We start from the raw sequence: 288358 nt of genomic DNA on the forward strand, positions 1-288358 counted from the left end.
ACGATGTTCGTTTTACAAATAGCCCCCCCCCCCCCCCAAAAAAAAAAATCCGATTTTTTTTCTCCAAAATTTTGTTGATGCCTATTATGTTTTGAATGTTTTAAAAGACGCAATCAGTCTACCTCCATCATTGACCATATTTTATTTTGTATTTTACTTTTAGTTTTCAGTAAATTTCAGTAGATTTCAGTAGATTTCAGTGTTTCAGTATTTCAGTAGATTAAACACTGCCCTCGGAGGGCCCCATTATATGCCGGTTGCGCCGGTCTCCTGATTCTTACCAGTAACGCTGGCATCAGTGTGGTACGAATTAGTGGAAGGCACGACTAGGCCAACTCCTCCCTAGGTAACAAAAAATCGCATCATAAAACAGCAAGTATCATCAAAAGCGAGTTAATAAATCTCTGAATAGTTCGGGTTGAAGTTCCAGGTTTAACCGCTATGTGTCCTAATCACCAAACGAAATGGATGCCACGCAATTCTCGGACAGGCTGTAATCTGAAAAGTGTCTATCCTTTCCAAGAGCTATCCATCTCGTTGGAAGGGCTAAAAATTTACTTGTTTTCTGAGCTTACTTTCATTCCAGGGTCAAATATAATCACTTGAACCATAATAATATTCAACATATTCCATCATATTCCGAGGGCCGCACACAGAATTTTTTTCTGGATTACTTTTCGAGCTTTTTCCCCAACTTGTTGACCAGTTTTCCTTGAGAAAACCCCAACTTTCGCCCAATTGTCCATGAGAAAAACTACATATTCTATCTTACTGCATTGACGGGAAGTGGTAAGCTGGACGTCTGTGAAAAGGGTTGATCGATAAATTTTCAAGGAAGCAATTGTTGTTTTTGTTTGTGAAATAGAGGACTCTAGCCGATGAGGCTACTTTCCCCCCGAGAACCTCAGGCAACCAATTTGTTTTATGTACTACTATCGTAATAAAACATTACTATGTTAACCACTTCCTGGTTACCGGATCAGGACCATGACCGCATGCCAGAGGTGACCGGCCAGCTAGATCTCGAAGCCCGACACTCTAGACCATTAGGCCCCCCCCCCCCCCAAAAAAAAAAAACCCACCTCGCCTGGTGTGTGTTTTACTTACTGTTCTGTTGATTATCAAGCCAGTGTGTGTTGTATCTAGCCGCATCGTGCCGATTGGTGGACAGCTGGGACTCCTCACTGACCTCAGACTACAAGCACTAGTGTGGCCATACTTTACAGGCCAACTGGGTCCCGTAGCATATCGAAAATCATCAACAATGACTTCCATGTTCTGAGAAAAAAGTAAGATACTATTTTAATTAACAAAAACCTACAAGTCACATCATTTAGAAATTATGCCGTAATATGCCTCGACTGGCATGCATTTAATTCATAAAACCTGCAAGATACGTCATGTAGAAATGATGTTATAATAAGTCCCCATTCGTATGAATTTAATTTATAAAAACGTTGAAGTTACATCATATAGAAATTATGCAATAATAAATCTTCACTGGTACGAATTTATTTATAAAAACCTAGAGTGAAATTCTATCTGCACTGTACATGCACATGAGCATTAGGAGGGGTAACCGAAATGTCCAACCGGTGAAGCTGAGCAGCCCGATTGATTACATTCGATCCCTTGTGGTGAGCTTGACAACATCCCCACCATTATTTAGGTTATTGTCGCAAATTATGCACGTATCCATGGCGAAATACGGCTCTTTTCACAAAATTAGCAAAAGAAAGTTTCAAATATCTGGGGAAAACCCAGACTGGATTCCAAGCCAATCACCAGATTGGATTACAGTCCAATCAGTCAGTGTCACAAAAAGAAACTAGGTCACAGCCCGCTTATTCTGAGTTCTCTCAAGTCCGGCTCACACCACCATGACTTGCCCAGACTCTACCCAACGCAACGTCTTGTCTCAGATGATCAGTGCAGCGTGGAGAATCCCCCGACAACGATTCAATCGATTTCCGTCGCGTCGTGGCCCGTCGGCCCGACTGAGCATGTTCAGTCGTAGTCAGATGCAGTCGTAACCCATCGTGTTTGTGTGGACACTCACACGACACGATCAATTGTCTTACTGTTGTTTAGCCAATCAGCGGCATCTTGGCAAAATATAATGTCACTTTTATGCTTCCGGTTTACTTTTGGAATCACTCGCTAGAGGGAAGTGGCGTAACTCACGATGTATAATCTGTGAGAGTCGGGCCTGTGTGGACTGGTACCGTCGTAGGCAAGTGAAGTAAAGACGCGACCCGATTTTTTTTTTTACAACTACCCAAGACGCGGAGTCCTGTCGGGTTGTGTGTAGTCGTAGCGGTATGGGCTGGGCTTAAAGCCTAGCTTATGTCGCCCTACGACGCGATAAAACTGACGGAGACTCAAAATCGGCGACTGGTTTACGATCAAGTGGAACTGATCAGTTGTGACTATGAGGGCGACCTGAGCGCTGTTACGACTGGTGTAAGTCAGACGGCAACCAGTCGCCGTCCAGTTTCTCTTGAGTCGCACATGTTCTACTCTTACGACTGGAGACAACTAGTTGTCCCTAGTCGCAAGCGACATAAGAGCACATACGACTGGCTTAAGTTGGCGCTTCGCTGACGTAGCCAATAAGATTCGGTTATTTAGTCACGTGGTACCCAGGGGCGGTAACAGCCATGGGAGACAAGTGGAATGAGGCCAATTTGATGGTTATCACGTGTCAGTCATGTGATCAGTTGTGGCTCCGATTCTTCAACTGACGCCGGGTGAAATGAGCGCGCTTACGACTATGATCAACTGGTTGCTCGTGGTTGCGTCCAGTCGTGGATAAATTCAGCCGTAGCGACATAAGCTGTCAGATGCCGTTAGTCGCCGCCAGTTTCATCGTGTCGTAGGGCGACATAAGCTAGGCTTAAGACATCAGAACTCACGTCAAACCCGCTTATTCAGTATCAAAGCAGTGTTTTGATGTCAAAATTACGGCAGTGTGACGTCATGACGTCATTGTGACGTCAGGGCGTCACACCATGACCTGCTGTCGTTGTGATAATTTTATTTTCCGATTCGTTTATATCACTTTTGTATCTAATGATAATACATTCATTGCCCTAAAACGAGCCGTTTCCAAGATATGGAGGCCAGAAAGTCCAATTGGCGGCCATCTTGGATTTATGCTTATTATGAAAAACGCTACAGGGTTTCAGCGGACAATTTTGAGTTGGGGGTCCTTTAGACATCCCTTTACTAGATTCCAGTGAAAGAAATTCTTTTGCAATTTGTTCTCGGTAGTTTTTTATTTCTCTCCGTCTAGAATATCAGTATCAGAACCAGATGGTTTTAAATCATTCCACGGGTTTGGGGCTAAAAATGAAAAGGGTCTTTCACCATATGTAACCACTCTAGCAGATCTTGGCTTGAGACGATAAATGTCATTTGAACTACGGAGACTACGAGCATTTTATCACTAGTTCTTATATTCAATTCATGATTTGTACGTGACATGTGTTCAATGGTCCATGCTATAGGTCCTATGAGAATGTCGTATTGTATACGGTATTTATCATCAAATACAGAAGGATAAGAAAACAAACGAGGTATGTGGTCTATCAAGGTCCACAGATAGTAATGTAGATAGTAAATAGGTTAATTATTAATGAATACTGCTTCAGTTAACATGCTAGGTTTGTTTACTCAACTTTAACTCAACCCATTTCAAAGAAACCATCTCAAAATCTATATCATCTGATAATGCTTTCAACTGATGACGTCATGTATTTTGACTCTAATGGTCAGATCAACAAACACGCATAGGGTTATATAATTATAGATAGGCAGTGTGAAGTTAGCTCGATTTTCGTTTTTCGATATTGGCAAATAACGAAAAACGAGCTACTCGTTTTCCGATATTGGCGAATAACGAAAAACAACTAGCTCGTTTTTGGATATTCAAACTTGAATCTCAAAAATACAGATTTTAATCATGTATATATACAGAATGTCCCCAAAACATATTTGTTTAAATAAGTATTCTAAAACGAACTAAAAATATCATAAATGAGGATGCCAAGGCAGTGCATTCACATAAAACTGCTCTTTCTCCTTGGTTTTTTTTTATATTGGCGAATCTCAAAAAAAGTAGATTTAATGGATGTACATCGACAGAATGTCTCCAAAACACATTTGATTAAATCAGTTTTGTAAAACGAACTGAATGTATCGTAATAGAGGATGTCTGAGCTGTGTATTCACATAAAAACTGCTCTTTCTCCTTGTTTTTTGATATTGGCGAAGATATTCAGGCTTGAATCTCAAAAAAGTAGATTTAATGCATGTACATCGACAGAATGTCTCCAAAACACATTTGATTAAATCAGTTTTGTAAAACGAACTTATAGATAAACGTGCAGATGAAAATATGTTTGTTTTGGTTTGAATATGTCAGGATGTAATACGTTCAGAGAGAGAGAGAGAGAGAGAGAGAGAGAGAAATGGGGCTTAACTTTTCACTCGACACTAACTAGGTCATTTCGGCATTAACACATGGTTCAATTTTATTTCAAAAATTCGCTTGCGCGTAGGGGGCTTTAGCAGAGGGAGGAAACCGGAGAAAACCCACGAGATTGGACAGGCGACCCTACTCCTTGTCACGTACAAACGGGGAACTGAAACCACGAGAGTTGACTCAGTGACAAACCTTATGATTCAACGCACACGCACTAACCATTCGACCATCCAACCATCCAAATTAAAAACATACATTGTCCAGCGCTCGACATTAACCACGCCAAACCCGTGGTATAAGATAACACAATTATACTAGCTTCTACTGCAATTTGATGTGAAGATCGCGCAGACGAGCCCAATGTTCATGTAATACATTCGTACATGCTTTCCTGTACAACAATTTATAAAAATATTATCCGTAAAATGGCTGTCAACATTTCGGCTTAGTGAATCTCGGGGCATTCAACGCCACGAATCCCAGGTAGATATTGAAAAATTGTTTTCTCTTTATATTATTATTTAAAGATGGGTTCCCAGAAAAGTATTTATCGGGTGGTTATTTCCAATAAAAGTATGGTAATTTTGGTATATATGGAAAGTAGAGATATCCAATCTTACTAGAAATATACCGGATTCCCTGAAAAACACTCATGGAGCGTATACAGGACAAAAATGTAATCGACAGCCCGACGATAAGGAATTTCTGCACGCATGATGTCAAAGGTCACACGCGAACATTGAGCGCTTGATGTACAAGTTGATAAACTTTATGAAGAGTCAGACGTACATTACTTTCTGAAATAAAAATGACGGAAAAAGACGCGGGTTCTGGATACTCCGAGAATTTAATTAGGATTCGATATTTGTAATAAAAAGTAAGCCAAGACAACAGAGGTAAGTCACGTGACGTAAACATGACCTGGTTTGATCGAATTTATATAGCAGGGCATTCCTTGGCAATTACAATGTTTGAGAAGGATTTGAAGCATAATTATGACAAATTAATTAGTTTGAATATGTTTTTAGTCCATATATACCATTAAATCACCCAGTTTCTACGCGGGAATGTACCTTTAAGTGTAGGTAGTCATTAAATTGAATACACCTCTGACTGAACAAGGGTACCGAATGTTCCCATAATAAAAGATTTATAATATTTTTTTTAGTGCACGCTTCCAGATTCAACACTATCGGTGACACGTGACATGACCAATTCTTTCAGCAAAGGATGATTTGTGTCACGTGACAACCACCCTAGAAGTAATTAAACGCCCCAGTAAGTTTATAATTGTTGATCTGTTCTCCATCTCAAGCTCGGGAAAATATGATAGAGTTGAAAATATCACCATTTTCGACAGACGGCCATTCCCGAATTTGTCGATTTGTTTTGCAGTTGATTTGGTCCATAATTTTAATGTGTTACGGTTTAAAACGTGCTACCCGTCTGTCCCAAACGGGCTAAATGTGTTACATGTAATTAGTCAAAATAATATGGACTCAGACTAGCAATAATTTGCCCATTGACTTCAATGTTAAATGGCTATAACATCACAGGCTGTAGCTTTTTGCTCAACATTCCGTTGGTTCCAATCTTTATAGCCCCATAGGGGCCGCATTTGGCAATCTCCTCATCATAATTTTGCTGGGAGTTGACCGTTTAGATTTTTTGCAGCGATGAGTTGATGTTGACTTGGGTCAAAATTTCATGAAATTGAAAATTTGATCCCTTTTCTCCAATTCTAGACCAAAAAGTCAACCAAAAAATGCAGGAAGAGGGTAGAAAAAAAATTAAGGGAAAACTTGTCTATTTATAACTCGCACTACATCATAAAATAAGGGGAAATAATTCAAGTCTTAGTCCATATTGTCCAGTGACTGCCAGTGTTTGTTATGTGGTAAATATGTTCACTGAATTGTTTTAATGTGTCTACCTGGTTTGTTTCGAACTTCATTTCTTCATTGACTAAACAAAGGATAAGTCCTTTGTGGCAGACTATTTCGAGCGTAGTTGTGTTCTCTTACTCCGTACCAGTCGAAACAGAACAATAGGACGTTAAACCCCATTTCATTTCTAACTCCATACAAGGTTTGTATGATTTGTTAGTTAAATATATTTGTTTAGTAAATATTTAGATTTTTTTAATCTGTATAGCTGCAAACAGGTAATGTAAATATATTTACATGTACTGTGGTAATTTTACTCTGTATATTCAAAACTGAAAAAATACATACAGGTCTGCGAACACAATACCGGTAGCTGAACGTCCATTCGACACAAACTAGGCCATCTTGCAGGGACTAACATGGTTCATTATCAATAATTCTCAGTGCGTACGGGTCTTTATCAATGGGAAGAAACTGGAGGCCCCTGAAAAAACCCACACAAGGTTGGACAGGCGACCCTAGTCTTAGTGACGTACATGCATGGGCTTGGAACAAAACCACCTGACAGATCTTAAGATATAAAGCGCATGCATAAGAATACCACCCGTCCCCACACGTGTTGTGACTGAGGTGTTTTATGTATCTGTCTACAACACCCAGTAGAGCTCTCTGTCTAGACCATCCAGTAGAACTCTTGAACTTACTTGATCAGGTTGGACAGGCGACCCTAGTCTTAGTGATGTACATGCATGGGCTTGGAACAAAACCACCTGACAGATCTTAAGATATAAAGCGCATGCATAAGAATACCACCCGTCCTCACACGTGTTGTGACTGAGGTGTTTTATGTATCTGTCTACAACACCCAGTAGAGCTCTCTGTCTAGACCATCCAGTAGAACTCTTGAACTTACTTGATCAAAGTTAGTGAAAACGTCATCCAAATCAATATCTGTGCGTGTTTGTAAATAATTTAATAAACTAGATTGCATTACGTATTGATTCAGGCCCGTAGCTGGCGGGCGTGGGGCTGGGCAAGGGGACAGCTGCTAATCTCACCGCCCCCCCCCCTCCGGGCGCCGAATCGCGCCATCTCCTTTGAACGCAATATGAAGCGAACGATCAACGTGCCCATATCAGTATGGGCGCCCCATAAAGCCGAGTGACATTGGTTGGGCTGCCCCCTCTTGCCCCGCCGCTGGCTACGGCCTATGATCTGAAAGCCGGCCCTCTCTTATAATCAACCATAGATAAATAATAACTAAATACGTCGTACCACTTTGTTTTTTAAGTAAAATGAAATGAAACGGGTTTAATAGCGTTTTTCATTTCTCTTTTCTGCAGAAACCGGGCAAATGAAGACAGACATGCGCATGCAGTGTAGTTTGGGGATATTTTACCAGGACGCTGGCGTATCTGCCAACGCTTCATCAATGATTCTTTCACGTGCACGACAACCATTTCGATTTTTAACTAACCGTGGATTTTTAACGTGCTGCCAATGGTAAATATTCTGTCCTACCCAAACAACTAGGCGTTTTATCTATCCAGAGAGAGAGAGAAATGGGGTTCAACGTCCACTCGACACAAACTAGATCATTTCGGGACTAACATATGGTTTAATTTTATTTCAATAATTCGCATGCACGTAGGGGTCTTTAGCAGTGGGAGGAAACCGGAGGACCCGGAGAAAACCCACGAGGTTGGACAGGCGACCCTACTCCTTGTCACGTACAACCGGGGATTCGAAACCACGCCAGTTGACTCAATGACAGACAGTTCTCCCCGCTCCACTGACATGGGAAAACATCTAGATCGAACTCGGTGATCTACTGGTTAGTGAGTCGGCGCCTTGATCAGTGAGCCAGGTAGAATTTTTATCGATTCGCATCTCCTAGAACAACATTACTTTAAATGCTATCAAATCGATTATTGTGTTATTAGAGCGGAAGAGGTCGGGTGTTCGATCCCTGCATTGGCCGAGAAAGTTCATCCAGATTTTCCGGCGTGGTTCCCCATTGTCAGTGATGCAGGACGGAGGGCCTGACAAGGACAGCTGTCTATCTAGTCGTTCGGACGGGACGGAGAACCGAGGTCCCGTGTACACATTGGCGTGCACGTAAAAGATCCCTTGACAGTTGGAATTCGATATAAGAGTAGGCCGTAGTGCCGCTGTCCGGGCAAAAATTCCCTCATAGCACACTGTATGGCGTATGCCCGTCTTCATTAGCCCAGTTCGGAGCAGAACAGTAGGACGTCAAACCCCATTTCATTTCATTTCAGAGCTGAGGGATAAAGGGAGGTAATCGTGTTTTAACTGTATTATTGAGAACGGGTAGTAGTTATTTTTCGCATTGAGCATCATCCTTAGTGGGTTGGACAATCAATGAAATGGGGTTTAGCGTCCCTCTTTTCTGTACCTACTGGGCGAATGAAGACGGGAATACACCATGTAGTGTGCTATGAGGAACATTTTGCCCAGACAGCCGCGCTGCGTCCTACTCTTATATAAAATTCTTACTACCAAGGGTTCTTTTACGTGCATGCCAATGTGTACACGTGACCACGGATTTTCGTCCCAACAGAAAGACTATACGTACCACTGAAAAGTTAGAACCACGTCGGAAAAACAAATGAACTTTCTCGACCAACACCGGAATCAATTGAACATGGTGCCCCAGCGTTACCTAACCAACGTCTTTATTTTTTTTTATCTTGTAAAATGTTTATTCAGGAAATATAATTCATTACAATTATCAACATTTTAAGGCTTTTATGATACAATAAATAAGGTATATTAAAAGCAATATTTTTGTTTATGTACATAATTTTTAAATATTTAAGAATTAAAACAAGGTGATAAAAAGCAAGGTACAATTTCATTGTAATTAAAACTCAAACTTCCAAAAGGAAAGTAATTAAAAGCTAATTTTAAAAATGTGCAATCGACTATAAGCTTTCGGAGGAAACCTGCTCTCGAAAGGCGAAAGGCTTGAAAGTACCGAGATAATAAGGTGTTCCCAAAAGTACTAGCATAATATGGAGGGAGACCACCATTAAAACTCGCCATCTTGATACCCACAAATTGTAGTTCGTCTATTTATAGCAATTCTCTCTCTGTCTCTTTTCTCTCCTTTTGCATGCCCAGTTTTGTTGATTTTTTGGTCTAGAATGGGTGAAGAGGGATTGAATTAACATTTTCTGCCAGGTTTTGGTAAATATTCATGATTTTGAGGGGTTATCAGGTTGGCTACGGTGATATGTACGGCAACTAGTTACATGTTTTTAGTATGCTTCTTCAAGTTTGTGTGTCTCAAAATTTTGGTGGTCAACCTTATACAAGACATGACCATTTGTTCCTCTGTCTGTAATAAAATGCGTTCAGCCCAACGAAAATTTTGGGAAAAGTTGGAGGTGGGCAAACAGGCCAGAATTAACATTGAAGTCAATGGGGAAATTAATGGTGGTCTGCCTCCTGTATGTATTCGGGATTATCTCCCTTCTCTAACAGTTTATAAAACAAGTCAACAGTTATTGTGCCGTCCAATTCATGACATATACATAGGGATGGTGAAATGAAAGTTTGAGTAAAATTTATCCGATTGTTATTGCATTATTTACTGACTATATTTAAAGTATGTTTAAATCCACTCTTGAATATTGTAACATTATCAACCTCTATATTATTATTATCTATAGATCTCATTCTACGTTTATAGATAGAAAATCTAGCACAATTAAAATTCTAATTACAATGAAATGAAATGAAATGAAATGAAATGAAATGTTGTTTAACGTCTTATTGTTTTGCTCCTAAACTGGGCTAATGAAGACGGGCACACACCATACAGTGTGCTATAAGGGAAATTTTGCCCGGGCAGCGGCGCAACGGCCTACTCTTATATCGAATTCCAACTGCCAAGGGATCTTTTACGTACACGCCAATTTGTACACTGGACCTCGGTTTTTCGTCTCATCCTGTTCATTAGAGTGGGACGTGTTGTTAGATTGAAGTCCCAGTAATAAACAAGTGTTAAAATTGGGACCATATGGTAATCAATCATTAATAAATTCTTTAATTTTTGACTTAAAATTACGTAAATCGAAACATTCAATAAATAAATGCTGCAAATCTTCAGTCCCAACCTTACATCCAGAACACAACTCATCATCAATTTTACCAATTTTTTGTAATTTGGACATTGTACAGTCTATATTGTGGGCTATTTCATAATCCGGGGTAACGGTGGCTAAGTGGGTAAGACGCTGGCTCGCTAGCCTGGAGGTCGGGTGTTCGATCCCTGCATTGGCCGAGAAAGTTCACCCAGATTTTCCGGCGTGGTTCCCCTTTGTCAGTGATGCAGGACGGAGGGCCTGACAAGGACAGCTGTCTAGTCATTCGGATGAGACGAAAAACCGAGGTCCCGTGTACACATTGGCGTGCACGTAAAAGATCCCTTGACAGTTGGAATTCGATATAAGAGTAGGCCGTAGTGCCGCTGAATATATAATTAACCTGTTGTTACCATCCAGGTGATGACCGACAATCTCACTGATATTATCAATATGCATAGCACTCCGAGATAAAACTTTCAATATTCCAACAAAACTAGAGAAAATCGGACAACTGAATCTTCTCATGGAGGCCAATATAAGCTATTGTTAAAATTTAATAACGACAGTCTATTACACATGTCATCGTATGCGTTATTGTGTTCCGAATAAATAAATATATACTCATTTATTGAAAGTGAAATTGAATGTCAGTACGTACGTTATGTGTGAATGTTATATACTAGGTAATATGCGAGGTATACACTATATGACACTCTTCGTACACAGGGCATGATATGCGTTATGGGAGGTTGGATGGCCGAATGGTTAGCACGTGCGTGCTGTATCACAAGGCCTGCCATTGAGTCAACTGGCGTGGTTTCGAATCCCCGGTTGTACGTGACAAGGAGTAGGGTCGCCTGTCCAACCTCGTGGGTTTTCTCCGGGTCCTCCAGTTTCCTCCCACTGCTAAAGACCCCTACACGCAAGCGAATTATTGAAATAAAATTAAACCATATGTTAGTCCCGAAATGACCTAGTTTGTGTCGAGTGAACGTTAAACCCCATTTCTCTCTCTCTCTCTCTCGATATGCGTTATTATGAACCAAACAAATAAATATATAATAATTTACTGAAATTGAATGTCAGTACGTACGTTACTCATAATAATTAAATATACCTAGGTAGGTATATGCGAGGTAATACATATACGATATACCTAGGTAGGTATATGCGAGGTAATATATATATATATATATACGATATACCTAGGTAGGTATATACAAGGTAATATACATAAGACATACAATAGTCGTCTATATTACACTAGTATCTATAATAATACCACATAGATAAATATGAATTGTTGCCAACCATTCACAAACGCTTGTGTTTTGTTGTTAACTATTATATAGATCCGAGCTCGCCGATACTCGTAGATTGATACGGCTCACTGAAAATGGCGTCCGGTTAAAGCATTATATTATATATATATGTTTGTGTGTGAGTGGACTCTATCGTAATAAATTATATATAGTTTAATTAAGGTTTTAATTTACTGGTTTGAAGGATATTCGAGTCGTCCTTTTATTTTCTAGTGTACGTATTTGATCGGATTCTATGTTTCATGGACACGATTCAGAGTTTACCGTTATGTTGATTTTACTGTGGAATATTATACATGAGATATAAACGTGATGCACCACATCAGTAAAGGTAGGCTTGTTATTATAATAATATTATATTATAAACGGAAACATAGTTTTATTATAAAATTGTCGTCTTGGGTATTTCGTAATTCAATGTCCTATTAACAAAGCGGAACTAATAAAATTGATTTTTTTAAATGAAAAAATAAGCGAGATTTACGCGGAATTGTGTTCGTTATGTAGTAAAGATGGTCATATCTTCTCATGGAATCCCCCTGTTATATTACGTAATGAGTGACGTCATTGATTAATGTGTGTCTGTGTAAAAGATATTCTATTAGTAAGTGCATACAAGAAGATCGGACTACACGCAAACAAACCGAAAAGACAAACCCGCGGACAAGACACAAAGTACACGGACATTGTAAGCAATAAACAACAAATATCAAATCAAGTGAATGTATCCTAGGGGCCAGCCGCACGCGTCCACTATCATAACAGACTATATAGTTTCTAACCGATAATTGTACGCCTACAATATAATAAAGAGATATTCAGATTTCATTCAATTGAATTTATATTATAAAAATGATAAAGCAAAAAGAATGGTATATTATATATAACATTTCAAGTCAACGGTATCGATTGTTTTTTTGATTGGTATAGGTTGTTCTAGTGAACGATATGTGTTGTTCTAGTGTACGGTGTTGGTTGTTTTAGTTAACGGTGTTGATTGTTCTAGTGAACGGTGAAGAAAGGAGAAAAGGGCCCCAAAATAAATGGTACTGTGCATTTTAAATTTCGTTGTGACCCCGTTGCCGTCATATACTCAGATCTTAGAGGTCACACCCTTCACTCAAGTGCGTAAGATGGAGAACAAATTACAATAAATATCTATAGAACTTTAAATATAATCGAACCCGTAACTCCCTGGTTAGTGAACCATCGCCTTAATCCCTGAGCCACTAATACTTAAAGATGTATTATGTAAGAGCTAATTCTGCGAACATTACCATTTTTTTGTGGTTTTGTTTTAGTGTCAAATGTTATATAAATTATTATGTAGATATTTATTCACATGATAGGCCCATAATCAACTATCTAGACCATCGGATGGTCGAAATATATAATGGATTAGAACACTCTCGCAATTTAATAATTGATTAACGTTAAAATGGATAGTCAAGACTGTGTTTATTATCGTAGAGATGCTACTTGGCAATCGGGACTAACGTGTTTAAAACTACACTCAGAAGAGAGAGAGAGAGAGAGAGAGAGAGAGAGTTTAACGTCCAGTCGACACAAACTACATCATTTTCGGGAATAACATATGGTTCAATATTTCAATTATTCGCTTGCGCGTAGGGGTCTTTAGATGGGAGGAAACCAGAATAAAGTAATTTGATTGAAAATTTCAATATATTCATTTTGCATTATCTATTTTTTAATGTTTATAGCAAGAACGGACCGCTCTTTATATAAATCTAACATGAGCAAATAATGCATCTTGCATGTTATTCGGTACAATACCCAGTACATATAATTCACAAATTGACCCTATTTAAGTTTACAATATCCCGACTGAAACAAGTCATGGCGTTAATAATTCGATTATCAAGTGGGTGGGGTATGGTGGATTACAAACATAATATTAAAACAGCTCTTTAACAAACATTCATTATTGAAATACTCATATAAACGTAATCCTTAATACACGTCAACGATTGTTCGGAGAAATGTTCAGCAATTTATCAGATTTTTTTCCCTGGTGTCATTAAGACCTATGAAAATAAATAAAGAAATGTCTCATTGTAAAATAAACATAATATAAATACTTTTAAATCAATTTCCAATAAAACCATTGTTAAATGTTGAATAGATATCAATATACAACACAAAGAATAATCCCGGTTTATATGGTTATACTTGTATAAAGACATAAAGGGAGATAATAAAATCGGGTTTAACGTCCTACTTTCCCGAGATGTGTGTGTGTGAGAGAGAGAGGGGGGGAGAAATGGGGTTTAACGTCCACTCGACACAAACTAGGTCATTTCGGGACTAACATATGGTTTAATTTTATTTCAATAATTTGCTTGCGCGTAGGGGTCTTTAGCAGTAGGAGGAAACCGGAGGACCCGTAGAAAACCCACGAGGTTAGACAGTTGACCCTACTCCTTGTCACGTACAACCGAGGATTCGTAACCATGCTAGTTGACTCAATGACAGGCCTTATGATTCAGCGCGCACGTGCTAACCATTCGGCCATCCAACCCCCCTAACGTCAACAAACTAGGCCATTTCGGGATTAGCCTATGAATATACATTTGTAGAGCGCCACATCCATCTAAAGGCATGCTCAAAGCGCAGTGAGACAAAAGCTATATTCACAGTGAACAGAAAGTTTAATTCTCATAGCATTCCCGAAATGAGTGAGTGTTAAGCTGCGATTTGAAAGTGTAGTTAAAGTTTCACTAGGGTACACTGGATTTTATAATAGCCCTTTGATTAATGTTTATATACAATCTTTATTTCGCTTAGGTACCGCGGTGATTCAATGAGTCTGGTTGCCGCGGATTCGAGTCAGATCTCCTCTTGTTAGTGGTGCAAAGAAAGAACGTATTGCCGTTTTGGTGGGATGAAAAGCCGATGCCCCACTGCGCCATTTTGAAGCATAGCGCTAGCTTCTTATCTAGCAGGCCCCGGTTACGAGCCAGATTTCCTTTTGATAGTGGGCAAAGGAAAAAACGTCTGATGGTTCACAGTGACAAACTGTAGATGGCGCGCTACATTACGTTTGTAGTTACCGGTCTTATGATTGCTTGTCTACATCGGGGAGTTGGACGGTCCAATGGTTAGCACGTGCGCGCTGTATCATTAGGCCTGTCATCGAGTCAATTGGCGTGGTTTCGAATCCCCGGTTGTACGTGACAAGGAGTAGGGTCGCCTTTCCAACCTCGTAGGTTTTCTCCGGGTCCTCCGGTTTCCTCCTACGCGCAAGCGAATTATTGAAATAGAATTGGACCATAGGTTAGTCCCGAAATGACCTAGTTTGTGTCGAGTGGACGTTAGCCCTCTCTCTCTCTCTCTCTCTCTCTCTCTCGCTTGTCTACATTTAGTAGTCTGATATATAACCCCTACGGAATGGCCCCACATTCATCGTTTGTGACAATATGTTATACAGTATTATATAGGTTTGATTATAATATTGACCGTGAGTGGGCTTCATTTAAGAAGGAAATTACAATTTATAATGGTATAATTATGTGATTATATTAACGCGGCTTTGTAACGTAAAGTTATACAATTGTGAAGAAGAGATTAGGTTAAGTGCATTCTACACACAGAGAACTATCTAATTTGAGAATAGATCTCTGTCCTTAATGGTCGCCATATTGAAAAATTAGTGTACTGGTAAATTTTTAGGTTCTAATCCGTTTCTTACCCACTAAGACCAAATAAACATGTCCAATTTCATTACCCATTAAAATGGAACCGGAATAAATGCTACTACTTCTCAACATTCTCGAAATGAATTTAGCGTTTTCGAAAAACATATCGTAAAAAAGAGAGTAGGAATGTCGGTCAACTAGCTTCGTGACAGATAGCGTAAGTTTCGTATGGGTTGAGTGGAATGATACTTGCTTCCCACTGACGTAAAATCCGTCAAATAGTTTCTAGCTTTAGTTTAATTCTAACACAATGACCTACAGAGATGTGTTGATTCCCCTAAGAATCGAGAGAAAGAGAGAAAGAGAGAGAGAGATAGCGAGAGAGAGAGATGGGGTTTAACGTCCACTCGACACAAACTTGGTCATTTCGGGACTAACATATGGTTTAATTTTATTTCAATAATTCGCTTGCGTGTAGGGTTCTTTAGCAGTGGGAGGAAACTGGAGGACCCGGAGAAAACCCACGAGGTTGGACAGGGGACCCTACTCCCTATCACGTACAATCGGGGATTCGAAACCACGCCAGTTGACTCAATGACAGACTTTATGATACAGCGCGCACACGCTAACCATTCAGCCCCCCCCCCCTTAAGAATCAAGTATAGGGCACGGTATTCAGAAATGTGAGAAAGGGAGAGAATTTGAAATATCTAGAAATATACGAATTAAATTATTCTATTCAAATTAAGTCGACCAACTTGTACAAAAATGGTAACAGCGATAATTTCAAAATTCAAAAACTCCAGCCTCTAAGACAAAGACAAAGCATTCTTTGACTTACGTTAAGAATTTACTCAACTTTCAATCACTTTTTATGAGAAATATCTTTGATCCAGAAACACAGAAATTTGCACATAGTTTCTTATTGATGTATTTGATACATTAAAACAACAAAAATTTTATAAAGGGCTATATGCTATATTTTAGTTAAACTAAGGCGAACAATTTTTAGTAAATTCTTAACTTAATTCTGAGAATGCTTCGTGAAAACCGGGGCCAGAATTATTTATTGTTATAATATGGGAGATCAGATAAAGAACTTGACGATGTAAAGGGAATATGCTGAAAACTTCAGTCAATTGCCTCACTCTAAGCCGACAAAACATTATTTTAAAATCTTTGTAGCCTCGATTGTCATTGTTAGCGCTATCGCGAAAAGTAACAAAGTCTCGATTATCCGTTGAAAATCGGACACATAAGATGGCATCGAACGTTGATTATGGTTTTTTCTTGTTAAACATACATTATGCAAGAGCTAAATCTGTCTATTGCAGGTCTTTCTTTAGGCCTGAAATGTTATCTAAATTATTAATTAGACATTAATTAACTTATCCAGACCATAATCAACTCAAGATGGCATCTCTAGCCTACGATCTTTAGTGGATTATGAGCCAATTTACTGCATAACTTTCCTTCACGATTTAACGATTAAATGGATAATCGAGACTATGCTGTTTATCGTACTGACTTTATGAATGATGATCGAGGCTAGGCGGAAATTTCAATCGCTTAGTTCTCGGTTCATTATGGATCAATTTGAATGACATTTTCAGCAAATTGCCTTTACATTATCTAGTTTTTAACTATTATAGTGAGAACTGCCAACTCTTTATGGAATCTCCCATAATGTATCTTTAATAAATGTCTAATTAATAGTTTATGTAACATTTCATGCCAAAAGAAAGACCTGCAATAGGCAGATTTACTTCTTGCATAATGTATGTTTAAGCAATATAAAATGAAGAACGTGTCGACCAGGTGATAATTGCCAGACATGTCAACACACACAATATTGTACCATTAATCAATGATTATTCAAATAACGATCTGTTTACCGAATGTCGCTAATATATTTATACAATAAATACGTCTAGAAATGGGAGCCGCTGTGGCTCACTGAGTAAGGAAAATGAAAATGAAATGGGGTTTAACGTCCTACTGTTCTGCTCCGACTGGGCTAATGATGACCGGTTTCGCCATACAGTGTACTATGAGGGACATTTTGTTCGGACAGTGGCACTATGGCCTACTCTTATATCAAATTCCAACTGCCAAGGGATTGTTTACGTGCACGCCAATGTGTACACGGGACTTCGGTTTTTCGTCCCATCCGAACGACTACACGTTGTCCCTTAAGCCAGGCCCTCTGTCCTGCACCACTGACAAGGAGGAACAACCCCAAATAATCCCGATGAACTTTCTCGGCCAAAGCAGGGATCGAACACGCGACCTCCAGGCTAGCGAGCCAAAATTTTACTCACTGAGTCACCGTGGCTCCCATTGAGTGAGGAGCTGACTTACTAACCAGGAGCCCTTGTTTGGCCGAGACGGTTCCCCAGGATTTTCCAGCGTGGTTCCTCCTTGTCAGTGGTGCAGGGCGTGGACCATGGTGTGCATGTAAAAGAATCCTTTACAGCTGGAATGCAGTTGCTGTCCGAAAAACATTGCCCTTATAGCACACGTCATGGGATATTCTTGTATTCAATAGCCTGATTTGTGCAGGAAAAAAGACGTTACTTAAATACCATTTCATTCATACATTATCAGAAGGGGGGGGGGGGGGTTGCATGGCCAAATGGTTAGCTCATGCGCGTTGTATAATAATGTCTGTCATTGAGTCAAATGGCGTGGTTTCGATTCCCCGAATATAAGTGACAAGGAGTAGGGTCGCCTGTCCAACCTCGTGGGTTTTCTCCGGGTTATCCGGTTTCCTCCCATTGCTTAAGACCCCTACGTGTAAGTCAATTATTGAAATAAAATTGAACCAGATGTTATTCCCGAAATGGCCTAGTCTGTGTCGAGTGGACGTTAAACTCTCACTTTGTCCTACCTCGTGGGTTTTCTCTGGGTCCTCCGATTCCCCCCCCCCCACACACACACACTGCTAAAGGCCCCTAGGCGCATCTCTCTGTGTTTTCTCCGGGTCATCCGGTTTCTTCCCATTGCTAAAGACCCCTACGCGCAAGCGAATTATTGATATAATATTATACCATATCTTAGTCCCGAAATGACCTTGTTGGTGTCGAGTGGACTTTAAACTCTCACTTTGTCCTACCTCGTGGGTTTCCTCTGGGTCCTCCGATTTTCCCCCCACTGCTAAAGGCCCCTACGCGCATCTCTCTCTCTCTCTCTCATTATTATTATTACTATTGCCAATATAAGCAACATTATTATATATACATTGATATATATATATATATATATATATATATATATATATATATATATATATATATATATATACAACTAATATACAAGGTGTATGTTGTAATACCAGTGTCTACCATATATACCTATTACATCATTCTCTTATAAAAACAACATATTTATAGTTAATTAACACAGATAATTACAATATTGATTATATACGCATAGGTCTAATATATAATTTATATTTCAGATGCTTCCATTGTATGTTGACATTCTATTTTAACGACAAGAATGTGATCAGTACTTCTCCTTCAGTCTGATCGACATTTAAACAGGACATTAACAGATATTCTGGCAGCGGATTTAATTTAAAGATAAAAATATAACTAACGTTAAAGGGATTAGGAAACATTCCAGTGAAGATATTCGACATAGATGAACCCTAGGATGTATTGAATGCATGGAAAAAGATCGAACTATCGTGCAGTGAATTAGGAAACATTCCAGTGAAGAAATTCGACAAAAATGAACTCTTGAATACGTTGAATGCAAATAGAACGATCGAAGGAACGTTCAATGAATTAGGAAACATTTCAGTGTAGAAATGCGACAGAAATGGGTGTGTTGAATGTAAGGAAAGCGCTCTAACTGTCGTTCAGTGAATTAAGAAACATTTCAAGTAAGACATTTGACAGAACAGCTCGCAGAAAGAATTCTTGGTGGTTTCAATTGCAAAGAAAACGACCTAAGTACCTTTGAGTGGATAAGCAAACATTAAAATCAAGATATTTGACAAAAAAGATCGTAGAATGAAATCTTGGATGTGTTGAATGCGAATATAAGGATATTTAGCGTTTAATGGATTTGAAACATTTTCAGTGAAGCATTTGGACAATAACCCTCGTAGAAGGAACTCTTAGGTGTGTTGAATGGATTAAGAACCATTTTAATGCTTATAGAATCAACGTTTGGTGTGTATAAAACAAAGATAATGCCCCAAGAAACGTTTCAGTGGGTTAGGAGACATTTCAATGAAGAAATGCGACAAAAATGAAATATTGGATGTGGTGAATGCAGAGTTAAGGATCTAAACGTGTTTTGTGTTGATTAGGCAATATTTCATCTGGGAAATTCGAAAAAGAAAGTCGCTGAAGGAACTCTTCGCTCGTTCGATTTGATTAGAATCTAATTGTGTTTCGTGTGGATGATGACGTAATATATCGAGGCAAGTTTATAGAGTCTGTGTCAATGTGTGTTTTCAAATTACTCGTTGAATTAATCAACATCCAAATTTCAAATTACTCGTTGAATTCATGAACATCCAAATTTCAAATTACTCGTTGAATTAATCATCATTCCAATCTCAAATTACTCGTTGAATTAATCAACATTCCAATTTCAAATTACTCGTTGAATTAATTCAACTAGTTCATTGGTTTTGAAACTTAGCACTATCTTTGGATCTTAAAGCTTCCTATAAATGTTTATCCGAAAAGCAGTCAAATCAGTCTGTTTAAGGATTTTGCTTATTACCGTTGTTATCGTTGTTATTATTATTATAATCATTGTTGTTATTGCCGTTGTTATTGCAAAATTTGCGTAGCCCCACTTTCACTTACATGAATTAAAACTGAGAATAATATCTAGAACTAAAAGACAATATCACAACAAAAGAAAGACAAAACAAAAAGAAAAGAAAAAAAAACCACAAGAACGAATATTACAACAAAACAACGAATAAAAAACCCCAAAAAACGAATATCAATCAAAAGACAGAATTACACAACAAAAGACAAAAGACAGAAAAACACAATAGAAGACAGAATATCACAACAAAAGACAAAATATCAAAACAAAAGACAAAAAACAGAATATCACAACAAAAGACAGAATATCACAACAAAAGACAGAATAACAAAACAAAGGACAGAATATCACAACTGAAGACAAAATATCAAAACAAAAGAACGAATTATAATGAAAAAAGATGATTAAATCCATTAGTGTTAATGCTGCAATAGTAGCTGTTTACTATAAGTATTCACATAGAATGTGACCCGTGTCTGTGTATGCTTTATTTAACAGTCGCTTCCACCGAAGTGATATCACCGACAAGAAAGTGACGTAGACATGGCTGACTGATGCTCATCTGGATTCAAGTATACGGTTCACCCTCAACATTTCTTGTCAATACATTACATTCTCGGCAATGATATTTCCTTAATGTTGTGATCTCATACGCGACTAATGGAATTCAAGCATTCTCGGTTGACTGCTCGCCATATATAGAAAACAAAAGACAATAATGTGCAACGATGTGACACAATAGAAGCTATTTTAATATTTGATAAAAGTATTCTTATAATGTTTCTTAGAAACTAACGAACCAAGAGTTTAAAGAAAACATGTAATTGGCCATATTTAAAATTGACTTTGCAACCGATGTGTTACATACCGCGTTCAACACGACACGCGAGTTTTAGAAGACAACTGTGTCGTACGTTAATATAATTTGTTACACTGTCAAAGAAAAGGTAACTGTATTTTTTCTGTATAACAGATTGAAATTTGTTTTCGAAGTGGTGGTAATTTAGGATATTGATTAACGCTAGTTTTAGAAGACAACTGTGTCGTAGTTAATATAATTTGTTACACTGTCAAAGAAAAAAACCTCTTATTTTTTCTGTATAACAGATCGAAATTTGTTTTCTACCTTTTTGCGAAGTGTTGGGAATTGAGGATAATGACTAACAATGGAAACTAGAAACAAATTAAGACAACTTGCCGGAAAAGGGAATCACAAACAACTGAAGAAATTTCTTACAGATACGAACACGAAAGCGGTCAAACAACGGATTAACGAACCTGATGAGTCAACGGGTACGACTCCGATCATAGAATGTGTGAAAGCCGCTGGATCGATCGTTTGCGAACCAGGAGAAGGGTTCGGGTGGTGCGTGAAATCTTTTGCGGCTGTCGGAGCTAATCTAAACTTCCGCGATAAGTCGGAAAGGACGTGTTTACATTGGGCTGTGGAAAATAAGAATGATTCCTTGGTGTCCATCTTGGTAGAATTAGGAGCTGATTGTAAATTACGTGATCAAAATGGTTTGAATCCCTTTCATTGGGCTGTTAGAACAGGAGACATGGAGTGTGCTGGAGTTATTCTTAAACTACAACCACATGTAAGTATTACCTGTGTCTGTTTTACCCGTGAAGGAGGAGCGTGGGGTGGGATGAAATGGGGTTAGCGTCCTGCATCGCCGTACCAACATGACTCATGAACTCGGGCATACGCCATGCAGTGTGCTGTGGTGGAAGGAATTTTTGCTCTGACAGCAGCGCTACCACCTCCTCCTATCAGAGGTTCTTTAAAGTACTGTCGATGTTATGAACGGAAACACGGTTTGTCGTCCCATCCGAACAGCTGGGTGCATTTCCTTGCAAGGCTTCCGTCTCGCACCACTGACAAGGGGACACCAGCCAACGCCTTATGCACCAAACCTTTCGGGGCCCTAACTTCTTCTTCTTCCCATTAACGAGTCGCCCTCTGTTAGAGTGTAATTGAAGAGATTATGGCGCCCTGGTAATTATAAATCTAAACGATACTAAACCGTAAAATATTTTTTTTATATATTTTGAAATGAATCAAAACTTAAATATGGTTCAATTTTATTTCAATAATTCGCTTGTGCGTAGGGTTGGGGTGTCGAGTAGTCTAAGCATGTGCTTATATTGGTTATTGGTTAATACAAAACTATCTCTAACAGTTAATTTATTAGCAAAAGGATCTTAGAGACGAAATTGGCCATGGGTCGTTTCAGCTTGTGTTTCTAACATTTTGGGTTCCACGTTCAAGTTAACTTTAATATAGCTTTGTTGATATTCGGAGATTTTTAGAATGTTCCCGGGGGTGTACCAGTAGTAAAATGTTCGGAAATATATATTTATTGGTGTTTGACGTCCGTTCCACCGAGGGTGATATCACAAACAAGCTGTCTTATTTTATTAGGCTTAGCACACGCGCAGTGGCCTTTCCTGTGGGATGAAACCGGAATACCCGGAGTAAAACCAAGAGGTTGAGAATGCGCCCCTATCATCAAGCCACATAGGCTGAAATCAGAGATCGAAACCACTACCGCATGCCATAGGTGACCGGCCAGCTAGAGCCCGAAGCGCGGCACTCTAGACCACTAGACCATCTCAACACCCCACTTCAACGTCTGCTTGCTCAGTAGTGATATCGGAGATAGGAACTGATTATCAATTAGACACCATGTTTATTGTATGATTGACGGGTTCTTCGGCGTGGTTTCCCCTTGTCAGTGGTGCAGGATGGAGGTCCTGACAAGAACAGCTGTTTAATCCTTCGGATGAGACGAAACAGAGGTCCCGTGTATACATTGGAATGCACGTAAAAGATCCCTTGGCAGTTGTAATTCGATATAAGAGTAGGCCGTAGCGCCGCTGCCCGGGCAAAATTTCCCTCATAGCACACTATGGCGTATGCCCGCCTTCATTAGGAGCAGAGCAGTAGGACGTTAAACCCCATTTCACTTCATGATTGACGGGTTATTTCACGGTAATGATGGCATACTGTGATGACGTAACCTGGTATGTCTAAACCCGTCTATAACCGCTTATCCCATATAGTATGAAGAGTTAGGATTAACACGGGATAGGGGGATTATAGGGATTAACACCACTGCACGCGACATAACATACTTAAAACATGGTTATAACCATTATTAGATATGTAAACAAACTTTGGTATTCTGTGTGTTATGAGAATTGAATTACGTCTTGTCACTCGTGCAAGTTGTTTGGTTTGGTGTGTGTGTGTGTGGGGGGGGGGGGTCGAGTGAACGTTACCCCCTGTCTCTGTCTCTGTCCGTCGTGTCTGTCTGTATTTATGTCTCTCTCTCTCTCTCTCTCTCTCTCTCTATCCTCAAAGCCCAACCAGCTTTCAAACCTCAGTAATTAGGAAATGAATGGAGCTGAGATTAAAAGATTAACAGCACTTCCATATAATTTACTCATCAATCAGTTTAATCACTCACTCTGCTGGACGGGTGTTGAGGATTACAGTAAAGGGAATAGACTATCTGTTAGAAGTCAGGTGTGATATACAGTGAGGATGCATCTTTTTTATCGCTCACCTTGGACATGTGGTGGACATTTTCTAATTTAAACAGTTGTGTTATTGCGGAGAGAAACTCAACATCCATATAAATACGATTTGGTGTTTACCTCCTTATGTCCTACTAGTCTGCTATATCAAATTAGGTGGAAGCGGACGTTAACCCCCAGTAGTAATAGTAGTAGCAGTAGCAGCAGTAGTAGAAGCAGTAATTTTTCGACGTATCTTTGAAGAAGTAGTTGACTTTCTGGTCTGCGATAAAGATCGAGGTGGAAGCGCACGTTAACCTCCAGCTGGTATATGTATTTACTTTTAAAAGCCAATAGTTTAAGTGTTTACTAATGTCATTCCCGAACGGTCAAAGAGCTTGAACGGTAAAACTAAATTAGGATGGGTATGTGCACTACCTAAATAAAACGTGGTATCGGGTGTTCTAGAAAGAGTAAGGGTTTCATTATATATGCAGTATAACGTCTGACGACCCATATTAAGGGCAGACAGTAAGCGTATGACTTACTGAATGAATATCAGAAGGAAAATGAAATGAGGTTTATCGTACTACTGTTCACCTAATGAAGATGGGCACACGCCATACAGTCTGCTATGTGGGAAATCTTTCCCGGGCAGTGGAACTGTAGCCTACTCTTATATCGAATTCCAACTGCCAAGAGATCTTTCACGTGTAGCCAATATATACACGGGACCTCGGTTTTTGGTCCCATCCAAATGACTAGACAGCTGTCCCTGTTAGGCCCTCCGTCCGGCATCAATGACAAAGGCAAACCACGCCGGAAAATCCCGATGAACTTTTTCGGCCAATGCAGAGATCGAACCCGCGATCTCCAGGCTAGCGAGCCAGCGTCTTACCCACTTAGCCACCGTGGCTCCCATATATCAGAAGGAAGAAGTAAACGTGGTTGGTTTTCTTTTATTCGCTCGTTCAAGGGGCGTAATGTCCGCTTCCGCCGAGGATGATATCCCAGACAATGATTTTTTTTTTGTAACTGGACGTATTTTTATATTATTATTTTTAGTACGAATATACCGAGAGTATCCAGGACACTTCCAAAATAAGAAATGGTATGAGGTATGAGTAAGCCTATTCCTATGATGTTTATTTTTTTCAGATCGTGAATGTACCGGATGTTTCTGGGACCCCTCCTATAGTCATGTCACTACAGAAAGGTGAATATGAGATGTGTAGATTGTTATTGTCAGGAGGGGCTAATATAAACACACAAGAAAAACGATCACAGAGATCAGCCTTGTATTATGCCTTGTTTCTCAACCAACTCGATCTCTTTGAAGATATGCTTGAGTAAGTCTTTTATTCAATCTCATTTTGTTCTGAATTAAACTTCATAAACTATTTATTGATTACCATAAACTGTTTTTATGTTCTAGAGTTTATAGATTATTTATTAATGGTTTTGTTCTTGATTTTGGTTTAATTGTTGAAAGCAAGTTATGTTTCCTTTGTGTGTGTGGGTTGTTTTGTATTCTGGAATGTCATTTATCTTTCCTTGACATATTTATATTGATTATCAGTTTATTTATTCATTTCATTACGACCTACTTATATTTCCAATTACGTGGTATCAGGTGTTCTAGAAAGAGTAACCGTTTCATTATAGAGAGAGAGATGGGGTTTAACGTCCACTCGACACAGACCAGGTCATTTCGGGACTAACATATGGTTTAATTATTTTATTTCAATAATGCACTTGCGCGTAGGGGTCTTTAGCAGTGGTAGGAAACCGGAGGACCCGGAGAAAACAAACGAGGTTGGACAGGCGACCCTACTCCTTGTCATGTAAAACCGGGGATTCGAAACCACGCCAGTTGACTCAATGATACAGCGCGCACATGCTAATCATTCGGCCATCCAATGGTTAGCACGTGCGCGTTGTATCATTAGGTCTGTCATTGAGTCAACTGGCGGGGTTTCAATACACCGGTTGTATGTGACAAGGAGTAGGGTCGCCCGTCCAACCTCGTGGGTTTTCTTCGGGTCCCCCGGTTTCCCCCCACTGCTAAAGAAATGAAATGAAATGAAATGGGGTTTAACGTCCTACTGTTCTGCTCCTAAACTGGGCTAATGAAGACGGGCATACGCTATACAGTGTGCTATGAAGGAAATTTTGTCCGGGCAGCGGCGCTACGGCTTACTCTTACATCGAATTTCAACTGCCAAGGGATCTTTTACGTGCACACCAATGTGTACACGGGACCTCGGGTTTTCGTCCCATCCTAACGACTAGACAGCTGTCCTTGTCAGGACCTCCGTCCTGCATCATTGACAAGGGGAACAATGCTAAAGAACCCTACGCGTAAGCAAATTGTTGAAATAAAATTAAACCATATGTTAGTCCCGAAATGACATGTCGAGTGGACGTTAAACCCCATTTCTCTCTTTTTCTCTTGGTTGACTAGATGTATATCAAAAGGAAAATGTCATGGGTTTAACGTCCTCGTCCTACCCTACTGTTCAGCTCTGACTGGGCTAATGAAGACGGACATACGCCATAGAATGTGCTATGAGTTAACTTTTGCCGGGGCAGCGGCACTGTGGCCCACTCGAATTTCAACTGTCAGGGGTTCTTTTACGTGCACGCCAATTTGTACATGGAACTCGGTTTTTCGTTTTCGTCCCCTTTTCTCTCCAGCACCATAAGTGAAAATTAGCCTAGCTCAGCCAACATAGGAATTTAATGCGGAACTGCCAGTGACATAGGGTCCTTGATATTAAAGTTCAATTCGAAATAATATTAACAATCGAAATAATTCCTTAATATCGATTTCGATTTTTCATTCTTGTATAGAACGGGTGGTCTTGGTGGTCGTCGAATGGTCTGTCATTGAGTTAAGTGGCGTAGTTTCTGACTACACAGATATATTCCACGGGTCCCCCGGTTTCATTCCACAGCAAAAGACTTCCATCCACATGCTAAATATTGAAGAAAAATTGAACCATGTGTTAGTCTCGAAATGAGCTTGTTTATATCAAGTGGACGTTTAAAACCATTTAATTCTCTCTATTTAACAGGAAAGCTGATATCAGGATCTCGGACCACCGGAAAACAACAATAATCCATAGATGCTGTGCTGTTCCTAGTCCGGATTATCTAAAAACAATATTTAAAGTACTTCCGGATATTCCGTTATCCGTGGTAAACATGCCGGATGCAGAAGGCGCCTCAGCGGTGATCACGGCGTGTCAGAATGGTAATTTCGAACATTTAAAGATACTGGTGGACCGAGGAGTGAGTACTGCTTTCATATGTCTAGTTCTTAATTAGAACTTCTATAATGCCTTACATTTTAAGGTCATTGAGGAGTCTGATTCTAGCGTCTTTGGATTAAAGTCCTTTCGGTAACAACACAAGTCACGAGAGAGAGAGAGAGAGAGAGAGAGAGAGAGAGAGAGACAGAGAGAGAGAAGGGGGGGGGTACCCCAACGACCAAATATACAATTCATTGAGAATCTCTGTTGTCGGCTGTCATTCTCTGCTGGCTGACCTTTGTACCTATACTTATTTACATAATTATAAATTTATAATCATTGTTGTGCAATGTTTATGTATATTTTATCTTACTGTATCTTCGGTGTATTTATCAATTACCATGCCTGTGACTTATTTGGATGGTCGAATGGTTAGCACGTGCGCGGGGTATCATAAGCTCTGTCATGGAATCAACTGGCGTGGTTTCTATTCCCCGGATGTATGTGCAAGAAGTATTTCTGAAATAAAATTGTACCATATGCTAGTCCCAAAATGACCTAGTTTGTGTCGAGTGGAAGCTAAACCTCATTTCTCTCTCTCTTTGTTCTTTTTTTTACATTTTACTGTGTGTCCCTTGTACCACTGGTCGACCACCCCGGTTTTAAACTATAATTATATTCTGTTTGTTTATTTGTACTAGGCATCTGTGTCTCTCAGAGATAAATGTAAAAGAACAGCTCTTCATCACTGTGCTGATAATCTAGAAGATACTCGATGTGCCGAGTTGGTACTCCGTAAAGATCCCTCATTATTGAATATAGAGGATTATGAAGGGTTGAACCCGCTCCACCTCGCCGTTATAACTGGTAACATACCTCTTATAAGACTGTTGTTAAAACGAGGCGCTGACCTCACGTGCCAGGATCACGCTAAACACACGGTTGCTCATTGGGCAACGGGTAAGTAGAAATTCCAAAGTGCATGTTCTTGTGATTTAAGGCACGTTTCAATTGACGTTAATGGTCTGTCAATCAAACTGTTTTGAAGACAGACGCTCTTGTTTTGATTGCTGAAATTGAAAAGACAATTGCGAAGAATCTAAGGAATTCCCAATCACCGTTCCTGTAATGGCATGCACGTATATAAGAACCCTTGGGACTTGGTATTCGCGTTGGTGACATTTTACATTGTGGGTTGCGGAATGGGGGCCTTGATGACATCTGGCCATTTGAAAGCGCCGAACAAGAACACGTGATCTACCAAGAATTCGTTGTCCAGGCATTACCGCTAAATATAAATTATATTATACTATACCCATGCTAAATATCAATACGGGACGAATTCGGTATTTATTCGAATAAGGAAGCCACGGTGGCTTAGTGGATGAAGATAGCCAGCTGGTCCGGCGTTCGACACCGTTCTTGACCGAGAAAGTTCCAGTTGATTATCCGGTGTTATCTGCCTTCTACGGGTGGTGCATTACGAAATACCTGTCAAGGAACAGTTTCTAGTCGCTCGGACAGGGCGAATAGTCGAGGTTAAGAGTAGATGCTGCAGTGCACGCAAAGGATAGATGCAATTCGATCTGGAGTAAGCGGAAACGCTGCTGTCCAGGCAAATTTCCCTCATAGCACACTAGATGACGTATGCTAGATGGGTAAACCCTGTTGTATTTCATATATCTGAATATATTTCATTATCTGAATGTATTTCATTATCTGAATGTATTTCATTTACCAGAATGTATATCAATTATCTGAATGTATTTCAATTGTCTGATTGTATTTCCCTCTGTTCTTATCTAAATATCTTTTGTTCATATTTGCAGTGAGGGGTCTATCGGAAGTGCTAAGAATCTTAATAAAATATGGTGCTAATATCCACACTCCGGATGCGCATAAAGCATCTCCGTTACATTACGCCGCTCAGGTAGTAGAACCGGATGGAACGCAAGAAACGTGTGAAGACGGAACAGATGTGTTACGGATGCTGCTACAACATGATTCAGCAGTAAATGCTAAAGATGATGATGGGAGAACACCGGTACTATGGGCAGCCAGTGCAGGTAAATTTTATATTATGTATTAATATAATATAGACAAAATATGATTTATTACATCGAAAATTTACAAGAGTGATTTCCCCTGTTACCCAACCAGCTAAAATCATACTAACAACTTGTGCTTAAAGTAGCTAAGTCTCTAACTCAATATCATCCCAAGTCTTTGACATTGAAAACACGGGTTATTTATCAGTTTAATCAATAATGATGTTGTGATCTTACCGGGAAAAGATGAAATTCTGATATTCAATATTTAAGACAAAATAAACATTTTACCATTGGTACACGAATCGTGTACCATAATGCGTTTCAGCGACATTTATAACAAGGAACTCGAAGAACGAGGCTAGACATATTCCACAAGTCATGTCAAACGGTGACAACATATTCTTATCGGGAGAACATTCGCAATAAATACTATCGGTGTAGACTGGAATCACCAGATGCTAGAGATTGCCATTCGATCGAGACTTCTGGCGTATTTCGCCGAATATATTTGATTTGAAATTAGGGTAAAAACGGAAACGATTGAATGTAAATCAGTTCATATAAATTCATATTATAATATTATATGCGTTGCGACTCATTGGTATCAAATTCTAGATCCCAATTATTAGCGATTTAGCTCCTTTAATTGAAGGTTAATCGTAGCATAACTTCGAATTATATCATTTTAATCAGATAGAATCACAATAGTGTCCTTCAATTGCTGTAACGCTAATCGACCATCAACCAATGGTCTAACCACCCAATATATACTTATATGGAAGATAAAATGAAGGTAAGAATTATTTGCCACTGTAACGAAAGTCGGGAAATCGTTTACTTCTAACGTAAAAACATGTTTTATTATCTGTATTTTCCAGGTAATACAGAAGCCTGTATAATATTGATAGAAGCTGGAGCTGATGTTAATATAGTAGATAAACACGGATTAACAGGTTTGTTTATCATAAATAAAGTCTACAATATATCTCAAGACAATGATAATCTGAGTCGTCAAGAGCTGCGGTGGGCGCTATGGCAAATGCCGGTTAGTGCTAAATGATAAGGTCAGCTCAATTATTCGCCATAGGTCAGGAGATGTAAACAGGGCTAACCCTGGACCTACCCCATGTCATCGCCCTGGTAAAAACAGAGAATTGACCGTTTATATAATTCTGTACATTGATCTCAGACTTTTAATTCATATGATAATTTCAGCTGTGCATTGTGCTGCGAGCAGGGGTCACACAGCAATACTACATTGTTTAATTAAAGAACACAAAGTAAAAGTAGACAGCGTAGATAGAAACCATTGTACAGCTTTATTCTATGCTATAACATTAGGAAATATGGAGTGTATGAAACTATTAATAGAACTTGGTGCTAATCTCTCTCATCTTGATACTAGAGGCAGAACGTGAGTATCTATTTCCTTATTTATCCGGATCCGCCGTGACTCAGTGAGTAAGATGCCGGCTCAGTAACCGCTGGTTATGCCGGTTTCTTAGTGACAACGTTGGGTAATATAAAATGGGACCACGTTAAAGCGTTGGGTAATATTAAATGGAACATTAGTCTTAACGATGGATAATATGAAACAGGGAATTAGTCAAAACGTTGGATAATATGAAACAGGGCATTAGTCAAAACGTTGGGTAATACGAAACGGGGCATTAGTCAAAACGTTGGGTAACATTAAACGGGACATTAGTCAAAACGTTGGGTAATATTAAATGGGTAATATTAAATGGGGCATTAGTCAAAACGTTGAGTAACATGAAATAGAATAAAAAAAAGTGGATATACATCGATTGTGAATTGACGCTACAATGATATCGAACAAATATTGAAATGAATAAGTGAACGCTCTTGAAAAATGCTTTGGATTTTTGATTAGTTAATCGAGACTATATGAAATTATTTACATCTATTGTCTTGGTGAGAGTGATAATACCACTTTAATACACCCCGAAGTTATACCGCTATAATACAACCCATATGTACAATGTGTTTAATTGCCTTTAGTTCTTTGTTAAATCTGGCTCGCTAGCCTGGAGGTCGGGTGTCCGACCCCTGCATTGGCCGAGAAAGTTCATTCAGATTTCCCGGCGTGGTTCTCCCTTGTCAGTGATGCAGGATGGAGGGCCTGACAGGGACAGCTATCTAGTCATTCGGATGAGACGAAAACCGATGTCCCGTGTACAAATTGGCGTGCACGTAAAAGATCACTTGACAGTTGGAATTAATAGTAGGCCGTAGTGCCGCTGTCCGGGCAAAAATTCCCCTCATAGCACACTGTATGGCATATGCCCGTCTTCATTAGCCCAGTTCGGCGCAGAACAGTAGGACGTTATACCCCATTTCATTTCATTTCTTTGTTAAATGGTCTAATGTCCCATGTACAGAATGTGTTGACTAATGTATTTTTAAAAGAAAATATAAGTCAGTAGTATATACACGGACTGTAAGCCTTTCTTTAATATATTATTACTTATATTATGATATCAAAGCACACATGTAGAACCCGGAGAAAACCCACGAGGTTAGACAGGCGACCTTACGCCTTGTCACGTACAACCGGGGAATCGAAACTACGCCAGTTGACTCAATTTTGAAAGAAAATATATATCAGCGGATTATATACTCATTGTTCAAATGATATTAATTATATTATCAGGCCCCGAGTTATCAAAGCATTCTCAGACTTAAAGTAGCTAAGTCTCTAACTCAATATCATCCAAATTCTTCGACATTGAAAACACGATTTATTTGTCGGTTTAAATCAACATTGATATTGTGATCTTACCGGGAAAGGATGGCCTTCTGATATCCAATATTTAAGACAAAATAAACATTTTACCATTGGTACACGAATCGTGTACCATAATGCGTTTCAGCACTATTTTTAATAAAGGACTCGAAAAATGAGGCTAGTCATATTCCACAAGTCATGTCAAGCGGTGACGCTATATTCTTATCTGGAGAGCATGCCCAATAAATACTATCGGCGTACACTGGAATAACCAGAAGCTAGAGATTGAAATTCGATTGAGAATACTGGCGTATGTCGCCGAACCTCACTGATTAGAAATTACAGTAAAAAAGAAACCTTGAATGTAAATCAATTTATATACATTCATATTACATTATTGTATGCGTTGCGACTCATTTACTCAGAATTGTTCGCCTTATTTTAACTAAAATATAGCTTTTTATAAAACTTTTGTTGTTTAAATGTATCCAATACACCAATAAGCAAATATGTGCAAAGATTTGTGTTTCTCGATCAAGGATATTTCTCATAAACAGTGATTGAAAGTTCAGAAAATACCTAAACATACATTATGCAAGAGCTAAATCTGCCAATTACAGGTCTTTCTTTAGGACTGAAATGTGATCTCAATTATTAATTAGACATTAATTAACTTATCCAGACCATAGTCAACTATCGATGGCATCGCTAGCCTGCGAAATTTACTGGATTATGATCCCATTTGCTGCTCGACTTCCATTCATAATTTGATGATCAAATGGATGATCGAGACTATGTTTTTTATCGTACAGACTTTAGTAATGATGATCTAGGCTAGGCCGAAATTTCAATCGCTTAATTCTCGGTCCATAGTGGATCAATTTGATTGAAATTTTCAGAAAATTACCTTTACATTATCTAACACACTAACACTATTTATGGAATAACAATCACTGGTTTATTAACATGCAACGTTTGATAAAGATGAGAGTATCATCGTTGAAACGTTGCATGTTAATAAACCAGTAATTGTTATTCCATAAATAGTGCTAGTGTGTTACTGTTCAATTACTAAATGCCACTTAAAGTTTACATTATCTAGTTTTTAACAATTTTAGTGAGAACTGCCAACTCTTTATCTTACCTACCATAATGTATCTTTAAGTCTGAGAATATGTTTTGTGAACTCGGGGCCGGGGTGCACTATCAGGTTTTAATATCAGTGCATAGTGTATACATGAATAATACATGTACAAGTGTCGGTTGCTAGAGTCGATTGATAACAATCATAATATATATATATATATATATATATATATATATATATATATATATATATATATATATATATATATATATATATAGAAATATATTAAATATACAATAGTAGAATGTCTCCCAAATACCTTTATCTATATATCTAATACAAAGTCAGGTAATAGTCCAGGTGAAAACATTATAAAGGGTACAATATGTTTCTATATAAATCTTATAGTCGTGTCTATTCATGCCGTATCTAAGTAGATAGCTTTCATTTTTTATACCAGCATTTTCACCTGCCAGGTTCCTAATATTCCTAATACTCGCTATTGTGTTACTTCCGAACGACTAGACAATGTTCTTTGCCAACCCCTCCGTCCTGTACGACTGACAAGGGGGGGGGGGGGGCGACATCTGGATCGAACCGAGATCTTCTAGCCAAAGAGCGAACGTCTTATTTACTAAGCCATCCCGGCGCCCTCAATGTATATGAATGGTAATCATGGTGCATACAATTCGACATGGGTGGTTGGGTGCCCAATAAGGGTGGTTGAGTGGCCAAATAAGGGTTGGGTGGTCAAATAAGGGTGTTTGGGTGGTGGTTGGGTGGCCGAATAGTCTAACGCTTGCGCTTTAGAGCCTAAGTCTGTCTTTGAGTCAATTTGAATGGTTTCGATTCTCCTCTTTTGCGTGACAAGGAGTTGGGTCGCCTGTCCAACCTCGTGGGATTTCTCCGGGGCCTCCGCCCCCTCCTCCGCACGTAAAGGCCCCTACGCGCAAGCGAATTACTGAAATAGAATTATAGATGTCTTTCTGTCGTTTCCATTTTATGAATTTAAAGTTTATATTCAGTCTTTGTGTGTATGAAATGCGCCAAACCGATTAGTATCTCATTATAAATGATATACTAATTTGTGAATATGGCGGTAATACAGGGCAAGGATCTAATCTCAAGGCAGATAGTTCTCTGTTTCAAGAATGTAGATCACTCCTGTCGTGTGACGATAGCTCTGTCTAAGAAGTATATTTTTTGTTGTTGATATGAAAAGAATTAATTATATACAATATGTATATGTAGGTATTACTTGATATAGATAGATGTGTATACATATATATAGTATATATAATCGTCTTACTTAACGGACCGGTCAATATCATATCAATGTGATTGGATACAAACAATATTTAAATTCATTTCATTTAAACCAGGATACATTATTATAAATAGTAAGTATAGTTCTAGTTTCATTTTGAAGATTTGCTCCTGGCTCGCTAACCAGGTAGACCGAGATTCCAATCCCGGTTTTGACAGAGAACGTTTCCCGGAATTTTACATTGTGGTTTTCCCTTATCGGATCCCCTGTGTTCGCGTGGACATGCACGTAAAAGAACCCCTGACAGTTTGAATTCGAAATAAGAGTAGGCAGCAGTGCCTCAGTACGGGCAGCTTAGCACTTACAGCACAATATATTGCAAATACAGCTTATTTGTCAGTTTAAATCAACATTGATGTTGCGTGATATCCAATATTTAAGACAACATGTAACATTTTAAAATTGGCACACGAATCGCGTGCCAGAATGCTTTCGAGTAACATTTGTAATGAAGCGACTCGATAAACGAAGTTAAACATATCCCACAGGAGAGTACTGCCGGTGTAGACTTGAATAATCAGACGCCAAAGACTGCCATTCTATATGCACTCTTCGCGTAAGTCGCCGAACATTACCGATTATAAATTACAGCAGAAACAGAAACGATTGAATGTAAATCAGTTTATATACATTCATATTACATTATTATATGCGTTGCGACCCATTTGTGTCAATTTCTAGGTCTCAAATAATAGCGATTTAGCTCCTTTAAGAAGCAGTTTATTCATGGTATGTCAAAATTCAACCATTGACTAAATACAATATCCCCAATGCATTAGAGTCAGATAGTATCTCTTTCAACAAGACAATCGATGTATTTAATCTTAAAATAACCCTCAACTTGTTATCCCAAAATAAGAAGAGTCGTAGGTAAAGGAAACGTGGGGGGGGGGGGAATGTTACCCGTTGTATACCCGTAACAGTAGAACTACAAACTACATGTTATTCTCAAAATGACCGAATTATACTATTGGCGAAATATTTAACTTCTTTTTATAGAGGTTAGGCTGATATCGCAGATAAGTGATTCCTGGGAAAATTGCAAGAGTTGCCCCTGCAGTGTGTAAAATAGCTTCATTTAACGTCCGCGTACACCGAAGTGATATCGCACACAAGGGCATCGCCGTAGTATGTTGTATATGAATTATTAACAAATCTTAGCCACTTAAAAAATCTTAGCCACTTCTCCCTTTGCACACGTAGCCATAGAAATAAAAAATACCGAAGTATTTTGTGTTGACGAAATATTCCTTCCTATTAACCAAACACTGGCCTGTGTGAATATAAAACATCTTAAAGGCATCGATTGACATGGACGTCCTAGTTTGTGAACCAGCTCATTACTAACTGACCCAACTCAGTTCTTATCAGGGGCGTGTCTTTAATTTGAGCAGCAGGGGGTCCAAATTGTTCGGTCGTGGAGAACTACCCGCAAATTTGGGAAAACCAGAAGCTTTGAGACAATATTCATGCTCATAATTAGGTGGACCATTGATAATTCTTATCAAACATATTAACAAAAAACAAACAGAAAATTAATAAACAAATTGCTAATGATTTTGTTTCAGGCCAGCTCATTGTGCAGCTGGTAAAGGTTCGACAGAAGCTCTAGATTTGTTGCATGCACGTAATGTTGATCTATGGAAACGGAGTATAAAGGGTGATCTCCCCTTACATGAAGCAGCTCTAGCAGGTCATGTTGGTAAGATAGGGTTTTCTTTATTCTACCTGGTGGGTTTTTGTCAGGGTCATCCGGTTTCCTCCCATTCCTTATAAGCGAATTATTGAAGCACAATTGCATCATGTTAGCCTTGAAATGATCTAATTTGTTTCTAGTGGACGTTAAACCTCATTTCGATCTCCCTTTTACCGGATCGTGGTAGTCATGGAAACTGGGTCTTCTACAAGAGCGCTCTTGGCAACAAAGTTCGGGATGTATTAACAATGAGGTCCTAACTAGGGCGACCTCCAATATATTAACCTCAAAACCACAAGGATATAAGTTATACACCATTCTTAATAGTCACCTGTCCAACCTTGTGGGTTTTCTCCGGATCCTCCGCCCCCCCCCCCCCCACACGGCTAAAGACCCCTACGCGCAAGCGAATTATAGAAATAAAACTGAACCATGTGTTGGTCCCTAAACAACCGAGTGGACGTTACCCCCCCCCCCCACCTCTCTCCTGAAAAATCTGCTTTGATTGGTAGAAATTCCGACAGCATCTTCATATTCATCATCATCATCATTGAATATATATACCAAATCACAACAAACGATTGTTGACCAATCAATTGAGATGATCTAGAAAGCTTAATAAATACTCATCTTAAGTAAAATTAATTAAAGAGATACAATGGACTTTAAATTCAGGGGGGGGGGGGGGTGGATGGCTGAATGGTTAGCGTGCGCGCGCTGTATCATAAAGTCTGTCATTGAGTCGACTGGCGTGGTTTCGAATCCCCGGTTGTACGTGGCAAAGAGGAGGGTCGCCTGTGCAACCTCGTGGGTTTTCTCCGGGTCCTCCGGTTTCCTCCCACTGCTTAAGACCCCTACGCGCAAGCGAATTATGTAAATAAAATTAAACCATATGTTAGTCCCGAAATGACCTAGTTTGTGTCGAGTGGACGTTAAACCCCGTTTCTCTCTCTCTCTCTCTCTCTTTAAATTCAGAAGCCGGGGCTGCTGGGTACCTTCGGTGGTAACTTTATATAATTACGTTTAGTTGTTATCTTCTATTTCAGACGTTGTAGCCTTTTTATTAAAGAACCGCCCAGCTGATAAATCTGTGGATATATTGGATAAGGCTGGTAGATCGTGTCTACATTTAGCTGCTCTAACTAATAACGTCTGGTTATGCAAGTATTTATATGACGCTGGTGCTACTATAAATCTCCTCATGAAGTCCAAGGTAAACAACTTTAAAAAAAAACCCAACATTTTCCAAGATACACTGTAGTTATCATGTTGGCAAAATAGGCCATGATTTAAACAAGATGTTTATACGAGTAAAGATAGGTTTTAGACATGATCAGAGGTTGTAACCATAGGCGTACGAGCTGGGGGGGGGGGGGGGCTGGGGGGCACCAAATGCTGGGAAAATTTGGGCACACAATTGTACTTTGTAAAAGTTGTATAAAAAAATATTGCGTTCTTGAATGTGTCCAATTTAACAGCGAATTTATTATTATTATGTAACATACTAAGAACCTAACTACATTTTTTGGGCACCATCCACCACCGCCCCCCACCCCAGTCAAAAATTTCCCCGTACGCCTATGGTTGTAACTCGAGTCCCGAAACTCAGACTCGAGTCAGCGTGGTTTCCCCTTGTCGATATCGATGCCATCGGATTCCATCGTGGTTTAGTGGATTTGAATCCGTTTTGTTTTGATGAAATAACGGTAAAACTAGATAATCATAGAAACAAAGGTTATGACGATCGAAGCTAGCCCAAAATTAAATCGCTAATATCTGGGTTCAGAGTGAAGCAATTTGACTAAAATTTTCAGCATATTCTCTTTTTCAGTATCCATTTCTTAACTATAATGGCGAGAGCCGTCAGCTATTTATCTAATTTTACCTAATGTCCCTTTAAATGATTTGAACTGAATTGGTATGGAAATAGTCAAACTAAGTATGACAAATGAATATTGTTTGAGTAATTTGGAGAGCCGTGGACGACATCACACCGTTTTATTCAATTCATTGCCTAAACTTAACAACACTAAACACAATTCAGGAGAAAAATGATATGTCACAGGGTTTCGGTGTCTTCTATCACAGTTTTTATGATAGTCAAGTCTCAAGTGGCAATCATGGCTTGTGGACATGGGCCTGTATTGTTATTACCGATCTCGAGAACCATGAATAACTGTTGAATACAGTATGGAGAGTAGGTAATGAACAGTTTAAAAGGTAATCATCAGCTATGATATCTCTACAAAATCACGCTATTTATTGTAAGAAAGACATACAAATGGCGGCGCCCATAGATTCAAATGATAATTAACACCGTTGCTAAGCTAATAATATCCTTCATATTAGAAATGATATTGTATGTATACGAAGCTCGATTTAATCTGTCCATGTGTCGGATTTTTTGATTATTATTTTTTTTTTGTCCGTAGGTATGTAATTTATTATATCGTTAGTTATGGTACAATTCAATATTAGGGTTATTGTGTTGAGTATAAATTATATCAATATATTCATATAAATAAATACTTTTTTGAATGAATCGGAAATTATTGAATATTGCAAAGACAGTATTGTCATTCATTCTGGTCGTTATTTACATTTTTCGGTTAATATCTAATTCTTTATGGTTTTAGGTGGTTGGGTGGTCGAATGGTTAACGCGTGTGCGTTGGATCAGACAATCTGTCATTAAGTCAAGTGGTGTGGTTTCGATTCCCCGCTTGTACGTGACAAGGAGTAGGGTCGCCTGTCCAACCTTGTGGGTTTTCTCCGGGTCCTCCAGTTTTCGCCCCAATTGCTAAAGACCCCATCTCGTAATTATTGACATAAAAGTTAACCATATGTTAGTATCCCGAAATGACCTAGTTTGTGTCGAGTGGACGTGTTAAACTCTCTCTCTCTCTCTCTCTCTCTCTCTCTCTCTCTCTCTCTCTCGTTCGCTCTTCTGAGAGAGAGAGAGAGAGAGAGAATCTTGTTCATAATATAAGACTATAAGACACCGAAAACGTCTAAGACCGATTAGTAAGCCAATCATTAAGCGCCATATATAACAATGCTTTAAATTTCAGAATTTCTTATTCATCGAGTGCTTTGTATTCTTTTCAGGGAAAGTATTATACGCCTTATGACGCCGCTCTTGCTAAAAATAACAAGGAAGCGGCGGAATACATCAGAACAAAAGGCGGGAAAACTGGCATTTCTATTACACATCACTCTGCTCGTGTCATACAGAGAAACTTCCGCCATAAATATGGCCGCCCAAAGAGTTCCAGGCCCCGTTCTAGGTCGCCTGGTTTAGACGGACGGAGAAAGTCTAGTGTTGGATCTCCGTACCAAGGTGAACGTCGATCGTCGCATCGACCCGGAAGTGGAGAGAATGTGTCACCCATGCGTAAAAATACTTTAAGACCGGAAGACAATAAAATGGGTTCAAGTGCTAGCAAAGATGACAACTCTAGAAAAATTAGCAACGACAGTATTGATTCTGTGACCGAACCAAAACCAAAGAAGACGTCACGTCAGAATAAGTTAATCGAGGAGGTACAAGCTAGTGTTCGTCGATATGAAGCAGAACGGAAATATATACGTCAACTGCACCAGATGCGACGTGCGCAGTTGTACATGAGTCCGATGTATGACGTAGGTTTATATAAACATATGCAGGGCGATACGGAGAGATCGGCGACGGCAGCTGGTAATAAGGAAGGCGAGGAGAGTTCGTTAAAATCTTTATCTCAGTGGGATGAATATGTTGAAGGTAAGCTCATTCTTAACGCCATTGATCGCCATTTGCCTTTTTCGGAGACAATGTCTATGAAATGAAATGGGTTTAACGTTCTACTGTTATGCTCCGACTGGGCTAATGAAGACGGGTATACGCCACACAATGTGCTATAAGAGAAAGTTTGCCCGGGCAGCGGCACTATGGTCTACGCTTATATCGAATTCCAACAGCCAAGGGGTCTTTTACGTGCATGCGAATGTATACACGGGACCTCGGTTTTTCATACCATCCGAATGACTAGACATCCTGCAACACTGACAAGTGGAAACCACGTTGGAAAATCCCGATGAACTTTCTCGGCCAATGAAGGGATCGAACACGTGACCTCCAGGCTAGCGAGCCAGCGTCTTACTCACTTAGCCACGGTGGCTCCCCAAAAGACAATGTCTAAGTTAAAACGGAAAATTCAATCTACGGTCCAACCGACAGGGTGTTTTTTTTGTTAAATATTGCCCAAAGTGTAATTGTCACAAACAAAACACATTTGTCGTTGCTTGTCCATAACGTTTTCATTTTTTTTTTATGAAATCATTAAAGCCGTTTTTGTCACAATTTCAATAACTTTTCCATTTTTTATGAAATCAATTAAAGATGCATTATGTAGGCTAAGATTTAAAAAAAGAGCAGACAGTTCTCGCTATAATATTTAAACAATAGTTAATGAAACATTTGTATATTGGAAATTTCATTTAACTTACTTTATTCTGGGGGAATGACATAATATCTTTCCTTGTTGGAATGTTTTAGCAATACTTTGGGCGATATTGATCAAAATACTCTCTTATCGGTCCTTGTCGGATCCTCGGTATCCCCAATGGTTTCATACCGTGCTGTGGATATTCTGCTTTGTTTAAATGGGTGTTCCGCTTTGTTTAAGTGAGTGTTCTGCTTTGTTTGAATGGATGTTCTACTTTGCTTTGCTTAAATTGGTGTTCTGCTTTGTTTTCAGATCAATGTAAGTTTGTTTCACATATACACGAAGACAAGAAACCATCATATCGCAGAGTTCAAAGCGCTGCTCAGGTAAGGTTTATCAGATTATTTTGTGTTTGCTAGGGCGACGAATTTTCATCCTATTCCAAATGTGTACACGGTTGTACACCAACCACACCTTGACACAAACTAGGTCATTCCGGTTTAATTTTATTTCAATAATTCGCTTGCGCGTAAGGGTCTTTAGCAGTGGGAGGAAACCGGAGGACCCGGAGAAAACCCACGAGGTTGGACATGCGACCCTACTCCTTGTCACGTACAACCGGTTAATCGAAACCACACCACTTGCCTCAATGACAGACCTTATGATACAAAGCGCATGCGTTAACATCCGGCCACCTCCCCCCTCCCCCCAAATACAGAAGAGGTATTGGTTACAAGACGGCTGACACAATGTAATTTGTGTACCAGGAACTGTTACCCGGCGCTGCTCGTCCTGTTCTTCTAGGGAACGAAGCGCTTCCAAAGAAGCCCAATTCATGCGACATGAAACTCGACATGCTTGTTCCTTCGTCAGTTGATATACATCACATTTCCAAGATGGCTGCAATGACTTCTCAGTTATTGGCCAATTTGTTAAAGAACCTCAAGCCACGCCACTGTATTTACATCTTAAATTTTAAACAATAAAGATTTTATTTTCCAGCGACAACACAAAAAATTGCAATCAGAAATCAACACTGCCAAGAAACAAACAGATGAACGGTGTGAAAAGAGGCGAAAACAGGCTCAAAAACAAGAAGTAAGCCATTTTATATTATAATCTTTTTCTGGTCCGATTCTAAAATACCGAACAATAATCGTGTCTGCTTTCGATGTGTTTCGGGAATTTTAGAAAAATAGAATCTCATCAAATAGCAACAGCTAGAAAGAAATCAGTTCTATAAGTCCGCGATAAGAGCAGAAATGAAATGAAATGAGGTTTAACTTCCTACTGTTCTGCTCCGAACTGGGCTAATGAAGACGGGCATACGCCATACAGTATGCTATGAGGGACATTTTGCCCGGACAGCGGCACTACGGCCTACTCTTATATCGAATTCAAACTGTCAAGGGATCCTTTACGTGCACGCCAATGTGTACACGGGACCTCGGTTTTTCGTCCCATCCGAACGACTAGACAGCGCTAGATCGACACGTTTCGTGGCCGTCATATGCTTCAAGTCGCTCAAGTTGACTCAGAGTGAAATAATTTGACTGAAATTTTCAAAATATTCTCTTTTCATTATCTAATTTTCAAGTTTTATAGCGCGAATTGTCAGCTCTTTATTTAATCTTTCCTAATGCCACTTTATCATAGGTAGGCTACTTAGTTTACCTATTTCAGGACACGATCCAAAGAGCTGCAATTTAGCATCCTATTCCACGATGGCTGCTAATTAGAGGTGGAGGTCCATTGTTGTAGGACGGAGGGCCTGGCAAGGGACAACGTATAGTCGTTCGGATGGGACAAAAACCGAGGTCCCGTGTACACATTGGCGTGCACGTAAAAGAACCCTTGACAGTTGGATTTCGAAATAAGAGTAGGCCGTAGTGCCGCTGTCCGGGCAAAAGTTCCCCCATAGTACACTGTATGGCGTATGCGCGTCTTCATTTCATTTTCTAATTAGACCTCGATCTAAACGCGGTCAGATCTAAAAACAAAATAGTATAAACCATATTTCAATCACGAGTTATTTGCCCCTGAGTTAGAAATTGGAATCAGACCGGTTATTTATTAATCTCGCTTACGAACATGGACATATACTTACTCATAGCGTAATGTTATTTTTGAAATATTTTCCACGTAACAGGAAAGGGGAACATGCATAGTCTATATCACCCCTCTCCTATATACCCCTGCGACCATTTCAATTATAATTATACCAAATACCAACATTTAGTTCTAGATTTAATTCAAACTGTTTTTATCAATTAATATCTATAGGAAAAGTTGGAAGCTGAAAAGAAGAAAAAGGAAAGAGAAATTGAATTAGCTGTTAAAAGAACGGAGGATATGTATAACAATATTGATAACCAAGCATCGAATATCCTGGAGACAGCTCAAAACTATAATAAAGCTGAACGAGAACGAATCAAAGAAGAGCAGCAAAAACTAAAACCCAAATCAAGTAAATCACCCAGAACAGAACCTAAACAGTAAGTAGCCTTTATTTTTATTTACTGTCTAGGGGTTTCCCCTCTCGTCTCAATGAAGGGACCCACTTACAACGTTAGACAGTCCTTTAGTCTCGGTTACCCAGAACCTCCTAGTCTTCAACGTACGGTATAATTTTTTTTCTGGATGATAGAGACTAACGGGACATTTCACCATATGCGCTTATAAAAATAAAACTTTCTATCCAAAATAGCATTAAGTCTATTACGTTTATATTTACAGCGAGGTAATCAAATTCAGTGGGCAAATAACTCGCCTGAAACCATTCCCCTATCTGTAGGGGAGCCACGGTGGCTAAGTGGTTAAGACGTTTGCTCGCTTGTTCGATCCCTTCATTGGCCGAGAAAGTTCATCGAGATTTTCCGACGTGGTTTCCCCTTGTCAGTGGTGCAGGACGGAGGGCCTGAAGAAAGACAGCTGTCTAGTCGTTCGGATGGTACGAAAAACCGAGGTCCCGTGTACACATTGGAATGCACGTAAAAGATCTCTTGGCAGTTGAAATTCGATATAAAAATCAACAAGTTGATGGTGGCCATTAAAAAGCAGAAGCAGAAGAAGAAGAGTAGGCCATAGTACCGCTGCCCGGACAAAATTTTCCTCATAGCACAGTATCTGGCGTATGCCTGTCTTCATTAACCCCGTCGGAGCAGAACAGTAGAACGCTAACTTCCGTTCATTGTTATGTTTATATCATCAGTCCCATCAATAATCAGCCATGTTTTTTTATGTTAAGTCTAGACTTGTTATGTTTACATCATCAGTCCCATCTATAAATGGCCTTATTTTTTTTATTTTTTTATTTTATTCTAGAGAAAAGATTGTTCAGCTATCCGAGTATGAACAAGCAGAAAAAGAAAGGCGGCATAATTATCGAGAATGGCAGAAGAAAAGATCTGAAGATCTACGCAAAAGACTTTTACATGCATATCGTCCATATTTACCCCATGATCTGTTCTCAGATGATAAACGTAAGATGTCATATTATTACTTTACACGCAAATCGCCTTTATTTACCACGCGATGTTTCTGGGTCGTTATTTACCACGTGGTCTTTTCTCGTACGATCATATTGTTAAAGATATAATAATATCTGTCGAGCAAAATCTATCCTAACCAAATGTTAAAGTCAAAATCCAGTCCTTGGAAGTTGGAGTTCCATATAAGAGTAGGCCGTACGCCGCTGTCCGGGCAAAATTTACTCCATAGCACACTGTATGGCGTATGCCCGTCTTCATTGGCCTGGTCGGAGCAGAATTATACCACATCTCATTTCATTTCATTACAAAATCCCGTGAACGAATTTAAAAAAAAAAAAAAAAAAAAAAACCAGACTAGGACACTTGATGCAATTCTTCAATCTTTTAATGGCAGTTATCTCCCTTTATTTATACTGTTACAACAGAACACGAAATATAAAAAAAGCAGGCATTTATACGTGTTACAAACCTTAAACGAAATATAAAAAAACAACCATACACGCGTTACAAACCGTTCAAAAACAAGCATATCCGTGTTACAACCGTAGACTAACAAGCAATCAACGCATAATTATGTATGACACAAAATACTGTATCTAAATTGATGCTTCACCAGTAACAGTAAGCCCTAAGGTGTTGGGTTTTTTCATCTCAATACAACCCATTTAAATTTGTGTAGTCGCCCAGATGGAACAAAAAACCGAAGTCCCGTGTATACATTGGCATGCACGTAAAAGATACCTTAGCAGTTGGAATTCGATGTAAAAGTAGACCATAATGCCGCTGCCAGGGCAGAATTTCCACACATAGCACACTGTATGGCGTATGTCTGTCTTCATTAGCATGGTATCGGAGCAGAACATTAGAACGTACATTAAACCCATTTCATTTCCTAGACATTGTCTCCGAAAAAGGCAAATTATGGCGTTAAGTATTGATTGACTTTATAGCCATGATAAAGAATGAACTTACCTTCAACATATCCATCCCACTTAGATAAAGATTTTAACGAACTCTCTTCATTTTGAAATTTGCACAACAAGGGTAAAGGTTTAACCATTCTATTATTGATAGGTATAAATTATACACCAGTGATCTATTGACAATCTAACACGAATTGGTTTTTTGTACAAAAATTTGTTTATTTATAATTTCAGGGCCATTTGATATTATTACCAAGTCAACATGTAGTCGCCCGACTACATCCTTCTCGTATAACTCCGTGAGATCCCGCCCGACCTCAACCTTCTCGAAAAAATCACAGAGGGAAACGACGAACGTTATGACGGCATACGGTTCACGTAAAATAGTGATAGAAAACGGTTACAAAGGTAGGGTGGGACAGGATTTACTTTCTTACGAATTCATATACTGGAGCGATGGTAGCGCAGCGAAAAGGGTGCTTGCACACTAACCCGGTGTTGGATGAGACTCCTCCTCGGGATTTTCCAACCTGGTTTCCTCTTGTCTGTGGTGCATGATGAGGGGGGTCTGAGAAGGGAGAGTGTGTGTAGTTGTTCGGATGGGGCAAAAAGGCGAAACCCCACCCTTCCCATGTACTCGTTGGCATACACAGAAGAGAACCATTGAGAGATGATATTCGATGAAGAGTATCCGGCCACTCTCCATGCCAAATTGTCCCCATAGTGTATGCCCATCTCTATTATCCCGGTTGATGCATAGAAGTAAGACGTTAAACTCCATTTCACTTAGGGACATACCGCGACCGGACAAAGTCTTAAGATAGCAGTAAAATTAAAGGTAGTGTGTATCTGATAAACAAACTCAGACTCGATCGTCAGAGAGGGCGAACACGCAAAAAAAGCAACGGAACCTAGATTGTGTCTTATAATAGTCTGATATGTCTTCTTTTTAATTCAAATGTGTGTGTGTGTGGTTGACGGGTAGGGGAGGTTGTACCATAAGGTCTGTCATTGAGTCAACTGGTGTGGTTTCAATTCCCCGGGTTGTATATAACACGGAGTAGGGTTGCCTGTCCAACCTCGTGTATTTTCTCCGGGTCCTCCGGTTTCCTACCACTGCTAAAGACCCCTACAAGCAAGTGAATTATTGAAATAAAATTGAAGTATATGATAGTCTCGTAATGACCTAGTTTGTGTCAAGTGGAGGTTCAACCCCCTCTCTCTCTCTCTCTCTCTCTCTCTCTCTCTCAAATTTAAACAACATCCGTAGTAGTCACAATTAATCAGACCTCCATCCCTCAACATTTGATGCTCGCTTTTTTCTGACCAACGTCCCCAAGCAAAGTCATGGCTACGTCACAAATCTAGTGGGTTTGTTTATTTAGATATTTATGTCTATATTTTAATGTTTTCAGATAATCGATCCACACAAAATGGCAGTGTTAGACCCAGAGATACCTTGGTGTTTCTGCCACCGGAAGAATACGAGGCTAAAGAAAAACAACGAAAACAGCGCGAGCAGGAATACCGAAACCAACAACAAGGACAACAGCATATAGAAACGTGTGCTTAGTTAAAGTTAATAGAGAAAAATGTGCTTAATTACAGTTACTATGGAAACGTGTGCATAGTAACGGTTACTACAAAAACACGTGCTCGCTTACAATATAAATAATCTAACACAAAGATTGTTTCGCCTTTAAATATGCCTGTGACTAGCCAATTGTGGCCTTATATACTTAACTGCCCGGTCACAGTTGATTGTGTAAGCCTTCGATCGATTGCCAAACTGCGACGATCGCCCCCCCCCCTTTTTTTTCGTAAATACAATACCCAGAAACATATGAGTGCTATGTACCAAAAATGGTGGATACATTTTACTGTTACTAACATATTTAACCTCAAGTAATTAAAGCACAATATTATGTTAGAGTTTGATCGTTTTATATCCGTCCAAGTCAATCAGTCGACTACTTATTTTTCGCGATATCACATATGTGACCACAACCAGAAGATAATGTTATTTACAACTAGTAAACTGGTATTTTCTGTATTCACCACGAGTAATAATTACAGCTCGAATTATAATAAGCAGCATATTCTCCATGGCTTTTGTTTGTTTTTTTACGAGCGTACTGCGGAACAGGAACCGACCATGACGTCATCACCACCATCTCGGAATTGTGGTGGCATGTGACAAATCGAAGCGCAGTTGTTCAAGGAACAAGCATGCCAAGTTTTATGTTGATTTTACGTGAATTGGTGGAGCTTCATATTTCGAATAGCGTTGCCACCAAGATGGAGAAAATGGACTGTTTGTTGCCATGCAGTAGGCTAGTCTAGTATGTTTATAGAACACTTGATACCATTTCTCATTTAAACAACTCGGGTTTTTGTTGTATGTGGATATAAGTCAGATATATATAACAAATTATTATAAATAAATAACTGTATAATAGATCATGGGTTGTCGTGTTATGATTAGAATCTGTGGTTGCCATGGAGTTGGGGCCTTGAATTTACAATTATAATGTACAAGGTACTTCAGAAATTATTAATCCAGGGGCGGATCCAGGAATTTTTGCAGGATGGGGGTTGTCTGGTTCCTGCTAAGGAAATTTCACATGATGTAATCGTCGTCTCCAAATTACGTAGGCATACATACACACTGAGCTTTTTAAAGAGTGAAATCCAACACCCTGTTTGACGTCATTTTTTTTCATTATGAATAAATTGGATCACATTGTGATTCACTTGCATTGATGCCACATATGTCTATATAATTATCTTGTGCTTTGAATGCCCATCCCATCCCACAATCTGAGGATAAAGGATAAAGCACACGACCATGACACTTTTCTCATAAAAAGTGTTGATTTACAATTTCTTTCATGTAGCTGAGCAACCCCCCTCCCACTGGGTCCCCCGCTTGTAGAAAATCTAAAAGATTCCTGGCAGTAATAATAATAAATGATCCCACTCTGGTTCGTTGGACAGACGATCCTTCTCCTTGTCACGTACAAACGCTGAATCGAAACCACGCCACGTGTTAACCCTCCCCCACAGGTGGTTCAGACAAAATTGGAGATCTCGGCATCGATTCCGCTGTTTGCGGAGAAGGTACCTCGGGGTTTTCCGTCCCAGTTTTCTCTTGTCAGTGGTGCAGGGCAGAGGACGTAGCAATGCGTATTTCGGATAGGGAGAATAACCGAGGTCCTGTGTATACAACTGGCAGAATAAGAGTAGCACTTGGTGCGACTGCCTGGGCAAAATTTCTTTCAAATTTCATTGCATTAACTCGGTTGATGCAAGAAAGTAAAACATCGAACCCCATTTGGATTTCCTTTGATCGTTACTGGAGATTTAAAGCAAAACAAATTGTGTGAATAATTAACTCCCCACAACACATCGATGATTCGGTCAGGCCGGGTGGGAAGATCAGAAATTTCGAATCAAATGTTACTGTTTGGAGTTTGTTTACAACCAAGCTGTGGCACATGAATAGGTTGGAAAATAACCCTTTGGTGATGTCCTCCCTCCTTGACTAGGGTTAGGGTTGGATGTCACATTTTGGGAATTAACGCCGATGTCTTTACGAATATGACACATTATCTACGACGCATCGGTTTGTTGGGTTGTCGGTGGAAGCCAGTACACGAATTGAAAGTCCCCATATCTACATGTAATTAGGAATAAGACTTTCCTAATAATTCCGGCAAAGGAGTTTCTTTGACAACTATTACAAAAAGTGACCGAAAGGGAATGATAGGTTATAAATACATGTATGCACATTCTATACGCATCACCAAGACCCTAATGTGTTATTAGAGAGGTTCAGATGCGTTACAAGAACGAGGTGAATGTCATCGTCGTTCTCGGAAGACGTGGCGCACTTTCATGGTTCAGAACAATCAGCATTCTTGACAAAACGCGATGGTCAGTTCATCGTGAACAGAGCAAAACCTGGACTGTTTGAAAGTGTCGACAGTGCCTAACAAAGGTTGGTATATTTGAAAGGGATGTCTTTTGGTATAATTATAAAAAAAATGGCCTACAATAGAATTAAGTCATGACGGAATTCCCTAACGACTTCAAAGGGTCCAAGACGTTTTCACGAGCGCGTTCGTCTACCGCCGTGGGGGAAGCCCTCGAGAACTTATTATATAATGACGTGGCATGCAAAAAAGGGAATCCCCTCGTTCCCAATCTCGGGGTGCATCTTAACCTCTCTATTAGCGATAGGCTTGCATTGGTGATCGAATACTTCCTAGATATGCAATCTGATTAAAATACAGATCTATATTTCGTTTCGTTTATTATACTTTCGATGGCCCACACTACATTAAGATCTGACCGGTTGTTGCGATAGGTCACGTCAGAGATCATGCGAACAGCTTTTGACCCTATGACGTCAGACATTTGATTAACCAATCAGCATTGATGTTACTAGTGGATTACCCACAGATCCGTGTAAAACACGCCTCAAGCTCGCCGTAGCAGACCTTTTCATTGGCTAATACCTCACACTATTCAGAGCACGTCAATGATAACAACTCTTCCAGATCATAGTATAGTAAAGACAAGTAAAACGAAATTTTGAACTATAAAAACGAAACGAAATAGGATCTGTGTTTTAATCATATTGTAGATATGTTACCGGGTGTTCTAATCAAAACACTTGTTTATGGGTTTTCTCTTTGTACTCAAGGTTTCCCCACCTCGCCACTGCTAAAGATACCTGCGCACAGTCGCGCCAGACAAATTATTATTGTTATAATGATGCACCACATGTTAGTCCCGAAATGACCTAGTTTTATTGAGGGGACTTTTATCCCCATTTCTTACGGCGCTGCGTGGCTCTCACACCTTGAATAGCAGAAAAGCAGCCTTGTTTACATCACCTGAATTAGCATGTACGTTCTGTTATAAATTGCATTATTATTATCTTAAACTGTTATAGAGAGAGTCAAGTTACGTGGTTTCGATACTCCGCTTGTACGTGGCAAGAAGTAGGGTCGCCTCACTCGCTTTTAAAACCACGTGGGTTTTCTCCGGGTCCTCCAGTTTTCTCCCACAGCGCAAGCAAATTATCTAAATAAAACTGAACCGTATGTTAGTCCCGAAATGACAGTTTGTGCCGAGTGGACGTTAAACCTCTCTCTCTCTCTCTCTCTCTCTCTCTCTCTCTGGTTATAGAGAGAGATAAATGGGGTTTATCGTCCTCTCCTAATGAACGTGAGCAGAGGACACGAAGAAGTTCCACGCAGTTAGACAGGCGACCCTTCTCTCTATATGGGATCGTGGTGTGGGATCGTCGAAACCACGCCACTTGACTTAATGCCAGGCCTTATGATCTGAAGCGCATGTGTTAGACACCATATAGTCCGGGAGCTAGGTGGGTTTTGTTCAACATGGAAGGTGCGGAAGGTTCGGCATGTTAGTGGTGTATGACTGTAAGGAAACCCCAGAAACCCAATTCTTAAGTTGCGCCAGTGGTGGGTGTGGCAGGAGGAGCCACCAATAGTACCCCCCAAAATGGGTTTATTCAACATGGAAGGTACAAGTTCCACTTCAATGGCATTTGATAGAGGAATGTACCCTGAATTAGGAAATATAACTTAAGAATGGGATTTTTGGTGGAAAGGCCACTTAAGAAGAGGTCAAAGGTCACTAATTAGCAATTTTTCGACTTTACTGAAAATGATTTTTCCATTATCTCGTGATCTATTCCAAGTATATTGCACAAAACTACATGGACATTTTTGATAGTGCTAGGAGCAAAAATATGAGACATAAAATAAATGAAGTTTTAGCTAAAAGTATGACATAATCTCAAAAATAACGAAAATATCACTCGAACCCCATCGGTAATTAAAATGTTAATCAACATGAAAGGTGCGAGTGAAAAACCAAGCCTAAATTGTACGGAATGATATCAGAAATCATTATCATCAACTTAAGAATGAAATTTCTGGTGGTCAGTGTACTTAAGAAGAGAATAATGCTGGTCTGCACCGAATGACCCCTAATTAGAAATTTAATTAACATGAAAGGTGCGACATTGGAACAAGGTGTAAATGTAGGGACTGATCATAGGATTCACAACCACTAACTTAAGAATGAATATTTAGGTGGTAAATGAACTTAAGAACAGCAGATGTGACCAATAACCTTAAAAAACCAGTGACAAGCAGTGCAATATGCCCACAATGCTATGTTTCCTCTTCATCTCTGATAGTAACACTGATACATTAATTACCGCCCACTTCCTTCATACCAAGAGTCATTTAAAACATAGATCTATATGTCATGTTAAGGCAACTGTCTTCATCAGAGGCAGCAGTGTCAAAGTCATCATCAGAGGTATCCTGATCAGATTGCTCAATGTTCTCTTCAACCAATGACTCCCGGAGTTCAGGACCATTAAAAGACATGATTTCATTCTGTCCATCTCTCAACTATCTTCTGGCGATGGGTGCTGGGTAATTCCTGATTTATCAGCGCTTTCCGACATCTTTGCGACAAAGATGCCCTTGTCATCTGTAGTGACACTTTTGATTCGCAGGGAGGAATCATATATCATCTGATGAAGGCAGTTGTCTTAACATGACATATAGATCTATGTTTGGCGGTAATTATTGTATCAGTGTTACTATCAGAGATCAAGAGGAAACATAGCATTGTGGGCATATTGCACTGCTTGTCACTGATTTTTTAAGGTTATTGGTCACATCTGCTGTCCTTAAGTTCATTTACCACCTAAATATTCATTCTTAAGTTAGTGGTTGTGAATCCTATGATCAATCCCTACATTTTACACCTTGTTCCAATGTCGCACCTTTCACGTTAATTAATTTCTAATTAGGGGTCATTTGGTGCAGACCAGCATTATTCTCTTCTTAAGTACACTGACCACAATAAATTTCATTCTTAAGTTGATGATAATGATTTCTGATATCATTCCGTACAATTTAGGCTTGGTTTCTCACTCGCACCTTTCATGTTGATTAACATTTTAATTACCGATGGGGTTCGAGTGATATTTTCGTTATTTTTGAGATTATGTCATACTTTTAGCTAAAACTTCATTTTTTTATGTCTCATATTTTGCCCCTAGCACTATCAAAAATGTCCATGTAGTTTTGTGCGATATACTTGGAATAGATCATGAGATAATGGAAAAATCGTTTTCAGTAAAATCGAAAAATTGCTAATTAGTGACCTTTGATCTCTTCTTAAATGGCCATTCCACCAAAAATCCCATTCTTAAGTTATATTTCCTAATTCAGGGCACATTCCTCTATCAAATGCCACTGAAGTGGAACTTGCACCTTCCATGTTGAATAAACCCATTTTGGGGGGTAATATGGGTGGCTCCTCCTACCACACCCACCACTGGCGCAACTTAAGAATTGGGTTTCTGGGGTCTCCTAACCCTGCCATACACCACTAGCATGCCAAATCTTCCGCACCTTCCATGTTGAACAAAACCCACCTAGCTCCCGGACTAATACCCTCACCCTTCCACTTTCAACTGTTATAATTAAAGTACATAAACTTGATCACTGTGCAATTAATGACCTAACAATCTACTAGTTATAAGATTAATAACGGATCAATGAACCTAACAAATTAACATTGATACACAATAGTTAATGACGTAGTAAGCAAGTCCTATACGTGTATAAATTAACCATTGTTATGTGTGAATGGGTTATTATATGAGTATAATCACTGCTCAAAAAGAAATATCTAAATATAGTCACAAAGAGAAGCTGTTTGAATACCGTGTAAATAATAAGCCAGTTATTAGTATGGAATTTACTCTACGGACATGTTGAAACCTCAAATGTATGGAAACATATTTTTGCCAAAAATATATATAATCATCTGTGAATAAAGGAAATAAAATGGGGTTTAACGTCGGGAATTTTTGCACCAACCGGGATAATGAAGACAGGCATATTTTATGAAGAAATTTTGCCAAGAGTAATATGTTATGATCTACTCTTATATTGATTTCCAATTGAGAGAGAGAGAGAGAGAGAGAGAGGGAGAGAGAGAGAGAGATGTGGTTTAACGGCCTCTCGACACAGACTAGGTCATTTCGAGACCAATATATGGTTTAATTTTATTTCAATGATTCGCGTGCGCGTAGGGGTCTTTAACAGTGGGAAGAAACCGGGGGACCCGGAGAAAACCCACGAGGTTGGACAAGCAACCCTACTCCTTGTCACGTACAACCGGGGATTCGAAACCACGCCAATTGACTCAATGGCAGGCCTAATGATGCAGCGCGCACGTGCTAACCATCCCCCCCCCCGATTTCCAATTGAAAGGAAGGGGTAAGAACCGTTTGGAAAATCCAAAGAAAATTTCGATAGTCTGGAGGTCGAGTGTTCGATCCCTGCATTGGAAAAGAAAGTTCATCCAGATTTTCCGGCGTGGTTCCCCCTTGTCAGTGATGCAGGATGGAGGGCCTGACAAGGACAATTGTCTAGTCGTTCGGATGGGACGAAAAACCGAGGTCCCGTGTACACATTGGAGTGCACGTAAAAGATCCCTCGACAGCTGGAATTCGATATAAGAGTAGGCCGTAGTGCCACTGTCTGCAAAATTTCCTTCATACAACACTGCATGGCGTATGCCCATCTTCATTAGCCCAGTTCGGAGCAGAACAGCAGGACGTTAAACCCCATTTCATTTCATTTATTTTCTGGGAGGGGGAGGGTGGCCTAGTGTTTTAAGGCGTGCCGGTCAAATCATATGGTGTGTCATTGAGTCAAGTACCGAGATTTCGAATCCCCGCTTGTCAGCTGTAGTTGTTCGAATGGGACTTATAACATAGGTCCCGTGTACACATTAATTGGCGTGTCTTTAAAATAATCCTTGACAGTTGGAATTCGATAAAGCAGTAGGCAGTAGTGCCGGTGTCCGGGAAAAATTTCCCTTCATTAGCCTAGTCGGTGCAGAAAAGTAGGACGTTAAACCCCATTTCATTTCGACTTGAGGTGGGGGGGGGTCGAATGGTTAGCACGTGTGCGCTGTATCATAAGGTCTGTCATTGAGTAATTTGGCTTGGTTTCGATTCCCTGGTTGTACGTGACAAGGAGTAGGGTTGCCTGTCCAACCTGGTGGGTTTTCTCCGGGTCCTCCGGTTTCCTCCCAGTGCTAAAGACCCCTACGCGCAAGCGAATTATTGAAATAAAATTGAACAATGCGTTAATCGCGAAATGACCTAGTTTGTTTTGAGTGGACGTTAAACCTCTCTCTCTCTCTCTCTCTCTCTATCTTTCTCTCTCTCTAATCTTTGTATCTAGTTGTTTCCATACAAACTCCCTTACAGACAAAGTCACTGTTTATACGCTCAACATAAGCCTGTATTATTTGGACGAACTAATACCACCATTGTTGCCATGTGAAACAAAGATGGCTGCCAAGTGTTCTGTTACAAATGGGCCATTACATGTCAAGTAGGTAATAGTCTGTAACAACCAGACGTTAGTCTGTCCTTTGAATAGGATGGGTGTTTTGGACTAGACATACTGGACTATGAAAGGCGCTTAACTTTGTGTGTAAGATTTTTAGTTTAACTAAACCTAATTCAAGTCGATCACTTGAAGTTTTCAAATGGATTACTTCTAAGAAAGGTAACAATATCATTTATTTTTCTTTTTTTTTTATTCTGTGGAATTACACCACTGAATTGTATAAATAATTAATTTTCTTTTCAACTGTATACTGCATAAATGTACATGTATATTTGGATTCTGGTTACAATAGAAATTGAATGGCGTTCAACCTCACGTCGATGATCGGGCCGTTACTTATATAAATTTGAAACTAACATATTGTCATATTTTATGTTTTATTGGATTTACTTTGTGGGTTAAAATCCACATAACTTTATAATAGTAAATGCAGGGAGACCGCACCACACACAAACAAATACACAAGACAATCCTACGTATAGGACACAATATAAATAACTGATTTATGTAAAAATATATATTACTGCGTACATGTACTGGTATATTTGGGTCGGGAGTAGAATAGCGGGGATGGGGGTAAGTGACAACGTATAGCCGTTCGAATGGGGCGAACACGTAAAGGATCCCCCGACTTATTAGCCGAGTCAGAGCAAAGGACATTAAACCCCATTTCATTTAATTTTATTTCCAACCGCATGTTTGCTCCAATATAACTAGAGTGTTGTGTTGATAAGACGTTATTTATCTGATCCTATCCTTTTTAGTTAGAGACGTATACACTGCCTCGCAGACAACACATGTAGATATCAATTTTTACAACACAGGTAGAAAATAAAAAGAAACCATGTGGTCTGTTGATGAGACATTTAACTCATACTAAACACATACCCCATACCTCCGACGTGGTTTCCCCTTGTCAGTGGTGCAGGATGGAGGGTCTGACAAGGACAGCTGTCTACTCGTTCGGATGGGACAAAAAAAACGAGGTCCCGTGTATACATTGGCGTGCACGTAAAAGATCTCTAGTAGGCCATTTCCCTCATAGCACACTGCATGGGGTATGCCCGTCTTCATTAGCCCAGTCGGAGCAGAACAGTAGAACGTTAAACCCTAATTCATTTCATTTCATACCCCGTCTGCAGATGTAATCCCGTCCAAGCTACCCTGCTGCATCCTCCACCTCGTACACATGACATCGGTGAATATTAATTGTTATAGCAAGTAACACCTTAATGTTATTCTATTGTTATCATTGACTAATTATTTATGATTCTATCAAAGATATCAATATATAGCTTGACCTATCGTTTGACACATATTCAATATTTGTTCTCTTAATAAATCAAGATCATATACCACACGATTTTTAAGTGTTTTATGTTTCCTTATTGCTTTAGAGGGAGAGAGAGAAATGGGGTTTAACGTCCACTCGGCACAAGCTAGGTCTTTCCCGGACTAACATATGCTTCAATTTTATTTCAATAATTCGGAGAAAACCCACGAGGTTGGACAGGTGACCCTACTCCTTGTCACGTACAACCGGAGAATCGAAACCACGCCAATTGACTCAATGAACGACCTTATGATACAGCGCTCAGGCACTAACCATTCGACCCCCCCCCCTCCTTATTGCTTTAAGTAAGGCGTTCTGTAATGACATGGGAGCCGCGGTGGCTCAGTCAGTAGACATGGGCTCGCTGACCTAGAGGTCCCGTGTTCGATCCTGGTGTTGGTTGAGGAAGTTCATCCGGGTTTTTCTAGAGTGGTTCCTCGTGTCAGTGGTATAGGATAGAGGGTGTGGCAAGGGACAGCGTATACTCATTCGGATTGGACGAGGTTCCCCGTGTACACATTAGCGTGCACGTCAACTGAAACCCACTGATGCATAGATACGATTGTCGCAGCCACACGTCAATTCTTCCCTGGAAAAAAAATGAGTCCCTTATATGCCATTTCCTGGATTTTGAAGGATCCATTCTGTCTCGAAATGATCTAGATTGTTTTTTGACAATACGCACATCGTCCGCGGGGCAAAGTATGCTGATTCTGTACTGTTATAGTATGTACTATTATTTGTTACAAGTTTGTAATAATAGATATAATATTTCGTGCCTCGTCGATTAATTAGGTCATTATTTAACTTAATCCAGCATTATAACAATATAAGTGTTATATATTCATCATCATAATATAATCATATTACACACAATAAACGGGGACGTCATAAACATATTGTTATTACCACTATACAATAAACAATGACGTCATAAACATATTAATAATGGCGGATAATTATCTTTGATCACATTAGTAAAAGATTAGATAAGCATGCGTTCGAAACGAGAACAATTACAGGTCACAATTCTATGGAATACAATTACTGTTTATTACTGAGAGACAAGAAATAGAGGGTAAATATATTCTTATGTGTAACATTAATGCTTTCTTAATGCGATGCCTGTCTTCATTAGCCCAGTCGTGGCAGAACAATAGGACGTTAAACCCATTTCATTTCATATAAAACACTATTTATAGATGACAATGATTATCTCTGATTGTATATGGATGTTTGTTTTTGTTTAATATTTTGTATATATATATTCATTGCACTATGATGGTCATTCTTTGCTTGACAAAGACGGGAGAACCCTCGTCGAAACGTCGCTGTAATAAACTCTTTAAGTAACTTGTATTCCATATAATTGTGTCATGTGTTATAATTATAGTGGTTTATTTCACTGCGGCGTTTAAGCAAGATTTTACAAGTCGTTATCAAGCATATACACAAATACACCCATGCCATTTCATTTTACTTCATGCCATGCAGAGAAGCCGGTATAGTACAAAAGACAAACGCTCTACTCACCTAACCTTTAATTACATATAAAAACATATAGGTCTCCTTCAAAATAATTAATCGCATGACTCCGTCAAAAAAATAAACGGCACGTATCCTTCAAGATAATTAGTGGCATGTCTCCTTCAAGGTAGTTAGTGCCACGTCTCCTTCAAGGTAATTAGTGCCACGTCTCCTTCCAGGTAATTAGTGGCATATCTCCTTCAAAGTAATTAGTGACATGTGTCCTTCAAGGTAATTAGTGGCATATCGCCTTCAAGGTAATGAGTGACATGTCTCCTTAAAGGGAATTAGTGACATGTCTCCTTCAAGGTAATTAGTGACATGTGACATGTGTCCTTCAACTTAATTAGTGACGTGTCTCCTTTAGTGTGATTAGTGGCATTAGTGGCATTTCTCCGTCAAGGTAATTTGTAGCACGTCTCGTTCTACATAATTAATGACATTTTTCAAAAAAAAATTCTCAAAAAAAAAAAAAAAATTCTCGAAATTCATCGAACTGGAACATTATAACAACATGATCGGAAATAAACCTAGCATACAATATTGTACGCCAGGTTAATGTTCTGGTTCGATGAATTTCGGTTATCCGATAGGGGTAATAAAGACGGGCATACGCCATACAGTGTGCTATGGGGACAATTTTGCCCGGACAGCGGCACTATGGCCCACTCTTATGTTGAATTCCAAATACCCAGGGATATTTTACTTGCACGCCAATGTGTACTTGGGATCTCGGTTTTTCGTACCATTCGAAAGACTATATGTTGTCCTATGCCAGGCGTCTGTCCTGTGCCACTGACAAGGGGGAACCCCGCCAGAAGATCCAGGGATCGAAAACGCGACCTTCGGGTTAGCGAGCCAACGTCTTAGCCGCCGATCCACCGTGGCTCCTATTCCTTTAAAAAAAATTCAACTTTAACAAAATCACCCCAAAACTTATCAAGAGATCTGTATGATCGACTATCTGATTAAAATACTTTCAATGGCCTACACTACATGAAGATCTGACCGGTTGTAGTGGAAGGTCGCGTCAGAGGTCATACGAACTACTTTTGACAATATGACATCAGCATTTGATTAACCAATCAGCGTTGATGTTTCTAGTGTGTTGCCCGTCTTCATTAGCCCAGTTCGGAGCAGAAAAGTAGGACGTTGAACCCCATTTCATTTCATTTCATTTCTAGTGGGTTACCCACAGTTTCGTGCACCTCACGCCAAAAACTTGCCGTAACAGACCGTTTCATCGGCTAATCCCTCACAGCATCCAGAACGCGGGTTATATAACAATTCTTTCAGATCCTAGTGTAGTAAAGACAGGTAAAACGAAATTTTGAACTTTAAAAAACGAAACAAAATAGGATCTGTATTTTAAGATTGTATAATGGATAACTCTTTTTGTGTTTACAGACAGAAGAAAGTCATCTTCGATAGTTTCACGACGATGCCCGTTGAAGTCATGATAAAATCCAACCAACGACAGGGGCCAAGTTTCAACCCAATGGAACCAAAGTGTAGAAGACTTTCATCGCTCGTTTCTGATATCGGACCATGTCAAGTGAAGACAAATCTGTTGGATAAAACTTTAGCAGCGCGGCTGAGAAAGGATGATTTACAAAAATCGGCACTTGGATTTGGACTAGTTGACTCCGAACAAAGTTTACTGCATTTAGCCAGTTTAAATAAAGAGAGGAATAGGTTTGTAAGTTTACGAGGGGTGTCGAGGCTGGATTCACGAGCCAGAGAGGAACGTGCGAATCTGATCCGTGAACGCTTAAATCGTCAGCGTGATTGGGAACGTTTAACGCATCCAGATCTACATAGCAACGCGCATCTTCCGGATATAGATACAAATAGTGTTCGTTCCGAGTCAGTCGTTTCTAAATTATCTACAAAAAGTGTGCCGGTATCGTTTACGTATGGAGAATCGGACGATCATATCGGTGTGGTGAAACGCGGAGGGATATTTCAACCCATCGAGTTTTACACCCCGTCCCGATATCAACACAGAGTAGCCGAATCACCATTTAAAAAACCAATCATTGACTACGAATCCATTATTCTGCCCCCACCTGGCTGCATAAGCACTGAGGAATCCAAGAGTAAGCGGAAGAAAAGTGGTTTAAAAGTCACGTTTAAACATTCCAATCTCTCTGATGTCGGGTCATGTGACACGGACAAGCGTGGTGATGATACCGTCGGGTATCATAGAACATCTACTAAAATACCTTTACAAAGACGGACTTATAAATCAGAACAAGACAGTATACCATCTGTGGGCGTGGCTTGGGATATTTCGCCAACTGGTGTCACAAAGTCGACCAGTAATACTATCGGACAGATCAGTCGTGATTTACATCCCGTCACTTCCGGTTTGAATAAAGCTGGGACGTCTGTGAAAAAAACAAAATGGCGAGTATCCAGCTGTAAAACATTTAATAGACCATTTATGCCTTTGGCTCGTTATCATTTGAATAAAAAGAAAATTTGCTAATTGGAAGTGCTGTAATTAATAATTAATGTTTAAAGATGCGATATTGTTATCGATTTATAAAAACCAAACACATCCAGTCTTTGCATGGCCTTAAAGAGAACAAGAGGGAAATTTGGTTTAACGTCCACTAGACATAAACTAGGTCATTTCAAGATTAACATATGGTTCAATTTTATTTCAATAATTCGCATGCGCGTAGGGATCGTTAGTGCAGTGGAAGGAAAACGGAGGACCCGGGGGGAAACCCATGAGGTTGGACAGACGACTCTACTCCGTATCATGTACAAGCGGGGAATCGAAACCACCCAACTTGACTCAAGATATACCTTGTGATTTCACGCTCACGCGTTACACCACTAGATCATCTATCCCCATGCATGGAGTTAAAACATTGTATACTCTTCAAAAAAAGTAGGGGATATTGAAATGCAAATACCTATGCAGGTTGTGATATGATAAATAGTCATGGACACTTAACATGCTTTAAGAGTATGTTCACAGATGAAGAACTTATCGCCCCAACAGTACCACTGAGCTGCAATAGCGCCACCATACACGTGGGAGGGGTTCATTGTCAAATTTAACACTTCAGGGAAGGGTTGATAAAAACTGCCGCTTTCTGGTTTATCCTATCCATGTTTGCTTTCCTATCGGTTCTTTCATAAGATTTACTGTTTAGCGTATCTTTGCTTTAGTGTGTTACGTTTAATTTGATCGGGAGACGTGTTCGTCGACGTCAACGTTAACCGACAACACTGCAAGAATTGGCTGTGGCACTGCAAGAGGAGTGGGTCAGATTGACCCAAATCGTGATTGGATGGGTGAATAGGAGCATGCCACGACGAATTGCTGAATGTCTGAGGATTGGTGGAGCAATTACTCATAAGACAAAAATCAAAAACGCACATTTTAACTTTTGACAGTGTATCTCTTTGCGAGTGAAACGGGGCCGTCAGATAAGCCGCCCATATGAACTGTTTATGTTCATGTGTAGGCAATTAGTCTGTTATTAACATACACTGGTTACCTGTAATAAAAACCGCAGTGCATTTCCGCAGTTTTGTATTGTTTCTGAATATCCCCTACCTTTTTTGAAGAGTATATATGTGTTATTAATTCATAAAACAAACTACGTCCAGTCTTTGCGTGTAGTTAAAAAAAAAATACTTTATTATGGTCATGTACATACTGGAGCCACGGTGGTTCAGTGAGCAAGACACTGGCTCGCTAGCCCGGAGGTCGTGTGTTCGACCCTCCCTGCATTGGCCGAGAAAGTTCATCGTGATTTTCCGACGTGGTTTCGCCTTGTCAGTGATGCAAGACGGAGGGCCTGACCAGGGCAGCTGTTTAGTCTTTCGGATGGCACGAAAAACCGAGGTCCCTTGTATACATTGGCAATGAACGTAAAAGATCCCTTGGCAGTTGGAATTCGATATAAGAGTAGGCCATAGTGCCGCTGCCCGGTCAAAATTTCCTGCATTTCCTTTATGGCGTATGCCCGTCTTCATTAGCCCAGTGAGAGCAAGTAGGACGTTAAACCCCATTTCATTTCATTTCATCTACTGTCTTGGTGAATCTCACAAACCTATACGTTTGAAAACTCTTAATTTTTAAATTGGTTGACTACACAACTGACGTCATAAAGAGATAGATGAACATTGGGCATTCTTCACCAATATTACAAGTAATGGAGCTTAAACTGTTAGAGTTTTTAAATACCAATCTGGTTAAAGCATGAATCCTTTTTCGTTTCGTATCTTGTAGCTTTCGTTTGTTTTGTCTTTATTACACTAGGATCTGGTAGAGTTGTTATATAACCCGCGTCCTGGTTGATGTAAGGGATTAGCCAATGAAACGGTCTGTTGCCGCGAATTCTTGGCGTGCGGTGCACGGAACTCTGTGTATCCCACTAGAAACATCAACGCTGATTGGTTAATCAAATTTCTGACGTCAAAGAGTCAAACGCCGCACAAATGACCCCCGGACGCGACCTTCCACTACAAAGTATAATCCTAGCCATAACCCAAACGATATTTGAATTAGTGCGTTTTTTACTCAAATTACATCAATTACAAACTATTCCAAAATTTTAATCAACCTTCTACTGGGTTTATCGACTGCCATTTTCAGTGAGACTTATTGGCAATTGCAGTTAGTGTGATTAAATGATTAATGATATACTTGCATAGACTTCTTTCCCCTTTAAGATAGACTCGTCCAACCAAATAAACAATACCATAATGTCATTGTTATATCTTCACATAAATTTATTCATATTTCACCACCACTTTGCTCAACAGTGTGAAATATTGTATTACATGATAACTTCACGTAGATAGCGCCTTTGTATTCATTTTGACAACTGAATATTTGATACTTAACCCCACCCCCTTCCACCATTGTCCTCTTTAGTTGTGTAAAGATTTGAAAGAGAGAGAGAGAGAGAGCGAGAAATGGGGTTTAACGTCCACTCGACACAAACTAGGTCATTTCGGGACTAACATATGGTTTAATTTTATTTCAATAATTCGCTTGCGCGTAGGGGTCTTTAGCAGTGGGAGGAAACCGGAGGACCCGGAGAAAACCCACGAGGTTGGACAGGCGACCCTACTCCTTGTCACGTACAACCGGGGATTCGAAACCACGCCAGTCGACTCAATGACAGACTTTATGATACAGCGCGCGCACGCTAACCATTCAGCCATCCAACCCCCCAGATTTGAAAGATGTGCCAAGATGTCGCGGGATCGAATTCTGGTCGACTGAAGAAGTTCCTTTTGATTTTCCCGCGTGGATGTCCCCATTTCAGTGGTGTGGGATGGGAGTCTGGCAAGGAAGAGTGTCTAGTCGTACAGATGGGACAAAACGCCGAGATCCCACATAAACATGCATGTGCACTTTAAAGAACCTTTCCCAGTTGAAATTCAAATAAATGTAGACAGAAACTCCACTGTTAGGGCAAAATGTGTGCATGGTGTTTGCCCGTCTTCAGCGCGTCTAGCGTACTGCATTCAATCACTGTATGTCGCGAACATATCAGCATAATTCAGATTAATTTTGATATTTTGTGCTTCATTGGTTGTTGTTTGCATCTAAAGGGTGCAGTAGACTTATTTATTACAATCTTTTTAAAACTGTCTATTTCGTTTCGGTTTTATGGCCCTGGTTTTTTTACACTAGTTACATAGGTCTAACTTATAGGTCTATTCAGAGCAGTTGTCGTATGTATGGATGACGTCAGCTGACGTCATACACGAAACTCCCGTGAGTTTATTAAAGATACATTATGGGAGATTAGATAAACAGCTGGTAATTCCCACTATAATAGTTAAAAACTAGATAACGTAAAAGGAATTTGCTGAAAATTTCAGTCAAATTGATCAACCCTGAACCGAGTATTTAGCGATTGAAATTTGGGCCTAGCCTCGATCATGATTACTAATGTCGGTACGATAAAAAAAAACATAGTCTCGATTATTCGATTTTTATTTAATCAGAAGCAGCAAATCGGATCCTAATCCAGTAAATATCGCAGGCTAGCAATGTCATCGAGAGTTGATTATGGTCTGGATAAGTTAATTAATGTCTAATTAATAATTTAGATAACATTTCAGGCCTAAAAAAAGACCTGCAATTGGCAGATTTAGCTCTTGCATTATATATGTTTAATAGATCAGTTTGTATTGGCAATTTACAGTACACAAGTAGAACACGAAACCAAGATAAGAATTCGTAATATATACAATACGGAATTTAAAGAACAGAAACTGAATTGGAAAATATTTGGCTTTAATAAGCAGGGTATCAGTTCATAATAAAATATTGAAATAAGTAAATCTGTTGTTTCAATTACTTTACACGTACAATCCGAAAGACAGTCTACAAGACGTTCCATGAAACGTTTTGCTCTTAGGGATTGCATGATTAGATAAATACACGATTATTTGAATATTATATTGTATTTGTATTTCTTGTCGAATGTTATAACGCCTCTTTAAAAATGCTCAGTAACCGTTTCGCTGAGCGGAAAATATGTTGAAGAAAAATTTACCTATATAAAGCAGGTGATACTCCGAGGGAAAACCCAATAATTCACTCTCCATTGTTGTTTTTTTGCGTTTGTTTTAAATTGAAAACGGGAATCCCTGATTTGATATTCTGAATACCACCATATTTACATGTAACAAGCAGGTTATATTTCGAAATGAAATGAAATGAAATGGGGTTTAACGTCCTACTGTTTTGCTCTGAACTGGGCTAATGAAGACGGGCATACGCCATACAGTGTGCTATGAGGGAAATTTTGCCCGGACAGCGGCACTACGGCCTACTCTTATATCGAATTCCAACTGTCAAGGGATCTTTTACGTGCACGCCAATGTGTACACGGGACCTCGGTTTTTCGTCTCATCCGAATGACTAGACAGCTGTCCTTGTCAGGCCCTCCGTCCTGCATCACTGACAAGGGGAAACCAAGCCGGAAAATCTGGATGAACTTTCTCGGCCAATGCAGGGATCGAACACCCGACCTCCAGGCTAGCGAGCCAGCGCCTTACCCACTTAGCCACCGTGATCCCCGGTTATATTTCGAGTGAAAACCATTTAATTCCATCTCCATTGTTTGGTTTTAAACGTTGTTCTAAATTAAAAGCGGAAATCCCAGATCTAGCTGACATGAACCACCATATTTATGGAAGACCAAACAGCTCTTTATTCAATGTTCTTAATTCTTTGTTCTTAATTCATAGTCCTTAATTCTTATTTCTTCATTTGTTGTCGTGTTCCGGCATTTGTACACTAAAATTATCATTTGTATCTTAAAATCAATATTTGTTTTTTAATCAGACCTTTGTCATCAAAAATTTGTAAATTGTATTTTAGTTTAATTTTATTTGAGTTATGTTAAAATTTATTTTAGAAAATCAAAAAATTAGCCTACATTTACATTTCATCAGAGGCATACAACGAGAAACAAATTTCCAAATACAAATCTCCAAATACAAATCATGCGAAACATTTGATCTTTTTCCAAAGTATGTAAATATTAATGTGCCAGAAAGTAACATGAAAGGTTGTACAGTAGTAAAAACTCTATTAAGTGATGGGGCGGGGAGGGGGGGGGGGGGGCTTAATTGTCAAAATACGGACCATACTACGAAATTCCACATATCACACTGAATACCACTGAAAAGAACATTCATTAACCTTTTTTTTAAAAAATGTAAATTATATTCTGGCACATTTAAATTTACATACCTTGAAAAGGGTATTAATGACGGATGATGTTAAATACTATAAAATTAATTTGTGCGGAGTAGGGGTGGGGCGTATTTAAAAGTTAAAATACGGGTTATTGTGTAATGCACGACCGGAAAATGTTTTGTTATCACCCTTTCAATATATTAACATTTCCTTGGTGCATTCGTTATAACATGATTTAGAAGACATAAAATACTATTTCGTGTGAGCAAAGAAATGTGTCGCTATCGCTATCAGACAATAAACTAATTGCTGAAAATAGACAGGGAACTTTCTCAGCAAAAACTTGGATTAAGCCCGGGTCCTCCCGGCTATAATGACAGCGCCCTACTCACTGATTCTCTGCGGTTACCCCTCCCACATTTAAGAGATATCGTTAAAAATTGTAAAACTAGCATCAAATTTCAGTGGCTCTGATATGTTTATGGCCTCGAGGTGGTGCCCTCCCTCCCCCCCTCCACCTTTATTAGCTTGTTGTCTCGGCGACAATCCCCCGGAAGCTATGAAATGAAATGGAATGGGGTTTAAAGTCCTACTGTTCTGCTCCGACTTGGCTAATGAAGACGGACATGTACCAGCCAGTGTGTTATGAGGGACATTTTGCCCGGGCAGCGGCACTATGGCCTACGCTTATATCGAATTCCAATTGCTAAGAGATCTTTAACGTGCACGCCAATGTATACACGGATCCTCGATTTTTCGTCCCATCCGAACGACTAGACAGATGTCCTTGTCACCTTGAAGCTATATAATACGGTGTATCTTTCAAGATACATTATGGGAGATTAGATAAAGATCTGGCAGTTCTCACTATAATAGTTAAAAACTAGATAAAGTAAAGGGTATTTGCTGAAAATTTCAGTTAAATTTGCGGCCTAGCCTCGATCATCATTACTAAAGTCGGTACGATACAAAACATAGTTTCGCTTATCCATTTCATGATTTAATTATGAATGAAAGTTTAGCAGCAAATCGGGTCCTAATCCAGTAAATATCGCAGGCTAGCGATGACATCGAGGGTTGATTATGGTCTGGATAAGTTAATTAATGTCTTATTAATAATTCAGATAACATTTCAGGCCTAAAGAAAGACCTGCAATAGGTAGATTTAGCTCTTGCATGTTATGAAAGGAAACAAAAGGTCAATATGACCCCAGATATTTAAAACGACACAGCGAATGAATTATAGGCTGTTAAAGGAGCAAACAAACAAAGTTAAATCAGGTCGAAGGCTCAGATAAGCAGGTGGTATTTCTAGGGAAAACCCAGCAATTCCGTCTCCCCTGTTGGCTTTTAAAACGCTTTGTTCCAAATTGAAACTGGAAATCCCTTGAATTGACATGAAATCTGATGAACACAACACTTAACATGGCTAAATCTATTTGTTAAGGCCAGCTCATTTTTTTGTCAATGGCGTTGGGATATAAATAAGGTTAGGGCACCTGATTGTTGGCGAGATTGTAGGTTAGGATTAGGGTAAGCTTGGGGCTAGGTTCAGGGTAAGGGATAGGGTTGGGATTAGCGCTAGCCCTGTTTACATCTCGTGACCTATGACGAAAAATTGAGCTGGCCTTGTCATTTAGCACTAACCCACTGAACACGCATTTTAGTTATCACGTTGACAATATTGTAGAGGTTGCACAACTCACAAATTGTATATATAGAGAATCTCCTACCAGTCTTTTTTGATATCAAAAAATATCAACACAAGTTGATAAAGTAAGAAAAAACGAGGCTCTGTCGAGTTTTTTTTTTACTTTATCAACGAGTGTTGATATTTTTTTATATCAAAAAAGACGAGTAGGAGATTTTATTTATCACCCAATCCCTTGTTACATGCACAAATAGATAAATATAATTCTTTGCTGTAGATTTCACTTTTACTGAACATTACGGCGTAGTGATACATCATTTTTTGACAGCAATTCAACAATTGCAAAGTCCTTTATATTGACCCAGTGTTTCCATCAAGGTCAATTGAATAACAATAGTTCATTTTTAATAAAAAAAAAAAGTTACTTTTAATAAGAAATGAACTGTTCTTTGAAAATAAAAAAAAAGTAGTTTCTTTTCAACTGACCAATCAAATTCATGTAAAACGATAAGGAGATATCGCAGTAGATTATGAAATATATCACACAAGCGATATCTACTGTAGAATGTATTATTGGGTGATAAAACATATTCTCAGCAATCGGGTTAATATACCACGCAGTGTTCCATGAAGGACATTTAACCCGGGCAGCGGCGTTGCCGCACAATCCTTGTGGGCTTGTGTTAAGCATGATAATTCAATGATTATGAGACTAACATACGGTAATTGTTTCCTGTGAGTTTTGCCCAGATAGTGGCATTTCAGTCTACTCTGCTTCGAATTTCAAGATTCATGGGTTATTTTCCAATTAGATCGGGGGGATCACGTGGCTAAGTGGGTAAGACACTGGCTCGCTAGCCTGGAGGTCGGGTATTCGATCCCTGCAATTGCCGAGAAAGTTCATCCAGATTTTCCGGCGTGGTTTCCCCTTGTCAGTGATGCAGGATGGAGGGCCTGACACATTGGCGTGTACGTAAAAGATCCCTTGGCAGTTGGAATTCGATTTAAGAGTAGGCCGTAGCGCCGCTGCCCGGGCAAAATTCCCCTCATAGCACACTGTATGGCGTATGCCCGTCTTCATTAGCCCAGGTTAGGAGCAGAACACTAGGACCTTAAACCCCATTTCATTTCATTTCATTTCCAATTAGATCGTCCAAGAATTGAGAAAAGTAATAGGACATTTCCAAAATTCTGACCAGTCGACGTTTGGTGCCTAGTATGTAACACCTTAATAAATAGTAATCAAGATATTCAGGTCGTTTGGGTTATTTGTGAAACCTGGTGATGCTGGGCTGCAATTGGTGAGAACAGTTGGAAAGTACGACAGACGTGGGGACGGTTACAAAAGGTTGAAAAATCAAGATATTACAGTAGATTCATATTATTTTATGTTCCTTTTAACCATGTTCCCTCTCCCTCTCTCTCCCTCTCTCTCTCTCATGGGGTTTAACGTCCATTCGACACAAACTAGGTCATTTCGGAGAAAACGCACGAAGTGGGACAGGCGAACCTCCTCCTTGTAACGTACAACCGGGGAATCAAACCACGCCAGTTGATTCAATGACAGACCTTATGATACAGCGCGCACGTGCTAAGCATTCAGCCCCCCCCCCCGTCTGTTTAAAGATGCCTTAACCTGTACAAACTATGTGAGTTAATGATATATTTGAACTAAGTCATATTCAAACTAATTTATCTTTGATTCAAATCACTTTAGAAAGATTTTAATTAAACGAACTACATTCTGAGGCACGAATTTATTTTAAGAAGCCTTGTTTGTCACGTGGCATGACTGATGGAAAGGCCATTTCTGCTTGTAGGTGTCGTTAGTCGCTGTCCATTTACCATAAATACCGAAGCCTAAGTAAAATCTTGGATTGTCCTATACCAACATTACAGCAGCTGTAATCAAAGTCCATTGTATCTTTATCCATTTATTGTTCCTTTCTTACAACTATATTGGATGTCCGGACAAGACAATTATTTCCTTAATTTTCAAAATTTACAAATTTGACCTAAATATTCGAACAGTTGAGGACAATCTGATTCCAAAAATAGAAGTTCCATTCAAAATCATCTCATTTCATTTTTCAATATTTTCCCGCCATTTTTTTTAGTTTTATCCCCCGATATTTTCATTTCATTGTCTGATCCGTCTCGTTTTAAACGGCTTGATCGATTTTTCTGAAACTTCTTGATACAAACCTCAGTTATTTCCTTTTATTTTTCAGATTATTTTTTCCCTGAAATATTTCTCGCTATATTTAAGCTTATAGCTTCGCGATGTTTTGAGCGATTTTAATAATTATTTTCTGCTCTAACTTTTCAACAAGCACGTTTACATTCCCGTCAGAACAGGAATGAGACCACAACTTAAAACTGTGGATACAGACCACACATGCTGTTTCAGACAACTAATTAACTTGCCTTGCACACAATGCAATACGTTTGCTGAAGTAACAAACACCTTTTCCGTCGTTTTTTAATGTTCTCTCAATTGTTAGCCATTAGAACAACATAATAGTATATTATAAGAAGATCGCTCATTGGGTCACTCGAGAAAACAGGCTGCCAGTTAGGGATACTCTTACATGTTTGTCGTGTGTGTGTCCCAGTCCCAGCCTCAATCCCATGGGATTTCCCCCCCCCCCCCCATGGATTCCAATATTGTTTTTATTATGATGGGGTGTCTTTTAGTATGATTGGGTGTTTCTACTGTCCATAATATAAAATATGTCATATTGTTAATCGAAAGAACTACTTTATAAATACTTTCGTGGGAATGTATGTTTAAATCTACCCTATAATGTTGTATTCTCCAGAAACATTTGCTCAATCTCTTTATCTCAGTCTAGCGTATTCTCCGGAAATATAAGGTCGATCGCCTTAATATACGAGTAACAGTCTAGCAATGTATAAAATACTTATCATACCAGTGATCACATGACCTGCCAATCTAAATAGGCCCCATTATAATATATGGTTTATATGCATGGTCTCAATATATATCTCGATACGTATATATAAAGCTAAACAATTACACTTATTTGAATATGGCTTAGTGATATAACTCAGCAGTATAACATAGGCATGGCTTAAGGGGATCTCTATAAAAAGGGATTTTTTTGTGTATATATAAACTTGTGAACGCCAGGACTAATGTATTTTAGATATAATTTTATTTGTTTCTAAGTCAGAGACATAATCTTTTAGAGGCATTTAGTAACTGGATAGAGCAATACACAAAAACACATAATTATGGAAAAACAGCTACTTATTTATTTGGGCGACGTTTCGAAGAGTATTCTCTCAACGTTATCAAGCTAATACAGTAATTGAAGAATTATGAGATCAATTTATACAGAAAAACTATAACAACAATTCATGAAACCATGGGGGGGGGGGATGGCCGAATGGTAGGCACGAGCGCGCTGTATCATAAGGCCTGTCATTGAGTCAACTGTCGTGGTTTCGAATCCCCGGTTGTACGTGACAAGGAGTAAGGTCGCCTGTCCAACCTCGTGGGTTTTCTCCGGGTCCTCCGGTTTCCTCCCACTGCTAAAGACCCCTACGGGCAAGCGAATTATTGAAATAAAATTAAACAATATGTTAGTCCTGAAATGACCTAGTTTGTGTCGAGTGGACGTTAAACCCCATTTCTCTCTCTCTCTCTCTCTCTCTCTCTCTCTCTCATGAAACTATACAGGAAAACAACAAGTCAGATACAGTTGGGAGATTCAATATGGGGCGTGACATATCCCAAATGACATTTTGCAAAGAAATAAATTAATCAGGTAAACTGAAATCCCTTAAATTAAAACAAATGTTTTTCACTAAATATTATCAGAAGCGATGAATTAGTGATGAGCGAGATGTCTAAAATAGAATCAGTCTCATTTTCATTTATCCGATTAGATATATGACAAGAACGTATATGTATGTATATATTGAATCTACCATGCGTGCAAAAATATTGTTCTCTGAGAAAAGGAAATCCCTGGTAATAGATCAATATATATCAGACTACGCGTGCGTACGGAAATGGAATTCCCATTTAAATGGAAATTCCTATAAAATTCCGGTTATTTCAAGGGATTTCCAGGAAAAGGCAACAATTACGTATAATTAAGCTGGTGTTAGTGGCGAGCTCTCTGCGCATAATCGGTTGAACTTTATTTATTGCAAAACGTTGCGCTGTTAGGTCACAATATTTAAGAGCTCGCTGTGTGTAATGCACATATTATTTAGAGTTGTAGGCCTATAACTTAGATATTTTATCGATTCTAGAAGTTCAATATGAGTGAGGGTAAATTGTCTAAGATAGAGAGAGACAAACTGTGTAAATGGATCGGACAATCAGTGGATTTTAAACTTTTATACAAAGCTTCCCGAGATGGAATGTCTCCAGCAATCTTTCAACGGCGGATCGTAAACAAAGGGCCGACTGTAATAGCTTGTTGGAATACCGATGGCTGTGTTTTTGGTGGATATACTTCTGTAAATTGGGTCGTTACCGGTGATCATCAGTATGATCAAAAAGCTTTTATATTTCGTCTGAAATATAATAAGGAACATTCCGCTAGAAAATTTCCTGTAAGCGATGCACAAAATGCTATTCTATTTAAAGCCGGCTGTAGTCCCTGTTTTGGAGCAGGACCCGACCTGGAGATTTTTCGTTTGCCAGCACAACCCGCGGCACCGGCTCCAGCAGCGGCAGCACCGGCGGCAGCACCCACAGTGGCGCCTTCTGAAGTTACCAAAAATGCAAATGGCGTTTTTGAAAACGCTTTGACGCCTGATTTCGGGAAATCCTATCAAAGTGGTGGTGTTACCATGAAAGAAATATCAAACAACAACTTTAATTATGAAGAAGTTGAAGTTTATCAAGTACCAGGTATTTCAGTTTCTTAATGTGCTATGAGTTGCAAGGCACCCCCCCCCCCCCCTCTCTCCCTTCCCCCGCCCGCAGCAGCAAAGTCGCCCGTGAAGTCTATATAGGGTGTCGAATTGACATTTGTTAGGTAAATAAATAGCAAAATCGTTATACTGTATATCATCACTGAGGCGTTGTCGATAATCTATTATGTAACTAAGGACCAGAAAAAATCAAAACAAGCCACATAAATTTTACATATATGTCGGATCATAATGTCTGTCGTTGAGTCCGGAGGGGGTATGGGGGGGGGGGGGTGTCTCGCCTGTACGTGACAATGAGTACAGCCGTCTGTCCAACCTCGTGGGTTTTCTCAGGGTCCTCTCCGTTTCCTCTCTGCTAAAGACCCCTACGCACAGGTGACTTATTGAAATAAAATTGAACCCTATTTTATTCCCGGAATGACTTAGTTAGTGTCCAGTGGACGTTAAACCCCATTTCTCTCTGTCTTTATCGTGGATGTGTTGTTGTTGGCTTGTATGCATAAAAAACGAAACGAAATAGGATCTGTATTTCAATTAGCTTGGTATCGCCCATTCTGTCAGCTATTGAGGACATGACTATAAATTAACTTGGTATCGCCCATTCTGTCAACTATTGAGGACATGACTATACATTCTCCATTGAATGTGTGTATTCAGTCATTAATGGTTTCATAATATATCTTTTAAAAAATGGGTTTTCCCATTTTCCTTGAGTCAAATTAAAACCACCCTACTGTAAAAATGAAAACTTTCATTACGTAGGTAGTGAAGCCGGAACAGTCCATTGTCACGGAGAGTTGGGGAAGGCAAGGGGTGGTTAGGGGTTTTATAAGTTGTTTCTCGAAATATCAAAGCCATGAAATTTGATTCGTTTTATTTTGATATTGCTGGGCAAGTGAGGAAAAAACTGTCTATGATATAGAGAATCTCCTCCGAGTCTTTTTGATATCAAAATATATTCAAAACCGAGGCTTTGCCGATATTTTTTTTTTTTTACTTTATTGACGAATATTGATATTTTTTTATATAAAAAAAGACGAGTAGGAGATTTTATTTATGACCCAATCTCTTCTTACATGCACAAATAGATAAATATAATTATTTGCTGTAGATTTCACTTTTACTGAACATTACGGCGTAATGAGAAATGAGAAACCACGTCGGAGAAGCCCGATAATCATTCTCGGCCAATGCAGGGATCGAACAACCGATCTCCAGGCTAGCGAGCCAGCGTCTTACCCACTTAGCCACAGTGGCTCCCAACGAACAGAGAAACTGCTGTCAGAAATATAACAGAATAATCACAGTACGTCTCAACATACAGCTGATAGTAAAAGCATTTTCTTAGTGACAAATGTAGGCCAATCAAGATTTGTTTTTAAAAAAAAATCGAAAAATCCTGTTCTCACAGCAAAGTCCCACGTTCATATCATTAAAATAAAGATTAAACCACATCAATATGTTACTACCGCCTGGGTGGGCTGAGTGGACGTTAAACACAGTGCTTTCTCTGTTTTAGAATCGATGCTTTTAACAGTTCCCTGGAGAGCAGACAGGAATGAAAACTTGGTAAGATTTCAATTTTGTTCAGTTAATTGGTATAAAAGATAAGTAAATTCATAAGTAAATTCATATTAAAACTCTGGAACAATCTCAACCAAATTCTGAAACAGTCTCGGTTATAGAAACTAACCTCTGAAACAGTTTTAACCATAGGCAATAAACACTAAAACAGTCTCAACCATAGGCACTGAACTCTGAAACAGTCTAAACCATAGGTACTAAACACTAAAACAGTCTCAATCATAGGTACTAAACATCAAAACAATCTCCGTCACTGGTGCTAAATAGTGAAACATTCTTAAGCCTGGGGACTAAATTCTGAAATGAGACTCAACCATAGGGACTACACGTTGAAATAGACTCAAGCCAGGGACAGCCATATAATGACAGGTATGCTTTAGTGTCAATCTGGTAATAAATTTAGTGTTTAGACAAACCCGTGGTTTACAAGACAAGTCGAAGTAAATGGCCGATAGTATATTTTGTAACTGCGATACCGAATGTTTTGTTATGATGTAAATAAAAAAAGGGAATAGTTCGGTGGATTTTGTAAACATGTTTCCCATTATCATAAGATAAAAGTACTAAAATCAAACTGTTTTTATCGAACTTTATTTCTATGTTTAGTTTTAAGAGCACGTGACAATAATAGGTCCACAATTTGTTAATGTAAATCATATCGTGTCTTACGTCTGTCTTCACAGGCAACATTAAAGAAGCTAATAGAAGATTACGTGCCATTGGAGGATGTTGGTGTGAGACAAGCAAGAATTCTTCTCATTGGTTCCGTTGGAGCGGGAAAATCAAGCTATTTTAATACCATTAATTCCATCTTTAGAGGTCATGTGACCGGTCAAGCTAATACCGGAAGTGCTGAAGCCAGTCTTACGACTATGGTGAGCTATTCTCTTTGGTGCTAATATTATTACAAAAGTATGAACTACAATCTGATTAATACACAGATCCTATATCGTGTCGTGTCAAGATGATTACACAGCTGGGCTATTGCATAATGCAGGATAAGCTTTCTGTAGAAATTTCTTTAGATGTTTACATGATAAGGATATGCAATTCTAAGAACTGTCCTTTTACAAAAATCTTATTATAATCATTTCCTTATTTACTAAACATCATGGAAAAAATTCACATATACCCAACATTTGTATTATGGGATGATTATCATACTGTTTGTCCTGTGAGTATCCAACCTCGTGGGTTTTCTCCGGGTCCCCCGGTTTCCTCCCACTGCTAAAAGACCCCTATGCGCAAGCGAATTATTGAAATAAAATTAAACCATATGTTAGTCCCGAAATGACCTAGTTTGTGTCGAGTGGACGTTAAACCCAATTTCTCTCTCTGTCCTGTTAGTAAATGTGTAACCTAGATTGTCTTATTTGTAAATATATATATTATTTGTCATATTGTTATAAATTTATGTACATGTTTATATTGTATACTGCCCTCAATGGAGTTTTTGATACAATAAAATCTTATCTTATAATACATGGTGTATCACTGGCATGTCTACAGGGTGTGTATGGACTACTTTCAATATATGCTGTGATCTGTTGATATCATAATAAAATGCATTTACTGTAATTGAATAATTAGACACGTAATTATTATATAATTATTTGAATTTGAATACCACTTTACTATACTGTTTTAGCCACGGCGCTTCCTAGTCTTCCTGGCATTCAGTTTATCGATATATTGTTTTCATTTCTTTTTAGTTTCGAATCTATCAAATACGGAGTTGCTCAACCCCACTCAAGCTCCGTCTCTGTGACACTCGAGGACTGGAAGACACGGAAGGAATAGATCCGGGTGATTTATCCGCCATGTTGGATGGTCACATGCCAGATCGTTATACAGTAAGGTTACATTATAATCAGTCTAGTCAATTAATTAGCTCCGTGTTTTTTACAGGTGTCGTAAACTATGTAGCATATATACTAGTTCATCACTATAGGACCAATGTCGAATAGACATCGGGTGAGGTCAAAACAAAACGTTAGTGCTAGTGTTAGAGTTTGTGTCAGTATAAGAGTTCACCCGAGTCCCTTAATTTGATGTTCAGGTTAGAAAAAATGTGACACTTTGGAAAATATATTAAATTTGAAATTTGAAACTCGTGGTCATTTTCCTATGAGTACATTATTAGTGAAGAATTATATAATGCAGCTGAGAAGCGGAAGCCATCATTTGAATTTGTTTCGGTTAACACTAGTGTTTTCTGGAGACTCTATCTTGTAATTTTATCCACAGTTGAATGAAAATGATCTCCCTTTTCTGACTCTATTTGAGGTCAGAAGATAGGGATAGAAACAGAAATGGGATTTAATGCCCACTCAACACAACCTTGGTCATTTCAATAATTCGCTTGCGTGTAGGGGTCTTTAGCAACGGGGGGAAACCGGAGGACCCGGATAAAACGCTGGAGGTCGGACAGGCGACCCTAGGCCTACTCCTTGTCAAGTACAACTGGAGAATCGAAACCACGCCAGTTGACTCAATGACAGACCTTATGCGCTAACCATTCGTCCATACACCCCCCCCCCCCAACTCAAAAGTTAGGAAAATAGGTACATAAGTGTTACATTACCTCATATTTACTTCACAACTACATTTGACCTCACCCAATGTCTAAATCATCCAGACTATAATTATAACTGGGTGTCCCTAGATACTATTTCAAGCTAAAATACCATATTTCCGGGCAGTAATCAAAGCATTTTCTAGAAAAAAAACTATTTTGTGTCATTTTTACATGGAATTAGTTCAGTTATTTTTATTTTGTATTTACTTGGCTAAGTTTTACTCAATATTTTTGTATTCAATTCAAACTAAAACACCGAATATTATCTCTTTATTTTCAGTTCCTGCCTTCGTCCCCGATATCTTCAGGCAGCCTGGGATATATTAAGACACCAACAATTAACGAAAAAATTCACTGCATAGCTTTTGTTATTGACAGTGGATCAGTGGATGTAATGAATGAATCTGTTCTCTCTAAATTTAAACAGATACAGAAATTAGCCAATCAAAGAAGTAAGAAACAAATGAGTTTTTTCCTCTTTTTCTCTCCCCAAGAGTTTGCACTAAAGAGTATCTAAAGGAGTGGGGGTATTTATACTTTATTGTTATCTATGTTTCTAAATTTACAATGGCTGACAATGCATTAAACACTTTGCTTCGTCTGTAATAAGTTCATATACCAATACCTTGGATGGAGTTCCTTACGGCTCTGTACTGGGTCCAATTCTGATAATGATATGTATTTATACCAATATACTGTATGTAGCCTAATCTTATTTCGCATTTCAACTGTCTAGGGTTCTTTTACGTGCATGCCAGTCCACATTATGTGAATGTTATAAATCTCTCTCTCTGATACGTGGTGCCATTTTACTTTTCTTCACTAACCGAGCTAATGATTATACCACGCAATGTACTGTGGGGGAATTTTGCCCTGACAGCACTGCTACGGCCTACTCTTATTTTGAATTCCAGTTCAGTTGTTCAACCCCAGGGAGGTTATTATTCACTGTAGTCGAACGCAGTCTAACAATGACTTCTGTCTTTATCAACAGGTATACCCCAGGTGATATTACTCTCCAAGGTCGACCAAATTGGTGTGGAAGTTGAAAACAACCTAACCAATGTACTTTACTCATCTCGAGTCGCTTATGTCGTGGATCAAGTTGCCCAGTTGATTGGTTTACCTAGAGGTCATGTTTTACCTGTTAAAAATTACGAGAAAGAAACAGAATTAAATGAAACAGTTGACAGATTTGCCTTGTTGTCATTACAACAGATGTTAAGATTTGCTGATGATTATATGTATGATTCTTTGGATTAATTCGAGAATCTAATTAAAATGTCATCTTTAATTCGTTTCTGTTTTGTATTATTCTGTTGGTCAACTAATTATGGAATGAAGTGGGTCTTAAAAAAAGGCCGTACACCCATCGGGGTAATGCAAGATGTTATGGAGAAATTTATGCCGAGACAACGGTATTTCTGCATAATGTTCATTAATGTGCATGTGTAGCGGTATCCCCGCTGTATTAGTTCGGTTGTAAAGCCGCGTCCCCAAAAGTATAATAAAGGTAAGTTGTAAAGCCGTACCCTAGCAGTTAATAGTAAGGTTGTGAAGCCCGCAACGACAGTATAGCAGTAAGGTTGTGAAGTCCGACCCCACACTATAATAGTTGGGTACAGTATAAGAATTAGGTTGTGAAGCCCCACCCCATAGTATAGTAGTTGAGTTGTAAAACGTCACCCTAGAGCTGGACGATATCCCTGCAAACAAATGTGGCTATATATTTTCAGAAATTATCACGAAATACATGTAATCAGTATATCGCGATATTTCATAAAATGTCACTAATTTCTGTTCAACCTTTAAATTAAATAACCCTGCATAAAAAAAATTGGACAAAACCCAAGTCTCGGATTCACTACGTCAATAATGAACAGGCGATGGAATGATCTGTCTAGTATAAGTAGACTGAAACTCCTGATGGCATTAACTGAGAATACAGGTACACTATTGTTCGGCTTCCTTGTAATGTATGTTGTTAGGGTGATTGACGACACAGAATAATTTTCTACATTTAAATTACCGACCAAATACTAAAGTCTTATAAATTATCTTGGTTCCAAACCGTGTTCATATATTATTTTAGCTGAACAAAGAACTTAAGGGGAAATAACTCATCGTATTACTGGGAATGCCTTGGAATTAATCATTTGAATTTGTTATTTAATTTGCTGGTTGAAAATGGTGTGTAAATATAACAGCAGATATTTTTCATATTTAATTCCCGTGTGGTGTTCAAATTTTTGTCAGTAATATTCCTATAAAATTAGGTGTTTTCGTAATACGATAGAAGGAAAGTTTGCCGAACCGTAACTACTTAAGCTTCCTTCAGCGTATGGCGTACGTGACTCATAGCACATAGCTTCATCGTAGGAACTGCCTTGTAAGCGATTTTCGTTCGGCAATCGAGATAGCTGGAAAGTGCCACATGAGAATTTCTATATGGAGCCTTAAAAGACGTAAAAGATATCGTAGCCAAAATGACTATCCATTGATTTGGGGTGTTATATACATGTACTCTAATGATATGTGAAATCTAAGACTAGTTTATACATGCTGTGATTAAAATTCTAATCGCTCTTATTGGATTGATGAATAGCCCGACAAAGGAGAAGCAATGACATCTGTTTAAGATTAGATTGATGAATTGTCCGATAAAAGATTAAGCCAGTCAATCATGGCAGATTAAGTAGTTAATCAAGGTGGGTGAAAAGACAGTAAAACACGATAAATACGTGAATCACTTAATTACCTAATCAATACAGCCTATTATTAACGATAATCGGGTTGAGTGGTAGTTATACACTCAGTAAACTATATTAATTTTGGAATTTTGAATATTATTCACCATATCTTGATGTCCGATTGCGCATATTCCCGGTCGGACAATTTTGGAAGTTCAGAAAATAGCGTCGGACATGTCCGGAATATACGGGCAAAATCCCATCACATAGAACAAAAATGCACAGCAAGCCTGATCCTTCAACTTCGTGTATTTCAAAGCCAAGGTCAAAAATAAGTAGGCCGAATTTTATGAGGAATGGGGTGGACTTGATTCACCAATATATCTAAATTAGACACAAATACAAAGAAACGGAGAACCATGTTAGTCCCGAAATGACCTAGTCTGTGTTGAGTGGACATTAAACCCCATTTCTCTCTCATAACACACTGTCCTGCTTGTCTTCTTTACCCAAGTCGATGAAGAAAGGTACATTTAAGATATTTTCCCCCCCGCATGATCTCACATTATATAAATACCTGACAGCCTGAGTGAAGAACAAAAAAACAAAACATTGAAGCCAAATAAGTTTATTTCTCTCCAATTTTAAGCTAAAGGGTTGTTTTTTCTAGTAAAGATGTTGTCAAGGTTAGCGAGATTCAATTCACAAATTCTTTTGTTAGGGTAAAATTTTACTAGCTTGACCCTGATGAGAACCCTAATAATAATAATCCCAAGTTTCTTTATTTTTGTACAAGTACATATAACAAACTATATTTTAATTATTTATTTTAATTATTTAATATAAAAACTTACTTAACGAAACAACTTTTTATTTAAAATGTTTATGTGTTGATACTGGTATCCACTGTTAACAGACCCATGAATTTAAGATTTAAGGCAATTACTCAGTGTTTGTGCCATTTATAAATTATTGATGTGGCAATCATTTTCTTCCTCAAATAATTAAATTTTATATTTAACATGTCATATAATAATAATAAACAATAAGTTCATTTATATCGCGCTAATTGCACTCCTAGCGCTACAAAAAACACAATCACTCAAATGGGGCAGTAGTTTAAACGACTAGGGAGGACCTCTTTAGTTTGAGACCAATTCAGCGATGTCAAGCAGGCCTACTGGACATGTAAATGTAATTCACCAATTGATCGAGACCAATCTCAACATTATTCAAAAGTTAAAATTTAAAACAAAGATAAGACATTAACACAGGAATTCTCATCAGGATCAATTATACTTTTCTAAATGAATACTAGTTGTGTTATTTTTCAATAATTCTAATTAATTTTATGATATAAATTTGAAGACAACTGCAGTTTGAGGAGGAATGGTAGCTAGTTGATCTTTGACATTGATTGGCTCGTCCTCTTTCACCTCTTTACCAGAGTGAAAGACGAGTTGTACAACAGATGGAGCTTCTGTGTCGGGACCTGCAGTCACTGCGATCGCCTTTTTATCGGCTCCCAGGTTAACAGCCACCATGTATCCGGGGAATCCAGTAGCTTTGCGATTCAACAATAAAACGGTGTCGATGACCGAGACTTTGAGATCACCAAATGAGAAAGATTCTTCCTCTCGCAGTTTTACCAGGGCTTTGAATAAGTCCAAATTGTTGTAAGAACCGTCAAAATCATGTGCTTTCTCGGTCTGAAAATTAAAGAAAAAAAATTAAATAAAACATTGGTTTCAATAAGTCAAATAGCATAGTGTTCGCATCCTCTTCACGCCTATATATGTATTTCAAGGTGGGCACAGAAAAATCACATGTAAGGAGAGAAATGGAGTTTAACGTCCACTCAACACAATCTGGGTCATTTCGAGACTAACATGTACGATTCAATTTTATTTCAATAATTCACTTGTGTGTAGGGGTCTTTAGCAATGGGAGGAAAACGGAGGACCCGGAGAAAACCCATGAGGATGGACAGGCAACCCTACTCCTTGTTATGTACAACTGGGGAATCTAAACCACACCAGTTGACTCAATGACAGACCTTATGATACAGTGTACATTCGGCCATACAACCCACGCCCCCCACATTAGTAGGTAGAGATTAGTAGTCGTTCTTCCATAAGTATGTGTTATGAAACAACGCACATGTAACAGAAATGGCTCAGTCCAAGGAAGGCAGCCCTTGATTATAATCAATGATTTCATATACAAAGATTGTTTCATCATTGTCATCCATGATACACGCAAACTTAGTCCAATATGTTACGCTGATATTCAAACTAATTACAAATGATACAGCAATATCCAATCTAATTTATGGCAACATTTAAACTTATTACAAATGATACAGTAAAACATCTAGCAATATAATTTACAGCCCTAATAAATAATCAAATCTAAGATTGATAAGTCAATGTCCAGCTCGTGTCAAATAGCATGGTGCTTCACAACCTGTTTTTTTTAAAGTGTTCTGTTTTTCCAAAAGTAAAATTACCCCCACCATGTTTAGTTCAGTAATTTGATTTCACGCTTCTACCATAAAACAACTTACAAAGGGCAAAATTTAAAATATTTCTAATATTTTATATTCAAATAATTGCACGTAACATTGAGCAGTTCTCAAATGAAATGAAATGGGGTTTAACATCCTACTGTTCTGCTCCGAACTGGGCTAATGAAAACGGTAGGGGTGATGATTTTCCGTTTCAGAAAATAGCAAATTCCGTTTTAAGTATTTTTAATTCCGTTATTTTCCGTTTCAGAGCTGACCATATTCCGTTTTTTCAAGATAAGATGTTATTTTATGAATAAATGAATAAAACATCTTAAAATGCCTTTTATTACAAAACGGATCATTTCAAACCAATGATAACAAATGTTGAATTGTGAATGACTTGTAATGTTCAATGACTAGTTATTCTTTAAACCTGTTTCCCGAATTAAATAACAGAAAATTACATCTTGTGAGCTCGTTTCATCTTTTTAGCAGACGAAGCCATTTTTCTCAGCTGCTAGGTGTAGTCGCGATTTATCCAGACATCTTCGTAGTTACTACCGTTTCTTCGAGAATAAGGGCTGGATTCACAAGGCTACGGTATATTTCTGATGTCACATGGTTAATGCGGATAAACACGAGTCACGAGCCCGGCAGTAAAATAAGAAGTAAATGAAACGATTTTTACTTTTATGAAGTGACAGAAGTTTTTTTAAAGACATATATATACATTACAATGTTTAATTCAAGTTAAACTACAGAGTAATTTTATAATGGGATACATGAAAGACGGGTATTCGTTTCGATTAAAATTATGATTCATAAATGATGAAATGAAAGTAGCGAAATACTAAAATAGACAGTAACAAAACCACGTGATATCATTCAATATTTCCGATTTTTATGAATAAAAAGATGAAATACTTGGATAACTGCAAAATTATTTTGAGTTTGTGTTTAGTATCAGCAAATATCGGCTTTTCCGTCTTTTTCCGTTTGAGATTTCAAATTTCGCGATTTCCGCGTTTTTTCCGCGATCACGGAAAATCATCACCCCTAAAACGGGCATATGCCATACAGTGCGCTATGAGGGAAATATTTCCCGGGCAGCGGCACTGCGGCCTACTCTTACATGTGATTACATTAGTAGAGAGAAACAGAAATGGTGTTTAACGTCCACTCGACACAAACTAGGTCATTTCGGGACTGTTACTAACAGATGGTTCAATTTTATTTCAATAATTCGCTAGCTCGTAGGGGTCCTTAGCAGTAGGAGGAAACAAGAGGACCCGCTAAAAAACCCATGCGGTTTGACAGGTGACCCTACACCTCGTTACGTACAACCGGGGAATCTAACCCATGCCAGTTGACTCAATGACAGACCTTATGATACAGCACACATGTAAAAGAAATGACTCAGTCCAAGGAAGGCAGCCCTTGATTATAATCAATGATTTCATATACAAAGATTGTTTCATCATCATCATTCATGATACAGACCTAACGATACAGAGCAAATGTGCTAACCATTCGGCCATCCACCCCCACCCCTCCACATTAGTAGGTAGAGATTAGTAGTTCTTCCATAAGTATGTGTTATAGTTTATTGCTAAATGCCTCTTAAAAAAGATTTAAGTAGAGATTACTCACAGCAACACTTTTACCAGCATGATCAGCCGAGAGTGGAATATACGGTTTCACAGAACTAAATCCTGCAAATTCTGTATTATCCCATTGCATGGGTGTTCGGAATCGGTCTCGTATCTGTTCAAAAAAAACAAAAATATTTCATATAGTATAACAGAAGGAAAAATATATTTGTAAAAAAACTCAATCCCAAAAAGAGTTTTTAAAATTTACATAATTCACCACAAACAACAGCAGGTAATTTGATTGGCCAAGAATGTCATGCGTTTACAGCACTACATTCAACGAAAAGGTGGGAGCCACGGTGGCTAGGTGGGTTAGATGCTGGCTCGCTACCCTGGAGGTCAGGTGTTCGATCCCTGCATTGGCCGAGAAAGTTCATCGGGATTTTCCGACGTGGTTTCCCCTTTTAAGTGGTGCAGAATGGAGGGCCTGGCAAGGACAGCTGTCTAGTCATTCGGATGAGACGAAAAACCGAGGTCCCGTGTATACATTGGAATGCACGTAAAAGATCCCTTGGCAGTTGGAATTCGATATAAGAGTAGGGGATAGTGCCGCTGCCCGGGCAAAATTTCCCTCATAGCACACTGTATGGCGTATGCCCGTCTTCATTAGCCCAGTATAGGAGCAGAACAGTAGGACATTAAACCCCATTTCATTTCAACGAAAAGGTAAATACCATTCTAATGTAAATCATTATTACATGTATAGGGAGGATGGAGTTTTAACGTCCACTCGACACAAACTATGTCATTTCGGAATTAACATATGGTTCACTTTATTTCAATAATTCGCTTTAGCAGTGGGAGGAAACCGGAGGACCCGGAGAAAACCCACGAGGTTGGACAAGCGACCCTACTCCATGTCACGTACCACCTGGGAATCTAAACCATGCCAGATGACTCAATGCAGACCGTATGATACAGCACACATGTAAAATAAATGACTCAGTCCAAGGAAGACAGCCCTTGGTTATAATCAATGATTTCATATACAAAGATTGTTTCATCATCGTCATTCATGATATACACAAACTTGATTCAATGACAGACCCAACGATACAGCACGCACACGCTTACCATTCAATCCCCCCTATTACATGTATATACTTACAGTGCCACCATTTTCCTTTCTGTAACTATCTACTGGTGGGGAAGCATCATAATCACCATCTTTCATTCCGATCTCGTCTCCATAATAAACATAGCCAGTTCCTGGCAATAACAACTGTACTGTCTGCATCAATTTACTCAACTTCATGCCAAATCTTGTAGCAGCTCGAGCTGTATTCTGATTACCCAGCTACAGGAAAAAACAAAACATTCAGTTGGTAACGTGGGATATTTATACTCATGCAACGGTCCCTTTAACTTAAGTGAACACATGTATAGTCGCTGGATACCAGTCATTTAGTCTCTTTCCTCAAGACCAATTGTGGTCACATGGTGACAGGATCCCCAGTCCCATCCCCTCCTCTCCCCACTACTGTTTATAAGGTCAAAGGACACCCTCCTCCCCCCACACCCTCCTGAATACCAGTACTCTGCTGAACATTCGGTAAAGCCTGTTTTCTATGTTTTTGTCAATGGAAAAGTTACTCTACTGAACATTCTGTAAGGCCTGTTTTACAAGTTTTCATCTCAGGTTTTTGCCGATAGAAAAATGTAATTGGACCGTTTCCATGTAAAGACGGAAACAATTACATGTAAAACGGGCCTAAGAAAATCTTATTATGTAAAAAAATCTACCGAGAAATAAAAATATACTTACAATCCATCCTCTCCATTTATCATTGGATCCAACTTGATTTTTAATTTGTCGTTCCAGACATCCCGCATCACATGTTCTGTCTAACTCTGAGAATAGACGACTAGGTATGACATTGAAACCATCATCAGATCCAAAATATTCCATGGTATCATTTTGACTGAATTTACCTGGGAAGGTAGCTATTAGAACCCTGAACAAATATAACATTAAACGTTAAATAAATCATTTAAACACAATAGCATATTAAAATCAACATACGATATACGCATCGTCGGTGAAGTGTCAAACAGGTGTATCTCGGGGAAATTAGTCAAATACACTTTTTTTGCATTTTTAAAATCTCCCAATTAATATGCTGTGTACATGTATCTCTACGCCACTTAAAACTGTTCTGGGTATCCTATGTCCATATCTATCTTGATTTGTGGAAATTTTTAAATGCAAAAGGTTCTATTTCTTAATGTGTGTGTTTAAACAGGCCACAGGTTACAATAATAATTTTATCCATATTTTATAGGAGAGACAGAGAAACTTGATACAAACTATGTTATTTCGGGACTAACATATTTGGTTCAATTTTATTTTAATAATTCGCTTGCGCGTAGGGGTCTTTAGCAGTGGGAGAAAACTGTAGGACCCGGAGAAAACCCACAAGGTTGGACAGGCGACCCTATTCCTTGTCACGTACAACCCGGGCGGGGAATCATATTTTAAAAGTCCCGCGTACACGTAAAAGGTTCCATGTCAATTGGAATTTGAAATAAGAGTAGACTGTAATTAAGCCTTTCGGACAAATTTCACTCACAGCACACAGTATGGCATATGCCTGTTTTTTTCAATTTTAGGTGGATGTACTGGGTTTCATGAATTAAATGTTTGACAATAAGTCTTTGTTTTGTTTTCTGTTCGGACTAGCCTACTTACTTTTCACGGCCTGGTTTATCTGATAAGGAGTTTAGAATTGCTCGCCATTTACTAATAACTTCCATATTATCTTTATAATTCATAGTTTCAACAGTTGAATCAGCAGCCTGTAAATAGGAAATATTAGTATTACTAGTATTAGGGAACATTTTTTTTTTAAATTGAAAAAATAACTGTGGAACTTTAACTTTGAATAATGCAAATCATTTATCAGGCCTTGCGTTTTGAGGCGCGCGATCGCGCACGCACGCCTAGGCGCACGCAAACCGCCATCGAGGTGTGTCTTGATCGCGCACGCCAGATTTTTGTGAATGAAAAAAAAAAATTCGGCGGGGCTCATATCACTGGCGAACCGAATGTACAGACGATATTGTTAGTGAGAGTTGTCGGTACGAAATTATCTCCCTTTACCGGATGCGGAAAACAGCTTAGTTTCGAGCGCATGGCTGAATCGATTACCGCGTTATTTGTCATGCTTGATTTCCGGACATGTGAAGTCGATACCGGAGAATGTTTTATTTTTTCTGGCTGTCTTTGTTGACATTTATTATGTCAGCGGTCGGTGGGAACAGAGTCAGATTGGCCACCTTCAAATCATGGAATTTTTCCGAGGTTGGTAATTATGATACTTTCGAGGAGGAAAACTGGACAGTGTTTGTCAATAATGTTTGGTGCACAGTTTGCGCTAAACACCGAAGGCAAATCGAAAAAGACTCGAGAATTTGAGGTCAAACCCTCGAAGAGCGCGATAGATACTGTGTAGGTACAAACTATGTCAGCAAATATACTGTTGTTCGCCATTTAAAATCCACGGCACATGCGATAGCAAGTCAATGCGAAAATGGACCAAAGTTGGACTTCGTGCCTCCTAAGAACCAACCAAGGATTGACCATAAACTTATTAATGCTTAATGAATTCACACCTTAATTTACATTATTGTTAAAGCACACGCCCCAAAATTTTTTAGGTGTGTGTTTTAGGTGTGTTATCCACACGCCTGAAGATAAATAAGGTGTGTGTTACGCGCACGCCTGCCCCTGTACAAACGGCAAGGCCTGATTTATATTGTTTAGTGGGAAGATTGGAGAGATGGGGTTTAACATCCACTCGACACAAACTAGGTCATTTCAGGACTAACATGGTTCAATTTTATTTTAATAATTCGCTTGTGCATAGGGGTTTTAGCATTGTGAGGAAACCAGCGGACCCGGAGCAAACCCATGAGGTTGGACAGGCGACCCTTCTCCTTGTCATGTACAACCGGGGAATTGAAACCATGACTCAATGACAGACCTTATGATAGTGCGCACATGCTAACCATTCGGCCATACAACCCCCAACCCCCACATTAGTAGGTAGAGATTAGTAGTTGTCCGTCCATAAGTATGTGTTATGAAACAACGCACATGTAAAAGAAATGACTCAGTCCAAGGAAGGCAGCCCTTGATTATAATCAATGATTTCATATACAAAGATTGTTTCATCATCATCATTCATGATACACGCAAACTTATTCCAATATGTTACGGTGATATTCAAACTTATTTCAAATGATACAAACTTATTTCAAATGATACATCAATATCCAATCTAAATTATGGCAAAATCTAAACTGATTTCAAATAATACAGCAATATCCAATCTAATTTATATTATGGCAACATTTAAACTGATTACAAATGATTCAGTGAAATATCTAGCAATATAACATCGTAACCCGGGTATTATTTAATCTTGTGTAGTTACCACTAATTTCTTTCACATTCATTCAATATCAAATCTTTGTTAAAAAATTCGTAAAAATTGTTTAAAATCACTAAAATTCATCCAATTCAATCCTGATAATAAGTGTCCAATTTACATGGACAATTTAATTTCTCGATCACTGAATAAACAACCCAATTGATTATTGATGTATAATGATTAATTTTTGAACAGTGGTCAGGAAATTACTGTAAATTGGACACTCATTATCAGAATTAATCAGTCAGCTTTATGAATTAGATGACTTTGAATGATTTTTACGAATTTTTAAACAAAGATTTGATATAAAACTAAATGTGAAAGAAATTAGTGCCAGATACACAAGATTAAATGATACCCAGGTTACAGTGTAATTTACAGTCCTCATAGATAATCAAATCTAAGATGGATAAGTCAATGTCCAATTCAGGAAATGGCTTCAAAAAGCTTATACTCACTTTATTATCAATTTCAAAAAACATTTTGTTGGAAATTAATGAAAACCTTTGAGATCAATGAAGTATACTATTTGTGCAAATCTGGTGAGTTCATAAACAAATGTGGACGACATATAAGCTGACTGGGGAGTTCACAACATACAACCACATTTTCATATCAGTGTATAAATATCACATACACTATAAAAGGAATGACTCAGTCCAAGGAAGGCAGCCCTAGGTTATAATCAAAGATTTCATATACAAAGATTGTTTCATCATTGTCATTTGATTGAAATGTTGCGGTACTCTATTTCAAATTCAATCTAAAATCCATTCAAATCCAAACTGAATTCAAACCCAAACTCAAATTCAAATGTTACAATTTTTACACTTAATTTATGGATACACGTACGTCACAGTCAGCTTGCCTTTGTTTAAAAATTTAATTGCACTGAACATCAGTTATGAATGTTTTAGATTTTATTCAGTTGTTTTTAACATTTTGTGCGTATCGAACTACATTGTCAGTAAATAACTAGATGTCACACGCAAAACTTCACCTTAAAGGAGCTAAATCGCTAATATTTTGGACCTACAAATTGGCACAAATGGGTCGCAACACATAATGTAATATGAATTTATATAAACTGTTTTACATTCAATCGTGTCCGTTTTACTGTGAATTGTCATCAGTTATGTTCGGCGAAATACGCCAGAAGTCTCAACCGCAAGTCAGTTTGTGGAATATGTCTAGCCTCATTCTTTGAGCACCTTGTTACAAATGGCGCTGAAATGCATTATGGTACATGATTCGTGTACCAATGGTAAAATGTTTTTTTGTCTTAAATATTGGATATCAGAAGCCCATCTTTTCCAGGTAAGATCACAACACCAATGCTGATTTAAATTGCAAAAAAAATTGTGTTTTCAATGTCGAAGATTTTGGATGATATTGAGTTACGGACTTAGCTACTTTAAGTAAGGTTGTTGCATTACCGTGTTGGACCAGCTAAGTTAAAACAGCTACATAAATTTTTGAACCTTCTACATGTATCTCAATTTACTCGGAGTTAATCTGTCCCTAAAGTTTGACAAACCCAATGTATCAGTCTCCTACTTTCTTTTCCCCTCCCCCCAAAGTTCTACAAATGGACATTATTATTCTACAATTGTGAAATGACTCAGTCCAAGGAAGGCAGCCCTTGATTATAATCAATGATTTCATATACAAAGATTGTTTCATCATCGTCATTCATAATATTACATCAGCTTACAAATTATTTAACCCATGAAAATTTTTAAATTTTCTTTTTAAAATGTAGATTATAAGACAATGAAACATGCACCACCACAACTCAGAAAACTTAAAATTTCAGGAGTTTTCCAGGAGTAATTTACCAGATTCCAGGAGTCCCTGTATAGAATTCTACTGAAAACAAGCCAATTTACGGCGACTAACTCATTAACTTTCGAAGAAACATTCGATGACTATGTTCAGTTTTAGATCTTAAAATATATAGCGAAACCACAAATGTTAATTTTCCACAGTTTCAAGGAGAAATCTTGTTTTACCAGGATTTTCCAGTATTGGAAATCACATTTTCGTTTTGCCAGGATTTTCGAAGAGTGTGCGAACTATGCCAGGGGCTCAATTATGAACTAAACAACTTGTATTCAATTTTGAGGCCCATGATGTGCAAACATGATTTCATAACAAGGGGGATAACTCGGGAGATGATAAGCAAATGTTGACAATAAGTAGGATTGTTCACTTTAATGAGATACAAATCACAACTAACAAAATAAGGTAAGTTGCAAGGGTCGTAACTCTGATTATTAGAAATAGTCGAAAATCAATCGCCTTGTTTTTTATGAACATAAACACTGCATAAATTTTAATTCAGTAGGAAGAAACTTGGGCAATTGGGGGCTATCACTACATATGATTATATAAAAATTACTTAAATGACTCAGTCCAAGGAAGGCAGCCCTTGATTATAATCAAATATTTCATACAAAATGTTTGATTCATCATCGTCATTCATGATCACATAAGCTTATAAATTATTTGACTATTTTTAAATCTTTTAAAAAAATATACTAGTCACAAACCAAAATCTTTAAAAGACTGACCAATATCATGACTTGAAATTAATGACCAATATCATGACTTGAAATTAATGACCAATATCATGACTTGAAATTAATGGGATTCTCCATTTCACTAATTTTGAACAATACATATAAATTTCAAACAGATCCGATGATAACATTTGTCCATAGAGCTTTTTCAAGATTCTACGAAGTGAAACAAAGTCCATAAATCTAGCAGTAGTCAACAGAAATTGTTGAAATTCATAGGTTTCTGTGTTTCACTAATCCACATATTTCAAGAACGCTGTACGATAACTTTTGTTGCTACACATTCACAAGATTTTATGAAGTGAATACAGGCCATAATTCTAGAAGTTATTAAAACCGATGAAATTTCTTGTCTCACATTTTCATGTTGGTGTATAAAAAGGGCCATCCAAAATTCATTATATCTCATTTACCACAATTACTTCAGATATACGAGTGTCATCCATTGTATCCCCAGCCGTGGAATAAATAACTCACCTGTGCGGTTAGATTTTCGTTCTCAGTCAAATATTGAGCATCAAGGATATTAAAACCATATACACCTTTACTGATCCAGAAACGCATGATTTTCTAAAAAAAAAAAAAAAAAAAAAAAAAAAAAAAAAAATTAACAGTTTCACAGTTAAAGAACTAAAATGTATAAGCTTATATTCTATTGAAACAATGGCTTGTAAAATGATTTTGGATTAATGCAAAATGAAATGGGGAAAGACATTACTTATCTCAAAAATCTAGGCTAACTGCAGACAAGCAAATGACTTGCAGTAACCCGGGAGGGAAACATTGACTTGACATTGTGCATTTGCCCGATATTTCATGCTTTCCAGTGAGCACAGAGGCAGACCTCAGTTTTTCATCTACTTCGAACAACTAGATGCCTTTTCCTGGTCAGGCCCCCTGATCTACACCAACCAAAAACAGCAATTAGGGTCGGTGAGAACCCCAAGCATTTTCTCAAAGGTCAACAGGATCGAAACTAGGATGGGTTAGTGAGTCAGCGTCACAATACGAGTCCCTGTGCGGTGTAATCCTGGTATCATTTAAAATCACCCAAAATTATCTAATTTGTCCAATTTAAAGCTGATCATTTAATTTTGATAATGAGTGACTAATTTACAAGTGTTTAATTTCTCGATCACTGTTAAAGAATAAACCCAACTGATTATTGATGTATAATGATTAATTTTTGAAAAGTGGTCGGACTGTTCATACATGTAGATACCATCTATTTTAGGGCTTTATTTTAATACATTTTAAAAATATAACTTAAAAATATGAAATTGTAACTTTAATACCCAGGTTACTTGAAAATATGTCAGCAACATCTTCAAAATAGTGCCCGACATTTTAACTAAAGATATTACGACATGGAAAAAGTTTTATCATCCCTACCTTCCTGGACCCTGTTTCTCGAAATCTAACTAAAGATAAAATCCAAATTTTAGCAGATACTTCAATTTTGATTGGCTAAGCAGTAAAATCAATCTAATATTATCCAATCAAATTACTAAAATTTGGATTTTATCTTAGTTAAAATTTCGTGAAACAGGCCCCTGATCTAGAAAAAAATCTTACCTCCAGTTCATCGAGGACCTTCTCATTTCTTAGATTTAAATCGGGGAATTCCTTCGCTGTTTGATGAAGATAGTATTTATTTCTCACAGTGTCAAACTCCCATGCAGATTTACCATAAGAATCTTTCTGTAAACAAAATTCATAAATTTCTCCAGTTTGGTTATTTTAAGTGACTAACTTAATTTTTCACAGCTTAATACACACTAAAATTTAGATAAAGAACTGAAAGTTCTCTCTAAAATAGTTTAAAGTTACTTTATTCTGAGCGACGTAAGGGTTATTTGGAGAATAGCTAGTCTTGATTGTCATTGCTACCGTTGTTACAATAGTAACCCATGTCTCGATTTTTCATTTTTAAATTAAATCATTAACCACTAATTGTGAATTTATATAACTTTTAAGGCCTAAAGAAAGACCAGCAGTAGACAGATTTAGCTGATGCATTATTAACATTTAGTTAAGAAAACAACAAATATCAACAGATAATTTCCTGGTCTGGATTTCATCTGACTAAGAATAGATCATCAAAATATTTTACCTAACACTTGTGATACTGGCTGATTTATATTCCCAAATTTTGAAAATGTATACAGAACTTGTCAGTCAATACTAATTTTTGAAATTTAAATTTCACGATATTGTTGTTTGCAAGGGATTCAAATCAAATGACAACCAGCAGCTTTAATTCATTCATATTAAATTGTGCAGCAGAGTATTCAGGTGCAGCAGAGTCTTCAGATGCAGCAGGGTCTTCAGAAGACCCAACTTGTTAAGTCTTCACGAAAGCACAACCATAGCTATGGAAATAGAATGATAAACCTACCCATCCATTATCAGTATCAGCCCAAATATAAAAATCTTCAAATCCGGCTTCTCCAGTCTGACTTTTCTGAAACCATGTATGATTTCTGCTTGTATGGTTGGGAATGAAATCCAGGATCAACCGCATTTCTGAAAATAAATTGGAAATTAATCTACTTGTATGTTACATGTATATCAGATTATCAGTAGTAAATCAACAATTTAGGACTTGGTAAATAAAGACTATCCTTGTTCATTGAAAAAAAAAAAAGTTTTGAGGAAAGAAATGGGGTTTAATGTCCGCTCAACACAAACTAGGTCATTTCGAGACTAACATATGGTTCAATTTTATTTCAATAAACTGCTTGCACGTAGGGTTCTTTAGCAGTGGGAGTGAACCGGGTAAGTGGAAAGTTGATGCAATAAAATATGATAAAAGGGGCATTATGTGAGATTAGATAAAGAGCTGGCAGTTATCACTATGCTAGTTAACTAGATAATGTAAAGGGAATTTGCTGAAAATTTCAGTCATATTGATCCACTCTGAACCAAGATATTACTTTTTGAATTTTAGGCCTATGGTAGCCTTGATCATTACTAAAGTTGGTACAATAAAAAAAAAAAAAACCTCTCGATTATCCCTTTTTGGATTTAATCATCCATGAGCGTTGAGCAGATCGGATTCAAATCCATAAAACATATTCTGATTCTCAGATAAAATAAGTTATGTAGGTCCTTTTAAGCGAGACAAAATTAACGGAAAACCAGAATATATTTTATGCATGACCTTATGGACAAGTTGATCACAGGGCTTGCCACGAGACGCGAGTAATTACTCGCGCGCATGCTACGCTCGCGTTAAACCAAATTTACGTGAGTGATTAAGTACTCGCGCAAATATAAAAAATAATTTAATCAGAAATAATTGAATATCGTAATATAAAAAGCCGTAAAAAATTTTTATGCCTTCATATTGATGCACTATTGCGCACGCGGCGTGTCTTTCCAGTTCCAACTGTTGTTACTAAAAATACTTTGAGACGCGTACTGCCAGGCGGTTTTTAAGCGGATGTCATTTGCCGTGTCTGGATAATCAAACATTAAGCAGATGTTATCTTTTCTATTAATAGCAATTCTTTCGATCCCGCATCTTTTCTACAAATTGATGGGATTGAAATTGTTTTGCCTGTTCTTTTACCTTTCTAAGCTTTACCCGAATCCCCTCAGCACGCCAACGATGGCAAAGGGAAACCCAGTTTCCCTTGCAACGTTATTGTCATGGGTGGACGATTTACAGATAATATTACTGCCAAGGAAATAAAAGAGTATGCATTGCCTTTGTGTGTGAAATAGCTTTATTCAAAGTCCGATTCCACCGAAGTGACAAGAGCATTGCCATTAGGCACATGGAATTTAAATGGCTACTCACGCACAGCATTCTGCGTGAGTAAATACATGTACTCGCCTCACTCGCGCAAGTCTATATTTGCGTGAGTAGTCATCTACTCGCCTCCAATTTGCTTGTGGCAAGCCCTGAATCAGAATATTTTTCATGCATGGCGTTAACGATCAGACCATCTAATTATAACTTGATGTATGACCAATTTAAATAAGCATATACTATCTTTGCCATATGTTACACATATCAGTAGCTTAATATAAATCAAAAGTGGTAGATAACCATTGCATAAGTTTGAATTATTTAGTAATTTGAGACACCATTCATGCACTGCACGAGTTAAAAGATAGAAATTTATTGGCTGTTTGGCAGACCAAGAATAATTGCAGAAATAAATATAGTTTCCATCATACCTAAATACGCCTAAAAATATACACATTGGTCATTAAATGGGAATTTTTTAACTTTAGCTAGCAAAATAAAATTAAGAACTTTCCCTGTAATCTATTTCCTGTACATGGTCAATGAACCAGCATGATAAAGTACAACTTAATCAGGTCATCAACAACAAAAGTTTAACCTTTTATTAATACTTCAAGCCAAGAGATCACTTACCAGTTGATCACCAATGGCCAATTGCCAGAATGGATTAGCCTTGACATTGACAATCTGACCTTTAACATGTTTTTATTTATTTGACAAGAATACACAGTAACATTTGTGGACATTTTAAAATTAAATTTGACTGGTCAAAATTATTTGCAGATTTAAAATGAACCAGCTCTTGATGGCATCGCTAGCCTGCGATGTTTATTGGATTAGGTTTCAGATTTGCTGTTCAACTTCCATTCATAATTTAATCAAGAAATGGATAATCAAGACCTATGGTTTTTTTTTATCCTACTGTCTTTAGTAATGATGATCGAGGCTTGGCCGAAAATTCAATCGCTAAAATCTCAAATCACAATGGATCAATTTGAGTGAAATTTTCAGCAAATTCCCTTTACAGTATCTAGTTTTTAACTATTATAGTGAGAACTGTCAGCTCTTTACCTAATTTCCCATAATGTATCTTTAAAAAAAAGTATTGTCTTTTTAATAATACATGTACTGAATGAAAGCCCAATAAGAAACTCTTTAAAAATTTATACCTTTTTTGAACATCATCTTTGTGAGTGATTGGAATTCTTCCATGGTTCCCAACTTGGGGTCAATTTCCATATAATCAATAACACCATTGTTGCCATCAACATTGTCCGACTTAAAGATGGAGTTCAACCACAGCGATTTTACACCCAGTTCATCAAAATATTTCATACGGGACTCGATACCTGAAAATATAGAGAAACATAACTTATTGAGTCGTAAAATACGGGACTTGACACCTGAAAGTACAGAGAAAAATAACAAAATGGTCAAAGAAACTGGTGCCCTACAGAAACCCATAGACGATGACAAAACTTTACTGCCAATATCTAATTTTTTATTTCATAATGGGGCTAGACAGGATAGTGAATGTCTTGCCCTTACAGTTAACTTACTTAGTCCACCTGTAGTTTATCTCCCTTGAACAGTAACCTACATTCCTACGGCATAAAATTATATGCGGCATACAATTATACGGTTAATTCCAGGAATTCACTCATTCACTAAAATAATTCATTATATTTGATGCCAACAATTAATATTTAACTTTAATAAGGTGGCGAGACTGATGGCTATTGTCAATGTCTCGCCATTCCAGTTACTTGGTTATTATCTTCCTTGATGATCTAACAAACATTACTTGATTACAGGGGCCTAACCTCAGTCAATTCTAGTTTATCATTATCCACATAGGGCCCATAGCTAAATGAATTCTGGCGTGAATAAAAACTTATTCATTGAAATCATTGATTGAAATAATTATATATTGTGGCGTTTTGGTTCTTTTTAAGTTTTAATCATAATCAGGTGGTATAACGTGTATGTGGTGGTATTGGGTACAATAATCTTCATGCCGGACTTAGGATTGGCACGCCACACAAAACACGTTTGTTGTGAAGGTCAGTGATCACGGATTTCTTCGAGACATGTTCTGCCAACTAATATTTGACCTAATAGCTGTAAAAAAAAATACCTTTGATGTCGCCAACACCATCTCCATTTGAATCTTGGAACGATTCCGTCAAAACTTGATAACCAACTTCTTTGTTGTACCATTTTAGATCAGGACGATGTGGGCAACGTGGCGCCAACACAATGATGACGATGGCGGCAGCCAACATAGCCACCCAACCTACCCAGAAAAGAATGAACAAAATCCATCGTAATCGCACCCAAAATGGATCAGTTGCATACTTCATCAAATCATCTTTTCCCAGTCCGGTGAATGATGTGTCGCTTGAAGAGGCAATCTCAACACGGACATCACCATCCGCTGTGTCGACACCCTTTCCGCCATTGATGAATTTAGCTTTCGAATCATCGAGGTCAACTTCGGCATTGACGTTGTCTGCGCTCTCGAGATTCTCCTTCAGTTGAAGTTTTTCATCGTTATTAGTATTTTCATCGCTCATCTTTCGTTTTCTTCAATTAAAATTAAAATGTCTCTAAATTTGACCGCGTATGTGCAATTCACACTTAGTTCGGTTCCTAATCGTGCTTCTCTGTTAATGATGCAGATCACCAAATATTCCTACGCCGTCACCACGAAACAAGGGCCAAAGCTATTTTTAGTCTTCCTCTCCCTTTTCCTTTTTCCCCCTTTTGCATGGCGATTTTTGTTGACTTTTTGGTGTAGAATCGAGGAAAGGGGTTTGAAAATACATTTTCTGCCAGATTTTGGTGAATATTCATAATTTTGATGCGGAAGGATACAAATAAAGCGATTTCACCCACGCATATGGACTAACCTAGTTACGTAGTCCTGATTATTAGGTGCTTCTTAGAATATCCTGGTTGTTCACGTGTGCACGTGTTTAGCAAATGACTTACACAGTAACCCCGCCCCACAAATAAAAACCAACACACAATTAACAACAATGGCTTAGTTACTCGCTGTTGCACAGGATTCATGTCTATTTTTCTAACACCATAATGACGCAATCAGAGAGAGAGAGAGAGAGAGCGAGCGAGAGAGTGTCCTAGTAAGAGTCCACATACAATATAGATATTATGTCGATTCCTATAGAAAATGATCCAGCATAAATAATCGTTTTACTGGATTTTTTTTCCAGCTCATTCTAAATGAAGTTTTTTTTTTAATTCACGGATATAGGCCTACTTTATTGATGACACCCCTACATTATTTAAATAAAACGTGTTTTTTTTTTTACTTTTCTTTTTAGAGTTGTTTGTTGCGCCTTTAATACCTAGATGTTTCTCTTTAGGTATTGGAGACTCTAAAAATAAAATATTCCAAGATAATACGGCTAACAATGTTTCCACGAGTTCTGGAAATGTCGTCAGAAAAAACATTTTTAGGACTTATATATTTCGGGAGGGGTTCACTAGTCCGCGGGTTCTAGACCGCCGCTATAAGAAATACTATAAAATATGGGTATCAAAAAACATAATCCGAACACTAACCCTGATAATAGATATTGGTGGACTAATGAACAAACCAAACCACACGGTTAGGTCTACTCGTGGGGTGCACGTGAAAGAACTCTTGGCAGCTAGAATTCATAAACAGAACAGGCAAACTTTCCCTAAAGCGGTGGACACACTAGCCGAATGATTCGGCCGAATCAATCCGCGTCGAAATTCGCCTAGTGTGTCCACTGTCATTCGGCCGAATGATTCGCCCGGATCAAACTGGTTTGATATATTCGGCCGAATTATATTCGCCTGGTGTACGCCCGCTTCGCCGAAGCATTCGGCCGAATGTAGAATTCATTAGCCAATCACCATTCATGTCGAGAAGTCATGTGACGTGAAAGGTGATGCAATCGAATGGTGAATCGGGCGAAGCATTCGGCTAGTGTGTCCACCCATTCGGCCGAATAAAATTCGGCGCCGATTGATTCGGCCTAACGATTCGGCCAATGTGTCAACTGCTTTACGCGATGGACACTTTAGCATGCAGTACGCAATATTGGGCAGATAGATATCAGAACCAATAATATGTAACGTCTAGTCCTACATCATCTTTATTATGTTTTTTTTTTATTTAAAAAACAACTCTCACAACGCCCCTACAAAGTTGTATAACTCAAACGATACAGGTATTTTAGAACTATGGTCGGCAACTTTTTTGTATGGGGAAGGGTGTGGCAATCATTTTTCTTCGGCAGGGGGTGGGGGGGGTGTTCGTGGGGGCTGGCTACGGGTGTACATGTTGGTGCATAGAAATGGTTCCACTACTGATGTCTTCCGTCCGTCTTGCTCCAGGCCACAGTAGTGGATCGTCCTAAGACCTTCCTTTGAGCAAGCTGTGTAGTCATTTGACTACAAAAAAGTTACTGGTCTATACCTCCCTTAATTTCTAATAACACTGTCCAGAAACTGTACTGTAGATAGCTTAACATATAATAATAAACCAATTCCCAGTGAAATAAATATGAAACCTTACCATATAATTATTTGATTTGATTAAACCTAACTGCTATGTGAAATTTCAGCTCATTTTAAAATGACCGCCGAACCAGAATCACGTGATTAAATATCACTCGAAAATACAGAAAAACTGTTCGGTAAGATTTCTGTGTTCTACTCTTCAGTATTTGTAACATAATTACTTATTTCAATGCAAACTGTTATGATATGTATTGAAAATTTTGTAATTGAACCTAATTTTACTTGCTCAAAGCCTCGAATAGTGTATCAATTGTTGCTGTGATTAAGAATTATCACGGCTACAAATATTGCAGCTAGTTGGTGCAGAGGTAGGCCGCGAAACCCCATTTCATGTGTGAGGTGATGTTGATCTCGTGCATGCAAATATTAATGAAGGTTTTTTTGATAACATTCCAACTGAGCTGCTCGGTTCTAATTAAAATCTTTTGATGAAATGCCAACCAGATCGAGCTAATGCCCTGTTTGTTATTATGGGTGCTGTGGGTGGAGACCAACGTGTTGCCAAGCGTTGCGAGTCGTTGACAGTTTTAGTCTAGTTGTAGGTTTAAGTTGCTTCGAAAATCGCGTTCGAAATTATGGAAGGGTATCGCTGCCAATATTTAATGCTCTGCGACAATGTCGTTTCCACTGATTATATGTAAAAAGTACAATGTACAGAGTCCTAATACCGATAATGATAAAGTCAAAATACCTCTAAGGCAAGAGTTAAATGTAAAACGTCAAATGTTAAGTGTTAAATGACAAATGTTTTGTGGGAAAATGCTTTTTTTGACGTGTCTACATTTTACTTTTCTCTCATTACATTTACATTTGCGCTCTGCCACACCCCATTTGTCCTTCACGCTTTCTACATAGCAACTTTCGCACAGCATCAACTTGCATATGCAAATGTATATCACGTGACTTATTAACATATATGGAAACCCGGCACACTATAAACCAGGGGCCTGTTTCACGAATTTTTAACTAAGATAAAATCTAAATTTTAGTAATTTGATTGGATAATATTAGATTGATTTTAGTGCTTAGCCAATCAAAATTGAAGTATCTACTAAAATTTGGATTTTAACTTTAGTTAAGATTTCGAGAAACAGGACCCAGCACAATATAAGGATATTCACCGCACGACAACAGAAATCAAGCTGGCACACCATAATAACCTATCTAGACGACCGTGCGTAATCATGAATGTGCCAGGAAATAATTGATCGATTCAAACAGCCAAAGAAACATACTTTCCAGTAATTTATAACACAATAACTGGAATTTCGTATTAATACCCGTATTTTGATATTTTAAACAACCACACTCTTTCCGGTCTCTATATAAACAGAGTTGAGTACTTTGATCCATTAAAAAAGAGAACAATATATAAGATTGTGCCCACCAAATAAATAATACATTTAAAGAGAGAAATGACTATACATCTTTTAATATAGACATAGAGAATTTTTGATTAAGCCCTGTATCTCTATTTTAGTTTAGTTTAGCCCCCCCCCCCCACTTCCTTCACTTCAACTTTAATCATATTTTGTAAAGTTAAGCAAATATGAATGTGCCAGAAAATTTTTTGCATATCTGAAAAGAGCAATCAGTGATACGACAACATGGTATCTAGAATTTCGTATTTAGACCAGTATTTTACTTGAATACCCCTTTAATACTGTGATATTTATTGGATTTAAATTATGAAAATACGATTGTACCAGAAAACTATTTACATATTTACAAACAGAAATGAATGTGCTTTTCACTAATATGTAACATGATACCTGAAATTTCGTATTTGGACATTGCACAGCCCCCACACCCACCCCCGGTAATCATCATAAAGTGCCATCCAAGGTGAGTAAAGGCTGATTTCCTGTTATAGTGTCGTGAATATCCTTGTTCTGGCTTATAGTGTGCCAGGTTTCCGTATATGTTAATAAGTCACGTGATATCCTACATTTGCATATGCAAGTTGATGCTGCGCGAAACATGCTATGTAGAATGCGTGAAGGACAAATGGGATGAGGCAGAGAGCAAATTTTAATGTAAAATGTAATGAGAGAAATGTAAAATGTAGACACGTCAAAAAAAGCATTTTCCCACAAAACATTTGTCATTTAACACTTAACATTCGACGTTTTACATTTAACACTTGCCTTAGAGGTATTTTGACTTCATCATTACCGATAGTATGACTTTGTACATTGTACTTTTTACATATAATCAATAAAAAAGACATTGTAGCAGAGTATTTAATATTGGCAGCGATACCCTTCCATACGAAATTTCTACTATGCTTGATGAGTGGAAAGCGGTGCCCGATACTATGAGCCTTAAGTTGCGGGTCCCCTTCCCATGGGGGTGGGGGGTCAGACAAAACGTCGAAGTTTCGAGTTTAATTCGACTTAAGCGCACAATAATCAACTTTTGTGCATAAGTCGACAAATTTCAGATTTTACCAAAGCACTGCTTAAGAAGATCCCCGACCCTTCATTCCTCCCTTAAGAACACCCCCTTTAACCCCGTGAGAGATAAGTACGCAAAATTCTAAATAAACTCGAAATTTTGACGTTTTGTCGGACCCCCACCCGCATGGGAAAGGGACCCGCAACTTAAGAATCAAGGTACAGAGTATCGGGCACCGCTGTCCACTCATAGCATGGTAGAAATATTGTGTAAAATACACAATGCTGAAAAATCTACCCGAGAAAGCACTGGCGTTAGTCCTTGATATCTTTAACCTCTCATGGACGAAGGGAAAAACTCCACAAGAATGGAAAACTGCCTCAGTAATCCCTCTACATAAGCCAAATAAAGACAAAAACGAAACAACGTCGTATCGCCCAGTCAGTCTAACATCCACTTTATGTAAAACACTAGAAACAATAATTACAAACAGACTAAAATTCCACTGTGAAAGCAACAACATCTTCACGACACAACAAAGTGGCTATCGCTCCGACAGGTCGACAGCAGACCATATCATTAGATTACAACATGACATATCAAAAGCTTTCACAGCTAAACAATATCTATGCGCGATTTTCGTTGATTTAACAAAGGCCTTTGACCTTGTTTGGGTGGAGGGTCTCTTGCACAAACTCCATAACGCGAAAATCAAAGGAAGAATGTACAAGTGGATAGAAGACTTTCTAAACGATAGGCACATTAGAGTACGTGTAGGTAATTGCTTAAGCGACAAATTCAAAATGGAAAACGGAACGCCGCAAGGATCCGTTATCAGCCCAATATTATTTAACATAATGATAAATGACCTTCCTAGCTACGGGGGGAAGGGCACCGAATCCGCACTATTTGCTGACGACAGCTCGTTCTGGAAAGCCTCAAATAACATAGGCATAATCAAAAAATCGCTTCAATATACCCTAAAACAAATCTCAAAATGGGCAAACGATTGGGGTTTTAAAATCTCAGAAGGGAAAACAGTGGCAATGCTGTTTCACCCGACTGACACTAACAGGAAAATCGACTTAAGTCTTAACGGCTCAAAAATAGAATTTAAATCAGAAGCCAAATTTTTAGGAATGATATTTGATTCAAAACTTTCCTGGAAAGCACATATAGATAGCGTAGTAAGTCGCACATCAAAAACACTCAATTTAATGAAATACATCAGAGGAATGGAATGGGGCGCAAGCAGAAGTACTCTTATGCTAATATACAGAGCACTCATCCGCTCGGTAATCGACTACGGATGCTTAGCTTATGCAAATGCAAGTGATGCACAGCTCAATAAATTAAACATAATACAAGGAAAGGCATTAAGACTAGCCACAAGAGCCGCAATAGGAACCAAAACAGTTGCCCTTTTACAAGAGATGGGAGAACTCCCGCTTGATCTTAGACGAGAGGAACTGTCACTCAAGTATTGGGGCAAACTGCAAATGCTAAAAGAAAAATGTCCGACATATAAGTGCCTCCAACAATTCAAACGAATAGGCTATAGGAAAAATACGCGTCCGATGACATTCGGGCAAATGTCAAACGATGTCTTAAATAAACACGGTTTAAAAGGGACAATAATAAAAACAAAAACTTATCCCGTCACTCCACCCTGGCAATTAAGCAATCCAATCATCAATACGCACCTAATCAACGTTACAAACAAACACGATAATCCCATAGAGGCTAGAGCACTAACACTAGAGCTGATAGACACAAAATGGGCAGACTATATTAAAATCTATACAGATGGGTCGAAAGATAAGACACAGGGACTAACAGGGTACGGCATTTTCATCCCCAAAGCAAAGCTAAACATCAAGAAAAGGATACCAGAACATTGCTCTGTGTACACCGCAGAATTGATGGCCATTAAAACTGCAATAGAATGGCTTGCCACCCAAAAACACCAAAAAGCCGTTATCCTATCAGACTCACTAAGTAGCATTAAATCCATCGAATCAGACTATTCCAAAAGCAGACAGGACATAATCCACCAAATTAGGTATACTATTCAAACAATAAAGAATAACGGAAGAGAGGTAGTCCTGGCATGGATCCCCTCCCACATCAATATCCTCGGCAATGAACAGGCTGACAAGCTAGCCAAGGAAGGGTTGGCATTAACGGATATAGAAAATTTAGAATACAGCAGCCAAGAATTCACAAGCATAGCCAAAGATAAAATTAAAAATGCTTGGAAAACCCGTCTAAAACAAGAGAATACTCATCGCTATCAAATTGATAGCAATCTTGTAGACAAGGTTTACACCAATCATCCATCAATCAAAATATGCAAACTCATCACGAGGCTTAAAACGATAAACGTAATAAAAGACTTCACCTTCAATCCAATTAAATGCCCATGTGGACAAATCGCGACCACGTCTCACCTGCTAATTGACTGCAATCAATTGAACAAAGAACGTCAATCTGTAATTAAGAATCTAGCAGAGAGGGGAAACATCCTCTGTCTCAAAACACTCCTCTCTCCACAACCCGACGATAGACACTGGACATCACAGCTTGTCTGGGATTTTATTGAGAACATAGGGATGACCAAATATATAAAATAATGAATGTAATCAATTAAAGAGTAGGGTGGAGCGCAAAAATGTCCTCTAGAAGGAAGCGTAAACCGCCCCACACAACTAATATAACTCCGATATATATAAAATACTGAATTTAATCAGTTAACAGTAGGGTGGAGCGCAAAAATGTCCTCTAGAAGGAAGCGTAAACCGCCCTACATAACTAATATAACTCCGATATATATAAAATAATGAATTTAAACATTTAACAGTAGGGTGGAGCGCAAAAATGTCCTCTAGAAGGAAGCGTAAACCGCCCTACACAACTAATATAACTCCGATATAATTAATAAATCAACTAATAAAACCAACTAACAGTAGGATGGAGCGCAAAAATGTCCTCTAGAAGGAAGCGTAAACCGCCTTACAGAACTAATATAACTCCGATAAAATTAATAAACCAACTAAAACCAATCAATTAACAGTAGGGTGGAGCGCAAAAATGTCCTCTAGAAGGAAGCGTAAACCTCCCTACATCCATAATACAACCACTAATCTACCAACTAATAAAACCAATCAATTAACAGTAGGGTGGAGCGCAAAAATGTCCTCTAGAAGGAAGCGTAAACCTCCCTACATCTATAATAAAACCATTAATCTACCAACTAATAAAACCAATTAATCAACAGTAGGATGGAGCGCAAAAATGTCCTCTAGAAGGAAGCGTAAACCTCCCTACATTTATAATAAAACCACTAATCTACCATTAACATAATTCATGAGCAATTTATTATTCTCATTATTACCATTAATATCTATTTATTTTTTTTTTTATTATTTATCTGCAATTCAGTTAACACTCTATTTTCTTTTACTCTCACTTATTATTTTTATTATTAGTTTAAAATGATTCCCCGCCCCCCCCCCCCCCACGAAGCCTTACTAGACGAAATAACCATAAAATCAAAGTAAGATCAAATACTCTCTCTTCTCTAGCTTTCTTTTTCAGGTGCTGGATTCTTCCTTCAGAGAACCAACAATAAAAGGAATGAATAACAGAAATAAAGATGTAACAACGCCACCATACCGGACAACATACCCAAATGGAAGGAAGAATGGACCAGGACTCATACTCACCAACAAAGCCCCAAGGTAGAGTTGCACCGCCCTGCCATTCTACCGGACAAAACGACCAGACCAACACAAACGACCCAAAATATATATATATGTACATATTATGTCTTTGTCTGTGAAAATGTCCGTCTTTCTCCATGTCTGTTGCGTCAAATCGCATGCTTGTAAATGTCTACTAACACCTGTTTCGTCCTTTGCACATGTTATCCTACTGTTGTTTATTGTCCTGTGTACATATATATGAAAACCTAACCATCCTAATATTTCTCACTAACCACATTGTAAATTAATGCACCTTGAACACATAACATGTAATTGTCTGCGATATCACCTCGGTGGAAGCGGACGTAAAACACAACTAACAAGTAGTAGTAGTAGTTGTACGCGATTCTCGCAACAACCCGAACCTAGCTCCCTTACTAGAAAGAGTCATATATGCACACCAACGGCAACATGTACACAGGTAGACTTCGAAGGCACAGTTTCCGCGTGAGCCCCGCACGCCCCACGCCTTACACCAACGGCATACCTTGGAACACATGAAAAAATAGCGGCACACCTGACAAAATATACATGAAAAATATTTGAATTTTGCAAAATAAAAACATGGTAAGTCAGACAGCATACAACCGTAAACTAGTCATAGACACATAGTTACCCAAATTAAATAAGAAAAACAAAGCTATGGACTTATTAGTAGACACCAGTGAATACTCGATTGGGTTCACGTGGTTTTTCGCATTTTCTTATAAATGTTCCGTTCAAAATTTTCACGGCACACTTAGGAAGATCTCGCGTCACACCCGTGTGTCGCGTCACACCCGTGTGTCGCGGCACACTGGTTGAGAATCACTGCCCCACACGCAAAGGTCGAGCTTAAAAATGAAAATATTTATGTTGCATGATAGTCGAGTCTATTTGCCAAGAAAACGAAAGTGGAAGTAGGAGATTGGAATCTATTTTTCAGAAGAAAACGTGTTGAGTTGAGTATTCTCTTCCATTGTCTGTTGATTATATAAGTTCCATCTTCATTTTTCTTTCATAATCTAATGACATATTAGGGGGAGGGCACTGGGTCATGCCACGCATCCCTTTTGAGTCGTCAAAAATAGTTTTATTTAACAGACGCGCTCATTTTAATAGTTGAACCGAATTAACACGAAATGAAATGAAATGAAATGAAATGGGGTTTAACGTCCTACTGTTCTGCTCCTATACTGGGCTAATGAAGACGGGCATACGCCATACAGTGTGCTATGAGGGAAATTTTGCCCGGGCAGCGGCACTATCGCCTACTCTTTTATCGAATTCCAACTGCCAAGGGATCTTTTACGTGCATTCCAATGTATACACGGGACCTCGGTTTTTCGTCTCATCCGAAGGACTAGACAGCTGTCCTTGTCAGGCCCTCAGTTCTGCACCACTGACAAGGGGAAACCACGTCGGAAAATCCAGATGAACTTTCTCGGCCAATGCAGGGATCGAACACCCGCCGAATTAACACAGTTGAAAGAATAGCCTATTAGTTTAACTCTTAAGGCACTTTATGGGACCAGTTTATGTTTATATTTTGTGATATGGCACACCTAACGATGCATGCATGATGTCCATATGGTCACGGGGCCGTTTTAACCCCCATGCGATAAGAGGTATCTTAGCCTTTGTCTTCCTGACTGATTTTCCGAATCGGGTCAAATATTACCTTGACGGTTAGAGGAAATATCTCTGACAAAATGAGCCACCATTTTATAGTAGTATAGAATTTTTATTGCTTCGAAACGACCTTTTGGGGCACAATAAATATGTAAAGGTGAAAGATAAGAGTAGCCGTAGGGGTACACATTCACACTTTCAAGATCATACAATACAAATACACATAAAACAGGAACAACATGTGCGTGAATAAAATAGGCACGGGTAATGAAGTATTGTGCAAACATATATAAATCAGTTTAATATCTCTCCTCAAAAAGCGGGGATTGGATGGCCGAATGATTAGCGTGTGCGCGCTGTATCATAAGGTATGTCATTGAGTCAACTGGCGTGGTTTCGTTTCCCCGTTGTAAGTGACAAGGAGTAGGATCGCTTGTCCAACCTCGTGGGGTTTTTACGGGTCCTCCGGTTTCCTACCACTGCTAAAAAAAACCTACAAGCAAGTGAATTATTGAAATAAAATTAAACCATATGTTCGTTTCGAAATGATTTAGTTTGTGTCGAGTTGGCGTTAAACAACCCCATCTCTCTCGCTCTCTCCCCCTCGCTCTCTCTCTCCCCTCTCCCCCTCTCTCTCCCCTCTCCCCCTCTCTCTCCCCCTCTCTCTCCCCTCTCTCCCTCTCTCTCCCCTCTCTCTCTCTCTCTCTCTCTCTCCCTCTCTCTCCCCTCTCCCCCTCTCTCTCCCCTCTCTCCCCTCTCCCCCTCTCTCTCCCCTCTCTCTCTCTCTCTCTCTCTCTCCCCTCTCTCCCTCTCTCTCCCTCTCTGTCCCCCGCTTTGTTCTCGGTTCATAGTGGATCAGTTTGAATGAAATTTTCAGCAATTTGCCTTTACAATATCTAGTTTTTAACTATTATAGTGAGAACTGCCAACTCGTTGTCGAATCTCTCATAATGTATCTTTAAATATTTTAAAGATAGAAGATAAAGAGATGGCTGTAAAAGAAGCACAGTTGAACAATACTTACCTAGCCCAGTTTTGTAAATGGATGGGTCGATCATTTGATTTTAAACTTTTATACAGAGCTTCAACAGATGGAATGGGTCCTACGATATTTCATCAAAAATGTGACAACAAGGGACCGACCGTTATCATTAGTTACAATACAGATGGTTGTGTATTTGGTGGATATACGTCAGTTGATTGGAAATCATGCACCTGTGGTAACACGTCAAGTCGATTTGACCAAAAGGCTTTTTTATTTCGTTTGGAATATATGAATAAATTCTCTCCAAAAAGATTTATTATAAAACGTCCGGAATTGGCCATAAGTCAGGGAGCGAATTATGGTCCAATTTTTGGACAGGTAAATGTTCAAGATATGATGATTTTACCGCATGTAACAGTATTCCCAACTGCCAACGGAAATTTCCCTACTGGCCTGACCCCACAGAATTTTACTTTTGGTAGAGTATACGATAATGGAGGTGTAACAATGCAGGAAGTTACCAATGACAACTATACATTCAAGGACGTGGAAATTTACCAAGTTATGGGTATGTAAATGCACAGAAAACTTATATCACTATACTCCTTCAAAAGTCTATCCTTCGTCACCTGTGTGGGCAACACGATCTTGTGGTGACAATATCGTGTGTTACTGCTGTTGGATACCATCCATTGCCTTGCATTCTTGACTCCACTCACGTTGTGTACTTTTTAGTCCGGAATACCGTTCAAATATCAAATTATATATATGGTTTCAAAACACTTATATGTCTAAATCTACACTTCAAGAGGATCTTTAAGTATCCAGTCTGATAAAGTTCTGTGGACGCCCAGGGATCTCAGTCTCTTCGGCCGAGTCGGCTAACGGTACATCTCTCCACAAGAACACCTCATGGTTATCTACTAACTGGGTTGTGGTCTGGTAAGCTTGGCTCTCTAAATTAGCGAGGCACGTTTCTTTCTTGACTTTCTTGAATGCCAGCCTTATATAGAATCTGAGGTGGACGGGACAACCGATGGGTGACATATTAAACATACATTATGCAAGAGCTAAATCTGCCTATTGCAGCTCTTTCTTTAGGCCTGAAATGTTTTCTAAAGTATTAATTAGACATTAATTAACTTATCCAGACCATAATCAACCCTCGATGGCATCAGATTTCTCCGATATTAAATAGATTAGAATGGTTCAGCGATACTTAAGATTTAATCAAATATGGAGGACCGAGACTTAACTTCGATCAACCAGTACGGTGGTTGAAATTATTGCACACGTCTGCCAAACCTTCAAAGGCTAATATCTTCACTTGCAATAGAGTAATTTGAATGAAATTTTCAAATTATTTATATTACATCATCTACTTTCGAACTATTATAGCAAGAATGGCTAGTTCTTTATCTAAATCTTACATAATGTATCTTTAGGATCACCAGACATTTTGACGCCATTGACCAAATTCATTTGCGGGGTACCTAATTAGTATAAATCACCCCTCCAAACGGAACCCACATTTACGTGAAGGTGCTGTCTCCAACCATTACACTATTAAGTCTATCTGATACACTAAGCAGAATACAGACTGGATAATCCCAATAGGGTTGCAACTAAACAATCACTCTTCTACTCAGCTCTAGCTATGCGTATGTCGGCTGTAGCTATGTGTATGTCTGCTGTAGCTATGTGTATGTCTGCTGTAGCTATGCGTACGTCTGCTGTAGCTATGTGTACGTCTGTTGTAGCTATGTGTTTGTCTGCTATAGCTGTGTGTATGTCTGCTGTAGCTATGTGTATGTCTGTTGTAGCTGTGTGTACATCTGCTGTAGCTATGTGTATGTCTGTTGTAGCTGTGTGTATGTCTGCTGTAGCTATGTGTATGTCTGTTGTAGCTGTGTGTACATCTGCTGTAGCTATGTGTACGTCTGCTGTATCTATGTGTATGTCTGCTATGTGTATGTCTGCTGTAGCTATGTGTATGTCTGCTGTAGCTGTGTGTATGTTTGCTCTAGCTATGTGTACATCTGCTGTAGCTATGTGTACGTCTGCTGTAGCTACGTGTATGTCTGCTGTAGCTATGTGTACGCCTGTTATAGCTATGTGTATGTCTTCTCAATGTATGTGTATGTCTGCTCTAGCCGTGTGTACTCTATACAAATTAGGTCATTTCGAGACTCACGTGGTGCAGTTTTTACTTAAAGATACATTATGTAAGATTTAGATAAAGAGCTAGCCATTCTTGCTATAATAGTTCGAAAATAGATAATGTAAAATGAATAATTTGAAAATTTCACTCCAATTACTCTATTGCGAGCGACGATATTAGCCTTTGAAGGTTTGACAAGACGTGTGCAATAATTCCAACCACCGTACTTGTTGTTCGAAGCTAAGTCTCGCTCCCCCATTTTTAAATTAAATTAAAATATGGCTGAACCGTTCTAATCTGTTGAAATATGGGAGAAATCCGATGCCATCGAGAGTTGATAATGGACTGGGTCAGTTAATTAATGTCTAATTTAGAAAACATTCCAGGCAGATTTAGCTTATGCATAATGCATGTTTAAATTCTTGGCTTGTGCCTAGGTGTCTTTAGCAGATGGAGGCCAGGGGACTTGGAGAGGTTGGACATACCCACTTCCTGTACGTACAAGCTGCCAATTTGTACTCACTGACAGATCCTATGGACCATAAAGTTCACCTGTTAAACCACTCGGCAACCTTACCCAACATAATGTCATAGGACTAGATGTGAGTTTCGTTTTCGGACTGTAGCGAGGACAAAACTTTTGGAGGCAGCGCTTATATAAAGCGGGATTATGCTGATTAATGATGATTTAACGAATTTAAAACAAACATAAATTATTTGAAATGAGAGTCATTTAGATATGAGGATCTTGAACCGGAAAACATCAAAACACATTTTAGTGCCTATCTGTACTTACTTGGTCTATATAAACATTTACCTCTTTCACAAAATATTTTTAACAATTACTGGTAGAAGGGAAGCACGGAATCCTGATGTTATGGTCATTGCATTTGGTACTATAGCGTATTGTTTTTCAATGTAACAATGAGCTTATGAACATTGCTTACGGTACTACTTTTTTATACATTTCACCGATGTGGTTACTTGTATAGTTGAATTTTACTACATATGCTTACATTCGTATTTCCTGTAGCATATAGCAGATCATGACTCATGCTGGAATTACACAATGGGTTCTTTGGGTTGCATTCCTAATTGTTTTCAAATTTGAGTGAAGTCTGTGTCACTACAGACCCGGGACTGTACAGCGCAGTGGACGCTTACGGCTAGCCCCCGGATCCATTCACTTTTTTTTAATTGTCTGTATGTTTGTGTTTTCCTGAGTATGATGTCCTGTCCGTGTATTTGTTTTTGTGTAAATTTTGTGTGGTGCAGCCCCCCTGCACTTACTAATAGGTATTGTTTTTTTTAATGTAACAATGCGGCTATGAACATCGTATTTGGTACCATAGCTTATTGTCTTGTAATGTAACATTGCCTTTTTGTTTTAAAGATCCAGTACGTCTAGACAAACCCTGGCGAGATGATAAAAAAGAAAAGAAGGTATATGAAATATGTTGTGTATCAAAAACCTTTTATCAAACTAACATCAAAACCAAAGGCAAAATACATCCTTGGATTTGTACTTCAAAAATGACCAACAACGATTATTGAAATAGCAAATACAGTCGGGAACAGAGAATTCGAATTTGTTCTTTGGTCGTAGTTATTCAGTTTCCAGTTAACCCAAATTTCCACTTCCAAGCAACTGTGTATATTTGAATCGCAAAACAAATGAAATGAAATGAAATGGGTTTAACGCCCTACTGTTCTGCTCGGACTGGTATAAGACGGGCATACGCCATACAGTGTGCTGTGAGGGAAATGTTGACCTGATAGCGGATCTACGGTCTACCAATGTGCACATGAGACCTCGATTTTTCGTCCCATCTGAACGACTATGAGTTTTCTCTTGAAAGCCCCCCCCCCCCCTTCTGCACCACTGACGTGGTGGAGCCGTGCCGGAAAAACCCGGTCAAAATATGGACCTCCCGAATCGCCAAACAAGACATAAAACATATGATTTAAATTTTGTAGGCTACACTGAAGAAGATGGTGGAGGATTATTGTCCAGTAGAAGACACTGGTGTGAAGCAATCTCGAATCCTATTGGTTGGATCAGTTGGAGCTGGAAAATCAAGCTATTTTAATACCATTAATTCCATATTTAGAGGTCACGTGACTTGTCAGGCTAGTACCGGAAGTTCTGAACACAGTTTGACAACTATAGTAAGCTTATTTATTATTTTCTTTTATTATTTTAACGGCGCATTTCACTTTTGTCATGAAAATAAATGTAATTAAATGTGTACGATACAATATTATTAGAAATACGCATTTGCCTTGATGCTCTCTTTCATTTAATTGGTGGGGGAGAGGGGAGTTCAGAACTACCAACCTTGTTAATAGACGTCCTTTGAAACCGAAACCTTCAAAATAATCTAAGTGAATGAAACCTCATATACATCAAGTACATTGGACGTTGTATAGATGCCCACATTTTATTTGAAAATATAATTGTCTTCACCCCTTTCCGCAATCTGTTTCATAGAGGATTATGAAAGTCTTCTAATATCTCTGTAAAAGATGACTGTCTTCAACACGTGACGTCACAGCACGCGGCGTCAATGATTGGCTCAATGGCGCTTGCACTGTTTACATAAGACGTTACTGGTTCGGTCAAAATGGTGCCTTTTACTCATTTTAATACCCATTTACACTAAATAGGGAATATTTTTTACCTACAAATACTTAAAACGGCTTTATTTATTTTTCTAATACATACAAAAAATGTCTTAGAATTTAATTTGTCGGAGGAAAAAAGTTAATATTTCTGGCTCATTAAGTCGCATCGATGTTATCCTTATCGGTGATTTTAGCGACCTAGCGAATATTCACAGCTGATCAGTGTGCCCTGTCCATCCGTCCTATTTTAATAGTTCACGTTGGAATTTAATGTCATCATCCTGGTCAGCATTCCCTTTCGTAATTCTTCTAAGTGTAGTTTATATCAAATTGATGGGATTGTACATTATTCTGTATTAAATATTCATACTATCAATGATTTAGAGAGAGAGAGAGAGAGAGAGAGAGAGAGAAATGGGGTGTAACGTCCACTCGACACAAACTAGGTCATTTCGGGACTAACATGGTTTTAATTTTATTTCAACATTTCCCTTGTGCGCAGGGGTCTTTAGCAGTGGGAGGAAACCGGAGGACCCGGAGAAAACCCACGAGGTTGGACACGTGACCCTACTACTTGTCACGTACAACCGGGGATTCGAAACCACGCCAGTTGACTCAATGACAGGCCTTATGATACAGCGCGCACGTGCTAACCATTCGACCATCCAACACCCCTCAATGATTTAGACAACTTCACTGGTACATTATGTTTGATTGATGTATTGTAATTAAAGACCGACGATCAATGATTAAAGTTGCATTATGTAAGATTTATATAGGGAGCTGAATATTCTTGCGATCATAGTTCGAAAATACAGATGATGAAAAATGTGTGTACTGAAAATATCAAAGTACTTTATTCTGGACGAAGTTATTGATGTTTGAAGATTTCACAAGATTTAGTCTAAATTGTGGCCAACGTTTGTCGATTGACAGTTCATACCCTCGATTGTCAAATATCATTGCGAAGATGATAAACAAAGTCGCGATTTTGAGTTCTTAAATCTGCCGTCGCCACCATGGTACCTTGAACGTATATGGCGGGCGTTTTCTTATCTATTCAATATCCGTTTCACGTGGTGATCTTGAGAGATGGCTGTGGGCTTGGCGTATGAATAATTGTATAAGTAATAATTCATATAACATTTGCAGCCAGACAAAATGCCTCCAATAGATAGATTTAGCTCTTATTATGGAGACTACCATTATCGGTAGCATTGTTTCTGTTTCGTCTTTTTTGAAATGTTATTTTTTTTATTTATCGTTTTTTGGGGGTTTTTTTGAGTGACGCCTGTATTATTACAGGTCCGGGACTGCACAGCGCAATGGACGCTTACGGCTGGACCTCAGATCCATTCCCTTGATTTAATATTTTTGTTTATTGTTTGCAATGTCTATGTCCGCAGGTTTATCTTGTAGATTTTGTTTTGCGTGTAGTGCGGTCCTTCTGCACTTACTATAATGTATCTTTAAGATTATTTTTGTCGGTAAAAGTTTTATGTATCTTGCTTAATTTATAGTATCGCTGCCATCAACTTCGTAACGACTCATCGTATTTGAAGTTTCGTCTCTGTGACACTCGAGGACTGGAAGACACTCAAGGAATAGATCCGGGTGATTTGACCGCCATGTTGGATGGTCACGTTCCTGATCGTTATACGGTAGGCTAACAGCATTGTCTTGATCACTTTAAAGTAGCTAAGTCTATATATCTTCCAAAGTCTTCTACATTGAAAATAAAAACGAATTATTTGTCAATTTAAATCAACATTGATGGGAAAAGATGGGTTTCTGCTATCAAATATTTAAGACAAAATAATGTTTTTAACATAATGCGTTTGTAACAACGGACTCGAAGAACGAGGCTAGAGATATTCCACCAATCATGTCAAACGGAGACGTCATATTCTTATCTGGAGAGCATGCACAATAAATACTATCTGTGTAGACTGGAATAACCAACCGATAGTGATTGCCATTCGATTGAGACTTCTGACGTATTTCTTCGAACAGAACTGATTTGAAATTAGAGTTAAAACGGAAACGATTGAATGTAAATCAGTTTATATACATTCTGACCCCAGTTCTGTCAACTGTGCAAGCGGTAATGTTGCCAGGTCCTATAGTTTCCTCCTACAGTGAAATGAAATGGAGTTTAGCGTTCTACTGTTCTGGTCCAACTGGGGTAATAGCGATAGGCATACGCTAAACAATGTGCCATGAGGTACACTTTGCTCGGCAGTGGGCGCTACGGCCCATTCTTATATCGATTCCAACTGTACACGCCAATGTTTACACGGGACCTCGAATTTTCGACCCATCCGAACGTCGACTATACCCTGTCCCTTGCCAGGCTAACCCAGCTACTTTGGGGGAACACAGCTAACGCAGTTTGTTTTTACATTTACAGTTTAATCCGTTTTCTCCTATCACACCAGATAGTCCAGGATATATAAAAACACCAACAGTAAAAGATAAAATTCACTGCGTAGCTTTTGTTATTGACAGTACTTCGGTTGAAGTTATGAATGAATCAGTTCTCTCTAAATTTAAACTAATACAAAAACTAGCCAATCAAAGAGGTAAGAATTTAAACTGGTACGTACGTTAGCCTATCAAAGAAGTAAGAATGTAAACTGGTATATAAGTTAGCCAATAAAAGATGTAAGAATTTAAACTGATGTGTAAGCTAGCCAATCAAAGAGGTAAGAATTTAAACTAGCTAGAATTTGATCAATCCAATAGGTAAGAATTTTAAACTGATATGTAAGCTAGCCAATCAAAGAGTGAGAATTTAAACTGGATCCGTCTTTATGACCTTCAATTATGAATTAGTAAATTACTTAATCAAATTGGTTCTATATTTGGCCCAAGTTTAACAACGAAATAGTTGTTCAATCGTATGGAGTTTCTATGGCTGTATGCGTACCACTTTCAACGTGGTGGGGACTGCTTAATTCTATGTTTACATATTATGCCGTCGCCCCTGTCCGTCCGGACGTCCGTTCAGATTTAACGAAACTTAGGTTTATGTCCCAAAAATCTCGGATTAATTCGATTTTGGCATTAATCGGGCCGCAACTTCATGGTTAATTGCCCCCAATTGTATGAAAAATTGCGTATTTAGCTTGTAGGCCCTCTAGAGGTCAAAGAGTTCACCTGATTAATTTATATTCCACATACATGTATCTCGGATGGGATGATTTTTGCATGTATCGGACCGCAACCGCCTATATTATTGCCCCATGATTATGCGCATGGGACCGTCCATGTTGGATATGTGCCCCCTGCCTTTTAAGCAAAATGCGAAATATGTACAAAGGTTTGTCGAAATTCAGACGTTTTCTTGCAGTCAACCTGCCCGAACCCCCTAACAGAGGTTTATATTACTGTGTTGTATAACCGAGCTGTAATCCAGTTCAATCTGTGTTGGGTTTTCCTAATTTTCTGCTTGTCATTTTCACAGGGGGGGGGGGGGGGGTGGATGGCCGAATGGTTAGCACGTGCGTGCTGTATCATACGGTCTGTCATTGAGTCAACTGGCGTGGTTTCGATCCCTGGTTGTACGTGACAAGGAGTAGGGTCGCCTGTCCAGCCTCGTGGGTTTTCTCCGGGTCCTCCGGTTTCCTCCCACTGCTAAAGACCCCTACGCGCAAGCGAATTATTGAAATAAAATTAAACCATATGTTAGTCCCAAAATGACCTAGTTTGTGTCGAGTGGACGTTAAACCCCATCTCTCTCTCTCTCTCTCTCTCTCTCTCTCTCTCTCTCTCTCTCTCTCTTGTCATTTTGACTGAAATAAAACTTTTAAAAAATTCTTTCAGGTATTCCACAAGTTATTGTGTTGACTAAAGTTGATCAAATCGAATTAGATGTAGAAGAAGATCTGACCCAACTACTTTACTCATCTCGAGTCGCTTATGTCGTGGATCAAGTTGCCCAGTTGATTGGTTTACCTAGAGGTCATGTTTTACCTGTTAAAAATTACGAGAAAGAAACAGAATTAAATGAAACAGTTGATAGATTTGCCTTGTTGTCATTACAACAAATGTTAAGATTTGCTGATGATTATATGTATGAATTACTCGATGCTTAAAACTTTTACAAATGTTTACATTTATTCTGTACTATTGATGAGCGCTCCTAACAGCCTTTCTAATTTTGTGCTAATTATGTTTGTAATATTGTCAATGTAATACAGTAGACTCCGTATATAACGGACGCGCATACAACGGACAATCGCTTATGGACACAACAGTTTGGTCCCGATTTTTGAAATAGAAATTTCTTATTATCAAAGTCTTTTATAGCGGACACTGTATAACGGACAATCGTTTATTAAGGACGATTTTCATCGGTCCCTAATCGACAAATCAATGGAAAAGTCCATTTTGTCCATTTTTATAACGGACTCTCGAATAAGCAGAACAAAATGATGATATTATTGATTTTATTATCGGTGACCAGAATACTTTTCCCAGAAAATATCCATACTTATTTTATACCCTTCTTTGTGTTTCTGGCGGATTCAAGCAGACCTGCATTACAGACTTTTTCAAATAAGCTCGTTTAGTTTGAACATCCATGATATGTGAATACATTATGTAAATACATGTATGTTCTGTAGATTCTGCATATGATAAATGTTGTTATTTCATGGGATGGTGTTACATTCTGGTGGCTAATTCAGGGTCGATAGCAGATTTTTTTGTATAACGGACACCGTTTATAACTGACGATATCTTCCGGTCCCGAGGTGTCCGTTATATGCGAAGTCTACTGTATTTACCAATGTACGTGGGCGGCGCTAATAACTTTTTCTGATATATTCCATTCTTTATTGTCTTGGTGATTAAAGGGACAATAACACTCTTGCTGGCTTGAAAGTTCCAGAAAATAAATAATATCTCTATCTAAGTACAAGATGATTAAGTGTCCTACCTGTTGTGTAAATTATCCATTACATCCTCTTTTACTTGTCCAGAGGGTTCGAAAATATTTTTAAATCGAAGTTTCATTTGAAAAGGTTTACGTTAGACGTTTCAAACCATTATGTTGAATTTTTCAAAATTTTTAAATAAGGTGTGTTAAGATGAAATTTGTATCATCAATTAATTGAAATATTCTAAAATAGTACAATTTGTTGACCTGAATAAAGATTGGGACATATTATTCAGTTACAACAAGAGTGGTATTGAGCCTTTAACGTTACTAATATGGTCAAATTAGTATTTGCTATTGGTACGGGGTGCTAACAATATTATTAATTTCAATTACAATATTCAAATTAAAATGATAAAATAAATAAATAATAAAAGAAAAAAGATCGTTATAGTTAAATTAAAATATAAATAAATAGTTAAATAAAATATAAATTAATAATATAGCTCGTTGTAGTTGAATTTCTTTTCTATTTATATTCTAACTTTCTAAGAGGACCACATACCTTGGGGACCCAGGCCCTGGTGCGCCATAGTCAGCCACTGTCTTTAGGTACTTCTAGAGTTATTCACTTTTAAGTATTGTGAACACTCTACCAACAAAGGTTATCACCCGATCTGAATGTATTGTTCTATTTGGTGCAACGAAGAGACCCCTGTCCACTTGTAGAATCTTGTGGACCTTCTACCGACCCGTATGATCATCTGATCTGCTTGATATGTTCTGTGTCCATTAATAAAACATTGTACTACCAGAGTTGGTGTAGCTTTTGAAATTAAATGGATTTGGGGGGAAACTTTCTAATTTTAGGTACCGACGGTTGATGAAAACGACCATATGCCATACAGTCTGCCATTAGGGACATTTTTCCCGAAAAGCGGCCCTGTAGCCTACCCTTATTTATAATTCCCACTGTCAAGGTTTCTTTGATCTTTCGACCCATACGAACGACTAGACACTTTCCTTGCTAGGCCTTCCGCCAAGAAGAAACCACGCTATGGTGTATGCCTATCTTCATTTGCCCAGTCGGCGCCGAACAGTAGGACATTAAATCCCATTTCGTAGCATTTCTATCACAAGGCCTGTCATTGAGTCAACTGTTGTGGTATTGAATCCCCTGTTGTACGTGACAAGGAGTAGGGTCGCCGGTCCAACCTCGTGGGTTTTCTCCGAGTACCCCGGTTTCCTCCCACTGCTAAAGACCCCTACGCGCAAGCGAATTATTGAAATAAAATTAAACCATATGTTAGTCCCGAAATGACCTAGTTTGTGTCGAGTGGACGTTAACCCCCCCCCCTCTCTCTCTCTCTCTCTCTCTCATTTCATTTAATAAAGCTAAACAACCTGGTCCACAAAGCTCACTTGGCTAATACGCACATTAGTCTGGAGATGGTCCATGTCACATAAATAACACGTTAGACCTGAATTGAACTAACTTTATTGTAATAAACTACATGAATTCAAATACATCTAGAATAATTAGGAATATCTATTCAATACATTTTGATCTGAAATGCAGGAGTGTCGCACCATACAGGAAAAGCTCACGTCCGGATATTGCACTAAGAAAGCATTTGAATGCATCCAAAATAATATCAAACTCATAAGGGAACTAACTACCAAAATACAAAACACACACTATGAAAAGAGAGGGAGCCAGGCAACTAAACATACCCCCACACTGTAAGCCTTTTCTGTAATTTTTACAGACTTGTTTCTGTAAAACGCCTACAGCGCAGGTCTGTTATCCTGATAACAGACACGAGTCTGTTAATATTTGAGAAATACAGAATTTCGTCCGTAAATATGACATACGGGTGTTTAAATTAAAGTGACGTCATCGGTCTTCCTGGGCGCCATTACTGCGAAGACCGTTAGTTAGCGGCAAAGAGGAATCCCTCAACATCGAGCACAATAGTTGAACACTATACAGTACAGTCAATACCAAACATTGCAGTTTTAGGTAAGTATACAGTAGGGACACATCTTTGTTTGACATAGATTGATTCTTAGCATTCGTAAAAATGTACGGTAACTGAATTAATATGAAATAGTAGGAATAGACTCTTCTACTTCTAGACAAATGGACATACATGATACTCACATACACTGTCACAGTGTTAGTGTTAGCACAGAGTAAAAATACACTCTGGTGTTAGTGCTAGGCCTAATATTTTTTCGCATTGTTTTTGGAGGCTTCAGTTCTAGTTGAGGCTACTCGGATGACATAATAATAACATTGATATAGAAAAAAAATATATGAACTATGAAGGGCTAACATTTCTGGGCTTCATTAAGTTCATAGTCTCAGGTCTGTAGGCTAGGCCTACCACTGAAAACCATTATTAAGAATTTATTGAATTGTCAATGCATTGTCTGGATAATGATTTTTAATTTTTTATTTTACTAATTTTTTTAGGCACAGCTTATTGCATCCTTGGGTGCCATTCCTGTCATCTATAGAGTGGGCTACCCAGCCTTTCTCTGGGTTAGTAAAATTTTTTCAAAGGTAGGCCCTACCGGTAAAGAAAAATTATAAGATTGAACTTACTGAAGATAATAATTTTGGGAGTTGAGCGCATTGTTAATGAAAACCAACACTTCCTGCCCTCTGCTTGGACCTTGAAATTTGAGGGAGTGGTTGGACGAATGGTCTAACCATGGAGCTTGTATAAGGTCCATGGTCTAACATGGGCCTTAGTTAGGTCAGAATGAAGCCTATGTCTTTGAGTCAAGTGGCGTTGAAAGGAGTAAGATTGCCTGACTAACCGTGTTCATTTTTTCTGGGTCGTTCGTTTTCCTCTCACTGTTTATAAAAGACCTACGGTTAAAGCGAATTATTGAAATAAAATTATATGTTTATTAGTCCAAAAATGACCTAGTTCGTGTTGTGTGTGGATGTTAAATCCCATTTCTCTCTCCCAGCTTGAACCTTGGGGTAGGTCTTATTAGCAACAGGTGAATCCCATTTTAGTCTGCTTTTAGTTTTACCTGTCATAGGTGCAGAGTCGCCACTGGTTAGTCCAAAAATCTGATCAGAAACCCAAGATGCGGTAACGATAGAAAAAAGCATGGGTTTTAACCCGGAAAGCAATGGGTGTTACGTTAGTTACAGCTACTACCAATATGAATCATGATCAGAAAAGTTCAACCTAACTTAAAGGAGCTAAATCTGTATTCTTTGGCCCCGAGAAATGAACACAATGGGTCGCAACGATAATAATCTATTATGAATGTCTATAAACTGATTTACATTCAGTCTTTTCTGTTTTTAGTGTAATTTGTAATCAGTTATGCTCGGCGAAATATGTCCAGTCTACACTGATAGTATGTGTGATATGTTTAGTCTCCTGTTTGTGGACATAAAACTTCATTTTCTCGCACATTTAGCTCCCTTTTCCTTAATTAAAATGTGTTCTTTTGAAATGGATGTCATAAGAAACAACCTGATTGAGAATATTTGTTTTGCAGGTGCGTTTTTGAAATTAACCCAGATAACGCACAGAAATCATGAAAAAGAGGAAGACTCGAGTGTGCCAAAAAGTGATATAACTAATCACTAAACTGTCAAACTTTAAATGGATGAAGTACAGTTACAACAATAGCAACAATATACCGGTACTGTGAGAAGGTATACGACGGTATAGATGCCACATTTTGGTTCAAGGTGCTTTAAATTCTGGACCACGGTTTGGTTAACATGGTACAGATATTTTAAATGTCCATTTTCATCCGATGCAGAATACTCCCCTGTAGTTCATGTGACAAGAAGGAGAAAAGATGGCTTTCGGCAATGAAACATGTGTCCCGCTGAAAGTACATTCCCCTCCGGCGAACCACAAATCACGGATATAGGAACATTTTGAATCAAAAACGTCAGATGGAAAAGCAGTGGCTAGAGAGCTGGAAACACGTCCAAGAAGAAATACTGTGATATGTATCGTTGCAACCTATGATGCAATAATGTTCATGCATGCAAACTTTAGGGATAGGCCTATTGAGTTTATGGTTAGTTTTTATACACCAGCACATAGTGTGTATAAAATAGGTGATAAGGGACCGAGCCACAACCCTTTTATGAGTGATACTTTGTAAATGAGACTTTAAACGCACTGCAAGAAATCTTTTTAATGAATCTTCTTAATTAAACTTGATCTTCTTATTGTACTTTTGATAAGATGTCCGTTTACTTTAATGGAAAAATCTTTTGGTCATTTAATTTGTCCATCAACAATTTGGTACATTTGTAAAATTATCCTCAGTTCATTTTGTCTCTAAATATGCAGCCGTGTTGCATAAACATTAAAATTGTGTAACTCTCATCTACACATTTCATTTTGGGACTGGTTCATTAACTTTGTCAGTAGTTCGAGTTCCATCTAAATTTTTATCTACGAGACTGAATCAATTTATGCCATTCTCGCTAAGGAATGTACATGCTTAGGCAGAGTTATTGTGCAAAATTTAATGATATACATTTTCAAACAGAGATTAAGCTAATCATTGAAACAAGCTGTACATTTAAGGTGGAATAATAGGAATTCTGCATTGATGCTGTTCTTGTTTTAAAGTCATGATACTTTTGGGGTTCAATAATTGTTAGATTTTAAATTGTTCATTTAAACATTTAGAATGCAAATTCATTAATTCCAAAAATTTGAATGATTTCATTATTTCAATAGATCATGTTTTACTGTTATAATTTACTTTCATGTTGATGATGTTTTAAATAATAGATTTGAGGTAAATATTACAACACCTTGGTTAAGATTTTAGAAAAAGATTTGAGGATAATTCTATTGTAACACACTGATTATATATTTGTAGAATAGATTCAGAATGTTGTTGTTCTACTATAAAAAAAATTCATTTGAATATTATAATGTAAATGTTACATGTACAAGTATTTGAATGGATAATTTCATTATTTTTAAATTTATATTTTGTTGCTACCCATTATTTGATACATCCATGGAAATTTTCACATACATTTTTTAATTGCTGGGAATTTTTGTTTGCTTGACTTGTGAGAACTTGATAAATATTTTGGAGAGTTATTTCCCTTGTTAATAGGGCAACAAATTCTCTTTTTTTTTTTAAAGTCGTCACTATTCCATGTACAAATGTTCATTATTATTAATGAAGAATTATGAAAGGAGCTTTGTTTTTGTTGAAATATACCACCAAACTGCTTGACAGCCAAAGAATATGTTAGATCTCTAAACATTCTCCATATTGTAATATCAAATCTGCTCTTGATCCAATGTGTTAAAAATATGAATTTGTGGTTGACAGGTTTTTTTTTAAGTCAGTTGTTAGCTTTACTTACCGACAGTAATCTCCAATTTCCAGTATTTTCAGGTCTTTTATTATATCTTAAACTATCATGTAAAAGCATTTTTGAGGAATTAATTGTATCTTATATTGTTTTGAATAATTAAATTCTGTTTTAAATCTTAAGTAAATGTCTTTTTGATGCTTATCATACCATAAGTTTTTTACAGCTGTAAAACATTTTCCGTAAAATTTACGAACAAATGGCTGGCAGCTAGGTTGCCAATCTTTGGACGTAATTTTTACGACATGTTCGTAAAAATATATTTACGGTGTGTCGTAATTTTTACGTACATTGGTTGGCAACCTAGCTGCCAGCCATTTGTCCGTAAATTTTACGGAAAAATTTTTACAGTGCAAAGCAGCTCAATTGTCCGGTTAGTCAACAAGAGTTGTCGCATATTTTTACTTTTGTCGGTATTAAAATACACTAAAATGTGATTAAGAGCAACAACCCATTACGCAATTGTCAGAAATTCATTAGAATTCGTTTGGCTCATGCTAACGTTTAGTATACAAAACATTTAATATCATGGATTTAGTTGTTTAAGTTATCAAAAATCATTGAAAATCAAGACCATAAACTATGTGTATCATTCTAAAGTCAACCGAAACGATTATATATAGGGGTAAACACGGTGTAGAAATATAAAATCATGACCCGATGACCTTAAACACCGTGTATAAATTTAAAGTCAATCGGATATTAACTTTAGCCTCTAGAGCGTTCCCAGGCAATTGTGGACCGACGGACGGGGGCGACGACAATATACGACCACATTTTAATGTGGGCGTATAAAATGGGGACACTTCTCAAACATTGTAACATACCAGTGCATGTCATGATCGGCAGTGGCATCTCTTAACATCAGGAAATTATATTACAGATTCGTATTGTATGGCAAACATCCGGTCTATTAAAATCAGAACTATATTTCACACCTAAATCACAAAGGTCTGGTTAATCTAAATAATATATGTTTTCATACCACGAACGATTTCTTTTTGTCAGCGGGATGTGTTTCAAGCTTCTCGTTACTATTAAGACAATCGCGTCTACCATTATGTTACTACTGTTAAGAAATTCGAGTCTACCATTATGTTACACTCACTATCGGGTTTTTTAAAAAAGTTTCTATGAAATTCAAAGGAACCATCTTTAAATTGGAATTTAGCTTAATTTGAAAAATTTGTGATTTAAGTGGCGTATTAACCATCCTGATACTTACTATTCTGGATCCTTTAGTATAAAATAATTGGAAAACATTAAGGTCTAATAATGTAAGATTTAGATAAAGAACAGCCCGTTTTTACTATAATAGTCCATAAACAGATAATGAAATATGAATATTTTGAAAATTTTATTTAAATTAAATGTACTTTTTTCTGAGCGATGATGTAACATATATTGTTTATTATGGTAGCAATGGTTTCGGGCAATCGAGATTATCCATTTTATTGCTAAATCGCACGGGCTTGGCATACTAACAAATGTCTTAATATAGTTACCTAACATTTGAAGCCAAAATAAAGACTAGTCTGATTAAAACACAGATCCTATTTCGTTTCGTTTTTTATAGTTCAAAATTTCGTTTTACTTGTTTTCACAACACTAAGATCTGGAAGGGTTGTTACATAACCCGCATTCTCATTCTGTTTAATGTGAGGGATTAGGCAATGAAACAGTCTGTTACCGCGAGTTCTTGGGGTGCGGTGCAAAAAGAGAACAGTAAAGTTAAAACATGGTAAAAATAGTAAAGTTAAAAACATCGACAAAAAATAGTATAGTTAAAAACATCGACAAAAAATAGTAAAGTTAAAAACATCGTAAAAATGGTAACGTTAAAAACATCGAGAAGTTTAGAAAATTGAAACAAGTACGATCGTACTATGGACCAGGAACTGACCATGTTGTTGGATGAAATTCAAAAATCTAATTCACCAAATCAATGCAGAATTGTTCAAAGAACCAACATATCAATTTTCATGTCGATCGGCCTTTAATTGACGGAGCCTTAGGCTTTTTCGAAGCGCGTCACATCAAGAACAAGAACAAGAGGAGTTGCGTCTAGCAACCAGTTCCTGGTCTAACAAAATGAGTAGCGACTAGCAACCAGTTCCTGGTCTAACAAAATGAGTAGCGACTAGCAACCAGTTCCTGGTCTAACAAGTTGAGTAGCGACTAGCGACCAGTTCCTGGTCTTACAAGATGAGTAGCGACTAGCGACCAGTTTCTGGTCTTACAAGTGATGGCGACTAGCAACCAGTTCCAGGTCTAATAAGTGAGTAGATGTAAGCGACCAGTTCGTTGTCTAACAAAATGTGTAGCGGTTAGCGACCAGTCCCTGGTCCAAAAATGGTAAAGTCATAAACATCGAAAAAATAGTGTAGATATACGTATGGTACCTATACTGCTGATACTGAATAAATTAAAAGAACTTATTAGCGCCAAGTTTCTATGGTAAATGATAGTTTGACAAACTAAGTTAAGTTGCCAAAAAAATTAGTAAATGAAAAACATCACTGACGTTTTAAGCATCGAGTAATTCATACATATAATCATCAGCAAATCTTAACACCGGGCAGAGGGGTCCTGTGAGGCCGAGGGGAAGCAGCTATAGCTAGACGTAACTTCACAAAACCAAATGATGTTATTATGTAGCTGTAAATATGTTGTCCTGTATTAAAATATCTTTTTAATAAGTTATGTATTCTATCACACTGTAGAGTGTCCACAAATAAATTGTGGTCGGACGGACAGGGGTAACGACAACATATACGTCCACATGGAATTGTGGGCGTATAAGAAGGTATAAAACATTTATTTTGTTAGCGCCACGTACCCACAGTAAATAATCAATTGAAAAACAAAACCAGTAAAGATATATCAATATAGCATCAGTATATTACAATGCAGAATAAATTGAAATATAAGTTACAATGCAGAATAAATTGAAAATAGCAATAAAGTCATTACCCATTAATATTATCTATAGTATCTAAGAAATTTATAATATCAGTAAAGTTATAGGCATTAGTTATCATTTATATTAGTAAATAATATATTGACAATATAGGTAAACAGAATTAACTGAAAATATCAGTAAAGTTATAGGCGTTGGTTATCAATAGCAAATAATGAATTGAATATATCAGTAAATTCATCGGCGTTGGGATATCCATAGTGAACAAAAAATTGAAAACAACAGTAAAGCTATTGCTATTACCCATGAATAACTGGACAACGTTCGTGGCGGTTGACGTGTATCGAGTAATTCATACATATAATCATTAGCAAATCGTAACATCTTTTGTAATGACAACAAGGCAAATCTATCAACTGTTTCATTTAATTCTGTTTCTTTCTCGTAATTTTTAACAGGTAAAACATGACCTCTAGGTAAACCAATCAACTGGGCAACTTGATCCACGACATAAGCGACTCGAGACGAGTGAAGTAATTGGGTTAGATCTTTATCTACATCTAATTCGATCTGATCAACTTTAGTCAAAAGAATAACTTGGGGAATACCTGAAAATATAACTTCTATTTTAGTATGTACTATAAAATATATATATATATATAACCTCGATTTAGGCTGTAGGACAAATAAGAAAAAATCACAGAAAAACACACACATATATATATATAGCAAACATTTAAATACGCAGCCCCGGGAAAAGTATAGAATTATCTGTAACAAAAAATACATGGTGCAAACATTCTGCCAACGTAGATGCGGTTGGCCTCCGTGGATCTATTTATTAAATATAAATTGGGTCATTTTTGACAAACAGGAAGTGTTTTACGGATGGGACAAAAACTAATCCCAGATTGCCTGTATCTCAACGGATCGTTTTTGGGTTTTCATTTTTGGATTCTTTGGACGAATCCCACATGGGCTCTGACTGACGGCTTTTCGAAATTCGAAAGTTCGCTCAATTAGATTTATCACCAAAGATTTGCTAAAGTTTTCTTCATCATTTTTCGACATTCAAGATGGCGTATCTCCGTCACTATTTGAGGTGTCAAGTTGAAACTTAGTAGGAATAAGGAACACATCGATGCCTTCAATATGGCATATTGAAAAATTTTGTGACCGCTTCCGGAAACTTCCGGAAATTACCGAGGCCTTCAGATTTTTTCCGAACATGAATAGTTCTCTCCATTTTAAAAATAGACCAAAACTGGCATATGGTGGTGTTAGCGCCATATATTATCTTTCATTTTCAGAGACCTTGTTCGATAACATTTTCAACCATTTGGTCGCCATTTTCATTCCAATTTTCAAAAACTTCTTTTTGTTTTGAAACCTACTCCAAAGGCAACAATTCTTAGGGAGCCGGTTTTTAAATTTCAATTTTTTTTACTTCCGGTTTAACTTTGAAATTGTTTCGACTTTTGACCTACTAACGGGTGACCTAGCCGTTCAATGACCCTTGACCTTTGTATATATGATGACCCTGACGTCTACTAACAACTAATATTAAAAAGGTTTGTCTTGAAGTATAACTTCCGATTTTATTAAGAGTTCAAAATAACATTTTATTTCCATTTTAACATGCGGTGTTACTATACTCAATAGTTCATGGTGTAACTTGATTGTTGACGTGACAAGGCGTGACCTGACGTGACCTGACGTACCGAAACACGTCAGTATTCCTCTGGAGTTTTAGTTGTTATTAGTATTTATCTCTGTAAATGGTTTCATTATGGATATCATATACATTGACCCCAAGCTTACTACATGCCATTGTGCTTGATAACGATAAGAGGATACTTTCTCACTAATAGAATCAAACCATTTCATGATAAAATCATATACCCTACCCAGACTGGAACCGAGGGCAATAAGACTATACAAGATAATTCATTATCAATTAAATTTATTTTAGACTGCATGAAATATAAACATATAGGGGACGTGGTAGTAGCCTATGATCAAGAGATAGCTCTTGGCCGCATAGAGCTAAACTATTTACAAATTCTACTTAAAAAGCTTAATTTTCCAAACTTCTAAACTGGCTAAATATCTTATATCTTAGCAAAGTTCTTGTAAATGGTGCCTTTATCGACAACATATCCATTAAGCTCTCGATACGCCAAGGAGATCTTCTCTCAATGTTGTTGTATACAGTAGCAATACACCCACTTGCATCCAGAATAAAACAAAATTAATACATCTCAGGAATTAAAATACCAAACATAAAACTAGAAACTAAATTATTCCAACATACAGACGATATCACAACTATAAAAGATAAAAAGAAACGTAAAGAAAACCAGCGGCTGCCAGGCAGGATACGCCAACATTTTCGAGAGATGGATAGAGAACAAGCTAAAAAGAAAGTGATTGCGCATATATCGAAAGGAACCAAGATCTTTGGGTTATAAACTTACTTTTCAAGTTTCAACAAAATCGGATAAAAATTGTGACCTCTATAGGGTCTACAACCTTGATATACCATATTTTTACGCTAGTTAAAAACGAACGGCGGCCATTTTGTCTGTCAATTTTGGGGCGATTTTCACAAAATTCAAACTCAACTGTCCTTAGGGTGGAACGGTAATACAATAATACGGTTTTTTTAAATCGGATAAAAATTATGACCTCTAATGGGTCCACAAGCTAAAAACATGATTTTTCGTACAATCAGGGGCCATAATTCAGGAAGTTACGGCCCGATATGGGCAAATATTGAAAGGAACCGAGATCTTTGGGTTATAAACTTACATTTCAAATTTCAACAAAATCGGATAAAAATTGTGACCCCTATAGGGTCCACAACCTTGATATACCATATTCTTACGCTATTTGGGAACGAACGGCGGCCATTTTGTCTGTCAATTTTGAGCCGATTTTCACGAAATTCGAACTCAGTCATCCTTAGGGTGTAACGGTGATATAATAGAACGGTTTTTTAAATCGGATAAAAATTATGACTTCTATAGGGTCCACAAGCTAAAAACGTGATTTTTCGTACAATCAGGGGCCATAATTTAGGAAGTTAATGTCCGATATGCGCAAATATCGAAAGGAACTGAGATCTTTGGGTTATAAACTTACATTTCAAGTTTCAACAAAATCGGATAAACATTGTGACCTCTATAGGGTCAACAAGCTAAAAACGTGATTTTTCGTACAAACAGGGGCCATAATCCATGAAGTTTCGATCCGATACATGCCAATATCGAAAGCAGTCGAGATCTTTTGGGGATAAACCTATATTTCAAGTTTCGTCGAAATCGGATAAGAATTGTGACCTGTAGAGAGTCCACAAACAATTGTGGACGGACGGACGGACGTCCGGACGGACAGGGGCGACGGCATAATACGTCCACATGAAAATGTGGGCGTATAATAAAACCAGTGATTGATACCCCATTGTGTTCTGTTTAATGTGCTCCTCAATCGCTACATGCCACTTAAAGATTATATCTTTATTGTTGGTTGACATACCCTCAACGTGCCAATATATGACATGACGTGACACGTCGTGGCATGACTCGATATTATGTGATGTCATGCCATGGTGAAGTAGTTTGATAGTACTTGAATTTTTATTTTTTATGTTTACACTTCAAAGACCAGAGAAACCTTTACCCTAACCCATCACTATTTTTATGACGCTAGCGTTGACACATTTTACCGAAACATGTTAGTACTGTTATTTCCCAGTTAAATTGATTTAGCAAATTTCGGTATCAGCTTTAAAGCTTATCTGATTGGCTGGTTTCATATACCAGTTTACATTCTTACCTCTTTGATAGGCTAACGTTCGTACCAGTTTAAATGCTTACCTCTTTGATTGGCTAGATTCTGTACCAGTTTAAATTTAGAGAGAATTGATTTATTCATAACATCAACCGAACCACTGTCAATAACAAAAGCTACGCAGTGAATTTTACTGTTTACTGTTGGCGTTTTAATATAGGATAATAATATGTCGATAGGTGAAAACTTATCAGACTGTAAATATAAAGACAGACTGAATTAGCCGTGGTGCCCAAATGTTGCCGACAGGAACGATAGATTCTCGAATCAGTGAAGTGCATGTTTGTGTAAATAACTTTGATATTGGACTAGAGATATCAGGGGCCTGTTTCACGAAGTTTTAACTAAGATAAAATCCAAATTTTAGTAATTTGATTGGATAATATTAGATTGATTTTAGTGCTTAACCAAACAAAATTGAAGTATCTACTACAATTTGGATTTTATCTTTAGTTAAGATTTCGAGAAACAGAGACCTCCTTTTCAACCAATCAGCCGTGGCTAATTATATCTGTGAAGAGGAGTATTTATCAAATGCACTCAGTCAACTATAGTACGGTCATTGCATTTCAAATAAATGAAATGAAATGGGGTTTAATGTCCTACTGTCCTGCTCTGAACTGGGCTAATGAAGGCGGACATACGCCATACAGTGTGCTATGAGGGGAATTATGCCCTGACAGCGGCACTACGGCCTACTCTTATATCGAATTTCAACTGTCAAGGGATCTTTTACGTGCACGCCAATGTGTACACGGGACCTCGGTTTTTAGTCCAATCCGAACGACTAGACAGTTGTCCATGTCAGAACCCCCCCCCCCCGCCCTGCATCACTGACCAGGGGGAACCGCATTTCAAATAGTCAACCAATTTATTTGTATACAGGTCACAATTCTATGGAATACAATTACTGCTTATTACTGAGCGACGTTTCGACTAGGCTTCTCTTTGATAATGACTGAGAAGCCTAGTCGAAACGTCGCTCAGTAATAAGCAGTAATTGTATTCCATAGAATTGTGACCTGTATACTCTAGTTCAATTACTAAATGCCATTGAAACAGTTTTTCAATCTAATTGTATTAAATCAATAAATATGTGCAGTTGGCAACTTAGCATTTATATTAGGGTAGACATCGTCAGAAAAACATATAGTACCCTATAATAAGTTGGGTCCGCCTATCCTCCTTCGACTGATTACAGGAATACATCAAGTTAAAATGAATGGAAGGGTATCGCTGCCAATATTAACTGTTCTGCGACAATGTCGTTTCCATTGATTATATGTAAATAGTACAAGTCCTAATACCGATAATATGCCGGGTTTCCGTATATGTTTATAAGTCACGTGATATCCTACATTTGCATATGAAAGTTAATGCTGTGCGAAAGATGCTATGTAAAATGTAATGAGGAAATGTAACATGTAGACACGTCAAAAAAAGCATTTTCCCACAAAACATTTGTCATTTAACACTTAACATTTGAATTTACATTTTACTCTTGGCTTAGAGGTATTTTGACTTTATCATTATCGGTGTTATAGACCGGGAGCCCAATTTTCTCCTATATGGTACCAATGTATGTATATCTGGTATCATCAGAATGTAAGTCTGTCGGGTTTCTGGTAGTGGGTGTGGTATTCCACGCCCTAAATGCCATGATCCCCAACTAGGCTAGATTAGCTCAAAAGTGTACCACATGAAAATCTTATTGCAGTGTCCCGTACATCTTCAGGTATTACAAAAACACTCTGACCGACATTTGTAGTGGTGGGGTACCCCTGACAGAGCTATGTAATTGCCAGACATTTGTAGTGGTGGAGTATCCCTGACAAGAGTTATCTAATATTTAAAACAAAGGTAGGCTAGATTAGCTGAAATCTGTACCACCTAAAACAGCTTTGGAGTTGTTCATTACCACCACAGGAGTCATGAATGACCACTGCCAGACAGTTTGTGCGGTGGGTTACCCCTAACAGACACGCCCCAAAATGCCACGCCCCCAACTAGGCTAGCTTCGCAGGCACTGTCCCCGTGTACTAAAAAATTAGATTTTTAGCCAGGATACGTAGGATACTAATACCTAGAACGTATGGAAGAGGCGATAAACTGCGGTTGCAAGAAATTGATTTTTGGGCAAAAAAACATTTTATGGGGCTAAAAATGCGTTTTTGAAAAATAAAATTGTTCCTACAACCGCAGTTTATCGCCTCTTCCATGTGTGCTAGGTATTAGTATTCTACGCATCCTGACACAATTTTTAATCTTTTGGACCACAGGAACAGTGCCGACTAATCTATCCTAGTTGGGGGTCGTGTTATTTTGGGCGTGTCTGTTAGGGGCAACCCACCGCACAAACTGTCTGGCAGTGGTCATTCATGATTCCTGTGGTGGTACTGAACAACTCCAAAGCTGTTTTAGGTGGTACAGATTTGAGCTAATCTAGCCTAGCTTTGGTCTGGAAATTAGATAACTCTTGTCAGGGATACTCCATCACTACAAATGTCTGGCGATTACATAGCTCTGTCAGGGTACCCCGCCACTAGAAATGTCTGTCAGAGTGTTTTTGTAATACCTGATGATACCAGCCAGATATACATACATTGATACCATATAGGAGAAAATTGGTACACTTTTCAGCTAGGTTAACCCCCTGGGCTCCTGCTCTATTAGGATCAATGGAAAAGACATTGTAGCAGAACATTTAATATTGGCAGCGATGCCCTTCCATAAAAGTGACCATCACAATGTTGTTAACCTACCATATAACCATCAGGAACGTGACCATCCAACAAGCCGGTCAAATAATATTCATCTATCCCTCGACCGTTTTCCATTCCTCGAGTGTCACACAGTAGAAACTTCAAATACGTGGAGTCGTTACGAAATTGATGGCAGCGATACTAAAAATTAAACCACATATATTACTAACAAGAATTAAACAAATAAAATGGGGTTTAACGTCCAACTTTTCTGCACCGACTGTGCTAATGAAGAAGGGCATACGCCATACAGTGTGCTATGAGGAAAATTGTGCCTGGACAAAAATCATGTACGCCAACGTGCAGTGTCTAGGCGTTTTTCCTTGCAGGTCCCCAGCCCCTACACAATGACAAGGGGAAACCAAGCTGGAAAATCCCGATCCAATTTCTCGGCGATCACCAGGGTCGAACCCAGAACTCCCAGGTTTGAAAGCCAGTGCCTAAGCTCAGAAAAGTTCTATATTGTTTAAGAAAATAGCACACAATGGTCATTTTCAACTACGGTACAGACAAAATGAGAGGGAATTTTAAGCCAAATGCCAATTTATTATAATAGTTTATCGTTCAAAGTTAATTTAAAAACAATTTGACGGTGAAAGTGATAAATGCACCGTTAAAACACACAATAAAATATAATAAATTAGCTTACCTTTGTAGTCAAACTGAATTCAGCACTTCCGGTACTAGCTTGACAAGTCACGTGACCTCTAAATATGGAATTAATGGTATTAAAATAGCTCGATTTCCCAGCTCCAACTGATCCGATCAATAGGATTCGCGATTGTGTCACCCCTGCGTCCCCTACCGGACAATAATCCTCCACCATTTTCCTTAGTGTAGCCTACAAAATTTAAATCATTCTATACATTTTCACGTAAGAGGCTATTTGGCCAACATGCAGCCGGCGCTGAACAATTTGCTACGACCGTTTGTGATGGATCTTCTTGTTAAAGAATTTGTTTTTTAATCAAGACCAACTCGAATTCTCTTATCTTCTCTGTTCTGGCTGTATTTGTTGTATTAATAATCGTTGTTTGTCATTTTCAAAATCCAAATCCATGGAAGTCTCTTGCCTTTCTGGTTTGAGTGAGTTTACTTAAAGGTTATAATGTGCTCCCTTGCAAAAATCTAGACTCCGTTTAGTGCAATCCCAGAGTAACAACATGTTTTACATACCGTGTTATATTTGTTATCATCTCGCCAAGGTTTGTCTAGACGTACTGGATCTTTAAAACAATGATTTAAAAAAAAAAGTAATGTAACAATACAACACAATACAATATGGCGTCTACGGCAAGTTTCTGGGGTTTTGTGTATGTCACCACTTAGAATATGGTCTGTGGTGTTCTTCATCACAAGAGTTCCATACCCTCTTATGCCTGTGTGGTATCCACCCCACAAGATGTTTATGGTCTGGGTCCGTAATTCAAAGGATATTATCTTAAATCTAAGATAGTCACTTAACTACTAGATTTCACTTAAATATAGGCACCTTCATGTAAGTTAAGGGTAAGATGTTAAGAATTAAATTTAAGTGTTTAGTCTTTTAGTGGTATTCAAAGGCCAGTTTAAGTGAGAAAAATCCACTTAACTTTAAGGGACTATCTTAAAGTTAAGTGAGGTTGTAATGACTTCTTTTAACCGGAGTACACAGTGTAGCTTCAGGCCCGTAATGGCGATTTTAAAAGTAAGGGGGTTGAGATTAAAACAAGGACAATGTTGCAGAGCGCAGCTGGCCTCAAATTTCATCATCAGCTTTGATTTTGTAGTGCCATAACAGTGTTTAAGATTACTACTACTGGGATGGTCAAGGTTTTTTCCCGGTTATTTATCATGTTCGTATCGCTTAATAATGTTGTATTCTGGTAAGTTCATGGCTGTGTTTTTCTTTATTTAGTTGGAGTCGCTCTATGTGTCTATATAACTAGTCTGTGTCTACGGTTGTATGCCGTCTATGACTTGCCATGTTTTTATCTTGCAAAATTTTTCATATATATTTAGCCAGGTGTGCTGCTATTTTTTTTATGTGTTCCAAAGTGTGCCGTTGGCAAAAATGGTTGAGAACCAAAATTTGATGAGTTAAAGTCATTTGTAAAATTTGACAGTGCGATGACATTCCATTGTAGATTTCAGCAAATGTTTATACTTCCGACAAGCAAGGCATGATTTATTTGTTACAATTCATTTCCAGATACATATTTGAAGTTTTGATTGCCTTTTTTCTTTTCTTAAGCGTGCCACCAATGATTTACAATTAATTTCTTGTGTTAATTATTGCGTTTTAATCGGTAGTATTTATTCAGGTAGGGAATAACGCCACGTGCATCTTTCCTACACGCAATGTACAACCATGGCCAGACCTTTGGGCTTCTAAAGTCTAGGCGCTGACACAATTTCTATGAATTTTTCAAATTATAATGATAAATAACACCGAATGATTTGTCCAGTCTAACTTTAGGCCAAAAATTATAGTCATATTACTATTTTCATGCTTTACAATACAATATTTCGACAAACATTATTTTAGTAATGACATTTCGACAAACATTTACCTAGCAATGACGACTAAGATTTAATAGAGTATAGTGGTGCTCAGAAGTGGACATAACTTGCGTGCGACGTGAGTAATTCGTGATTTTTGGCAGCACCGGTTATTCCATAAGTTAAAAATTCATGCTTTTTGGTTAATGTGGGCATTCCATATTTTAAGTGTGCAATTTAGTTTTACACATATTAAAGTATATGTAAAATAGAGGCTGTGAATACCGATTTAAGTTAAGGCATTTGGTTAAAGTAGCTAAGTCCGTAACTCAATATCATCCAAAATCTTCGACATTGAAAACACGAATATTTTTTCGCAATTTAAATCAGCATTGGTGTTGTGATCTTACCTGGAAAAGATGGGCTTCTGATATCCAATATTTAAGACAAAATAAACATTTTACCATTGGTACACGAATCGTGTACCATAATGCGTTTCAGCGCCATTTGTAACAAGGTACCCAAAGAATGAGGCTAGACATATTTTATAAGTCATGTCAAACGGTGATATCATATTCTTATTTGGAGAGCATGCGCAATAAATAATATCGGTGTTGACTGGAATAACCAGACGCTAGAAACTGAATTGCGGTTGAGACTTCTGGCGTATTTCGCCGAACATAACTGAAGACAATTCACAGTAAAACGGAAACGATTGAATGTAAAACAATTTATATAAATTCATATTACATTATTATATGGGTTGCGACCCATTTGTGCCAATTTCTAGGTCCAAAATATTAGCGATTTAGCTCCTTTAAGTGGGAAAAATAAGTATTTTTACTTAACTTTAAGAAAACGTTTGAATATATACGGACCCTGTTTTTCACCACAAGGGACCCCTTATCTCTCCACGTGGTACCGCATTCCACAAAATTTCTGATAAGTATTTTTGATCTTTTCCTTTACATACCCATAATTTGGTAGATTTCCACGTTCTTGAATATATAGTTGTTACTGGTAACTTGTTGCATGGTAAAATACCCATTATCGTATACTGTACCGAATTTAATATCCTCTCGGGTCAGACCAGTATCGAAATTTCTGTTGATATCTTTATTTACCTCTTTATTGGGTATAATAACCATATCTGGGGTGGCAGCAACTCCAAATACAGGGGAATGTGTTGAACACGTTGTTATGGCCAGCTCTGGATTTTTTACTGGGAAGATTCTTGGAGAGTATGTATTCATGAATTTCAAACTAAAAAGAAAAGCTTTTTCGTCCCGCCTGGTTTGGGCAGTACCACAGGTGCATGCTTTCCATTCCACTGACGTATATCCACCAAATACACAACCATCTGTATTGTACCCAATGACAACGGTCGGCCCCTTGTTGTCGCATTTCTGGTGAAATATCTCCGGAGACATCCCATCCCTTGAAGCGCTATATACAAGTTTAAAATCAACAGATCGACCCATCCATTTACAAAACTGCTCTCTGAAACGTTTTTCTAACTCTTCTGTACCAGCCATCTTTTAATCTTCTTGCTAGCAAAACAGAATTAACATTAATGTACCACTGAGTTATTAATTACCAATTATATACTCTTCAAAAAAAAAAAGTAGGGGATATTGAAATGCAAATACCTATGCAGGTTGTCATATGACAAATAGTCATGAACATGCTTTAAGAGTATGTTCAAAGATGAAGAACTTATCGCCCCAACAGAACCACTGAGCTGCACATGCGAAACGCAATAACGCCATACACGTGGGAGGCAGGGCTGGGGCCATTACATTGCCAATGTAATTAGTTACATTACCATTACCATTACTTTTTAAATGTAATCATTACAATTACTTTCTCATTTTTAGCAATGTAATTAATTACCATTACCCATTACATTGAAAGTAATTAATTACCATTACCCATTACTTTATGACTATATAAATAAAAAAACATTTTTCATAGAAATTAAAAAGACAACCTTATTTTTCTGCCATGAAGTACCTACAAAACCAAACTCAAAATAATCCTTGATTCACTTAAAGATACATTATGTCAGATTTAGATAAAGAACTAGCCATTCTTGCTATAATAGTTCGAAAGTCGATGATGTAAAATGAATAATTTGAAAATTTCATTCAAATTACTCTATTGCAAGCGAAGATATTAGCCTTTGAAGGTTTGACAGACGTGTGCAATAATTTCAACCACCGTACTGGTTGATCGAAGCTAAGTCTCGGTCCTCCATATTTGATTAAATCAAATTATCGCTGAACCATTCTAATCTATTTAATATCGGAGAAGTCTGATGCCATCGAGAGTTGATTAAGGCCTGGATCAGTTAATTAATGTCTAATTAATACCTTAGAAAACATTTCAGGCCTAACGAAAGGCCTGCAATAGGCAGATTGAGCTCTTGCATAATGCATGTTTAATAGATATTTGTTTATGAATTATTATTTCTAGCAATCATAACATCAAGGCAAATTTCATTGTGACGGGCAGTGGTGACAAAAACTGACATTTTCACATGTATGACTTGAAAAATGAATCAAAACTATAGTTAATTAACTGTATTTCCTATTAAGTAACTTTTTAAAAAATTTAATCAGTCCAAATAGTTTTTCTATAATATATTGTATAATAACTGGTAAATTATTCAGCATGACTCTAAAACAAAATATATATTAGTTTTAAGTAATCATAAATGATGAGATACTTGAAGGTCATTGTTTGGTTTGTCACTCGTTACCTTGAGATTAAGATTAAAGTGCAGTAAGACTATTTATTGTCTTTTAATCTAACTGGCTGATTGATTGATTGATTGACTGAGTGATTGGCTGCAAATTAGTACTAATCTTTGATTATAATATACATCTTATCAGAAATCCACTTCTTAGGTTGCATGTCTAAAAAAGTTCCTACATAAAAAAGTAATAAAAGAAAATGTTTAATGCCTTCTTATTTTTTTTATAATTTGTTAAAACTGATTTAATTCTTTCTTTTTTTTTTAGAATTATAATGAATTGGATTTGTGTCAGATACACTTAATTACTTCTTTGGTGCTATAAAATTTGAGGCTTGCCATATTGGAAATATTTATATATGCCATAAAATGTAATTGAAAAGTAATTGAAATGTAATTGACCATTACATGATTTTTGGAATGTAATTAATTACATTGCCATTACTCACTACTTTTGAAATATTCCATTACTCATTACATGGCCATTACTTAAAAAATGTAATGATTACATTCCATTACCATTACCCATTACCCCAGCCCTGGTGGGAGGGGTTCATTGTCAAATTTGACACTTCAAATAAGGGTTGATAAAAACTGCCGCTTGCTGGTTTATGCTATCCATGTTAGCTTTCTTACCTGTACTTGCATACGATTTACTATTTAGCGTATCTTTGCTTCAGTGTGCTACGTTTAATTTGATCGGGAGACGTGTTCTTCGACGTCAACGTCAACCGACAACACTGCAAGAGAGGAGTGGGTCAGATTGCCCCAAATCGTGATTGGACGGTTGATTAGGAGCATGCCACGACGAACTGCTGAATGTCTGAGGATTGGTGGAGCAATTACTCATTATTAAGACAAAAAACAAAAACGTCCATTTTCACTTTTGACAGTGTATCTCTTTGCGAGTGAAATGGGGTCGTCTGATAAGCCACCTATATGAACTGTTTATGTTGATGTGTAGGCAATTGGCCTGTTATTAACATACACTGGCGTACGTAACTAACGTACGAAAATTAAAGGGTAGCTGGCTTTTTTTTTCGCACGTATACAGTGAATGGCCATTTTGCTCAGTAATCCCAGCCAGAATTTGGCTATTATTTAAAAATTGCGTTAAAGTTTTAAATTTTTGTTTAGAACTGAAATAAATTAACTTTTAGTCAATCCCCACGCTAAAAACATTAACAGAATTGATTGTGTGTATCTGAAATAGACACGACCGAAGCACAAAATAGTGCCAATATGCCGACGTCAAATCTAGAGTTGTAGATGATGTTATTTTTGTGAAAAATCATTGAAAGAAGCGATAAGACGTCCTGTACGGATTATACAGTCCTAAAGGCTGCAAGAAGGCTATTCTTTATACAATGTAACATTGTAATGTTGATAATGATCATAATGATGGTGTTTACATTTGTTTGTTGATGTGACCTCATGACCTGTGACGTTTAGATAACGTCATATGGATATCATGGCTATTCACTGTGTCAGAGTCACTTCTCTGCAGGTAGGGTAAGTCTGTCGTTCAGATTGATACACTGGATACCTCTAATAAAAACAGCAGTGCATTTCCGCAGTTTTGTATTGTTTCTGAATATCCCCTACTTTTTTTGAAGAGTATATGAAGAGGCCCCATTAATGAGTTGCCAGACAACGAAATCTATGGGACATAAATATATATTGTAAGTTTCATCAATATCGTATGAAAATTGTGACCTCTAGAGAGGTCCAGAACTAAAAACATAATTTGTCGTACAATCCAGGGCCATAATCCAGGAATTAATGCGCCAGTATCGACAGGAATCGAGATCATTGGGTTATAAACATACGTTTTCAGTTTAATAATAATAACAACAATAATAATTTATTTTTTATGTAGAGTTCTAAACATTCCTTTCAGAAACACTTTACAAGAGTTAAAAGTTAAGTGAATTAAAATATAAGTATACAGACAAATAAGATACCAATAATCTATGAAGTTACGGTCCGATCATATTCATGTCAATATCGACAGTAACCGAGATCTTTGGGCTAGACACCTATATATTTCAAGTTTCGGCAAAATCGGATAAAAATTGTGACCAAACCAAATTGCAAACCGACGCCGAACGGATAGAGGCGACGACAACCTACGTCCACATGAAATGTGGGTGTATGAAAATATAGTGCTTTCGAAAGAAACAAAGAAGCAATTGGGGCAATATCGATGATATCAAGTAAATCGCCCGCGCTTTTGGTACTTTTTGAGAGTGGGGGAGTAGCATATTGAGGTAAACAAAACAAAGTACATATAGCGCTCTCATCCTAAACTGAAACAATGACTACCAGTTAGATACATGCATACGCTTTGTTACATGGTGGTAAGCTTTCGATTAGTCATATCATAGATAACTACATAAATTGCCCAGAACGATGTGCTCGTACAAAATACAACAAACGACCACATTTGGTGCTTAAATTTCAATATTTGGACTAATGTCTTGTCGAAAGTGAAAGTGAAAGTTGCGTTAATCTTCACTTTCGTTCGAGACTCGACCATGCCAAAGTAAAACATTTTTTTTTTTCGATCCGATCTTCCCATGCCTTGGAGCTTCAGATTCAACAAAAATTGCCCTAGAACCTAAACCCTTTCGTCAGACATTGAAGGTCTCTTAAATGTAGATTTAAGCAATATTTGTTATTTCAATAAATCTTGTTTTTTGGAGACCCAATGAAAAGGGAATGGAGGGTGCCCCTGTACCCCATTTCTCCACTCTCATTCAGATTTTAAAAGTATAAAAAATCTATAGCAATAGTCAATATAAAATCCAATGACTGTTAAAATAGATAACTCACCTCCACACGTTCTCTTCTGAAAAAAGATCTACTTTCACTTTCGTATTCTTAGACAATAGACTCGACCATCCAGCAACATAAACATCTTCCTGTTTCATATGAAAGAACAACGTGAAAAGAAATGAAATGGGGTTTAACGCCCTACTGTTTTGCTCCGAACTGGGCTAATGAAAACAATGTTGCGACCTATTTCTGTTTTTACAAGACGAGATAATTTAGAACATTTCTCAAAATAAGCCCACCTTCATATCAGCGAGCTCTAACAATTGTCTTCAAAACAAAGAGGCCACCGTAGGAATCTGTGTGGGGGTGGGGTGTGGGGGCTGTGCTCGAGGACCATTTTGACCTTCGGCATATTCAATTTCATGAATACGCCCCCCCCCCCCCCGGATTGCCTATCTTTAAACTACCGGTGTTTGTAAGTTTGCCAAACAAAAGGTATGTGTTTTGTCAGCATTGCAGGGCTGGGAAAGAGGGGTTCAAGTACTTGGGCATTTCTTGGTGAGGTCGGATCGAATTTTTTTTAGACTTTAGCTGCGTGGTCAATTACCGCAACTTTCACTTTCAGTTGCGACAGGACCCTGCAATCGTTCTGGGCAGTTTATGAAGTTATCTATGTAATTACATCTGTAATTGCTAATTTTCGAAAAATCGTCGTTGAATTGTTTCCCAAAAGTTAAGAAGAACTTGATAATTTTGAAGACTATGGTGTGAATTTAGGGTGGGCCTATTTTGAGAATATTTCTAAAATATGCCCTCTTGGAAAAATAGAAATATGAAGATGTTTATGCTGCATGATTGTCGTGTGTATTTTCTCAGAATTCGAAAGTGAAAGTAAATGATTAAACCTCAATTTTCTGACCCAATAACGAGCCAGTCCACCTCGTTATTCACTGCTTGAATAACAATCTGGTTTATTTACCGATTTAACCAATTTTATACTGCTAGGGGATATTTGCATTTAATTATTCTGTTGTTGTCTAGTTATCGTTTCTAATTAAATCCTGAAATATCCCTATTCATATGGGAATCACTAATAACGAGGTGAAAAACGAATAACAAACAACTCGTTATTGGCTGCTTGAATAACGATTTGGATTTTTTTTCGGCTAGAAGTCGTTTTGCTGTGTTTAATGCTGCTGGGAGATACTTGGCATCCACCATGATTGTAGTGATGGCTAGCTTCATGCTAGAAGTTGAATAACGAATAACGAGGTAACGTATCCCTCATTATTCGTTATTGGTGAAACCATTCAACTTCACACTGCCCCTTAAACACTGTATGGCGTATGCCCGTCTTCATTAGCCCAGACGGAACAGAACAGTAGGACGTTAAACCCCATTTCATTTCATTTTATTTCTTAATTTGCACAGTCAACAATAGCATAACAAGGATTACAGTAAGAAATAAGGCACAATGTTTCTACAGTAATATATCCAGCGATGTTGGATCTTCAATCCACAGACCTTCACAAATACTCTACAGTCTTCGCTAAGTGACGGGTCAGTAGACCAAAGAGGGAAGATAGGGTTGAGTTCTGATGTCGTAATCCTGTCTATGTTTATTATAGAGCGTTCACAGGGTTCAACAAAGTGAAACAAAAGCCTTAACTCTGGAAGTAATTGTTGAAATTCAGTAGGATTCTTTATTTTACTGATCTCAATAATGCACATAAATTTCATCCAGAAATTCAGCAGGCATCTACGGTTTTAGTGATCTAAATAATGCATAAAAATTCCATACATATCGGATGATAACTTTTGTCGAAACAAGGGCCATAACTCTAGCAGTTATTTAATAATGAATTGAAAGTATCAGCAAAGTTATAGGCGTTTGATATCAATAGTGCCGAAAAAACTGAAAATATCAGTAAAAGTATAGGCGTCGGTTAGTAATTGTAAATAATACATTGAAAACATCAGGAAAGTTATTACTATTACCCACAGCCATAGTAAAGAATAACTGGACAATTTTCGTGACGGTTGACGTGTATTGCGTGTATCGCATGTATCGCATGTATCGCGTGTATCGCGTGTATCGCACGTATCGCGTGTATTCAGTACATCGAGTAATTCATACATATAATCATCAGCAAATCTTAACATTTGTTGTAATGACAACAAGGCAAATCTATCAACTGTTTCATTTAATTCTGTTTCTTTCTCGTAATTTTTAACAGGTAAAACATGACCTCTAGGTAAACCAATCAACTGGGCAACTTGATCCACGACATAAGCGACTCGAGGTGAGTAAAGTAGTTGGGTCAGATCTTCTTCTACATCTAATTCGATTTGATCAACTTTAGTCAACACAATAACTTGTGGAATACCTGAAAATATATCATATATATATAACAACTATTTTGAAGGCGAACATAGATCTACTTATACCCCAGCGAGTTTTACAACATCTAGCTTGATAAGATGTACGTAGTTAAGGCTTCAAGTGAAGATGCTTCTACCCATGCTTTGTCAGATAGTCAACAAATAACTAACTAGTGGACATTCCCAGAAGTACTTGATTAAGAAGCCTGGATTGGACGAAGACATCTTGAAAAATTACAGACCTGTCGGCAAGCACAGTTTCTTATGTAAACTGGTAGAAAAGGTGTTCTTATCCAACTTGAATCCCATATAGCAAAACATAAATTAAACAATCCATTACAGTCAGCATGCAAAATGATGCCATAGCACCGACACAGCTTTAATAACGACATTTACTGTGCCATGGAGAAACAAAATTGTATGATATTGATCTTATTGGACCTATCAGCCGCATTTGATACTCTGGACACCACAGATTTACTTACAGGTCTTCGTGGTACTAGCAAATCGTAAATAAACTGTCAAAATAGTAAATGTAAAATCAGACTCACTCCCTATGTGCTGTGGTGTTTCACAGGGTTCTGTCTTGGGTCCGGTTTTATTTATCATTTTCACAAAACCCATCACGAAAATTGCAGACAAATATGAACTTAATATGCATTTATATGCAGACGATACCCAAACCTACATATCTATTAGCCCTGCTAACGAAACTGAAACAGTAACTAATCTAGAAGAATGTGTTTCGGATATTCATAACTGGATGACGTGCCATTTTCTTAAATGAAATCCCGAAAAAACAGAGCTTCCCTCACTTGGAAAAACCCCCCAACAATTTAACTCTCTATGACAAAGACCTTCCAACAACAGATCATCTACCCTTCAGAAGAAGCAAAGAATATAGCCTAATATAGGTGCTATTCTTGATTTGCACCTAAGTTTTAAATCTCACATAACAACAATATGTTCTTCAGGTCACTTTCAGTGTTTTTCTCCTGAATCTAAAGAACTTCTTATCGACTTCTTTGTTACTAATAGACTAGATTATCACAACACACTTTTATACAAATTATCTGATGGTCGAATGGTTAGCACGTGCGCGCTGAATCATGAGATCAGGCATTGGGTCAGCAGGCGTGGTTTCGATTACCCGGTTGTACATGACAAGGAGTAGGGTCGCCTGACCAATCTCGTGGGTTTTCTCCGGGTCCTCCGGTTTCCTCCCACTGGTAAAGACCCCTAGGCGCACGCGAATTATTGAAATAAAAAATTGAACCATGTGTTGGTCCCGAAATGACCTAGTTTGTGTCGAGTGGACGTTAAACCCTATTTCTATGTTACAATTGGACCTCATATAGATCCATGCAACCGCCATACCAATAAACATACATTTCTATGCTAAAACCTGACATCCATACGACTGAACAGATACATTTTATTCTAAAACCTGGTCGCATATAGGGCTATGGCAACCCCATACGACTGAACAGTCTTCGAGGCTAAAACTGGCCCGGATATAGAACCATAGTAACTCCAAACGATTAAACAATAAACATCCACTTTTATGTCAAACCTGAGTCAATTTGATCTAATAAACATTTATCAATCCACTATACAGCCATATGGAAGTTTCTAAAATACAAATCCCTTTTGATACCTTATCGCTGTGGACATTTGACACAACCACCTGTTATTCCAAGGTCGTCATATCATAGCGTATCGATGGAATAACGTGCATAATTTCTTTGAACTTCATAGAAACTTTTCTGCCTCTCTGATTATCTAATTGATTCATCAAATTTCGACATCAATTTAAATTCTTACCTCGTTGATTGGTTTGTTTCTGTACAAGTCTAAAATTCGTATTTCTTTGACTGGCTAGTTTAAATTCGTACATGTTCGGCTGCAGATTAAAATAATTCTTACTTCTTTCATTGGCTATTTTCTATACCAGTTTAAATTTCGTAATATCTTATTGACTAGTTTCGGCTACACTTTAAAATTCTTACCTCTTTCATTTGCTAGTTTCTGCACCAATTTAAATTTAGAAAGAATTGATTCATTCATAACATCAACCGAAGTACTGTCAATAACAAAAGCTACGCAGTGAATTTTATCGTTTACTGTTGGTGTTTTAATATATCCCGGACTATCTGGTGTGATAGGAGAACATGGTTCAAACTGTAAAATTAAAGATAGACAGAGTTACCTGTGGTCTCCCATATACGTGTAGATGACATTTATTTTCTAAACAATACTTATTCACAGAAACTGGATTGGAGAACAGGCAGAAGCCTATTGACCCACTCTCCAATGACATTGGTATTGGACTACAGACTTACTTACTGTGAAGCTAAATCAGTAGTTAATATCGACCCCCCACCCCTCAAATCCCTGTGAAAAAATTGTCGACCATAAAAACAATAGATATACATTGTCCGTCAATTTTACAGCACCCCTTGAGAACACTTCCCGCCCCCTCGTTGCTCTGATATCGACCATTCAGATTGCAGAGGCTGATTATATATTTGCAGATGAGAATTTATCAAATGCACAAAGTCAACTTGATACGGTCATTGAATTTTAAATAAAATATGCAAAGTTAACATTGATATTTTGGAACATTGTCATGAAATTGTACAATCACTGGGATAGATGTAAAAGGTATAAGGAAACTGATATGACCAGACAACACTACGACTTGGATAGCTAACAGGCCCATGATCAGCAGCTAAATGCCTCAAACTGTTGAAAATAGTAATCTTTGAGAGGCATTTAGTAACTGGATAGAGCAATAAACTATAACAAATACTTATGGAAAAAACAGCTACTTTGTTGTCCCTGCATCGCATCAGGAAAGTAAAGTTGCACTTAGTCTTTACAAATTTTCCCTCCAATCTGTTTACTGCATTGATAGAGGATACTGCCACATCTCCAATCTTGTTGTTGTTTTGTGTGGTTTCAGGACTTGTTGTTATAGTTTTTCTGTATAAATTGGCCTCATGATAATTGTATTACTCTATTAGCTTGATAACGTTGAGAGAAAGCTCTTCGAAACGTCGCCCAAATAAATCAGTAGATGTTTTTGCCATAAGTATGTGTTACAGTTGTTTATTGTTGAAATTAAGTTAAAGTGATCGACCTACCGTATAACGATCAGGAACGTGACCATCCAACAAGGCGGTCCAATCACAAGGATCTATTCCTTGGGTTTCTTCCATCCCTCGTGTGTCACAGACACGAATGCTCAAATACGTGGAGTTGTTACGAAGTTGATGGCAGCGATACTACAAATTAAGCAAGATATTTAAAACCATTACTAACAACAACACTCTTAAAGATGCAATATACAAGAGCTGAATCTGTTTATTGCATGCAGCTGAATGGTTAATTAGCACGTGTGCGCTGTATCATAAAGTCTGTCATTGAGTCAACTGGCGTGGTTTCGATTCCCCGGTTAAACGTGACAAGGAGTAGGGTCGCTTGTCCAACCTCGTGAGTTTTCTCCGGGTCCTCCGGTTTCCTCCCACTGCTAAAGACCCCTACGCGCAAGCGAATTTTGGAAATAAAATTGAAACCATATGTTAGTCCCGAAATCACCTAGTTTGTGTCAAGTGGACGTTAAACCCCATCTCATCTCTTCTCTCTCTCCCTCTCTCCCATATATGGAGTCAATAAGAAGTTGAAGGCAGCAATACTAATAACTAAACAATATAAAACTATCACCAACAAGAATTAAATGAATGAATGAAATGAAATGTGCTTTGGGGGTCAATGTGCCTGGACAGCTAGTAAATTCCAACTGTCAAAGGTTATTTTACGTGCATGCCATGGTGCAGTACACAGGATCTAGGTTTGCAACATCTAAACGACTAGACGCTGTTTCTTGCCAGGTCTTTTGTTCTGCACCCGGATTAGCAAAATTAAATGAATTGGGGTTTAACGTTGTATTGTTCTGCACCTATCAGGCATACGCCATGTAATGTGCTATGATATAAATTTTGCATGGAAAGCGGTGGTACGACCTACTATTATTTCGAATTCCAAAGATCAAGAATACTTTTACAATGTGTACATGGGACCTCGGTATTTTTTTTTGTCCTACCCGAAAGTTTATACGTAGTATCTTGCAAGACGTACACACTGAGCCACCCCGGCTTTTCGATAGTGTATGAAACATAGGTTACCAGGCAACGAGACATACGCTCACGGCAGCGAGGTATTTGGGCCAGTCCACTAGACTCGAAAATTTTATCAAGAGTAACAACCCAATAAGTAATTATCAGAAACAATTAAAGGAGATAAATCGTTAATATTTGGGACCTAGAAATTGACACAAACGGGTTGCAGCGGAAATATACCTTTCAAAAAAAGTAGGGGATATTAAAATGCGAATACCTATGTAGGTTGTGATATGATAAATAGTCATGGACACTTGACATGCTTTGAAAATATGTTCACAAATGAAGAACTTATCGCCATACACGTGGAAGGGGCTCATTGTCAAATTCGACACTTCAAGGAAGGGATGATGAAAACTGTCGCTTGCTGGTTTATCCTATCCATGTTTGCTTTCCTATCGGTTCTTGTATAAGATTTACTGTTTAGCGTATCTTTGCTTTAGTGTGTTAATTTGATCGGGAGACGTGTTCGTCGACGTCAACGGAAAAAACTGCAAGAATTGGCCGTGGGACTGCAAGAGGAGTGGGTCAGATTGCCCCAAATCGTGATTGGACGGTTGATTAGGAGCATGCCACGACGAATTGCTGAATGCCTGAGGATTTGTGGAGCAATTACTCATTATTAAGACAAAAATCAAAAACGTTCATTTTCACTTTTGACAGTGTATCTCTTTGCGAGTGAAATGGGGCCGTCAGATAAGCCTCCCATCTGAATTGTTTATGTTCATGTGTAGGCAATTGGCCGGTTATTAAACATACACTGTTTACCTCTAATAAAAACATCAGTGCGTTTCCGCAGTTTTGTATTGTTTCTGAATAACCCCTACAGTAATATGAATGTATATAGACGTATTTACACTCAATTTCAAATCAGATATGTTCAACGAAATACGCGAGAAATCTCAATCGAATGGCAATTTCTAACGTCTGATTATTCCAGTTAACACCGGTGGTTTTTATTGTTTAAAATAATTACATTTATTTTCATGGTAAAATTGATCAATGCACCGTTAAAATGACAACAAAACTTTGCTTACTTTTGTAGTTAAACTGTGCTCAGCACTTCCGGTATTAGCTTGGGAAGTCACATGACCTCTAAATATGGAATTAATGGTATTAAAATAGCTTGATTTCCCAGCGCCAACTGATCCAACCAATAGGATTCGAGATTGTTTCACTCCTGCGTCTTCTACTGGACAGTAATCCTCTACCATCTCCTTCAGTGTAGCCTAGAATTGAATCATATGCTTTGCATTCGTGTTCGGAAATTTAAATAAGAGGAAAAGATATTTTTACCCATTCTATATAATGGACGAGTCCATTCGGCTAACATGCACCTTGCGCTGAACAGTTTATTTTATTACGACCATCTAGGACGGATCTTCTTGTCAAAGAAAGCTTTCTAATTGCGACACATGTAAAGCTTTTGTAGATTTTTTGTTAGCTACTAGCATTATATTAATTAATATTTTCTAACATACACTTAAATCAGATTGAAAGATAATAAGTGACAGATTGTTATATAAAAAGGAATAAATTTGGTAAACATTAACTGGTTCCGTGGGAATGAGAATATCATGTTTGACACGTGATTGGGAATTTACTAATTGCATCATGTGGCTTGAGTAACCAATCATTATACTTGTTTACGTCATATGTATTTGAACAATTAGATAATTGAACGTCCAAAACCCAAAGCTAGAAGACCATCTTATCTTTGGACAATCGTCAGACAGCAGCTTGATTCTGGAAGGGAAAAGATGTAGTAATTTCTATCAGCAGACTCGCCCCAGCGAGTCTGGCTGGATAGGGTTTGAGAGAATGATTTTATTATTGCAATCTATTGTAACGTATGCTTATGTGTATCCAGTAAAAACGATCTGATGCATTGTAATTCCTGGTATGACAAATGTCTAACTACTGAGAAGACAAACGTCGTAACTGAGATAGATAAGAAGACGAGATGTACAACGTGGAGCGGAAGTAAGGAAGGCAAGTAAAAATACTAGACTATCACAAGGCTACTAAGATATGTAGTAAGAAAAGATGCATGGGTCATACGTAGGATGTGGCGACCGGTATTAGTACCTGGGCCGTTCTCCACGTCGGACAAAAGACCCATGGTGCTACACACATTCGAATTCTCTTGTGGATTTGTTGTTTTAATAATGGTTATATATATATCTATATTGGCCATTTTTAGCTACAAATCCAAGGAAGTCTTGTGTCGTTCTTGGTGGTGTGAGTTTGCCAAGAGGTTCTGATGTACCCCCCCCCCCCCCCCGCGAAGTACAATCGTAGAGTGGCAACCAATTTTACATACCTTGTTATCTTTTTCTTCATCTCGCCATGGTTTGTCTAGACGTCCTGGATCTTTAAAACAAAGATGTTACATTACAAACAATAATGATTTAAATACAAAAGCAATGTTTTAATACAAGGCAATGCGGTATTATTATCGCAGGTGTCGGAGCTTTTGTGTTGCATTTTTCACCACAAGAGTTCCACAAGATATTGCGCATCGAAACAAAATCGATGTTTTTCATACATTTCTTCTAAGACCCCCCTGTTTCCCTGTGTGGTATCACATCCTACAAGATTTTCAATTTAGAATAATTTTCACAAGTGTTTGTTGCCTGTGGTGTTTTTCACTACAAATGTTACACAAGATATTGGACTGAGAAAAAAAATCTATTTTTTTTTTCATAAATTTCTTCTCAGACTCCTTTATGTCACCTGAAGAGTTCCAAAAGATATTGGAATTAGAAAAAGAAAAGAATTTTCCAAACATTTCCTCACAGTCCCCTCTATCTCTACGCGAGGTAGCGCTGTTTACTTAGCAATGTTTTGATAATTGTTTTTGGTCTGTGGTTGTAAAAATGTTCTTTTCATTTACATACCCATAACTTGGTAGATTTCCACGTCCTTGAATATATAATTGTCTTTAGTAACTTGTTGCATAGTTACACCTCCACTGTCATATACTGTACCGAATTTAAAACCCTGTTGATTAAAATTAGTAGCGTAATTTCCGTTGGTATCTTTATTTACAACTTGGCTAGGTAGAATCATCATATCTGGAGTACCAGCAGATCCAAATACAGCAGTATAATTTGAACAGATTGTTATGGCCAATTCAGGATCCTTTACTGGGAAGATTCTTGGAGAGTATTTATTCATGTATTTCAAACTAAAAAGAAAAGCTTTTTCGTCCCGCCTGGTTTGGGCAGTACCACAGATGCATGGTTTCCAATCTACTGACGTATATCCACCGAATACACATCCATCTGTATTGTAACCAATGACAACGGTCGGTCCCTTGTTGTCACATTTCTGATGAAATATCGTAGGAGACATTCCATCTGTTGAAGCTCTGTATACCAGTTTAAAATCCACTGATCGACCTATCCATTTACAAAATTGGTCTCGGCAAAGTTTTGACAACTCAGTTTTACCAGTCATGTTTGAATCTTGTAGCTTGAAAACAAACAATTAACATTAATCTACCACTGGGTTATTAAATGAACAATTTTATGAATAGGTGTAACCAGCGGCTGTCAGGCAGGATCCAGCCATTTTGTCTGTCAGTTTTGAACCGATTTTCCCGAAATTCGAACTCAGCCGTCCTTAGGGTGTAACGGTGATATAATACGTTTTTTTTTAAATCGGATAAACATTATGACCTAGTCTATAGGGTCCACAAGCTAAAAACGGGATTTTTCGTACAATCAGGGGCCATAATTCATAAAGTTACGGTGCGATATGCGCCAATATCGAAAGAAACCGAGATCTTTTGGAGATAAAACTATATTTCAAGTTTCGTCAAAATCGGATAAGAATTGTGACCTGTAGAGTGTCCACAAACAAATTGTGGACGGACGGACAGGGGCGACGACAATATACGTCCACATGAAAATGTGGGCGTATAAAAATAGTTTGTCAGACAACAAAACATAAGCCTACCCTGTGTAAGACCTCTAAGCAGACCATTAATGTCGGAATTAAATTAAGTGAGGCCCTAGGCTATTACACTTATGGAGCCTCTTCCCAATCCCCAATACTCACGTCTAGAGGCCGATGAAAGTGTATTTTAAATCAACACACTAACTTGGCTTTATTATGACGAAGGGAGAAGATTCCCACCCTTTTTTTCACACAGCAGCGATTTTTTTTTTAAATCGTGTTTGAAAGTGACATTTTATATGATTTTACCCATTTTTTACCATTTATTATTCCTTCATATGTAGATAGTTTAATTAAACCAGCCTGTCCATAATATCATGCTATAGCTTACATCGCGTTCACAAGGTTTTCAGCATAGTGGGTATAACTTAGGAACAGAAAGTCATGGAAAGCTGAAAATCGATAAGGTTCATCCTCCCATGACAACACTACTTCACAACAAATTTGAAAAGAATCTGCCGTGACGACATAAAAATTTAATATAACTTGCCAGGCAACAAAGCATACACCCACTGCAGCTAAATCGTCCAAGCACTCGACAAGGCTTGTTACATATTTATGCTTTATAGGATAATAGGAAGATATACAGGCCACTATAGATCGAATGTTCACACGGTTCAACAAATTGACAAGGGTCATATCTGTAAACGTTATCCGTGGCTTAGTGGGTAAGGCGCTGGCTCGCTAGTCTGGAGGTCGGGTGTTCGATCCCTGCATTGGCCGAGAAAGTTCATCTCGATTTTCCGGCGTGGTTTCCCCTTGTCAGTGATGCAGAAAGGAGGGCCTGACAAGGACAGCTGCCTAGTCGTTCAGATGGGACGAAAAACCGAGGTCCCGTGTACACATTGGCGTGCACGTAAAAGATTCCTTGGCAGTTGGAATTCGATATAAGAGTAGGCCATAGCGCCGCTGCCCGGGCAAAAATTCCCTCATAGCACACTGTATGGCGTATGCCCGTCTTCAATTAGCCCAGGTTAGGTGCAGAAGAGTAGGACGTTAAACCCCATTTCATTTCATTTCTGTAAACGTTATCAACATAAATTGCTAAAATTGAATAGGCTTCTTCGTTTTACTAATCTCAATAATGCATTTAAATTAAATAAAGATAGGATGATGACTTTTGTCATTAGAGCGTGAAACAAGGGCCATAACTCCAGAAGTACTTAACGGAAATTTACAACGTTCAACAAAGTGAAACAAGGGCCACAACATTGTTCAGTTACAGCATCGCTAGTTTCATTTACAGCACCGCTGGTTACATTTACAATGCAACTTCATTACAGTGTTGATTGTCTGCGATATCACCTCGGTGGAACCGGACGTTAAATAAAGCTATTTCATTTACAGTATCACTACTAGTTTCATTTATAATATGGATAGATCAGTTACAATACCGTTGGTTTCAGTTCAAATGTCGCCAGGTTCATATGGTGGCTCATTTTGTCAGAGATGTTTCCTTTGTGCGTGAAGGTAATATTTGACCCGTTTAAACAAATCCTCAGGAAGCTAGACACCTCTTATCTCGTTTATTTGACGTCATAAATAACATGACTGGTTTAAAGTCACCTTGTGCTGCAACATGTCTAATAAGGACTGACATGCGTCGTGAAGTATGCTATCATATCACAAATTAAAAACATGAACAAAACTCTCCTCCAGACATTGAAACTATCTTCGGTGTCGTGATAGACAATATTTAATTCAAAATGAGCGCGTCTGTTAAAAATAGAATCCCAACCTATTTATAAAAATATTAACCTTTTGACAATCCAAGGGGGATGGAAGATTATGATCAAGCGCCCGCCCCTAATACGTCATTAACTTATAAAAGTTATTCCTATAGTTAATAGACAATGACATTATCTTACTCACCCAAATAAAATTCCTTCTTAAAATTGTGAGCCGATCAGCTACTTTACTTTCAAATTCTGCGAAAATAGACTCGACTATCACGAAATATAAAACAGTGGCGTCATTTTACCTTGCCCTTAAAGGACAATGAAATGAAATGGGGTTTAATGTCCTACTGATCTGCTCCTATACTGGGCTAATAAAGACGGGCATACTCCATACAGTGTGCTATGAGGAAAATTTTGCCCGGGCAGCGGCATTATCGCCTACTTTTATATCGAATTCCAACTTCCAAGGGACCTTTTACGTGCATTCCAATGTATACACGGGACCTCAGTTTTTCGTATCATCCGAAGGACTAGACAGCTGTCCTTGCCAGCTGTTCTGCACCACTGACAAGAGGAAACCACGTCGGAAAATACCGATGAACTTTCTCGGCCAATGTTGGGATCGAACACGTGACCTCCAGGCTATAGCGAGCCAGCGTCTAACCCACCTAGCCACCGTGGCTCCCAAAGGACAATGAAATGAAATAGGGTTTAACGTTGTGCTATAGCATTGTGCTATGGGGGACATCTTGCCCAAACAACGCCGTGTGGTGGGGTTTGGGGGGGGGGGCTTGATGCTCTACATTATAGGTGTAAATCTATCATGTGTGAATACAATATTTCAGATAACTTTTTAAAACTCTGTTGTAATTAGGGCCTACTTTTTTCCACTTTATTTTTTGATCTTATATAAAGTTTAAAACAGTTTGAACAGAATGTTTTTTCACTTTTAATAATTTCAGATGTTTATAGCACTGAAATATTTCCAAATGTTAAACACTGAAATATTTCCAAAAGGTTTTTTTACCTTTGTCATTCCATATCTTAATTAATGTTTCGTACATGTTGTATTAAATAAATTTAGTCCCGAATTGACCTAGTTTGTGTCGAGTGGACGTTAAACACCATTTTTCTCGCTCTCTCTCTAAAAATATAATTATTTTGTACGCCTGGACGATCGATGTACATATTGCAGGAGTTATTTCCCTTGATAGTGACAAATATCTAAATTTAGTAACAATATATGAACAGAACGGTGCGATATAGATTTCTTACAGTACAAAACTCTCGCCGAAAATTCTGATTTTTACATTTTGGCCAAACTCAATATTTAAAACAGAATGTCTGTCTTGACCTGGGGCCTCGGTGTCTCTGGACAACTAGGTTCTGGCGATAAATTAACCCAACATATTCCAGTCTCAGTGAAGTTTTTTGCTAAAGAAACGCCAAATTGTCGACTGATATCCTGCGGTGGTTTGTTTACGTCTATTTTAACTGACGACGGTCGAGTTTTTACATCTGGGTGTTGTAAATATGGTCGCCTTGGTAACGTTCAGGTCGAAGACGAAGTCGTATTTAAAGAAGTGAAACCTCTGGGGAAACAGCATAAGCAGGTAAAACAAAAAAGTTCATAAATGTAAAAAAAAAAGAAAGTATTCCAAATATATACGGCAAATGTGAATATGGATTTATTTTACCGGTAGTTAAACAGCAATTTTTTAACACTATAACTCCTGCGTATGTGATCTGACCAGGATTGATTCGGTTAAATGTTTTGCTAATGCCATTTCCACTGAAAATCCTTTTGGAACCATGATTTCTTTGTCAAATGATTTGATGGCAACACTGTCCCTGCTCTTTTATATATGCATTCCAATTTCCGTTCCATCTGGACAACTAAGCGCTGTTCCTTGCCCGGCGATCTGTCAACCTGCACGACTGACAAGGGTAAACTAGCTATGCTGAAAAGTCCGGATCAATTATGGTTAAGACACTGGCTCGCTAGCCTGGAGGTCAGGTGTTTGATACCAGCATTGGCCGAGAAAGTTCATCGGAATTTTCAGACGTGGTTTCCCCTTGTCAGTGGTGCAGAGTGGAGGGCCTGACAAGGACAGTTGTCTAGTCCTTTGGATGAGACAGAAAATCGAGGTCCCGTGAATACATTGGAATGCACGTTAAAGATCCCTTGGCAGTTGGAATTCGATATAAGTGTAGGCGATAGTGCTGCTGCCTGGGCAAAATATCCCTCATAGCACACTGTATGGCTTATACCCGTCTTCATTAGCCCAGTTTAGGAGCAGAACAGTAGGATGTTAAACCCCATTTCATTTCAAATGAAGGAAGGAAATATGGAAAATCATTGTAGAGTGTTAATATCTTTTCAGATATCAAGTGGAATATGGCATGGAGCTACTGTAACCAGTGATAATAATTTATGTGTTTGGGGTCATGGTAAAGCAAGTGGTATCAACCAAAAAACATCCATACCCCCGACTATTTCACCCTCCATCAGAGTCACAGGAGTTTCTTGTGGTTTCAATTTCACTCTTGCTTGGTCACTGGAAGGTCAAGCCTATTCATTTGGAAGTGGACATTTTGGTGTTTTAGGACATGGATCACTGGATAATGTTTCTTCACCCAGGTTGATAGCGAGTTTAAGCAAATATAATATTGTGTCAATGTCTGCCGGATATAGCCATTCAGGGGCCATAACTCAAGATGGAAAACTTTTTATGTTTGGTAAAGGTGCTGATGGGGCTTTAGGACTTGGTGAGGAAAATCGTGAAAATAAAATGGAAGCTGTTGAAGTAGCCAATGACAGTATTTGTTTTAAAACTGTAAGTTGCAGTGTCGGAGAGCATCATGGCCATACCCTAGCTACATCATCTGAGGGTGGAGTCTATTCATGGGGGGACGGGTATAAAGGCAAACTTGGGCATGGAGATCAGGGTTCACGATTTTTACCCACAAAGATAGATCCAGCTTGGTTTGATGGAGATTGCATTATCCAGGTTGCTTCTGGCGGTATACATAGCTGTGCTTTAAGTTCTGAAGGTCACGTTTTTACCTGGGGTTGTGGTAGTGATGGCCGTTTAGGGCATCCAGAGGGCAAAGGTCACAGATATTTATTTAGATCAGACACTCCTAAAATAGTAGAAGAATTATTAAAATATAAAGTTTTACAGGTTTCCTGTTCATATTATCATACAGCAGCCATTGTGGAAAGAATGCCTACCTTTAAATGAGAGAGAGAGAGAGGGTTTAACCTCCACTCGCCACAAACTAGGTCATTTCGGGATTAACACATGGTACAATTTTATTTCAATAATTCGCTTGTGCGTAGGGGTCTTTAGCAGTGGGAGGAAACCAGAGGACCCGGAGAAAACCCACAAGGTTGGACAGGTGACCCATCTCCTTGTCACGTAAATAAAGTTAATACAGGTGAAGTATCTCAAGTGTATCACAGAAGGCAATAAACCAGGCCTAAAAATAATTATTTTAGGAGGATCTGACAAAATGTCAGGCAATGATGAGCTGGTGTCTATTATTTTTGACTTCGCGCTGGACATATATTAAAATGATCTGAAAAAAAAAACCCCAGGTAGCAGAGGATTTTTGCTCGACAATGTCTGTGACAGGTGTCTTATTCTCGGCACACAATAACATTTTCCGTAATTTAATTTAAGAAAAATAACAACTGACAAAAGGTTTTATAACATTTTGGCTTGACATTCGTGGATAGCAATGAGTTGTCGTTACGGTTGTCAACAGATGATTACTGAGAAATAAAAAGGATGGTGTAAAAGCACTAGAAACTAATGTAAACTTTAAGTGGCAATAACTGAGTTAGAAATAATCAAGTTTAATATATTTTAGACCTATTTGCTTTGTGAATCGATTATTATGATTTTCTACATTTGCCATTTATTCTGGAATACCAGGGTCTTTAAATGGAATTTAAATAACTTTTGATTACTGGTAGACAAATATCAAAAATTTATTTTTATTTTTAAAAATTTAAAATTTATTAAATATTTAAATTAATTGTTTAGACACATAAATTATACTTTGTATATTTCTTCATATCACAGAAATGACTTAAAATAACAAACAAGATAAAAATATATTTTATATCGAAATGGATATCTCAATGTATTGCTTTTTCAAGGCTCGCTCCTTCCTTTTCAGTACATTTATTTTGGTACTAACATGCTATTAAACCTAGTTTCCCTTCAGCACCATTTTATTTCCTGAAGATTTGTATGCATTGTTCATTGAATAACCTCTCCTGCAAAAAAAAAAAAGAAATAAGTTGCCAGGCTAAGAAACATATGATCACAACAACTATATCCTCTGAACACAGGGAGAGAGAGAGAGAAATGGGGTTTAATGTCCACTTGACACAAACCATGTCATTTCTGGACTAACACATGGTTCAATTTTATTTAAATAATTCGCTTGCACGTAGGGGTCTTTAGCAGTGGGGGGAAATCCACGAGGTTAGACAGGCGACCCTACTCCTTGTCACGTACAACTGGGGAATCGAAACCACGCCATTTGACTCAATGACAGACCTTATAATACAACGAGCACATGTTAACCATTCAGCCATCCAGTTCGGAATGCTGGGTCAAGTGAAATACAAGGGCTGAAGTAGAATAAAAGATAAAATGGAATATATGCTATTTGTTAAAATTGTCACAGCTTACTTGTTCTTCTGTTAATAACTTGTTTAAAATATACAGGTTGTATAATCCCTTGTTGATCACCTGGTGATAATATCACACCATTAGCTGATATAAATACAGATTGATTATCTACAAAATACAGGTATTTATCAAATACAGGTAATACAAAATACAGACATATTATTTATAAAATACAGGTACATGTACAAGCCTTGAAATAACTGCTAAGGTTCAGCCTGACATCATGTCAGGCTGAACTGATTTTCGGCCGGACATTTCAGATTTTCAGCCTGACAAATACTTTATAAAGTATATTAAACCAAAAAACTGTTGAAATTTACTATGTTTATATATATTATTATACATACATTTATTAATAAAATAAATTGATGACTCACATACAACCTGGAGTTTTAAGTTTTTATATGTATATGGAATACAACTTTATAGTTCATATAATAATGTCATTAATCTCTTTGGTGGGGCTGGGGACTAAATCCTAAAAACTCTGATTAAGATTCAAATTTAACTAAAGAATAGACATCTTGAGTTGTCGTAAATGGTTCAGAATCTGCCAAGTCATTTTTGATCCACTTTTCTAGTTCTACGGCTCGTTTTTGTAATTTTCCAACTGGTGACGGCGACGCCCCCCGTTTAGAAGTGTCTTTATGAGAGACATAAGATTAAGACACAGTACCAGTCTTTGAATTTTCTGGAACGGTCCCACTAGCCGGGATATCCGTGTCCGAGGGTTGGGAAAAGTAAGAAGTTATTTTATTCGACATGTTTTCACGGCTCTTCTATTTACATTCACATTGGAAGTGTCCAACAAAGTGAGATATTTTCGTATAAAAAATCTGTCCCTAATTACATCCATAGTCAACTTGGACATTTTCTTGTAAACTAATTTTAAAATATTATTACTTTTATTACTAATAATTTATATAATTACATGTCATGTTAGGTGTGATTTAGAGCTAATCATATACGAAAGTAACGCAAAGCTAGCTACGAGACTCGAATAACCAGTGTAAAAGAGCCGATTCTCAATATTATTCATTATTTTTTCTTCACGTGGCCGAGAGAGATACATGTATAAATAGTAATATTTTTACTATGACTCGGGTCGTTGATATAACCAGCGTAAAAGAGTCGATTCTAAAAATTATTGAAGATTTTATCTGCACGCGGCCGAGATATAAATAGTAACATTTTCACTATGACTCGGGTCATTGATATTTTTGGTTTTGGACTTTCGAGTCTAATAATAAATAGCGATCGACTCAAATATTTTTGACATAATGTTTTACAAAAACACGGTCGGACAATTATGTCCGGACGAAAGACAATTTGGCCTGTCAAAAGGGGTCAATTCGCCCGGACATTGTCCGTGTCCGGACGCTTATTTCAGCGCTTGTACATGTATATTATGTAATAGTTATTAGCACACTTTCTGAGGTGTATCGGTGAATATCAGGACAGTTTTGGTCGAGGGCCCCAGCCGAGTTGGCTCCCGACCAAAACTGTCCTGATATTCACCGATACACCGAGAAAAGGTGCTAATAAGTTACTTACATCACATTTCTATCGAGTATTGTGAAGCAAAATGTGAAAAATAGTATTTACTAGCAGGATACCCGGCTTCGCTCGGGGGTCATAAGTTCAAAACCGGAAGTGGTAGACTAACGCCACCTGGCCTATGTTACTCCTCGGTCCGAGCTACCCCTATACCCCAAATTTCAGACTCGGGGCAGATGTAGCCGCCAACCCCGAACAGACAGATTTCGCTCGGGGGTCATAACTCCGGAAGTGGTAGACTAACGCCACCTGGCCTATGTTACTCCCCGGTCCGAGTTACCCCTATACCCCAAATTTCAGACTCAGGGCAGACCTAGTGTAGCCGCCAACCCCAAACAGACTGGCGTCGCTCGGGGGTCATAACTCCGAAACCGGAAGTGGTAGACTAACGCCACCTGGCCTATGTTACTCCCCGATCCGAGTTACCCATATACCCCAAATTTCAGACTCGGGGCAGACCCCGAACAGACAGACAGACAGACAGACAGACAAACGACAGTCTCAAATATATAGATTATCGAGTCGTTTCAACCGAAAAATGACAAATACTTTCTGCTCTTTCATTTATCCCTTTCTGAGCCTCACGTTACATTTCATGATAGAATGATTTCGCAGTGGAGAGACGACCTGAGTAGTATTTACACGTGCATCTTGCTATGATACTCTGAGCGTAAAACAATCACGTGTTTGTTCAGACCACATCGTCAAAACAACTTGTCTATGGCGTAGAGGACTGTGATATTATTAAATGTAGTGTAAAGGAAATGTGAAACGTGGGTCATTCAAGGGTGAAAGTATGCATCGGCAGATGGTTCTTCCGTTGAAATTTATTTGTAATAAAGTTTATGTTTTTCTAGGCGTTTTTTTTTCATCCTGCTTATTTTCAATGCCTGTGAAGTGTCCAGCAAGAGAACTGCACCTTCTATCATCACAATTAATTAAAATAATTATTCAATATTCTAATTTATATATTTTGCATATTAATATAAATCAAACCAAATTATGAAATAGATGCCAATTGATATGTATAATAATTGATTTTTGTAATATTTTGTTATGTTAATTTAATGTCATTGTATATGTTTTTGAACTACCATGTAGTTCCCCCCGGTTTGTTTTGTTACTATGATTTTGACTAGTTGTTTCATGTACATTATCCTTGTGCATTGTATAGAGCCATCGTTATCAATTGCGATCTGGGTGGGACTAAACGTCTGCTACTTATTGCTTGATAGGTATCTAAAACAGTATAAAAGTATCCGTGTATCAGAAATGAACAGTACTCTTTCTGTATATTTCTGATACACGAATACCTTTAAGCTGTATTGAAAATAAACAGGACAGTTTTATCAAAGGTTGCCAGAGGATGTAACTACAAATAATAGGTACATTTTGTACAACATACAGGTAAATTATCTGCAACATACAGGTACAATTTTAATATACTTCTATTAAATATTTCATTATAAACTAAATAAACTGACAAACACTAACAACATAAATTGGGAACTTGTGAATTTGGCTAATACAAATGATTACTGCCTGTCCCCGTTTTTATGCCATGAACGATGGTGTTGCCATCATAGAACAAAACTTGTGGCTAATTTCCAAGTCAATACATGTCTGATTAACTTAGGTGGGAACTTAAGAAACATCAAAGACCTTACTACAGTGTACTATGAGAGATGATAGCACTACAGTACTATGAGGGACAATAGCATTACAATGTGTAATGAGGGATGACAGCACTACAGTGTACTATGAGGGATGATAGCACTACAGTTTACTATGAGGGATGATAGCACTACAGTGTGTTATGAGAGATGATAGCACTACAGTGTGTTATGAGAGATGATAGCACTACAGTGTGTGATGAGGGACGATAGTACTACAATGATGTGGTATAAGGGATGATAGCACTACAGTGTGTTATGAGAGATGATAGCACTACAGTGTGTTATGAGAGATGATAGCACTACAGTGTGTGATGAGGGACGATAGTACTACAATGATGTGGTATAAGGGATGATAGCACTACAGTGTGTTATGAGAGATGATAGCACAACAGTGTGTGATGAGGGACGATAGTACTACAATGATGTGGTATAAGGGATGATAGCACTACAGTGTGTTATGAGAGATGATAGCACTACAGTGCGTGATGAGGGATGACAGCACTACATTGTGCTATGAGGGATGATAGTATTACAGTGTACCATAAGGGACGATAGCGCTACAGTATGCTATGAGGGAAGACACTACTACAGTGCACAATGAGGGATGATAGCTCTATGGTAGAGGAATAACCAGAAAGACCAGACCATTATATTTCTAATATTTGAAATGCTTTACCTTGTAACATTTTGTGTAGATTTAAATATATCAGTACATCACAGGAAGATTTCATACCTATAATACAATTAACAGGTTAACTCATACTTATGAATGCAGCTTGGGATCTCAATAATCACACCAATTGCATTCATTACAAATAATTATACCTGGGCACATGAAAGGAATTAAGATACCGGTATCTCCATAGTTACCATATGTAGCTTATATCTGATAACTCCCATCAACAGCAATAATTACAAGATAAATAGACATATTAAACAGAAATAAAATGATAATTCAAATATATAACCTTTTTCAGTTCGTAAAATATCTTCCTCTCTCTCATTAGAAGTTTTGTGAAAACTCCTCTCCCTGTTCCCCATCATGTTCCCCCCTCGTTCTTGTAAAATAGTTTTGTGAAAACTCCTCTCTCTGTTCCCCGTCATGTTCCCCCCCCCCCCCCCATACCTCCACCTGCTTCCCTGGTATACATAGTCATCATATACTTACCACTTATAACACCACTATCACCAGGTTCACCAGTAGCAAAATGTATATGAGTTCTCCTCATTCGACTTAATCCCTATATAAAATAACAATTATCTTATACAGATCTAACATATTTCTCAGAGCAATTATTTGACAGAAATAGATTGTTTTTGCGTTTAGATAGGTTGAGAAATGGTATAGTTTTATGTCAATAATTATTTTGTGTGTGTGGTGTCTTTATCCGCGGTAAGAAACCAGAGGCAACACTACCCTTTGTCACTTAGGAGATCTGGATAGAAACCACGCAACTTGACTCAATGACAGTCCCTATGATATTAAAACAAATGCATTAGTCCACTCGACCAGCACCCCCCCCCTCCTTTTTGCATTTAAACTCTTCCTATGTATTATATAACAAACCTGTGTTTTAATGGAATTCCAAGCGGTCATATTAGTTCCATGTATCACTATAGGATAGTTAGCAGGACTCGTTACTGGTGTTAGCTCTAAATCATCCACCTACAAAATACAGATATTTATACAATCATTCAAATAAATTTATCTTCTATGGAATGTAATCTTGTGATCAATATAAGATTATATAATGTATTTGTTTTGCACATATATGGTTTCAAAATTCGCCATTTAAAATAAAGGATTCACATTCAAATGATTCATAAATAAATGATTCAAACATAAGATTTTCACAAATAAGAGAAAGAGAAATGGGGTTTAACGTCCACTCGACACAAACTAGTTCATTTCGGGACTAACATTGGGTTCAATTTTATTTCAATTATTTGCTTGCGTGTAGGGGTCTTTAGCAGTGGGTGGAAACCGGACGACCCGAAGAAAACCCATGAGGTTGGACAGCCGACCCTACTTCTTGTCATGTACAACAGGGGGAATCGAAACTTTGCCATTTGATTCAATGACAGACATTCTGATCCAACGCACAGCATTAACCATTCGGCCACCAACTCCCCCTTTCACAAATAAGATTTTCACAGATATCTGGATTTCACTCCACTTGGTGACTTATTGAGTATAGTGCGGGCTCACTAACCAGGAGAGAGAGAGAGAGAGAGAGAGAGAGAAGAGAGCGAGAGAGAGAGAGAGATGGGGTTGAACATCCACTCGGTACAGACTAGGTCATTTCGTAACTAACATATGGTTTTAATTTTATTTCAGTAATTCGCTTGCGCGTAGGTTTCTTTAGCAGTAAGGGGAAACCGGAGTACCCGGAGAAAACCCACGAGGTTGGACCGGCAACCCTACTCCTTGTCACATACAAACGGGGATTTGAAACCACGCCAGTTGACTCAATGGCAGGCCTTATGATACAGCACTTACATGCTAACCATTCGGCCATTCCCCCCCCCCCCCCACTATCCTGGTGTTTGGCCATGAAATTCCTTGGGATTTTCAGGATGGTTTCACTTTGTCAGTGATGCAGGATGGAGTGCTGGGCTAGGATCACTGTCCCGTCATTCATTTGGATTGGACGAACACCAAGGTCCCATGTACAAGTTGGGGGTGTCAGCACTTTAGATCATAAGGTCTGTCACCGAGTCAGTCAAGTGGCAGGGTATAAAATTTAGGGAGGTTCTTCGATGGCTAAATGTTAGAAACTAAACGATCTGATAATCTAGATAAGTTGTGTTTACCTGTAAAGTGTGACCCTGATTGGCACGGACTTGTAGTTTGCCCTCGTCATCTGTCTGAAGAGCAAACCGTTTCTTATCATTGGTTTCCACAACTTGTCTTATATCAGCTTCTGTAAAACTTTTAAACTGTGGTTTATTTAATATCTCCTCTACGTATAAAAATCCACCTAAAAACATTAAATTAATAATTAAACTTATTTTTTTTTATTGTACAGTTTACACTCATGGAAATGAGAGGGGCGGGGGACGTGCAAGATTGAATGGGGTTTAACATAGATAATTCTGATAGAAAGAGAGTCGCAGTGGCTTAGTGAATCAGACACTGCAGCCGGCTAACCACGAAGTCTCAGGTTTGCTCCTGGTGTTGGTCGAGAAAGATACTCTGCATTTTCCAACGGAGGGAAGTGTCAAGCAGTTCGGATGGAACGGAAAACCTTAGGTCTCCTGTACACATTGGCATACATATAAATAGAACCCTGGACAGTTGGAAAGCGAAATAACAGTATGCCTTAGTGCAGGTTTTTGGACTGTCCGTCTTAATGAACCCAGTCTGTGCAGAAAAGTAGGAAGTTAACGCAACTTGTATCGACTCTGTGTACATTTACAATGCAAAGTGGCTGATCGTCATTTATGGCATTGAGGAATCCCTCGTAAAAGTTGAATCTCTAGTATGACTTTCTGTCCAAAAATGGTCCAAAAAAACTGGAAAAATTATACTTTGCATCAGCAAGTAATGAGCATTAAGAAGTAATGAGCTAGCACAAACTAACACTAACAAGTATTGAGAGAGAGAGAGAGAGCTAACATATGGTTCAATTTTATTTCAATAATTTGCTTGCGCGTAGGGGTCTTTAGCAGGGATGCGGGTCAGTTCATCCCACAACCGTTTCACCCCGGGCTGTTTCATCCCAACCTAATTTTTTATTGGACTGTTTCACCCCCTTGTTATTATAATAGCAGTCAATTAACTGAGTTGTACTTATTGTTAAATAAACTGTTAAAGACTTACTTATTGTTAAATAAACAATAATGTATGGAATAAATAAGTTTTACTCGTCGATTTTTGTTGATTGCCGTTATGATTTTAGATTAGTTTACCGATGGTTTTGTAATAAAGTATACGCGTATTGTTTGTTAGTTTATGATGTCTAACATCATTTATTTTCTTTATAAAAAGGTATTTTATAATTACATATTGACAGCTTAATCACTCGCCAAAATACATCATGGATTTTATACGTATTATTAAATAATCAATTAAATTGCGCAGAAGCGCCTTTTAAATAAAATAAATTAGATTGATATTATTTCGAAACCATAATTAATTTTAAAACTGATCGTAGATTTAATTTCCGTACACGAAATGAAACCAAACAACTCCAAATATAAGAATTCCGTATAAGAATTCATTTAGAATACCAAAATGCGAATCGTAACATATTGTGGTCTAAACTGTGTGATAAATTATAAAATAAATCGTAAACCAATGGAACCCGTTGTAAGGTGGACACTGCATGCTTTCTTTTAAAGTTGGGAGAGAGAGAGAGAAATGGGGTTTAACGTCCACTCGACACAAACTAGGTCATTTCGGGACTAACATATGGTTTAATTTTATGTTAATAATTCGCTTGCACGTAGGGGTCTTTAGCAGTGGGAGGAAACCGGAGGACCCTGAGAAAACCCACGAGGTTGGACAGGTGACCCTACTCCTTGTCACATACAACTGGGGATTCGAAACCACGGCAGTCGACTCAATGACAGACATTATGATACCATTGCTAACCATTCAGCAATCCAACCCCCCTTTAAAGTTGGGTTATTTGAGGTGCCAGGTAGTCTGAACATCTAAAGATAACACGTGTCGAAATAGTGACTATGTGTAATTTTATTCTTTGATAGACTGTTCTATCACTGGCAATCCTGTTAAGCATGAAAATGACTATACAGTGTATTATGAGTTGAGTGTTTTGCTATGAGCATCGCTCGATTGTAAGCGATGTAATTTTAGTGAAATTGATGTCGAGAAGTGGTGTGGATTCGGAAAATAAACTAAAGCGTAGGCAAAGGAAGAAGTTGGACACTATTCATTGACATTGTATAAATAAAATATTCGGAAAATAAGCTAAGGCGTATGCAAAAGAAGGAGTTGGACATTATTCATGATAAAATTGCATTGGTTATTGGTATTAATGTATAAATAAAATATTAAAAATTCATGTAATACCGGTTTTTAAATTTGTGGGATGAAAGGACCCGATATAAGTGGGATGAAAGGACCCGTGTAAATATGGGATGAAACAGCCCAGATGAAACAGCCCGGGATGAACCGGTAGTGGGATGAAACGACCTGCTCCCTTTAGCAGTGGGTGGAAACTGGAGAAAACCCACGAGGTTGGACAGGCAACCCTACTCCTTGTCACGTACAACCGGAGAATCGAAACCACGCCAGTTGACTCAATGACAGACCTTAGGATACAGCACGCACTTTCTAACCATTCGGCCATCCACCCTCCCCCAACATGTAATGAGCCGACATTGACAAGTAATGGGTATTGGGCCTGCAATCGGTGTGAATTAAGTCTGTATCTGCAAGGAATGGGTTTGCATTGACATGTAATGAACCAGCATCTACAAGTACATTGTAATCCTTCCCCCACCCCTACCATTTCTTTTAATCTGAATTTTATCATTGAAAGCCTAGTCTATTCTGTCTGTTTCTTTCCTAGGGAAAGTAGGAGATAAATAATGCTCTGCGTGACAAGGAAGGGATGTGGGGGCAGAGTATACAGTCCCCCTCCTCTGGACAAACACCTGGGGAATTAAAATTTTACCTGGCGAGAAATGAAGTCCTGCTTTTTCTGCTCCATGTCTCAATAACCAGGATAATGATTTGGATAACTTGACGTCCCGTCCCTGTAATAAACGGTCACTTATGGTATAATAAAATATGTAACAAGACAACTAATATTATATTAGTCACAGAAATATGTAGGCTGATAGCCTGTGACTACGGTAAGGGGTAAAAATGGTTCCACTATTGATGTCTTCCATCTTGCCTACAGCCACAGTAGTGGATGATTCTAATGACTTCCTTTGTGCCAGTTTTGATTATAAAAAAGTTAATGGCCTACATGGCTATAACTACCTTACTTTTCAATTAAACCGACAGTCTATTGCACATAGCTCAACATATAATAAACTAATTTATTAGAATTAGAACACGCATACATGTAATTAAACGTCATCTCAAAAACATAGAAGAAAAACTGTTCGGCAACTATTTGAGTGGTCCACTCTTCACTTTTTGTAACAGAATTACTTATTTCCATGCAAACTGTGATTTTGCTTGAACAAAGCCTTGAATAATGTAGGATATATCAATCGTACCGTGGGTAGGAGAGAGAGGGAAATGGAGTTTAACGTCCACTCGACACAAACTAGGTCATTTCGGGACTAACACATGGTTCAATTTTATTTCAATAATTCGCTTGCGCGTAGGGGTCTTTAGCAGTGGGCGGAAACCGGAGGACCCAGAGAAAACCCACGACGACGTTATGTTACTTACTGAAAGTGAAATATATATGTAATGAGTCAGAACAACAATTTGGAATTTTTTTTATCAGGAACATCTCCAATGTCTTGGGTAAAAAATACTTAAAGGGACTATCCCGATTTGAACAGAGTCTCAAAAATAAAAGTCTGAGTACGTATGAAATTTAAGGGTCAAAATATAGAGAAATGGTGTATTTACCCCGTCTCAAAACTTCAGCTCAAAATATTGAGTCATTTGGACGTGAACTTCAAAATTGCTTAAATCCGGACACATAACCCTTTTAAGATTTTGGGTCAATTTTTTCGTTGGGTGACCTGATAATTGATTCCGTTTTCTTTAAAGGTTTATACAGTGAATGACCCATGTGCTGTACTTGTGTTTTTATCCAGACACCGAATAATACAGCTTGGGACATCGGTCTCCATTTCCAGATTAAGACTGACGGGTTTAAATTGTTTGAAAATATATCACATATTGAGTTATTAGTTGCTCTACCCTAAGTTAGAGGATGTTAAGGGATTTTAACACAAAATTAAGCAGTTTTATTCTCCAAAATATTATCGGGATTGGCCCTTTAACAAAAATATACTTGGTTATGCACGTATTCTATTCTAATTGAATGGATTCGTGTTCTTAATTTCAATTATATGGATAATACCAAATTAGAACTATGCTATTCATAAGACCACTACGTGCAAGCAAATTATTGAAATAAAATTGTACCATAATATGAAATGTTAGCCTGAAAATTTTGTAGTTAGGCTAGCTGCTGATGTCCCGTGTTCTATCTCGGTGTTGGTCGAGCAAGTTCATCAGGATTTTCAGATGTGGTTTCCCCTAATCAGTGGTGTACTAGAACTGAGGGCCCAGAATTTTGTCGCGTCCGGGGATTTTATGATTTAGCACAAAATGTTACTTTTCCGGCGTGCAAAATGTCCTACGGGCCTGATCCAGTTTCAGTCATTTTCAAAAGCGCTTCGGTCCTGACTGGCATATACGTCCATGGTATAGACGTTCCAGTGGTACGAAAAACCGAGGCAGCCTACCGTATAGGCTACACATTGGCGTGCACATAAAAAGAACCCCTCGTAGTAGGAATTTGATATTATTTATAACTTAAGAGCCATACATGTAGCTCTGCTGTCTGGGCCAAATTAATTCCCAGTAGGTCTTTGGCTTATGTATGTTATTCGCCAAGTCAGAGCAGAACATTTCATTTCATTTACGGTAGGCCTACTAGTTTGGATACTTAGCTACTATTGACGTTATAACACATTTTTCTCTCCACTTGTAATGAAAATGTTTTTGTTTTTTTAAAAATCTACGACGTTCTCTCTCTCTAGTTCTAGACGATACTACTAATAATTTGATATATTAATTTCTTACCACTCTCCGTCCGCTTCCTGCCATTGTAAATATAATCTAAATAGAATCCGTTCTGTGACGTTAACAATATCTCGTTTTATTTTGTCATGGTTTAAAACTTTAAATAATATATTGTCATCATCATTAACAGTTTACATTTCGTTGAGCAATATAAACAAACCCCATATTTGACTTTTTCAGAGAAGAGCTTTGAATATTATGTTTAATGGGAGACAACTATATTTGCATCAGGGATCGGACCACAATTATTTTCCTGACTACATTACTGGATCCTGACATAGTCACGTTGAAATGAAATACAACCAAATTAGGTTTTACGCCCAATTTTTCTGTTCCATCCGTGCTAATGAAGACAGGCACAGGCCTACACCATGCTATGAGGAAAATTATGCCTGACAGCAAGTGGTGGCCAATCACTGCACCACTACCAAATGGATTTAATCAACGCTAGAAAATCCCTATGAGGGAGTTTTTTGCCCAGAGAGTAGCATTTCCACCTAGGCCTACTATTCGTCTAATTCCAACTGCCAAAGGTTCTTTCACTAACACAGCACCGATTTCACAGGACCATAAATGTTGCTTTGTCCCATCTGAATGACTAGTCACTGTTCCTTGCCAAGCAATCTATCCTACATAACTTACATGGGGAAACCACATTGATCAGAAACTTACTTGACTAACACAGGTATGAAACCCCTTACCCCCTAAGCCAATGTGTCTTCCACGGATTTTGAAATAACATACTGCTCAGATATTGACAAATTGCAAGTCCAAAAAAGTTTATCTTGAATCACGAAGGTGATGTTAGGGGTTGAGTTGTTGGAGGATTTGAATGCTAAAGATTCATATTATTCAGTGCATTATCAGCAAACCCTGCTCCCAATGTCTACAGGCCTGCACAATTCTCTTATTAGTTTGCAATAATGCTTAATTAGATCACACCAGTGATTTCTAAATGTTTTGCATTGACAAACCCCTTGGCAGTTGGGACATTTAACAAATCCCTGAGGAGCGCCCCTCTGCATTGCTTCTATTCAGTTAGATATTCCACATTAGGGATAAAGATGGGCCAACCCATTTAATAGCCATCCTATCAAAACCTTTTTTTATCATGGACCTTCTTAAATTTCACCTGTGGACACTTGCCTACGCCATTGAATTATAAGCTATATTATACATGGAAGAACAAAAACATTGAATAAGTGATATTGTTTCCAAATTTTTTATTTTTGAAATATATTATCAAATCAATAATTTGTATTACCCATATAAATATTACAAATAATTCAACAAACCTAAAAAAAAATGGAACAACTATTATAAATGTAACAAAAACATTGAATAAGTGATATTGTTTCCAAATTTTTTTATTTTTGAAATATATTATCAAATTGTATTACCCATATAAATATTACAAATAATTCAACAAACCTAAAAAAAAAAAGGGAACAACTATTATAAATGTTCTTATCTGTGCATACATGTACATTTTATATCAGGGCTTTCTTTTTCAAATATTGCATATTTTGTTTCTTAAGTTAGTTGAATAACATTTCTTTACAGAGAGTAGGAGCCACGGTGTCTTAAGTGAGAAAGGCGCTGGCTCCAGATCACTAGCCTTGAGGTCGTGGGAGATAGGGCGATCCCAGTTTTGGCCTAAGAGTTCATCAGGAATTTCCGGTATAGGACGGAGGGCCTGACAAGGACAGCTGTCTAGTCGTTCGGATTAGACGTGCACGTTAAAGATTCCTTGGCAGTTGGAATTCAGTATAAGAGTAGGTCGTACCACTGCTGTCCAGGCAAATTTTCCCTCATATCACACTATATGCCGAGCCAGAGAACAACAGTAAAACATTAAATTTCATTTCATTTCATTTCATTTATCATTGTTTATTGTTTATTGTGATTAACAAAATAAAATTACATATACACTTTCGATTAAGAACAATAAACTGATTATCTAAAAACATAACCTATTGTCTTTAATCTATTCTGAACATAACAAATAAATACTTAGAATAAAAAATAAAAAAAACAAATTTTACAATACGATCAGTAAAATAATTTTAAAAATCTGATATGAAAATAAACAATTCATCTAAAGCTAAAACTATTTCATCTGAACATCTTAAAGGAGAACATGAGACTTCACAGTTTTATTCACTATCAGGTTCTTAAAGGAGAAATGAAATGAAATGAAATGAAATGGAGTTTAACGTCCTACTGTTCTGCTCGTAACCTGGGCTAATGAAGACGGGCATACGCCATACAGTGTGCTATGAGGGAAATTTTGCCCGGACAGCGGCACTACAGCCTACTCTTATATCGAATTCCAACTGCCAAGGGATCTTTTACGTGCACGCCAATGTGTACATGGGACCTCGGTTTTCCGTCCCATCTGAACGACTAGACAGCTTTCCTTGTCAGCCCCTCCGTCCTGCATCACTGACAAGGGAGAACCACGCCGGAAAATCTGGATGAACTTTCTCGGCCAATGCAGGGATCGAACACCCGACCTCCAGGCTAGCGAGCTAGCGTCTTACCCACTTAGCCACGTGATCCCCTCTTAAAGGAGAACACAGGGGTTTATTCACTATCAGGTTTAAAGGAGAACATGAGACTTCACAGTTTTATTGCACTATCAGGTTCTTAAAGGAGAACACAAGACTTTATTCACTATCAGGTTTAAAGGAGAACATGAGACTTCACAGTTTTATTGCACTATCAGGTTTAAACCATGTGCGACAAGTTTAATTAGTTCCTGCTTGAATCCAACCAGCGAACTTTCAATGTGGAAGACGTATACACGCTATCCAATCAGTTATAATGGTGGCCTACTGGCTGAATGTGGTATACAGAATATTAACCGGGTTCATTCAGTCATTCACAATATATTTACATATATACAAGCTATCCTGAATGGAATACAAGCCTGGAAGGTACCTGCCACACATAAATTTAAAAATAACTTTACAATGACATCATTGCAGCCATCTTGGAATTATGACATCATAAAAACAAAAAAATGATGTGCAATTGTCCAAGGAACAAGTATGTCAAGTTTTATGTTGATTGTACTTGCATTGGAAGTATCTTAGATATGTACGAAGACAGTCACTCAAGAAAAAGAAGAACAAGCAGAAGAGTAGGCCTTGCGGACCAGTTCCTGCTCCAAAAACAATTAGAAAACAAACCTCTCAGCACTCGTCCGTAGAATTATTAAACGATTAGTAAAAACACATGTAATGTTAATTAATATATTCTATCATTACAGAATTAAATCTAAAACAATTCTAAAAATAATAAAAAAAAGTCCCTCGTAAAATAAATAATAATGTAGTCAGCATCATTAGACCGTTTTCCATATAAAGTAGTCATCATTATTAAGCCTTATGCCATGTGGTCATTGTTTGTTCATCCAATAGTTTATCTGTATGATGGTTCATGTGGACCAGTTCCCATTTTTTCATCCATGGACCTTGTATGGTTACATCAAATTCATCTTGACCCTTTTGCTGTAATTATAAAACAATATTACATGTACAACCTAATCTTATTTCGAATTCCAATTGTCAAGGGATCTTTTACATGTATACCGCCCTTGGTTTTTCTACCCATCCATCCGAACAACTATACATTGTACCTTGCAAGGCCCTTCGTCCTACAACACTGACAAGGGGGAAAAATGGCGGAAAATCCTGATGAACTTTATTGGCCAACGCAGGGATCGAACACGGGAGCCAATGTCCTACCCACTGGGGGGTTGGATGGCAGAATGGTTAGCACGTGCACGCTGTATCATAAGGTCTGTCATTGAGTCAACTGGCGTAGTTTTGATTCCCAGGTTGTACGTGACAAGGAGTAGGGTCACCTGTACAACCTCATGGGTTTTATCTGAGTCCTCCAGTTTCCTCCCACTGCTAAAAAAGACCCCTATAAGCGCAAGAGAATTATTGAAATAAAATTGAATCATGTGTTAGTCCCGAAATGACCTAGTTTGTGTCGAGTGGACGTTAAACCACATTTTCTCTCGCTCTCCTTTCCAACTGAGCCATGGTGGCTCTGTATTAGTAAAAGTCATTTATCTATAAATGACATCAACTTTACAGTCCCATTTTATTTATTCTTACCCCATCTTCTTTAATTAGTTCAGCTGCTATGATATGACGATCAACACCATCGAATGCTGACCAATCCATTTTAAAGTCTGGGTTTTTAGCTGTATGCATTGGAATGGTTTCTTTCATATCATAAAATCCTGGTGAGGGCCCTGTCTGCTGCCAGCGGAAATCTAAACTCCATCTTATTTCATTGGACATATTTGGCAAACTATAAAATAGGAAGAGAAAAATGTAGTGAAATGGGGTCATATGTTAAAGTAGCTAAGTCTCAAAACCAATATCATCTAAAGTCTTCGCACATTGAAAACACAAATTATTTGTCAATTTAAATTAATATTGATGTTGTGATCTTACTGAGAAAAGATGGGCTTCTGATATCAGATATTTAAGAAAAAATAAACATTTTAACATTGGTACACGATTCGTGTACCATAATGTGTTTCAGCACCATTTGTAACAAGGGACTCAAAGAACTAGGCAAGACATATTCCACAAGTCATGTCAATGTCCTGGGGCCAAATATTACCAATTTAGCTGCTTGAATCATTGAAAGAATAATCCAAAAGTGAGGGTGATGTCCCCTGCTTTCAGTGGTGTGTATCTGCAGATAACTTTCCTATAAAATCAGCTCAAATTATGGCACTACATGAAAATTTCAATTCATCTTCCTAGCAGTCACTGATGGAAATTGGGCTATGACATGGTCAAAGTCAGGTTTTTTTTCAGTTTCTAGACTACTTCCCTAGCTTATGAAGCAGAATGCTCTTGCTGTCAGTATCTCTCAGCGGCGCCTTCTTCTAGTGGCTCGCAGGGCACGTGCCTTCCCTGCCAAACGGTTGATAATCAATGAATGCCCTAATCCCCAAATATCTAGATGACACACATTAATTGCTTGCATATTTATGTTTATAAAGGGCATCAAGCAGAAATTGCTGACTACCGAACATAGTCAAGGTATGGAAGTAATATGAATCTATGGCTAAATCTATTTGTTAAGGCCAGCTCATTTTTTGTCACGGTCACAGAGATATAAATAAGGTTAGGGCATGTGATTGTTGGCGAGATTGCAAGTTAGAGTTAAGCACTGGGGTTAGGTACAGGGTTAGGATTGGCGCTAGTCCTGTTTACATCTCGTGACCTATGACAAAAAATTGCGCTGGCCTTATCATTTAGCACTAACCATGAATCTATACACAAGGTTTCATCAATCTCCACTCAATGTGTATCTCTGCTTAGCCTTAGACATACACCCAATGAACATTTACACCAACTCTAACATTCTTCCTCAATTAGTAGTAGATTTACTGTGTCCAAATAAGTGTGACAGGCAAACAGGCAGACGGATAAACTCATTTTACACTGTAACCCAGGTATCATTTAATCTTGTGTATCTAGCACTAATTTATTTCACATTCATTTAATATCAAATCTTTTTTCAAATATTCGTAAAATTATTTTAAATTACCAAAAATCATTTAATTTGTATTGTGTCCAGTTTAAAGCTAACCATTTAATTTTGATAATAAGTGTCCAATTTACAAGTGTTTAATTTCTTGACCACTGTTAAAAAATGAACAACCCAATTGAATATTGTTGTATAATGATTAATTTTTGAAAAGTGGTCAGGAAATTAAATACTTGTAAATTGGACACTCTTATAATCAGAATTAATCAGTCAGCTTTAAACTGGACACAAGTACAAATTAGATGATTTTTACAAATATTTAAACAAAGATTTGATATTAAACGTATGTAAAAGAAATTAGTACTAGATACACAAGATTAAATGATAACCGTTAATAGTCCCCAGCTTTCTTCAAAAGGAGGCGGACCCAAAAAATTGACTACTTATAGTTGATGACAACTGATCCCATTTTCTCCTTCTCTTTCCAGCTATAATGAATTTGTCAGAGTTGATGACAATATACATCGATATTGAAACAAACTATCCTTTACAGTTGGGATGATAAACATAGAATTAATCATATGTTAGTCTCAAAATGGCAAGAGATAAAATATCATTTAATTCTTACCTATGATGGGGTATCATGTTATTCAACAACAACATTCCCCCATATGGAATTGGACAACATTTTATATCTTTTTCTAAATCAACACCTAAAAACAACATAAAAGAAATAATGTAAAAGATACTTTATGGAAGATGAGAGAGAGAGAGAGAGAAAGAGAGAGAGAGAGGGTTTAATGTCCACTTGACACAAACTAGGTCATTTCGGGACTAACACATTGTTCAATTTTATTTCAATAATTTGCTTGCGCGTAGGGGACTTTAGCAGTGGAAGGAAACCGGAGGACCCGGAGAAAACCCAAGAGGCTGGACAGACAACCCTACTTGTCACATACAACAGGGGTATCGAAACCATGCCAGCTGACTCAATGACAGCGGCATTGCCATATTATATTTGTCCCGGGATTGCATAGTTTGTTCATTCAGTGCTATGAGTGAAATGGCCAAATCTGATTAAACATACTAACCAATCGGCCATCCAACCTCCCTATTAGAGTTGGCAGTTCTCACTTTAATAGTGAAAACCTAGATAATGTAAAGGGAATATGTTAAAAATGTCAGTCAAAATGCTTCACTCTAAGCTGAGAAAAGCTTATTTTAAAATCATTGTAGCCTTGATTGTCATTGTTTCAAAGTCTCGATTATTCATTTTTGCATTTAATCATCAACGGACATTGAACAGCAAATCAGATTCAAATCTAATGAAAATCAGACAGATATGATGGCATCAAGAGTTAATTATGGTCTTATCATGTTAATAAATGTCTAATTAATAGTTTATATAACATGTCAGGCCTAAAGAAAGACCTGCGATAGGCAGATTTACCTCTTGGATAATGCATGTTTAAAAGTATGTCCAACAGATTCCAGCCTCCATAACTTTACGTTCACAACACTTAGCTAAACCTTGTTTAATATCTATAATTCAGTCCACAATTTTTCTCTGAATTGTTGTTTTTACAAACTAAATCCACAGAGAAGGTCTTCTCCTTCACGTAGACAAAATAAGAAGAGGCTGTGCATGCTTTACAAATCTCATCTTTAACAATCTATCCGTGATGAAGGCCTATCGAGATCGTGCACCAAGTTTGTGCCACCTCTTACTATGTGTAACAGTAAGTATGAATTTAGCGAAACGTCACAATGTACAGTTACACTTTTATATCTAAATATCAATGTAACTGTAAGTTATGACTCTCTTATATTGCAATTTGCAAGACATTAGACATCCTTCAAATAAAACTCACTGGCTTTTATTAAACATACATTATGCAAGAGCTAAATCTGCCTATTGCAGGTCTTTCTTTAAGCCTGAAATGTTATATAAACTATTAATTAAACATTAATTAACAAAACAAGACCATAATCAACTCTAGATGGCACTTAACTAGATTAAAACAGTTCGCCATTTAAAAATTTAATTTAAAAATGGGAAAGCGAGGCTAAGTCCTGATTATACCAGTGTCCTGGTTACCACTGTGCACACATCTTGTCAAAACTACAAACAAAGATAACTTAGCTGAGAATGAAGTAATTTGAATGAAATTTTCAATATTTTCTTTTTTTATCATCTATTTTTGAATTATTATAGCAAGAATGACCAACTCTTTATTAAACTCTTAACTAATGTATCTTTAAATAATTACCAAGTGTTTTTTTCATTTCTTCTTCTTCCAGCATGACATACCAAGTTCCTCCATAGCAACACTGATGTTGGGCAACCTTCCCTAGTTTATGTCCACCTGCTGCAACCTACAACAATATTGTTATATGTAAGAGCTAAAGGGTTTTTTTTTATTCTTGTTTCAAATGTTATATAAATGATTATTTAGACATTTATGTGCATCACATGCCCATAATCAAATCTCTAAGCCATTAGATGGTTGAGATTTTAATTGGATTAATTGGTTAATGCTAAAATGAACAAGCCAACAGTGAGGCTGATGTCCCCCGCCGAAATAGGAAAATAATTAGAGGACACATATAAATTTATCACAAATTATCTTTTACAAAGTATTGAACAATCAAACAGTATATCTTTACTTATAGTCTAAGCATACAATGTTTTTGATGGAATAATTATAGCATATTAAGGGGAAAACATACTCAATTCGAAGGAGAGTTATTGTGTTCCAAAGTCTCAGCAAATCAAATTGCTTATCGCTCTGCTTAATCTGAGCAGAAAATGCTCATTATCGATCTTAGTCAAGGTATTACTGTAATGAAACTATACACCAAGTTTCATCACTCTCACTTAATTAGAACTAAAGTTATAGTGTCCCAAAGCATCAACCAATCAAATTGTTTATCTACTTAATTAGAACTTAAGTTATAGTGTCCCAAAGCATCAACCAATCAAATTGTTTATCTCTGCTTACCCTAAGCGGAACGGACAGACAAACAGACAGACGGACGAACCCATTTTAATAGTTCCCTGCTTTCTTCGAAAGGCGGGGGACAATAAGCATGAACATTTACTCAATTCGAAGATCAACCAATCAAATTGTTTATCTCTGCTTACCATAAGCGGAACGGACAGACAGACAAACAGACAGACGGACGAACCCATTTTAATAGTTCCCTGCTTTCTTCGAAAGGCGGGGGACAATCAAAGTAGGAGAGTTATTGTTTTCCAAAGTCTCGACCAATCAAATTGCGTATCGCTCTGCTTACCCTGAGCAGAAAATGCTCAATTATCAAACTTAGTCAAGGTATTACTGTAATGAAACTATACACCAAGTTTCATCAATCTCACTTAATTAGAACGAAAGTTATCGTGTCCCAAAGCATCAACCAATCAAATTGCTTATCTCTGCTTACCCTAAGCGGAAAATGCTCATCTTCGAACTCCATCAAGGCATTGACCTAATCAACACATACACCAAGTTTGAACATTCTAGCTCAATTAGGAAGAGAGTTATCGTGCCCCAAAGTATCAACCAATCAAATTGCTTATCTCTGCTTACCCTAAGCGGAAAATGCTCATCTTCGAACTCCATCAAGGCATTGACCTAATAAACACATACACCAAGTTTGAACATTCTAGCTCAATTAAAAGTTATCGTGTCCCAAAGCATCAACCAATCAAATTGCTTATCTCTGCTTACCCTAAGCGGAAAATGCTCATCTTCGAACTCCATCAAGGCATTGACCTAATCAACACATACACCAAGTTTGAACATTCTAGCCCAATTAGGAAGAGAGTTATCGTGTCCCAAAGCATCAACCAATCAAATTGCTTATCTCTGCTTACCCTAAGCGGAAAATGCTCATCTTCGAACTCCATCAAGGCATTGACCTAATAAACACATACACCAAGTTTGAACATTCTAGCTCAATTAGGAAGAGAGTTATTGTGTCCCAAAAAGTGTGACGGACAGACAGACGGACGGACAGACAGACAGACGGACGAACCCATTTTAATAGTCCCCTGCTTTCTTCGAAAGGCGGGGGACAAAAATAAAGACAGCAATGACAATCAAGACTATGCTATTCTAGTCAAAACTTCAAACATTCATAACTTTGCTCAGAGTCAAGCAATTTTTATTAAAATTTATAATTAAAGATACATTATGTAAGATTTAGATAAAGAGCTGGCCATTCTTGCTATAATAGTTCAAAAATGGATAATGTAAAATGAATATATTGAAAATTTCATCTTAGCATAGCTTCTCCATTTTTAATTAAACCATTAAATGGCCAAACCGTTCTAATCTAGTTGAAATCTCAAGCATCCAATGGCATCAAGAGTTGATTATATGTTCCTGTCATGGTAATAAATGTCAAATTAATAATTTATATAACATTTAATGTCTAATTAATAATTTATATAACATTTAAAGGCTAAAGAAAGACCTGTAACAGGCAGATTTGGATCTTGGATAATGTATCTTTAAACTATTGTAGCAAGAATGTCCAGCTCTTTATCTAAATCTTACATAATGTATCTTTAAGTCTTTAAGTTCAGAAGACACTAGTGTGTACAGGGTATTCACTATAAGAGCAGTTTATAATCAATATCAAAACTTACCCTCATACAACCATTTTGCTCAGTAGCATTTAACAATGGAATCCAAGCTGTTGGTTGAAGTACTTTATAGGAACGATTATCCAGGTACGCAGAATCTATAAAACAAGAGGGATGTGGGGTTTAACATCCACACACAAAAAACTAGGTCATTTATGGTGAATCACTTATACAAATGTATTGATAACATCTTACATCTTATTGTAATTATGATATATAATCTAATTGTAAATATGATATATAATAGGCCTGTAAGAGATGTGACGTCATCCTTGAGTGTTAGCGTAACATTATTTCAAATAATGGTATGGGGCAATGTGCCAAGCTTACGTTATTTATACTATGTGCGAGTGTCTGTATTTTAAGTTGTTTAATGGTCTCGAGCTTAAGACATTGTGTAATATATTGAAACAACACTCATAACTAACGTCATATTACGCAATGTCTCGCTCTCAACCATTAAACCACACTTAGTATACCTATTTATATTCATACAGAGTAACGTCCCCTCAGTCATATCTAGACCACAACATTTTTGTATCTTTGTCCAAACTATTCACCTGCACACATGTTATTTTTTGTGGGTGGATGGAATGGTGGCATTTCAATAGCTACAAAAAAAATCCTTTGATGGAATCATGACTTGCATGGCTGATATTGATACACAGTGGTGACCTATTGGTCTCCAGGAGGCCATTAATGGGCCAAGTCTTAGCGAATAAAAAACCCCAGTACCTTGATGCCAAGGAACAGTGGTGGCTTCATTCTGGGGAGTTTTTGTCCGAAGATTCCAAACTGGATGTCCTGATATTTCCGGCCCAATCAGTTGTTCAACCACATTTAATAATCTTTCATTGGTCCATAAATTCTTCAAGGGCTGTGAAATAAAATATTGTAAAATTGATATAAAAATGAGACAAAATAAGCGTAAAAAAAACAAATAATGCCAGTGTTCAAATAAGTAACCTGTCATTTTTCTTATTTTGATTTTCATCCATCAGGAGATCTTTAACCCACTGCCTATAGTATAAACAGGACATTTAAATAACTTGACGCTTTTCCATTCAATCCCCTTTGTTCCACACAACTGACAAGGGGAGACAAGACTGGAAACCCCATGGAGGCAGACCACCATTAATTTCCCCATTGACTTCAATGTTAATTCTGGCCTTTTTGCCCACCTCCAACTTTTCCCCAAATTTTCGTTGGGCTGAATGCTTTTCACTACAGACAGAGGAACAAATGGTCATGTCTTTGCACTAAAATTTGTATGAGGTTGACCACCAAAATTTTGAGATACACAAACTTGAAGAAGCATACTAAAAACATGTAACTAGTTGCCGTACATATCGCCGTAGCTAACCTGATAACCCTCTTATCCTTCCGCCTCAAAATCATGAATATTTACCAAAACCTGGCAGAAAATGTTAATTCAAACCCTCTTCGTCCATTCTAGACCAAAAAATCAACACAAATGGGCATGCAAAAGGGGAGAAAAGAGAGAGAGAGAGAGAATTGCTATAAATAGACGAACTACAATTCGTGGGTACCGAGATGATGAAATTTAATGGTGGTCTGCCTCCCCATGATTGGAGAAAAAGCATATCAATTAACCGACAGTATGAAATGAAATGAAATGAAATGGGGTTTAACGTCCTACTGTTTTGCTCCGAACTGGGCTAATGAAGACGGGCATACGCCATACAGTGTGCTATGAGGGAAATTTTGCCCAGACAGCGGCACTACGGACTACTCTTATATCGAATTCCAACTGACAAGGGATCTTTTACATGCACACCAATGTCTACACAGGACCTCAATTTTTTGTCTCATCTGACTGACTAGACAGCTGTTCTTGTCGGGCCCTCTGTCCTGCACCACTGACAACGGGAAACAACATCAGAAAATCCTGATGAACTTTCTTGGCCAATGCAGGGATCAAACACATGACCTCCAGGCTAGCGAGCCAGCGTCTTACCCACTTAACCACCGTGGCTCCCAAAAAGGCTTTGATATAGACACACAATACAACACAAGTAAGTAAATGATATGAAATGGGGCTTAACATCTTATACCACACATGTTGTATGCTTATTTGTTAGTAAATTTATATTTCCTTTCAACACTTTTATCATTAAAGAAACAAAATAAGAAATAAAAAATATGTTCCTCTTGCTTTTTACGATGTATCTAGATCAAATTTAATGTGGTTTATGTCACGTAGGCCAAAATATAATCTTATTGTTAAATATATAGGTCAAGTACATTATGTAAAAGTGAGACAGAAAATTATCATTGATAATATCTGGGACATGACGAATCATATATTACATCTAAGACAAAAAATTGCAACTGATAATGTAGAAATTGGGACATTTCCTTATATATATTAGATGTAAGACAAAAAAAAAATAGCAAGGATAATGTGGAAAGTGGGAGATTTCATTAGATGTATTGGATATAACTAAATACAATAACTTGTGACTTAATGCATTATAAGTTATAACTCATACACCGTAATCAATAGAAAGGCCAACAATCTGCTGTCTACAACAAAACAATATTCTTTAACAGTAGCCTACACAGTAGAGTATAAGTTATATGAAAAGGCCTAGCTACGAGAACGTAGCTAAAAACATTGAGATATATTGACGTGCTTGTTTTTAGCTACGATTGGGTTCCTTTAGTTTCACGTGGCAAATTCAATTTCTTTATTAATGCATGCAACATCTTAAAAATAAAATAATTTTATACTATTATGACTAATTAAACTTACAGAGGCCAATGTAGTGGCACAATTATCGCTTAACTCCAAATATTCGCGTTTAAATTAATGAAGCGTTGTTTTTATCTGACATACACTGCCATCAAAGTCCATTCATAGTTACGGTGCTTTAGACATGCGCAAACCCTACATGCCCCTTTTACTATAAAGCAAAAACATCCTTCTTGCCATTTATTATCAGGTCCAAAATAATTTCTTGTTCGAGTTTTAATTCAACGTTAACGCCGCAATTTGATTTGATTTTCTGAAATGATTCGCGGATAGATTAGACCAGGTGGATGTCAATTTGTTTGTTTACATTTTCTCCACTTGCGATTGCCTTTTTTGATTGGCTGTTATAAAGCCTTATATTTAGCTCCACCTTCATTATTCTCATAGTAACGGCTTAACGCCTCAATTTTAAATACGATGATTTATACCCGTTTCAGGTAGGATTATATGCTTAATTGTAGTTGGATGTGGTAGAAATATTTTAAATAACAATAATCAATCATTGTTTTGATGAAAAATATTGTCAATTTTGCTTACTGAGGCCCGATCTGATTCTCGTTGGGCCAACAAACTGGCTACAAGGCTGGTGAAATAAGGCAAGTTGAAGCCTCCCTTTAAGATCCCTTATATCATTTTATTCTACCTCAATTATTCCATGTTGCAATTTGTGCTAGTAAAAGCCTTAAAATCGTGAATTTTTGTTTTAAAATCACTAACTTCGATCTTTAATTTGTCCATGTTGCATTTGTGCTTAAGTGCCTCCCCAAAATATAATAAGAATAGGTTAGCAACTATAGGAGCACAGTTATTAAAACATTTAAAAGTCACGTCATGATCCAAATGTATAAATAATGAATTACACCAACCATATATATTTATCGTTGATGTTATACATACATATACAATTTCACACATTGTCTTTTTTATATTACCCATCTTCATTAGCCCGGTTCGGAGCAAAACAGCTAGTAGGACATTAAACACCATTTCATTTCATTTCAATTTTTTATATTATTTACACGTACTATTATTGGCATACTTATTCAACAAGGACGTTATTCAAATATCTATTTTATTTTTACACATGTGACGACGTTAAGGAGCATAAAAGGTCTGACTATTCATTTTATTCATGCAAACCAGTGAGGTGTTACAATAGAAATAGATGATGTTAATACAACCGTCGTAATGTTAGGTTCCCACTATCACGACTCACAGCAGGAAAAGGAAAATGCTTTTTTTTGGAGGGGGGGGGGCTACACGATAAGATCCGCTACTTCGCCTCTCACAAACAACTGGCACTGACATCTGTAACCCAAAATTTTTCAGGCATTGCAGGGTCTGTCCCCTAGTGAATTACTAGCATATCAATATGATCATGCTAGATATACATGGACCTGTATAAGTATGAGTTACCTGTATATCAATATAATTACACCATGCAGGTGTGATTTATCAGTATATCGATATGATCACGCTGGATATACCTTTATAGGTATGAGTTACCTGCATATCGATATGATTACCTGTATTTTTTATCTCTTGTAAGGTTTATCTATGTGAGACAATTTTTGATAAAAAATTTGATTATCATCAGTATGTTATCTTTTCAGATGTTTTATTAAATAATCTTTTAGTAACTGGATAGAACAATAAACTATAACACAAACTAAGTCATTTTGGGACTAACATATGATGTGTACACTTATATTTCAATAAATTGTTTGTCTGTGGGTGTGTTTAGCAGTGGAGGAAACAGGAAGACCCGAAGAAAACCCCCAAGGTTGTGATCAAAACCATGCCTCTTGGCTCAATTACAGACCTCACGGAATTCATTATTGTCCTCGACTACCAAGTTGCCACCTGATTATATGTCTAGCATGAATATATTAAAATGGTACTGTATGCATTACCTGCAGAGGCGTAGCCGTGAAATATATATTGGGGGGGTCCGCAACCCTAACCCTAACCCTATTTTAAAACCCCTAAAAAATATAAACAAACACCATGTGGCCATGCTGTCTACACAACTCATTTGCTGATTGGCCCACCGCGTGCAAAGTATTATGGTTACATGGCTGGCTGAGCGGGCGATAAATATTTGGTTTAGGCGATAATGTTTTTGGGTACCTACATGCGATTCACTCTCATAAGTGGCAGAAAAAAATTAACTAGACACAATTTTATGGAACAGTTACTTTTCACTTCACACATGTTTCAAGGATGATTCTCTCTGTGTTTCGCAATGTAAACCATATTGGGATATGTACAGGTTTTATACAGATAGAATCTTAACTAACCCTAATAATTGTTGTAAATAAATAGGAGTTAGGATCTACTATGTAAATTTTTTGGGGGGTCCAAGTATATTCAGACCCCCCCAGAAAAAAAAATGGGGGTCGGACCCCCCCCCCCCCCCATGTGTGACACCCATGATTACCTGTGGCAGTTGGCCTGCTTTATGAAGAAGTATATTGGCACCTGGGAACTCTCTTTCTATATGGGTCAATCGCTCAAATAATCCATATTCATCATATAATTCTGAAAGAAAATCAACCAAATCTTTAAAACACTGTTCAATCATTATACATCAATAATCATTGGGGTTGTAAATATTTTAACAGTGATCGTGAAATTAAATGCTTGTTAATTGGATGGACACTCATTATCAAAATTAAAGGGTCAACTTTAAACTGGACACAGGTAAAAATTCAATGTTTTTTAGTGATGTTAGTTAAATGATTTTTATAAAATTTTTAATAAGGTTTTGATAGCGAATAAATGTGAAAGAAATTAATGCTAAATACACAAGATGCAGGAGGACTGCATTACACGTAAAACAAAAATCTACAAGATAAACCTGCGGACAAGACAGAAAATAGATATTGCACCAAATAAAAAAATATCAAATTAAATGAATAGAACCGGGGGCCAGCCATAAGCGTCCACTGCACTGTACAGTCCCGGGTCGGTGCAGAATTCACATTGTAAAGATTGAAAATTTGTGTATTTACGTTTTATTTTTCCAGCCTTATAAAGTTTATTGGCCAAACCATCAACCATATCTTTAATTGCTGCACGACATGGATCCAGTTCTTTTTCACAATCAAAAAATTTGTCCACAACAACATAGCCCTAGAAAATAAGAATCTAAAATGTACTCATATGTACTCCATGGCCGTGCACCCCCACCCCTATTAAGATGCATTATGTAATAGCTAAATCTTCCTATAGCAGTCTTTTTTCTGGGTTCAAATGTTATATAATTTATTATTTAGACATCTATTCACATGACAAGCCTAAAATCAACTCTCTAGAACATCGGATGGCAGAGATTTAAATGGATTTGAACACCAGCATGATTTAAAGATGCATTATTGTAGGTCTTTTTTTGGTCTTAAATGTTATACTAATTATTATTTAGACATTTATTCACATGACAAGCCTATAATTTAAATACCTGGTTGTCCAGTACTGTTGCTACAATAATAAACGATCTATGCTAAATCTTCAAACATCTTCAAACATCTTCCCCTAGGATAAAGTAATCTGGATGCAATTTTTAATTTATTCTATTTTTGAATTATTATAGCAAGTACGACCAGCTTGTTATCTAATGCATCTTTAAAGGTACGGTACAGAAATAATTTGTCAGAAGATGTTACAATCTTGATGGTATAAAATCAACCCTAACTAAATTGGAAAATGGGATCTTTGATACTTTTTACAATATAAACACACTGATGTCACCATCTTCTTTTGCAGCTAGACACAGGGCCATGTAAGAAATAGTATCAAGTTGTTAGGATGGCGCGAAAAACTTGAGGTCCTAGTATGTAAAAGAGTCCATGACAGTAGGAGTTTGCAATGAAGGGTTGGCAGGAATGAGTGTTACAGGCAAAATTTCACGTACTAACACAAACTAACATAAAAAAAAAATGGTCTCTTTAATCCGGCGGTCCATGGAGTTTACAGACAGCTTTTCACATTTCCTTTAAAATTACGACGAGTAACCTAGTTACCTATGGTGATCGAATGTTTAGCATTGCTGCTCCAATGGAATGACAACACTTAAACAGTTCCATCAAAAGTGGCAAAACATTTACTTGCCTTTAGGAAAAAGTTAAAAACACACCTGTTTCAACAAGCTTATATCCGGAGTGACATTCGATGTGCTTAGAGCACGCCTCAGCATGGAATAGGCACTATATAAATAACTTTATTATTATTATTAATATCAGTTTACTATACCGTAATTAAATTCTATATCCTATATGGAACTTGTATTTTATGACAGTCAGTAATATTATGTTTTGGGTTATAATACTTCACATCAACAAATATGATAGGTAGACCTACAAATATTATATTTTACTTAAAGGAGCTAAATCGCTAATATTTGGGACCTAAAATTTGACACAATTAAATGGGTCGCAACGCATATAATAATGTAATCTGATTGTATATAAACTGATTTACATTCTATCATTTCCGTTTTACTCTAATTTCAAAGCAGTTATGTTCGGCGAAATACGCCCGAAGCCTCAATCAAATGGCAATCTCTAGCGTCTGGTTATTCCAGTCTACATCGATAGTATTTATTGCGCATGCTCTCCAGATAAGAATATGGGGTCACTGTTTGACATGACTTGTGGAATATGTCTAAACTCGTTCTTCCGAGTTGCATGTTACAAATTGTGCTGAAACGTATTATGGTACACGATTCGTGTACCAATCATAAAATGTTTATTTAATATTTTGTCTTAAATATTGGATATCAGAAGCCCATCTTTTCCCGGTAAGATCACAACACCAATGTTGATAAAAATTGAAAAATTATTCGTGTTTTCATTGTCGAAGGTTTTGGATGATATTGAGTTAGAGACTTAGCTACTTTAATATATCAGCCGAGTACTTTAACGCATGTCTATATTACGGTGGTACTCAGACGTGTCAACTAACTGGCTATTATTCGCGTATTTGAGTTGTAAAATTTGTACGACCGATTCTTATTTATTGTGATATGACTGAAAACACATTTTGGAGTAACGTATTAAAGTCTTTTGGGTAGCATTTTATGTATATTTTCACAAAATATTTCAAAAAATTTTTTTCTGTCATTTAAATTATTGACCCGAAACCCAAATGAAATTTTCATTTGTTCATTGTTGTATGCATTAAAAACGCGTGCACAGTGTAAAAAGTACTAAAGTATTAGCCTATGATTAATAAAAATGAAGTTATTGGATGAAAAAAAAAATCTCCTGGATTCTCCTGTTTTTTCATTGCTGGTCTCCTGTTTTTTCATACCTGGGGGTTGACACGTCTGGTGGTACTTTTTACCGCCGACCAAATGCTTTTTACCGCCGACCGTCGTGTAATTACCGCCGACCAAATACTTTTTACTGCCGACCGCATTGTTATAATGATTTTCGACCGTAATATAAATACCGCCGACCAAATACTTGTTACCGCGGACCAAATGCTTAATGATTCCTTGTTACCGCCGACTATTTTACGGTTGTTTTTTTTTTTATAAAAAAGAATACAAGAATGTTATTTTTTATTTGAGGTGTAATTCACGTAGAACTGTCGAAAAACATTCATATATATTTTAAAGAATATGGAAGGACAAACTACAATCTAGATATTGAAGGGCAAATAAAAAAAATATCAAGATTGTTTCAGCTATTGGTTATAAATAAATAACATTTTAGGCCTATCTTCTATTAGTGCGAGTGTTAGGGTTGTCGACCATATTTATATATAATAAAATCTATATTTTTATCAATCTCTGTGTATTTAACCAAATCTATTTATTTGTCACTAATAATTTAATTAATTTTATATAGTCGGCGGTAACAAGGAATCATTAAGCATTTGGTCGGCGGTATACTTAACAAGTATTTGGTCGGCGGTAATTATATATCACGGTCGGCGGCAAAAAGTATTTGGTCGGCGGTAATTTCACGACGGTTGGCGGTAAAAGTATTGGTCGGCGGTAGTCGGCGGTAAAAAGTACCACCCTCTATATTATTTTACTTGTAAAGATATGCATGTCCATGTGTTGGGCACAAATAAACAAACATCGATCTACCTCTTTGAAAAACTGGTCAATCATATGCTGTGGCAACTGTCCTGGTTTCTTCTCTGTAGGCTGTTTTGGAACAACAGTGAATATTTCGGGGTGTGTTTCGTCACATTCCCCTGGGTATCGCTGTGGTTTGTCTGTCGGTGGCATCGTTGATGTTCTAGCTCCGGTAGACCTGCTTGAGACGATCGCTGTTGATGAATGTTTGGTCATGTGACAGTCACATGATATTATATTTTTCAGGCTTGTTCATCCAGCCATTTCCCACTTTGTTTTTTGTTAACCAGACATCATTCTGGCTCAACCCGGTTCAATTCATTTTTGTTCAAAGCACTCGCCGTGTGTCTTTCCCCTGCAATATGGAGAAACAAATCTCTATAATTTTGCGGGTGTTTATTATATAATATTCTCACCACAGATGGCCCCACAATTTGATCTCTACCCTATATTTACGACCATTATCTTTTTCTTTTTTTTTTCGAATCATTTATTTTTTTCATTTTTTATGTTTTCTGTGTATATACGTGTCCATAGATCTAAAATCAATATCTTATTTAGATATTCTCTGTTCAACCCACCCCCCTTTTTAACGCACTTGTTTTCTCTCTTAGTCATACATTTAAAATAGGTGCGTTTTTATAAAAGTAATTTCTAAATTCCCATTTGTTCCGCAAAGCAAGATTGGCATTTGTTACAAGTATAGTTCACCACTCATATTTTGTGAAATGATAATTGTTAATTATTGCTCGAATATTTTAGTTTTCTACCGCTCTCATTGTAGGCCATAAATGATATATAGTTAGTTTAATTGTCAATAATAATTAATTGTTTTCAAACATCAAAATGCTAGGGAGAGAGAGAGAGAGAGAGAGGAGGGCAGGAGAGAAAGAGAGAGATAAAAGGTCATTTCGGAACTAACATATTGTTCAATTTTTTCAATAATTCGCTTGCGCGTAGACGTTTTTAGCTAGGAGGGGATGGATTTTATTTAGCAATTAGGAGGGGGTGGGGGAGGGGGCATGCCCACTATAGCCAGCCCAGGAAAAGAGCCCTATTTTTTATTGTTACCTTAAAATCAAAAATAACTTCATTGAGATATGATTTGTTTAAAATCAAGGACACGGGTACTACGGCGAATACTTGACTTACATTCAGAGTTTGTAGATAATTCTCGGCCAAGGTTAGAGTTCATTCATCATAACCATGCATGGCACGTATGAAAGGGTATCGCTGCCAATATTAAATGCTCTGCTATGTCGTTTCCATTGATTATATGTAAAAAGTACAATGTACAAAGTCCTAATACCGATATTGATAAAGACAAAATACCTCTAAGGCAAGAGTTAAATGTAAAACGTCAATAAATGTTAAGTGTTAAATGACAAATGTTTTGTGGGAAAATGCTTTTTTTTGACGTGTCTACATTTTACATTTCTCTCATTGCATTTTACATTTGCGCTCTGCCACATCCCATTTGTCCTTCACGCATTCTACATAGCAACTTTCGCACAGCATCAACTTGCATATGCAAATGTAGGATATCACGTGACTTATTAACATATATGGAAACCCGGCACAAGCACACTATAAGGATATTCACCACACGACAAAAGAAATCAAGCTGGCGCACCATAAGAAACTATCTAGACGACAGTGCGTAATTTTGAATGTGCCAGGAAATAATTGATAGATTCAAGCAGCCAAAGAAACATACTTTCCAGTAATTTATAACACAATAACTGGAATTTCATATTAATACCCCCACTCTTTCCCGTCTCTCTATAAACAAAGTTGAGTAGCCTACTTTGATCCATTAAAAAAAAACAATATATAAGCATTGTGCCCAACAAATAAATAATATATTTAAAGAGAGGAATGACTATACATGTACCTCTTTTAGTATGGACATAGAGATTTTTTGATTAAGCCCTGTATCTTTATTTTAGTTTAGTTTAGCCCCCCCCCCTCGTTCACTACAACTTTAATCTTATTTTGTAAAGTTAAGCAAATATGAATGTGCCAGAAAATTATTTGCATATTTGAAAAGAGCAATCAGTGATACTTAACATGGTATCTGGAATTTCGTATTTAGACAAGTATTTTTTACTTGAATAACCCTTTAATAGTGTGATATTTATTGGATTTAAATTATGAAAATACGATTGTACCAGAAAACTATTTACATATTTACAAACAGAAAAGAATGTGATTTTCACTAATATGTAACATGATACCTGAAATTTCGTATTTGGACATTGCACAGCTCCCACACCCACCCCTTTAATTATTGTGTGCCAGGCTGATTTCCTGTTATAGTGTCGTGAATATCCTTGTTCTGGCTTATAGTTTGCCAGGTTTCCATATAATATATGTTAATAAGTCACGTGATATCCTACATTTGCATATGCAAGTTGATGCTGTGCGAAACATGCTATATGTAGAATGCGTGAAGGGGAAATGGAAACGACATTGTCGCAGAGCATTTAATATTGGCAGCGATACCCTTCCACGTCAAATTTTAATGTTAAGTGTTAAATGACAAATGTTTTGTGGGAAAATGCTATTTTTGACGTGTCTAATGTAAAATGTAGACCCGTCAAAAAAAGTATTTTCCCACAACAGTTGACGTTTTACATTTAACCCTTACCTTAGAGGTATTTTGACTTTATCATTACCGGTATTAGGACTTTGTACATTGTACTTTTTACATATTATGGAAAAGACATTGTAGCAGCGCATTTAATATTGGCAGCGATACCCTTCCATACAAATGCCAATCTTGCTTTGCGGAACAAATGGGAATTTAGAAATTACTTTTATAAAAACGCACCTATTTTAAACGTATGGCTAAGAGAGAAAAACAAGTGCGTTAAAAACAAAGGGGGGGGGGGCGGGTTGAACAGAGAATATTTAAATAAATATTGATTTTAGATCTATGGACACGTATACACAGAAAACATAAAAAATGAAAAAAATAAAAGATTCGAAACAAAAAAAGATAATGGTCGTAAATATAGGGTAGAGATCAAATTGTGGGGCCATCTGTGGTGAGAATAGTATGTAATAAACACCCTCAAAATTATAGAGATTTGCTTCTCCATACTGCAGGTGAAGAGTCACGGCGAGTGCTTCGAACAACAGTGAATTGAACCGGGTTGGGCCAGAATAATGTCTGGTTAACAAAAAACAAAGTGGGAAATGGCTGGATGAACAAGCCTGAAAAATATAATATCATGTGACTGTCACATGACCAAACATTCATCAACAGCGATTGTCTCAAGCAAGTATACCGGGCGGAGCTAGAACATCAACGATGCCGCCGACAGACAAACCACAGCGATACCCAGGGGAATGTGACGAAACACACCCCGAAATATTCACTATTGTTCCAAAACAGCCTACAGAGAAGAAACCAGGACAGTTGCCACAGCATATGATTGACCAGTTTTTCAAAGAGGTACGGTAGATGATAATGTTTGTTTATCTGTGCATGGATATGCATATCTTTGCAAGTAAAATGATATAAACATGCACTAAAGTACTCGGCTGATATATTAAGTCAAATATATTATATGTAGGTCTACCTATCATATTTGTTGATGTGAAGTATTATAACCCAAAACATAATATTACTGTAACTGACTGTCATAAAATACAAGTTCCATATGATAAACTGATATTACCGGTAATTATAATAATAAGGTTATTTATATAGCACCTATTCCATGCTGAGGTGTGCTCTAAGCACGTTGAATGTCATTCTGGATAAGCTTATTGAAACAGGTGTGTTTTTAACGTTTTCCTAAAGGCAAGTATAATGTTTTGGCACTTTTGATAGAACTGTTAAGTGTTAAGTCATTCCATTGGAGCAGCAATGCTAAACATTCGATCACCATAGGTAACTAGGTTTGATGCAGGCAAGTTTAGGTTCTCCATACTCGTAATTTTAAAGGAAATGTGAACAGCTGTATAAACTCCATGGACCACCCAATTAAAGAGACCATTTTTTTTATGTTAGTTTGTGTTAATACGTGAAATTTTGCCTGTAACCCTCATTACTGCCATAATTCATCAAACTCCTACTGACATGGACTCTTTTACGTACTAGGACCTCAAGTTTTTAGCCCCAACCTAACAACTTGATACTATTCCTTGCATGGCCCTGGGTCCTAGCTGCAAAAGAAGATGGTGACATCAGTCTGTTTATATTGTAAAAAGTATCAAAGATCCCATTTTCCAATTTAGTTAGGGTCGATTTTATAGCACCAAGATTGTAACATCTTCTGACAAATTATTTCTGTACCGTACCTTTAAAGATGCATTACGTAAGATTTAAATAACAAGCTGGTCGTAATTGCTATAATAATTCAAAAATAGAATATATTCAAAATTACATCCAGACTACTTGATCATGGGGGAAGATGTTTGAAGATTTAGCATAGATCGTTTATTATTGTAGCTACAGTACTGGACAACCAGGAAATCAAATCCATATAAATCTCAGCCATCCAAAGGTCTAGAGAGTTGATTTTAGGCTTGTCATGTGAATAGATGTCTAAATGATAAATTATATAACATTTGAACCCAGAAATAATAGGGGTGGGGGGTGCACGGAGTACATATGAGTACATTTTAAATTATTTTCTAGGGTTATGTTGTTGTGGACAAATTTTTTGATTGTGAAAAAGAACTGGATCCATGTCGTGCAGCAATTAAAGATATGGTTGATGGTTTGGCCAATAAACTTTATAAGGCTGGAAAAATAATAAAAAATTAGTGCATACACGCCCATAACCTAATAGAGTTATTTTTAAGCCCTCGTTAGTTTACGAAACTTTAAAGACCACTTAAGATCAAAAATCTAAATTGTATGTATGTATAGCCCATGGTTACTATATCAACTTTACGGCAAGTTCACACCAATCTGATTAAAATTAAGTCTGCTGTTAACGTTTAAGTATCCGACACGCCAAAACGCTTTTCAATTTTTCAATTACGACCTTAATCCGGTTGATTGGCTGGTGACGTCACAGGCACTACACATAGGATATACATTATCTATACAATATCTCACTGTATGTACAATATAGCACTATCAATACACACGGCAACTGGACAAGCGTCTATTGACGGTCCAATTACCACGTGACTGGCCTAATCATAATCACCGAATTATCTTCATTCATTGGTATAGATTAGACATTTGTGATTGGAATATTTTAGAGTGAATTTAAAATGCCGTATCATGCCGTAGATCAATTTAAGCTGCCTTTGTTTAAATAGGCCACGTGTCAAATGAAGATGACTCAAGAAATTAGCTCATTTACCGGTAATTTGGATAACCCCGTAATAAATTGATATCCCAAACTTAAGTACAGAAATACAAATGGTGTCATCTATTTGTCGATATACATGTATTCATTATTAGCTATATATAATAATAATAACCATTTCTATACATAAAGAACAACTACAGTGAATATGGAATTTTCCGATGACTATGCATAACATGTACAATAGATCGCACTCATTTCTCTGCCAATCAACGCTTGGTATCTTATTATCATGTACCGTTCCATGTACTACGGGTGTAGTAAATGAGGTTAAACTTCGCCGCAAAAATTGCATGGGATCATTCGTGGAGTTCCTGGTGCCGTTTGGTGAGTGATTAAACTGTCAATGCTGTTGTTGTTGTTGTTTATTACAAATTTAACGTCCAATACAAAATGCATGATATTATGGACAAATTGATTTAATTAAGTTATTTACTTAAATAAAAAATAAAAGTTAGGTAAAAACACTAAATAATAAAAAGTTCTTGTATATCTAAACGTCACTTTAAAACAGATTTAAAATAATTAAAAGTTCTTGTATATCTAAAAATCACTTTAAAACACGGTTTTAAAAATGGTTTTAAAATCGTTGTCGTGGGAAGAGAGGGCGGGTCATCTTCTCACTTTGTCATAATGAAAGTTAAAATAGGAGATGCAATTGTAAAATACTTTTATTATAAAGAAGATAACCGATGTTAGACATTATAACCTAGTCGTATCAAAAACGTTAATCCATCCATCACTTAAATGTTGTTTAAACGCCAATCAACAAATAATACGAGGCTACTTGATTACAAAAACACTGTTGGGCAATAATTATTGGGTATATAGTAATTTTAAACAACTTATTAGTAAAACTTAATTATTTTATACAATTAATGTGTGTGTGTATGATTCTACCATTAGTTCGTTTGTGAGGTATTATGCACACGTTCCACTTAGAGTGATGTCTTTGATCTGACCAGCGTAAAAAAAGATAATTACCTAATCAACATTCTTAATCCCACTAACACTCACTGTTAACACCAACTTGAAAATAATTTATGACCCATGCCTGTATAACTTTTATAGTCGGATTGATTAATTAATGACAGATATTAACGACACTACACTTTATGTGGAAAAGCAAAGTGCTCGCAGTAAAAACCACATCGCTGGACCCGTATATTACTTACATATTAAAAGTATTTGTCCAATAAGTTCCATATTGTAAAAAATTAATTAAGAGTTCAGGACTTCAAAGTTTAAAAGTTGTAGGCACTCTAAATTGGATCTTAAATTAAAATGAATTACAAAACAAATTATTCCGTAGTCAATTGTTTTATTTAATTAGGGGGATTAAGGAATCCTTCAGGCGTTAAAGAATACACACGCCGGTTCTATATAGGTAATTAAGGAATAAACATTCCGAATATGCATTCGATAATTGGCAAAGCCGTTTTCACGGAAGGTCTATTTTTACGACTTTGAGTGAAGATAACTGAATTAATTTCAACCAGATTGGCGTGAACTTGCCGTAAAGTGGATATAGTAACCATTGGCTACACGTATCTCGAAGTTTCCGGGACCATCTTATGTGCACTTTAAACTTAGAGATCAAAAGGGTTAGGAGCCTTGAGTCAATGCAAATAATCATAATCATGACGGCAAATTCTTAGCCGAATATCTTTGCACACTTTTCGGAATAATCGACTCCGGTGCCAAAGATCGACTCCGGTCCATCTGTGACATCCCATGTGCCACCGCACATCCTCATTTAAGGCTGAAGAGTTCGAATAAGAACGAAACTAGTAGCTGAGAGAAATCTGGGAAGGCTGTTCGCCTATTTACAGATTTTTTACAATTTAGTTAGGGTCGATTTTATAGCACCAAGATTGTAACATCTTCTGACAAATTATTTCTGTACCGTACCTTTAAAGATGCATTACGTATAATTTAAATAACAAGCTGGTCGTACTTGCTATAATAATTCAAAAAAAGAATATATTCAAAATTACATCCAGATTACTTTATCCTGGGGGAAGATGTTTGAAGATTTAGCATAGATCGTTTATTATTGTAGCAACAGTACTGGACAACCAGGAAATCAAATCCATTTAAATCTCAGCCATCCAATGTTCTAGAGAGTTGATTTTAGGCTTGTCATGTGAATAGATGTCTAAATAATAAATTATATAACATTTGTAGCCAGAAGAAAGACTGCTATAGGCAGATTTAGCTCTTATATACTCTTCAAAAAAAGTAGGGGATATTCAGAAACAATACAAAACTGTGGAAATGCACTGCTGTTTTTATTAGAGGTAACCAATGTATGTTAATAACAGGCCAATTGCCTACACATGAACATAAACGGTTCATATGGGCAGCTTATCTGACGGCCCCACTTCACTCGCAAAGAGACACACTGTCAAAAGGGAAAATGGATGTTTTTGATTTTTGTCTTAATAATGAATAATTGCTCCACCAATCCTCAGACATTCAGCAATTCATCGTGGTATGCTCGTAATCAACCGTCCAATCACGATTTGGGGCAATCTGTCCCACTCCTCTTGCAGTGCCACGGTCAATTCTTGCAGTGTTGTCGGTGGACGTTAACGTCGACGAACACGTCTCCCGATCAAATTAAACGTAACACACTAAAGCAAAGATATGCTAAAAAGTAAATCTTATGCAAGAACCGATAGCAAAGCAAACATGGATAGATAAACCAGCACGCGGCAGTTTTCATCAACTCTTCCTTGAAGTGTCACATTTGACAATGTACCCCTCCCATGTGTATGGCACTATTGCGTGTCGCATGTGCAGCTCAGTGGTTCTGTTGGGGTGATACGTTCTTCATCTGTGAACATACTCTCAAAGCATGTCAAGTGTCCATGACTATTTATCATATCACAACCTGCATAGGTATTTGCAATTCAATATCCCCTACTTTTTTTGAAGAGTATATAATACATCTTCAATAGGGGTGGGGGAGTGCACGGAGGCTTACCTGTTTATTCAATAAATATGAGTACATTTTAAATTATTTTCTAGGGTTATGTTGTTGTGGATTGATTTTTTGATTGTGAAAAAGAACTGGATCCATGTTGTGCAGCAATTAAAGATATGGTAGATGGTTTGGCCAATAAACTTTATAAGGCTGGAAAAATAAAACGTAAATACACAAATTTTTAAAGTAGCTAAGTCTCTAACTCAATATCATCTAAAATCTTTGACACTGAAAACACGAATTATTTGTCAATTGAAATCAACATTGATGTTGCGATATTAACGGGAAAAGATGGGCTTCTGATATCCAATATCTAAGACAAAATAATCATTTTAACATTGGTACACGAATCGTGTTCCATAATGTGTTTCAGCTCCATCTGTAACAAGGGACTCGAAGAACGAGATTAGACATATTCCACAAGTCATTCAAATGATGACGCCATATTCTTATCTGAAAAGCATGTGCAATAAATACTGTGCAATAAATACTATCAGTGTAGATTGGAATAACTAGATGCTAGAGATTGCCATTTGATTGAGACTTCTGGTGTATTTCGCCGAATATAAGAGATTTGAAAACGAAAACGATTGAATGTAAATCAGTTGATATACATTCATATTACATTATTATATGTGTTGCAACCCATTTGTGTCAATTTCTAAGCCCTAAATTTTAGTGATTTAGCTCCTTTAATCTTTTACAATTTGATATAAACAGTTAGTGTGGATTCTGTTATAGTCTCTTTTGGTCATTTTAGGAGTTTTGAATCTATTGCAAACTAAAATAATCTCTAGAAAGAATATAACACTGTAAACCGGGTATTATTTAATCTTGTGTATTTAGCAGTAATTTCTTTCACATTCATTCAATATCAAAGCCTTGTTTAAAAATTTGTAAAAAATCGTTTAAAATCACCAAAAAGCATCTAATTTGTACATGTGTCCAATTTAATACTGACCATTCAGTTTTAACGATTTAGCTCCTTTAATCTTTTACAATTTGGTATAAACAGTTAGTGTGGATTCTGTTAGACTCTTCTTGTCATTTTAGGAGTTTTGAAACTCTTGCAAACTAAAATATTGTGAAAATTAATCTAACACCGTAATCTGGGTATCATTTAATCTTGTGTATTTAGCACTAATTTCTTTCACATTCGTTTAATATCAAATCTTTGTTAAAGAATTCGTAAAAATCATTTAAAATCTCTAAAAAACACTAAAAAACATTGAATTTGAACTTGTGTCCAGTTTAAAGCTGACCATTCAGTTTTGATAATGAGTGTCCATCCAATTTACTAGCTTTTAATTTCACAATTTTTAATTTGTTAAAAAGTAAACAACCCCAATAATTATTGATGTATAATGATTGTTGATGTATAACAGTGTTTTAAAGATTTGGTTGGTTTTCTTTCAGAATTATATAATGAATATGGATTATTTGAGTGATTGACCCATTTAGAAAGAGAGTTCCCAGGTGCCAATATACTTCTTCATAAAGCAGGCCAACTGCCACAGGTAATCATGGGCGTCACACAGGTAATGCATACAGTACCATTTTAATATATTCATGCTAGACATATAATCAGGTGGCAACTTGGTAGTCGAGGACAATAATGAATTCCATGAGGTCTGTAATTGAGTCAAGTTGCATGGTTTTGATCACAACCTTGGGGGTTTTCTTTGGGTCTTCCTGTTTCCTCCACTGCTAAACACCCCCACAGACAAACAATTTATTGAAATATAAGTGAACACATCATATGTAAGTCCCGAAATGACTTGGTTTGTGTTATAGTTTATTGTTCTATCCAGTTACTAAAAGATTATTTAATAAAACAGCTGGAAAGATAACATACTGATGATAATCAAATTTTTTATCAAAAATTGTTTCACATAGATAAACTATACAAGAAGAGATAAAAAATACAGGCAAAATTTCCTTTATAGCACACTGTATGGCGTATGCCTGTCTTCATTAGCCCAGTTGGAGCAGAACAGTAGGACGTTAAACCCCATTTCATTTCATTTTAAAGCTTTTTTACTATTGTTGATGAAGCCTCTATTAAGACCATTATTCTGGACTTAAACTAAAAGATGTATTCTGGGATTTTCCAGTCTTGTCTTCCCTTGTCAGTTGTGGGGAACAAAGGGGATGGGAAGTAAAAGCATCCAGTCATTTGGATGGGATGTCAAACCCGAGATCCAATTTTTACCATTGGCAGTACGTTAAAGATCTCCTGGTGGATGAAAATCAAAATAAGAAAAGTGACTCAGACAGGCTACTTTGATCACTGGCATTATTTGTTTTTTTTACGCTTATTTTGTCTCAGTTTTATATCAATTTTACGCTATTTAATTTCACAGCCCTTGAAGAATTTATGGACCAATGAAAGATTATTAAATGTGGTTGAACAACTGATTGGACCGGAAATATCAGGACATCCAGTTTCGAATCTTCGGACGAAAACTCCCCAGAATGAAGCCACCACTGTTCCTTGGCATCAAGGTACTTGTGGGTTTTTTTTCGCTAAAACTTGGCCAATGCTGTATCATTCCCATTAATGCCCCGCTGGAGACCAATAGGTCACCACTGTGTATCACTATCAGCTGTGCAAGTCATGAGTTTGATCTCAGGGGTTATTTTTAAGCTTTTTTTGTAGCTACTTGAAGTGCCACCATTCCATCCACCCACAAAAAATAACACGTGTGCAGGTGAATAGTTTGAACAAAGATACAAAAATGTTGGGGTCTTGATATGACTGAGGGGACGTTACTCTGTTTGAATATAAATATGTGTACTAAGTGTGGTTTAATGGTCGAGAGTGAGATATTAAGTAATATATTGAAACAACATGAGTGACGTAATCACGAGTTGTTGTTTCAATACATTACACTCGAGACCATTAAACAACTTGAAATACAGACACTCACACATGCTTTGCAATGAAATATGTCACACGGGTCCAAAATTTTAACTAGTATAAATAACGTACGCTTTGGCACATTGCCACATACCATTATTTGAAATAATGGCACGCTAACATCCAAGGATGACGTCACATCTCTTACAGGCCTATTATATATCATATTTACAATTAGATTATATATCATAATTACAATAAGATGTAAGATGTTATCAATACATTTGTATTAGTGATTTACCATAAATGACCTAGTTTTTTGTGTGTGGATGTTAAACCCCACATCCCTCTTGTTTTATAGATTCTGCGTACCTGGATAATCATTCCTATAAAGTACTTCAACCAACAGCTTGGATTCCATTGTTAAATGCTACTGAGCAAAATGGTTGTATGAGGGTAAGTTTTGATATTGATTATAAACTGCTCTCATAGTGAATACCCTGTACACACTAGTGACTTCAAGTTGCATTATGTAAGAAATAGATAAAGAGCTGGACATTCTTGCTACAATAGTTTAAATATAAATAATAAATATCATGTTGAAATTTTAATAAAATTGCTTCACTGAGCAAAGTTATGAATGTTTGAAGTTTTGACTAGAACAGCATAGTCTTGATTGTCATTGCTACGGTAATAAGTCTTTATTTTTCATTTTAGCTTTAACCAATTAATCCAATTAAAATCTCAACCATCTAATGGCCTAGAGATTAAATTATGGGCTTGTGATGTAAATAAATGTCTAAATAATCATTTATATAAAATTTGATAATAATAATAATTTATTGATTATAGTCAATCACATATACATCTCGATGGACTTTACAGAGTAAAATACAAATAAAATGCAAAAATATACAAGATAAGAAATATATAAATAACATTATAAAAGTAGGAAAGGTAGTAAAAGTACTACAATATAAGAGATTTAAATAAAATGATTTACAACATTGAATAAAATACTTAAAAGTTAAAAATTTACTGAGTAATATTCTTTAAAAAGTAAGGTCTTAAGGGCTCTTTTAAAAGAAGTTAAAGTGTCTATTGTGCGAATTTTGGGTGACAGGTCATTTCAAAGAGTGGGTGCAGCAATAGAGAAAGCATGGGATCCATAGAAGTCACACGTACCCGGTATACTCTGGTAGGTTTAGTCTAACCCCTCCCCCTTCAAATGTAGCCTGACGAGTGGACCTCTGTGGAACCCATGTTGTTAGTAGTTCTGAAATATAAAGAGGTGCTTGGTTGTGGAGACATTTAAAAGTAAAGATGAGAATTTTGAATTTTATGCGTTGACAGACAGGAAGCCAATGAAGTTCGTGTAAGATAAGAGTGACATGTTCATGCAATCTACTGCGAGTGACTAAACGGGCGGCAGAGTTTTGAAGAAGTTGAAGACGATCCAGAGTGCTGTGCTTGGGCTTAAGATTATAGAGAAGGCTGTTACAGAAGTCGAGATGATAGGTGATTAAAGCGTGAACTAGTGACTCTGTGCATTTTCGATTTAAAAAATTTCTTATACGCCCAATAATAGCACACTGTATGGCGTATGCCCGTCTTCATTAGCCCAGTATAGGAGCAGAACAGTAGGACGTTAAACCCCATTTCATTTCATTTTATACGCCCAATAAGGAATAACGAGTATGATATAGATTTACAAACTATAGAAGTATGATTTTGTAAAGATAAAACAGAGTTGAAATTAAAACCCAAATTACGAACAGTTGTGCAGGAATTAACACATGAATCACCAACTATAAGTGTATCTATAATATTAAAGTTTTCTTTTCTTGAAAATTTAGAATAAAAGTGTAGAACCTCTGTTTTTTTATCATTTAGAGCTAATTTGGTCTCCATCATCCACATCCTAATTTCAGTAATACATTGCTCTATTCTACATATGCTATTTGCCACTTGTTTGCACCTGAGGTATAACTGGGTGTCATCTGCATAGAGCATGAGATCTAGGCCATGGTGTATAATGATTTCCTCTAGTGGGGAGCAATATAGGGTAAATAAAATTGGACCTAAAACACTTCCTTGGGGTACACCATATTTAAGTTCTATTGAATTTGAAAATTTACCATTTATACATACTTTTTGGCATTCAAATAATCTACGGTGTTTAGTTGTATTTACCTTGGTATTGAGACTGTTGATGGCGAAAGCTGTTACACCACCTCCTTTACGACTATTCCGTGAACAACTATGAAAGTTATATCCAGAGAGAGGAAAGAAATTCACTGGATATACATTTGTCTTTGACATCCGACAGCCATGTTTCTGACACTATAAAAATATCCCTGCTATCTTCCAAAATTTCTGCACAAACCGTGGCTACTTTATTGCATATTGAGCGAGCGTTCTATAATCCAAAACGAATATTTTGTGGCTCACTGTATTTGGAAATTTTTTTTATTGACACTAAATTATTTGGGTTAATTTTGGATTCAGTTTTGAGGCTTTGGGTGTTTCTGTGAGTAATTATCGAAGGGATCGACTCAACTTGGGTTAGTTCTTGAATGTTGCCCAGATTAATACCTCTGTTCTTACGAGGTTGTCTGGGGATCACGTGGCTAAGTGGGTAAGACGCTGGCTCGCTAGCCTGGAGGTCGGGTGTTCGATCCCTGCATTGGCTGAGAAAGTTCATCCAGGTTTTCCGGCGTGGTTTCCCCTTGTCAGTGATGCAGGACGGAGGGCCTGACAAGGACAGCTGTCTAGTCGTTCGGATGGCACGAAAAACCGAGGTCCCGTGTACATATTGGCGTGCACGTAAAAGATCCCTTGTCAGTTGGAATTCGATATAAGAGTAGGCCGTAGCTCTGCTGCCCGGGCAAAATTTCCCTCATAGCACACTGTATGGCGTATGACCGTCTTCATTAGTCAGTTTAGGAGCAGAACAGTAGGACGTTAAACCCCATTTCATTTCATTTCATTTCATTTTCACGAGGTTTTCTTGGTTTGGTTGTAATCAACACTTGAACAGTTCTTATCTCAGTAGACACACTTTTAAAGTTCACTTTTAGCTCAGGATACAAATCTAACAAATCACTCACATAATCTTTTGTTGTTGTCAGGTTAAGTGAGAAAAGTTTATCTCTAGTGTATGTGATCATCATGGGTAATCGTTCTCTTTTAAATGAAAACATATAAAATATAGACAAATTGTCCAAATCAATCGAAAATAAAACATTTCTAGGTAAAGTTTTTCTACCAATCAAATCTTTATAACTTTATGAGGAAGATATCCTAAAATTATCCAAATATAACAATTTAATCCTAGTACAAATTAAAAAACAATGTAGAGCAAGACACACTACAATCTTTCGGTGGCCATCTTGTTCTCTTGGCCATCTTGTTCTCTTCTCTTTGAAACAAATATAAAAAAAAGCCTTTAGCTCTTACATATAACAATATTGTTATAGGTTGCAGCAGGTGGACATAAACTAGGGAAGGTTGCCCAACATCAGTGTTGCTATAGAGGAACTTGGTATGTCATTCCTGGAAGAAGAAGAAATGAAAAAAAACACTTGGTAATTTGATTGATCAAATATCATGGGTAAACGATAAAATTAGAAACCACTGATTTTTATTTGAAGGATGTTTAATGTCTTGCAAATTTTGCAATATTAGAGAGGTTTCGCAACTTAACAATTACATTTACTTCTAGATAAGTATAAGTGGAACTGTACATTGTGACATTTCGCTAAATTCATACTTACAGTTACACGTATAGTGTAACAGGGTCTAATTCAAACAAAAGACGAGGCTGTTAAAATCTTTATTAAAAATCCTGTAAAAATATACATACATAGAATTAACATCACCAACATTTAATTTATAATACATATAATACACTTTAAAACACATCAAACATTACATTACACTGTATTATAATTATACTATATATTTAATTCTATACTCATATCTTTACAGTAATAATTTCTGTCATATCTCTAATTATTAGATAATACCTATATAAAATAACATACCCTAGAAGGGGTTTTAAAGATCTTTGTGTTGAAACAACACAACCATGTAACACTCTAGCAGCTAGAAGGTATCCTATATAATCAAATGATTCTATGATTATTCTATGCTAAAACTAAACTTAAACTAAACCTAATTACTAAATGTTAATACATATCGCTTAAGAGCTGTTGAATATGTATAAATGTATTTTACTGTGTATGTAAAGAATAATATATGAAATAACTAATTTACACATCTTACATTCACCACATCCCCAGACAATACCAATGATATTCAAATACACATACCTTAATTTGATCAATGAAGACTTGAACAAAAGTATCTTCAGTAATTGGAACAACTTATAAAACTTTGAGCGCCAAATACAAGTTTAAGATTTGAAGATAATCTTATACATCTGACACATTCAAATTCCTAAGTTAGACTGATTTCAATTGTTACCCCTGTAACCCAGGAAGTTGGTTTTGTTAGGAAAAGTATCGAAGGAGATGATGAGGTGATAGTCACTGATGTTGTTACAAAGACCAGTCCAGAAGCTGAACATCCAGTGACTATGAATATAAGGGTTCAAAGATCAGATGAAAGTGAAAGTTTGTTATTGTTTATTAAGCTGCTGTCAGTGAAGTGCAGTATAGACTAAAACCTATTATATAATTAAAACACCAAAATTCCACACTATCACAATAGTAGGTGGTGGCACAAACTTAGTGAAACATCAGAATGTGCATTTACATTTAGATATGTAAGTGTAACTGCACATTGTGACATTTCGCTAAATTCATATTTACAGTTACACTTAGTAACGGCAACACAAACTTGGTGCACGATCTCGATAGGCCTTCATCGCGGATAAATTGTTAAAGATGAGATTTGTAAAGCATGCACTTACTCTTCTTATTTTGTCTACGTGAAGGAGAAGACCTTCTCTGTGGATTTAGTTTGTAAAAACAAAAATTCAGAGAAAAATTGTGGACTGGATTATAGATGATATTAAACAAGGTTTAGCTAAGTGTTGTGAACTTAAAGTTATGGAGGCTGCTATCCGTTGGACATACTTTTAAACATGCATTATGCAAAAGCTAAATCTGCTAATTGCAGGTCTGTCTTTATAATTAGGCCTGAAATGTTATCTAAATTATTAATTATACATTAATTAACTTATCCGAACCATAATCAACTCTCGATGCCATCGTACCTCTCTGATTTTCATTAGATTTGAATCCGATCTGCTGTTCATTGTCTATTGATGATTAAATGCAAAAATGGATAATCAAGACTTTGTAACAATGACAATCAAGGCTACAGTGATTTTAAAATCAGGTTTTCTCGGCTTAGAGTGAAGCATTTTGACTGAAATATTCAGCATATTCTCTTTACATCATCTAGTTTTTAACTATTATAGTGAGAACTGCCAGATCTTTATCTAATCTTCCATAATCACTAGGGACCGTGTATCATTCAGATTTGATGAAAAAAGGAAAGAAACTGAGCTTACCATCTATAATCTAATACACATATTCAGTTAATAGATTGCCACCCAGAAAGTATTAAATACCATCAAGATTCATCAAATAACTCCCAGTTTGTGCTACCGTTTAGTTTAAGAAACACCATTTAGTTTTGACATCGGTCATCTAGTTTATGACCATTTAGTTTAGTTTTGATACTGGTCATCCAGTTTATGTCCATTTAGTTTCATAAACTAGACAACGGATGTCAAACTAAACGGTAGCACAAACTGGGCGGTTTTTGATGAATCTTGATGGTAACACTTTCTGCATGAATATGTGTATTAGATTATAGATGGTAAGCTCAGTTTCTTTCCTTTTTTCATCAAATCTAAACGATACCTGTGTATCTTTAATTTAATTCTTTTATGTTGTTTTTAGGTGTTGATTTAGAAAAAGATATAAAATGTTGTCCAATTCCATATGGGGGAATGTTGCTGTTGAATAACATGATACCACATCATAGGTAATGATATTTTATCTCTTGTCATTTTGAGACTAACATATTGTTAATTCACCTTGCATACCAACTGTATAGGGTACTTTGAATGTCGATGTATATTGCAGGGGCGGATCCAGGATTTTCAGAAAGGTGGGGGGGGGGGCGTGCGAAGCCCGGCCCTTGGTGGGCGGACTGATGGGCAATCAACCAAGTATATGGAGCAAAAATTGTTCCCCACCGCAAAAAATAGGGAGAGGGGGCGTGCGCCAGGTGACCCCCCCCCCCCCCCCTGGATTCGCGCCTTTATTGTTGTCAACTGTGACAAATTCATTATAGCTGGAATGAGAACGAGAAAATGGGATCAGCTGTCATCAACTATAACTAGTCAAATTTTTGGGTCCTCCTCCTTTTGAAGAAAGCTGGGGACTATTAACACTGTAATTCAGGTATCATTTAATCTTGTGCACGTATCTAGTACTAATTTCTTTTACATTTGTTTAATGTCAAATCTTTTATACGCCCATATTTTCATGTGGACGTATATTGTCGTCGCCCTTGTCCGTCCGTCCGTCCACAATTTGTTTGTGGACACTCTACAGGTCACAATTTTTATCCGATTTCAACGAAACTTGAAATATAGCTTTATCTCCCTAAGATATCGGTTCCTTTCTATTTTTGCATGTATCAAACCATAATTTCATGGATTATGGCCCCTGATTGTACGAAAAATCGCGTTTTTAGCTTGTGGACACTCTAGAGGTCACAATTTTGCTCTGAGTTTGATGAAACTTAAAATGCATGTTTATAACCCAAAGATCTTGGTTCCTTTCGATATTCGCGCATATCGGATCGTAACTTCCTGAATTATGGCCCCTGATTGTACGAAAAATTTCCTGACCACTTTTCAAAAATTGATCATTATACAACAATAATCAATTCTGCTGTTTATTCTTTAACTGTCATAGAGAAATTAAACACTTGTAAATTGGTCAGTCGTCATCAAAATTGAATGGTCAGCTTTAAATTGGACAAATTAGATAACTTTTGGTGATTTTAAATGATTCTTACAAATTTTGGAACAAAGATTTGATATTAAACAAATGTGAAAGAAATTAGTGTTAGATACACAAGACTAAATGATACCCGGGCCACAGTGTAAAATTAGTTTATCCGTTATCTGTTTGCCTGTCACACTTTTGTGGACACAGTAAATCTACTACTAATTGAGGAAGAATGTTCAGAGTTGGTGTAAATGTTCATTGGGTGTATGTCTAAGGCTAAGCAGAGATACACATTGAGTGGAGATTGATGAAACCTTGTGTATAGATTCATGGTTAGTGCTAAATGATAAGGCCAGCGCAATTTTTTGTCATAGGTCACGAGATGTAAACAGGACTAGCGCCAATCCTAACCCTGTACCTAACCCCAGTGCTAAACTTTAACTTGCAATCTCGCCAACAGTCACAAGCCCTAACCTTATTTATATCTCAGCGATGTTGACAAAAAATGAGCTGGCCTTAACAAATAGATTTAGCCATAGATTCATATTACATCCATACCTTGACTATGTTCGGTAGTGAGCAATTTGTGCTTGATGCCCTTTATAAACATAATTATGCAAGCAATTAATGTGTGTTATCTAGATATTTTGGGATTAGGGCAGTCAGTAGTTTATCTACCGTCTGACGTTTGGGCACGTGCCCTGCGAGCCACTTGAAGAAGGTGCCGCTGAGAGATACTGACAGCAAGAGCATTCTGCTTCATAAGCTACGGAAGTAAACTATGACCATGTCATAGCCCAATTTCCATCAGTGACTGCTAGGAAGGTGAATTGAAATTTTCATGTAGTGCCATAATTTGAGCTGATTTTATAGGAAACTTATCTGCAGATATACACCACTTAAAGCTGGGGACATCACCCTCACTGTTGGATTGTTCACTCAATGATTCAAGCAGCTAAATTGGTAATATTTGACCCCCAGGACATTGACACGACTTGTGGAATATGTCTAGCCTAGTTCTTTGAGTCCCTTGTTACAAATGGCGCTGAAACACATTATGGTACACGATTCGTGTACCAATATTAAAATGTTTATTTTTTCTTAAATATCGGATATCAGAAGCCCATCTTTTCTCAGTAAGATCACAACATCAATATTGATTTAAATTGACAAATAATGTGCAAAGACTTTAGATGATATTGGTTTGGAGACTTAGCTACTTTAACATATGACCCCATTTCACTACATTTTTTTCTTCCTATTTTATAGTTTGCCAAATATGTCCAATGAAATAAGATGGAGTTTAGATTTCCGCTGGCAGCAGACAGGACCCTCACCAGGATTTTACGATATGAAAGAATGCATTATAATGCGTACAGCTAAAAACCCAGACTTTAAAATGGATTGGTCAGCATTCGATGGTGTTGATCGTCATATCATAGCAGCTGAACTAATTAAAGAAGATGGGGTAAGAATAAAATAAAATGGGACCGTAAAGTTGATGTCATGCATTTATAGATAAATGACTTTTACTAATACAGAGCCACCATGGCTCAGTTGGAAAGGAGAGAAAATGGGGTTTAACGTCCACTCGACACAAACTAGGTCATTTCGGGACTAACACATGATTCAATTCTATTTCAATAATTCTCTTGCGCTTATAGGGGTCTTTTTTAGCAGTGGGAGGAAACTGGAGGACCCAGAGAAAACCCATGAGGTTGTACAGGTGACCCTATTCCTTGTCACATACAACCTGGGAATCAAACCCACGCCAGTTGACTCAATGACAGACCTTATGATACAGCGTGCACATGCTAACCATTCTGCCATCCAACCTCCCCAGTAGGTAGGACATTGGCTCCCGTGTTCCATCCCTGCGTTGGCCATTAAAGTTCATCAGGATTTTCCGGAGTGGTTCCCGCTTGTCAGTGATGTAGGACGGAAAGCCTGGCAAGGTACATTGTATAGTTGTTCGGATGGTCTGTGTACACATTGGTGCGCATGTAAAAGATCCCTTGACAGTTGGAATTTGAAATAAGAGTAGGCCGTAGTGACGCTGTCCAGGCAAAATTTCCGTCATAGCACACTGTATACACGGGACCTCAGGACCTTGTATTTGTCAGGTCCTCCGTCCTGCATCACTGACAAGGGAGAACCATGCCGGAAATCTAGATGAACTTTCTCAGCCAATGCAGGGATCGAACATCCGACCTCCAGGATAGTGAGTCAGCACCTTACCCACTTAGCCACCCTGATCTGCCTTTGAAACTAAAAGTGGCATATAGATAGATAGATAGATAGATATAACCGACTGAATATCATATGTTGTACATGTATTATTGTTTTATAATTACAGCAAAAGGGTCAAGATGAATTTGATGTAACCATACAAGGTCCGTGGATGAAAAAATGGGAACTGGTCCACATGAACCATCATACCGACAAACTATTGGATGAACAAACAATGACCACATGGCATAAGGCTTAATAATGATGACTACTTTATATGGAAAATGGCCTAATGATGCTTACTACATTAATACATGTTTTACAAGGGGCTTTTTTTATTATTATTTTTAGAATTGTTTTAGATTTAATTCTACTCTTCTGCTTGTTCTTCTTTTTCTTGTTTGACTGTCTTCGTACAAGTCTAAGATACTTCCAATGCAAGTACAATCAACATAAAACTTGACATTCTTGTTCCTTGGACAATTGCACATCATCTTTTTGTTTTTATGATGTCATAATTCCAAGATGACTGCAATGATGTCATTGTGAAGTTATTTTTAAATTTATGTGTGACAGGTACCTTGCAGGCTTGTATTCCATTCAGGATAGGTTGTATAAATGTAAATATATTGTGAATAACTGAATGAACCCGGTTAATATTATGTATACCACATTCAGCCAGTAGGCCACCATTAAAACTGATTGGATAGCGTGTATACATCTTCCACATTGAAAGTTCGCTGGTTGGATTCAAGCAGGAACTAATTAAACTTGTCGGACATGTGGTTTAAACCTGATAATGCAATAAAACTGTGAAGTCTCATGTTCTCCTTTAAACCTGATAGTGAATAAACCCCTGTGTTCTCCTTTAAGAACCTGATAGTGAATAAAACTGTGATGTCTCATGTTCGGCTTTAAGATGTTCAGATGAAATAGTTTTAGCTTTAGATGAATTGTTTATCAGATTTTTAAAATTATTTTACTGATCGTAATGTAAACATTGTTTTGTTTTTTATTCTAAGTATTTATTTGTTATGTTCAGATTATGTTATGTTTTTAGATAATCAGTCCAATCTCGTGGGTTTTCTCCAGGTCCTCCGGCTTCCTCCCATTGCTAAAAGACTCCTATGCGCAAGCGAATTATGGAAATAAAATTGAACCATATGTTAGTCACGAAATGACCTAGATTGTGTCGAGTGGATGTTAAACTCCATTTCTCTCCCTCTCTTTTTTTTTTTAGATAATCAGGTTATCGTTCTTAATCTAAAGTGTATATGTAATTTTATTCTGTCGGTCATGGAAAACAATGATAAATGAAATGAAATGGGGTTTAACGTCCTACTGTTCTTCTCCGACTGGGCTAATGAAGATGGGCATATCCCATACATTGTGCTATGAGGGAAATTTTGTGTGGACAGCAGCACTACGGCCTACTCTTATACCGAATTCGAACTGCCAAGGGATCTTTTACATGCACACCAATGTGTACAAGGAACCTTGGTTTTCGTCCCATCCGAATGACTAGACAGCTGTCCTTGTCAGGCCCTCTGTCCTGTACCACTGAAAAGGGGAAACCACACTAGAAATTTCTGAAATGAAATGAAATGAAATGTGGTTTTATGGCACGTCAGCTCTAACCGGGCTATATTGCGCCAAACATATGGTGATTATTTGGAGACAGGCTAAATTATATCACAGAACAAATTACATGCATAAATAAAAACAATATCACAGTAAGTACCATTAAAAATAAAATCTATCTTTTATGCATATAACTATCTAAAATACAAAAATGAAATGATATATAAATACAAATTAAAATTTATGATAAAAACCTGTCTCTTAAAAAGTCTAACACTTTCCCATATAAACCCGGTTGGGCAAACATGTGATGTAATGATTGACAATGATAAAAATGCGATCTAATATCCTTGAGATGCTTGCACTCAATCAAAATGTGCTTCACTGTCAAAGGAACAAGACAGTGCTCACATTCTGGTTGAGGCTCTCGCTTTAATATGAAAATATGCGTTAAAAAGGTATGACCAATGCGAGAGCGACACAAAACAACTTCATCTCTCCTGTTAGACCTGTAGGAGCTTGGCCAGTCTCCTAAGAGAGGCTTAATGTGATGAAGATTGTTTGTGCCTGCAAGATCCCAAGACCGTTGCCAGCGGTCATAAATAAAATGATTAATAGACGTTTTAAAATCTGTATATGGAGTTAAAAATTCAGATATGGGAAGATCTAAAGCAGACTTGGCAGCCGAGTCTGCTTGATCATTCCCTTTGATATCCATATGACTGGGGAGCCAGCAAAGGACAATGTCCTTGCTGATCAACCCGTTAGATAATAGCAGACTATAAATGGGTGATCAAGCTGTTTATTGTTTATTGCTTGTAACGAAGACAAAGAATCAGTAAAAATTATATACTTTAAGTTAGATGATGATTGAATGAACTCCAAAGCCTGAAGAATGGCCTGGAGTTCAGCTGTAAAGATGGAAGCAGCAGGTGGAAGGCGGACAGATATGGTGTCACGGTAGCCGAAGCTACCCGAACATCATCTTTCGAACCATCTGTGTAAATTTGAGCATAATCACCATATTTAGACCTCAGCTCTCGAAATACAGACTGAAAAACCGTTGAGCTAGTATCTCTCTTTTTATGTTGTGTAAGATCGAAGACGATCTTTGGGGGAGACACAGCCCACGGTGGAGTCCCAAAGAAAGGGGTATTCGCAATACTGTCAAGGCTGATACCAGCCTCAGACAAAAGGGGTTGTATGCGAATACCGAATGGTAGAATAACTTTAGTCTTGAGCATATATACTATTCAAAAAAAGTAGGGGATATTTGATTTTGGGGGCATAATACTAAAATATGCAAATGACTACGAAAAAAGGCACTATAGAACCTAACAGAAGAAACATTTCCAGTTACATGTGACGCCCAAACGCACCAATAGCTACCGCATGGAATGCAGGTGATGCTTGGGATCATCATGGGGGTCCAACCCATGATTTGCACGACTCTGACTTTGAATGTTACAGTCATTGTGGCATTGAATTCCAGGGTGGAAACATCAGTTTAATTGTTTTAGTGACCAGAAAACAAATTTTGATATGCGTCGGCTTACCCAAAATGAAAGGTTACGTGCCCTTGGCATGCTACAGATCGGCACAACACAGGCGGTTGTGGCGCGGACGATGAATGTTTCTCAGTCTGTCATAAGCAGGCTATGGTCCAGATACCGTGATACACAATCTGTACAGGACAGACCACGCTCAGGTCGACCAAGGGCGACAACTCAAGCCCAGGATCGATTTATCCGTACCTTGGCCTTGAGAAATCGTGTCATCACAGCAAATCAGATCAGCGCTCGTCTTCAAACAGACACTGGTGTGAGAGTGAGTGGCCAGACGATTCGGAATCGACTGCATAGGGGTCACCTTCGCGCCCGACGTCCTCGCGTGATCCCTTGTTTGAGAGATCATCACATTCAGGCAAGACGTCGTTGGTGTAGGGATCGTCAACACTGGGATAATCGACGCTGGAGCAATGTGATGTTTTCAGATGAGTCAAGGTTCACTGTTGATTTTTTGGACAGACGTATGAGGGTGTGGCGTCGTCGAAACGAGCGCTTCCAAGACGTTAACGTCATCAGACATGATCGATTTGGGGGTGGTTCTGTTATGGTGTGGGGGGGCATCACTGTTGCTGGAAGAACGGCTTTACATGTTGTTGCAGGGCGTGTTACAGGCCAGTACTACCGGGACAACATCTTGGCAGTCCATGTTGTGCCGTTCGCACGACGTCATGGCCGCCGTTTCATCTTCCAGGATGACAACGCAAGATGTCACAGGGCCAGGATCGTTACAGGTTACCTCCAACAACATCACCACATTACCTTGGCCAGCACTGAGTCCCGACCTCTCCCCCATCGAGCATGTCTGGGACATGCTTGGACAGAGGTTACGTCAACGTGAACAACGTCCTGCCAATGTCCAAGAACTTGCTGCTGCATTGCAACAGGAATGGGACAATCTGGACCAAAATGACCTTAGACGTCTCATTAGGAGTATGCCACGTCGGATCAATGCTTGTTTGGCAAACAGAGGAGGATTTACCCGTTACTGACTTGGTTGTGATGCTGTGGTAACTTTGCTGTTTGACCCCGGGTATCATTTTACCCTTATAATGGTCAGTCTGTGCCTTACTTAGTCTAACGATCATTTGGAATAAATCGATGAATGTGAACTTCATTTCATTTTGTCATTTGTTTCTTCGTCAGTTTCATTAGGTGACTTTAATAACACTCAAAAATCAAATATCCCCTACTTTTTTTGAATAGTATATAAATGCTCATGATAGGGTCTAAATATGGTGTTAAATGAAATATGGTTTGGTAAAGATGCTATTTTCGTAGCATACTGCAGGGCCAGTTTATCACGTCTGTTGTGCAGTGAGGGCTCATGCGCCTCGACGTTTAATGCTCCGAAAGGCATCAGAGGAGAAATTGGATGATGAATTGAATGAAATTGTACTGGCCAGAGAATTAGCAATATCAGGAAATGTTGTCAAGGTGGTATTGTCAACATTTAGATGGTTAACTGATAAAGCACTACTTTTACCTTTAATTCTACGAATCCTATCCCATACCGATTTGGAAGTGGTACGGGAATTTATCCTTGAGACATAACCCTGCCATGAAGACTTCTTTGCTTGGCGTATGGTTCAATTAAGAGAAACCTCGGCCATGTCTTTGATATTTTTAATGTATTTTTAAATAAATCAGAAACGTCCTCTGTATTAGGACGCTTCTGTTTCTTTTTATTTATTGGTGTGGGGGGGATTGGGGAATCCATGAAATATTTTTTTTAAATTCACCCCTCGTCGTCCCCCAGGTTACTTTCCTGCCTACCAGGGGGAGGACTAGCACGGACTACCAGTGCATTGCCTCAGGGCTCGACGAGGGGTATACTCAAGCCAGAAAGTATAAATACTTAGCCAACCTGATTGACCCAAGCCGCCGCTCTGTGGAATGTACTCAGGGCACAAAGGTAAACTTGCTGAGTGAAAACAAAGCAATGAAATTGGAAAAAAAACGTACATTCTACAGAGCTAAAAAGGACCAAAGCCGATTGATCAGAGTGGGCCACTCTGACCTCCCGTCTAAGTGAACCATGGGCCAAAGTAATGTGTTGGAGAGAAAGGGCTCGCAAGCCAAATCCCCACTCAATTACCAGGATCCCACTCTCCACCGACACGGGTCGCAACGCACGGCAAACACGTTGCCCCATTACAGGGATCCTTTTAGTCGCCTTTTACGACACGCAGGACATACGAAGGGTATATTCTTATCACCCCCTACACCCCGGGGGGGGGGGGGTAAGGGTCTAAATATGGTGTTAAATGAAATATGGTTTGGTAAAGATGCTATTTTCGTAGAATACTGCAGGGCCAGTTTATCCCGTCTGTTGTGCAGTGAGGGCTCATGCGCCTCGACGTATAAACTGTCCACTGGAGATGTACGAAATGCTCCTAAACTGATTCAAAGTCCTTGGAAATGAAATGAAATGTTGTTTAATGGCACTTCAGCTTCAACCGGGCTATATTGCGCCAAACATATGGTGATTTATGCGAGACAAGTTAAATAAATATCACAGAAAAAGTATTATATGCATAAATAAAAACAATATCACAGTAACTAAAATTAAAAATGAAATAAACCTTGTATGCATATTAATATTTAAAATACAAAAATGAAGTGATAAATATACAATTAAAATTTATGATAAAAACATGTCTCTTTTAAAAAGTCTAGTATGTTACAATATAAACCCGGTTGGGCAAATAGATGACGTAGAGACTAAGTCCTTGGTTGTGTATGGTGTCGAGCTCTTTGAGATAAGACTCGCGGGCAGACCTATACACAATACACCCATAATCGAGTTTTGATCTTATTAAAGCTCGATATAATCGGAGCAAGACCTTACGATCTGCTCCCCAGTCAGTATTTGATAAGACTCTCAATATGTTGAGGGCTTTCAGACATTTCTTTTTTAGGCTTTTAATTTGGGGGATAAATGATAATTTCTTATCAAATATCAGCCCCAGAAATTTGGTTTCATCCACAACTGGAAGGCGGTTGCCATCCAAATAAAGTTCTGGATCTGGATGCAAACCTCCTTTCTGACAGAAATGCATGCAGACAGTCTTGGATTTCGAAAAACGAAATCCATTTTCGGTTGCCCATTGTTGTTATCTAGAAGGAACCGGTCGTAAATAGAATATCTCCACGAGGTTTATTCTCGGATTGGGAGGATGATTCGAGTCAGTTAGGTTCTTATAATATTCATGGGATGTTGGTGTCAGGTTTTTCCATTCATAGGAAGGGTGTATCAGATAAGGGGGATCAAGTTTGTAGGCAAATAACTTTGGCTAACCTGGATTCCGAAGAAATGAAATAAAATGTTGTTTAATGACAGGTCAGCTCCAACCGGGCTATATTGCGCCAAACATATGGTGAATCTAACGAAACAAATTATCACATAAATGAATTTATATATGTAAATAAAAACAAATATATTAATTTAAAAAAAACAAATCTTTTACATATATAAATATTTAAAACGATATACATGATTAAATATATACAATTAAAATTGAAAATAAAATTTTGTCTCTTAAAAATGTTAGCACTTTATCATATAGCTCCAGTTGAGCAAATAGCTGACGTACTGACTGGCAACGGTAGTATTTAGATCTAATATACTTGAGATGTTTGCACTCAATCAATATGTGTTTCACTGTCAAAGGAACATGACAGTGAACACATTCCGGTTGAGGCTCTCGCTTCAAAATGAAAATATTAGTTAAAAAGGTATGACCAATGCGAGAGCGACACAAATCAACTTCATGTCTCCTGTTGGTTCTATAGGAGTTGGGCCAATCTCCTAGGAGAGGCTTAATGTGATGACGTTTGTTTGTGCCTGCAAGATCCCAAGACCGTTGCCAGCGGCCATATATAAAAGAAATAATGGGGGATTTAAAATCGGTGAATGATAAAAGGAATTTTGATATGGGAAGATCTAAAGCAGACTTGGCAGATAAGGCTGCCTGATCATTCCCTTTAATATCAACGTGACTAGGGAGCCAGCAAAGACTGTGTCCTTGCCGATAAACTCGTGGGATAGTAGCAGACGATGATTCCGAAAAGGAAATGGTAGAAAATCAGAAAAAGGATTCTAATTTTAGATTTATACTGGCCTGGTTTAAGGAGGGTAATTCCTCATTAGAAAGTTAATCCTTAGTAGTCCTGCCGCTAAATATTATTGGATACATACGGAATTGTTTTACTTAAATGAAAAGGGAATTTTAATTACAAAGGATCCCTGTGATGGCTCGTCTCAATTAGTGGTTCCTAAAAATTATATACAGGAAATTATCGCATTGTGCCATGATCTCCCTTCAGCGGGGCACCAAGGTTTAAAGAGAACTCAAAAGAAAATTAGAATTAATTATTTTTGGTACTGTATGTCCAAAGATGTAGCGGCTTATTTGCAAACCTGTAGGGTTTGTAGTACTTGTAAAAAGACTACTTTTCATGTTCGTTCGGGCCTCTACCAAAGTCAACTCGGGGTTATGAACATATTCTAATGATGGTAGATCAGTTTACGAAAGTGTCTTCAGTTATCCTCGCAAACGGCTGAAGTAACTGCACAAGCCACAGTAGACCAATTCTTCTCTCGTTTTGGGTATCCTTTCCAAATGTTCACGGATCAAGGTAGTAACTTTCAGCGTGAACTGTTTAATGAGTTCCGTCATCATATGCAAATCCATAAAGCGCGAACTACTCCGTATCGCCCTTCTTCGAATGGGCAAGCAGAAAGGTATAAAAGAACTTTAATGGATGTTTTGTAGATGAAAAACAAGATAACTGGAATCAACATTTAGTCTGTTCCAGGCGACACAACGACTCGAAAATTGCTTACTATTTCTTGAATTTTTAGTTAAAATTTAACGACCTACCTTCGATTGTCACCCCATTACTTTCTTCGTCGAACCTTGACGCCTATAAATTCGATAAAATCCTTTATTCTCTTGTTAATTTCACATTTTTCCGACACTAAACAATTTCTCAGAACATAAACATTACCACTGCGCTTGCGTAAATTGGGTCACTCGTATATCAGGTAGGGGTATAAGGTATTCCACAAATCGGGTGCATTCGTTTAATAATATTTGTGCTGTAGGGTTCGCCCGTTTGTTTTGCGGTAGTGCGAGGGGTGTGTGTGTGTGTTTTAGGTTTCTTTGGTTACCGGTATTTTAATATTCATAGTATTGCATATCTCCTCAAATATTCCTCACAGAACACTTATTTTCTGAATTAGATGGCATGGTAACCTTTCTGATAAAGTGTAAATTTGTACGATATCTTATAATTTTATGGACTTAAATAGTTTTGATTAACGGTATCTATTTTTATATTCGCGTTCCACGGGCACACATTTGTTTCAGATATTGTTGTAGAATAGATAGAAAAAACGAATCGTAGAAAATATAATTCCTTGAACAATGGACCATCCTTTCATCATGCATTTGCAAGTGCACGATGATGCGTGTATATAAGAAGGTGGATTATATAAGTTTATGCCTCTAAAGGGGGTGGCTCCAGAACCTTAGATATCCGTAAAGAGTGTACATTAAAAGAGTTAGAAAAGGAAATATTTGATTTGTTTTTTCCATCAGGTGTTTGTAAAATTCAAAACAAATACATAAATGATACACAGAAATATTACTTGGCGAATTTTACAGGTTAAAAGATTGATGGTGTTCTAAAAAAATGGTAAAAATTTTACCATCCAAAATTACTTGGAGGAAGTATTAACCCATCCAGTTAGAATATACCTACACAGTGTTTACCGCCAAGGTTTGTTGATATGAAATGAATGATATATTGGGAATATATATATATATATATATATATTGTTGTTTTTAGGGTTTTTTGTACTGGTATTAATGTTGAAATAGTATTATAATTCATTTCACAATTCCTTAACTCTGATCTAAAAAAAAAATCCAAACTTGTTGATGTAATATGTTTAATAGTTTTAAATATCCTTAAAGAAAACACACAATAATAAAGTGTAATCTCTAAATGTATTACAAACAAAAGCAATTGGATTAACTTTTGAAGAATAAGAGATGTAACCTAAAGCATAAATAACGTTTTGAAAATATATTATAATTAATATTTTAAAAACTTGCAATCATTTCAACCTAATAATATCCAATAACTATGAAAGTTTTACCCCCCTCTTACTCATTTGAACACTATCCGAAGAGTTTTCCTTATTCACAGCTCTACATACAAGCAAAATAACAATACAATCCCGTCACAGTTTTACAATTTCATCCCTTTAATAGCAATTCTCAATAGTAATAAATGACCTTAACTGTACACTAAGCATCTCTATAATTACTAATGACAAGTTAAAAATTCCATTTCTAGACATTTAGCCCTTCTCACATATCCTTTACTGACAGACATAAAACATAGGTTGTTGCATATTTATTCTTTTGTAGGGGCATTTAAAAATCACCCAAAACTGGTCAAGAGTAAAACCCATGAAGTAATTATCAGAAATAATAAAAATTTGGCTGGCTTCTATTTCTTCATGGTGCTAAAATTTAATATGCACAACATGGGCTGGTAATCAGATGCTATAACTGTTCAAGTTATTGGAATAGGATTCTTCGTTTCATGAACATAAACACTGGGTATAAATTTCAAATCAATCGGATAATAACTTTAGTCACAAGGAGGGTCGCCAGATATTGAAAAGTGATCAAGGGCAATAAGTCTGAAAGTAATAATCAGCTTATTTATCTCATGAACAAAATGTGTATAAATTCCAAGTCAATCGGTTGATAACTTTAGCATCTTGATCAAGGGCCATAACTCTGGCAGTAATTATTGGAAATCGCTGAAAATCATTAGGCGTCTTCGTCTCATGAATTTACACACTGTGCATCAATTTCAAGCGAATCGGACGACAACGTTAGCCTCTAGAGCGTCCACAAGATTTTAAAAAGTGAAACGTGATCATGGGCCATATCTCTGGCAGTGAAAATCAATGGGCTTCTAAGTCTCATGGCCATAAACACTGTATATAAATTTAAAATCAATCGGATGATAACTTTAGGCCCTAGAGAGTCCACAATCTGACCGACGGAGGCGACGACGATATATTTCAATGTTGGCGTATAAAATTTGCAACCTGTAGGGTGTTTACCATCCTGTCTTGATCATGCCAAATCTGAACAAAATCTCATAAGAATTAGTCTGAAAGGTGTTTACAGACAAAATATTCACGAAAAGTGGGCATGACAACGCCCCTATGGGTCGGGCATGCATTTACATCAGTAGGTGTCATTTTCTCTTTGAAAATAATGCTCATGCCAAATTTGAAGAAAATACATTAACAATCGCGGCCTGTAGAGTGTTTACAGACAAAATATTAATATAGGTACCATCCTGTTATTCAAATGATTGATCATGCCGAATTTGAACAAAATCTGTTAATAATTGCAACCTGTAGAATATTTACAGACAAAATAATAACAAAAAAGCGGGATTGGTACAACCCCGCGGGGTAGGGTATGCACCAAGTGCCGTCCTAGGATATAAGGAATAAGTATGCCAAGTTCCAAGATGACCCATTCAAAACTGCCGCCGGTAGATGAGACACTAAAATAGGTGCTGTCCTCAGTTTAGAGGCAATAAGTGTGCCAAGTTTCAAGACGATCGTTTAAGAATTGCGGCCACAAAATATTAACAAAAATTGGGCGTGTCACTGCCCCTGTGGGTTGGGCATGGACCAATATAAATAGTTACAATCCTGTTGTTGAAATGATTGTTCTTGCCGAATTTGAACCAAATCTGTTAATAATTGTGACCTGTAGAGAATTTACAGACACAAATATTAACAAAGATATAGGCGTGACACTGTAATATGATGTACAAGCTTTCCTTGTACTCTTTATTATGTATTAGTATTAACATGTAAAATGGGAGATAACCCCTCCTGGCTTATAGCAGAATAGAGTTATCTCCATTTAGGAAGTTCGTTGATTAAAGATGGCTGAACCATAAATAGTGTATTTTATATCTCAGTGTTACCAATCCGTCCACATCGTCCGTACAATCATGAAACATGGTGTCAGAATGGATCAAAACTAAAAAGAAATCCTCACTCCTCATTATAAAATACGAATTTCCGACAGATGGGGCGGAATTAAGATACAGGAACATTTTTTGTCAAACTCACTAATTTCGGCGCCATAACTGATTTACACACACTAGCAAAACAATGTCCTCTACACCGCATCCTAACGTAGACTGGAGTTCAAAGAACCTTCCCGAAGCATGGAAAAAGTTCAAGCAACACGTCCGTTTGATGTTTATGGGACCATTAAAGAAAGCAACACAGGCTGAGCAGTGTGCGTACCTTTTAATTTGGGCCGGTGAGAAAGGCAGAGATATCTATAACACATTCACAGTTACAGAACAAGAAGCAGCAAGTTTAAATTCAGTTCTAGATAAATTTGACTCGTATGTGACCCCAAAGTCAAGTTCGTTATTCGCCCGATATCAATTTCAGACAAGAATACAACATGAAGGGGAAACAATAGAACAATTTACAACAGACCTGCAGCTCTTGGTTCAAGACTGTGCCTATGATAAGCCCCAAGAAATGGTCAGAGACAGAATTGTCTGTGGAATCCTGCACTCGAAAGTCAGGGAAAAACTTCTCGATATTGGAGATACGTTGGACATGACAAAGGCTATAGACGTATGTCGTTCACATGAAATAACACAATCTCACCTTAAATCAATGTCAAGCTCCAAAGCACAGCCACAGCAATCTCTAGAAACAGTAGACGCTATTTCAAAGTTCCGACATAAGCACACTGACAGATCGCAACACAGTGATGCTAACCGAAACCGAAGACAAGGCCAAAGGCAACGATCACATCAGAGTTCCAGACAACCTGATGAACGCTGTTCATTCTGTGGTCAACAGCACGGAAAACATCAAAGATGTCCAGCAAAAGGATCACAGTGTTCGAAATGCAGAAAATGGCATCATTTTGCAATTGTTTGCCGTTCTGGTTCTTTCAATTACAGAGATCACAGAAAGATACACACAATAGATCAGGATGATGACAGCTACTCGGATACTGATGTCAGCGAGTTATATATTGACTCTATAGAGGGCAAAGGGACACCAAAAGACCAAGCTTTTGTAAAATTGGAAATAGGTCAAGGGCAAACAACAACTTTCAAAATTGATACAGGATCTCAAGTCAATGTCCTACCATTCGACCATTTCCAGAAAATTCCAAACCCCCCTCTATTGAAGAACACAGAAGAGCGACTCACCGGATACTCAGGACAACAATTAAAAGTCCACGGATTCATAGATTTACAGTGTAGCTATAAAACCAAATCAGCCACTGATAAATTTTACATCATAAATACCACAGGTCCTCCCATACTAGGCTTGCCTCTCTTAACCAAAATGAAGTTGGTAAAATTCATATTTTCTCTCGAAGAAGCAACGATTCCACTCTCACGTGAATCCGTTTTGAATGAATACAAAAATATATTTAAAGGAATTGGCGAATTTGATGGCGAAGTCACAATTCAAATCGAAGATAATGCCGTCCCAGCAGTACATGCTCCGAGACGAGTTCCACATTCCATACAGGATCGCCTCAAGAATGAACTTGATAATATGGAGAAGAATAACATCATTAAAAAGGTTACAGAACCTACAGATTGGGTAAATTCGTTAGTCGTGGTAGAAAAACCACACAGCAAAAAACTCAGAATATGCCTGGATCCTCTGGACCTAAACAGAGCGATTAAAAGACCTCATTACCATCTTAAAACTATTGATGATGCTTTTGCCTTACTTAATGGAGCCAAGTTTTTCAGCAAATTAGATGCTAGATCTGGTTATTGGAACATCAAGCTAACGGAATCTTCTTCATACCTAACAACTTTCAATTCAATATACGGCAGATACAGATTCCTGCGCATGCCTTTCGGGATCATCTCAGCTCAAGATGTTTTTCAACGTAAGATTGACGAAATCTATGGCGATATTCCCGGATGCATAGCGATCGTAGATGATATATTAATATTCGGCAGAACACGTGAAGAACACGACGCTAACTTGCTCGCAGTTCTTAATAGAAGTTGCCAGAAAAATGTTAAATTGAATCCAGACAAATTAGTTATAGGGACCACAGAAGTTAGCTACTTCGGTCACCTTATTACAGCTGATGGAATCAAAATAGATCCAGAGAAAGTAAAGGCAATCGACGAAATGAAGGCTCCATCAGACAAGAAAGAACTGGAAACAATATTAGGAATGATCAACTACCTAGCCAGATTCTCGCCTTCACTTTCTGAAATTACAACTCCATTAAGGGAACTAACGAAGAAGACGATAGCATTCCACTGGGATCAGAGACATGACAGCGCTTTAAACCATGTCAAGAAACTAATCACCAGTGAACCAGTGCTGGCGTACTTCAATCCATCAAAACATATCACGCTACAAGTTGACGCATCAAAACACGGACTTGGAGCAATACTTATGCAGGAGCAGAAACCAATAGCATACGCTTCAAAATCATTAACAACATCAGAGCAGAATTATGCTCAAATTGAAAAAGAGCTGTATGCAGTGCTATTTGGTTGCAAAAAATTTCATCAAATGGTATACGGACATCAGATCACAGTTGAATCTGATCATAAACCTCTCCAAACCATAATGAAGAAACCATTAGCGACAGCACCAACACGTTTACAACGGATGCTCCTACAACTACAGAAATACGACATTAACGTTATCTTTGTACCCGGAAAGGACATTCCTGTAGCAGATACACTTAGTCGTAATTTCATCACAATACCACCAGATAACATGTCTCAAGAAATGGATTTACTAGTCCACAGCGTAATGGCCAACCTACCAGTTAGTGATCAGAAAATGTCAAAACTACGGAAAGAGATAACAACAGATCAACAAATGAACAAGTTGAAAACAACTATTCTAGATGGATGGCCACAACACCGCAAGAAATGCCCATCAGAGGTACAAGAATATTGGAATTACAGAGACCAACTCACAGTCATGGAGAATCTTATATTCAAGGGACACAAAATAATAATTCCCAAGAGCCTACGATCCGAAATGTTGACAAAGATACACTCTAGTCACTTTGGTATAGAAAAGTGTCAGCAGCGTGCCAGAGACATCTTATTTTGGCCCGGCATGAACCGAGACATTGAGAAGATTGTCACCAACTGTACAATATGTGGCGAGAAACAGTCTTCCAACACGAAGGAACCACTAAAACCACATCAGATACCAACACGACCTTGGCAGAAAGTATGCACGGACTTATTCACCATTAACAACAAGAACTACATCGTACTCACTGATTATTACAGCCGATACTTCGAGATCGACAAACTTCATTCTCTCTCATCAGCAGCAGTTATCAGTAAACTATCAGCAAACTTTGCTCGCTTCGGCATTCCAGACATAGTTATCAGTGATAATGGTCCGCAATTCTCCTCCAGTGAATTTTACAATTTCGCCAAGACTTGGGATTTCAAACACATCACGTCTAGTCCAAAGTACCCACAATCAAATGGTCTGGCTGAGAAAAGTGTACAGACAGCAAAGAACATTTTAAACAAAACGAAGAAAGATGGTGGAAACACATATATCAGTCTTCTGGAATATAGAGTGACTCCAATAGACAATTTAGCTTCCCCAGCACAATTACTAATGGGTCGCCGTCTACGTTCCATCCTCCCAGTAACAGAAACACAACTCCAACCTGAAATACAAGATCCTGCCAATGTATGTGCCACACGAGAAAACAGACAAACCCAACAGAAACGCTTTTATGACCGAACAGCTAAGCCGCTTCCAGACCTTCAACATAACGACAAGGTGTACGTCCAGAAAAGCGACAACAACAAATCTTGGACACCTGGCATAATTTCCAGTGTTTTGCCACACAGATCTTACCTCGTCAGAACATCAGATGACCAAACGTATCGGAGAAACAGACGACACATAAAACAGAGATCCTCTGAAAATGGTCCAGAACACTCCATACAACTCAACAACCAAAAACCAGAAGCCAATAGCAGCATACCATCCAGAAAGAAATCTAGTCGCACTATAACCAAACCAAAGAAATTAGACATTTAACATGTGCCAAAAACTGTGTTATAAAATGTGATCACTAAAATGTGATAACAAAATAACAAGTAGTATTTTAGAGTATTTCATATAATTTTATTCAAGTTTCAATTTTCATTATCAAATTTATTACATGCAAAAGTTAAAAATTAAGCTTTGAACTATATGCGTAATCAATGAAGTATTTACTAATGCTTAAAATTATTTTTATTCCAAAACAAAAGGGATGTAATATGATGTACAAGCTTTCCTTGTACTCTTTATTATGTATTAGTATTAACATGTAAAATGGGAGATAACCCCTCCTGGCTTATAGCAGAATAGAGTTATCTCCATTTAGGAAGTTCGTTGATTAAAGATGGCTGAACCATAAATAGTGTATTTTATATCTCAGTGTTACCAATCCGTCCACATCGTCCGTACAATCATGAAACAGACACCGCCTCTGGTGGTCGGGCTCGGGCATGCACCAAAATCAACAGGTGCCGTAATTAGGTATAAGGAATAAGTATGCCAAGTTCCAAGATGATCCATTTAGAATTGCGGTCTGCAGGCGATACACTCAACAATAGGGATCATCCTTAGGGTAAAAGGAATAAGTGCGCAAAGTTTCAAGACGATCCGTTAGAATTGTGGCCTGTAGGCGATGCACAGACTCATAGAGAGAGAGAGAGATAGGGGGGTTTAACGTCCACTCGACACAAACTAGATCATTTCGGGACTAACATATGGTTCAGGGAAAACCCACGAGGTTAGACATACGACCCTACTTTGTCATGTACAAGCTTGGGCTGGAAACCACACCACTTGACTCAATGACAGACACACAGACAAGGGCGGCTTCATAATATGTTCACATGATGAAATGAAATGGGGTTTAACGTCCTACTGTTCTGCCCTGACTGAGCTAATGAAGACGGTTCACATTATGAATGTGGACGTATACAAATGGATACGAATACAACTCAAACTGCACTGTGAGTGTGAATCTACTTCCACTTGATCAACCATTATTTCCCGTAAATCCTTCGGCTTTTCATGTATATTCATCATACTATTCTAGTATCGCAAGAGTTATCGCTCTTCAAAGTGAAGGTAAGAACAGTCATATCTCATGACCAAACATTCGTATTTATTCAGCAATAATCCCGGTAAGCAATCATTTATTATTCTAGCGATCGCATGGATAGTAAGATCCTGTAGATTTCGTAATCTTTCGATATTTGTCGATTTTTGTTTTTACTTTAAGCCAGTGTGGACGTTAGCTCCATACTTTTGAGTTTTCACTCATCTTTAACTGGTTGAACGTCGTTCAATTCTGTTAAAATGGCTACCGATATGGACGATGTCCTATCTATTACCGACCCAGAAGCTGATTCTGAGTCGTTTAGTTTTGTACCACCTGCAGAGGTATCGAAGACTATACCTTATAAATCTTATAAAGCCAGGGGTAGAAAACCAGGTAAAATAAAATCTGTGGTTCAGGTTGTCAATACTGCTACTGAACCGATATGTACGATGGTACAGTCGCACTCAGACACGACGTCACAGGTGAGACCTGTTTACACGACTAAACTTATTGTCGTATTGTCTCCCTTTAGTCGTATTATCTCCCTTTAATTATGTATTACAAAAAGAAGTAAAATAAATGATCAAACCGGATGTAGATGCTGGGAAGATGAAAAGCACATGGAGCGTTGGTTTTTCTGTTAACTATTATTAATCATGAAGTGTCGGAGCTCTATCAGCTGTAATCGTTGTGACGAGTATAAATGATGAACTGACGTACTCCCAAAAGGGAACACCAACATTATATACAACATGGTGGACATGCCTTTCGACGACCCGATGATTTGTTGATTTGTTTCGAACAGATGATTTTCAATGACCCTGAAGGACATTGATTTTGTTCCGACAGATGCTTTTCGTCAACATCAATAACATTAATTTTGTTGTGTGTTTGATCCGGTGATTTTCGTCAACTTCCAGAACATTATTTCATTAATTTTATTTGAACCGATGCAGTTTTGTTTTTTTTCTACAACATGGAGTTACAAGAAGAACATTAATTTTGTTGGACGTGATACAGTTACTACAAGATGCAGTTTCAAGAAGAACATTAGAAATTTCACTGTATTTTGTGAAGATTTGTAAAGTTAAAATAATATAGACCTGCTAGGCCTCATCATATAGCCCTGTCTATTTCTAAAAACAGTAATAAGCTGTCAAAAAAAGTCACAATATGCTGGCAGAATACTCTGAGCATTTTATGAAGATTTCTAAAATTAAAATTATACTTGGCCTTGTAATATAGGCCTACATATTTCTAAAAAAAAAGGGTGATCAGCTGTCAAAAAAAGTCATGTTAAGCAGGCAGAATATTTCACTGTATTTTGTGAAGATTTGTAAAGTTAAAATAATATAGACCTACTAGGCCTCATTTTTATATAGGGCTACCTACTTCTAAAACAGTGATCAGCTGTCAAAAAAAATCCAAATATGCAGACAGAATTCTCTGAACATGGTATGAAGATTTGTAAAATTAAAATAATACCAGCTCTCAAAAAGTCATGTGTTAAATTAATTGACATTTTAAGGGAGGGAGGCGTTTTGCTCATTATCAAGGAGATTTTGATTCAGATGTTTGTTGAGAAAATTGCCTGTTTTCCCCTTTTGTCAGTGGTGCGGCTAGGAATTTCATTTCACATTTTTACATTTCAGGTAGCATTGCATATACTGTATAATGGAAGCATTAAGGAGTGCATTAAATATCAAGACAAAGTTTGGATTGGCACCAAGTTCTGTGAATCAGAATGAAATAATTATTTTTTTTTAAAATGGAAATAATAAATTTGAAACATGAAAAGTTGTAGATTTGAACGTTTATATGTGTATTTGCAATAAAATAGAGACCCACAAAATCCAAAGACATTACTATTCTGAACTATCTTTATAGTGAAGAGACACTGTGTGAAGCTAATGATTTTGGGATCTCGAAAATTTGCCCAAGAAAATATACCATAGTTGCATTCACATTTAACCTTAAATTTGTATAATTTGTGATAAGAAATGTTTCACACATTTGATCAGTGAGAAACGTTACCAGATTTATGCCTGAAACAATGAGAGACATATTTTCATTCACGCTATTGTAAATTGTGATCTGTGTGTAAAAGTTCCAATAAATGGGTTAATGCAATCATAGAGGAGGGAGTGGGTAAATTTTACAGTTTACTGAATACACCTGTACCAGTACACACAAGAGCTGCACATCTTATGAATTGACTTTACACAAATTGAGGAGAATTCATAATTTCATTGAGTGGACTAGATAGATAGTCTCTATCCCTAGAACATTTTCAAAATATTCAGTTATATAAATAATTCACAATAATCCAATGATTTCATCCATTATATTTATTGAAATTATTTCCAAAAAATAGAAATGTGTAACTGAAAGTGTATAATGTACAGTTGATAGCTACATGTACATGTATTCCAATTCTTCACAAGAAAAATATTTCAAAGTCTTTCAGGCACTGTTTTAAAGTTAGGATTTAGGGATGAATCAACACTCAGTGTGGGTGGTTATTTAGGCATTATATTTTATTGTCCTTCTTCCATGTTAGAAATTCCTTGTGAACATCAAATGAAAGTTCTTCATAGAATTAAATACAATGGCTTTTGTATTATTGGTCTGAAAAAAGAAATACATATTATTAGTAGTATGTTTGAACAATAAAATAGAGTTTCTTCAGGGATTTCTGTGTCTACAAATAATTTTTACAGTTGAATAAAGAGAAATGCAGTTTTAGTTATAATAATATAATTTATGCATAAATTAAAAAGGCAGTTGACGTCAGATTTTACAGACTATGACTTTACAGGTGGGTTTATATTCAAATCAGACTCAATACCAATAAAGTATGACCAAGTTCAGGTAATGCCATGGGAATTGGCACAAGAAAGACTTTCTTCAACCAGTATTATTCACTTGATAGCTCTTTTAGTTTTACTCAAACAAGGCCTTAATTTATATATAAATCCACTCCTTCAATCAATGACACAAATCTGATATCCTTTTCTTTGTGATTACCATGTGAACTTTCTCACAAAGAAATAATATTCAAAAGGAAAATTCCACTGAGGGATATTCTGCTTAGTTGTACATTTTTCAATGAATTAGATCAAATTTAATTTTAAAAAAACAAAATACCAGTATTGATTATTTTTTATTTTATTAGTTCCCCAACATTGTAAAATTAGAAGTATAGTTGTGCTCACTGAAATATATTACTTGAACAACTTTTTGAAATTCATTCACATTCGTGACATTGTTTAGCGAAAAAGGCCTATAGGCCTAGTAGGCTATAGTCAACAAAAGGATTTGGTACGTAATTCCGCCCCAGCTTAAACCAGTCATTACATTATTATTTTGTCAATCGCATCATTTGTTTTCTCAAATAAACGATGACTTGATTGTATGAATTATAGGCCTAATGAATTTTCAACATACCTGTTTATAAAGACAGAGCGCAGTTTACGTAGGCTACTGTACTGGCAGTGCTGGCAACCAGTCGTCGCTTCTTCGTCATTTTACAACTCTCCCTGTTGCATTATTTATGACATTTTTTTTTTATATAATAAATGATCGAGCAAAGATCACAACATTTGTTTGAAGTGAGGCACAAATGAAAAAATATTTAACCCAATTCACTCGCTTGCTTCCAACATTATCAGGCTAACAAAATTACATGATAATAACAAGATACTGGAAGTAAACCGTGCAATTTCACGAAGAACATCGCGCAGCCACAAATTTTACCGGAAGTAGACGCTCGTTGGCGTTCCAGTGTATTTAGTTCTATGATTAGGAGCATGCAACGACGAATTGCTGAATGTCTGGGGATTGGTAGAGCAATTACTCCTTATTAAGACAAAAATCAAAGACGTCCATTTTCACTTTTGACAGTGTCTCTTTGCTAGTGAAATGGGGCCGTCAGATAAGCAGCCGATATGAACTGTTTATGTGTAGACAATTGGCCTGTTATTAACATACACTGGTAACCTCTAATAAAACATCAGTGCATTTCCGCAATTTCTGAATATCCCCTACTTTATTTTTGAAGAGTATATAACCAAACCGAGGCTATATTGTAAAATCCCAGACATTTTTAATTGTCAATATTTGTGTACATGAAGGTGTGATTTTTGTTTTTTAACATGCTGTAATATTTGTTTTTATTTGTGTACATGAGTACTTTATGTGATGGCATATAATTTGTCTGGTATTTTTCACCATATAATTTGTGTACTTTATGTGTCTGGTATTTTTCACCATTTAATGGCGCAATATAGTCGGGTTGGAGCTGACATGCGATAAAACTCTATTTCATTCATTCTTTAATGCTTACACACTGGAGTTAAGAAATGTCATCGAGTTATAAATATATACAAGATTGAATTGAGTGTGGCTGGATCAACTAATGTGTGCACAATATATTTACGCCATTTGCAGTTCTGCTATTCAAATCGCTCCATGACAGGGCAGATAACAAGCAATAGACATCCGTTGTAATTGTTCTGCTTTTTTTTGGTACAGATCCTACATTTTGAGCACCATCATTAGCAGTAATGCCAAAGAAGTTACAAAAAGAATAATGAAGGTTTTGATTGAAGACACAGTAGTCGCAAATTGCTCTTTCGAGATTTCAATCCATGTAACAACGACGGCAAGTGTTCACCCTATACCACCCACATTCAATGGGCATAAATTCTATTTGCAATTTTTTTTTCGCTGGCTAAGATAATTGAAAGCTGCTATGGAATCCATAATTTTTAAACACTTGAAAGTTAATCATGCACCACCAAGTTTTTTGTGCATTAGGCGATAGTGGACAGTTGAAGGTCATGAATCCAATTTTATAATGATTCAACAGCTCAATGGTATCCAAAGTTTTCTTAATGTGTTTATGGCCCAAATAAACCCGTGGATAGACATCAAGATCATCAAATTTGGGTCAGTGATTATGGACTTGCAGTTATTATGCCCACCATTATGACGCATGTTTAATTTTTGTTATATTTATGTGTTCAGTGCCCCACCAAAAACCTAGGGATAGACACCAAGACAATCAAATTGGAGTTGATCACTAATAGGTTTAGGCGGTCATTTTGAAAAAAAACCCCCACTTATCCTGGGGTCCTACTTTGGTAAACTTTCAGTATTTTTTTTAAAAAAAAGTACACAAAACCTTTTGTATTTCATTTCAAAGACAAATTAATCCAAAGGACATTGAGACTGTCATTAAGACAAAATGTAATTCAACGTTCTGTTATAAATGTGACGGTGATATTCCAATTAGCAGTTTGGTGGAATCCTTCTGTATCTGAGCAATTAAATGCATTACTTCAGTAGACAAATCTTATACCAATTTTCAACGCTTTCTAGTTAGTCGTAATGCTGAAACGGGACAACTGATTTGCCCATGTTCAAAAGATGGTTTGAAGGTATGGTTCATCATTAAACTTCGCATGTGCACAAACTGTCCGGATTTAATGAGAAAAGTATCACACGAGTTTAACGGCAGGGGCACCGTCCTTTGCTGGCTCCCCAGTCATGTTGATATTAAAGGGAATGATCAAGCAGACTTAGCTGCCAAGTCTGCTTTAGATCTTCCCATATCACAATTTCTTTTACCTTTCACCGATTTTAAATCGTCCATTAATTGTTTTATATATGACCGCTGGCAACGGTCTTGGGATCTTGCAGACACAAACAAACTTCATCACATTAAGCCTCTCTTAGGAGACTGGCCCAACTCCTATAGAACTAACAGGAGGGATGAAGTTGTTTTGTGTCGCTCTCGCATTGGTCATACTTTTTAAACTCATATTTTCATTTTAAAGCGAGAGCCTCAACCAGAATGTGAACACTGTCATGTTCCTTTGACAGTTAAGCACATTTTGATTGAGTGCAAGCATTTCAAGGATATTAGATCGAATTTTTACCGTTGTCAGTCACTACATCACATGTTTGCTCAACCGGGTTTATATGGTAAAGTGTTAGACTTTTTAAAGGAGACAGGTTTTTATAATAAATTTTAATTGTATATATATATCATTTCATTTTTGTATTTAATATTTATATGCATAAAAGGTGTATTTTATTTTTAATTTTATTAACTGTGATATTGTTTTTATTTATGCATATAATGTTTTTCTGTGATATAGTTTAGCCTGTCTTGTAATTTTCACCATATGTTTGGCGCAATATAGCCCGGTTGGAGCTGACGTGCCATAAAAACACATTTCATTTAATGAGAAAAGTATTAAGAAAACATAAATGGGAGAAATGAAATAGGGTTTTAACGTCCTACTGTGACTGGGCTATGAAGACGGGCACACGTCATACAGTGCGCTGGGTGAGATTTTGCCCAGACAACAGAGCAACTACTGCGGGATCTTTAATGTACAAACCAATGTGTATGCGAGACCTCGGTCTTTCGTCCCATCTGTACGACTAGACAGCTGTCCTTGTCATTCCCCTCCCGCCATGCACCACTGACAAGGGAAAACCAAGATGAAATTTATCTGCCAACACCGGGTCCCAACGAGCGTCTACTCACCTACCCACCACAGCTCATTCAAGAGGGAACAGAATGTGAAGCAAAATCAACTTCTGATTATGGCTATTGTAGCTGGAACCGATTTAAAACTTTCAACATCGAGGAAACTTACTACTGTTGAACGACTACTAAACTAGATCGCTCTATGACAGGACAAGCAATAGAGATTCATTGTATTTCTCTTTTTTTTGTACAGATCTTACAGAGCGCCGCAGTTAGCAGTAATGCCAAAGAAGTTCTAAAAAGAATCATGAAGGCTTTGATTACAGAGGAAACAAATTGTCCGTTTGTGATTTTAACACATGTACAAATAATGGTACGTGTTCACTATACCACATTGAATGGGTATAAATTCTGTTTGCATATTTTTTTCGCGGGCCAAGATGATGAAAAGCTGGCTATGGAATCCATAGTGTTTTAAACATTGGAAGGTTAATCTGCACTACCAAAAATATTCAAGTTTAAAATGAAATTAGACAGTGGGAATGGTGACACGAGCAATGGGTATAATTTTAGATCTTATTGGTAAAACCCCCCCAAATTACCGGGCTTCCATGTACACACTGTATCATTAACTATGCCGTTAGGAGCGGCAACTTTTGGTTTAGTACAAATAATATCTCTGAAACACTCGGGTTAGGCAAGAACATGATACTAGCAGTAGTTCCATTTTATTTTCACAGGGTTCTTAAAACAATTGTTGAGTTGCCTAACGTGTATGTTTCTGTTATGTTTCGTAATAAGTAGTCTGTCAGTCTGGTTAAGCGAGACTAATTTCAAAACAAGTGTACGTAACCTATTTTTTACTAGAGTGCCCGGATGTTATCGTGACCGTTTTTCAAAAACTTTATATATTTTTTTATCTAATACCTAGGAGTAGTTATCTTTAATGTAACTGTCGTTGAGTAAATATAGTGGACAGATTTGTATTTGGGCGAGATTGTATGTGTCCAGATTGGTCACGAGCCAAGTTGACCCTATTGGTTTTATTGAGCATTCATTGTTTTGTTTACTAGTTTAAAACAAGTATTAAAAATACTTGTTAGCTCTGTAAAATTATAATTTCAATATGTAAAATCCTAAAATACTTGAGTTCTAATTTTGGATAGTAGACAAAATTATAATTGCATGTTTTAACCACGTGCTTGCTGTTGAAAGATTAAGGAGCGCTCCTCAGAGTCAGCACGAAAATAGATGCCGTGGGGTGATCCAAGTTCTTTCACGAAAAGAAAGTGAAATGAATAGATTAAATTAGCATGTAAAATGTGAAAACAATAGTTAGAATATTAAACAAGAATACCAGGTAGAATTTCATTGTGTATAATGTGAGAATTTTGCCATAATTTGTAGTGTCTATGAATACGATGATGAATAAACTTTTCTGTCCGAAGAACTACGGTCTGGACAGTTTGAAAATCAGTTAGAATACGTCTGTGCCCCGACTGTTCGTCCGTCCCCCCCATCCAGAGAATATTCCCGCGCTACGAAAAGGGGCCGCAGGCAGTCACATTTAACATTTCATATATATATTGTGGTGTAATTGTCGAGATAATTATTTACTGTGGGTCACCCTACAACATCCATCGACAATTTGATGTTTGCGGTTTCAAACCATTTAAAACTGTATATGCCAGAGTCGATAACTGGGTGCGCCTCTAACCCGAGTTAGGACAGTACCTATATATATGAAATACCGGAATTCATAATCCATACTCACAGAATATTTTAACTGGGTTAATGGGTCACTATACAAGAGGGAGAAATGTGGTTTAACTTCCACTCGACAAAAAGAGGGTTATTTCATGTCAACAATTTGCTTAAGCGTAGGGTTCTGTAGCAGTGATAGGAAAGCCCACGGGGACAAGCAACCCTACACATGTACAAGCGGGGAATCCAAAACACGCCACATGGCAGACTTTATTGAAGCTAAGCTTATTCACTGTAATTGTTTTTTTTTGTGGATTTGAACTAATAGTAATTGCAGAATGACCGCAGTACACGAAAAACAAAATCTACAAGATAAACCTGCGGACAAAACAGTATATAGACATTGCAAATAATATCGAATCAAGAGAATGGATCCGGGGGACCAGCTGTAGCCTATGTGTTCACTGTGCTGTAATAGTACAGGCTTCACCTAAAATGACCTAGATCATATCAACGATACCGTTATGTTGTACATGTAAGCCAACCATGTGTCTTAAATGCGGTCAAGCTATTGTCATTGTTAGTTTTTCGCAAACATATTTGGCAACTGAGTTTCAGTCACCTGTTACTGCGTACATAATACGTAAAGCAAGAGATCATGTTACACGTAGCACTTCGAATAGTGATTATAGCCCCAGGGGCCTGTTTCACGAAATTTTAACTAATATAAAATCGAAATTTTAGTAATTTGATTGGATAATATTAGATTGATTTTAGTGCCTTGCCAATCAAAATTGAAATATCTACTAAAATTTGGATTTTATCTTAAGTTAAGATTTCGAGAAACAGGGCCATGAATTATAGGCCGTGATAAACTAGGTCACATGACACCGATATAAGTACCGGGTATTTTTTTAAGTAATATTGAACATAAATTACTATATTTTCATCTGAAGATCAGTATATGACCACGAGAAATAGTAAATCATTTAAATAACAACAATAACGAAGGATTAACCTACATAATAATACCGATTATCTCCCTTTCTTATCTTTTACCTATTTAATAATACCGATTGTTTCCCTTTCTTATCTTTAACTCAGTTACTTGTCAAATGCGTTACTAAACTGTATTGTTTTTTTTATATGCCCACATTTTCATGTGGACGTATTATGCCGTCGCGTCTGGACGTCGATCCGTCCGTCCACAATTGTTTGTGGACACTCTACAGGTCACAATTCTTATCCGATTTTGACGAAACTTGAAATATAGGTTTATCTCCAAAAGATCTCAGCTGCTTTCGATATTGGCATGTATCGGATCGAAACTTCATGGATTATGGCCCCTGTTTGTACGAAAAATCACGTTTTTAGCTTGTGGACACTAAAGAGGTCACAATTTTTATCCGATTTTGTTGAAACTTGAAATGTAAGTTTATAACCCAAAGATCTCGGTTCCTGTCGATATTCGCACATATTGGACCATAACTTCCTGAATTATGGCCCCTGATTGTACGAAAAATCACGTTTTTAGCTTGTGGACCCTATAGAAGTAATAATTTTTATCCGATTTAAAAAACCGTATTATTATATCACCGTTACACCCTAAGGACGGATGAGTTTGAATTTCGTGAAAATCGGCCCAAAATTGACAGACAAAATGGCTGCCGTTCGTTCTCAAATAACGTAAAAATATGATATATCAAGGTTGTGGACCCTATAGAGGTCACAATTTTTATCCGATTTTGTTGAAACTTAAAATGTAAGTTTATAACCCAAAGGTCTCGGTTCCTTTCGATATTCGCGCATATCGGACAGTAACTTCCTGAATTATGGCCCCTGATTGTACGAAAAATCACATTTTTAGCTTGTGGACCCTATAGAGGTCATAATTTTTATCCGATTTAAAAAACCGTATTATTATATTACCGTTCCACCCTAAGGACAGTTGAGTTCGAATTTTGTGAAAATCGCCACAAAATTGACAGACAAAATGGCCGCCGTTCGTTCTCAATTAGCGTAAAAATATGGTATTTCAAGGTTGTGGACCCTATAGAGGTCACAATTTTTATCCGATTTTGTTGAAACTTGAAATGTAAGTTTATAATCCAAAGATCTCGGTACCTTTCGATATTCGTGCATATCGGACCGTAACTTACTGAATTATGGCCCCTGATTTTACGAAAAATCGCTTTCTTTTTAGCTTGTTCTCTATCCATATCTCGAAAATGTGGGCGTATCCTGCCTGGCAGCCGCTGGTTTTATATACGACCACATTAAAATATGGTCGTATGTTGTCATCGTCCCGGTCCGGCGTCCACCCTCTATATGACTAAAGATGGTGCCACCCATTAAATAGTCTAATAAATGATAAGTATTGATGTAATGGATTAGGTCAATTTCATCAAGAACCTCGGAGCTACATACAAAAATCAAATTCTAAAGCCCCCAAACAGGTTTCTTGTTGTCTATTTCGTAGGGTAACCCGTGCACTCTACAGAAAGTTGGTCTCGACACGGCTAAATGTGCACGCTTCAGTTGCGTGTCGATAAATAGCCATGGCACGTGCAATTCTCTATAATATATATCAACTATTACAGCCGTAAAAAATCTATTGTTGACGATTTTGAATAGCAGTAAAATTTAGCTTCTTGGTTCTTACAGCAGCTTTAGAAATTACGTTTGTTTTATTTTTTAAATTGCTTTATCATTAACTGTACCGTTAAGAGCGGCATCTTTTGCTTTAGTAAAAATACTATCTCTGAAACACTTTCGTTAGCAGGAACATGATACTAGTAGTAGTTTCCTTTTACTTTTACAAGTTTCTTAAAACAATTGTTGTTGTCTAAAGTGCTTATTTCTAAATTCAATTTCTTGTTCTAGCTTTCTGTTAGGTGAACACTCTTTCGTAGTAACGACAGAGTGACAGGCATCTACACACCAGAGCAGAATGATTGATAGCTGTCAGCATTCACCTGGGAAATATCAAGGGAAATAATTTGAACAACTGGAGGCAGACCACATTATCTACTACATAAATTTTAAAACCCGTTTACCTGCTATTCCAGGCAATGAGTTTAAAGTAGAACAATAAACTAATATAGCCTTATTTATATCGCTAACTTTGACAATCTGTTTTTCACCCATAACGGCATTAACCCCCCACCACACACACACAAAGTGACAAAAGAAAGAAATAAACATTCAATGTTTTAATTTTTCTATATACCCCCCCCCCCCCCACACTATGTTTTTATATAGTAGATTGGCTCCCACAGCAGGATTTTTTTATTCAGATTGGCCCCAACACACGATTTTTTATTTAGATTCGTGTCCCAACAACAGGATTTCTTTAGGTTATCCCTCACCACAGGGATTCTTCTGTAGAATAGCGCACACAGCACGATTTTTTTTTAAAGATTGCATGGTCCCGTCTATTTAAATTGTTATAATACTATTAGTATTTCTATGGTCCCAAGATTTTATATAGATTGCCCCTCACAGCAGACTTTTCTTTAGATTATCCATCACATCGGACCCCGAGTTCACAAAGCATTCTCAGACTTAAGTTAAGAATTTACTCAACTTACAATTACTGTTTATGATAAATTCTTTGATCCAGAAACACAAAACTTGGCATAGTTTCTTATTCATGTATTTGATACATTAAAACAGCAAAGGTTTTATAAAGGGCTATATTTTAGTTAAAATAAGGCGAACAATTTGGAGTAAATTCTGAACTTAAGTCTGAGAAAGCTTTTTTTTCAGTTTGGCTTTCACAGCAAGATCTTTCTTAAGATTGGTGCCCACAGCATGATTCTCTATAGATTGCCCCACCCCACACCTCAAAGCAGTACTGATTTATATTGGTTCAGATTGACCCTCAGATGTTCAATAGATAATCTCTTAGGTTGGTCCCAACAGTAAGATTTTCTATAGATTACTATTACAGCATATTTATTACCATTACAGCATATATTATTAGAGCATATACATAGTGCACCCTTTCATATACCGTGTTCAGGGGCACTTTACAAATTGACAACGTAACCAAAAAGAAAAAAAAACCACACACACACAACAGAACAAACCAACATGTACTGTGTCCGTTAAGTTAAAGCATGTTTAAATAAACGTGTTAAGTTGATTATTAAAAGAATACAGAGATGTACACGATAGTTTATCTTATGTTATGTGAGCTATGAATGTTCGGCGCATCAGAATTTTTCGTCAAAATAGCCATCACAGCAGAATTTGTTTTCAGATTGGTTCCCACAACATTATATTCTATAGATTGGTACCAACAGCAGGGTTTTTATTTAGATTATATCAGGAGTTCCGTTAGATTATCCACCACAGCAGAATATTCCGTCAGAATAGCCATCACAGCAGAATTTTTATTCAGAATATCCATTACAGCAGAATTTGTTTTCAGCTTGGTCCTCAACATAGAACTGTACCATCTATGGTCCTCACAGTAGTATTTTCTATAGATTGGTTTAAACATTAGGTTTTTCTTTAGATTATCCATCATATTAGAAATTTCGTTAGATAATCCATCACAGCAGAATAACCACCACAGCAGAATTTTCTATAGATTGGTTGCAAAAGCAGGAATTGTGGTTAGATTTAAACAGCAGCATTTTTATTTAGAATATCCATCACAGCAGAACTTTTGGTCAGAATAGCTATCACAGCAGAATTCTCTATAGAATTTTTCGTTAGAATGTAGAATTCATTTTCAGATTGGTCCTCACCACAGCAGAATTTTCTATAGATTGGTCCTAACACAGCAGGGTTTTTCTAGATTATTCACCAGAGCAGAAATTTTCGTTAGACTATCGTTTAAAGCAGAATTTTTCGTCCGTATAGCCATGACATTACAGCAGATTTGGTTCTGTTTGGACCAACAGCAGATTGGCTCCCAGAGCAAGATTTTCTATAGAATACTGCTAATTGGAGTTTATATAGATTGCCTTGCCGAAATCTATATAATTTTTTAAATTAGATTAGCCCCAGAGCAGGATTTGTTTTTACTCGGATTGTGTTCCCGTTAACAGGATTTTCGGTAGATTAACCCCCCACCCCCACCAAAGACGATCCGTACCGGTAGGTAACAGATCACAGACACAACATGAAGTTGGGTTCAACTACGTTGTTTTCAAAAGACAGAAAGTAGAATTATTTCTAGAATTTAACAGAATTTCGAATTCAATTTTTAACACAGATCTCTTAAAATAGTGTTATTGTAAATGTCTAATCAAGAAGAAGTTAATGTTTGTTTATACCAATTTGTGATAATTTCGAAAATTTTGTATATTCCCTATATTTTGGTAGATTTGCTTTGTATTAAGAGTATGGTGACATGATTTAGCAGCTTGGTTAGGAATATATCAATCATCCCTTTTTTTATTATTGCATTTATTACTCAACGTTGTTAATTAATGATATTTAAATCACACATCTATGCTTTACTATTGTTTACATGCTAATTACGTTTTATATAGACTTTGTGTACGTTTGTTCATTGTCTTTACAGCCAGGTCGGTGGAGAAAGATCCAAGATTTTTCAGCATGGTTTCCCCCTTGTGAGTATGTAGAACAGAGGGCATTTAAAATACGGCATCTAGTTGTTCAGATTGCACAGATCCTGTATTCAATTTGACAAGCATATTAAAGAATCCTTGACAGTAGGAATCCAACACAAGAGTAGCCAGGTAGCCTGGGCAAAATTTCTTATCACACCACATGGTATGTAGCCCTGTCTTCATTAGGCCAGGCGAAACTAAAGTAGGACGTCTAACCCCAATAATTCATGTCCAGGTCGTACCTGGTCTTTTTAGACGGAGAGCAACTCCTGTATCATGACTTATAATGGTGATAAAATTGTTATCTTTAAACTAATAGTGTTACAGATAAAATTCGCCTTAACAGTAGTTGTAGAGGTGCCACAGTGGTTCAGTGTCCAACCCGGTTTTGACAGACACAGGGCATCATGAATTTCTGGAGTGCCACAAGCCAAAAAATGTGTTTTTCCGGACAACCAAAATATGTGATTTTTCGGACAATCAGGGGCCATAATCCATAAAGTTTCCATTACATGCCAATATCTAAAGGAACCGAGATCTTTTGGCGATCAACCTATCTTTCAAATTTCGCCAAAATAGGATACGATTTGTAACCTGTAGAGTGTCCACAAACAGATTGTATAAGGACGGGCAGGGTATTTTGCATTCTGAACTCTTTAACATTGAATACCACAAAGTTGTTGGTGATTTTCAATCATCTAAATTCATTTTTTACATAAAATTCCAATTAAAAATTTGTAAAAGTTAAACCAAGTTGTAATGCTGTAAGCATTACTTTTTTGAAATCTTCATATTCTTCAATAACTGGAATTGCCAAATTATGTGAACATGTATTGGCATATGGTGACGTGTCAGCACCATTTATAGGGTGTTTGAAAGGCTAAGACATGGATCAAATCACAGGGTGGTATTTTTGAAAAACCAGTCACAAAAATAAGGATGCTTTCCAATCCTTCAGGATCCTCTGTAAAAGAAATAAAATCATAGAGCAATTTATTTTAATTCAAAAGAATCTTCCACATATATTTCTTCATAAACTACTATGACGAGACCGAACAATCAAAATAGTTTCCAATAATGTGAATGTGGGATAATGTTAATAGGTATGTACACTTATTCAGGCAAAAAAAACAGTACCTATGAGTAGGCCTACATATAAACACGTACTGATTTGCTGTTTGATTACTGACTGACATTAATGAAAATTTATGATTGCTTTCTTCTTTATGCCCTAATAAATTTTTTTTCACTAAACGTAAACAGTGACAGATCACCAAAATGTTTAAAACAATTCCATTGAGTAGTCTGTCATATGTCAAGTGCACAATCTTTAAAATTCTAAATGTGTGTGGAATGATAAATATGTAGGATTAACGATCCAAATTGTAGAAATGGTAAGCACTAATGAACAATTCAACTAAACAGAGTATTAATAAATTACATCAAGAACTGTCTCCTATGCCAAAACACAAGTAATTGAGGAGGTAATTATTGGCGATCAAATAATTCTTAAAGGGTTCTGTTTTATGGACAGAAGAAAAATCAAAGCTAACTGTAAGTTCAACCATAGAATGTTTGAAACATGTAGTTAACAAGCGGTTGCCAAGCAAGATGCCCCCACATTTTTCAAGAGATGGACAGAGAACAAGCTCAAAAATGGGAGTGATTTTGTGGACAATCAAGAGCCATAATCCAGAAAGTTGCAGTCCAATATGCCCGAATAAACATACTTTAACACTATTTGCATCTAAGGAGCGGCCATTTTGTCCAGCAGTTTTAGTCTGAAATTTGAACTCAACCATCATTAGGGTGTAACAGTGATGTATTTAAACGTTTTTTTAAATCGGAAAAAATTGTGACCTCTAGGGATACCTCAAACTAAAAATACGATTTTTCGTACAATCGGGCCATAATTCAGGATGTCAATATGCGATATCCGTGAAATTGCAAGAAACCAAGATCGGATGAAAATTGTGACATCTAGAGTGTCCACAAGCTAAAAACGTGATTTTTTCGTACAATCAGAGGCCATAATCCATAAAGTTATGGTCCGATACTTGGCAATATTGACAGGAAGATCTTTGAGGGATAGACCTATATTTCAAGTTTCGTCAAAATTGGATATCAATTGTGACCTTTAAAGTGTCCACAAACAGGGGCAACGACAATATATGTCCACATGAAAATGTGGGCGTTTAAAAACTATAACAACCTGCAACGTAAATTCACCCCCCAAATCCTGTAACAAATCTCGCCAATTTGTCTGTGTCCTCAGTTCTTTTCTGTAATCGTTGCTCCCCTCGTCACTGAAGACCGGCAAAAACAGAGCATCAACATCATCCGGTTCAAGTTTGTTTTTTTTTTATATCAACAAAAACTTGTCTAAGTACTTCTGTTTTTTTTAATTTCATCCAAGACACCCAGACAATTCAATCCTTTGGTAAATCTGAAATCATAAAAAGATTAAGATACAATGTACCAATCAGTAGCATACATTAGTAATTGAATTGACACTTATTGTCCCCCGCCTTTCGAAGAAAGCAGGGGACTATTAAAATGGGTTCGTCCGTCTGTCTGTCTGTCTGTCCGTCCGTCACACTTTTTGGGACACAATAACTCTCTTCCTAATTGAGCTAGAATGTTCAAACTTGGTGTATGTGTTTATTAGGTCAATGCCTTGATGGAGTTCGAAGATGAGCATTTTCCGCTTAGGGTAAGCAGAGATAAGCAATTTGATTGGTTGATGCTTTGGGACACGATAACTCTCTTCCTAATTGGGCTAGAATGTTCAAACTTGGTGTATGTGTTGATTAGGTCAATGCCTTGATGGAGTTCGAAGATGAGCATTTTCCGCTTAGGGTAAGCAGAGATAAGCAATTTGATTGGTTGATGCTTTGGGACACGATAACTTTTAATGGAGCTAGAATGTTCAAACTTGGTGTATGTGTTTATTAGGTCAATGCCTTGATGGAGTTCGAAGATGAGCATTTTCCGCTTAGGGTAAGCAGAGATAAGCAATTTGATTGGTTGATACTTTGGGGCACGATAACTCTCTTTCTAATTGAGCTAGAATGTTCAAACTTGGTGTATGTGTTGATTAGGTCAATGCCTTGATGGAGTTCGAAGATGAGCATTTTCCGCTTAGGGTAAGCAGAGATAAGCAATTTGATTGGTTGATGCTTTGGGACACGATAACTTTAGTTCTAATTAAGTGAGATTGATGAAACTTGGTGTATAGTTTCATTACAGTAATACCTTGACTAAGTTTGATAATGAGCATTTTCTGCTCAGGGTAAGCAGAGCGATACGCAATTTGATTGGTCGAGACTTTGGAAAACAATAACTCTCCTACTTTGATTGTTAGACTATAAGTAAAGATATACTGTTTGATTGTTCAATACTTTGTAAAAGATAATTTGTGATAAATTTATATGTGTCCTCTAATTATTTTCCTATTTCGGCGGGGGACATCAGCCTCACTGTTGGCTTGTATGTTGCTAAATATAAGTAAGAGTTCAAGCGGACAATAACATACACATTTAGAAAAATTACAAGATGATAAAAGATTAATTTGCAAATTAAAAGTTTTCATATTTTCATAAAAAAAAACAAAATCCTGTTGTCAAATGTATTCATAAGACGGGTGATGCCATATAAGTATTTGCCTAAGAAATAATATTTTCTCAGTGCCTCAGAAAAAAGACTCAAAACACCGTTCCCATGCAAGATACGCCCACATTTTGCAAGAGATGACTAGAGAACAAGCCAAAAAATGATTTTTTTGTACAATCGGTGACCATTATCAAGTATGTTACGTTCAGACATGCGACAATATCAAAAGAAACCAAGATATTTAGGATATAAACATATATTTTAAGTTTCATAATAATCAGATAAAAATTGTGGCCAAATCGAAAACAACTGAGATGTTTCGGATATAAGCATAACATTTCAAGTTTCATAAAAATCTGGTAAAAATTATGGCATCTGGGGTGTCCACAACCTTGGAATTACATACTATTGTGTATAACTATAAATGAAATGAAATGTTGTTTAATGGCACGTCAGCTCCAACCGGGCTATATTGCGCCAAACATATGGTGAATTTAACGAGACAAATTAAAACAATATCACAGGAATGTATTCATATATGTAAATAAAAACAAATATCACAGAAAATATACTTAAAAATAAATATATCAATTCCTTTACATATATAAATATTTAAAAACAATATATGATAAATATATACAATTAAAATTTTGAATAAAAGTTTGTCTCTTTTAAAAATGCTAGCAATTCATCATAAAGCTCCGGTTGAGCAAATAGCTGACGTACTGACTGGCAACGGTAATATTTAGATCTAATATGTTTGAGATGATTGCACTCAATCAAGATGTGTTTCACTGTCAAAGGAACATGACAGTGAACACATTGTGGTTGAGGCTCTCGCTTTAAGATGAAAATGTGTGTTAAAAAAGTATGACCAATGCGAGAGCGACACAAAACCACTTCATCTCTCCTGCTGGTTCTATAGGAGCTTGGCCAGTCTCCTAAGAGAGGCTTAATGTGATGAAGTTTGTTTGTGTCTGCAAGATCCCAAGACCGTTGCCAGCGGTCATATACAAATAATTTAATGGACGATTTAAAATCGGTGAAAGGTAAAAGAAATTGTGATATGGGAAGATCTAAAGCAGACTTGGCAGCTAAGTCTGCTTGATCATTCCCTTTAATATCAACATGACTGGGGAGCCAGCAAAGGACAGTGTCCTTGCCGTTAAACTCGTGTGATAGTAGCAGACGATAAATGTCTGCTACTAAAGGGTGTACAAGCTGCTTATTGTTTATTGCCTGTAAAGAGGACAAAGAATCAGTAAATATAATGTGTTTTAAGGATGAAGAGAATTTGATATACTCCAAAGCCTGAAAGATGGCCTGGAGTTCAGCAGTAAATATGGAAGCAGCAGGAGGAAGACGAACAGAAATGGTCTCAGATGGCGTGACAGTAGCCGATGCTACCCGATCGCCATCTTTGGAACCATCTGTATAAATTGGAGCATAATCACCATATTTAGACCTTTTCTCGTGTATAACTATAAACTACAATTCTGTATGGATCATCTTGGAACTTTGCATGTTTATTCCTTATATCGTAAGGACAACAATTTATTTTAACAGACTACTTACTGGTGTAAAACTTCTCTTATTCTGTTTAGGACGATATGTTGACACAGAACTTCCACAAGTTCTTCTTTTCTGTCGAATATATATATATATTTATATATATATATACACACACACATAAAGTGTTGTGATAAGTTGTTTTTAATTGATAATTTCTGTGATATTTGTTTTTATTTATGTATATATAGATTACTATTGTGATTATTATTTAGTTTGTCTCATATAACTCATCATATGTTTGGCGCAATATAGCCCGGTTGGTGCTGACGTGCCATAAAACCACATTTCATTCATTCATTCTGTCAGACCCCCCCCACCCTCCCCCAATACACAACCAAAAGCACAGTAAATTTTGCTCTTCAAAGTGAAGTTCAATTTTAAAGGGTAAGTGGCTTATTCTGGTCATTAATTCTTATTTATTCTTCCTTTCACCAGCTTGATAATTCTCAAAAATGTATTTTTGACATTTCCCACAAAGATATGCATGCTTCTATAATTACAACCGATAAAAAATGGTTTAATTAATTCACTAGTTCGGACTCAATTGTGAACACCGGATACAGGTGTGGCAATATGCAACCACATTCTGATGTGGGCAATAAAAATAGTATAGGAGCAGAACAGTAGGACGTGGACTGCTTTCAGATGAATGTGACAACAATATACATCAACACTAATTGTTGGGACCACAATCACATTCTCAGGTGGCAGAATGGCAGTAGATGTTAAATAAAGCTGTTCACAATTATCAGGCAAATTTTGTTTTCTTTTCACTGGGAACAAGAGGTTGCCATGCAAGATACACACACACACATTTTTTAAGAGATGGATCGAGAGCGAGCTAAAAGGATAGATGTCCAGGCAACAATCCACAGCAGCTAAATCGTCTGATCGGTCAACAAGGGTTGTCACATATTTAATCTTTTGTAGGTAATGTGGGGCATTTCTTACAAGACAATTTCATATAGATCAGATTATAATTTTCAACATTGGTTGGTTCACATAGTGCCTTAACTCAAGAAGTAATTTACCAAAATTGTGGAACTTTGACTGGCTTATTCATTTTACTGATTAAACCATTGCCATAGCTCTAGTAGTAATTAACAGAAATTGCTGAAATTTAAAGATTTCTTTTTTCACCAATTTAAATAATGCTGAAATTCAATAAGCTTCATTGTTTCACTAATAATATAAATAATGCACATAAATTTCACACAGATGTCATGATAATTATAACTTGAACAAAGGGAAGTCTAGACTTATACACAGGAATTGCTGAAATTCAATTGAAAATAACTTTCATACAGATCAGATGACAACATTACAGCGTTCACAAGGTGTAAGAAAGTGAAACAAGGGCAATAACTCTAGACGTACTTAACATTAAATCGCTGAAATTCAACAGGTTTCTTCGTTTTACTAATGATGCATATAAATTTCCTGTAAATTGGATGATAACTTTTGTCATTAGAGGGTTCATAATATGCAACAAAGCGTAACATGGCCAATACCTCCAGAAGAATTTAAATCTAAATTTGATAATCACGGGCCATAATCCAGTGACAGTCCCATACATTTCATTATTGAAAGGTACCAAGATCTTTAAGAGATCAACTTACATCTCATGTTTCGTCAAAATCAGATAATAATATTGTGTACTGTAGAATTTCCACAAAAAAACTGTAGACAGGGCGGACAGGGGCGATGACAATCCATGTCCGCATGAAAATGTGCGTGTATAAGAGCGATCAGTGGTTGGGAATCTGAAGATGATAAATAATAATTTAACTATACAATCACCGTCAGAATTTGCGTTCTCAAATCATTATCAACAATGTCGTTTACTGATGGTTTCTCCTGTAACCCATATGCGACAAGATTAAACATCATATTTGAAAAGAAAGCAGGTGACGGTGCCTCGTGAACAAAAAAGTAAGTAATCATTCTACCATAGATTTCGTAGTACCCCTTTTGTTCACCTAGAAAAAAAATATAAGAGTTGCAGTAAAAACCAAAACATTTAATAAATAGAATCCAGAGACCTTAAGAGGGGGTGGGATGGGAGGGTGCGGGGGCAAGCCTAGAGGGGCCTTGCGGTATGCTAAGTAATGTATTAAAATTGCTGGTATATAAATTGATATTTTTAAATGCACTGTTACTTGATAGTAAAGCAGAAGAAAACTTGTGACGCTTCTGAATTTGACACGTATTGTTAATTCTGATGAGTTCACTTCCAAGTTTAACAAGTTTTCACATGTGATGAACAGCTTGATATTTTGTCTTCGAATGGCTACGTTTTTTTTTTTGTTATTCCATTTGTTTGCATATTTAAAATTGCCTGTGAAAATCATGTACATCTGATTAGTATTACCATAGTAAAACTAAAATGTTGTAGATGTAATTGGTATGTCATATGTTAAATCTCAGTTCGTCTGTTTTAGTATAGAGATCGAGTGCCCCCACTCCTCCTAGCCGAGTTATTTGCTCCAAATTGCTGGCCCTGAAAGGGGCTGGTATGTAAGACATTCATCCAGACACAAAGATAAGAATAATATAAATTTCAATGTGATCATTTAAACACTAACAGTTAATATCAGGGCACAAAATTTTTTCATTCATTTCGCCTTGAAAAATAGGTGAGTCCCTAATTTGACACATTGCGAGGCGGTAGAACTCACAACTAGGTCCACCGTTATCAATGCCTTGTCCTCCCGAAAAACGCACACTTAATCCTCTTTCGGGATGGAATGTTTTGTTTGCAAATGCCCTCCTTCCAGCTCTCAGCACATCCTCTCGATCCACGTTAATGATGTTTTTTTTCCATTACCGGTATTTCTTTGAGCATACATTCTCGATAATATATCTTCTAGACTCTCTTTCCTAGAAATAACAAGGCAACAATGAGGCTGATGTCCCCCTTTCAAAATCCCAAAATAAATACACTATATATGGTGTATTCCGGTCTTCATTATAGCCCTGTCAGAGCAGAAAAGTAAAGTTAAACCCTGTGGCTGCCCTAGAGTCACTCGTCTCTACTGGGAGTTTCAAAACACAATTGAATCAATCAGTTATCAATAGTTTATTCACCTTGGTAATTTGAGTAGGAGTAGGAGATAACAATCGTTGACAACTTTGTGGGATAAACAAACAAAAAATATACATGAAGATTCCAGGCTAGATCACCCTGAGCACATGGCTGCCTCAACAGACTCTAGAGTGATCTCCTCTTAGTTCTCAATTTTACTGAACTATGGGAGGTAACTCCATTTAAGAACCCATTCCCAGGGATCAGACCAATTTATAACTTCACTGCAAATTGCCGCAGTGACATGGCTCCCCTAACTGCTACAGATAGCAGTTACAATAATTGATTGCTAATTCTCACTTTACAAGTTCTATACGAGTACCTGAATGGACATGAATATCTGAATGGACAAAATAAACTAATATGTAAGGAAGAACTTAATACAATGTTTTAACCCCTGAATCACACAAACATTTAAAATGTTATATTACATAAATCTCTGGGTACACTTGCACACGAGGAATGTCGTGTCAGTCCCGAACGAACACAAATACTAACATTTCAAATTATAATAAAGTACTGAGTTTATCACAATCATCACAATGGTATTAGTCAAACAAAGTTTTAACAGCGAAATGTATCTATCCCATAAAGGCTTCGCGGCACTACCAGTATATTGTCATAGTATTTATTACATCACAGTCACTCACAATGAACAACATGGGTCTGATATACTCGCAGCGCAGTAAGTCGTAAATTTAAACATCATTAGGAACTGAATCTGGCTCCTTGACGGGGATCACATCCTGGTCGCCTGGTTCTCCATTACTGTTTTCAGAAGTTTCTGCTGCCAACAACAACACCAATTTGTGTATAGGTCTATCTAGATAAGTCAGTTGAGATCTGCGTTTACCATCAGTTGTTAACTCTCTATCAGCCATCAGAATTTTGACCTTTCTGATTTTACCATCATGACTTTTGTAGACTTCCGTGACTCTTGCCAATGGCCACTTATTGCGTTGGTCATCTGCTTCTTTAGAAATAACTATGTCACCAACTTGTAGATTTCGTTTGAAGCTTGACCATTTGCAGCGATACTGTAAGTTCTGCAAATACTCTTTACGCCATCGTAACCAAAATTCATTGGCAAGAAACTGAACTCTTCGCCACCATTTCTGTGAATAGATATCATCTCTCTGGAACTGTCCAGGTGGTGGTAGTACAACTTTTGGTTTCATGGTGAGGAGATGATTAGGAGTTAACGGCTCTGGCCCCTCAGGATCAGATAAGTTGATGACTGATAATGGTCTGGAGTTGATGATGCATTCTACTTCTGTCATAAAGGTTCGAAAGGACTTGTCATCCAGTTGTTGACCGGAACTCATCAGTAAAGTTTCCAAGGCGTTTCGAACTGTTAAGATCTGCCTCTCCCATGCTCCACCCATGTGACTGGAGTGAGGACAATTCATGTTAAATTTAATCCATTCACAATCATTCTGGAGCAAATATTTATGTACTTGATCTTGATCCATCTCGCTGAGGGCTGTTTTCAGTTCGTTTCTAGCTCCGATGAAATTAGTGCCTTGGTCGCTTCTTAGGACGCGAACTGGGCCTCTTCGATTCAGGAATCTGGATAACGCGTTAATAAAGGAGCTACTTGAGAGTGATACAGCTGTTTCTAAATGTACTGCTCTAGATGCCATACAAGTGAACAATACTCCATAGCGTTTAACTTGACTCCTTCGTTCATTAATCAGGAACGGACCAAAATAATCCACAGCACAATAAGAGAATGGAGGTGCTGGTTCGACCCTGTCTTCTGGAAGGTCTGACATTTTCTGTGTCTGTAAGGAACCTCGTAGACGTCGACAAGTTACACATTGGGAAATCAATCTGGCTACAGCTGATGAACCATTAATTATCCAATAACCATTTTGCCGAAGCTCGTTGTGGGTGATACCTCTTCCTATGTGGTTGACTTTCTGATGGTAGTGTGTGATGAGTAGTTTCGTAAGATGTGATTTGCTAGGAATGATGGCTGGATGCTTTAACTCTGGTGGAATGTTGGCTCTCTGGATACGACCACCAACTCTAAGGAAAGGATCAAGTCGAAATAAGGAACTGTACTTCTTAATCTTCTTATTTCTGTCCCTAGTTGCTGTTCTATCTTCTACTACTCCGGATCGACTCTGTAGAATTTCTAATTCTTTCTCAAAATGCTCTTTTTGCAGAATCTTTAAAATTTCCTTTTCGGCTTCTTCAAACTCAGAAACTCCAATTTTTCCTGAACCAGTCATTTCGTTGCTTGATTTCTTCTGGAGTCTTTTCTTTAGTTGTAAACATGATGCAACTGCTCGCTTGCACTTATACCAGCTGGATATGTGGATAAATCTGTCAGATTCCAATACGTTGAATGATGATACGTTTGTAGAAAGGACTGTAGCTTTCTTGACTTCATCATCCGCTTCATCTAGACTGTAGGCTATTTCTTGGTTAACATCAATCACTTGATTCTGCCACAAGAACGGTGGTCCAGCTAACCAGGTTGAATCTTCTACCAGTTGTTTTGCGGTGAGTCCTCTTGATGCTAAGTCTGCTACATTAGATTCACTTTTGACGAAGAACCATTTATCTGGATCCGTCTGATTTCGTATCTGCTGAACTCTGTTAGCTACGAAGGTGTGAAAACGTTTGGCTTCATTCTTCAAATAACCTAGTACGATCCTGCTGTCTGTCCAGAAGAATTCTGTAACATTTTCATACGTTAGCTCGTTACGTAGGAAGGTGCTCATTTTAGCGGATATGGTAGCTGCGACTAATTCTAGTCTAGGAACTGTTACTACCTTCAATGGAGTTACTCTAGCTTTTCCAATGACGAAACTGCAGTGAACTTCTCCAAGACTGTTGACGATTCTGAGATATGAACTTTGGCCTATTCCACATTCTGAAGCATCGGAAAAGTGGTGTAATTCCACGGCCTTAATATCTCCGAAGTCTTTAGGTTTGTAGCATCTTGGAATTTCTAGTTTCTCTAGTTCCATGATATCCTGTCTCCATTTTTCCCAAACTGGGTGTAAATATTCTGGAACAACACTGTCCCAGTCTAGTTTATCTCTGCACATTTGCTGCAAGATCTGTTTTCCTTTCAGAGTAACAGGAGCAACATAACCATTTGGATCATATATTGAGCTGATTGTAGCTAGTATTCCACGACGAGAAAAGGGTCTGTCTCGAAATTCTATCCGGAACTGAAATACATCTTTCTCAACGCACCACACTATTCCTAGAGCTCTTTCTAATGGTAGGGGATCTTTCTGTAGATCTAACTCTTTTATTTTCTTGGATCTATCTTCATTGGGTATAGCTTCCAAAACTTCCTTTCTGTTCGAAATTATCTTGTTTAACCTCAAACCAGCTTTAGCACAAATCTTCTGACTTGATTTAATTAACTCAATGGCTTCTGAAACTGTTGATACTGACTTCAACCCGTCATCAACGTAGAAGTCCTTTTTGATAAACTCTGCAGCCTTTTCTCCATATTCTGCTACACCATCATCTGCGGCTTTCTTTAACCCGAAGTTGGCGCATCCAGAAGAACTTGTGGCTCCAAATAAATGAAATTTCATTCTGTAATGGACTAAATCTCTTTCTGGATCTCCATCCTCCCACCAGATGAATCTTAGTAGGTCCCTGTGCTCCTTGGACACGAAAAACTGATGAAACATACCTTTGATATCTGTCATGAATGCAATATCGTCTTCTCTAAATCTACATAGTATTCCGAGTAGACCATTCATCAGATCAGGACCTTGCAGGAGTATGTCGTTTAGTGATATTCCCTCATACTGGGCTGAACAATCAAATACGACTCTAATCTGGTCAATCTTCCTGTTATGGTAGACGCCTGTATGAGCTATGTAGTTGACTCTGCCATCATGAAGTTGTAATCTGTCCCTGGGTACTCTTTCTGCACAGTTGTCGATTAGATCTTTCATGAAAGCTTGGTAATCAGCCAGGAATTTAGGATTCTTCCTAAATCTTCCGGTTAACTGATTCCATCTCTTCAAGGCTAGTTTATAGTTGTTTGGGAGTGAAACATTGCTAGACTTTAATGGTAAAGGCATTTCGTAGTGTCCATCAGGTCTTTTCTTGATACCATCTTCTAAAGTCTTCAGAAATTTTTCATCTTCAACGGAATAAGGTTTCCTCAAAATATCTGTGAAGTCTGTCTCCATGATTCTTAGAAGTCTTTCACCATCAAAAATTTCTTTAACTTTGGTATTGAATACAAAATTGCTGTAAGTTTCTGAAGCAACTATTTTGTTACAAATTCCGTTGATGTCTTTATTATTTTCTGTCTCAGATTTTGACTTACAGACTCGACCAATAACTCCCCAACCTAGGATCGACTTCTGTCCGTAAGGTTCGTCTTCCTTTCCAGTTATTATTGCTCTGGGTCTAACAATCCTGGTGCAGTCATTGCCTATCAATATCGAAATTTCGACATTTGAGTTGTAAGGCATCAGTTGATCAGCTACTTCTTTCAAGTGGCTCCATTGTTTGAAGACCTCTTGTTTAGGTATCTGGGATCGACTGGCTGGTATTGAATCGCGAGTAAACAATCCTGGTAGCTGAATGATATGTTCGCGTTTGAAATCTAAGACTTCGAGATCATAAATCTTCCTGCTGTGTATGACTTTATTGCTTCCATGCATTGTACTTAGACGAAGATTGGTTTCAGGGCCTGTTATGTTAAGTTTGTCACATACATTATCTCCAACGAAGCCGACATTTGATTGGTCATCTACTACCAAGTATTCCAGGAATTCTTTTGATGGGTTTGCTCTATGACGAATCCAAACAGGAACTATCATGCTGTGCTCTCTTCCATCTTGGTCGGGTAATGAACAAACGGTCATACAGTGTGATGTTGCTTTATCTCCAAGATAATCTGATTTCGATATATGGAAACAAGTAAGATGATCTCCTTTACAAATTTTACAAGTTTTCTTCTTGTTGCAATCTGCGACATAGTGTGACCTTGAACTTGCACATCCCATACATAATCGTTTACGGAAGAAGAAAGCCTTTTTCTCAGATCTAGATTTTTTCATGAACTGTTTACAATCATCTATATGGTGTTTCTCATTGCAAAATAAACAACTATCACTGTCTGTGTTGACATAAGTAGGTTTCTTATCTTCGTGTACACCTGACGTAAGAAAAGACCTTCCATTTGGTCTATTATTGTTGTAGGACCTATGTGTATTAGAAGTTGACTTTGCGTACCCTGTTCGTTTGAAATCATTATTGTTCAACTCAGGCAAATTGGCTTTCTCCGCTGCCTTCTTGACAAATTCTGCAAACTTGGTAAGCAGGGGAAAACTGTTTTTTCCATTAGCGTTCTTCCAGGATAAGATTGTATCTCTCCATCTGCTGTCTAAGTAATAAGGCAATTTACCCACCATCTTGGCGTTTTCCTTGGCATAATCCAATACACCAAGTTCTTTGATATCGGTTTTGGCTACTACTATTTCATCTAGAAAATCTGAAAAAGCCCTCAAACCAGTGGAATCTCTTGAGTCTATGTTTCTCTTGAGTCTATGTTTCTCCAATTGTCTATTTTATTAATAAAGGCTGTAGCAATAACACTGCTATTACCATATCTGTCTTCTATAGCTTTACGATAGGCGTCTTCTGTTCCTAACAGTAAATAATGTTCTACCAATGCCTTTGGTCCCTTCGGATCATCTCCAATATATTTTCTCAGATAGCTTAATTTAGAATCTACATTGGACACATTGGAGTCGATCAGAGCTGTGAATGCGTGTTTCCATGAAGGGTACTTCAGAGGGTCCCCATCGAATACTGGAACATCTAATTTGGGTAATTGAGTGCAGGATACTAGCTGTCTGTTAAGTTCATTCTGTTCTTTGTTAGTTTCTGCCAGCTTCTCTACACATCGTTCTAATGAGGATGCTATCTTCATCCATCCATTACTTTCTGTCTCTTCATATCTATAAGCTCTACTGCTTTCTTCCTGTGATTCAAAAAATCTGGACAACTTCTCTTCTTTCCCTTCTGTAGGAATAGGACTTGCTTGTATTGTGATTCTTCATCTTCATTTTCTTCTGACAACTTTTGACTGTTTATTTCTTCTTTTATTTTAGTCAATTCTGCCTTTAATTTAGTTTCCTTTTGATGAACTTCATCCTCTATTTCCTTTTGTTGACATTCTATTTGCCTTCTTTTCTCTTCTGTTATTTGAAGTTTGGTTTTTTTTCCTCTTCAATTTCCTCTAATTGCAATTGTAATTTTGTTTCTTTTTTCTGTAATTCTGACGCTATTTTAACTGCAAGATTATCTTTTCTAAATTCAGACCTTCTAGATCCTTTTGACCTAATTGAAGCAGTCTCTAATTGGTATTCTTCTAAAAACCTAATCTCCAGTCTGACATCCTGTTCAAAACTACCCCAGTCTATTTGAAACTGTTCTACCTGGGCTTTAGTCTGCAAATAATCTTCTCGTTCTTCCATACCCTCAAAAAGATTTTTAAATTCTTCAAAAATACCTCTGTATTCTTCTAAAATAATCTGTGCCTGTCCAAATTCTTTCTTCCAAACTCGAAGATCTGCACAAACACCTTTCAGTAGGATAATCTGTTTCTTTTTCTCTTGAAACTCTGTCCTCTTAGACTTCAATAATTTATTCTTTAACTCTATCTGGTATTCTAGGCCTTTCTGTGTAAGCTTAACCTGGCGTCTGTGGCTGTCTGTGTCAATGACACTGCCACCACCTGCCACACTTTGACCTGCTGCACCATTTTCTGTGTTTGGGTTTTCTGTTACTCTGCCGACATCTGACATATCTGTATTTTTTATTTGTCTACCCGGATACACTAGTCGATTGTTATTGTGGCTGCCCTAGAGTCACTCGTCTCTACTGGGAGTTTCAAAACACAATTGAATCAATCAATAGTCGTACCAGTTATCAATAGTTTATTCACCTTGGTAATTTGAGTAGGAGTAGGAGATAACAATCGTTGACAACTTTGTGGGATAAACAAACAAAAAATATACATGAAGATTCCAGGCTAGATCACCCTGAGCACATGGCTGCCTCAACAGACTCTAGAGTGATCTTCTCTTAGTTCTCAATTTTACTGAACTATGGGAGGTAACTCCATTTAAGAACCCATTCCCAGGGATCAGCCCAATTCGCAAACAGGAATTATGGGATAGGGTCTAGGTCGCCTTGTTGTAAACAAAGACACACGTGACATGGCCGATCAATTGACAGACGTCGAATTTGACGAAATAAATCTTTGGAATATCAAATCTTTAAAAGACTTTTGTCGGAAAAAAGGATTGAGAGTAAATGGGAGCAAACAGGAATTGGTAGCTCGTGTTTTTGCTGGATTGGAGTTTGATTTACCCGACAAAACCACGAAAGATGAAGAACTTCGCCTCAAAGCCCGATCCTACCAATCCTTGTTGTTTGCAGGTGGAATCAAACTCCCTGATCCGTTTTCTGAACTTACGGTCGGTTGGATAAATGAAAATAATGGTAGAAAGTCTTGGCCACCGACGATGTATTGTGATATATGTGAGTATTTCCATAACCTAAGCGGAGATATTAACAAATCAATTACTAAAAAGGCACTCAATGATTATAAAGAAGGCAAGGCCTACAGTTACTTTGACTCTCAATGGCTCAAGGAAGTCTTTTATCACCCATTATCCGATGAATCAAAGTATTGTTTTTTAAAAGCTATGTGCAGTCCAAGTCAGAGAATACATCACACACCTCATAATGTATGGCTGACTTTGGTAAAGAAAACTGGAGAAATTGTGTCTGCATACTGTACCTGTTTTGCTGGGTTAGAAAAAAGTTGAAATGAATTAATATTTAAGGTTGATTTATGTTCCTTTTTACTAATTATGATTTTATTTGTTTGTTTTTTTTTACTTACACGAAAAAACATGATTTATTCTGAGTCGTCTTGTGCATCATCATGTTATTATTCATAATTTCTGTTAGTGTTACTGTTATTTATTATTAAAGAAAGGATACATTATGTAAGATTTTGATAAAAAGCTGGCCATTCTTGCTGTAGACCTAATAGTTCATGAAAAATGAATATATTGGAAATTTCATTAATTACATTTTTCTGAACAAAGTTATTTATATTTATAAAAATGTATTTATAATAATGATTGTGTGTTAACACTGTTATCGCTTCCCCAATTTTAAAGTAAATCATTCAATGACAGAACCGTACTAATCTAGTTAAAATATTAAGTACCGGTATCCAATGATATCGAGAGTTGATAATGGTCTTGTCAATATGTCTAATTACTGATATTATATTATAACATTTAAAAGGCCTAAAGAAAGACCAGCAATAGGCAAATTTAGCTCTTGAATAATGTATCTTTAACAATTCAAATTTTATATGATAAGTATTCCAAATATTTTAGATAAATAGAGAGAGAGAGTTGTTGTTGTTTAACCTCCACTCGACACAAACTAGGTCATTTTGTGACTATCATATTGTATAATTTCAATTGAATAATTCACGTAATTTAAGGGTCTTTAGCAGTGGTAGGAAACCAGAGGACTTGAGACCCCCCCCCCCCCATACGAGTATGAAAGAATCTATTTGTTTAATATCTGTGATTCTTATAATTAATAACAATAATGATAATAATTTGAAAATAATACATGTATCATAATGTTAATTATTTCTTATCATTTCAGATTAGGGGCAACCTGTAACCATGTTGCGGCAGTTTTATTTAAGATGGATTACTATTGGAGGCAAGGATAAACAAATAAAGCGTGCACAGACACTATTTGTTCTTGGAATAAATATGGATCACATAAAACTGTGTTACAACCAGTACTAGCCAAAAATCTTCAATGGCGTAAACCTAAATTTGGTAAACAAAAAACTGAGCATTTAAACTTATTGAAATCAATAGAAACTTCAGATCCATTTTCTTTTGAAGAGATCAAAGAGGCTCTTTTGCCAGTTTGTCCTAAAGCTGTGGTTTTTCAAGGTCAAAAGGATATCTCACCAGATGACATTTTCCATGTGGATGTTAGTACATCAGCCCCGCCTCCACTATGCGATATGTTATATATTTGTAAATCACAGACAGAAATAAAGTCTGTTTTAGAAAGTTTTAGTGATGAAAATGTTAAATTGATTGCAGAAAGTACAGTTGGTCAGTCAGATAATAACTTATGGGCTTCTCATCGAAAATGTAGGATTACCTCATCTTTTGTTCATGATGTGTTTACTAGGATCAATTCCTTGAAATCTGGGAAAAAGGGGGACAACATTACATCAGTATTGGTGAAAATTCTGCATTCAGAATCTTTTGATTACAAGAAAGTACCCCAATTGAAATATGGTATAGAAATGGAGTCAGAGGCTAAAATGTCTTATACTAAGTTTATGCTTTCTTCCGGACACAGCAATTTTTGTGTTTTAAATGTGGGACTTAAAGTTCTTCAAGACAAACCACAATATGGTGCTTCTCCAGATGGCATAGTGTCTTGCTCATGTTGCCAAGATGGTTTGGTTGAAATTAAATGTCCAATGTCGATAGCACATACTTGTCCATCGGAATCAAATCTGCCATACTTGGTAAACATAGGAGAATTATGCTCACTGAAGAAAACCCATAAATACTACTCTCAAATCCAGTGGCAGATGGGAATCAGTCATTTGCCATGGTGTGATTTCTTTGTGTACACTAGGCATGGTCATTTTCTGGAAAGAATCCCATTTGATGAAAAGCATTTTAAGAATATAATTTGTAATTGTGATCAATTTTACTCAGAATTTGTTATACCAACTATTTTGAATAAATCGGGGGATTATAATATTGATGTTCAGGTCGATAATTACATGAAAATTACTAAACCCATTACTAATCAAGTAAACCCACCATGTAAGCGAAGAAAGACCAAACACTCCCCATTGCCTATATATTTGTGTGAAATATGCTTAAATGTATGTGTTTCAGAAGATAGTATTGATAATTCAGATTGTAATAGTGTTTTATGTGACAAATGTTTACTGTGGTACCATTTCAAATGTGTTGATTACATTGATGGCAGTGAGGATGAGTGGTTTTGCCCAAACTGTAAATAAATGTTAAATTGGCATTAATTTTCAAGATTATCAGATCTAACTCCCTTGACAATCTATATGTTTGGGTATTACATAAAAAATAAGATAGCAAGTAATATGTTTTCATATTTTAATCTTGATATTTGTACATGTAATAATCATATATAAAACAATTTATTAATAGTACGTGTAATAATCATAAATAAATAATATATCAACATATCAATTGTACTGTACATGTAATAATCATAAATAAAACAACATCAATAGTACATGTATATTCATAAATAAAAAAATATATCATTATCAATAAATGAGTTACCTTTTATCTCAAATGAAATAAAAATTAAATGGGGTTTAGTGTCCTAGTTTTCAGCACCATACCTGGGCTAATGAAATTTGTTCAGAATTCAGACAACTCTTTATTTTCATTTTTAATGGTTGAGGGATCTTTAACGTACTGCAATTGGTATATACGGGACCTTGTGTATTCATACCATCTGAACAACTAGCCAGGTGGTTGGGTGGTTTAATGCATGCACTTTAGATCATAAGGTCTGTCACAGAGTCAAGTGCCGTGGGTCCAAAACAAAGCTTGTGCATCACTTGACAAGAGGTGGATACAAATTTACTATTATTGCACAAACTGACAAAATATCATCAATTAAAGGAGCCATAGAAATCGGAAGTGTCTGCGAAAGGATTCTAAACCATTTCATCCTATTTATCGCTCTTTCTACGTGAATGCGAAGATTTGCTACTTTTTTAGTCTTTAAAACATTATCTTTGGTCATTTGCTCCATGCCTCTGGCTCCGGGTGGTATGTATAATGAAGCTCCTCTGATCATTAGTTCTTCAGCTATTGGAAATCCTCTGTCAGCTAATACGGTATCTCCTCTTTCTACGGTGTCTAAGTATCCTGATTCTAAAACGACAGACTTGTCGCTTGTTCGGCCCCCCCCAAGCAGGAGATATAAACTGTATTATACCAGTAGGTGTAATATCAATCAGGCATTTCAAGGTATTATGATGCTTATAGTCTGACCACGTGCTTGCCTGTACATCATGACTATTAGGTTTTTCAATAAACATTTCTGTGCAGTCTATTATTCCCCGAGCATTGGGTACAGTTTCTTTGAAACAGTCAGGCAAAGTTGCCTTTACTTCTTCCATAGTGGGGCGAAATATGAGACACTTGAACTGATGAGCTAAGAAATTGAGGTAAGTCGTTATGATTTGTGAACATACACTAGCACTTATATTAAATATCACTGCTATTAGTTCATTTGTAAGATTAAGCCGCAGCTTCAAAAAAACAACCATTAATTCTTGAGATATTGTTAATTTCCTTGCAGGGCCAGGTTTGGTTTTGGATGATGTGTTCATTTTATTCACTCTTGATGACATTACTTTCAAGCTCTGGCGCCCTTTCCAGTATCTGAGGTATTTGGCTTTTGGGGTTAAGACTTTAACCAAAGTCAAAAATAGCTTCTTACTAGGCATTCCAAGAAATCGTTTTACATTTTTATCGGATTCCATTAACACCTTGTGAATGGGTTTTGGCTGTAAACAACTTTTCTCTTCTTTAAGCTGCTCTTCAAGTGACAAAATCTTTTCTTTTAATAAACATATCTGTCTTTCTTTTTTAAGACAACCCTCACAGCTACAATCTAGAGTACAATCACATTTACTTCTAAAATTATATTGGTGATCATGATTAATATCCTCCAGATGCTGATTACTGGTCTTTGGCTTAGATTTTGGTGTCTCTGTCACTGTAAATCGCTGTATTGGAGGTTTTCTGGAGTTAATTGTCTCTGCCATGTTATATCCCATGTGGACAGTAGGATATGGATTATTTAATGTTGGTGTTCCGTCCACAAAGTGGTCCGAACATATTCTGCTATAAGTTGTGGGCTGCCAATTAGCATTATCAGTTTTTCTGTTTACATTTTTTATCCATTTCAGTCTTAAATCTTTCTGTGTTTTATTACTCGGGAACGAGAAAAATTGGAAAGGCTCTTTGCAAACACATTCGTCCTGCCTTTTGTTGTGAACAGGGCATGTTGACTTCGCCCATCTCTGCAGTTTATAGTAAGAATTTGAACAACCTTCCACGGCACAATTTGCCATAGTCACGAGCCCACGACGTCTGCCGTGTTTGTTTACAAAAAACGGAAGTAACGTCACGCATGCGCATTAATAACTGCGAATGGGGTTATTTATAACTTCACTGCAAATTGCCGCAGTGACACCCCATTCAATTCCCCTTTAACACATAAAATCTTTTATATTTACAATAAAATCATGAGATGCTACTACTATGTCGTGGTGTGGGATACAACTTTCTGCTTCTGGAACTTTGTCTTTAATTTATAATGAAGACAATATGAGTCAAAAATTTAGCCAATTTAGGTTTTCACTAATTTTCAGCTTGCATACATCTAGTCGGAGTATTCCCCATTATTCACCAGCTGACACCAGTTACATGCACAGACTAGGCCTACTGATTAGTGACAAGCATATTTCTAATTAAAATAAATACCTGTATTTTAAATGTGTGACGAAAAAAATTGGCACAAGACAGATCACTTCTGATGAATACTGTCAATAGCAATAACCTAGTCAGTGTCACCAGGGTCTTCATCTGGATCATCATGATGATATGATTATTATGATTAAATGAATGTCACTGATTTCTGTTAGTTAAAATGCTAATTTATTTTACTAGACCTAACGTTGTAGGATTATCATAAGATTTGAGCAAAACAAAAGTTATTTTAATAAGGCTATTTGCTTGTTTGCTGCACAAAATAAAAGAAAATGATAGCCATCCCAATGTCTTCGCCATCGGAAATAGCCCTCAAAGGCCTACTCATGACATGCGCAATGAAGAACCTAAGCCTTTTATAACTTGTCTTTTTAATCTATTAAAAAATAAATTCGGGCGTAGGCCTATACGGTTGGGTTATTTTAACTTTTATTCTTTTTTAAGATAGTATTTACTTGCCATAGTATAAGTAAAATTATCTACAAGGCTTGCGAGCCCAAGATCTTCTAATATTAAATCCATGACGCAAAGGGTCGACAATCAGTTAGAAAGAGCCTCACGTAGGGTAAGACTACAGCGCACGGGCACTTTTGAAACTTCCGACACAAGTCGATGATACGACAGGTTGGGGTTTTGTCGTGCCGGCGTATCATCGATGATACGACGGCACGACAAAATAAGGTCGATGACACGACAAAATCACGCGATCATACGACAGTTTATTCTATCGTAAGATCGTGTGATTTTGTCGTGCCGTCGGTATCATCGACTTACAGTACTCGTGTGATTTTGTCGTGTCGTCGTATCATCGACTTACAGTAGCGATAAGTCGATGATACCGACGGCACGACAAAATCACACGATCTTACGATAAAATCGGGCGATCTTACGACAGAACAAACTGTCGAATGATCGTCTGATTTTGTCGCATCATCGACTTATCGCCACGACAAGTCGATGATACGACGGTACGACAATGGAAGTATAACGTTGCCAATATTATTTCATTGTTCACGGTTTAAAATTGCAAATGTCAGTAGTTCAAAATACGTATTTTAGTTTTACAATTTACAATTTCCATTGCTCAACAATACCATTGTCACGGTGTTAAAATACAGAATACACTTTTCAATAATACAAAATACAGTATAATAGTTATTTTGCACATTACACTTCTGCATTCTGCATAATAGACAAATGCATAATAGAACCTTGCATAGTAGAACATATACCTTATATCGGATGTACGACGTACGTCATTTACATACGGAAAAAATTCCGGACTATGACGGAAATTAATGATTTACGCGATAAAGCCATAAGGTCATTAGAACGGGACAGAACTCGATTTTGTTAGTATTCAACGTCTAGGCTCTATAATGCAATCAGTTCGACAATTAGAGGATTCTGAAAGATAATAGTCTGGTTTAACGAGACTATTCTTATTTGTTTTCATCGGTAAAACCCCCCAGATATTTCAAGTGAATCAATTTCTTGTTCAAAATTAAATTGAATATCTTATTTAATTGACAGGTCTCTAAAACCCTTTTTAGGGTAAGGTTAAAGAATCTTATAGTAACCGAGCGGAATCTCTCACCCGTATTCCAGCACCCGGATTCGAAATGAAGTTAGCACACATATTCCTAGCGCCAATAAAAACCTCGATATAATTATCAGGAGAATAATTGTTACCTTTATATTAGAAAATAGCATTTTAAGACATATTAATGCAAAGTATATAATTTGTAATAGACCCCCCCCCCCCTCCCCCCAAAGAAATTTGCTGAAATAAAGATCTAATAAATGCATTGAATTCCTGTTTAGAAAATCTGATAGGCCAAAAGGTTGTTGACCTATCTAAAGGCCTCACCGATGATGATGATGAGCCACCAAAGCTAGTTTAGAAGCTATTGTGTGCACAGTGAGCCTACCCTAACTCGATTCCCCTCATATTTAGTACGTTTACGGTAATATATCACCAAAAGCCAGCGTAGAAGGCTTCTGTATGGAAGCCTATAACTACCATTCATAATTTCTACTTTTCGCCTCTTCAGAACACGAAAGTCGAAAATAATCGCCATCATTACTAGACTCTAACACACCAACATTTTTGTTAACGGGAATTGCGCGTATTCAAATGTGACCTACAAGGCAGAGACTACAACAACTTCCTAGGCGAAAAGTAGAAAAGTCGACAGATCATAGGTCGCTAATAGCGCAGTGTGTTAATTTCCTAATTTCTACTTTTCGAGTTGCATTTTGGCTTGTATAGCAGTTAGGGTGACGCTGCATATTCCTATCACACTCTGCTCTGTATATCTTCCACCAAGTTTACATCTTAATCCCAAAGATCTCGATGACCTTGTTGCACAACTTCGCCTCCCATATATTATTACGGGAGATTTCAATGGTCATCATTTACTCTGGGGTAGTCCAGATGATAACAACAGGGGTAAACAAATAGCGGACTTCATCAACATTAATAATTTGTGTTTATTAAATGATGACTCGCCTACTTATCTACATCCTGCCACAGCTTCTTTTTCTTCCCCAGATCTTACCATTTGCTCTCCGGTCCTGTTTCAGGATTTTACATGGAGGGTAAATGAAGATCTGTGTGGTAGTGATCATTTCCCGATCTTGATAGATAATAATGGTCCCTCTCCGGTCGAAAGACCCCAGAGGTGGAAGTTACATAAGGCTGATTGGGCTCTTTTTTAATCTTTGTGACTCTTCTCTTTTGATACAAAGGAGTTAGAAGACGCAGATGAACCCATGACCGTATTCACTTCAAGATGTGGCTGAGCAGGCGATTCCAAAAACCACGATTCCACCAAAACGTTTCAATAAACCATGGTATAACGAAGATTGCAAATCCGCTCTGAAAGAGCGTGATCGTATCCTGAGACGACTAAAGAACTACCCTTCCATGGAGAATATTGCGGCATACCAAATGGTCCGGGCGAAGGCTCGTAGATCCATACGTCAAGCAAAGAAATCTTCATGGCAAGGTTACGTCTCAAGGATCAATTCCCGTACCACATCTAAGTCGGTATGGGATTAAAGGAAGGTAAAAGTAGTGCATTATCAGTTAACCATCTAAATGTTGATAATACCACCTTAACAACATTTCCTGATACTGCTAGTTCTCTGGCCAGTACAATTTCATTTAATTCATCATCCAATTCCTCCTCCGATGCCTTTAGAGGCATTAAACAACAACCGGAGAAAAGGCGACTTAATTTCAAGTCACGCAATGATGAATGCTACAATGATACCTTTTCCATTGCAGAGCTTCGCTAAAGCGATCTCGGGATACTGCAACTGGTCCATATGAAATTCACTACGAAATTCTAAAACATTTACCTTTTTCCACTCTCTTAATTTTACTGGATCTTTTTAACAGGATTTGGGTTGGTGGGAATTTCCCTCCGTGGCATGAAGCCACAATAATTCCCATCCGTAAACCGGGTAAAGATAATACGAATCCTACCAGCTGTATCCGATCGCTTTAACTAGCTGTATTTGCAAAACCATGGGAGAGATTGATCAATCGAAGGCTTGTTTGGTACCTCGAGTCCAACAATCTCATTACTGACCTCCACTGTGGATTTCGGTCCCAAAGGAGCACTCTTGATCATCTCGTTCGATTTGAAACGTTCCTCAGGGACGCTTTCATCCAGAAGCAGCATTTAGTTGCAATTTTTTTTCGATCTGGAGAAAGCTTATGATACTACATGGAAACATTGTATCATGCGCGACCTTCATAACTTCGGCCTACGAAGTCGCTTACCTATCTTCATTAAAAGTTTGCTGGAAGATAGGTCATTTAAGGTACGTTTGGGATCAATATTCTCTGACCCATTTCCTCAGGAAATGGAGGTTCCTCAGGGAAGCATGACGGACGGACGGACGGGGGCGACGACAATATACGACCACATTTCAATGTGGGCGTATAAAAAGGCAAAAACATAACACTGTTCATGTACATATTTTCTATTTACAGTGTATGAGTGAAGAAAACAGAAGAGTGGCCACGAGAAGATAGAGAAAGTTGAGAAAAAAGAAGTTGAGGCCGAGGAAATAGAAGTACTATTTGTCCAGCAGTCTAAGTAAATTAAGTATGGATGAGGAGCCAGCAGCTATGGATAAAATCTTGAAATTGCTGATAGAACTTGAAGGGAAAGTAGACAAAAACACAGAGGCAATAGAGGAAAACAGTAGAATAAATCATTTGAATGTATCCTTGCAGCAGTAGGTACTAGAACTGACAAAGGAAAATGAAAAACGTCTCACATTTTTACGAATTACTCTTTCTAAAAACGTTCGATAAAAAATCAGAATGCGTATGTATATAAACCATGGTCTAAACCTTTGTTACACCTTCAATATACTAGCTCATGCCTATCCACCATTTACATGAAATCCAAAAATACCAGAGATAATTTCGTATTATAACGTTTATATTACAGAGAGCTTTTAAATGATGTAATAAACAGATGTTTTGAGGGAAAACACACGACATTAGTTTGTTAGAGAGTGATCAGTTCATCCAGGCGGGAAAATTTGTAGCATGGAGTATACTAAACAATGTCCCTGTAATGGAAGAAGATATCTACAAACTTAACATGGGGTTGCCAGTAATATTGACTGAAGAGGCAATCGAGACAATCCCAGATGAAGATGTGAAGAGCGCAATAACAACGGTATTTTCAACACGACATTAGTTTGCTAGAGAGTGGACAGTTCACCCAGATAGATAAATTTGCAGCATGGAGTATACTAAATGATGGCCCAGGAATACCAGTAATGGAGGAGGATATCTACAACCTTACCACGAGGTTGCCAGTAATAATAGGCAATCGTTACAAACCCAGTGGTGAAGAGCGCAATAACAACGGTATTTGCGACACATTAGTTTGCTAGTGAGTGGGCAGCTCAATCAGGTGGGTAAATTTGCAGCATGGAGTATACTAAACGATGGCCCAAGAATACCAGTAATGGAAGAGGATATCTACAAACTTACCATGAGGTTGCCAGTAATAATAGGCAATCGCTACAATCCCAGATGAAGATGTGAAGAGCGCAATAATAACAGTATTTGCGACACATTAGTTTGCTAATGAGTGGACAGCTCAACAAGGTGGGTAAATTTGAAGCATGGGGTATACTAAACGATGGCCCAGGAACACCAGTAATGGAGGAGGATATCTACAAACTTACCATTGGGTTGCCAGTAATATTGACTGAAGAGCAATCGAGACAATCCCAGACGAAGATGTAAAGAGCGCAATAACAACGGTAACTCTTTTAGGATTGTGGCAATCAACAATTTCAAACTGGATTGGAGCACTGCTTTACCTTGTTTATGTGAAGGTTTATGTTATAATCTTATTTTCATAGCAGATCAACATATTTTGTCCTGTATTTTGTTTCCATCTATATCTGAAAGCATCCACAAAAAGCAAAACAATTTTCAGATTAATGAATGCTTATTGTTAGCTGATTTGGAATCCGACGATAAGATAACATATACTATGCAAAAAAAGTAGGGGATATTTGATTTTGGGGGCATAATACTAAAATATGCAAATGACTACGAAAAAAGTCACTATAGAACCTAACAGAAGAAACATTTCCAGTTACATGTGACGCCCAAACGCACCAATAGTTACCGCATGGAATGCATGTGATGCTTGGGATCATCATGGGGGTCCAACCCAAGATTTGCACGACTCTGACTTTGAATGTTACAGTCATTGTGGCATTGAATGCCAGGGTGGAAACATCAGTTTAATTGTTTTAGTGACCAGAAAACAAATTTTGATATGCGTCGGCTTACCCAAAATGAAAGGTTACGTGCCCTTGGCATGCTACAGATCGGCACAACACAGGCGGTTGTGGCGCGGACGATGAATGTTTCTCAGTCTGTCATAAGCAGGCTATGGTCCAGATACCGTGATACACAATCTGTACAGGACAGACCACGCTCAGGTCGACAACTCAAGCCCAGGATCGATTTATCCGTACCTTGGCCTTGAGAAATCGTGTCATCACAGCAAATCAGATCAGCGCTCGTCTTCAAACAGACACTGGTGTGAGAGTGAGTGGCCAGACGATTAGGAATAGACTGCATAGGGGTCACCTTCGCGCCCGACGTCCTCGCGTGATCCCTTGTTTGAGAGATCATCACATTCAGGCAAGACGTCGTTGGTGTAGGGATCGTCAACACTGGGATAATCGACACAGGAGCAATGTGATGTGGCGTCGTCGAAACGAGCGCTTCCAAGACGTTAACGTCATCAGACATGATCGATTTGGGGGTGGTTCTGTTATGGTGTGGGGAGGCATCACTGTTGCTGGAAGAACGGCTTTACATGTTGTTGCAGGGCGTGTTACAGGCCAGTACTACCGGGACAACATCTTGGCAGTCCATGTTGTTCCGTTCGCACGACGTCATGGCCGCCGTTTCATCTTCCAGGATGACAACGCAAGATGTCACAGGGCCAGGATTGTTACAGGTTACCTCCAACAACAGAACATCACCACATTACCTTGGCCAGCACTGAGTCCCGACCTCTCCCCCATCGAGCATGTCTGGGACATGCTTGGACAGAGGTTACGTCAACGTCAACAACGTCCTGCCAATGTCCAAGAACTTGCTGCTGCGTTGCAACAGGAATGGGACAATCTGGACCAAAATGACCTTAGACGTCTCATTAGGAGTATGCCACGTCGGATCAATGCTTGTTTGGCAAACAGAGGAGGATTTACCCGTTACTGACTTGGTTGTGATGCTGTGGTAACTTTGCTGTTTGACCCCGGGTATCATTTTACCCTTATAATGGTCAGTCTGTGCCTTACATAGTCTAACGATCATTTGGAATAAATCGATGAATGTGAACTTCATTTCATTTTGTCATTTGTTTCTTCGTCAGTTTCATTAGGTGACTTTAATAACACTTAAAAATCAAATATCCCCTACTTTTTTTGAATAGTATATTTTCTGTTTGATGCTGGGATAAATACCACGATTTCTTGAATGGTCGAGCAAGATCTGATATCTAATTTAATGGGTCATTTTTTATATTATAGGTATAGTAGTTTATTCCTAACTAAACAAAACATTCAATGAAATGCAGCCACAAATGTACACGTCTTTATATCACTAAATATTTCCCCATTGATTTAATGTTAATTCTCGTATCTTAAGACCGGCTCTTAACTTTTTCCCAAATTTTCGTTGGGTAGAACGCTTTCTGCCACAGATGGAGCAACATGTGGCAAACTCTTGCACAAAAGCATGTATGAGGTACACCATGAAAGACTTGAAATACACAAGCTGGAAGTAGAGACAAGTAAACATGCAATTTTCGGCCCTACATTTCAACCTAACCGACCTCTCAAAATCATGAATATTCACCAAAACCTGGCAGAAAATGTATTTTCAAACCCCTTTCTTCGATTCTACACCAAAAATCGCCATGCAAAAGGGGGAAAAGGAGAGAAAGACTAACATTAACTTTCGCCCTACATTAGCGGGTGACGGCGTAGAAATATTTGGTGATCTGTGTGCGTAAAATGTAGCCATTGCGCATGTAACCAACTGTAAACTTCCGAGGCGACTCTCGTGTTGTGAAAGTCGTAGGTCGCCGTTAAGCTAGTACGACGAAAAAGTCGCCGATCGGCGCCTTTTTCGTCGTGTTGGCTTAACGGCGACTCTCGCATTGTGTCTAGAAACCCGCCGATCTAAATGGACGCTTTCAGCCACCATAGACTGTAGACGACAACATAGATGGCACAATATTCTTACACCCAATGCGACCTATTTTTACTATGACAGGCTATGGCCGGTTTCGATACATTCCAGTTATACTGTACTTCGATAAAACATTTTGTACTTTATTCCTTGCCCCTATTTTTTCTGGGGATATTTAATATTAATAACTCACACTGTTACTACATAAGTTTTTACTATAAGTATAGTAAGCCTTTGTTTGACTGACAGTCCCAAACAATAATGTTGCTAGTTGTATGTTTAAATTTTTTATCTTTCGTTTGTCAAGTAAGAATGTATTACTTGTTTTTTCAGGCTTCAGTCTAACGACAGAAATTTTAATTTCGACACAGTTCATGATATGCAGCCAGAATACAAAATAGATCTACCAGCCCCAGATTTTTACAGGGACATAAACAGTGAAACGAACATGGAATTGCTTTCGAATTGTCAAATTTGTACCTAAAAGAGTTTGATAAAATTGGAGACCCAAAAGGGCATCGACTTGTAGATGCCAAATTCTTGAAGTATATACGTTGGGCATTTCTTCCTACAAAAAAATGTATTTTTACAGGTCTGATTGCTGTGCAGAGATGAAAAAGATTGTCAGCTATGTTGTTGACATAAGCACAGATATCAATGGGGGTGTCATTGAAGCCCAGTGTGAATGTGCTGTAAGCATGTATGTGCACTTTTATACGCTCTTGGAAAATATAGTGACAACAAATCTGTGTTTACAAAATCAACCTACACCCAAGAATTACAGTCTTTTCATCATGTAAAAAGAAAAACATGTTCACCAATGCGCAGGATTTACCCCTTTACATAGCAAATGCTAACAATGACATAAGAAAAGACCCTCGCCAAACTAACCAAAGAGAAAATAATGGCTATGTGCGTGGTCTGGCTTTAACCAATAATGAGCTTATGCTAAATGACCCTAAGATGCCATTAACACATTTATATGCCCCCGCCAATCCAAATGCACTTGAACACGACAACCGATATACCAGCAAGCCACTCGCAGAATTATTTATACAAAGATTGTGACAGACTGGAAAAAAAACAGGATCAGAGCAAGAGTATTCTGTGGCAGACTGAGAGAACAATCCGTTTAACTTCCAGTAATTTTGGTAAAATCTGCAAGTTAAATCTGCAAGTTAACTGACAGACCAGATACAGTTAAACTTTCAAATTCTTTTACAAAATAAATGCTCCAACATTTAACCATGGGATAAAATTTGAATCAGTTACAATAAAAGAATGAGAAAGTAAAACAAGAGAATGTGGTTTGTTTGTGTCAACTGATTATCCATTTTTAGCCGCTACCCCGGATGGTATCATAGATGACCATACCATTCTAGAAGTAAAGTGTCCGTTAACTGCTTATGAAAAAAACCCATTGATCCTGTGACTGTGCCATACATTACTCTTGGCAATGACCAGTTAACATTAAAATCTTCTCATGACTATTATTATCAGATTCAACATCAACTGGCTATTGCTAACAGAAAGGTATGTCATCATATCATTTGGACTCAGACAGATATGAGGTCATTATTGTCAAAAAAGATGATACTTTAATTGATGAAATGTTTACAAAACTCATACAATTTAACCCTTGGAACCAGTAGTCCCGATCTATCGGGAATTTTAGTAAGTTCTCGTACACCGTAATCCAGGAAAAAAACTTTTGATCACATACTACTGGGATTCGTGATGTTATGGATAGAGATTCTTGGCAATATGGACATATTTACTAGCATTACCACACTCAGTCAGCGTATTGACTGTGTCCTACACTCCTCGCGCACAGAGTGCCAAGAAATGAAATGAAATGAAATGTGGTTTTATGGCACGTCAGCACCCACCTGGCTATATTGCGCCAAACATATGGTGATTCGTGTGAGACAAGTTAAATAAATATCACAGAAAAAATAATATATGCATAAATAAAAACAATATCACAGTAAATAAAATTAAAAATGAAATAAACCTTTTATGCATATTAATATTTAAAATACAAAAATGAAATGATAAATATACACTTAAAATTTATTATAAAAACATGTCTCTTTTAAAAAGTCTAGTATATTACAATATAAACCCGGTTGGGCAAACAGAGAGTGCCAAGAACAAATATCCGATAAAAAAAAACCCTCACAATTTGTGCCAACATATTTTAACCTATATGAATAAAACACCACTTAAATTACCTTTCTAGTGATATAAGTTTCGTTTTTGTTTTTTATTGATAATGCACTCAAAACACCAGTTAAAAAGTACCCACGTTAACGGCACGCCCGGGTTTTTAATCGGCATCTCGCTGGGGATTTTCATAGCTCCGTAAGTTCTTCACGTACGTCATTGAAACTTTCAACAAATCATCAGGAAGCCCCCCGCAAGGTTCCGCGGCATCTGCGATCAAAATGGCGGGTATAGTTTTTGAGATACAAATGTTTTAAAAGATTGAAGTCAAATTTTTCTAAAACTCAAAAGTTGCGGCTGGATTTTTAAAACGGTGAGTACCTTTATGAAATATCGTAGATTATAATGATATATGTGTCGTCGGTAATAAAAACTGTTTTCATTGAAGAATATGCCGCAGAAGTGTGGTTGCCAAGCTCAGTTCTTACAGCGAAAACTTCACAGGCGATTCCATTCATAGAAAAATGGTATTCCCCTATGGCGCGCATTGTGGACATCACGTGATTGGTTTTGTCGAGTCTGATTGGACAAACTCGCGTGCCATTTCAGCTGTAGGGGGTGGAAGGCGGGTAATCCTTCGATGGATGCTATTTCACGCGATTTTCTTTTTACAAAACACTTGTTATTTTGACATTTATGTATGGATTTGACTTGACAGTTGTCTTGGAACCGAATGACAAACATGTATGTCCCATAAATTAGTTAATTTTAGATATTAATCGAATTAGTAAAACCATAATACTATAATTATTTACCAAACATTTCATCAATAATCAATTAGTCTAGATTATATAGACCTATCAAATAATATTATCATTTTGATTATGAAACTCAATAAAATGGATCAATTTTAGATATTAATATAATTAGTAAATTATGTAAAACTACAATCAGGTAGGCTTATTAATATCATCATTAATTATGGAAAACTATAATTATTTACTAAACATTTTTCAATAATCTAGTAGGCCTATTAATATTATTATTTTTATTAAAATGTAACACAATGGGGGATCTCCGTCAGTTATCTCCCTCGCTAGGTGTCGTTTAGCCTACATATTATGATGCTTATTTACGTACGCTTACTTTTTAATTAACTAAGTGTATGTTATGCCGTCTACCTGTTGTTGTGTTCCTAGGTGTTCGAACCGTGGTGGTGTGATTTTTCCTAGAGATCAACAAATACGAAAATTATGGCTGACTGCTATAAAGAGGAACAGCAGCACTACAAGGTTCCGTGTGTGGCAACCAACATCAACAAGCGTTGTATGTCACTCGCACTTCCTTCCAAGTGATTATATCACGGAGACGAAGCAGGGCAAGTAAATTATTTACACCTTTGTTCACTGTTATCAAATGAATATGCATGTAAGATGTGGCAACAATGCTTTTTATACACATGATGACGTAAACTCGTCTACCCTCCTACGGTTATAACAGTAGTCAGTAGCTCTAGCTCTCTAGGGCCTAGTAGGCCTACTGAGTTACGTACACTACAGGTCTACAAAAACTTTTAAAGCTAAAATCACTAAAATAGACTTTAACTAAAATCAAAATGAAATTTTATGCGTTTCATGAAGATCGATTGTAACTTAGACTTAGTTAAAATTAACCTGCAGTTAGGCCTCCGTTATTGCCCTTGATCACTTTGTGACTCTAAAGGCTAAAGTTATTATCCGATTGGCTTCAGATTGATACACAGAGTTTAAGATCTTGAGACGGAACAAGTATATTGATTTTCTATGTATTTTTAGGACTTGAACAGCAAAATCCATGATATTAAAAGTTTTGTATACAAAACGTTAGCATGGGGCAGAACTTTATAAAAACCAAACAAATTCTAATGGTTTTCTGATAATTACTTCATGAGCTGTTGCTCTTAATCAGATTTTAGTGTATTATAAATGTTTCATTATCGAATAATGTAAAAATATGCGACAACTCTTGTTGAATGCCCGGACAATTTAGCTGCTGTGGAAGTATGTTTCGTTGCCTGGCAACCTATCTTTTTTTATTTTCAGTCTGTAAGGACAGCAGAAAAATAAACAAATGGACAAATAATGATCCAAGAGTTTGGGGATCTTCTCCGAAAGGGAGTTTATCCCTCATTTCAAATGATACGCCATTTGAAGCAAACAAATCAAATATTTACTCATAGAAGTGAGGCTCAAATTAAATCAAAGTGTGCTCATATTATGAAAGACAACCATCATGTAATGTAAAAATATGCGACAACTCTTGTTGACTGCCCGGACAATTTAGCTGCTGTGGGAGTATGTTTCGTTGCCTGGCAACCTATCTTTTTTATTTTCAGTCTGTATAAGGACAGCAGAAAAATAAACAAATGGACAAATAATGATCCAAGAGTTTGGGGATCTTCTCCGAAAGGGAGTATATCCCTCATTTCAAATGATACGCCATTTGAAGCAAACAAATCAAATATTTACTCATAGAGGTAAGGCTCAAATTAAATCAAAGTGTGCTCATATTATGAAAGGCAACCATCATGACTCATAAAATAAAGACAAATGGACAAATAATGATCCAAGAGTTTGGGGATCTTCTCCGAAAGGGAGTTTACCCCTCATTTCAAATGATACGCCATTTGAAGCAAACAAATCAAATATTTACTCATAGAAGTGAGGCTCAAATTAAATCGAAGTGTGCTCATATTATGAAAGGCAACCACCATGACTCATTATAAAATAAAGAAAAATAAACATTTTAATGTTTCTTAAGATTTTATTCATTTTATCTGACATTAGCTGTTCACCCTACACAACAGGGGGGGGGGGTTCCTAAAACAGGAAGTGGTAGTGCAGCATCACTGATGCCGACAAGGAATGGATGAAAACGCACATCGATGAATGTGAAAACCACGAAGGCTCGGCTGCTTTAATGGAGCAAGCCGCAGCATGCAAGATGTGGGACGATACGGTCGACGCATCAGGACAGTTGGTGAACGGTGTCAGGTACACCACTTTTCTTAGCGATGGCGACAGTAAAGCGTACAATGCTGTCACCAAGAAGATCTTCGGCGACGACCATCCTATCGCGAAGGAAGAGTGTGTAAACCACGTCAGCAAACGGCTGGGAACTGCTCTCAGGAAACTGGCTCAGACCCAGAAGCTTGGTGATCATGGTGCCGGCAGAGATAGACAGACTCCATGTGTTCTATACACGTGCAATTCGGTGACACTTGGACGATGCGGATGGAATGCGGAAAGAAATCCTGTCTGTGTTGCTGCACTGCACCTCCACAGATGAGGAACCGCACCACAATCACTGCCCTGTTGGTGCCGAATCCAGATGTTTTTACCAACGGGCAGTGGCAGAGGGGGAAACGCCCCCACCTCACAAAGACGGTATGCAGACATACCTTACGAAGAAAGTGGCCCTTGCCATGAAGCCAATCTATTTGCGCACGGCCGAGCCTCACTTTCTTCGTATGTGCGAGAAGGGGAAGACCCAAAATCCGAATGAAGGACTCCACTCCCTTATCTGGCAAAGGTGTTCGAAAACTGTACACGTGGGACGGAGGAGACTGGAAACGGCAGTGGCTTCGGCAGTTGGGTACAGCAACCAGGGGGCTGGTTTCGTTCAGGACACGCTTGCAAACCTCGGTGTCCGTCCAAGCCACATTGCAGAGCTTGCATTGATTGCATTTAATCAGCACCGCATTCAGAAAGCTGAAAAAAAGTGTACGGAAGAACACAAACGACGACGAAAGGTTCGTGAACTTGCCATCAAGCAGCAGCAACGAGCAAGGGAGGGTGAGCTCTATGGAGCAGGCCTAACTGGGGTTCCAGACACGGATAGCGATCTTCCAAGTCCCGATTCATAAAAAGTGGACTTATTCCAGATATGGACACTGACAGTGACATTCTAGGTAAATAAAACTTTACGCCTTGTTTTCTCAATTTCTTGTTTTGATCATGATCTCCCCACTTCATATTGCAACTCCTCAGTTGTGGATGATCAGAATTGGATGAAATTTAGAATATACACCCAGTGGACTATGTCCTTCATTCCCACAGAAGCGATTCCAAAAATAGTAATTAGTTCAACCTTTATAGGGCGACGCATTTTGACCAAATATCGGTTTTTTCTGAAATTAATCGGAAAAACACCCATTTCATGATATAAACTCAAAATGAACAAAATCTGCTCTGTGGGAAGATAGACAAATATGTCTACATCTCAAAAGTGGAATTTTTCTTCTACGATATTTCAGTGCAGAGCCTTAGCAAATTTAGTGAGATATTCCCCAAATCCAAGAAGGCCGCCATTTCCATGGCAACCGATGATTTTTTTTTTTTTTGCAAACTGTTTGTATTTCTTAGTTGAGGCCTAACCAATCATCCAGTCAAGTTTTGGGGCAAAATAACAACAATTGTGGAAAATGTCTGGGACGGTATACATTGACAGAAGTTGCACATGTGGTCAAAGGGGAACTAAATCAGCATGGCTGTACCAATGCCTTGTGGGATATATATAAGTGGTTGTACTTGTGAAGACCTATAGAAACCCGTTTCCATTTGTGGTCAAAGTGGGGATAAGCAAATGGCTGTACTAATTCTTTGTAGAGTCTATATATAGGGAAGTTAGAAGTCAAAATTGCATTTATACTTGTGAAGGACAATGGCAACCTCGCAAGATGGGGTCGACAAGTAACACCTATAGCCAGGGCTCACACTGGCTTTCAATTTTTTTCCGCCAAAATGGATTAAAAATTTTATGTTAAACAATGATATTTTTTTCCCGCCAACTTGAATATTTATCCGCCAAAAATATATAATAAAAAAACACATTGTAATAGCATAAAACAATTTTATTTCTTGTACATTCTTAAACTTTTATTGTAAAATCGGGTGTTTATCTGACACTTAGATCAGGTCTAACCCAACGGCTTCACCCACCTAACCAGTGATGGCCAGAGTAAGGCTTGATGGGCCAAGGGGTGACCCCTTGCATGTACAGCCCAGGACAACTAGCTAGTCGGCTATATATATAAGGGTACTTATCAACCACTGGTCTGATAGTCTGATCAAGCTATGTAAACTTCTGATTTCTGTCTTCTAAATCACAACACCAATTCTTGTCCAACACAGCTGGGTTACACCATTCAAAGTAATATCACAACAGGATATAGAAAGTGAGAGCATGTGCATATGAATGTGGCCTTTTATAACCTTCTAAAAGCACATTTTTATTTATTTGTGTATATGCTTGATAACGACTTGTCAAATCTCCTTTTAACGTCGCGGTGAAATAACCATAGTAATTGTTATTCCATAAAAGTGTGTTATTTGATTATGTTCAAATTACTAAATGTCATTCAAAGAGTGCACCATTAAATGTAATTGACCATTACATGATTTTTGGAATGTAATTAATTACTTTTAAAATCTTCCATTACTCATTACATGACCATTACTTAAAATTTAATGATCAGATTCTATTACCTTTACCCATTAGTGCAAAGTTATATGACTCTAGCATTAATATTGACTGCAATATAGTCGTTTGAATCGGAAGTTTTGAAACTACTGTTCCATGACTCGATACTGATTTTATATATCAGAGAGAATCAATTTGATTGTTGTGATGGGACACGATAACTTTGATTCTAATTGAGTGAGAGTGGTGAAACTTCGCGTATAGTTTCACTATGACAAAACCGTGACCCAAATCTGTCGGGCATTTAAGCCTCCCTCCCCGCACACACACTTAACTTCCATCGTGCCCGTACGGCTATTCCGTCTTCATTAGTCCAGTCGGGGCAGAACTGTAGGGATTTGGGGCTTATACGAATTAATAACAACCGGCCACTATACCTGCTGAGTCATAAGATACCCATATTTATAGATTTTTTTTTATAGCGACGGACTAGTGAACCCGCGAGCATTCCCCATTAATTTATATTAACCTAATCCTCTAGCGCGTCTACAAGATTTCCCAAGTAATCAAGGGCAATAACTCCGGCAATAATTATCGGAAATGGTTGAAAATCAATAGACGTTAATAAAGGTTCTTGGCGAGATAAAAATAACGGGGTCAGTCTCGCTCTGTAAGAAAGACTAAAACTGTTCACGCTTGTAAATAACAGCTGAAGGCAAAACTAGGTCATTCTGTGAATATTCAGCGCTTCGAAAAGATGATGATACAAAAATATTTGTATAATATTAAATATTATTTTTAGGGTAATTTGGTGAATAAAAAAATGTAATTATAGTTTCATATTTGGTATTTTAAATCATTGACCTAATTATCGGCTTTATTATCTCCCTTGAAAACTGTACACATATTAAGTTATAACTGTTAGGTTGCTGTGTATACACGTTCCTCATACGTTTTTTTCTTGATTTCACTTCGGTGAAAGCAGGCATTAATGAGTTTGCTCTTTCACTGCATCCATACCGAAAACTGGGAAATATCTGGGGAGGAATTTCGACTTAAAATTTGTTTGCAAAGTGTAAAACTCGGGATTGTCTGTATGTATCTCGTCTTTTCTTATGTACGTGTTGGGTGCATTTATCACTATCGGGACTGATTGTAATCTGTGTGCCCGCGTTTATTAAACGCTGCGAACATCGATTGTAATCGGCGAGTATCCAGCGGATGCACAGATTGTCTACCTTGCGCTGATTACTCGGATTTACTCCTCGATATTGTTAAAGATAAAAGCAGGGTGTCCGACGTCCCGTTTAGTATGTTTATAAGTAAGGATGAAATTATATCCAATCACAGATCTGTACTCACTTCATTTGGTACGCCATGTACGTGGAGATACCTATACAGATCTGCCCTTGTTATATTGGATACCTAAACTACATAAAAAAAATCCCTACAAGCAACGTTTTATAGCAGGTTCATCCCGTTGTTCCACAAAACCACTTTCAAAGTGACAGTGAAAGAGGGTATTTTCAAAAATACTGTGACAAAATATACTCTCGCAGTGGTTTTAATCAAATGTGGATATTAAAAAAATCCAAAGAATTACTTGATGGTTTACAATCTAGATCACTTGCTTCAATCTCATCGATACAAACGTTTGACTTTTCTACTTTGTACACTAAAATTCCCCATAGTAAATTAAAAGCTCGGTTAAAAGACATTATTCACACAGTGTCTTTTCATCTAAATCGGGAAATGTTAGATATCAATATTTAGTTGTTAATTACAATTCCACATATTTTGTTAAGAACCATTGCGATTTCAAAAATAAATTCACCGCCAACAAGATAATTCAGATGTTGGATTTTTTAATTGATAATATTTTTGTTGAATTTGGAGGGGAAATTTATCAGCAAGTGGTAGGTATCCCCATGTGCACCTTTGCTTGCTGATTTGTTTCTCTATTCCTACGAAGCCGATTACATACAGGCACTCGTTAAATCAAATAAACGATTAGTCAGACATTTTAATTTCACTTATCGATATATCGATGATGTTCTATCACTGAATAATCCAAAATTTAGTGATTATGTAGAATTCATAAATCCTGATGAGCTCGAAATTAAAAAACACTACTGACAGTGACAATTACGCTTCCTTCTTGGATCTGCGTCTCGATTTTTGACAATTGCCATAAACTTAGTGTTAAATTGTACGATAAACGTGATGACTTTGACTTTCCGATTGTTAACTTTCCATTTATTAGTAGTAACATTCCAATATCACCAGCTTATGGAGTGTTTGAGTCTCAACTAATTCGTTCCTCGAGAGATTGTTCATTTTATTCTGATTTTTTATGTAGATCGAGGCATTTGTCATCTAAGCTTCAACTACAGGGATACTTGCGAACTAAACTTATTAAAACCTTTAAAAAGTTTTATGGGCGTCATATTGACTTGATTGGTAAATATAACATGTCTCTCGGTTATTATTCTAGATATATTTAATTGACGCGTATACAATCTCCATGATAATGTCGGTCTACTACATCGTTAACACTGTTCATCACGTGCATTTTGCATACCGATAGTCCATTGGCCAATCACGCTATTTTACCGAGATTTCGCCTAATATTTTGGTTGCGGGTATGGCGCCAGGCAGGGTAAGCTTACTCTTCCGGACACCTGTTACCACTGTTTGTCGTATATTTTGTACACGGTGAACAGTCCATATGCTGATTACACTATTTTGCCTATACCGTTTTTTTAGGACTTCGAATTCTGTCTAATGGTTTGGATTGATCATACTAGGTTTTATTTTATTTCAAAATCACTGCATAATAGTCGAAAAGATGTAGAAAATAAATGCAGGCTACAAAACAGTGCGCCAAGACTACGGACTCAAATTTAAGCTATATCTATTATCCCATTATCTTTGCTATTATTATGTACAATTGATCACCTGACTGAATATCGAAAAATATTTAACTGGTTGGGTGGCCTAACAGTACTCGCGAGTGCGTTGGATCAAAAGGTCTGTCATGTGGCGCGGTTTTAATCTTCCATTTGTACCTGACAGGGGGTAGGTTCGCTTGGCCCACACTCGTGCCCCCCCCCCCCTCCCTCCCAACACACAATGCTACAGATCCTACGCACAAGCGAATTATTGAAATAAATTTAAACCATGTTATAGTCCCGAAATGACTTAGTTTGTGTCGAGCTGGCGTTAAATCATATTTGCTGTAATTACGGTAAACTTCAGTATTAGTATACACCCACATAGAAATGTAGTCGTATATTGCCGTCGTTTCCGTTCGTCGTCTTGTGGATACTCTACATTTATCGTCATTGTTTTGAAATTGATAAATGTTTACACCAGTTAGATGGAAAAATCCTATTTAATTTCACTAATTTCTTGTTTCACCTGTATGTAATTTATTTATATGCACCATTTAAACTAGTAAAACGGGGGAGCCTATTGAATTTCATAAATTTTCGTTAATTACCTCTAGAGTTATGGACCTTGTCACCGCTATAACGAGCAAGTTGCCCTGTGAGATGTTTACAACCTATCATTGTATATTTATTTCTTACTCCCCATGCTATTTAATTGATACACATCCTTGGTTGTAATACCTATGCCAAATTTCACTATTGTGGTGCACGTTTCGGCTCTCGTCGGTATTATAAACACTTCAAAACAGTCCACGATAGCTGCAAATTTTGTTCCGCCGAAGTTGTTTCTAAATTGCATTGGCATAGTTTTACGCAGAGTATATCATGACGGTCAAACTACAAGCAGCTTTATCTTTGCACACATTACGTCAATAACATCAATCAACACCCTTGACACTGTTGAAAGAGACACGTCAAATTTATACGAAAACCAAAAGATGCAGAAACAATAAATATTCCAAATACACCCAAGACATTAACATCTTAAATGTTGGGAAACCCGTGTAATACAACACCTCAACGACGACTCCTAGAAGACATATTTGTGAGATGCAAAATGAAATGAAATGGGGTTTAACGTCCTACTGTTTTGCTCCTATGCTGGGCTAATGAAGACGGGCATACGCCATACAGTGTGCTATGAGGGAAATTTTGCCCGGGCAGCGGCACTATCGCCTACTCTTATATCGAATTCCAACTGCCAAGGGATCTTTTACGTGCATTCTAATGTATACACGGGACCTCGGTTTTTCGTATCACCCAAAGGACTAGACAGCTGTCCTGACATCACTGACAAGGGGGAACCACGCCGGAAAATCTGGATGAACTTTCTCGGCCAATGCAGGGATCTAACACCCGACCTCCAGGCTAGCGAGCTAGCGTCTTAACCACTTAGCCACGTGATCCCCTGTGAGATGCATCTTCCATTTTAGATCTAAACTAGATGTTTTCTGTTCTTAAATTTTGCAGTTCCCTCATGGAGAAAATTAAACTGTTCCATCCAATCGGTCTGAGTTAGTAGTGGTGTCAAAAATGACAGTGACTACTGCTGCATGGTCCGTCTTTCTGCCTGTCCTATGTTGTCGACGTTAACAGGATTAACTTTTGGTGACCTAATTCTTTCTTGTCTTCCGATTTTGATAGTTACAGAAGGAACTCGCCCAGTAATGGCATTCTCTTATAGACCTGCCATCTTTTCTGCACAAAATGAAGACAATCTTTAAATTTTCAGACTTGCAAGATCTGCAATGCAAAAACAAAACAAAACATAGTCCGTTTTCATTCTTATCCTAAAATTGCTCTAGTACCGTATAATTAATCAAAATTACTAATCTGCAATAAACTGTGCCAAGCATACTCAATATTTTCCATTTTTTCAGAAAGAAATTCGCTTGAAGGCTTGCTGACAAAGATCCTCACTGCAGTTTCACAATCGTTCACTTGGTTCTTTATCACCTCGAGAATCCGAAAATAATGTAATTACGTCTGTCTGATCTATTGTGACAATCGTCCTTATTTAAATTTAAATCATTAGCCCCAGGCTTTATGCAAATGCCTTTTTTGAGAGTGAGTCCTAGCACAAAGGTGAATATTTGATCGACTAAAATAAAATGTCACTCCTACTATGCATTTTTTAAAAAATCAAAATAATACCAATTAAATTATATCAAAAAGAGGAATAACTGGTAAAAAATCTGAAACACGAATGACAGCTATAGTAGTACTACCTTGGTTCTTTAACGTATGCAAATTCGCACTGTGACCAATACCTCAACTTCTAAACGAACCAGTTCCACCACGACTATAACTGTATAATTGTTTGGTCTGCAATACTGTCATGTTGTACATAGTTACAGTAGCTCGTACAGTAACTGTCTTCTTGTCATTAAACCCGTTCTTCTCAACCTGTAATTTATATAAATTACGTTGTAATCTGTTTTTGTCTAAACATCTGTCAATGAATGTTTGTCATTGCCCGGACCTCCTCCTCATTTTCTCTCGGATGCAAAACTCTCTGCTTTCCTTGAAGTAAGCATATTCAACATATGCATCTCCCAAAGCCTTGCATATCTGAAATTCTGGGCCACAAATTATACCGAGGCTGTTTTGTTGCCCTCCCATACCGCACTTTAATCTCTGTCATTTTCCTGGTTTCTCGACATCAAACAATGTCTCTTGTACTCTCAGCAGCACAACTGATATTCTGGGCCTCAAATTAAACCGAAATGCATTATATACATTATGTCGTGATTTGTTTTAGTCTGGACATCGGTCAGTGAATGTTTGTCTATTGGCCTGACATCCTCCTTATTTTCCTCTGAGAAGCAAGACTCTCTCAGCTTTCCTTGAAGCATACTCAACATATGCATTTCTCAAGCCTTGCACAATGAAATTCTGGGCCTGAAATTATACCGAAATGCACTGAGGCTGTTTTATGTTGCCCTCCCACACCGCATTTTAATCTCTACAATTTTCCTGTCCAATAAAAGTTTGTTTCTCGAAATCAAACAATGTCTCTTGTTCTCTCAGCAGCACAACTCTCAGACGTCCTTGATGCATTTCTCAAGCCTTGCACAACCGAAATGCATTAATACATTATGTTGTAATTTGTTTTTGTCTGGACATCGGTCAGTGAATGTTTGTCTATTGGCCGGACATTTTCCTTATTTGCTCTCCGAAGCAAAACTCTCCCAGCCTTCCTTGAGGCATATTCAACGTATGCATAACTGAAATTCTGGGCCCGAAATGCACTGAGGCTGTTTGATGTTGCCCTCCCATACCGCACTTTAATCTCTACCATTTTCCGGTCAGAAAAAATTTTGCAAAAACCGCCTACTTGTCATAGTCTGGTTGAAACCAGGAGTCTGTAATAACCAATGTTTTGACCAATAAGCTGCCAAACGACCCTTCTTCTGAACTAAACCTGTGACTATAATCAAACCAAGCCATGTCTTTAATTTTGGAACAGAAATATCAGTCCAATCTTTATGAATGTCTTTACTTTGTTTAGACTGGGAAGCATATCTATTCGTCTCCAACACAATATCACGTAGGATATAATCTGTGAAAAACAGTTCAAAAAAATCTACAGCTTCAAAAGTGGTCACATCCCAATTGGGGATTCCCTAATACTGGGATCAATTCCAATACGATCTTCGTAAGAAAATTTGATATCTGGAGGTTCAGTCAAGTCATATTTCTATTCTGATTCACCCGAATTTACTGCATATGTAGGTCTAACCTCGTCACGTTCATCTTGAGAAAATTCTAAAGTTACGTCTTCACACTGGGTTCCATCACTGTGTTCAGAATTGCCGTAAAAACGTCGGAAAAGGTTTGCTCACATTAGCACTACTAGCAGCGATATCGCCGTCTACATTGTCGCTTGCACTACTGTCAAAACAGACGTCTTCATCGCTGTCCCGCTCTAAGTCACTCTCGACGTCGTCATCGCTTTCCCAAAATGACGGATCTGCTAAGATTTCATCAACAATTCTTTTGGCCATTTAACAACCGAAAAAGATGGAAAAAAACATCCTGAACTGTCGTCTGGATAGTAAACAAACCAGAGTTACGTTCCCTATATGAACTGTCAAAAGGTCATGGTAAAATTACTCCGGGGTTATAAATGACCAGTTCCTTAAACTGAGCTATGCACAGAATCAATATGATTTTGTACGTACTCCGGAATCCAATTGTCATCACATGTTCGATTGCAGGAGAGTTTATTCAAACGGAACCAAAGTTTTGTAAAACAAAACAAGAGCATCGATAAAATAATTTTTATTTTCGAAATCAACAACAATGAAGGTCCAACCGTAAAACCTCATAAAATAAACAATACCTTTTCCGGAGTACCAAAATGAACCCTGCAGGATGTTGTACTTTATGCTTTTAGAAATTGCATTCACTGGACGGCAAAGGGACAATGTACACTGTATTGCAAATCTTTGCAAAATGAAAGAAATATTACAGCAATTAAACATGAATAAGTTTAAGTGAATTAAAGTAACAAGTAAAGTTGAAGGTGCATTTAAAACTTTAAAATCTTTTAAAATGTTCGTGGAATATGACAAACGTTTTTCACATTGATGAAATAGCGACTGGAACAAATGTAACATTAATCAATTGAATGAACTTAACATTTCCAAACATCCACTGCAATGTGTCAATACACAATCTTTTGTATCTTTGTACACTTAAGAACAATACAAAATAGTACCTTGTCCTGAGTACAAAATCAACACTTCAGGATGTTGTACTTTTGGAAATTACATTCACTGGACGGCAAAGGGATAATGAACACTGTATTGCTGATCTTTGCAATTTAACATGAACAAATTCCATTGCAATGCCAATTTTTGTAACCCACAGAACAATTAACAAAGTTAACAATAAATTCCCTGAAAGATTCTAGCATTGTATGAGTACATTTCGTTTTCTCATACATACTTAGCGAGGTCTCTCTTTTGGGAAAAGACCACTCATGAATTTCTTGTCGACAGGATTCATCAATTTTAACATTGCCCGAATATCCTTCGCCTTTTCAGCTGACCTGCTGAACGTGTTTGTGACTAATTTAACTTGGGGCCAGTCAAGAGTATTAGGAATCCGTGTTGGTGATGACATCCTCCTCTTGTTTCCTCTGGCACGAACAGATACCATTTTCATTCCATCACCTTCCTCAAATGATGTTCTGAAGTGAACTGTGAATTGCTCCTCTTTGGTGCTCAATATGGCTTTCACTTTAGTGAATGGCACGGATGTAAAGTTCATACATCTAGAAGCTTCAATGTACTTCATGAAATGACAAACGCCTGCTGAATTTCCAGCTGAGACAGAGGATGCCTCGTCGCAACAAAACCTCCGGTTCCACCCAAACCTAGCATTAAGATTCCCAGATCCCACGCTGTTAGTCAGGCTGCGATAGAGGAGATTGTGCCCCCCCACCCCACTCCTCAGCCAATTGGTGGAAATCCACTAAAAAACAACAAAAATGAGGAACGTTCTGATAAAGACGTTCCTCGAAAATTAAATAACTTCCGTAGTAGGAAGGGTGACGAGGATCCTGTCGGAACCTATAACAGGTTCGGGATACAGGACAATTTTATGGATGTTGTTGTTGAACTACATGACCCCAAACAACATCATAGAAGTCCTGTTAAACCTCCCAGAAAATGGCAAATTCCATTATTCAATGGAATTGTCGTGGTCTTAAACCAAATTTTAATGACGTTCAAATCTTAATTCAAAAATTTAATCCCTTAGCTATTTGTTTACAAGAAACATTTTTAAAGAATACAGATGTCTTGACACTCAGACATTTTGTTGCCTACCATCATTTTCCAAACGATGATGGTAGAGCACACGGTGGTGTTGCCATTTTCCTTAATGGAAATATTCCGCAGAGTGAAGTCACCCTCAACTCGTCTTTACAGGCAGGGTGACTCTACATATTTACTACCTAGTTTACATCTGAACCCCAGAGATCTTGTCCTTGCTGCACAACTTCCCCTCCCGTTTATAATTACCGGATGACTTCAATGGTCATCATTCACTCTGGGGTGGTCCAGATGATAATAACAGAGGTAAACAAATAGCGGACTTCCTTAACATTAATAATTTGTGTTTATTATATGATGACTCGCCTGCCACAGCTTCATATTCTTCTCTTGATCTAACCATTTGCTACCCGGTCCTGTTTCAGGATTTTGCATGGAGGGTAAATGAAGATCTGTGTGGTAGTGACCATTTTCTCATCTTGATAGATACTAATGGTCCCTCTCCGGTTGAAAGACCGCAGAGGTGGAAGTTACATAAGGCTGATTACATTTCATTTCATTTGTGTCTCTTCTCTTTTGATGCAAAAGAGTTAGAAGACGCAGATGAACCCATGGCCTTATTCTTTAGGATGTAGCTGAGCAGGCGATTCCGTAGACCACGACTTGAGAATCACCCTCCCTTGGAGAATATTGCAGCATACCAAATGGTCCGGGCAAAGGCTCGTCCCAGCAAACAATTAAACATTTTTTAAACGTTTATTTTCAACGTTTAAAAAACCTCAAATTGTAGACTCGTTTTAACGTCTCTTCAACGTTTTGTCTAAACGTTTTTTTTTAACGTAATAAAAACATTAAAACTACGTTTTAAAAAAACATTTGACAAAACATTAAATAAACGTTTTAAAAACGTTGTTGGACACGTTAATTTGAACGTTTTATCAACGTTTTTAGATTTAATATGAAAAACGTTTTTTTAACGTTTTAAAATAGTTTCTTTCTCAGTCATACATTTTTGTTTGTGCTTTACACTTTCTTAATTCAGAAAAGTTAACGGTTTGTTTGACTGTAAATGTTGATGTCATTATGTAAAAGAAACACGTCTGCATTCTAGTAGCATTCATTTTATTTTTCATTCTGTTACCCATATTGATTCGAACAATTAGTAACACCAGCTGAATTTGAAAACGACTATTAATTATTACTACGATTTTCTATAACTTTGTTGTCACAGTCTAGAATACCTATAATAGCTGTACAAAAATACAATTTTAAAATTGTATTCAGAAAAGATAATTTAACACTCACAATCCGTAAAATGAGCAGCCATTATAACTATGTTCGGCAGTTTTTATCTCAATTTTACAAAATTCAAACTCGACAATCATTATGGTGTAACAGTGACATATAATAATACCGTTTTTTCAAATCGGATAAAACTGTGACCTCTATAGGGTCCACAAGCTAAAAAGCAGGATTTTTTGTACCATCAGGGGCCACAATCCAAGAAGTTACGATCTGGTATGCACGAATATCGAAATGTACCGAGATCTTTGGGTTATAAACATATTCAAGTTTCATTTAAAAAGGATACAAATTGTGACCTCTACAGTGTCCACGAGCTAAAACCACGACTTTTTTGTACAATCAAGGGCCATAATCCATGAAGTTACGGTCCAATACAAGCCAATCAGAAACACAATCTTAGAGAGATAAACCTATAGGCCCTATTTCAAGTTTCGTCCAAATCGGATACAAATTGTGACCTGTAGAGTGGGCGGACGGACGCAGGGGCGACGACAATATACGTCCACATTTTCATGTTTCGTCCAAATCGGATAAAAATTGTGACCTGTAGAGTGTCCACAAATGTGGGCGGACGGAGGGGCGACGACAATACACGTCCACATTTTCATGTTGACGTATAAAAAAGCACAAACATTCAACATATCTCAATTAAGTCATTTTAATTTCATTTGATGCAATTTACATGTATACTTAAACCATTTTAACAAATACTATACCAAATGACAAACTAATACATATTAAGCTTGCCACCAAGAAGAAAAATGTAGTCTTCAAATCTTTTTTTTTTCATTTAGTGTAAATAATATGAATGAAATAGTGATACATAAGATGTTGACAATCAAGAAATTTCCCACCCCACCCTACAAAAAAATAACCTGTGCCGTGCCAGGTACCGTTCGGGGTTTATGTATTAACAAGAGAATGGTGCTGTTTTTTCACAGATTCGATTAGAAATATAAGTATACTTTATTATTTTCTCTACAAAATCTACATTAACCATGCATTATGCAAGAGCTAAATATGCCTATTGCAGGTCTTTCTTTAGGCCCAGATTGATATACCATTATTTTTACACTATTCGCGTACAAGCTGCGTCCATTTTGTCCATACAGCCATAATATCCAGAATATAATTTAATCCCTTTCACAAACGCTTTTGCAGTAGCATCACAAATGATACATTTCAAATTAACACGAATAATACGTTCATTCACAACAAAACCATTTTTCACAAGTCTATCAATCTCCTGGATCGTGTCTCTCAAAAATTCTAAATTTGAAGGCTTAGTCTTCCCTAAGGTTATAGCAACTGGGAAAACCTTTACCGGCTTAACATCAATGGAACAAAGAACTGGCCATAAACAGGTACTGTTGCTCTTAAACAATGGAAGACCATCAATATTAAAAGAAATATTAATTACTAACAAGTCTTTTTGAATTTCTTCTGGATATAATTTCAAATTAACAAGTAACTGTTTCTCCAGGCCAAAATAAAAATATTCCATTTCCGACTTCATCTCAGTTTCTACCTCTCTAACAGTTCTCAGCAAAGTCCTTGTTGTTGACGGCAAAGAAGAATGTCCATGTTTCCTTAAATTTTTTAGAAGAGAATCCGTGGCATTATGCATTACTGAATTTTCATTTGCCCACTGTGACAAATCAACAGCCAAAATATCAGAATTAGTTTCCAATTCCAAATCGGATTCACTGTCAGACAATGTTATATGTTCATCTATTGTATACCAATCAGAAATCATATCTTCATTTGCTAGATTATCTGTATCAATTCCATATGTTGATGTATTTGTATAAATATTTGTACTTTGCGTCATTTGAGAAGTTGGTTGGTGTTCGGCAAGAGTGTCTTGAACACTGTTGTGATATGTATCTGATTGATCGTCAATGTCATCAGTTTCAGTATAACCATTGTTAGTTGTTTGTCTCAATGATCTTGTAGCAGCTATCCAGTGTCTCTTGTACTCGTTCCTTTTCTGTTTTTTCGCATCCATTCTGAAATTATATTCACTTGTTCGTAGTTCGAAAAAGTACAACCTATCTTTTTAAGTAAGATCGTAGACTTGCTTTGACTAATAATTAAGATGTATACCGCGACTTGGTTAACCGTTCACGGTTTGGTTACACTGTGAAACGGGTAAAAAAATTACAAACCAATATTCGTTTTCATATCATATTTGATCTTTAAAACCAGGAATGGTAGCCAAAAATGTTTTCATTCACTAAAGACCATATAAATAGTTCATACAGCACAAGTTCATATATCACAGTCATTTGTAATATATCACGGGAAATTAATGTCTTATTAATTCCCCACTCGAAGTTTTGAATACGTTACATTATCATTAGCACTCACTGCAAGGCTTGGGATTGTATCAACTTATATAAACAATTCGTGAAATTGGAAACCCTATAAATTTAAAGATAATAGGGAAGTCCATTATACAATACTACAATTGTTGAAATGGCCCCTTCCCATTCCTTGAAGTTCGGCTACGTTGAAATGGCACCAGTAGAAAATAATCTACAATTACCGAAACAATTAATTCTTTTATATCACAACTATTTCTAAATGGACACAAAATATTAATTAATCGTAACATACCTTATTTTCAACTTTTACGCCTTCTAGCAACCTATACTATTCAAAAAAAGTAGGGGATATTTGATTTTGGGGGCATAATACTAAAATATGCAAATGACTACGAAAAAAGTCACTATAGAACCTAACAGAAGAAACATTCCCAGTTACATGTGACGCCCAAACGCACCAATAGCTACCGCATGGAATGCAGGTGATGCTTGGGATCATCATGGGGGTCCAACCCAAGATTTGCACGACTCTGACTTTGAATGTTACAGTCATTGTGGCATTGAATTCCAGGGTGGAAACACCAGTTTAATTGTTTTAGTGACCAGAAAACAAATTTTGATATGCGTCGGCTTACCCAAAATGAAAGGTTACGTGCCCTTGGCATGCTACAGATCGGCACAACACAGGCGGTTGTGGCGCGGATGATGAATGTTTCTCAGTCTGTCATAAGCAGGCTATGGTCCAGATACCGTGATACACAATCTGTACAGGACAGACCACGCTCAGGTCGACCAAGGGCGACAACTCAAGCCCAGGATCGATTTATCCGTACCTTGGCCTTGAGAAATCGTGTCATCACAGCAAATCAGATCAGCGCTCGTCTTCAAACAGACACTGGTGTGAGAGTGAGTGGCCAGACGATTCGGAATCGACTGCATAGGGGTCACCTTCGCGCCCGACGTCCTCGCGTGATCCCTTGTTTGAGAGATCATCACATTCAGGCAAGACGTCATTGGTGTAGGGATCGTCAACACTGGGATAATCGACGCTTGAGCAATGTGATGTTTTCAGATGAGTCAAGGTTCACTGTTGATTTTTTGGACAGACGTAGGAGGGTGTGGCGTCGTCGAAACGAGCGCTTCCAAGACGTTAACGTCATCAGACATGATCGATTTGGGGGTGGTTCTGTTATGGTGTGGGGAGGCATCACTGTTGCTGGAAGAACGGCTTTACATGTTGTTGCAGGGCGTGTTACAGGCCAGTACTACCGGGACAACATCTTGGCAGTCCATGTTGTGCCGTTCGCACGACGTCATGGCCGCCGTTTCATCTTCCAGGATGACAACGCAAGATGTCACAGGGCCAGGATCGTTACAGGTTACCTCCAACAACAGAACATCACCACATTACCTTGGCCAGCACTGAGTCCCGACCTCTCCCCCATCGAGCATGTCTGGGACATGCTTGGACAGAGGTTACGTCAACGTCAACAACGTCCTGCAAATGTCCAAGAACTTGCTGCTGCGTTGCAACAGGAATGGGACAATCTGGACCAAAATGACCTTAGACGTCTCATTAGGAGTATGCCACGTCGGATCAATGCTTGTTTGGCAAACAGAGGAGGATTTACCCGTTACTGACTTGGTTGTGATGCTGTGGTAACTTTGCTGTTTGACCCCGGGTATCATTTTACCCTTATAATGGTCAGTCTGTGCCTTACTTAGTCTAACGATCATTTGGAATAAATCGATGAATGTGAACTTCATTTCATTTTGTCATTTGTTTCTTCGTCAGTTTCATTAGGTGACTTTAATAACACTTAAAAATCAAATATCCCCTACTTTTTTTGAATAGTATATAAAACTCGATAGTTTAACACAGCTCTAAAAAAGCAGCCACCAGTTTTGTCTGAGATTCCCTTTTGGCGGAAAGATGTTTAAATTTGATTGGGTCACCTGTCAACATAGGTGTGTTTTAAAAAAAATATGTATAAGATAATTAATCTTGACCCTGATTGGTTTTTATTTTATATGCATTAAATATAGATATTTTGCAATTAAGTTATCAACGTAATTAAATTTTAAAGGTGTATTAAACGTTTAATAAATGGTTTTAAAATTTGTTTGTTTGTTGTTTTTTTTCAAATGGCGTGTATGGTAATTTTTACCTTTTTATTGCGGGTTCTTTAAAAAAAAAATCACATTTACGGTACAACGTTTGAATGGAAAATTTTGTAAAAAAACATCAATTATATTATACTTAACATTTTTATCACTATTTATCGAAAACTTATGGAAGCCTATAACTACCATTCATAATTTCTACTTTTCGCCTCTTCAGAATACGAAAGTCGAAAAGTAGAAGTTACGACAAAAGCCAAAATCATATCGAAAATAGGAAATTAAGAAATAACACTCCGCGATAATAGCGCCCCCCGTTTTTTCTTAATTTCGACTTGCATTTTGGCTTGTATACCGTCTTGTCGACTTTCGACTTAGTCATATTTTTGTATTTATTGATGTCAGTAAGAAGGCGCCAACACGCTATACAAGCCAAAATGCAACTCGAAAAGTAGAAATTAGGAAATTAACACACTGCGCTATTAGCGACCTATGATCTGTCGTCTATTCTACTTTTCGCCTAGTAAGTTGTTGTAGTCAGTTACCTGCTCATTTAAATTTTTTTCAATAAAATTATGCATACACAATGTATTGTTATTTTTAGATTTCTTTCTAAAAATATAATTATCTAGTCCTATACATCTAATATTCCAGAAAATTTGATTTTTCGGGTGTATCAAATTATCAACATGTTTAGTATATATAGCGTACCAATTTTGAAATAATTCTTGATAAAAAGGAGATAGGTTTTAAGTTTAGGGTCATAGTTGCAAGCTGGTAGTACATCACCCCCATACATGTCAAGAATTAAATTATATGTTGTTTTCCAAGTCTGTGCTGTTTTAGTATAAATTTTCTTTATCCAAAAAGTGCTGCGAGCTATCATCATTTCATTCAATTTTATCATATACTATTCAAAAAAAGTAGGGGATATT

The 288358-nt window shown here is 37.4% G+C and overlaps 14 protein-coding genes and 1 long non-coding RNA gene across 24 annotated transcripts; 8 read left to right on the forward strand and 7 right to left on the reverse strand.

Moving 5' to 3' along the window:
* Positions 1 to 11876: 11876 nt before the first annotated feature.
* On the forward strand, positions 11877 to 47246 carry LOC126821750 (serine/threonine-protein phosphatase 6 regulatory ankyrin repeat subunit B). 2 transcript variants are annotated; one of them, XM_050550237.2, is made up of 17 exons: positions 11877 to 12140; positions 18926 to 21860; positions 24943 to 25133; positions 26862 to 27078; positions 27740 to 27998; positions 28868 to 29104; positions 29968 to 30042; positions 30305 to 30503; positions 35821 to 35954; positions 36995 to 37161; positions 39056 to 39707; positions 40684 to 40757; positions 41374 to 41469; positions 42655 to 42866; positions 43696 to 43853; positions 45020 to 45193; positions 46201 to 47246. In XM_050550237.2, exons 2-17 carry the CDS (start codon positions 21429 to 21431, stop codon positions 46356 to 46358), a joined length of 3435 nt encoding a protein of 1144 aa, XP_050406194.1. In that variant the 5' UTR covers positions 11877 to 12140; positions 18926 to 21428; the 3' UTR covers positions 46359 to 47246. The 2 variants fall into 2 exon arrangements, with proteins under 2 accessions (XP_050406194.1, XP_055957304.1); XM_056101329.1 differs by lacking the exon at positions 11877 to 12140 and adding an exon at positions 12786 to 12855.
* Positions 47247 to 54296: 7050 nt separating this feature from the next.
* On the forward strand, positions 54297 to 60644 carry LOC126821758 (uncharacterized). 2 transcript variants are annotated; one of them, XM_050550253.2, is made up of 2 exons: positions 54297 to 54435; positions 58544 to 60644. In XM_050550253.2, the coding sequence occupies exon 2, from the start codon at positions 58578 to 58580 to the stop codon at positions 59625 to 59627; it is 1050 nt and encodes a 349-aa protein (XP_050406210.1). In that variant the 5' UTR covers positions 54297 to 54435; positions 58544 to 58577; the 3' UTR covers positions 59628 to 60644. The 2 variants fall into 2 exon arrangements, with proteins under 2 accessions (XP_050406210.1, XP_050406211.1); XM_050550254.2 differs by lacking the exon at positions 54297 to 54435 and adding an exon at positions 56562 to 56687.
* A 9999-nt stretch (positions 60645 to 70643) lies between these two features.
* On the forward strand, positions 70644 to 76859 carry LOC126821753 (interferon-induced protein 44-like). Its single transcript, XM_050550247.2, has 6 exons — positions 70644 to 71374; positions 72917 to 72966; positions 73665 to 73856; positions 74694 to 74834; positions 75840 to 76011; positions 76554 to 76859. Exons 1-6 carry the CDS (start codon positions 70777 to 70779, stop codon positions 76820 to 76822), a joined length of 1422 nt encoding a protein of 473 aa, XP_050406204.1. The 5' UTR covers positions 70644 to 70776; the 3' UTR covers positions 76823 to 76859.
* Positions 76860 to 78861: 2002 nt separating this feature from the next.
* On the reverse strand, positions 78862 to 95855 carry LOC126821751 (maltase A1). The gene is made up of 10 exons (XM_050550238.2): positions 95320 to 95855; positions 94352 to 94531; positions 91824 to 91951; positions 91001 to 91126; positions 89903 to 89995; positions 85100 to 85206; positions 84176 to 84365; positions 83519 to 83707; positions 82409 to 82522; positions 78862 to 79958 (listed from the first exon to the last, which is right to left on the reverse strand). Exons 1-10 carry the CDS (start codon positions 95756 to 95758, stop codon positions 79599 to 79601), a joined length of 1926 nt encoding a protein of 641 aa, XP_050406195.1. The 5' UTR covers positions 95759 to 95855; the 3' UTR covers positions 78862 to 79598.
* Positions 95856 to 103679: 7824 nt separating this feature from the next.
* LOC126821755 (interferon-induced protein 44) lies at positions 103680 to 116669 on the forward strand. Of its 2 annotated transcripts, none has more exons than XM_056100838.1 (7): positions 103680 to 103897; positions 106506 to 107085; positions 110072 to 110121; positions 110656 to 110847; positions 112824 to 112964; positions 113714 to 113885; positions 115129 to 116669. In XM_056100838.1, the coding sequence occupies exons 2-7, from the start codon at positions 106521 to 106523 to the stop codon at positions 115398 to 115400; spliced, it is 1392 nt and encodes a 463-aa protein (XP_055956813.1). In that variant the 5' UTR covers positions 103680 to 103897; positions 106506 to 106520; the 3' UTR covers positions 115401 to 116669. The 2 variants fall into 2 exon arrangements, with proteins under 2 accessions (XP_055956813.1, XP_050406205.1); XM_050550248.2 differs by lacking the exon at positions 103680 to 103897 and adding an exon at positions 104810 to 104861.
* Positions 116670 to 117830: 1161 nt separating this feature from the next.
* Positions 117831 to 120607, forward strand: LOC130012850 (uncharacterized). The gene is made up of 3 exons (XR_008788100.1): positions 117831 to 118208; positions 118665 to 118733; positions 119717 to 120607. It is a non-coding gene; the product is annotated as an uncharacterized LOC130012850 (long non-coding RNA).
* A 3778-nt stretch (positions 120608 to 124385) lies between these two features.
* LOC130010283 (interferon-induced protein 44-like) lies at positions 124386 to 139521 on the reverse strand. Of its 5 annotated transcripts, none has more exons than XM_050550242.2 (7): positions 139189 to 139520; positions 134572 to 135148; positions 132294 to 132343; positions 131767 to 131958; positions 131118 to 131258; positions 128382 to 128550; positions 124386 to 125111 (listed from the first exon to the last, which is right to left on the reverse strand). In XM_050550242.2, the coding sequence occupies exons 2-7, from the start codon at positions 135131 to 135133 to the stop codon at positions 124741 to 124743; spliced, it is 1485 nt and encodes a 494-aa protein (XP_050406199.1). In that variant the 5' UTR covers positions 135134 to 135148; positions 139189 to 139520; the 3' UTR covers positions 124386 to 124740. The 5 variants fall into 5 exon arrangements, with proteins under 5 accessions (XP_050406199.1, XP_050406202.1, XP_050406203.1 ...); XM_056101298.1 differs by having other exon boundaries at positions 124974 to 125111; positions 128382 to 128455; XM_056101297.1 differs by lacking the exon at positions 128382 to 128550 and having other exon boundaries at positions 124953 to 125111; positions 139189 to 139521.
* Positions 139522 to 139603: 82 nt separating this feature from the next.
* LOC126821752 (interferon-induced protein 44-like) lies at positions 139604 to 151599 on the reverse strand. 2 transcript variants are annotated; one of them, XM_050550240.2, is made up of 7 exons: positions 151530 to 151599; positions 148595 to 149171; positions 148018 to 148067; positions 146732 to 146923; positions 144660 to 144800; positions 143523 to 143694; positions 139604 to 141518 (listed from the first exon to the last, which is right to left on the reverse strand). In XM_050550240.2, the coding sequence occupies exons 2-7, from the start codon at positions 149154 to 149156 to the stop codon at positions 141013 to 141015; spliced, it is 1623 nt and encodes a 540-aa protein (XP_050406197.1). In that variant the 5' UTR covers positions 149157 to 149171; positions 151530 to 151599; the 3' UTR covers positions 139604 to 141012. The 2 variants fall into 2 exon arrangements, with proteins under 2 accessions (XP_050406197.1, XP_050406201.1); XM_050550244.2 differs by lacking the exon at positions 148595 to 149171 and having other exon boundaries at positions 151530 to 151593.
* A 986-nt stretch (positions 151600 to 152585) lies between these two features.
* Positions 152586 to 154903, forward strand: LOC126821757 (uncharacterized). The gene is made up of 2 exons (XM_050550252.1): positions 152586 to 152949; positions 153721 to 154903. Exons 1-2 carry the CDS (start codon positions 152677 to 152679, stop codon positions 154579 to 154581), a joined length of 1134 nt encoding a protein of 377 aa, XP_050406209.1. The 5' UTR covers positions 152586 to 152676; the 3' UTR covers positions 154582 to 154903.
* Positions 154904 to 155039: 136 nt separating this feature from the next.
* On the reverse strand, positions 155040 to 167207 carry LOC126821761 (tRNA 2'-phosphotransferase 1). Its single transcript, XM_050550259.2, has 8 exons — positions 167032 to 167207; positions 164924 to 165005; positions 162093 to 162259; positions 160846 to 160944; positions 160447 to 160519; positions 159955 to 160011; positions 156046 to 156153; positions 155040 to 155624 (listed from the first exon to the last, which is right to left on the reverse strand). The coding sequence occupies exons 1-8, from the start codon at positions 167053 to 167055 to the stop codon at positions 155608 to 155610; spliced, it is 627 nt and encodes a 208-aa protein (XP_050406216.1). The 5' UTR covers positions 167056 to 167207; the 3' UTR covers positions 155040 to 155607.
* A 1357-nt stretch (positions 167208 to 168564) lies between these two features.
* LOC126821756 (uncharacterized) lies at positions 168565 to 186287 on the reverse strand. 2 transcript variants are annotated; one of them, XM_050550249.2, is made up of 9 exons: positions 186082 to 186287; positions 182999 to 183119; positions 182425 to 182525; positions 177944 to 178085; positions 177212 to 177306; positions 174828 to 174933; positions 173186 to 173270; positions 171162 to 171360; positions 168565 to 170546 (listed from the first exon to the last, which is right to left on the reverse strand). In XM_050550249.2, exons 1-9 carry the CDS (start codon positions 186223 to 186225, stop codon positions 170415 to 170417), a joined length of 1125 nt encoding a protein of 374 aa, XP_050406206.2. In that variant the 5' UTR covers positions 186226 to 186287; the 3' UTR covers positions 168565 to 170414. The 2 variants fall into 2 exon arrangements, with proteins under 2 accessions (XP_050406206.2, XP_050406207.1); XM_050550250.1 differs by lacking the exons at positions 182425 to 182525; positions 182999 to 183119; positions 186082 to 186287 and adding an exon at positions 180882 to 180914.
* A 3023-nt stretch (positions 186288 to 189310) lies between these two features.
* LOC126822263 (uncharacterized) lies at positions 189311 to 208310 on the forward strand. The gene is given in 8 exon segments (XM_050551034.2): positions 189311 to 189532; positions 194442 to 194562; positions 195814 to 195914; positions 196761 to 196902; positions 197619 to 197713; positions 203194 to 203278; positions 205525 to 205723; positions 206612 to 208310. Coding segments are annotated over 6 exon segments (615 nt in total). The 5' UTR covers positions 189311 to 189388; the 3' UTR covers positions 203206 to 203278; positions 205525 to 205723; positions 206612 to 208310.
* Positions 208311 to 217601: 9291 nt separating this feature from the next.
* Positions 217602 to 222168, forward strand: LOC126809726 (uncharacterized). Its single transcript, XM_050534478.2, has 2 exons — positions 217602 to 218506; positions 221426 to 222168. Exons 1-2 carry the CDS (start codon positions 217861 to 217863, stop codon positions 221791 to 221793), a joined length of 1014 nt encoding a protein of 337 aa, XP_050390435.2. The 5' UTR covers positions 217602 to 217860; the 3' UTR covers positions 221794 to 222168.
* A 15206-nt stretch (positions 222169 to 237374) lies between these two features.
* LOC126821352 (uncharacterized) lies at positions 237375 to 244645 on the reverse strand (the record flags this gene model as incomplete). The annotated part of the gene is made up of 3 exons (XM_056101051.1): positions 237375 to 237527; positions 238827 to 239002; positions 244417 to 244645. Coding segments are annotated over 3 exons (558 nt in total), but the record flags the coding sequence as incomplete, so codon positions are not given.
* Positions 244646 to 247019: 2374 nt separating this feature from the next.
* On the reverse strand, positions 247020 to 250896 carry LOC130012915 (uncharacterized). The gene is made up of 4 exons (XM_056101052.1): positions 250518 to 250896; positions 249376 to 249765; positions 248802 to 249159; positions 247020 to 247056 (listed from the first exon to the last, which is right to left on the reverse strand). The coding sequence occupies exons 1-4, from the start codon at positions 250843 to 250845 to the stop codon at positions 247020 to 247022; spliced, it is 1113 nt and encodes a 370-aa protein (XP_055957027.1). The 5' UTR covers positions 250846 to 250896.
* Between the last annotated feature and the right edge of the window lie 37462 nt (positions 250897 to 288358).

This window comes from Patella vulgata, chromosome 5, assembly GCF_932274485.2.
Source record: "Patella vulgata chromosome 5, xgPatVulg1.2, whole genome shotgun sequence".
In the NCBI taxonomy this organism is placed as follows: Eukaryota; Metazoa; Mollusca; class Gastropoda; family Patellidae; genus Patella; species Patella vulgata.

What these genes read in the sequence shown, in the direction of transcription:
- LOC126809726 (XM_050534478.2), top strand. Translation starts at nt 217,861, where the DNA reads ATGTCCTCTACACCGCATCCTAACGTAGACTGGAGTTCAAAGAACCTT. An exon ending in TAACCGAAACCGAAGACAAG is followed by an intron (nt 218,507 to 221,425) that starts GCCAAAGGCAAC and finishes CTGAAATACAAG; the next exon opens with ATCCTGCCAATGTATGTGCC.
- LOC126821751 (XM_050550238.2), bottom strand. Translation starts at nt 95,758, where the DNA reads ATGAGCGATGAAAATACTAATAACGATGAAAAACTTCAACTGAAGGAG. An exon ending in AGGTCCTCGATGAACTGGAG is followed by an intron (nt 89,996 to 91,000) that starts GTAAGATTTTTT and finishes TTTTTTTTTTAG; the next exon opens with AAAATCATGCGTTTCTGGAT. An exon ending in ATAAATGGAGAGGATGGATT is followed by an intron (nt 83,708 to 84,175) that starts GTAAGTATATTT and finishes TTTTTCCTGTAG; the next exon opens with CTGGGTAATCAGAATACAGC.
- LOC126821756 (XM_050550249.2), bottom strand. Translation starts at nt 186,225, where the DNA reads ATGCCACCGACAGACAAACCACAGCGATACCCAGGGGAATGTGACGAA. An exon ending in TAAGGCTGGAAAAATAAAAC is followed by an intron (nt 182,526 to 182,998) that starts GTAAATACACAA and finishes ATTTTCTTTCAG; the next exon opens with AATTATATGATGAATATGGA. An exon ending in AACATGATACCCCATCATAG is followed by an intron (nt 171,361 to 173,185) that starts GTAAGAATTAAA and finishes CCTATTTTATAG; the next exon opens with TTTGCCAAATATGTCCAATG.
- LOC126821757 (XM_050550252.1), top strand. Translation starts at nt 152,677, where the DNA reads ATGTCTGTCTTGACCTGGGGCCTCGGTGTCTCTGGACAACTAGGTTCT. An exon ending in TGGGGAAACAGCATAAGCAG is followed by an intron (nt 152,950 to 153,720) that starts GTAAAACAAAAA and finishes ATATCTTTTCAG; the next exon opens with ATATCAAGTGGAATATGGCA.
- LOC126821753 (XM_050550247.2), top strand. Translation starts at nt 70,777, where the DNA reads ATGAGTGAGGGTAAATTGTCTAAGATAGAGAGAGACAAACTGTGTAAA. An exon ending in TGAAGTTTATCAAGTACCAG is followed by an intron (nt 71,375 to 72,916) that starts GTATTTCAGTTT and finishes TCTCTGTTTTAG; the next exon opens with AATCGATGCTTTTAACAGTT. An exon ending in ACATGCCAGATCGTTATACA is followed by an intron (nt 74,835 to 75,839) that starts GTAAGGTTACAT and finishes CTTTATTTTCAG; the next exon opens with TTCCTGCCTTCGTCCCCGAT.
- LOC126821761 (XM_050550259.2), bottom strand. Translation starts at nt 167,055, where the DNA reads ATGGCAGGAAGCGGACGGAGAGTG. An exon ending in CAGGAAGCGGACGGAGAGTG is followed by an intron (nt 165,006 to 167,031) that starts GTAAGAAATTAA and finishes CGTTTATTACAG; the next exon opens with GGACGGGACGTCAAGTTATC. An exon ending in TGATAGTGGTGTTATAAGTG is followed by an intron (nt 160,012 to 160,446) that starts GTAAGTATATGA and finishes ATTGTATTATAG; the next exon opens with GTATGAAATCTTCCTGTGAT.
- LOC126821752 (XM_050550240.2), bottom strand. Translation starts at nt 149,156, where the DNA reads ATGACTGGTAAAACTGAGTTGTCAAAACTTTGCCGAGACCAATTTTGT. An exon ending in ATGAAGAAAAAGATAACAAG is followed by an intron (nt 146,924 to 148,017) that starts GTATGTAAAATT and finishes ATTCAATTCTAG; the next exon opens with GCTACACTGAAGGAGATGGT. An exon ending in AGCACAGTTTAACTACAAAA is followed by an intron (nt 144,801 to 146,731) that starts GTAAGCAAAGTT and finishes CTTAATTTGTAG; the next exon opens with TATCGCTGCCATCAACTTCG.
- LOC126821758 (XM_050550253.2), top strand. Translation starts at nt 58,578, where the DNA reads ATGCCCGTTGAAGTCATGATAAAATCCAACCAACGACAGGGGCCAAGT.
- LOC130012915 (XM_056101052.1), bottom strand. Translation starts at nt 250,845, where the DNA reads ATGAAGATAGCATCCTCATTAGAACGATGTGTAGAGAAGCTGGCAGAA. An exon ending in AGCTATAGAAGACAGATATG is followed by an intron (nt 249,766 to 250,517) that starts GTAATAGCAGTG and finishes GTATGACCGTTT; the next exon opens with GTTCATTACCCGACCAAGAT. An exon ending in AGTAGCTGATCAACTGATGC is followed by an intron (nt 249,160 to 249,375) that starts CTTACAACTCAA and finishes TTGCTTCAGAAA; the next exon opens with CTTACAGCAATTTTGTATTC.
- LOC126821750 (XM_050550237.2), top strand. Translation starts at nt 21,429, where the DNA reads ATGGAAACTAGAAACAAATTAAGACAACTTGCCGGAAAAGGGAATCAC. An exon ending in CTCTTTGAAGATATGCTTGA is followed by an intron (nt 25,134 to 26,861) that starts GTAAGTCTTTTA and finishes TCTATTTAACAG; the next exon opens with GAAAGCTGATATCAGGATCT. An exon ending in TCTGTTCTCAGATGATAAAC is followed by an intron (nt 43,854 to 45,019) that starts GTAAGATGTCAT and finishes TTATAATTTCAG; the next exon opens with GGCCATTTGATATTATTACC.
- LOC130010283 (XM_050550242.2), bottom strand. Translation starts at nt 135,133, where the DNA reads ATGGCTGGTACAGAAGAGTTAGAAAAACGTTTCAGAGAGCAGTTTTGT. An exon ending in AATTCAGTTTGACTACAAAG is followed by an intron (nt 131,259 to 131,766) that starts GTAAGCTAATTT and finishes TTTAATTTTTAG; the next exon opens with TATCGCTGCCATCAATTTCG. An exon ending in ACGTTCCTGATGGTTATATG is followed by an intron (nt 128,551 to 131,117) that starts GTAGGTTAACAA and finishes TTATATTTACAG; the next exon opens with TCTGATAAGTTTTCACCTAT.
- LOC126821755 (XM_056100838.1), top strand. Translation starts at nt 106,521, where the DNA reads ATGGCTGTAAAAGAAGCACAGTTGAACAATACTTACCTAGCCCAGTTT. An exon ending in GGAAATTTACCAAGTTATGG is followed by an intron (nt 107,086 to 110,071) that starts GTATGTAAATGC and finishes TTTGTTTTAAAG; the next exon opens with ATCCAGTACGTCTAGACAAA. An exon ending in AACACAGTTTGACAACTATA is followed by an intron (nt 110,848 to 112,823) that starts GTAAGCTTATTT and finishes CTTAATTTATAG; the next exon opens with TATCGCTGCCATCAACTTCG.